At 41.0% G+C, this 271,132-nt stretch overlaps 2 protein-coding genes across 6 annotated transcripts; both read right to left on the bottom strand.

The window, feature by feature from the left end:
- Nucleotides 1-15,826: 15,826 nt before the first annotated feature.
- LOC127581627 (hippocalcin-like protein 1) lies at nt 15,827-136,058 on the bottom strand. 4 transcript variants are annotated; one of them, XM_052036159.1, is made up of 5 exons: nt 135,665-136,058; nt 135,141-135,207; nt 45,184-45,581; nt 19,646-19,751; nt 15,827-17,484 (listed from the first exon to the last, which is right to left on the bottom strand). In XM_052036159.1, the coding sequence occupies exons 3-5, from the start codon at nt 45,559-45,561 to the stop codon at nt 17,387-17,389; spliced, it is 582 nt and encodes a 193-aa protein (XP_051892119.1). In that variant the 5' UTR covers nt 45,562-45,581; nt 135,141-135,207; nt 135,665-136,058; the 3' UTR covers nt 15,827-17,386. The 4 variants fall into 4 exon arrangements, with proteins under 4 accessions (XP_051892119.1, XP_051892121.1, XP_051892120.1 ...); XM_052036161.1 differs by lacking the exon at nt 135,665-136,058 and adding an exon at nt 135,543-135,658; XM_052036160.1 differs by lacking the exon at nt 135,665-136,058 and adding an exon at nt 135,371-135,459.
- A 108,495-nt stretch (nt 136,059-244,553) lies between these two features.
- Nucleotides 244,554-257,741, bottom strand: rrm2 (ribonucleotide reductase M2 polypeptide). Of its 2 annotated transcripts, XM_052036331.1 has the most exons (9): nt 257,546-257,741; nt 254,940-255,086; nt 254,505-254,621; nt 253,932-254,065; nt 252,622-252,716; nt 249,724-249,857; nt 247,830-247,934; nt 247,472-247,585; nt 244,554-246,135 (listed from the first exon to the last, which is right to left on the bottom strand). In XM_052036331.1, the coding sequence occupies exons 1-9, from the start codon at nt 257,627-257,629 to the stop codon at nt 245,983-245,985; spliced, it is 1,083 nt and encodes a 360-aa protein (XP_051892291.1). In that variant the 5' UTR covers nt 257,630-257,741; the 3' UTR covers nt 244,554-245,982. The 2 variants fall into 2 exon arrangements, with proteins under 2 accessions (XP_051892291.1, XP_051892292.1); XM_052036332.1 differs by lacking the exon at nt 247,830-247,934 and having other exon boundaries at nt 244,557-246,135.
- Between the last annotated feature and the right edge of the window lie 13,391 nt (nt 257,742-271,132).

Consider the following 271,132-nt stretch of genomic DNA (forward strand, 5'->3'; position numbering starts at 1 on the left):
GATATACAATCTTTTTATTTTCTTCCAGGCTCTTTTGAACAATGATTTATTACACATGCCCTTTTGTATTAATCCATGAGTAGATTTTCATCATTAGCCTGCTGGATTTTCACTCCTACCCTATTCCAATCCTGCCGCATTTCCAATACATTCTTAAAAACAGAAAACACTGGAAATATTGATTGGGTGAGGGAGCATCTGTAAATGGAATTAATGTTTCAAGTTTATGACCTTCTATCAGAACTGCAGTTCTTATTTTCTGTGCATTTCTAGTAATTTCTGTTTTAAGTAGCTGCAATATTTTGCTCTTGTAAAACACTTCACTTTTGTATTTTTTGTGGTTCTTCTACCAATGTTCTTGTTTTGTCTTTATTTTGCTTCAAGCACAGGGTTATCTATGTAACAAGTGTTGCCCACATGTACCTTATTCAGGGACACATCTTCCCCTCTGACTTTAATAACTTATCATAATTTTGACTAGCCATTTGTCGCGAAAAAATTGGTCATTGCTCACCTGATCCTGACCTGTCTCTACGGAGTAGCTGTCATTCCATGTGACGTTTGTACAACAATAACAAATGGTAAAGTTGATGGATTTCCCCTTAAATAAAACAACTTTGATATAGCCTGCCATTACATTCTATATCAGTTTCTACAATTTTCATAACCTCTTTATTTTAGCTTTCATTCAAACTTGATGGAAACACTTAACTAGTAAAGTTAATTGACCCTTGGTGGTATTGCTCTTTGAAGAACGTGAGATGAATATTAGTTTGGACCAATCAGAGCGTCAGTGACAAAAGATGAATGTCTAAGTAAGAATGGTTTTCAAAAAAATGGCAAAAGATGGAAGGAACTAATGCATTTCCACAAATCTTTCAGAATGGCCCAGAATGTTTTGCAGTTAAGGGAATATTTTTCAAGTGCAGCCACTGTTGTAATAAGGAAACACAAGAGTCGATTTGCATATGTAAAGTTCATACCATCAGGAATAGTATAATAACTAGATAATTTACTTAAGAAACATTTATTGAACTGATGATAACCCCCTTGCTATTTTTTCAAAATGACATCATGTATCTTTTGCATGCAGAGAATGCACCTTAGTTTTTTTTGTATCCCAAGGTAAAGACAGTACCTCTGACAATGCTGCATTCCTCACTACTGCACTGAAGTGTCAGCATGGATTTCTGTCCTGAGGTCACTGGAAAGGTTCATGAACCCAAGACATTCTGACTTGGGCAAGAATACTTTCACTGATCCATTACTGATACTTAAAGTGAATTGAAGCGAGATCTCATTTTCAAATGAAGCATAGTTATGAAATGTTCCACCAGTTTGAACAAGATGAAATATTTCAAACAGTCTTCCAAAGACCAACAGAAGTATAACTTGGTGATAATTAGATGGTAAACATGGCACTGGGGAAACAACTGTCACTGTGAAGCTATTTTGTGGTGCTCTTCATGATTAATACATTGACCAATATTTTGATTGCTTGGTGAGCTGAAAGCAATTACACTACTAGAAAGCAAGACTAGAGACATAAGAGACGGTAGATGCGGGAATCTGGAGTAAAAAGAGAGCTGCTGGAGGAACTCAGTGGGTCAGGTAGCATCTGTGGAGGGAAATGAACAAATGACAATGAAATAGACAATTGACATTTCAGGTCGAGACCCTTCATCTGGACTGGAAGAGTAGAGGGGAGGTAGCCAATATAAAGGGGTGAGGCAAAAGCTGGCAAGCGATAGGTGGATTCAGGTGAGGAGGTGCTGAATTACATGCAGCAATTCCTCATTTTTGAAGTGGAATACTTTCATAGTATATGGTTATCACAGATACAAACAAAACGCTTCTATCCCTGCCACGAGAATGCTAAAAACGGCAGGAACGCCTTACGTTTGTACATTTATAGGAAAATACAGAGGAAGTGATGAGGCAGTAACACATTTTGGGCCTGAAATGTTGTTGATAATGCAGCTCACATCAGGCTCCCCTGAAAGTAAAATATCGGAAAACTGGAATCAAAGGAGAAAATACAAAATGGCTGCATCAGCATCTTAAAAGATAAAAGACAGATTAATGGGTTGAAAGGCACTGGATCCTGCACACTGTATGGAATTACTGCCTGCGTTGCTCACCTGGACTTACCTTTTCCTGTTGTGGATGGATGAAGGAGCTGACCTGCCACAGCTGAGAGAGTTTGGAGGCACAGAAAAGATTCCAAAGGGAGACGGTCCTAAGGCATCGCCCTGATAGCCTTTGACAATTGATTGCTGTCAATACTTTTCAAGAGTTTTTAAATGTCTTTGACAGCTGAGGTCTATCCCAAATAGTTGAGAATTTTTTTTTAAATGGAATTATAAAAAATATTTAAAAACATAAATAAAACATAAAATAACTAAAACCTTTCCTGAACTTCTCTCTTTCTACAGGATTGGTATTGGTATTGGTTTATTATTGTCACTTGTACCGAAGTATAGTGAAAAGCTTGTCTTACAAACCGATCGTACAGGTCAATTCATCACACAGTGCAGTTACATTGAGTTAGTACAAAGTGCATTGAAGTAGTACAGATAAAAACAGTAACAGTACAGAGTAAAGTGTCACAGCTGCAGAGAAAGTGCAGTGCAATAAGGTGCAAGGTCACAACAAGGTAGATCATGAGGTCATAGTCCATCTCACTGTATAAAGGAACTGTTCAATAGTCTTATCACAGTAGGGTAGAAGCTGTCCTCAAGTCTGGTGGTACGTGCCCTCAGGCTCCTGTATCTTCTACCCGATGGAAGAGGAGAGAATATCCCGGGTGGGTGGGGTCTTTGATTATGCTGGCTGCTTCACCAAGACAATGAGAGGACACTATCAGGTGATTGCTGACACTATCACCGTCCATATGCACTGAAAGAACCAGATGCAATACACATCCGGCCCTTTCGCCATCACACAAGTGTCCAGGATGGAGCAGGAGGTCAGCTTTGCTAGTGTCTGACCTCTTGCTCAATTTGGACTTCATTGTTTGGCCAACCATGCATGGAGGACCAAGATGACCTCAGCTCAACAGCTGACATTGAGCATATAAGGAACCACTGAACGTCAATCAACTGGACTCACTCCCTCATTTTTAGTTCAGAATTTTTACTGCCAGTAAAAGGTACTTGAAACTGGCTCTTTCAATTCAGATGAATAGTGATTGCTAAGAATCCTAGCCTATTATTTCTCCATTGAATGTCTGCAATGTCTCCTGCAAGTCTGCTTTTACTTTTGTCTTCTCTTTGTAGTTTATAGGATCCTCTCAGTTCCTTCGTGTTATGATTTTTAATGATAACATTATCAGACAAAATAAATGTTATCAATGCTGAATATTTAATTACTAATATTCCAACAATATGCTCATATAAAATGTTTGCAACTTGCTCTCATCTTCATCGCTAGCACTAGTGCCAAGCTGATTAAAGGTCAAACTCCAGGAACAGAATAACAGGTACAAAGTACTGGAGAAAACAAATACAAATCCTTCTCCAGAAGAGCAAGTTGCCACTGGCAGCACCATTGGAAACCGGTTCTACCACATAGTAAGCATAACCATTGCTTAACTCTTTGATGACCATTGCAACTAACACAGATTTTGTTTTAAACAAGTTGATTTATTCTATTTAGATACTGTTGTGATTTATTAAATGCTCAGGAAAGCGTTGTCCCTTATTTGACTGGTAATTTTTGGCATTGGATAGCAATCTGCATAAATGGAGTTTGGGATATTCAAAGAGTTTAGTGAAACCATCAATAGACCCACTGTTCAGCTTGAAAGGATTGTTGCCCAATCTACTACTCAGGTTTCATTGCATGAGTAGCAATATCTGTATGTAGATGCCATAAAGATACTTTGGAAATCTGGAAGCAAATTATGCTGAAACTTTTGATGGATTTCCAAAGGAAGTTACTGTTCAAACTCAATTGCATAATAATTCTTAAAAATTACAAATATTCTATGAATTACTGAAATCAATTCACATAATAGAAAGTAATCCCTGCTGGTCTTTACATTAAAATAGTCATTGATGTATTTAATAGTTATAATCCAGTGCAGTTTATTAATACAGCTGAAAATGGGTTAATCACTCAAAATTAAGCATTTTTATTAACAAGTATATTGCCTTTCACCAGAGAGAGCAACCCAGTCTGAAATGGTTGAAAGTGGTTTGTAAGATTACTGAAAAATTACCTTTGTTATTGACTTTTTTGTTAATTTGCAGGAACACTAACAAGTGCTTAAAACAGCTGGTCCAATCTGAAACCCTTCCTCCAAGAACTGAAGCTGGTGCAATTGGCAGAATCTCAGTGTGCTTGCTATTTCCATTTGGGATGTGATGGTTTACTTTGTTGGGTTTTGCTGGGTTTGGCAAAATAGTTTGTGAAGCTAACATTAAATATTAGTGAAATTCAACCTAACACATTTATAGTTCCTTTTGTGTTAGCTTGGCCAAGTTCACCTCCTATTTAATTGATAATACACAAACAAAAGGAAACTCAACCTTCAGTATTTCTACATATGCTGATACTCCAGTATGCAGCTCAATAGTATATTAACATAAAATACATCCCAAGATATTGATGGAGACAACAGGTAGGAACTGTGCCTGAAGGCTAGGCCGAAAAACTGGGTTTGGTGAATTTGGCTCGGGTGTAATGAGGTTTAAGAAGGAAGTTTCACAGAACAGGACTAAGGTGACTGAAAGTTCTTGTACCCATGCTGGGACAAAGTCAGGGAGGAGAAATACATTGGAAGCCAGAATTGAGAACCAAACATAGAGAGACAAGATCATGCACGACATTCCACTCAGCACTCTCACTGGGGCCTCATATATGATGACTTTGCTCCCATACTCAAATCCTCTTGCAATGAAGGCCATAATGCCACTTACGTTCCAATAGCTTGCTGAACTCGCATGTTAATTTTCAGTGGCTGTATATGATTTTGCTTTCATAATTCTATGTTGACTTTGCCCGATCCTATTATTATTTTCCAGGTGCCCTGTTATTACTTCCTTACAAACAGCATTTCCCCAACAACTGATGTCAGGCTAAGTGGTCCATAGTTCTGCTTTCTCTCTTTTCTTAAGTAGCAGGGTTACATTTGCTACTTGCTAATAAGTGGAAATTCTGGAATATGATAGCCAGTGCACCCACTATCTCCATCACCACCTTTTGTAAACCAAAGTATACAGGTCATCAGGTTTGGGGATTTTATTGATTACTAACATCAATGTTAGTAGTTTTTAGTCATCTCTGAATATCATGGACAATTAAAAACTGTTCTAAAAATAAACTGCCTTCCAGTTTTGATAGGAGAAGAGATTTTGCTCCTGGTTTTGTCGGGATTTCCCGGTGGTGGGACCAAAGCACTGCACTACCTAAGGCAAGAAGAAAATGACACCAAGGATTCCCTTTTATCTTGCTTCCTAACCTCAGTGCACTGTGGCAGATCAACCCTCCGCAGTCAGACCTGCTAAGTGTGGTTGGGTGGAGACAATGATTCTTGGCAGTGAGCAAGGGTCAGCATGATCTGCCCCAACATGAAATTTTGGATGTCATGGTAGTGGAGCAGTTAGCTTCCTCACAGCTCCAGGGAGCAAGGTTTGATCCTGAGCCCTAGTGCTGTCTGTGTGGAATTTGTACATTCTCCCTGTAACTGTAGTTTGTTTTTCCTGGATACTCTTTAGTTTCTCCCACATCCCAAAAATATGTTGGTGGGTTAATTGGCCACTATAAATTACCCCTTAATGTCAGCAAGTAGCAAAAGTATCAGAGAGAAGTTGATGGGCATGTGAGGGAGAATAGGTTGTAGAGTAATGGGGTGGGGAGGGGGCTGTGTGAAATCCAACCAAAGGAATTGCTCTGGTGGGAGCCATCACAGGGCCAAATGCCCTTCTTTTGCACTGTAAATTAGAACTAGGACTAAGTAAAAAAAAATGAAGTGCGAGGGAAATGCAGTAGGTTTTCATGAAAAGGGAGGAGAGTACTTGGGATAAGAAAGGAAGAACAGAGTATCGAGTAAGTGGGTTTTGAATTACGGATGGAGGGAGGGGAAGGAGAGAATTGGACCACATCGTGGTCAGGGGTGAAATGTGGCATATGCTGCATGTGTAGAAGACAATTAATTGGATCAACAATATCACTGACAATTTTTGCAAAAGACAAAGTCATTAAAAAAGCATTTTCTCATTTCACCAAGGATTACAGAATCAACTGACACTAACAGTCGGCAAAAAACACACAGCAGAGGCTGATGAGCATTCAGTACCTTTATGGTTTAGGTGAACTCGGCATAAAAGAACAATTCAAGTCCAAAGTATAATTTAGGTTGACCTTTCAGCATGGAGAAAAATGGATTGCAGAAGTAGAATAGACAATGTAAGCCTAATTGCATTCTCTGGGGCTGGCTTTACGAAATAGAGACAGGTGGAATTATGGAAATTCCACACAATGATCACACAATTGAAGAAAAGAAAGTAGAACAGTCAGTAGGGGAAATAGATAAATTATACAAAAGAAAAATATATAAATGCCAGCTCTTGCTCCACCCCTTCCCTCCAACCTTTTATAATAGCTATCTCCCTTTTCCAGTCCAGATGAAGGGTCTTGACCCAAAACATCAACTGTCCATTTCCCTCCATAGACGCTGCCTGACCTGCTGAGTTCCTCCAGCGCTTTGTGTGTTGCTCCAGATTCCAGCATTTGCAGTCTCTTGTGTCTCCAAATTATATGAACAGACACAAATTGTGCAACCAGTGCCCTTGATGCTATTTTTTTCCAAACTGAGTCCAGTCAAACCAAGAATAAGGTTATACATGAAACAGACTAGTTCCATTAAAGAGAAGACAGTGGATTCCAACCAGAAATACTCCAGCTTTGACTGGAGTGATACGACTTTGCAGAGCTAATTTTTAAATAGTTTTACCTTCTTCCCTTTATGTATGAAAAGATTAAATCATCTTAATTGCCAAGTAGTTAAAATGATGCCACAATCTCCAGGATTGAAGCTTAGCCATATACGATTTGTCAATGGAATCCTAAAATCAGATTACTCTCTTGAAACCTCGAGTATTTTATTCTCTGTTACAACAATATATGCAGTTCATTTTACAGCCAGGTTTTTTCTGCTTTTTAACTGTTAATTTTAGTCTGCATAACTGAAGGGTTGAAGATTTACACCAAAGGATCAATGTTTTATTATAGATCCCAGTAAAGATAGAATTTATTATGGGAATTTAGAGCCCAGTAAAAGATAGAATGAATACAATCTGCTGTAAAATTGCACTGCTTTGCGTGAAGATAACATTACACCTTCAAAGTCAAAATGCAGAATGGTAAGTGAAGGGACTTGCTCTTTACGCAGTCAAGGACAGATGCAACAATCTTCCCCAATCCAGAATCCAGGTACGATTCCATGGATTGCCTCAACAGTAGTCACAACATTTAGGGTTGTAGAGAGATAAGAGCTCATTAAGACCATGCTGACAATGAAGCACACATTTTTACACTAAACCTACTCTAACTCTCATAAGCCACCCCCACCCCCACCCCCAGATTCTACTACCAGTTTACATCTGCAACAATTTACTGTGACTAATTAATCTGCTGGCATGTACTTTTGGAATGTGGGAGGAAACGCAAGCACCCAGAGAAAACCTATGTAACCAAAGAGACAGCACTAGAGGTCAGGATTGAACCTGGGTTTCTGGAGCTGTGAGGAAGTGGTTCTATTACCTGCGACACTGTGCCTGCTGGTATTCAGCATCAGCTTCAGTTTCTAAAGCTACTGACAGAAATACTTTCGTTCTGACCATGGCGATGCTACTTAGCTGAGATCATTTATAGTGTTTTAATTTCTACGTCACAAATGTGAAGAATGACCACCCCCTAAGATTAACAATGTTGTCAAGTAGTACAACAGCTGAATGTAATTACCACACCATTGCTGCTATAAACAGTAGCAGAGTGGTCAAGTTACTGGACTGATAAACCAGGTTCTGACGAAAGGTCATCAATCTGAAATGTCATCTGTACTGATGCTGCCTGACCTACTAAGTATTTATTTTCAGCAATGGTAAGGATAGAGTTAAAGAGACAGAGCGATACAGAAGAGAAACAGGACCTGCAGCCCAACTCATCAATGCCAACTAAGTTGCCTACCTGAACTAATCCCATTGGCCCATATCCCTCTAAACCTTTTCTATACATGTGCCTGTCCAAATGTCTTTTAAATGGTGTAATTGTACCGTCTCTACCGCTTCCTCTGACAGTTTGTTCCACATACCCGCCACCCTCTGTGTGAAAAAGGCTGCCCCTCAGATCCCCTTTTAAATCTTTCCCCTCTCATCTTAAATCTATGCCCTCTAGTTTTAGACTCCCCTACCCTGGCAAAATTGCTGTGACCTTATCTATGTCCCTCATAATTTTATATACCTCAATAATATCACTCCTCAGCCTCTGACACTCCAGGGGAAAAAAAGCCCAGCCTACCCAGTCTCTCCTTATCACTCAAGCCCTCCAGCCCTGGTAACATTCCTGTGAATCTTTTCTTAACCCTTTCCAGATTGAAACAGCCCATTTGATGTACTAGGGAACAAAATCTACTGTCATTACTTGGTTTGATCTACTTGTGAATCCAGGCCACAGAAATGTGGTTGGCTCTTAAATGGTCCTTCTAGTTGTATCAAAGTGCTATATCAAAATGCAATACGAATTTCTTCATCATCTCTTCCAAATGACTCAATCTTTGTCACTAAGGGGCAGGAAACTTATGGAACATCACCAGCTATAAGCCCCCTTTCAAATCACACACCTGGACTTGGAAATTTCTCACCATTCCTTCCTCAGAACTGAACCCAAGTACTGGAACCCCCCTCTAGCACAATGAGAATATGGTCACTACATAAAATAGTGGATGGCATTGAAGAACTTGGCTCCCACCACCCGCTCAAAGATAATTAGGGATGGACAATAAATACTGCTTATGCCAGTGACAACCATACCCATAAATCAGTACAAAAATAATTTCACGCAAGGTAAAGAGGGCCACTGTAATTGACAGATGTCTTAATTAAGAGCCACATGCCAGTTCAGCATCAAATCTTACACCAATATTCACCTTTCTGAAGCAACAAAATGCAGTCATTAAATTCATTTTAGGGATTGATTGCATAACGATAATGCTACAGAATTAGTGATTCAGTGACCTGGTTTAATCATCCAGAAGCAAGTTCAAATCCCATCACTGTAGCCAAAAAAATTAAATTCAATTATTTAATCTAGAATAAAACAATTCAGTACTGCGAGACTGCCAGATTGTTGAGAGACCCATCTGACTCAGTAATGGCTTTCAGGTAGGAAATCTAGCATTCTCATCTACTTTGAACTGCTTTAATTCAGTCATACAGTAGGGTGGTTGAATACTGCTGAAAAATGATTAACCTCAGGTTAACTTGTTTTTCCTCTCTCCACAGATGTTGCCTGAACTCATGAATGTTTCTGTACTTCAAACATCTTGTTTTTTTTATTCTTATCTGTGACAGAAAGCCACATATCACATTTTCCCATTGGTTGAGTCACAAATTGAAATCAGGCTGTCTCTAATTTTTTTTTAAAACTTTTTACAAATATTCAAACAAAAGCTTTCTTTTTAAAAGTGAAAAGAAATGAACCTTTATTGTTACGATCATTGTGCAGGCCCTTGTTGAAAGTTTCCAGCTGCAAGTAAATAGAATTCAGCTTTCACCTTCAGCTAATAAAATCCATAAAACTTGCACTCTGTTTCATACCTGTATCAAGTTGCAGAAAGGTGGGTCAAAGAATTCTTCCATTTTGCAGTCCTTCCCTCTACTCATTTCTCCTGTTCTGGCCTCCTGAAGCAAGGGCAATTTCAAAGGCGACATCTCTTCATGAATATTTACTGCTTGCTCTTTTCTTGATCATTTTCACCTTGAGTTTGAACTCCCATGTTATTAATAGCAATACTCCTAACACACTGCATTACATAGATAGCTCCTGCAGGAGGAGAGTGAAAACTCACACAATATTATTTCATGGAGCTTTTATCTGAGTGCTTTTGGCTGTTCAAACAAAGGATCAGCTTTCGTATATTAAGTGATGAAAATCTCAAAACAAATGTCACAAGAAATAGAATTTTCACAAGTAAAGGAACATTGCCCACAGGGAAGTAACTTCAGGGAATCATATCAGATTTATTCTGGGGCCAGTTAATTAACTTTTTGAACCTACCAGTCACTCCAGCAAGTGAAATATTCCATCAGGACAGGTTGCTGCTTGTGGGCTTTCATCAGCTGTCTACACCTGTTGGTTTTCCTATTGAAACATCAAGAATGCTGGAAAGGAAAGCTTTGGTCATCATTTTGCATGCATGAAAGGGCTTCTCTGCAGCCCTGCCGATGGATATTCCAAAAGGTGTGAAAAATGAAAGAGAAAAGAACAAGGAACACTTGCTAGAGTGATACAATAATTAGAGGGCCATAAATAATTATATTCAGAAAAGAACTATTAATGGAGCCTGATTATTTTTAAGAGAGCAAAATTATTAATTTTGTACATTCTCAAGACAGCTGAGAGGCAAGCAACTGTTAATCTCAGTAGTAAAGCTGGTGAATTCAGAGGCAATGTTGCATCTTGAGTCAGGATGACAGTAATTAGGAGAGGGGAGGGAAAGAGGGAGAAAGGGGAACTGAAGCCAGCAGCATTGTAGATTGCATGGTGAAGAATACAGCCCTACAGTCCATTGCTTATCACCGAGGTGGATAGTAATTTGAATAGTGCTACTTTTCAGAATCCATATATAAACACAATTAGAGAAGGCAAAAGTAACCTTCCATTAAATCCCTCATTATTACTGACAGTTTGCACAACATAAATCAAGCACCAAACCCTTGCACCCATGTCACCCCAAAACCTTGTTACTTTGGTTACAAATAGAATTCTTAAGCCTTTTAACATACAAGAAAAAGTATAAAAAGGTATGATCAAGAAAATATAACCTAATAGAGGTCACCTCAATGTTCCTGATCGTAAAGAATGAGAAAGAACATACCAACAGCAGTGTTCCTTAAAGGACAATACTGTTTGCCATCTCATTTCTCTGTCACAGAGAATATGTCCCTTATGATCATTTATTAAACATAACAAATCATTTCACTACAGAACAAGCTACAGAGCTTTGGTGAGATCTTGGCTGAAGTTTTTCTTTGTAGTTTTGGTGTCAGAATCCAAGGAAGGATAAACTTGCCTTAAACGAGATCAAATGAGGAATGGGTTACCTGCTGAAGATTGAGTAGAATGGGGCAACACAATGTGCTCAGCGTTCATAGAGATAACATGTTTTTATATGCAGAAAATCCTCTATTGTGCTGTATGCTAAAGGGACAGATTCAGAATAGATCTAGAAGCTCAACATTAAGTATCCATGTGGGCAATCAACAGCAATAGAACAACATTCCAGACTAATTAACCACACTAATTTACCAATAGCACGAAACTAGGGGACCATCCTGGCTTACTGAGGGATTGTGGGACAGCATACCAGGTGCAACAGAAAGATCTACCTAGAAATGAGTTCCCAGATGGGTTAAGCTGCAAAATGAATACCATGTTTAGCGGGGCAAACTTATCCCAGAGTGAAGCAAACTCAGTTTGCGACACATCAAAATAACAACAGAAGAGGTTGGCATGATGGCACAGCAGTTAGCATGGCTGCCTCATAGCTCCAGGGACCCGGGTTCAATCCCGACCTTGAGTGCAGAATCCCCATCACTGCATGGATTTCCACTGCATGCTCTGCTTTCCTCTCACATGCCAAAGATGTGCTCCAGTAAATTACCCCTTAGTGTAGGTAAGTGGCAAAAGAACCAAAGGGGAGTTGATGGGCATGTGAGAGCAATTAAGTTGCAAAGCTGTGGGGGAGAAAGGGGAATTGGACTGATAGAATTGCTCTGCTGGTCAGTGGCATGAATCTGATGGGCTCAATGGCTTCTTGGTGCTGTAAGTAAGAAAAATTCATGCTTTGGAACCAGCTGTACCTCAAACCAAGCTGGTCCACAAAGCACAATAGAAAATTGGATAGATATGTTCTGTCCACAAAAAGAAAAATCAGTGCAGCCAATTATCTAATGTCTACTCACAATCAAAAGTTAAGCAATGGAAACTGCAATGCTGTCAAATGGCTCTTACTCACCAATGCCCTGCTTTCAATCACTCAGTTTGAGTTTCATCAGGATGACTCAGCTCCAGACCACATTACGGGCCTGTTACCCATAGACTAAAAAGTTCAATTCCAGAGATGAGATGAGAAGGTTTGTAAGTGATTGACTCCGGCATGAAAGAGCTCTGGAAAGTCTTCATATACAGTAAGACTAGGTCAACATTCAGGCATAGGGTAAGTGTTAAGTAATAGTCACATCATAACAATAACCATCTCCGACTAGAGAGGATCTAACTATCTAACTTTAACATTCAACCACATTATCACCACCAAATCTCTAAACAGCACCCTTAGTGGTCACCATTGAACAGAAATTTAACTGGACCAACCATATAACACTCTCCAAAGCCTTTCCATCATCCACAAGAGACAAGTTTAGAACGTGATAGAATATTCTTCACCTGTTTGGCTGAGCGTAGCTCCAAGAACACTCAAGAAACTCAACCAGGATGACCACTCCTCCGCCACTGGCACAGCATGGCTGTCCTGTGTATCATTAACAAGATGCACTGCAGCAGAACGTTCAAACCTCTTCGGCCGCACTTCCCAAACCCATGACCTCTACTGACCAGAGAGACTAGAGCAACCCATCATATGCAAGAATTCCACTGCCTGTAGGTTCATCTTCAAGACCCACACTGGATCTAAATCTAAGAGCTCCAGAAATACAAAAATTGCAGAAATCAACCTTTACTGGCCTTGTAGAACAGCCACCATCTGTGCCATGACATTTCTCCAACTCTATGGGTCCACACAGCAGCAGTGGAAACATTGGTGGTTGCTCCAATGGCTTGATGTCACTCTCACAGATATTGCCCCAAGCTCACTGGTACTCCATTCCTTCACTTCAGCATAAACATAGCTGCACAAAGTTCACTTCCATGAATTAGATCACTTGCCTTCCTTACGTACAGGAGACAAGTTACTCAATATGGGCCTAGTGCAGAACCAGCTCAGGCCTTGCAGGCTTCGCATCTACATGCAACTAGGCAACGGATATAGTAAGTTAAACCACTGCTAGATTCCACACGTTGCCTCATTAACTCCCATAACAAATACACCATCAATGCCAATCTTTAACAAAATATACTGTGCTCATACGGCATTGCTGGTATCATATTCTTCAGCAATGCACTTGTACTGCAGACTGATTTGTGTGTCAGTGATCAATATTGGTGAGCATTCTCAAGAGCAGTTAGGTCTTTCTTTTCTCCAGAAACACATGATTAAAAGGTAAGCAAACCTAATGTTTTGGATATTGTGTTATTTCCATAAGCATTGCTGTGCTTTTAAGCAATGGTGTCATGTGGATGTAGTCTATCAAGCAGAACAGGGCAAATTGTGAAAATACAACACTCCTTGGCAAGCTGTTGTCATCTCTACACTACAAGCCTGACTTTTGCAGGCTCATCCTTATTCCATAAGATGCACATGCTCCAAACATTTCCCTCTTTAAGACTGAGCTGTTCTGGATCTTTGGCTCCACCATCTGTTGCAGTTTGCAACTTTCTGGGTGCGCCAACTTTTATTTCAAAGATAAAAACCGAGTGAGGTGAAACAAGGCAATCTTACCCCAGAAAATCCCTGGCTGAAATACATTCTACACCACAATTTGCACAATCCTGCAACTTGTAATTTTATTACTTACCACATCCTCCCTGAAACTTCTCCAGTGTAAGTACATTTTCTGGTTGATTTTTTAAAAAAAAATCACACCTACTTTCCTTTTTGGCCTGCATCTCTGTTTAACCTTTTTGAAATATTATAACCTCTTTTGGACCTCCCAACAGGACGTCCAAGTTGCTGATCCTACCAGTAGCTTCCTGGTGCTTCCAATCAGAAACATTGTCATGATGTTCTATTGCATTACTAACCAGAAGTTTGGTCATAACAGATTTATTAGAGTGACTGAGGCTTTATGAGCAGGTATATGAACATCGACATTTAAACAGATTAATTAAATCGTTTGCAATTAGCATGACGTGAACATTTTGGCCGTCTTTTTTTCTCTCTAGCACCACCAATTAAACTGCATGCTCGGAAATCATTGGCCTTGTTATTACTTGGAATCTGGAAGCAAGGGATTGGGATGGATATGGGAAGGCATAGATTTGAGGACAGGAAGCTGGAAATTAGAGGCTTCCAGTTGGCACCCACCTTAAGAGCCAGAACTCCAATTCAAGCTTTTATTCCAAAGGTTCCCTGCCAACAGAGTCTTGATTGACAGGTTGCCTGGCTGTCAGTTAGGACACGCAGCTGATGGGTATTTAAAATGCAAGTACTGGAACGTGGAAGGGAGGGAATGAAGAGATAACACAGAGAAGTGAGAGGAAATTAGGGCATCTGAAGGAGTTGACACAAAGGGGCAATCAAGTCTGATGGGGGTTGTGGGCAGTTGAATTACAGGTTGGAGGAGAGATCCAGGAATGCAAGGGAGAGAGAGTACAGTGAGTTATAGTTACACCACCTCAAGAATCCAGCCCTTCATGCCGACATTTTTTTTCTGCCAGGATTCCCAAGAAAAGCTGGTCACTGTGTGTTAAGAATAAACATTTCAGCACAGCAACACAGCTCCTTTAAAAGATTTTGCTGAATTACAGGCTTCCTGACAATGCCATGCTCTCCACCTCCCCCCACCCCCACCTGAACCCTGTCTCTTTAAACTGATATGGATGAGTTGGAGACAAGGGTTGAGTTAGAGAATTTATCATGTGGCTCCAATCCTTCTAAACCCACGCATCCTTGGAAGGAAAAATTCCTACCATCGTCTCCAACTCGCACATTCCCAAAATTGTATGAGGAAGTCCTAAATTTAAAAAGGATAACGATTATTCCTTGTACTTTACACCGTGGGAAACATGGCACAAAGTGTGCAGGTCAGCTGTGGCAACTTGCCTCCCTTCAGAAGGTTGGGGTTCAAATCCCACCCCAAAGTCATGAATGTATGTCAGCACCCATCCCACCTGCTAATTCAGGACCAAAAGAGTGCTGTGTTGTCTTTTGGATGAGACTTTGACAGAGATTGCATCTGGTAGATGCAAAAGACCCTGCGGCTACCTTTGAGGATGAGTAGCAGTATTATCTCTACAGTCCTGGATAAAAATTCTTTCAGTAAACAAAAACACTTTATCTGGTCTTTATCACATCACTGCTTGTGGGAACCTGCTGTGTACAAATTGACTGCTGTGTTTTTACATAAGAAGTGACTTAACTTCAAGTACTTCATTGGTTTTACTACTTCAGGATGTTCAGACAGGGAGATAAATGGTGCTATGTAAATATAAATCCTTCTCTTCATTGTTTTCAGCCCAGCTTCTGCCTTGAAGTCTTTAGCACAAATATCTGATCTGATAAATTGATTCAAATAATAATTTAAAAAATATAAAGTCATACTAACATTACAAAAGCTCAAACATAACAATTACCCATTTCTTCAATGTGCTAAACATTTTTGGATACAACAATGACATCGCCAAATTAAGATAGACTAAAACTTTACCACACCAGTTTCAACAGGTAGATTATATTTGATTTCCACTGTGGGAGAAAGAATGGCATTTCAATTCTTGCTTTAAAACAATGATGTTTTAATTTAGAATAGTATTTGAAGATGAATTACAACACTGTTAAAAATACATTTACCTTTTAATACAATTCCTCCGATACCATGATCTAACATGCACTGCCAGTGGCTCCGCCTTCATTTCTGAAGCACACAAAACACCCCTGCAAGAGCAGATTCAGTATACTCATAACAAGAATTAAAGGATTTTTATTCCAGTTATTATAACATGGTAAGACAGTAATAATATCAGGCAGGAAGACCTTGCATCTAGCCCATTTGTTCACAGTATTCCCTTGTACATTTCTAACAACCATGAATTACATTGGTCACTGGGTTTTGGCCGTAATGTTTGATAGATGCAAGATATACTATGTAAATCTGGTGCATAAATCAAATTCACATGACTTCTGCACTTGGGAGCACTTACGCACCAACACAAATGATTATTTACTACTAAGTCTAAAATGCTGCAGACTTGCCTTTTCCACTAGAGTGACATCTATTATTATTTTACTGCACTTCACTACAAACTCCAGGCTCATCAGATCTGTTTTGTTAGGATGACAATTTTTGTGGGTTTGGAGTTAGGTAGGTACTTCATTGCCCCACTCCCACTAATTGTTTTCCCTCTTCCCAGTGTAGTGAAATGGAATCATGGAGGTGGACCACACTTTTGGTTTGACACAAACTGAAGGAAGAATCAGTGATTTTCAATAATTTAGGCAGCAGCCCATTGTCATTACTGTTTAATAAAAGGCCACTTGTTCCAACGGATCAAACCATGCTTTGGGAATCTACTAGATATGGGAAGCTTAGAAAGGGGACTATATGGTGCTTGATTAAAACAGGCCTTTTTTTTAAAATGCAACCAAAGTTATGGTCAGGATACATTTTGTATATATGTCAACAGCTCCACTGTGCACGAGGGCCACTTAAACATTTAACCTCAGCTTATACCTCCCCTCACAAATAGGTCCGTAATGTCTTCCTGCTTTCTAAGCATAAACTATACTTCCCACAGTGATCTGAGGCTCACTGGGTGAATCTGCAAGTGAAATAATCTAATAGTTTCATTTGCAGAGTAATATAGATCATTCTGGGAACTGTAGTTGTTGGTTTGTACAACAAGAGCAATAACTAGAGCAGCTACAATGCACTCGAAGCGTGTTTGCAAGCTCCCTTATGTGGCATTTTTACATTCGTGATGTCAATTTTATGTTCAGGTTATGGGCCAACAATAGACATGTGCATTATTCTGAACCATAGTGGAGAGCTTTGCACACAATGCCCTGGTGCCCTATAAGTGTTGGCATGCCTGCTTTTTGAAGTGTCCATTGCACAGAAAACACAAAACAAAAGTAACAGCGCAGTGACTATAAGCTCCTCTGAAGACAGCGTGGGTAGACTATGCTGTCCGTGTTAGTCATTCACCCTCTTATGGCAGGAAGATCAATTCATGATGAGATGGAGGTCAGACAAAGGGTTGGCAATCCAGCTGGAATGAAAGCTCGCTCCTTTACTTCAGATGATCAGTGCGATACAATCATGTCCCATTAGAACTGAGATGCACTGCTTGGGTCACACTGTAGTAACCGTACAATGGAGGGGTCACTCTTGGCACCTTTAATGAATTCTTCAAGGGACAATTTACCTGGAAGAAATTTGTAAACAGGAAAGCAGTGTATTAACAAGCACGGTAGTGTAGCGGTTAGCGTAATGCTATTACAGCGCCAGTGACCCGGGTTCAATTCCAGCCACTGTCTGTAAGGAGTTTGTACGTTCTCCCCGTGACTGCGTGGGTTTCCTCAGAGTGCTCCGGTTTTCTCCCACATTCCAAAAGACGTATGGGTTAGGAAGCTGTGGGCATGCTATGTTGGTGCCAGAAGTGTGGTAACACTTGCCAGCTGTCCCCAGAACAATCTACACAAAGATGCATTTCACTGTGTGTTTTGATGTACACGTGACTAATAAAGAAAATCTTATCTTAAATAACAGGTTGTTTTCAATGAAAGTGTGATCCATGAAAGTGGAATGTTTCACTTCAGGAGCAGGAAAACAAATATATTCAATATCAATTTTTGTCCCTGTTATTGTCACACAAATGGGTGACTGAGGAATTGAGTAAGGAGTAATGTTAGGATGAATTTTACTTTGGCAAAGTGTAATAAAGCATGGGGTAAAACTTATCAAGGAATGTCTTTCAAGCAAAAATTGCACACAAATTCAAGTAAATGTGTAGATAAAGTTTGGAAAATTTCCCTCCTCATGTTGACCCACTCATGTTCAAAATAAAAAGGTTTTGAGAGATCGATTCTTCTGTTATCTGAAACTCACCTCTTCTATTCCATGTGGGAAATATGGCCAAAGTCAAGAAGAATCACCACCCTCCCACTTCTACAAATTAAGTGGTGTGCTATGCTGGTGATATGTGTGCTGCTCTTTAAATTAACACACCTTGTCAACAGGTGGGGAATGCAACGTCAATAAACCTAGGCTAAAACTACTTAGGTTAACTTAGTGACAAAAGCAACATTCTGAATGGTCACAATGATGTATAACAGATACAACTTAAATGGCCATTTATAGTGGGTTTGGCAGTATTCCATTCTGGTTGAACATGCAAAAAAACTTCAGAAAATGATTTGTATATTCCTATGTCAGAACTTCAAGCTTTAAATATTAGAAATCAAATCAAAAAACAAATATGCAAATTATAATGAAGGAAAGATAGGTAGTAATCAAACAGATACTGTATGTTGTAATTTGAGTATTTTCTACAGAGTTACTGGGATTTAAATTATTTTGTTCTCATACTTAAGTACACAAGTTGGTCCATTTGTCAGGGATTTCTTTTTGTCCTCCTTTAAAGGAATTTATAAATAGGTTGTCACAGAAGGGTTAACACATTTGGTTGATAAACCCTGTATAGGAAATTAATGCAAGTGGATTAACAGGTGAAGTAAAAATAATGTCGACAGGTTGAATCCAACATGAAGGGAGTCACAAAACTAGAAAGGAATGACTGAGTTAAGAAGTCTAAAGCAGACGTCTGCTCAGGCATAAAAGTAAAACTTAAGCCAAACTCAACTGCGCAGCAACTTATTTTTTTGATATCCAATCATTCAATGTACAGTTTGGCCTCACCAGGCTCAGGTTGAGTAGTCAGGCTCCTACCTAAAATTCTCTGGAAATACTGTTGTGTTGATCTATGAATGTCATTCAAATTCTCTCACTAATCCTTGGAAAAGTAATGACCTTTGTTATATCATGTATTTCTTTGCAGCATAGAAGGAGACCAAGTTAGCCCATCACATCTGTGATGGTCACAGAGCAATCCCATATTCCCTATAACCCTATTCTCCCCAATTCTCTTGTACTTCCTTCAGATTATACGACTCATTTATTCACCAAGCGGCAATTTACAGTGGCCAAATAACCTTCCAACCCACACATCTTTGGGATGTGGGGGAAATTGAACCCACATGGTCACAGGGAGAACATACAAACTCCACACAGACAGACAGAGGTCAGGACTGACCTAGAGTCACTGCAGCCACTCCACTGGCTGCACCATTGTGCCTTTGTCTTTCATCCTTTCACTGGACTCTACATTTTACTTCTTCCATCTCCATTTGCTTTATGATTTCAAGAATTTTATGGAATGAAACACTACTCTTTAGTTAAATAGCTTAGGTATAGGGACATGACGGCATAAACTTGGGACAATGTCAGTTAGACTTCTGATGTAAGGAGTAATTATGAAAACAATGTAGGAAGCTGTAGAATCTGTGAGAGAATAGTTTGACTGTTACCATCGTTATTTGTGTCCATCTGTCTGAAGATTTTATCTGTTCTTTTCTCTGGTGTTGCTTCATCATCAGGCATCTTCATCACGGTGGATACCATCTTGTAGATTGCCTGTCAAAACAAGAATATCAATAACTGGGTAACATTCATTGTTCAGTACACAGATTGTACCTCTCCTCACTCAGCTCTTTTATTTGGGTATTAATATAAAAGAAATGCAAGAGCAGAACTGGTCCAGATGCTGGAAGTCCAAACTAAAAGCAAGAAAGTTCTGAAAATATTCAGGTCTGGCAGCTTTCCTGGAGAAGGGAACAGAAAATATCAGTTTAATGATCTTTCATTAGCACAGAAAGAATAGAGTTTATGATGCAGAGAAAGGGGTGGCAGGCTCGGGGTAAGTAGCGGAAGGGAAGGTCAAGTGAACAAAAGGGAAGACGACTGAAGAGACTGCTGATGCTGGAATCTGGAGCAAAAAACAAACTGCGAGAAGAACTTAGCAGGTCAGGCAGCACCTGTGGAGGGAAATAGACAGTCAACATTTCAGGTTGAGACCCTTCATTAATTAAATTTGTTTGATTAATATATATAAATCCATACTCTTTGATGACTCGCCATGCCTAACTCCCAGGATTGTGGAATAGTGCCATTACCTGTGGAGGAGAGGCTCTGGAAAGGTTAGAACTGTGGGGCACAGGGAGTGAGGTGGAGAAGGTTGTGATCAGCTGAGGTGTGGGCTGTCAAAAGGGGAATGATAAGCGCTAGGTCCTATGGTGGGGGACCCACTGACCTAGGGTGGGGAGGTTGGGGGGGGGGGGCAGTTCTGGTGTGGGGAAATCAAGTATTTGCAGGAGATCCCATACCAATTTCCAAGGCAATGGACCTGCTTAGAAGGCTGATTTTAAGTTGTTCCGATATAAACCTTGTGTTGTGAAGGCCTGCTTCTGTATGACTGTTTACATGGAAAATATAACAGTACAGCACCACATATGGCCAAATTAAATTAAAATCTCTTCTGCCTATACATGGTCCATATCCCTCCATACTCATATTTAACAGCCTCTTAAACGTCACAATTATACTTGCTTCCACCACTACCCCTGGCACCTCCCACTCCGTGTAAAACAAAACTTGCCCCGCACATCTCCTTTAAACTTTCCCCCTCTCATCTTAAATGCATGTCCTCCAATACGTGACATTTCCACCCTGGGGAAAGTGATTCTGACTGTCTACCCTATCTATGCCTCTCATAATTTTATGAACTTCTATCAGGTCTCCCCTCAGCCTCCGACGCTCCAGAGCAAACAACCCAAAGTTGTCCAATCTCTCCTTATAGTTCACACCCTCTAATCAAGGCAGCATCCTAGAAGACCTCTTCTGCAATCTTTCCAAAGCTTCCACATCCTTTTTGTAATGGGGGTGACCAGATTCGCACACAATACTCCAAGTGCGGCCAAACCAAAGTTTTATATAGTTGCAACATGACTTCCTTCCTCTCATACACAATGCCCCAGCCAATGAAGTCAAACATGCCATACACCTTCTTTACCACCCTATCTACATGCGTGGCCAGTTTCAGGGAGCTATCGACTTGGACCCCAAGATCCTTCTGCACATCAATGCTGTTAAGGGCCCTGCCATTGACGGTATAATTTCCCCGTACATTTGACCTGCCAAAGTGCAACACCTCATACTTCCTCAGATTAAACTCCATCTGCCATTTCTCCACCCAGATCTGTAAGAGATTTATATTCTGTTTTATCCTTTGACAGCCCCCTACACTGTCCACAATTCCACCAATCTTTGTGTCATCTGCAAATTTACCAACCCACCCATCTACATTTTCATCCAAGTCATTTGTGTGTATCACAAGCAACAGAGGCCCCAGCACTGATCCCTGCGGAACACCACTGGTCACAGACCACCAGCCAGAATAACACCTTGCCACTACCACCCTCTTAACGTCTAGGGCACATGTGCAAAAATGTGCATTATACATAACTGAAGTGGCATCAAAATGCATGATCATCACTGACCTACACTGACACTCAGAGTCTACCTGTTAGTACTTCTGCGTACATGCAGTCCTGGAACTAATTTGGTGATAACTATATTTAGCATTCACATTTTGCTTAAACTTCTGTTTGTTGTGCTCAAAAGCACTATGCCACAGGAGAATATTTCTTGCACAGCCTTTAGTAACATTGCAGAAAATATCAACATTTACCATCAGAGGGCACTTTAGACACAGTTTGCATGCATCATACCTCCATTCTCCATTCACTTCCTTGTATATCATTTTGTGCTACATCATTCATTTACTACCAAGCTGAAACCCATGGGTTAGACTCACAAATTATTGTTTCAGAACATCACAGCAAATGTTCCTGGCAAGTTGAGTCATACACCAAATCCATGGATATGTTGAAAACTTCATAAGAAACTGTCAATTTCATCAGCCATAAACAATAAACACACAATACAATTCTTAAAATTCAGTTTAGATACTAATTGAAGCATATGCAGCTTTGGTAAATGCAGCCAATAACACAAACGATCATTTATTATTTTGGTTGAAGTTAGGTGGCTTTCCTATGGAGACATGAGTTATGGTTAAGGTTGTACATTCTCCCCGTGTCTGCGTGGGTTTCCTCCGGGTGCTCTGGTTTCCTCCCACATTCCAAAGACGTACAGGTTAGGAAGTTGTGGGCAAGCTATGTTGGCACCAGAAGCGTGGCAACGCTTGCGGGCTGCCCCCAGAACACTACGCAAAAAATGCATTTCACTGTGTGCTTCGATGTACATGTGACTAATAAAGATCTTATCTTAGGTGCTCACTTTGGACTGATTTATTACCAATGAAAGCAGAAATTCTTTCAAGAACAGTCAAAAGAATATTCCCCAGGCTCTTCCAACAACAACATGGCAAATTATAGTCACATAGTTAATCTTCCCAGTCTGAGAAGACATTAGCCCTAGACCCCATGGGCTGGGAAAGAAATCGCCCAGCATTTGTACTGCCCACCACCAATTCTTGCCTTGAGATCCTGGCCCACTATCAGGTTAAGCCATGAGCCTGACTCCTCCGCAGGTGATTTTCCCACTGGCATTCTCAGTCACGCTTCAGCCAATATAGAGGGTATTTAAGGAATTTAAAAGAATTAGAATTCTTTAATTAGAACTGCTACTCTTGTACCCAGGACTCGACTGGCAATGCTATCAGGAGAGCTTGAATGGGAATGGAATTGCTACATTCTCAACAAGATACATTTTGTGTCCTTTTTTTTTTACTACTTGGCCTTTTAAGTACGGTAAAATTCCAATAATTCCACTGTGCGATAAATCAGAAATCCTGATAGTTCAGCATCTAGCTCACTGGGTGCTGATTCCTATGCTTCCTTTAGCAAACTGGGGCTCTGGTTCCTGCACACTCTAATACATCAGGCCCGTCTTGTTTTTTCTTCCTTTAAACACACTGGGACCCTGGCTCCTGCACCTTTCAGCACACTGGGGCTCAGATTTCCATGCTCCCTTTGGCTCAGTGGGGCACTGGCTCACATGATCCCAGTAACACATACAGCCCCAGTTCATGCACTACTTTTATGTAGCAGTGCCCCAGTTCCAGGGCTCCCTTTAACCTCACCAAGATCCTGTTTCCTGCACTCCCTTTAAACTTACAGAATTTGCAGGAAAATTTATTATACTAACATATAGCATCTAAAATAAAGTGAATTGAAAGTGTTTTGGAGTATTAATAATAACATCCAATAGTCTAGATGTGCTTGTCTGGCACTACCAAAAGACCTGAGTGTAACAGATTAACAGTTTTACTGGACCTGCATTTAGTTGGTACAAATAGAACTCAGTACACAGATTATTGCAAAGAAGGTATACATTCAGATACTTCAAGGTCAACAAGCTGGTTAAAAAAGCAAAAAGGACTGCTTTGCTTTATTAGTCAAGGTACAGAATACAAGAGCAGAGGCATTATGTTAAAACTGCACACAACAACATATTGACAGCAGCTCTACACTACAAGATCACAAGACAAAGGAGCAGAAGTAGGCCATTTGGCCCATCGAGTCTGCTCCATGAGCTAAACTAATACTATTCCTATCTAGCCCCAATTTCCGGCCTTATCCCCATATCCCTTGATACTTTGACTAATTAGATACCTATCAATCTCCTCCTTAATTGCCTCCAATGATAGGGCCTCCACTGCTGTACATGGCAAAGAATTCCATAATTTCTCTACCCTCTGGCTAAAGAAATTTCTCCTCATCTCTGTTTTAAACCGGTACCCTCTAATTCTAAGATTGTGCCCTCTAGTCCTGGACTCACCCACCAGGGGAAACAGCTTAACCACATCTACCCTGTCCAGTCCTTTCAACATTCTAAATGTTTCTACGAGGTCCCCTCTCATTCTTCTATACTCCAATGAATACAGTCCAAGAGCTGACAAATGCTCATCGTATGTAAGCCCTTTCATTCTGGGAATCATCCTCGTAAATCTTTCCTGAACCCTCTCCAACATCAGTACATTCTTCCTAAGGGGCCCAAAACTGCGCACAGTACTCCAAATGAGGTCTCACCAGTGCCCCATAGAGCCTCATCAACACTTCCTTACTTTTGTACTTTATACCTCTCAAGATGAATGCTAACATAGCATTCGTTTTCTTTACTGCCGATCCGACCTGGTGGTTAACCTTTAGGGTATCCTGCACGAGTACCCCCAAGTCCCTTTGTACTTCTGTACTTTGAATTTTCTCCCCATCTAGATAATAATCTGCCCATTTATTTTTTTTTCCCCCCAAAGTGTACAACGGCACATTTATCAACATTGAATCTCATCTGCCATTTCTTTGCCCATTCTCCTAAACTACCTAAGTCTCTCTGCAACCTTCTTATTTCTTTAATACTTCCTACTCCTCCACCTATCTTGGTGTCATCTGCAAACTTAGCCACAAAACCATTTACTTCATCATCCAAATCATTAATGTACAAAGTAAAAAGAAGTGGCCCCAACACTGACCCCTGCGGAACATCACTAGTAACCGGCAGCCAAACAGAACAGGATCCCTTTATTCTCACCCTTTTCTTTCTGCCTACTGGCCAATGTGCCACCCATTCCAATATCCTACCTGTAATTCCATGAGCTCTCATCTTATTAATCAGCCTCTTGTGCGGCACCTTGTTGAAGGCCTTTTGAAAGTCTAAATACACAACATCTACAGCCTCTCCCTTATCCACTCTACCTGAGCTTTCCTCAAAAAACTCCAATAGGTTGGTCAGGCAGGATCTTCCCTTCACAAAATCATGCTGGCTTGGTCCTATCTTGCCTTCCATCTCTAGGTGTTCCATAACCTCATCCTTGAGAATTGATTCCAATAACTTTCCCACCACCGATGTCAGACTAATAGATCTGTAATTTCCTTTATGCTGGCTCTTATACAGTGGAACTACATTTGCGACCTTCCAGTCCTCCGGAACCATGCCGGAGTCTATTGATTCCTGGAAAATTATCACCAATGCCTCCGCAATCTCTGAAGCCACCTCCTTCAGAACCTGGGGGTGCACCTCATCCGGTCTGGGAGACTTATCTGCCTTTAGTCCATTTAAGCTTCCCGAGCACCTTCTCTCTAGTAATCTTAACTGAATTCAGTTCTATCCCCGAGACCCCTGACTATCCAGTATATTGCTGGTGTCCTCCACAGTGAAGGCCGATGCAAAATACTCATTTAGTTCCTTTGCCATCTCTTTGTTATCCATTATAATCTCTCCCGCACCGTTTTCAATTGGTCCTATATCAACCTGTGTCTCTCTTTTACTCTTCATATATTTAAAAAAATTCTTGGTATCTTTTTGAATGTTATCTGCCAACTTCCTTTCATAATTCATCTTTTCTTTCCTATTGACCTTCTTAGTTTCTTTCTGTAAGTTTTTAAAATTTTCCCAGTCTTCTCTTTTCCCACTAATTTTTGCTTCCTTGTATGCCCTCCCTTTTGCTTTTACTTTATCCTTCACCTCTCGTTATCCACATTTGTGCCATTTTTCCATTCATAACCTTTTTTCTTGGAATATATCAATCCTGCATTTTCCTTATTTCTCGTAGAAATTCCATCCATTTCTGCTCTGCCGTCCCTCCAACTAGCTTCTTTTCCAATCAATTTGGGCCAGTTCCTCTCTCAGGTCACTGTAATTTCCTTTGTTCCACTGAAATATTGACACATCTGATATCAGCTTCTCCTTTTCAAATTTGAAACTGAACTCAATCATATTGTGATCGCTAGTTCCTAATGGTTCCTTTACCTTTAGTTCCCTAATCACCTCTGGTTCGTTACACAGCACCCAATCCAAAACAGCCGATACCCTGGTGGGCTCATCAACAAGTTGGTCCAAAAAGCCATCCTGTAGACCTTCCACAAACTCGCTCTCCTGAGATCCACTGCCTTCCTGGCTTTCCCAATCCACCTTCATGTTAAAATCCCCCAGCTGTAAGTGCATTCGGAAAAATGAAAAAGAAATTGAGGAAGACATTGGCAGACCTGGAAAACTTTAGCCACAAGGAAAGATTGAATAGGCAGGGATTAATTTTCCTTGGAACAGAAAGCTGAAGGAATTGGAGGTAAAAAAAATTTAATTGAGGTAAAAAAAAATTATGAACAGTATAGATAAATTAGAAGGACTTATTTCCCTTGGCACACATCAAAATCCAGGGGGTCTGGGGCATAGTGATCAAGTAATTTGTAGGAGAATTAGATAAAAAACATTCTCGCCCAAAGGGTAATAAGGGTCTTGAACTCATCACCTGATGAGGAAGGAGGGGCAAAAGCCCTCTTCACAGTTAACATCTACTTGGATGTGCATTTGAAGAGTGGTGACCTTCAAGGATATGGACCTGGTGATAGAAGATCAGATATCTCCACGAACTGGCATGAATTTGATAGGCAGAATGGCCTCCTCTCACGTTGTAAATTCTCTATGATTTGGAGATCAGATGAGCTCCCCATAGGAATGGAAAATTAGCAACAAGGAGCATCTTTGCTTGCTGCAATATGAAATTCACATCCCTAGCTACAAGATCCTCTTTATTTTCTCATCCAGAAGAACCTGTTAAGATGCCAAAGGTCAATATGGTTACCCACTCCTGCACAAAACTGACCATATTTCAGTTCAACCTGAATGTTACCATTGAGAAGGGCCAAGAGACTACAGATGTTCGAATTTGGAGCACAAAAAAAAGCTGAAGGAACTCAGCACCACCGAGTTCCTCGAGTTACCATTGCAAAGATTTTATCCAAATGATGCCTGGTCCTCAAAGCTACCAATCAAACACCATCAGTTCAGTGGACTATGAATAGAAGCTAGAATAAAGTTGTTTACAAAGCCAAGAACAATGGGCCTGCATCATTGATAGAAGGTAGTAGGTCAGGATACTTATATTTTAATGTAGTGTAGAATGGGTGCTTGTTGGCTTACCATCAGTCACTTTCCAGCAATGGAAAGCACCATTGGGGGAGTATTTAAAAGAGGACTTCCAGTTTCCTCAATTTCAAGATCTCAAATAAATTATCAATGATAAAGTTTATTTTGGCTACACTTCATCTGTTTAATTATCACAAAGCTGGATCTGATAGTACTCATAGCACGCATCCTAAAATATACCAGTTTTGTCTCTCTGCTTCATTATGCAGAAGAGGATTTATCCAGCAGAGCAGACTCTTAGTACATCTCCTCACATTAAGGAACCTAGCTGGGAGCAACTTGGTCCCTGTCTGTTCCTTCATTCAGTCAGACCATGGTTAATCTGTATTTCAACCTGGTTAACACAAGCCTTCATACCTTTTCTGAATTACTAAATGACCCAGCCTCAATCACATTTCAGTGGAAGAATGTTCTTCATTTCCATTATCCTTTGTGTGAAGTGTCTGTTGGCATCAGCCTTCAACTTCTGAGATGCAACTTGAAGGATATCCCCTCTCTTCCTCCAGACAAAATAGTTTCTCTTTATCTATCCTACAAGCACCACATTAACAATTAAAAAAACCTACATCTTCAACTTGGTTTTGATAGGGCAAACCAAGATCGCAAGCCTTCACTGCTATAGTGAAAATGAGGGAAGCTTTGAAACCAAGATGGACACTAACACTTAAACATTCTGCAGGGTGGAAGCAATTCTTTAAATGTTTTTCAAACAAAGCAGACAGTAAGATGCTGAATGTGAATGGCTGGTTTGTCCTGCAATGATGCTCACGGCCAGAATCCAAACACATCGACGATCAGCAGTGCACTTATATGTACAGCAACACAGTATCCCGAGGGTGGATAAGCCCGGCAGGTCTTTGCAAATGCCATTTCATGTGGACACAAATTATCTCCATCACATACAAGCACTCCCAAGTCATTACAGCCAGATGAGTGCCCATTCGATTCTAGCAGAATACTGAATGAACCAGGAGTTCCTCTGTACAAATTCCATTAGGCAGAGCTCCTAATCCCAGCATAGTGCTTTAATTCAGCAATTGTAAATGATTCGCATTTTACCAAATCCTTTCAACCATCGCAGAATTGTCAGAAGTACCTGAGCAAAGCTTAAAGTCTTCCTAAAGTACAGCAAAGTCCTTTATGATGAACTTTATACAAAGTCTTCTGGGGTAGAAAATCTGAAGAGTCCTCATGTACAGCCTGAATCTGCACTAGTGGCACTGGAATATTTTGAATCAAGTTAGAAGTGATGACGCTCATATCTGAAGTAATAAGGTTCTTCAGTATCAGGAGAAACATTGAAAACAAGTGCTTCAAAATGCATCCACAGTAATTTAACAATGGTCAGTTCAATTGTATTCTCAATCTTTTGACCACTTCTCTTTAGAAACAAAATATAATCTAAAATGCTAGCATCTTCCTGTAAAGGATGGGAGTAATGCTGCAAAATTGACCTTTAATCAAGTACATCCATAAAAATCCTGATGACACAGACATTTCTGGCCAAACTAATTATAAAGTTATCTATATGCAAGTGGTGTTTCAGTTCAAGTGTGTAAATATATTTGAAATGAACGAATGAATCACTTAATTTCACAAAGCTGGAAATTATAATGAAAAGGTTAAAACTTTCTGATATTCTGCAATCCAAGCCAGCTCAATTCCTACAAGGTAATTATGCACTGCCACCTGACCTGGAGCCAACCTTGGATGTCTGCGGATGGCCAACCACTCAAATCCAAGAAGACCAGAGCTACAAATGACTGACAGCCAGTAATTCTTAATGGAATGGTTGACCTCAGTCAGCTTGAATTGGCCCTTTTCTTTCAAGTGCTGTCCAGTTGGAGAAGAGGGAGCAAACATTTTTAAATCAGCAGGTTCAAGCCCCACTTCACGAATTGAGCACATAATCTTTACTAAGGGAGTGCTGCATCGGCCAAGTTGACTCATTGTACTGAGGCTCCAAACATCTATGTTTCCGGGAAAAGCAGCAAGTTCATTTAGCATTCTGGACCACGTTGAACAGTGTCAAGTTAGATTGGTTATACACCTCAAATTACAGTGGCAAACCTTGCTGTTGTAGCGGCTGCTACCACGATGTGAAAGCAAGACACTAGTCGGTGGGCTGCAGAGCAAGAACTGATTTATTTTCCCACCTTGCGTGGGCCTTTTAACAGGAACTGTTCCCGCCCACCGAAAATGGAAATGACGTATGTGCTACGTCAAACTTTTCCCGCGTGTGGATTCTCCTTGTCGCTCGGGGAAGACAAAGGCCCAACGCCATCTTGGCCCTTGCCACTGACGATGCGCGACCCGACCGCTGAGCTGGTTCGCTTGCTCAGATGGTGAGTCGCTACACAACCCCACCACCCTTCCAGAACTGGCAATACGGTCCTCAAGGTTCGCGGGCTATGCAAGCCGTTGCTTAGGAGGTCGGCCTCTGCGTCGCAGTGTTGGGACCTCGACCGGTTGTTGTAGATCTAAATGGGCCGGTTTGAGGCAGTCCGTTGTGAAAACCTCTTCCTTGCCCCCAGTGTCCAAAATAAAGGTAGTCCCATTATTCCTGATGACCCGGACAGCCCCTTGTATGGTCGTCGCAACGGTGCCTGGGGTGTGCCCCTGCGAACGAAAATGAACTTACAGTCTCGTAGTTCCTTGGGCTCACAGGATGGGGCTTGACCATGCCGCGAAGTGGGAATCGGTGCCAAGCTGCCGAGCCTCTCGCGCAGTCTTTCCAGGACTGCCGTGGGTTGTTCCTCTTGGCCCCGAAGGGTGGGTATGAAATCCCCTGGGACAACCAGGGGCGCACCGTACATGAGTTCAGCTGACGACGCGTGGAGATCTTCCTTGGGGGCAGTGCGTATGCCAAGCAGGACCAAAGGCAGTTCGTTGACCCAGTTAGGACCTTTCAGGCGGGCCATCAGGGCTGATTTCAGATGGCGGTGGAAACATTCCACCAACCCGTTTGATTGAGGGTGGTAGGCCGTGGTGGTGTGCAGCCGCGTCCCTAGCATGTTCGCTAATGCAGACCAGAGGCTGGAGGTAAACTGGGTGCCCCTGTCTGAAGTGATGTGGGCCGGAACACCAAAACGTGAGGTCCAAGTTGTGAGCAGCGCCCAGGCGCAGGAATCAGTCATGATGTCGGATAGAGGGGTTGCCTCTGGCCACCTCGTGAACTGGTCCACGATGGTGAGGAGGTACCGGGCTCCTCTTGAAACTGGCAGAGGACCAATGAGGTCGACGTGGATGTGGTTGAACCTTCTACGGGTAGGCTCGAACTGCTGTGGTGGGACCTTGGTGTGTCGTTGGATTTTTGATGTCTGGCGGTGCCAACAAGTCCTGGCCCACTCACTGACCTGTTTGCACAGGCCATGCCAGACGAACTTGCTGGCGACCAGTCGAACAGTTGATCTGATGGACGGGTGCGCCAACCCGTGTACCGAGTCGAAAACGCGTTTCCGCCAGGCTGCAGGAACTATAGGGCGGGGTTGACCTGTTGCGATGTCGCAAAGGAGGGCCTGCTGACCTGGACCAACTAAGAAATCTTGGAGCTGCAGGCCCGAGACTGCGGTTCTGTAGCTGGGCAGCTCGTCGTCGGTTTGCTGTGTGTCAGCCAGGGCCGTGTAGTCAACACCCAGGGACAGGCTGTGGATGATCGGTCTGGAAAGCGTGTCAGCAACGACATTGTCCTTTCCGGAGACATGTTGGATATCCTTTGTGAATTTGGAAATGTAGGACAAACGTCGCTGCTCATGAGCTGACCAGGGATTGGAGACCTTGGAGAAGGCAAAGGACAAAGGCTTATGGTCAGTGAAAGCGGTGAAAGGCCTGCCTTCTAAAAAGTACTGGAAATGCCGGACCGCCAGATACAGCGCTAGAAGTTCCCGATCAAAAGCACCGTATTTCAGTTCGGGTGGTCTAAGGTGCCTGCTGAAAAATGCCAAGGGTTGCCAACGGCCTTCGATTAGTTGTTCCAGTACTCCACCAACCTCGGTGTTGGATGCGTCCACCGTGAGGGCTGTTGGGACGTCTGTCCTAGGGTGTACCAGCATTGCGGCATCTGCCAGGGCATCCTTGGCCTTAACGAAGGCAGCCGCAGCCTCGTCGTTCCAGGCGATGTCCTTGCCCTTGCCAGACATCAGCGAGAACAAAGGGCGCAGGATACGGGCTGCTGCAGGGATGAACCGATGGTAAAAGTTGACCATCCCCAGGAATTCCTGGGGGCATTTGACCGTGTTGGGATGGGCAAAATGGCGGATAGCGTCTACGTTGGCGGGTAGGGGTGTTGCTCTTTCGTTGGTGATTCTGTGGTCGAGGAAATCGATAGAATCAAGTCCGAATTGGCACTTGGCCAGGTTGATAGTGAGGCTGAAATCACGGAGACAGGAGTACAGTTGGCAGAGGTGGGAAAGGTGTTCTTGGCGGTCACGGCTGGCGAATAGTATGTCATCTAAGTAAATGAATACAAAGTCCAGGTCTCGGCCTACCGTGTCCATCAGCCGCTGGAAAGTCTGCGCTGCGTTCTTAAGGCCGAACGGCATTCGAAGGAATTCGAAGAGGCCAAATGGAGTGATAAGCGCAGTTTTGGGGACGTCGTCAGGGTGGACCGGGATTTGGTGGTATCCCCGGACGAGGTCCACCTTGGGCCCCGTGTAGGTTCGCCGCGAAGTCCTGGATATGAGGGATGGGGTAGCGGTCCAGGGTGGTGGCGTCACTCAGCCTGCGGTAGTCGCCGCAGGGCCTCCACCCACCGGTGGATTTGGGGACCATGTGCAGGGGGGAGGCCCAGGGGCTGTCTGACCTGCGAACAATCCCCAGCTCCTCGATGCGGCGGAACTCTTCCTTTGCCAGGCGGAGCTTGTCTGGAGGCAGTCGTTATGCTCGGGCATGAAGGGGTGGCCCTGTGGTAATGATGTGGTGCTGCACCCTGTGTTTGGTCATCGAATTTGTAAACTGAGGTGCCAAAACCAATGGGAACTCCGCTAGGGGCTTGGTGAACTCGTTGCCAGACAGGGGAACGGAGTCCAGGTGCAGGGCTGGTAGTCTGGCTTCTCCCAGGGGGTAGGTTTGGAAAGTTCTGGAGTGCACTAGCCGCTTCCCTCGCAGGTTGACTAACAGGCTGTGGGCCCGAAGGAAATCGGCTCCCAGGAGTGGCCGGGCAATGGCGGCAAGGGTAAAGTTCCAGGTAAAATGGCTGTCGCTGAATTGTAATTGAACTGTATGGGTACCAAAGGTCCATATTGTTGTGCCCTTAGCGGCATTGAGTATAGGACCTTTTTGCCTGTTACGAGTGTTGTGGCCGATCGGGGGTAAAATACTGACCTCTGCTCCATTATCGACGAGGAAACGACGCCCGGACTGCTTGTCCCGAACGAATAGGAGGCTGTGTTGGCGGCCAGCCGTCGTAGCCATCAGCGGCGGCTGGCCCTGGCGTTTCCCTGAAACTTGCAGGGTGGGCGGCATCAACGGGCCTCCGCGCCCCGCCTCTGATGGTAGGAACACAGCTGGTCACCAGTGTCGTTGTCTGTGTTTCTGGGGTGTGGTCGCTCGGTTGCTGGGACTGGTTTAGGTAGGCGCTGGGCTCGCGGCCTGGCAATTTAGCCAATGGATGACCCGCTCTCACGTTTGGCCTTCCACAGGACATCTGCCCGGGCAGCTACCTCATGTGGGTTGCTGAAATCGGCGTTGGCCAACAGCAGGTGAATGTCATCGGGTAGTTGTTCGAGGAAGGCCTGTTCGAACATTAGGCAAGGCTTGTGTCCCTCAGCCAAGGCCAGCATCTTGTTCATTAGGGCCGATGGGAATCTGTCCCCCAGGCCGTCCAGATGAAGCAGGTGGGCGGCGCGCTCGCAACGGGAGAGGCCAAAGGTCCGAATAAGGTGGTCTTTGAAAGCCGGGTACTTATCCTCCTCCAGAGGAGACTGGATGAAGTCTCTGACCTGGGCGGCTGTCTCCTGGTCCAGAGAGCTGACCACGTGGTAGTACTTCGTGGAGTCGGAGGTGATCTGCTGAAGTTGGAATTGTGCTTCAGCCTGGTCGAACCAGACGCTGGGCTGAAGCATCCAAAAGGTGGGCAGCTTGAGTGCCACTGCGTTGGCTGCTGCATTGTCGTCCATTGTGCGGGTCCAAAATCTGTTTGGACCGTCGGGGTCACCAATGTAGCGGCTGCTACCGCGATGTGAAAGCAAGATACTAGTCGGTGGGCTGCAGAACAAGAAATGATTTATTTTCCCGCCTTGCGTGGGCCTTTTAAGAGGAACAGTTCCCGCCCACTGAAAACGGAAATGACGTATATACTACGTCATCAAACTTTTCCCACGCGCAGGTTCTCCCTGTTGCTCAGGGAAGACGAAGGCCCAACGCTACCTTGGGCCTCGCCGCTCTGACAACGCGCGACCCGACCGCCGAGCCGGTTCGCTTGCTCGGATGGTGAGTTGCTACACTGTGTACAAATTGGTTCTTATGCCAGCCTATGTGACAACACGTGACAATTGGCTATAAAGCAATTTGAAACATTTTGACACATAAAAGGCATTTTATATCTGCAAGTTTTTCATTCTTTCATGTCCATGATGGTACTAACATTATTCTTCATTTCTCAACTTAATACCTCTCAAGATTCCCATTGGGACTAAAACAAATAATCTATTCTTTTACATTGCCATTTTGATTGATAATTCTGCAAGGCTGCATTTAGTAATTTGGGGAAAGATTTGCCCAGGTATTGACAATCCCTTAAACTTGCAATGGAGCAGGTCCCATTGTTTGTTCAACATCAAAATCACACCATTTGCAAAGTGCCCATTTGTGCCAGTGAGTCACTGTTGCATGCCTAGCAATTTTTGAGACCAAGGGGCATCACAAATAAAGGACCACTCTCCCACACACATTGCACGCTCATACCAAATTTCTGGAGTGATGCAAGACAATCTGGAAATGGTTGTTATTGCAGACCACTCCAGGAAAATTACATTGACAATTTCCATGTCACTTTCTTTTTAAAATGGACAAAAACTTGCAAATGTTGGTTCACAGGAGATTGTTGGTTTCTGGTTTGAAGAAGTTAGTGTGCAGATATAGCAACCAATTAGGAAGACAAATGGTAAGTTAGTCTTCAGTGCATGGAAGTTGGATTAAAAAGGTCTTGCTGCAATTGTACAGGGCTTTGATGAAAGCACATCTGGGGCAGTATGTGCAGTTTAAGACTCAATACCAAGGAAGGATGTACCTTCCCATGAGATGGTACATCATTAAAAGATGTAACATTAGCAATACTAAATTACACTTCAGGATTAAAGGGTCAATAAAGGCTTAGTTAAAGATGCAGATGATTGGACTGTTAATGTATCCCCCAAGGACACAGTCCTCTTTAAACTAGAAATAAAAGCTGCACTCACTGAAGCATACTTCATTACAGAAATTAGACAGAAGATTCAGTCACAATGTCAGAAAAGGCAAAGACAGAACAAAAACTCTTGTAAACCAGCACTTGCACAGATGCTAATGTGCCTCAGTCTTTTGCTGGTTGTCTTTCAACTTTTTGGTGTGAATTCTGTATTTATGCATCTACATTATTTCTATTTCAGGTGTTCAGAGATCATTTTCTAAGTATTTGGTAAGGAGTAAATCTTGATTATGGGCAGTTTGCCCACAATTTATAATGCATACTGATGGTTCAGTGTGAACAATGAATGCTTCCAAGATAGTTATAAAGCAGTTAGAGCTCTCAGTGATTTCAGGCCAAAGCACATTGCAGGACCACTGACTGAACCAATTTTGAACCCTCTGTCCAGACTTTAAAAATGTTAATAATCAGTGGGACAAATCTTATTGGACCAGGCCGACTGTACTCACTTCATGCCTGTATTCACCAGTATAGGTCTGGTGGTGCCTCAATGGATCTTTGGATCCTGGAGTTTAGTTCCTTATTTCTGGGGCTTATTTAGTTCCAAAGCCCTGAAATACCCTGATAGGCTTGGACAGAAGGCACAGCTAGGGCATTTGAGCTTTTGTCAAAGCTGTCAGGAAATTTAATTTTTAAATTTCTCTAGTGTGAGACATGTAAATATCTATTGAAGTTAATTAAAAATTAATGGAAAAATAAAGTACAAAAATCACAAAATTTATTAAAACCACTAAACTGAAAATATGATGATTAAAAAAAAATCACCTTCCAAGTTCTGTTGGATGAGAATTCTCATTCAGACAAGAGGTTAATAATCTTGTGCCAGTTCTGAATAGCTCGACTCTACCACTGGACTCGAGCCTCAGAACAGGTTTTCAGATGCGGTGACATCCATCAGTAAGTTCTCATGTTGAAGCAGATCTGCCAAAGCCTAGGACATTAGTGCAAATGGCTGAATACTGGCAGCTCCCTTTGGAACCTCCAGCATAGTTCAGTCACTACCAAGTGAGCTACAGTTTTTGTTGTGCGTGATAGATTGGAAGGTCCTAACCTACTTCCTAAATGACCCTAAAAAGGCCATCAAATGTCAGTCTCGCAGCCCATAAACTATGCTATGTTTGCACCCAGGTTTGGTCTGAGCCCATCCCAGAGTTGAAAGACCAACATTAAACCAAATACATCATTTAGTCTTGGGGTCTCCTTATCCACTTGCACCATGGATGAATTTGAAGGTCTGGTGCAATGTATGCACAATGTTTCAGACATTCCACTGAGAATTCAGACACCATAAAGAGACATGTCAGTTCAATAAAAATCAAACAGAATATAAACGTTTACAAAGTATAAGTGGCAAATGACTCAGAAATAACTGGCAAAAGCTGGGGAAATATATTAGAAAATAAATTCCAAGTTAAATGGTTATGCAAATTCAATTAAATTAAATCATTTCAAATAACTGCTTCACTACTTAAATTATTCAGCTTAAACTGTAAATTTACATTTTTCTTATTTCTTACAGTTTGCTGAGAAAAAAATCACCAGAATAAATTATTGAACAGTTTAATGGCTTATTCTACAGTGAAATGAATAACATTAATATTTCCACTCCTTTGAGACACAACACACCCATTCTCTGGTGATCATTTCCTTTCAAGCATTGAACTTGAACAAAGTTGGCACCAGGTTTCACCATTTTTTTTAAATGAGGAAGGAGGAGAAAATGTTAAAATGAGGCACTGAAGCTTGTACATTACTTAATGCATGATAACACAAGAATAGGCCATTCAGCATCACGTCTAATGTGCCTTTCAAATTCACAGCTGATTTTATACTTTAGCACCACTTTCCTGCTTTTCATCCACGACCCTGGCAACTCCCTATGGAACATATGTATTGAAAGTTTATTGATTTCTGTATTGAAAATATCCAGCAACCGAATCCCTGCCATCCTTGTGTAGCGTATGCCAAAGATTCACCACCAGTTGGTGGAAGGAATTTCTTCACATCCCTATACACTGCAGCCAGAGGAAACATCAACTCCACATCTATCCTGTCAGGTCCCTTAAGAATTTTTAAGTTCCAATCAGATCTCTTTTCATTCTTCTTAACTCAATAGAGTGTAGGCATAGTACATTTAATGTCTCCTCATATGACAAATGTGTGATCCCAGGTATCAATCTGGTAAACTCACTGTATTGTGAACACATCCTTCCTTTAGGTAGAGAGTTCAGTCCTGTACAGAGTATTTGAAAGCAGTCTCCCCAGCACTCTAAATAATTAATACAGCATTGCATGTGGTTGTGCGGCATTGTTGTCGTTGATTGTTCTGTACTCTTCCCCACATCTCATGCTACAAATCATTGGATTATAGGGGAAATCAAAGGCTATGAGTACAGGTGGGAAATGGAGCTAAGATCCAGATCCAATTGGCAACGAGCTTAGTAAGTGGTGCTCCCGTTTCTATTTCTTGCTAGTACAGTCCAAAAACCCTCTGAGGTACAATAGGATGCTAAGGGGCTTCAGGGGGATATGGGCAAGCAAAATGAATGGGCAACAGTATAAAAGATGGAATATAATCTGGAGAAATGTGATGTCATCCACGTTGGCACAAAAAAAAATGTTGAGAGACTGAATGGTGTTGATGTTCAAAGCGACCCAGGTGTACACAACTCTCTAAAAGTTAACATGCAGGTACAGCAAGTAAATAGGAAGGGAAACTGTATGCTGGCCTGTATTGCAAGAGGATTTGGGTACAAGTATAGAAATGTCTTGCTCCAATTATGTAATGTCCTGGCGAGATGGCATCTGGAATATTGTGTACAGGTTGAGTCTCCTTACCTTAGGGAGGAGATCCTTATGACATAATGAGTATGGTGAAGATTCACCAGATTGATTTCTGGGATATCATGTTTATCAAACAGCAAGAACTAAAGCAAACCTGACCTGTACTTGAGCTTAGAAGAATGGGAGGTGATCTCATTGAAGTGTACAGAATTTTTATTGGGCTTGTCAGAATAGATTTAGAATTGATGTTTCCCTTGGCTGGGGTGCCTTAAACCAGGAGCCAGAGTCTCAAAGCAAGTGATTGGTCATTCAGGACAGAAATGCAAAGAAGCTCCTTCAACCGGAAGGTGGCTCTTTTCTACCCAATTTTCTGCCCAAGAAGACTGTGGAAGCTTGGTCACTGACTTTATTTACGATAGAGATTGATGAATTTTTAGACTTAAGAGAATCAAGCGATACGGGTATAGGAAAGTGATGCTGAGGTAAAAGATCACGCATAATCTTATGGAAAGACAGAGCTGGGATGAGGGGCTGAATGGCCTTTCCATGATTCAAACTTCTTATGTCATAAGGTAGTGAAGAATTATTTCCCAATGTGTCCATTGCTGTCCATTACAGGATCTGCAAAAAGATTTTTTTTGTTACACATACATTGGATCTTCATGAGGATTTCCATCAACTTATAAGACTTTGCATTGAAATCTTGTGAGAGGTCTTAAAAAGTCATGCAAAATGAGTCCGTGAGATTATGTGGTAGAGGGCACTTGCTGCAGATTCACACATTTGTCTAGGAAATGCTATGCTGCTTTTCTAGCAGAGGATATGGAATTGCTCAATATAAAACCATTTAGTGCTCTAGCACGGAAATAAGGCGATAGTAAATTGGACACCAATGTTACAATCATGAAAATGGAAAAGGTACACATTTGATTAACACAGTTGCCTACAATGTTTCAATGAATAGATGCAGTTGATAATTCCCAAGTGGGTTTCAGGGAAAATAAACCAGCTGCTCATGGCAAGGCCAAGCACATGGACACTAACAAGAGGGCATTGTATCCTTTGGCTTAGAACACATATACTTGGAGCTTAGAGCCATGAAGATGCATCATAGAAAGAGGCCTTTCAGCCTACTGAGTCTGCACCAACCATCCATTAACAATAATCCCATATTAATCTTACTTCATTACGGTACTACATTAATATACTTCCTGGCTACCATCCTCTGCCTCCTGTTGGAACAGGTTAGCATGTTGATATCTGGATAAAATTCATTTGCAATATTCACAATGAGGGGACAGGCAATAAAGAAAAGTGAGTTTGAGTCAGTAATTAGAGGATAAAGACAGCTAAGAATGGTAATAATTTGGGAAAAAAAGTATACAAAGATTGAGAAAATTTTAAAAGTGAATAAGGGATGGTGAAAAAGATCACGAGAGAGAGTAGGAGAATAAAATGGCAACGATATACAAACAAACAGCAAGGGCTTTCTACAAATCTGTAAAATGGAAGATAGTAGATAAGAAATGCATTGGTGTCCGAGAGGAATTGATAATGTAAAACAAGGAAAAGGCAGAGATTTTGAACAAATGTTTTGTATCCTATTTAGAGAAAGTGACACTAAAAGCATTCCAATAAAAGTAAAGAAAATCCAGGAGCAAAAAGGGAAGGAGAAAATTAATCACTAAAACTAAAGAAAAACTATGCAAAACTAACTGGACTACAGGTTGACAACTTTGCTAGACCGAATGAACTGCATCCTGTGGTCTTTAAGTGGATGCCCAGGGTAGTGGATACATTGGTTGTGATCTGCTGAAGTTCCAGATTTTGGATAGGTTCACCATATTGGAAAACTGAAAATCCAAGAAGAGGGAGACAAGCAGGAAACCATTTGTCAGCTGGCCTAACATCCTTCACTGGAAAAAAGGCTGGAATCCATTATTTAGGAAGTACCAATGGGGCATATACAAAATAAGAAAATGAAGCAGGAATCCATTATTTAGGAAGTACCAATGGGGCATATACAAAATAAGAAAATGAAGCAGAGTGAGAATGGTTGTACAAGAGGAAAAGAATGATGTGAAGAAGTAACAAGCAGAGTGGATGAAGAACCAGTAGGTGATTGCTTTTTGACAAGAAACTACCCGAGAGTCCTACATAAAGCAAGAGGTCATGGCATCAGGCAAAAAGCAGCAGCATTTAATGAGGACTGGCTAACTAACAGAAAGCAGAGTCAGAGTAAGTGGGTTATTTTAAGGTTGTTATGTTATCACTGAGAGGTGTACAGTGATCATTACTAGGGTCTTGGCTATTTACAATTTATATTAATGACAGAAATAAAGGGATTTTTTTGACAATACAAGACAGATGGGAAAGTAACTAGAGGATACAAAGTGCAAAGCGATAGAAAGTGAACAAAAATGCGGCAGATGGTACATAATGTGGTGAATTGTGAGATTATTTTAGTAGGAACAGGAGAAAAGCATTGGTTAATGGAACAAGACAATGAAATGATCTTTTATAGAGGGATTTGGGTGCCTTGTACATAAAATACAAAGTTGGCAAATGCAACAAATGATTAGGAAAACAAATGTATTGTCCTTTTCTGGAGAGATGAGAATATAAAAGTAGGGGAGTCTTGCTTAAACTGTACAGGACAATGGTAAAACCATACCTTTGTACAGGAGGGATATACTTGTCTTGGAGGCAGTTCAGAGAAGGTTCACTTGGATAATTCCAGGGATGAAGGAGTTATGAAGAAAGGACCCATCCATATTCATTAAATTAAGAATGAGAGGTGATACTTTCAAAAGATGAGATTGTGGAGCTTGATAGTGTAGATGCTGAGAGGATGTTTTCCCTCATAGGGCAAGCTAGGACTAGGAGACATGGAGTCACCTATTTAAAAAGGAGCAGATAAGGAGGAATTTCTTTTCCCAGAGCATAGTCAATCTTCTGTATTCTCTGATGCAATGAAAGTCTAATCATGCAACATATTCAAGAGCAAGAATGACATTTTTAGTCTGCAGGGGAGTTAAAGTTTATGGAGAAAAGAAAACAATGAGCAACCAAGGCCAAGATCAGTTCAGCCAATGATCTTACCGAATGACAGAGCAGGCTTGGGCAGGGTCAGGGAAGTGAGGGAAGCAAGGGCAGGGGGCCATATGACTTAATCCTGCAATTTCTTTTGTTATGTTCTTGCAAAATTATCCAAGAAGAACCATGAAAGAAGAACATCTTCCAAGAAAAACCATGTGCAATTCAAGCTTCCAAACAGAAATTATGAGGTCAAACTTTATTAGTTAACATTTTAGTTTTATAGTTAACATTCGAAGACAAGGCAACAAATGGCAGGCCAAAGGAACCCAGCCAACAAAAAGAGAAAATGATAATTCAGAACACATGATATCCATAAGTATAGCTTATTTGGTGTCCATACTCATTCCTAATTAGCCAGGAAATTAAAATAAATGGCACAATGGTTAGATTTGACAAAACAGCCAAACTTATTCTGGTTAGTCATTCCCATAAAGTTTGACAAGGAGGAACTCCAGTTCATTTTGAATTTCAACTATTAGTTATTTGATAAATCACATATGGTCAAGATTTGTGTAATGCAATGTAGCTGAAGAGAGACTTGATTCCTTTGGATTGTCTGCAAAATATGGCATGTGGTTACACTTATTATTAATCTTTTGCCTCAACCAGTTCTAACTGGAGGTTTACGGTGATCATACAAGATCTGAGAAATTCATTTGGAGATTTTTTCATCACAGTGGCCTTCAACACTAACACCAGCTTTAATACCTGCACCAGTTAATATTGCACTGATTATTGCAGTGCGACTTTCACATTTATGAATTAGGAGTGGACCTAACTGCCTTGAGCCTGCTCTGCCATACAGGTCCTGGCTGGTTGGAGTGTAACCTCAGCTCCATATTCCAGTCTACCTACATTGACCCATGACCATTAGGTATCTTACCTCTATCTTAAAAATATTCAAGACTCTGCTTCCACTACCCTTGAGGATGAGATTTCCAAAGACTCGTGAACTACAGAAAAATCTGTGATATGTCTTAAGGCGTGGTCCATTTGTTTTTAAATAATAACTTCCAGTTCCAGATTATTCCTTCAGAGGAAATATGCTCTGCATTCACCCCTTCAAGACTCCTCATAGAAATATGGAACAAAATTCCTTTCAAAATAACTCATTTACTTAGTGATTCAATTGGAAGATCATTGCCAAGTTCTAGATTATCTATGTTTAAAAAGGGACTTAGAATAAGCAGCCTGGATCTGGACTTGATTCAGTATTGTAATTCTTCCTACACAAGGGACATCAGCACATAGTCAGAGATTCACAGTGTGGAAGGAGGCCATTCAGCCCAACGTAATCATGCCAGCTTCAGAGAAGAAAATAAATGTGGTTCTTTCAAAATCCTTTGTCATTGCTCTTCAATTTCTTGGATCAGTCAGACTGACTAAACATACTAATTCCTTAGCAGCCTCATTATTTTGGCATTCAATAAATATGCTGTTTTCCTGGACAGCTAACAAATAAACAGATTATTATTGAAGGCTGATCAAGAAAGATAAGTGCATCAACCTGCTGTCTGTTTACTGCATTGATATTTTGGATAGATTAACACGAGCTTACTTTCTCCGCAGCTGCTGGAGACTGTGATAAATCCAGTGAATCACTTGGGCTTTGTTGGTCTCCAAGACAGACACTCACTGCTTTTCATTGCTAAATAAAAACAAACCTTTTGATGTGGTGAAAGGAATTTAATTCTCACTGTGTTTTACTTCAACTGAATTGATACGATTCCTATCACCAAAAATAAATATTATGTTTAGTCACAGATATTAAAACTGGTCGGTGAGTGTGAGCAGATAGGGTTTCTGCCTCTCAGCTCCAGTGACCTCAGGTCTATCCTGGCCTCTGTCCGTGTGGAGTTTTCACTTTCTTCCCATGTCTGCATGGGTTTCCCCCTAGTGTTCGGATTTCTTCTGCAACTCAAAGACATGCTGGGTGGCTGATTGGCTACTGTAAATTACCTCCTAGTGTGGGTGGTAGGAATATCGGGGGTATTTGACAGGCATAAAACAGAGAGTGAGAGCAACAAGCAGTGCTTCAAAAACTGGCAGATTCAGGGGGCTGAGTGGCCTGCACAGTTGTGAGAGAATGTGAAAGGATATGAAAATGCCCCATTTTCAGGATGTGTCAAACTGTTGAAAGACTTTAAATTACATTTGGCCCCTGCTCCTTTGTAGTGATTCCCAAGGTGTGTAAAGCAAGGTCCCACAAATGGAAATGAGGCGAGGAAACAATGAATGTCCTTTGGTGTCATTTCATCAACAAGACAGATACATGAAATGGGAAGATATCAACTACTGGAGCCTACTGAAAGTAACTCTTCAATCCCAATGCCTTGTGTGCAATGAAAAATGGGATCACTCTGAAAAAGAATTGTGCATTCAGTGCTCGAGGAAATACAAAGCCCAACACCCACATCCTACAGCAACGTAGCAGTGAGATTAATATTTAAACGTGTCAGAATCACACCAAGATGCACAGGAGTAGGCAGAATAACGACAGCACTTCTTAATGTGGAAATAGTATGTTGCAACATGACAACCAGATCTGTAATCAATTTATTTTCCAGCTGTAGTGTATGTGGGAGTTCAGTCTTTTTCTTTTCACTTAATGTAAATCCTTATTATGGTAAACATACCAATAACTATGGAGATACTTACTTTGGGTGTTTATTCTGAACAAGAGAGAAATACGAAATTAGACAAGACTACGTAGTCCATGGAGCATGTACGTCAACAGACAATATATCCTGTTACAGATGACTAAAATGGGAGATCTCATGGTTTGAGATTTTAAATAGTATAAATAAAAACCTACATTCTTTTCAAATAGGAATTGCCAGCTTGTCACTATTGTGGGGCTTGGAATGTAACATCAGTAGTTGTATCCCAGGTGAGATAGGCTGCTTACTTTGTTTCTCTTGTACTGGGTATGCTTGTCGATGACTTGGAGGCAATCCATTATCAGAATTAATAATTTGATTGATTCCTCATTCATTTTCATGTTGGCTTTGAATTTCTTTTGCAGAAAGCATAATAATCATAATCTGGATGCCTGTGTTAACAGGGGTCACACTTCTCAGACCCACAGGGCACTGTCAGACCATCAAAAAAAAAAAGGCTGCATTGTTACCTGTTAAAAATATGATTTGATTAACTGCTCTTTAGTAATGAATAATAGCTGCTAATTTTCTTTTTGTTCTGCCTTAGGTCACTGGGATGAGAGAGGTACAAATGGAAGTCTTGTGTCTAGTTTCCTTCTTTTTGCATTGCTGTCTACTCAACTGTTTAGACCAGTTTCACACCAATGCTTGTGCTAGTGGGAGTGCAGAGGTATGGTCCCAGGAAACTTGTGCATCCCATCCTGGAGGCCACTGGTTAAGGTAACAGTTTTCAAAGGACACAAAATGATGCAAATCATTTCAAGGAAGTTGCAGATCATTACTTAGAGCGTTTGAAATAAATTAGTAAATCAACAACATTCTTGGCCATAACATATTTTTGAAATTCTCTGAAGACTCTTTGCTGAGCATTGGTCTCTGAGAATTAACTGATGAGCAGAGATTGAGAAGTGGTCTGCCGGGATCTATGAAGAACTTGCTTGGCCCCATGATACTTTGGCATAATTTATTTCTTCCTAGTGGACACTCTCTTCTGCTTCTTCACCCCAGAATGGAGAAACCTCTATATGTGAGGACATTAAGATTGTTTACCAATATTTATATGGACTAAAATATGGATTTAAGTTACAATTTATTCACTGGACTTTGCAGAGATGGAGAAATATCCACTGAAGTAAACAATGTTGTCAGTCAGTGCTTTGGAGCCAGAGAAACATTAAACCAGTTTACTCTTGACAATTCAATTAATTCAAAGATATATTTTTAAATGTGAAAAACAACTGACTAGAAATTCGACTGCATAGGGCAATATTTTTATGCAGTTTTTACTTCTTTTCAGTCTGGGTTCTCATACACACTGGCCATGGGGAGTAACATCAAATTCTGTGCAGTGTTCAATCCGTCATCACTTGTTGCAGGACAGTAGTGTGGTTCCCTGGCTCATACCTTGAACACTGAAGAGCTCAGTGACAAGACCTGCTTTGATAGTGAGACTGAAATAGATTGAGGAACAGTAACTGGGTTTTTTTTGCTAGGTACTCCTCAACACCTAGAGAGAAATCAGCATTGTTTCTGGGTGGCAAAAGTGGATTTACAAACATTGATAAGGACAACACGATTAATTCAATTTTAAAAGATACATTCAATTTAGTGTGTGTATACACGTACTCACAGCATCAAAAATAACTTCAAAAGGAAGCAATTCAATACACTCTTCATCACTCTTTTATGACGAGACATACATGAAGTGGACGAATGAAAACAGGCTCCAGAGTGCTCATGAAGTCTGCAACCCTACTTGGGGACAAAGCGAGGAATCCTATCATCACTAACAAAAAGTAGGAGCCACTTGAAATGCAAGGACTAAAATATTAGAAACAAAACAAAGAATAGGACTTCCACAAGCTACGATTTACAAACCAAGGTCATGCCCACACTTCAATGTAGATTTAATGAGAAGACCAAGCTTACTCTTTCCCCAAAAGCTGTGAAAATTGAAATATCATGCAAGAGGTTGGCATCAAAAATATGGAAAAGAACAAGCTGCAAAGAACCCAAGCCTCAGTCTTTGATTGACCATCTATAAAGTAGAGCTACATTTTGTACCACCTGTATCCCTAAAATTTCCTGCATGGAACAGGAGTTGAAACCATACCTGGACAATCTCCAGCATTTCATCCCGACTGATGTACCCATTCCCATCCAGGTCATACATGCTGAACGCCCACTTCAATTTCTGCTCCAGCTTGCCACGCGAGGTGACACTCAGGGCAATAATAAATTCTCGGAAATCAATCGTTCCGTCAGCATTGGTGTCAAAGGTGCGGAACACATGCTCAGCAAATTTGGAGGCATCTCCATAAGGGAAGAAATTTGCATATATTTTCTTAAATTCTTCAACAGTCAGATTTCCACTTGGACAGTCTTTCAGGAATCCTTTGTACCACTCCTGGAGCTCGTGGTCAGTAAATTCAGTGTTTTCTCGAAGATCCTGAAGGACTTCAGGACGCAGTTTACTATTTTGTTTACCCATTTTGGCTCGTGTGGTCACACCTGATGAAAAAGGGGAAAGGAAATATATTTAGCACGACTCACGTTCATTTGTCTACTTGCACCTGGAAGACACATTCACAGAAGCCCCCAGTACAAACTGGCATGTGTCAATTTATTCAGAATGACAATTGTTTGGGTAGTTGAACTGAAACAAACCTACTTGCTTGAAGTAAGAGGGTTGCTGTAGTTAAACGATATACAAAAGTTGTGCTGCTCTGCCAGTTGCAAAAGTAGGATTTAACCTTCTGAGTTACTATTGACAGTTAAGCATGTTTAATAATGGGATGTATTAATTCTTAGAACAGGAACTGCTCATGGTTGAACCACCAACATGATGCCTCATGTTCACACTGAGCACAGATACATCGTGAAGTTCTGACAAAGGGTCACAGATCTGAAACATTATCTCCACTTCTCTTTCCACAGATACTGCCTAGAGACACACGAGACTGCAGATGCTGGAATCTGGAGTAACAAACAATCTACTGGAGGGACTCAGTGGTCGGGGCGGGGTGGGGGGGGGGGGGTGCAGGGGAGGAATAGTTGACACCTAGGGTCAAAACCCTGCATCAGGATTGAGTGTGGAGAGGGAAAATAACCAGTGTAAAAAGAGGAGAGGTAGAATGGCGAGACAGGAGCCTGAGGTGATCGGTGGACTGAGTGTTTCCTGCATTTTTTTTTGCACTTCCAAGCATAAATTCTAATGGAACTATTATTCCACTTGTTTGATTATCTGCAGCAGTTCAAGTGCATTCTTTTTCTTTAGACAAGGTAGAAAAATGCAATAGAACATTTAAAATCTTTTTATCAACCTCTACTTTCTTAAACCAAGAGGTGTTCATCCTTATAGTAAATAGGAGAGCAGCTTGAAATGAAAGGGAAAATGTAATTAAATAAAAGTTGTGCTGCTCTGCCACTTGCCAAAGTAGGATTTAACCTTCTGGGTTACAATTGAAAGTTAAGCATGGTTAAGAATGATGTATTAATTATTGGCTATTAACCTTTGGCACTGAAGATTAGCTGTTTAAAAAAGTATCATTGCTTCACATTGTAATTGAAGATTTTTCTTCCCCGCACCCCCCACCACAAAATTAACTTCACTATTTATTAGAACTTTTGTTGTCTTCCATCCCCCCCCCCCCCAATCATCATTTTTCTTCACCCCCACCCCCTATACCCAGCACAATCCATTTTGTCTTTGGTCACCTCTTCTGTCATAGAGTTCACCCACTCTTACGTGGACTTTTCTCCCCCTGGTGCCAGGGTGCTAACTTTACCACCTTCAATCAGACTGGTGAAGGAGATGCACACTTTTCCTCCCCGTTCACTCAGACTTCAGATGCTGTTTCAGCAGCTTGCCATCTGAAAACTCTGAAGACAGGCAGGTGGCACTGGAGGTCTGCTGCAGGTCACAGAGTAAGAGACTTTGACCTAACTTGTCCATGTGACTGTCATGTCTACTTATGCTAATCTAATTTGCCCACATTAGACCCATACCCTTCTACTCCATCCCTACCCAAGTACCTGTCCAAATGCCTCTAGCATTTCCTCTGGCAGCTCGTTCCAGATAACCACCAACATATGCAGGAAAAACTTGCCCCTCAGATCTCCTTTAAAGTTTCTCCCCTCTCACCTCAAACCTATGCCCTCTAGTTTTAGAACACCCCACCCTCAGAAAAAGACCCACCATCTACTCTGTGTATGCCCCTCATAATTTTATAAACTTCTGTAAGGTCACTCTTCAGCCTCCTACATTCCAGCGAGAATCCAATCTCTCCTTATAACTGCAGCCCTCCATTCCAGACAACATCCTAATGAATCTCTTTTTCATTCTCCCTAATGCAACTACATGCTGCAGTGTGCTGACCAGAACTGCACACAATACTGTACAGCTGCAACATGACACCCCAACTCTTATACTCAATGCCTTGGCCTATGAAGGCAAGCATGCAGAATACCTTCTTCACCATCCTATCCACCAGTGTCTCAATCTTCAGGGAGACAGGAACTTGCACCCGAAGGTCCCTGCTGTTTACTGTGCATGTCCTGTTGGAATTTGATATCCCAAAATGCGTTACCTCACACTTGTCCAGATTAAATTCCATCTACCACTGCCCCACCCAACTTTTCAACCGAGCCATGTTCCTCTGTATCCTTTCACTATCTTCTTCATTATCTACAACTCCACCAATTTTTGGCGTCATCAGCAAATTACTAATCAGTCCACCTACATTCTCATCCAAGTCATTTATATGATGAACAACAAAGGTCTCAGCATCAATCCCTCCGTACGCCACTGGTTATTGACTTCCAGTCAGAAAAACTCCCCTCAACCACTACCCTCTGCCTCCTATCATCAAGCCAATTTTGGATCTCGTTTGCCACCACACCTTGGATCCCGTGTTCACCAACCTTCTCGACCAGCCTATCGCACAAGACTTTGTTAAGTGCCATGTTAAAGTCCATGTAAATCATGTATTGTAATTATAATTTTCTCAGTTACCACCTCAAAAAAAAAATTCAGATTTGAGAGACAGAATTTCCCCTGCACAAAACCATGTTGACTCCTCTTCTTCAGTCTCTGCCTTTCCAAATGACTATAAACCCCATCCCTTAGAAATTTATTCAATAATGTTCTCATTACTGACGTAAGGCTCATTGGACTAGAGTTTCCTGGCTTATCCCTTTTGCCATTTAAGGGAACAACATTAGCCATCCTCCATTCTTCCAGATCTCACCCGTGGCTAACAAAGATGCAAATATCCGTTATCTGGAAGCGATGCTCAGACAGTGAGTTTTGGGCAAGAGATGAGCGAGGATCAACTTGGGCAGAACAGAAATATAAAATAATGTTGCTGAAAGAGAAAAAAATTGGTGAATCTCCCTGTGAATACTGTATATTTGACTGGAATTCCCAATGAAATCACAAGAGGCTAATACTTGTTAGTCACAAAATTCCTCCTCTCATCAGTTGCCAAACAGCCAACGCCAGTCAATTGTTGATTGTAACTGTAGGATGTAAACTTGTGTCCCATTGTACATTTTGTGTAATTACTGCTTTTGCATATTGTATTCTTTTATTTAAGATAGTTTGAGGTTTCATTTTTTAACCATTCATCTAACTTCACTGGCTTCTGTCCTTCATTGCCCAAATACAAATGAGCTGTGTCTATGCAGGCCTTAGAGGGCATGAGTTTGGTGATTCAGGTGTGCATGCACTTCCTATGCATCCTCTCACCACACAACGCTGCACTTGGAAAAGGGAATACTTTGAGAGGAGCACCCAGATAATGCACCTGGAAGAGGCTGCAAGGGCTTGTTCCACTGACTTTCTCAGGTACCCACTGCCTTGCAAGTTGAAACCCCCTTGCTCATTTCCCCTCAGCTTCACATCCTTGCCTTGCAGCCTGGTACCTGCTGGCCCCTCACCTACCTTCAGTGTCAGCAATGCTCATGTACAAGGCTTATTAACTTCTTCTGGCACCCTCAAATGACCACCCCTTGCTTCAGAGACAGGAAATTGAAGAGGGTTGAGAATTTGCCTTCTTGGATCATTCCCATTGTTGCCTTGTCCTTCACCTCTCGAGCATCAGCACTGGTTCACCCCTCTAAGCTATCCCTGGAAATTCCAGGCAGCATGAAGTGGAAGGAATGAAATAGAAAACGATGGAAATACTCAACAGGACAGGTGGCATCTGTGGGAAGGGAAACAGTTAGGGGGAAAGTGAAGGAAATTTGAAAAGAAAAACTTGTGCCTTGTTTTTCCTCTTCAAAGTGCCTTGGTATTGTGCATTGCCAAGGCAGTCTTCAGATGAATTACAAAGCCATTTGACTATTTGCCAGTCTCCAGTATCTGCCAGAGGAGGAGTTGGCCAGCCTTTACTATGGTGATGAATAATGAAATTCTGCTGTGGTATCATATTTCTGGAGCATTTATACGAGTTCATACAATTCAGATTCTTTGTACCTTTCCTTTCAGTAGAATTCTTTCTTGGGATTTAAGCAGCATTTTTATGCGCAGATGAAATTTGTGATTTTCTGTTGGTTGCTCCTTATACTTTGAGATACAGTTCACAGAACAAACTAATTGAATAGGATGTAGTCTATTCACCTGCCTGGATTTATGTGCACATTAAACCAATGGACTCGCGACTTTTATGATTAATTCATGGTTTAACAAGTCATTATTGTAGCAGAAGTGGATTAATTGGTCTAGGTCCCTTTTCAGTAGTGATTAGAAGAAAGATTTGACTTGTATTTCAACAGTACATGTGATTACTTTGCATCTTGTTGATCACAATACTCTGGCTACTACACATATCTAACAATTACACATATTTATCAAGGGGATCAGTCTGAGCTCTCTGCCTTCATGTCAGGGAAAATGTAAATGGCTATGAAGATCAAATGTGGTTTGAATAATCCTTTAGCCACAAAATGTTTCAGTTACAACTGAGGTTTATTTTCTGCAGTCAACCTTCCTTTTACAGTCATGTTGTACCACAACACATACTACGAATTAAAAATCTGTAAACAATTTCATAAACACTTCATTAAGCGACACCTTAGTTCAAAAACCTCACCATGTTTGTGTGTACAAATTTCAAAAGTCATTGTATCAAATTTTAATCTAGTTAAACATTGCTTCTTGGCATCGACAGCCCACAATTTCTTGTTAAATATGAACTGTGTGAAATCCCAGTTCAACATACTTGAATTCTATGATGGAATTACACGATAAAGGTCATTGTCCTAAATTGTTTTAGAATTTAACAGGAGTTATTTTAAGTTCATTGATATATACCATTTAGCAGTGTCATTAATATAGTGAAACATATCCTTTCCAACAGTGAACCAGTTGTTTTGAACCTTTTAGATTAACGTCTCATTTCAGAATCCTGTATTTGTGTACAATTATCAAAATATTAAGACAAATCGCGTGACAAATCTATTTTTTTGCAATGGAGAGATGGAAACAGCTGGTCATTTCTGCAAGATTATCTTTGTTAGTAAATAACACAAAGCTGAAGTTTTATGTTACTGTCATACAGATAACATAATGCACTTTTTCTCTTGCAGATGGAAACTTGCCAATTCATTGAACTAAATCAGCAAAAAAATTATGGAGCTAATGTTAAGGTTCGAAAGAGAGTGCAGGAAAGATTTACTGGAATGGTTCCAGGGATGAGGGATTTCAAATACAAGGTTAGACTGGAGAAATTGGGATGTTTTCCCCATAACATAGAAGGTTAAGAGGAGATGTGATATCGGTGCATTAGACCATGACTGGTCTGGACGGGTAAATAAAAGGAAGGCTGTTCCCTTTAGTTCAGGGACCTGGGAACACAGATATAAAAATTTGGTCCAATAGATAAAGGGGATGCAAGGAAAAATTGTTTATTCAGAGTAGTTCTGAAGTTCAGAGTAGTTTGGAACTCTGCCTCTGATTCAGTTTCCAGCATTCCCAGTATCAGCAAAACGGATTTAGGTTGGCCCTAGGGACAGAATTATCTTCAGGGCTGTGGGGAATCTGACTGACAGGACTACTCCACCAGGAGCAGTCACAGACTCTACCTGTTCCTGTGCTATAACAATTCATTGATTCTACGATGGCAAATATTCAATTCTGGATCGACAATTATCTATGCATTTTCAACCATTGCTAAAATATTTGGCTAAAGAGACTATTAGACTCCCCAACACAAATACTACACTGACTGCTGTTTAAATAGTACAGTTACTACTAATGACTCAAAGAATCTTTAGCAGAAGCAAATGGAAAACTTATTGTACAGTCTGAGCGGTGCAAAGACACACTGTAACCCTCAGCAAGTGTCCCAGCCAGAAGCATCAAAACTACCACCACAATTTTAACAACTATTTTTGTTGATTATATGATTATTCTGCTTTTGTGATTTAAAATCCACTAAGATCTTATGGTAGCGAAAACAACAAATCCTTTCTCATAAGGCAACGAAAACGAAAAGGTTTAAAATAGATGTTAATAGATTATATAAAAGGAGTTCCTTGAAATATTCCCCCCCCCCCCCCCCCATAGAACTGCAGCATTATTGGGACTTATGTTTATTGTATCTGGACAACAGAGGACAGGAGCCACTGAAGCGAAATGAGCAGTAAAAAAAAATGAAACCTCAAACTATCTTGTATAAAAGACTACCATATACAAAATCATTATTAAACCAAATGTGCAATGGGACCCAGGCTTATATCCTGCAGTTACAAACAACATTACAATTATATTCCTACAGCTGAAGGACTAAAACTATAATTGCATAAAAGCTTGACGAATTATTTGGTATAGTTACCAATATTTTGCAGTCTCTTTGTAGAATATTATATGAAGTCTATGAGAAAGGGAAAAATGAATTCTCAATGGCATATAGAGAAGTTCAATAAAACTGCTGCCATCTTATATATGGAAATTAATACTTTAAGATTTCAACTAGTCATCCAGCAAGTCATCAAAACAGAAAAAGTTTGTTGTGTTTTTAAATTGCCATCGCAGAACAACAGGAAGTAGGCATGATGGAAGAGCAAACCAAAATGTCATAAACAGAATGATCCCTTCAGAAAAGCAGCAAGATCTGGGTGGCATAGTGGCCAAGCTAGTAGAACTGCTGCTTCACAGTGCCAGAGACCCAGGTTCAATCCTGGCCTTGGGTGCTATCTGTGTATAGTTTGCACGTTCTCCCTGTGACTGTGTGGGCTTCCTCCAGGTGCTCTGGTTTCCTTCCACATTCCAAAGATGTGCGGGTCAGTAGGTTAATTAACCACTAAATTGCTCCTCATGCATAGGTGTGTAGCAGAATCTGGGGAGCTAGTAGAATGCAGGGGGAATGAGATTAATCTAGTATTAGTGAAAATGGGTGGTTGATGACTGGTGTGAACTCTTTGGGCCAAAGGGCTTGTGCCCACGCTGTACGATTTCATGACTCTCCAGGAGGGAAAGGAAGCTTGTGTGGGTGGGATCATATTGTAGGTGGCAGAAATTATTGAATGCAGAAACTGAGGACTAATGAGTAAAACAGACAGGGTCAGTGCAAAAGCATGAGGAGGAGGAAGATGGAACCACAATCATATCTGATCATCCCAAATACATTTGGAATAGATTCATAATGTAGTGAACTAAACCTTACAGTCATGCTGAAATAGTTTTATTAAAGCTTTACTTGTATTGATTTTTTTTAAAACATTCGTTACCCAATGGCTTCATTGTTCTAAACAACATTTGTCTTAAAAAAAATAAAACAGGGGAACATAAAGCAGATATTAAAATGTTGAAAAGGGATGATGTAACTTTTTGTCTCTTTAGAAGCCTAATAAATGATGAAAATAGAGCACATGGTGCAAGAGCAGCAGAGGTTCTCACTTCACACGCTTAATGTAATTGCTATCATGCATATGTGTCACCCATTAGATTGAAGCATCAATAAATTCAATACAAACATTTAGCACCCAATGAATTATATAGTCAATCCCATTGGAAGGTTAAAATGACATCTGGGGAAGATTCCATTTCAGAACACATTCGCTAATTAGCGAGATTAGATAAAAAGTGATTTTGCTTGAAATCCAGATCATATGCCGTCTTGTCCTTGTTTAGGTTGAGAGTAAATGGTTTCTGAAACAAGTATAAACAGTGAATAAACTCATATGATCCACAACCACTTCACTATCCATACCAATACATCACCCAAAACCCCAAGTGCGCTCATACATTGCAGTTACACACTTAGGCTGATGTGAGAGCACTCCCAAACCTGCAACTTCCACGATCAGGTAGGACAACAAGGACAGCTGGTACATGGGAACACCAGGTTCCACTCCTGTCCTGACTTGGGAGTAGTTTGCTGTTACTTCATTGTTGCAGGGTCCGAATTCTGGAATTTCTGACCCAATAGAATTGTGATTAACGAGGAGAAATGCAGTTGTTCAAGGTAGCAGCTAGCCACTAATGCCTCAGCGGCACTTGGGAATGGGAAACAAATGCTGGCCTTGAACATGGAGATGGCAGTATTTTCTTGTTCCTACTTGAAAGTGGTTGCCAGTTTGGGAAGTGTTGTCAGATTAGCCTACAGTGAGTAACTGCTGGGTTTTGGGCTCATCTATTGTCAAGGATAGCAAACTGCCTTGTCAGCAACATCAGTATCCCAGGAAATGAATAAAAGCAATGTTAGATCTGGAACTACAGCACAAATTTCTAATCCTGCGATGTCTGTGGGGAGCACATTTGAGCTGAATGTAGATTGTATATCGAGTTACAATGCTGCATTAACTGTTCTGACCTGCACTCCTTCAAAATGAAACTCTGCTTTGGGACTGCTGGATGTGTCAATTAATTTTGTATGATACGAGCTGTTTTATCACAGATTACCATTTACTTATGTACCTCTGCAGTTTTTAATATTTTAACAGAAGCTTCATTTCAAATGAACTCCTTCCTGGAGAGAAAACGGACCTTTGTATACACATCCGATTGGATAGAAGAGATGTATACCTCATTCATCCTACCTAAAACGTATGCAAACTGCCTTTATCAGGACCAAATCTTTCCACTATTGTTATTATGGTTTAAATGGTATGTAAATATTAAGATGATAGGATGAATAATGTTCAAAATGTTAGGGCTTTTACAAGCGTTCAATTTAACCCCTTAAAACTACAGACTTTCCTTTATTTCTTACAACAGAATTAATAGACTGTCGTGCAGATAACTCAAATATTGGTGCAGATAACCCACATAGACAAATGGTAATTAAAGATAAGTGGGTCATTACAAGGTGAAGTAATTTCTCCACATTCTCTCAAGAATGCCTCCCTGGTTAAGGGAAATTCACAGAAATCAGAATTGTATTGGCTAATGCACCAGTTCCGTTTTTAGCCACTTAAATAGAATTACCGAGTTGCACAGAAGTGGGGACTTCAGCCCACCACATCCATTATGACTATTTTGCACATCCCATTTGCCTGCATCAGATTTATATCTTTCTATACTTTGCCTATTCATATGCCTGTCTAAATGTCTTCTAAATGTAGTGATTGTATCTGATTCCACTACCTCCACTGAGATGTATTCCAGACCTTAAACACTTTCCCCTCAAGTACCCAGCAAAATCAGATTGGGAAAGCCACCTTGTCAGTTTGCTCTGCTACTTGACTCAGTCCAGCAACAGGGCCCAAGCCTTGTTGAGATTCTGCAGCATTACTGTGAGGAATTGCCCCTTGGACCCTGCCTCTGGGGATCCCTAACACAGGATCTGAGACACTGGCAGTTTCAATGCCTGGTTGTGGATGAGGTAGCAAAAGGGAAAGGAGAGCTACTTTAAAGTTTTTCACGACAGTTTGATGTTTGTAAATTGGTTGGGTGTTTTTAGTTAAGATTTTTTGGGGGAAACATTTAATGCCAGAGACATCATTAAAATAAAATGTTGCTGCTTTAACAGTTTGCAAAGCTGAACTCGGGACTTTGGTTAAGTGAAGTGGCTTCATCTCCAAAAATATTTAGACAGCTAGCAGAGACCACACTGCTGGAGTCTGGAATGTGTCAGACAAGCTAGCTTGGTCCTCCACATAAAGGCCCAAGTAAAGAAATGTAGGAATAGGAATGGAAATTCTAGCCAATGAGATCCAGGCCAAGTTCTGGCCTAATGTTGCATTGGGAATCATTCCCCCTTTTGTTGGTGATGAACATTGTATGCGCTAGTATGAAGCACTAGTTGTTAGTGTCTGACAGCTTATAATTGGTGGACAAAACAGAGATCCAATATCCTCTCTTCATAATAAGAAAAGCTTCCAGATAGCTTATTATTTTAATTGACTCACAATCTACCAAGAGTTCCAAGTTATTAAATTAAAGCAGCACAAGCAATCCCCACTGAAACATCAAGACATCCAAAAAACACTGATCCAGCTGTGGAAATTCTCAAAGTCAAAACCTAAACAAACCACACATTGTTAGGTTCAGTCACTTCACAGAGTTGTGTGTAGAACATGTGCGTAGAACATGTGCATATGCATTCAATGCATCTCTCCAAAAGCTGACAATTTTAAGCTTCTGTCCATGGCCCCAATCAAAACCCTGATTTAAGAAACATAGTTTCAATAGGAGACATTTTTTGCATTAATTTACGTTAAACAATTTTGAATGGAGAGAGCAACAAACAATCTGCTGGAGGAACTCAGCGGGTCGAGCAGCATCTGTGGGAGGAAAGGAATTGTTGACGTTTCCGGTCAAGGCGTTCCCTGCATCAGGACTGAGTGGAGAGGCGAGATGGCCTGTATAAAGAGGAGAAGGGGAGTGGCGAGAATGGATTCCGAGGCGATTGGTGGACTAAGGAGGGGTGTAAGATTACAGGCAGGTAGTGCCAGCTAGGGGAGGTGAGTGGGAATGTGGAGTTGGGAGACAGTGGCAGGTGAATGATAGATGGAGGCAGACAAAGAGAGAGGAAAAGGGAATAAAACAGATGGAGCAAGGTGAGGGAAGGGGAGTGTGAAGACAGGAGACAACTGCTGGAGGGAGATGAGCAGGAGCACAAAGGGCTACAGGTGCTGGATACTGGGAAGTAAAGGAGGTGAGAATGGCAACCGTTGGGGAGTTGGGTGGTGGGGAGGGGGGAACCATGAGTAAAGTGGGTGGATGGAATCAGGAGGGGGAAGGGGATGAAGATGGGTGAAGAGGGGCTGGAGGGTGTGTGTAGAAAGGGGGACAAAAATGGCAGGACTGAAGGAGGATCAGAAGGAGAGGGAGAGGGGGAAAAAGGGGGTTACCGAAAAATGGAAAACTCAGTCTTCATGCCATTGGGTTGTAGACCACTCAGGCGGAACGTCAGGTGTTGTTCCTCCAATGTGCATTGGGCTTCATCCTGGCAGTAGAGAACGCCAAGGATAGACAGATCAATGTGGGAATGGGAAGGGGAGTTGAAATGGTCTGCAACTGGGAGCTCGGGATGGCCGCTGTGGACTGAGCATAGGTGCTCTGGCAAATGGTCGCCCAGTCTGCACTTGGTCTTGCCGCTGTAGAGGAGGCCACATCAGGAGCACTGAATGCAGTAGACAAGGTTTGAGGAGGTGCATGTGAACCTTTGCTTCAACCTGGAAGGGCTGTTTAGGTCGCTGGATGGTGGTGAGGGAGGAGGTGCAAGGAAAGGTGTTACATCTACTGCAAGGGAAGGAAAAGTGCCAGGGGTCATAGAGGGTCCCTGTGGAAAGTGGAAGGGGGTAGGGAGGAGAAGATGTGGCTGGCAGTGGGATCTCATTGTAGCTGGTGGATGACGAAGGACAATATGCTGGATGCGGAAGCTCACGGGGTGAAAGGTGCGGGCGGGCGAGGGGAATTCTATCTCTGTTCTGTCTGGGGGGAGCTGGGGTAAGAGCAGAGTGTGAGAAATAGAGGAGATGCAAGATCAGGTTCCATTAACCACAGCAAAAGGGAAGCCACACTTCCTGATAGAGGAGGACATTTCAGATATCCTGGAATAGAAAGCCTCATCTTGAGAGCAGATGTAGCGGAGGCAGAGAAACTGGGAGAAAGGGATGGCATCCTTACAAGAGACAGGGTGGGAAGAGGTGCAGTCTAAGTAGCTGTGGGAGTCAGTGGGTTTATGGTAAATATCAGCAGATAGTTTGTGAATTATTGTAATTCAATATGGTAGGGGTTTTATGATAAATCTCACTCATTGATACTGGCCAGGGCTTGAGTCCAGCAGCTCCAATGGTTGCACAAGACCAGAGAATGAGGATGATTCTCTGGTCTAAGCCACATGTAAATGAATGGAATGCAAGTAACAATACATAATTGCAGAAGTATAGGTGGTCAGGAATTTCATGCACAATTGTTAACGTGCATGAGTATTACTGTTTTCATGGGTTCCCTCATTCCTAGCGAAAGTTTACATCATGAACACAGAGGCCTGTTACTTTGCTCATCCATCAACAATGTGAGTACTTCTTTGATTGGATTACTTATGGAAGGTTTCATCAAAATTTAACAACTTCAAATGTCAGTAAAGTTGGAACTGACACCACTGAGGATGCAAAAGTAGCAGGGCACCTTATCAGACAGGTACTGAAGTGTGCCTTGATTTCCTAAACTTGAAGACTGTATAAACAATAGACCTAGTAATAACTTTAGATCTTTTGTCCAAGATCCATTAACTTCAGAGATTAACTCCTGCTCCCCCTATCTAGTGTCATTGCATGGTAATAAACCAATTGAAAGCCTCAGGCGTTTAAGGTCAGAGACTATTGTAAGATGGAGGAAGGCCACATCACAGGTTTGAGTCACAGCTCAGAAATAACCTTATAACATGACTCACCAGAAATATCCCACTTCATATTTCTTTACAAGGAGGCCATTTGGCCCATCAAGTCTGTCAGTTTTCACAGCCACCCCATTTGCCCATTAATTTTCCCTGTAACCCATTCTCCTTGTATTTCTATCAACTCCTCCCAGATTCTATCACTCAGCTACACATTAGGGGCAATTTGCAGGCTCCAGTTCCCCAACCAAACCACACACCTTGGGGATGTGGGAGGAAACTGAAGCACTCGGGGAACACCCATGTGTTCACAGGGAGAACTTCCACACAGACAACATGAGGGGTCAGGATCAAGCCCGGGCTGTAGAGCTGTGAGGTAACTGCGCCACCACAAATTCACATTTGGGCTGTTAGACTGACCAAGTGCAGTTTTACTTGGAACTTGCTGCTGAGAAACGCTAAATGAATTACTGTTGGAGAAATGGCTCGACGGCATCAGATGTTGTATTTATCTGCTAGAACAAGGTGCCAAAGGCCACATGCCCAGACTCTAGATAGATGTAACCCCACTGAGATAGCATGTGGTGTATGGCAGCTGTGACTGGATACACCAGCTTTGCTCCATTATACACCATTAATCTGCACTGAGCAGATAGAACCACTTCAGCAACTGGACTTTGTAGCAAGCTCATCAAATGAATAGAAGAAATGAAAGGACTTTTCTCTACAGAGCTGGAAATAGCCAATAAAGGAAAATAAAAGCAAAAATGCAATTGCATCTTGTGCTTATAACGACATAGAAAGCTGCCATTTGGCCCACTAGGTCTCTGCTGGTTCCCAGGGGAACAATCCCATTGGTCCCACCACCCTTCTCATTTCCCTGTTTTGTTGTGACTTATCCTCTCATACACATGCTCATCAGCTCCATTTCTTTAGATCCTTTTTGCCATCAACCTACACTAGCTAGTAACCTGCAGTAGCTAGTAAACATACCAGCAGCTCTTTAGAACGCGGGAAGAAACTGGAGATCTCAGAGGAAATTCATATGGTAGTGCAAAGAATGTGCAAAATCTGCACAGACAGCAGCAAAGATTAGGATCAAACAAGGGTGCCTGGAGGCATGAGGCAGCAGCACTACCTGCTGCATTACCATGCCACCTGGATTTGGTCAGAGGCAGAGAGATCTACCAAACAATTAGACCTACCAGAGAGATAGTGGAAGTGGTTGTCAAAGTCTTTGAGAATCACTGTGACTCTCCATACTTTGAGACAATGGGCAGAATCAAGTTTTTCAGGGGACATTACATGAATGCAATTCATAATTGATTTAAGTTGATGATTGCTTTGGAGATCTGAGCAAATCACAAATAAAACTGGACGTGCAATTTAAGATGCAGGGTTGAAGGAGTGTCTGTACAGAGAAGCAGCCTTCGACCGAGCAGAGTGTCTCAACTCAGTTGGGCCACAGGAGCTACCCAGAACCAGAGAGCAGACAGCATATTTTATCCATGCAGTCAGACAGAAGCACAAGGAAAGAATGGCTCCAGAGAAACAAAGGACTGCAGATGCTGGAATCTAGATGAAAAACACGATGATGCTGGAGGAACTCAGCAGGCCAGGCAGCATCCGTGGAGAAAAGCAGGCGGTCGATGTTTTAGGTCAGGACCAAAGATAGGAAAAAGGGAAGCCCAATATATAGGAGGGAAAAGCAGAGCAGTGATAGGTGGACAAAAGAGGGGAGGCGGGGTGGGCACAGGGTGGTGATAGGTAGATGCAGGTAAGAGATAATGATAGTAATGATAGGCAGGTGCAAGGGAAGAGGGGAGAGCAGATCTACTGGGGGATGGGTAAAAGGTAAGAAGAGAGAGGGGAAAAAAGGCTGGGAAAGAGAAGAAGGGATGGGGAATGGGGGAATGGGTGGAGGTGGTTGTAGGGAAGGGCCGTTAGGCTGCAAGGTTTCAACATGGAAAATGAGGTGCTGTTTCTCCAGTTTGCACTTGGAATTCTCCTGGGAGGAGGCCGAGGACTGAGATATCAGTGATAGTGTGGGAGAGGGAGTTGAAGTGACTGGCAACGGGAAGATGCAGGTCGGGTTACGGACAGAACGCAGGTGTTCTGCGAATGGCTCCAGTATAAAGCATACAAGCATTGTGGCTTCGTTCATATTGAAAACAAGATATTGGCTATAAGCTTTCGGGCTTGAGAGGTTCCACTGTTATACATTTGGGAGACGTGTGCCCATGCAAACCGATCACAAAGATCTTGGAGAACGAAGAATTTCCACAAGGCCGAATGTAAAGCTTCAAAATAAACAGCTTTTTTAAAAAAAAAATCCTAATGTATCACCTAATTGCTGGATTTAATTAACCCTACACAGCTGAAGTATTTTGGCTAAATAAATAGTACTCCATTTGCCTACTACGTTAGAGCTTCTGTTAATATAAAACTATAGAAATGTCCTGATTCATCTTATTGGCAATTACTTTTCAGACCATATTGTTACTGCAGACACAATCAGGGCAGGTGCTTCCAAGACACTTCATGAAATTCTTTCAAGCTGCCTCACAGAATAAGAAACGATTGGTTTGAGGCAACAGTTGGTATTCAGTGAAGGATGCCCATAACCACAGTTACAATGGGCCATGCTGATGAATTATCTTTGAGCAGCCAGTACGGGAGGAAGCCCCAAAGCTCTGAACAATCGAGGCTAAGAAAGATCCTCATGCCTCTGTTTTATAGTGTGACCAATTCGAGTATTGTGTCCATGAGCAAATGCTGTGGTCAAATCCACCCTTACATATTGCTCCTGAACACATCTCTAACAAAAGGAATGCTCTTCTTGAGTAAATTCTATGGGAGATCCACTGGAACTGAAGGAAAACATGTTCATGCCTTAGGTGACCTCTTGTCATGACTTCCTGTGAATTGAGAATAAAGCACCCATTACCATCTCACACAGGAAGGAGTTGGAAAACCCTGGAGCGTGGGTTTCACGAGAACCTGTGGGCTGCTAGATGGTTCCTGGTCACCTAGGGAGGTCCTCCCTTCTACACTGTCTGTCACGAATTTCCTTTCATAGCACCTGCTTTGCCTTCTGTTGATCTTCCTGCAGTTCCTCATCCTCCTCTTCCTCCTGGCCTTCAGGCAAGGGCTCTGCTCTCCCATTCACTAAGTTATGCTAAGCATGTGGCAGTCAATAAAGTTGTTGAAGCCTTGTCCAGTGAGTTCTGGAGGACACCCCCAAATGGTGCAGATGGTTAGAATCTCATTTTGAGGCTGAAGGTGGTCTCCACCAACTTCCAAGTGGTCCTGTGGCTTTCAATGTGGTGGTGATCAGCGGCAGGCAAAAGAAAGCTGATAGGAGTCAGAATCTAAGCAGGGTGGGTGGAGAGGAAGGTGGGTTAGGGTGAGGAGGGGAAGAGATGGTCCTTTCATACCAAAGATACTTCTCCTTTCCATTTCAACTTGGAAAGTATTACACGCAAAGCCAGAACTACAGCAGGTTGAATTTACAATGTACTTTATTTACAAATTAAACAAAGCAGCTTCAGGTTCAGAAAAACAAATTTTAGAGCACAGAACAATTAATTGTTCCTCCAGAGAAAAATTATCAACTTCTTGCTTAACTCACTGCTCTGGGATTAATTAGTACTTGGGTTTAAATTGAGATCTGTTCCAAACATTCATTTGCATTTAATTTTCTGCAAATTTTCAACAGCTTTTGCTGGTTCTCTGAAAATCATTGCAAATGCTAAAACCACATGAACAGAAATATTTTTCTCAGAATGGGACTATCAATTCATTGTAATTAAAACAAAAAGAATTTCAAGAATTCCAACACTTCCCTTCCTGTTCCAAAAATGCCTTGTCATAAGTTTTTAAGTGAAGCCAATATTAGGGTCAAAAATCAACCCATTGTCACAAAGAGCTCATGACAATTCACGTCATGGGTTGGCCATAACAAAATTGGCACAAAGAACAAGAAAGCAACTTTTGGACCATTTGTCCCACTCACTTCACTGTGGTCTGGAATTCAGCAAAGATCAGCTGGCCTTCCCATGACTGCCAACATACTCAGTGAACCAGGAATCCCATGTGGACCTTCCTCTTTAAAACAAAAGTAGCCTGTCAGAAATCTCATTTCCACCTTATGGTAGGCCCTTTCAATGTCGTTGTTCTCCATCATTGGAACATAGCATGCAACCCGAGATCATTCAGGATTCCGTGTATCTTAATTGGAAAATTTAAGGGTCAATGTCTGAAATTCTAGCCAGTTTATAGCTTTTTAAGTGCAGACTATGGCATGCAGCACCTATTGATTTAAGCTGCAGAGACTGAAACCTGTAAGATGAGTCATTTATATCAATTTGAAGCACAGTTTATTTCAGAGACTCACAGAAACTCAAGGTAGTAGTTACCCTAGTGTGCAGAGGGCAAATTTAATTTTAGATTTAAGGACCAGAAAACACAACTCATCTTAAACTTGGAAAACAGCTACTTAATAAAAATACAAATTTAACAGGTTTTGTCACATTTGGGATGGATTAATCAAAATTCTGAATCACAATTAGTCAGTTTGCACTCCAGATAGATTTCTTTATGAACATCCCATAATGTGCATCTCTGAACTAGCAATTCCATATGTTAAAAACATTTAGTTCAAGTCTCATTTTTAAAATAACTGTTGCAGAATTTAAGAGCTTGATAAGTGTAACTTGTGTCCAGTTGAAAATATTTCACACACCTCACCGCTAACGTTAACCATTATTTACTTTCATGGGAAACACTGACAAGTATTAGCAAATACTCTCTCTTCCTTATAAACTAAGCAAGCTCTGACATTAACATTGCGGTGACAAGGTCTAAGTTCTCACACTGGATTCCGAAGGCTGGCTGTGGATGAAGCATGCTTGGTGTAAAATCATTACATTGATAATTGCCTCCATTCACAAAGCTGAAAACTTGAGAAAGGTCACGTCACAACTGCTGAGAGAGGAGACAATTTCATGACATCATACTGCAGGCCAGGATATTTGCAACATTTCTCTGAATTGAAAAAAAAATCAATTTGATGAGTATTTTTAAAACCCCCCATTATACCCGAACTTCAAAATCATCTCCCATTGATTCATTACTGTAATTCCTATTTGTGCTTATTTTAATACGAGAACCTGATCCCATTAGATGAGATGTGGGCCACTGAAATTCACTTTCAAGTGGATGGCCCCATTAAAATTGGCAGGATTTAAACCCTTGCTCAACAGATGAAAATGCAATTATTGAGTCAACTGTAGCATTCAGTCCATTACAATTTGTAATAATTTGAAAAGGTTATGGTCCATTGCTCTTGGAGCAATGTTTTGAACAGAAGGGGATTTGTACATCACCACCCACCCCAACAGCTTCCAATGCACCTGAACCCATAGTGACTGTTGCAGACACAACAGCCTTCCAGAGAGTGAACCCGTGGAAAACATCTGGCACAGATGATGCCCCTGGCCAGGTCCTTGGATCCTGTACAGATCATCTGGCAGGGATATTTGCAGACATTTTTAACCTCTCCTTGCTTCAATCTAATGTTCCCACTTGCTTTAAGGCAGCCACCATCATCCCCAGTACTTAAGAAAAACAAGGTAACATGCCTTAATGACTACTGCCTGGTGGCTCTGACATCCACCATCATGAAGGGCTTTGATAGGCTGGTCCTGGCATGCATCATCTCCAGCCTCCCAAACAACCTCGACCCACTGCAATTTGCCTACTGCCAAAACAGGCCTACAGTGGACACCATCTCCTTGGCCCTACACTTATCTCTGGAGCATCTGGACAGTGAAGACACCTACGTTAGACTATTGTTTAGTGACTACAGCTCCACTTTGAATACTATAATTTCAAGCAAACTCATCACCAAACTCCAAGACCTGGGACTCAACAGTTCCCTTTGCAACTGGATCCTTGACTTCCCGACCAACAGACCGCAATCAGTGAGGATAGGCAGCAACACCTCCGCCACAATTATTCTCAACACTGGTGCCCCACAAGGCTACATGCTCAGCCCCTTACTCTACTCCCTATACACCCATGACTGTGTGGCCAGATTCTACTCTAACTCCATCTACAAGTTTGCAGATGACACCACTGTAGTGGGCCGTATCTCAAATAATGATGAGTTGGAGTACAGGAAGGAGTTGGAGAGCTGAGTAACATGGTGTCATGACAACAACCTTTCCCTCAATGTCAGCAAAACAAAGAGCTGGTCACTGACTTCAGGAAGGGGGGGGGGGGGTGGGTGCTGTGCATATGCTCCTGTCTACATCAACGGTGCTGAGGTTGAGAGGGTTGAGAGCTTCAAGTTCCTAGGAGTGACGTCACCAACACCCTGTCCTGGTCCAACCACGTAGATGCCACGATCAAGAAAACTCACCAGTGCCTCTACTTCCTCAGGAGGCTAAAGAAATTTGGCATATCTGTCAAACCTTACCAATTTTTATTGATGCACCATAGAAAGCATCCTATCTGGATGCATCATGGCTTGGTATGGCAATTGCTCTGCCCGGGACTGCAAGAAACTGCAGAGAGTTGTGAACACAACTCAGCACATCACAGAAACCAGCCTCCCCTCCATGGACTCTGTCTATACTTCGCTGTCTTGATAAAGCAGCCAGCATAATCAAAGACCCCATCCATTCTCTCTTCTCCCCTCTCCCACCGGGCATAAGATACAAAAGCCTGAAAGCACATACCACCAGGCTCAAGGACAGCTTCTATCCCACAGTGATAAGACTATTGAACAGTTCCCTAGTATGATAAGATGGACTCTTGACCTCGCAGTCTACCTTGTTATGAGCTCATTATCACCTGCACTGCACTTTTTGTTGCTGTTACACTTTATTCTGCATTCTGTTATTACTTTACCTTTTACAACCTCAATGCACTGTGTAATGAATTGATCTGTATGAACAGTATGCAAGACAAGTTTTTCACTGTACCTTGGTACATGTGACAATAAGAAAACAATCCCATTATATCTGACAGCATTTTCAATATACATTTGCCAAATACACTAAGAAGTGGCTAAAGATGAGTCTTTCCATTCAGAAGTGTTAATGAATTAAACAAATAGCAAATGGACTTGGCAGGCACAATGCAAGGCCTTTCGTTAATGCAACTTAAAACAAAAGCTTAAAAGGAAAGTTATTTAAAACTGTGGAATAGCACAATCCAAATGTTTAAAATTAAAGTGATCTGAATTGACCAGACAAATCAGAAACACAAGGTTAAGTTTACTATTTAATTAATCTGAAAAATGTCACTTTGATTCAAATTGAATTGATCCAAAAATCAGTAGTTTTTAAAAAGTACAATATTATCCTGTTTATTTTCCCTCAACTGTTGATTACAAGATACCTTTTCCTGTGATGGTAAATTTTAGAGTAACGAATGCATGAATGCAATTGGTAAAACATAACAGCTCTCCTTGGAATATCAAAGGCGAGGCATTTTGCACAATTATTTGAGGAGAAACTCCCGAATTTAAAGCAAGGTAAATATCAGAAACCACAAAGCAAATACGCAATTGCAAAGATATTTCCCTTATAACATGATTAAAAGAAACCAATGAAACCAATCCCTTTTTGCAACATCAAAGAAGAAACATACAATGCCTAATCAGAGTCCGAACAGGAGGAACGGCAAGGTTATTGATATCAGATCCAAGAAATTCAAGTATTTTCTTAAACGTCTGGAAAAGCCAGTGTACAGATTCAAAAAGGTGACCAAGAAAGCTAAAGGATGGTTGTATTTATCTCAAAAGTAATGGAATGCAGAAGGTTTATATACTTCAATGGAATGTAGCTCTGGTTGGACTGAAGCTGAAGAACTGCTTTCAGTTTTAGACACAAAACTTCATGAGATTGGTGGATACAGCATGATCATACCAAGGATTAAACTGAGGCCAAGTTCACAAGTTTAGATGTTGTAGGGTGATGTAGGAAAGAGATTTGAAACACAAGTGCTTCAGTACAATTTCTGATACCAATTTCCTCCAGCTGAAAACTTTACAGTAAAGGAAGATAAAATAAGAGCTGAGCCATTCAAAAATGAACGAGTCCACTGAGTGAAACTTGGAAGTAGACACGTCATGCAAATCTGAAACTTTCTTCCCCCACCCCAACAAAGATCGCAAATGCTGGATCAATTGATATTTTCAAGACTGAAGCTTTTGCAGCACCAATAAATATGGAAAAAACAGCAGTTATAATTTGATAAAGGTACAGATCGGCCATGATCTAACCGAATGGTAGAATAAGCTTGAGAGGCTGAGTGGTCTTCTCCCTTTAAGTTGCAATTTCCCACTGCAATTGACAGAGGTCACTGATTACACCTGCCAATATGAATTGCTAACAACAAAAATTCATCATCGGAACTATTTTCCATTAAATGGAGGCAGAGGGGAGGTCTTTGTAGAAGTTTGTAAGATTATCAGAGGCATAGATAGGGTGGTCAGCTGGTATCTTTTTCCCCAGGGTTAAAATGTCTAACACTAGACGGCATGCATTTAAGGTGAGTGGGGAAAAGTTGAAAAGGAGGTGAGCAGGGCAAGTTTTTGTTTAAACAGAGTGGTGGGTGCCTGGAATGTGCTGCCAGGGTGGTGATGGAGGCAGATACGATAGAGATGTTTGAGAGGCTCTTGACTAGGCCCATGAATATGCAGAGATGGAGGGAGATGAACCATGTGCAGGCAGAAGGGATTAGTTTAATTAGCATTAGCATAATTAGTTCAGCACAGCATCATGGGCCAAAGGGCCTGTTTCTGTGCTGTACTGTTCTATGTTCTGAATGCCTCAGCAACATCAATAGCTGGAAGATTGGGGATGACCAAAGGGTTTTTTTTAAATGTAATCAGAAAAACCTCAGTGTTTGTGTTATTGAAAAAGTGAATACAGAGAGCTATTCATTTGCTAAACCTCAGTTGTCAACCAGTTTATAGGCACTGAAGCCCTTTAGGCTTTTACAATTTTATGCAACATGTTCCCTTTCTGAAATGGTTAGCATCCACTGGAAAAATAAAATCAATAGGATTTTCTGCTGAGAGAGATACCAGGGTCATTTCAAAAGGACAATACCAATTTACCAGATGAATCTCAGCAGTCTGTTCAACAAAACTCATTGATTTGATTTAACCAGATCATGAAAGATAAGCCATGGCACTCCAGTTATTTCAGGCTAGTGTCTTCACACATTGCTAAAAACTGTGAGAAAGTAAGAGCAAACAACTTAAACCTGACAGTTTCTATGGTGGATTGAGTTCTCTTTTAAAGGATTTAGACAACTTCATAATTTTTGGTACTAAAATAACATTCAGCACCTCAAATAAAATACAGATGGTAGAATCACATTAAGTTGAGAAAGAACACTTGACACAAAGTGAAGGGAACCTGCACATGCAGACCCTTATCTCAACATTTGATCATAATTCCAAGGGTTTTCTTTCAGTTGTCCTCTTTGGAAGCCATTTCATTTGTTGAGGACTTCCTTGAAAAATGCACGTTTTACAGACTCGAACTTGTGTTCCCGTACCCATCAACATGTGCTGCATGTCAACAATCCATTTAATTTTGCTGCTCTTAAGCTCTGAGAAAGGGAGTGAATGGAAGTACAGGCTCAATCATTTTGCCATAGATATCCAAATGGAAGTAGGGCAAGAATAAATCTCCTCAATAAACAAGTCACACTAATGCACCAGACTTCAGATTATATTGAATAATTTATATTTCTCATGTTTTATTTGGAAAAACTGAACTGCAATTTCAAGAGGAATTCTCAACCTGTGTTAGTTATTCTGGACAAGGTGCTTTATCATGACAGACCCTTCACCCTCAAGGAATGAACTGTATGGATTCGCTTTCTCTCACCACTGCTACAATATAACCTGCATTCATTCTACTGTACCTAAAGGACTGGACACGCATAATTTTTCTTTCTAACATTCCACCCTACATCAGGATCCAATATATACAAACTCACATTGGATTTTGACAACACTAAGATTGGAAAGAGTCATATTGGTACACTCAGATACTGTGGGAAAGCCGAGCTGCTTGTGCACCCTTCTCCAGGAACCATTTGGAGGTGAGGAATCTGAAAACTATAAACGGAAAATTCCAAGCAGGTCAGGCATCAACAGTCGAGAGAATTTTTTTTACATCTTCTTAAAATCAGAACTCGACTTGTATTTTTAATCTGATTTAAAGTTCTGACATTTTGACTATTAGAATAAAATGATTAATTTACTGAAGGTCAAACTTATTGCGATGAGCTTAGCAAAACCAGAGACACTTTCAATGTTCAGCCCTTAAATTTCATGCTCTCTCACGGATGCTTGTTTTACATATTCATGAGGCAGCAAGTGGACCTCATCAGAAGGTAGCATAATTAATGAGACTGCGTGAAAGCAGAGGCGGGGGAGTGCTACTCATTGAATACATGAGTTATCAGAGAATCGAAGGGTAACATGCAATTCTGATTTAAAGCCAGCAGCAGGGCATTTGCCAGCTTAACATCTTTAGGGAACAATTGTGGAATTTATTAGGAATGGAATAATTGAAGAGCACCGAGCAAGGGTAATACCAATAATCCTAAGATAGGTGGTGATGTTATATTGAACAAGTCTATTATAATTGCTGGTAGATTTGATTACAGAGATAAATGAGGACTTAGTGTTTTTCATCTCCTTCTCTTAGGAAAACATTCGCAGCATCCAGCTTAAAGCAGCAAACTAGATCTTCAATTGTCCAGTTAAATAGACAACCAGACTCAAGTTCTGTCGCTACATTAGGGCTAGCCAACAGAAAGTAAAGATGAAATGATCAGTGCAGCAATCCATCCTCCTCTAATTAGGCCATTATAATTAATGCAGTTCTTGAAGGATTCAGTTTTTACATTCTAGCTCATGGTTTATTAAATACATTAGCAAATTGTACTGTGAGTAAAATCATTTATTTTCTTTTGCTTATTTTTGTTGAATTATACAGCAAAGATATTTTGTGGGATTGCTGTATCACTATCTTTCAAATTTAAATCAAAATCTATCAAGAGGAAGAAGCCAGCTAAGATCGCTTAACTCTCAATGCAGATTATGTTTAAAGCCTGTAAAGTTTAGTTCACAGGTATAGGTTTGCACTTCAATATCCTAGCTCTACGTTAGGTATGTGTTATTAGTTGAAATGAAACCAAGAGATTCAAATCCCCTTACAAAATTTAGTTTAAGAGCTGATTGGGACAAATACAAGGCACTAGAATCAGAGCCACTTACATTTTCTTAGGGCAATTCAGTATGAGTAATAAATGGCGAATCTCTGGGTTACTGCACAATTACACACTATTATTTGCAAAGTCACATCAGAAGCACAAACTTTAAAAACGTGGCCCATCCTTGCTGAGAACTCTTAATAGAAACTATCCAATGGGGCAACTTGACTTTCCTACTGCACATCAGAGAATGGAACCGCAGAGTCCACAGATAATGGCATAGCATGCTAGCTGTGGGGGCACTCAAGTCAGGGTGGTCTAGCACAGCTTTGTTCCCATCTACAGAAAGGTGATCGTCTTACTTTTGACAATGAAGAGTATGGAATTGGTGAGGATTTCTTATCTTGCTTCACGAGAAGACTTCATGAATGTGGATCAGATAAAAGGGGTGGGCAGTCACCCTTCTGTTCAGACTTTTGCCTGCATTCCTGATCCACTGCATTTCCTGAGTGCATGCAGGCACTGTAATGCTGCAGCAGTGACACACAATGTCTGCTGCATGCTAACTGACATCCTTGCAGCCACCTTGCTTCAACTGCCACATGCCTGGACCGCTTCTTCTCTTATGTCAAAGACTTGCTCCTACTCATAACAAGCAATTTTATGTAAAATTCAACCCTGTGACTTGGCTGCTACTATACTCGGACAGTGTGTAGATCATGCAGCTTGTAAGGCAAATCTCTCTCCTTTCTTCCCTCAATCCTTCTCTTGCATGTGCTAATCACTTTTAGCAATCAATTTTCCACTTCTAACCTTTGTGTACAACTTGGAACTGCACAATAGAATTTCTAGCCTAGAGATTTGCTTTAATTTTTGTTTGGATAGGATGGGGCTTTTTATGCTGCTGGGCACTGGAAAGTATGCACAGGCATGTCTCTGCAATCTTCTGGCCTGTCCACTAAGCATCTGTCAAATAAATTGGCCAAATCCAGCTAAAAAGTCCAAGCTGCTAACTTCAGTCTGCATGTAACCTTAAATTACCTTTGGTACAGCTTGAGCTTTGCATGGTATTCCACGTTACTAAGTGGAACTAAGTAGTTGATATCATAGGAAAAAAAAACAAGTTTAAGGAACCTACTTACTACTCAGTCACTATACTAGAAATGTGTTTGTTTCAATATTAACAAGAAAAAAATTCCCCGGTGAATGCATTAACAAATTATAGCTTGTTATGAATTTCACCTACACTGGAAACATTTAACCATTTCTTTAATCAATTGTGTACATATTACAAGACAAGCACAGTAATTTCTGCTCTGATTACAGATGAGGCAAATTCTTTAGAGAAAAATAATGGATAAAATCCTGTGGGGGAAGCAGTAGGGAGAAGATAAACCAGCAGAAAGATTTTCCTGGAGTTATAGATTTTGCTTTAATAAAAGGATTGTCAGAATTGTTTATTGGTTCTGCAGCTACGGCAAATGTCAGGGGTATTAAATGATTGCTGGATGCGAGCGGGCATGCTCACAGTTCAACATGTATTACTACTCAAAACAGAAAGAAAAATACAATTCATGCTGCCAGACAGAAAAACTTGGTAACCAAAGGTTTAAGGTTTTTTTGTAGTCAAACAAGCTCGACCCATTTCCCTCACCACTTGCGCTGGTAGAACCTTTGCACAGTTCTTTCAAGATTTTTGTCACAAATTATTATTCTGGAAAATCTTTCCACCAGCTTCTTTTCCAATGAAGAAGATGAAGAAAAATTAAAGTTGTATGGTAACTTGCCAAATATGGCAACCGTGTGCTATGGAGAAACAGTGCCAAGATATTTTCTATTGATGGTCAGAATAATCCATCCTGCCTCAGTAAAACAACACTAAATGACTAAATCTTTCCATTATGGATGAAGACCATAGGCTAGAATTTGATAATGTTTTCACTGGGGATTTTTTGTTAATAATATTGAAACAGGCAACTTCACAGGACAGTAAGCAAGTGATAATTAGGCTCTTAAAGTTTTACTTTCTTCTTTCACATTAAACACTTAGTTCTACTCAACAACCTCTAATACCATACAAAACTGAAGCCTGTCTGAATCTTCATTGTGACTACATTTAGAAGCTTGTAAACAATGATACTGCCTAATCTGCAAATCCTCCCATAGCTTCCAGCAATTTTCTCTCACATTGATTGTAATGATTGTGTATTTCCCCTCTTATTTTTTCTGGTTTTCAAAAATCCACAATGCGGACGAGTATGTGAGAAGGTGATTAATCCCCTTCTTTAACCCAGTCTCGAAGATGCAAAGTCCTTACCCTCAGTGGTTTTGTCTGGTCTTGCAATGCTGAGTGCAACATAATCTAAATGCAGATACCAATTTAACTCAGCATTACCTAGAAAAGCTAGTGCTCTCAATGTAGTGCACCAGACTGGCAATGCAGTGAGGTGGTGCTGGTGAGAAGATGACCGATAAACAAAGGACTTATCTTTCCATTATAGAGTCATACAGCTTGGAAACAGCCCCTTCGGCCCAACTCGTCCATGGCAACTGTTGCCCAGCGAGCTAGTCCCATCTGCCTGTGTTTGGCCATAGCCCTCTAAACCTCTCCTATCCATGTAGTTATCTAGGTGGCTTTTAAATGTTGCTAATGTGCCAGCCTCAACCACCACTTCCAGCAGCTCGTTCCAAATATGTACCACCCTTTGCATGAAGCAGCTACTCCTGATGTCCCTTTTAAATCTCTCACCTCTGATCCTAAACCTATAGCCTCTTGTTTTTAAACACCCCCCTCCCTGGGGAAAAAGACAATGTGCTTTCACCCTGTCTGTGCTCCTCATCATCTAATATACCACTGATCAATCTCCTCCATTCCAAGAGATACAGTCCTAGTCTACACAACCTCTCCTTGTAACTCAGGCCCCCAAGTCCAGGCAACATCCTGGCAAACCTTCTCTGCACTCTAATTTAATAATATCTTTCCTATAAATGGATGACCAAAACTGTACACAATACTCCAAGTGCAGCCTCACCAATGTCTTATATAACTGCATCATAACTTCCTAACTCCTTTACTCAGTGTCCTGTCTGATAAAGGTCAGCATGCCAAACACCTTCATCACCTGTGACACTGCTTTCTGTGAACTATGCACTTGCACTCCTAGATCCCTCTGTTCCACAACACTCCCCGGGGCCCTACCATTCACTGTATAAGTCCTATCCTGATTTGATCTCCCAAAATGTAATACCTCACATTTATCTGGATTGAAAGCCATTTTCCAATCCTCAGCCCACATACTGAGCTGATAAAGATCCCCCTGTAATTTTTCATGACTTTCTACACTATCTACAACACCACCTATTTTAGTACCATAGGAAAACTTACTCACCATGTCTTGTACATTCACATCCAAATCATTGATTTAAATTACAAACAACAAAGGTCCCAGCACCGACCCCTGTGGCACACCACTAGACACATGCCCCCAGTCTGAGAAACAACCGTCAACCATCACCCTCTGCTTCCTAGCACTGAACCAATTATGAATTATCTTGCAGGGATCCCAATCCACTGGCAAGGTGCAAAGCCCAACTTGTTCCAAGACTGCTTTGTGATGCTTGCTCCTGAGGACAACTTAGTCCACATTCTACCACAATGCTCCAAAAGTAGTACTGCATGGTGAACAACATCGTCTGTACATGGCAGACAGTGAAATTGTCTTAGGCATGCAAGTGTGCATCATGCCAGGAAGTGCCCCATCAGATTTCCAAAGTGGTGTAAAACACAGAAATTGTTGTTAATGCTTTTTGCTCCATTAAGGAAAATTGATGGCATAATGTAATTGGAATTTCCCCCCCACCCCCTCACCACTTTAACCTAGGAGCATTCTACATCAAAGGCCTTGGCATTTCAACAAAAGTCAGTGTTTTGGCAATTAATAGTACCTACTCCCATTTTGAGGTGTGAGCAAGCATTTAAATTTAAATACAGGGGAATATTAAACACAACATAAGCACATTCAGGAATGAGGTTGTGTCTAATGATTACTTGGGTGGGGGTTGTGGGGGCAGGGGGTGAGGGATGGGTTGGGGGATTTGCACGCTGAGGATCCCCCACCAACTTCTGCACACACGCCTGTTAAAAGATATCCACAAATTAATATTAAAGGACAGCACAAGCCAGTTTAATAAAATCTATATTCATATGCTATTCCTCCTCATTACTGCACCTTCTTCTCCTTCAACAGTACAGAGCAGGTCACCACAGGCAGCGGTGCAGGAAATCATGTTTATTCTTAGAATCTTCGTCTATCTGCACATCTGTGCTAAAACTGCTGCTTCTCTTAACCATCAGCAGGATGTCTTAAAACGCTGCATCAGAACGCAGTCAGAAGATCAGCTTGGTCCTTTGCTGCTTGTACACAAAAAGAAAAGCTGCAGTGCATGACCAATTTCTACCACCAGTGTCCAGTAACAGAGACACATTCCCCCTCGCTACCCATATGTGACAAGGCCAAGACACTCAGAGCAATTGTAAAATTAACATTCAGTTTGGAGACCACTTTCATGGCACCAGCTAACTGATCAATAATTCAAAATAAATTTTCTGAATTTGTGACATATTGCAGATGTTATTAACTCATTCACGTGAGGATTTCTTATATTGGTGACTGAAATGAATGATATATTAAAATGAGCAGAGAAATTTGAACGTACCAAGGAAATTAGATACATGTGCTTGCTTACTTAGTAACTCTGCAATATTTTTACCCCTCTTGCTAATGGCAGGCATGTAAAATGCCACCTTGTATATGGAGAGATGAGTCAAAGGAATCTATTCCAATTAATGATTACTATTTGGACACCTTGAAGAAGACACAAGTTGCAGTAATCACCTATTCATCAATACTGAACCACAGGTTGGTAAGGCTAATCCTACTTGGCCAAAGCTGTCTAGAACCAAACACCACCATCAATGGCACAGCACAGGTGCCTAAAAAGGAATCGATTTAGTGGACAATAGTTTCAGCACAGGCACCACACAAAAAACACCCAATAATGAACCACTACCAATTACAGGGGATGGGCTCCATGTGACTGCTGCTTCCTACTAGGAGTGTGGGACAGAATATAAGAAAAATTCTGATGGAGAGAATTGTGGCAGAAGTGCACATAATTGACTAAATATTTCAGAGTAGGTTTAGCTTTGATTACTGATATTGCTTATGCATTTGACAGGTGCTGATGTTCATGCACGTGGCTAATTGCTGGGAAGTTCACTGTATAGCTGGAACACAGCAAATTCACATACCCGGCAGAAAATAGAACCTCCTGGCTTTTGAAACCACTTTCAAATTCTGCTCCTCTCTTACACACTGCTTGGAGGATTGGGCACCTTAATAGCACTTGTGTACCATGAAAACATGGGCTTATCTGGCAAGGCCAGCATTTATTGCACATCTATATTTGCCTTCAATAAATGATGGTCTCAAACTGCTGTAGTACGTGTAAAAAACATGTCAGAAGACATGATTAAATCAGCAAGTCTCACTTTCTCCCTCTCCTCTCACACCTTGTATGTTCTCTGAACCTTGGTTCTATCAGGCTATGCCTGATTGCTATGGTCTTGGTTAATTTTTGTACTTGTGGGCCACAAACTGTCTTTACCGTACAGCTGCCCTGTTCTGTTAATGCAAGTATAGATACCAATCTTCCTGCGGGTATTACTACAGGAGAGATTAATGCCTCATCCAAAAGGAAAGTACCTCCAGTGAAGCTGTGCCTCTCAATAATGCACCAGGGTCAGTTTGGTGTAGGAATCAACACTCTGCCACAGACAAAAAGCCATAATGTTTTGCCCAGAGACATGAATTCTTCAAATTTATCTTTAGTTTTCTTTCAATCTATTTTGAGTACATGGGCTTTATTGGAATGAAACAATTTAATGCTGATCATTTCCAATGCCTTATGACAAAAGGCCTTGTGGAGAGAGATTAGTGCAATGTCCCAGCATTAAACATTAGCCACACTTCCGACACTTTGACTTCAGTGCAAGTGAATGGGCATGAATGAGTGTCACCAGTGGCTTATGCACAATGGACAAAAACAAATTTCGCCCCTCACAACTAACAGTCTCTAAACCATTAGTTCAGGCATCTGCATTATTAATCTAGGAATAACTGACCATACTCAATTTTAGCCCATAATTCAAGTAGTTAACAAGCACCAGGTGCACCTTCAGGCATGATGGAGGGAAATTGTTTCAGAAAGTGAAGCTTCAACAGCATTACTGCAAACTAGTTTGCTTCAGAGAAATATTACATTGTAGCGGCCTGGAGCCGCAGGACTCGAACCGCCATCGGCGGCCGTGGGCACATGCGCGGGAGCACGATACGGACTAACTGCAGGGCGGGCCTTCCGGCGGGGTCCGCACGTCATGTCCGCCGGAGAGGCTCTCAGTTACTTTAGCGAGCGCGCGCACTTTGTTTGGTTCAGTAAAGTGTGCTCCAGTCCAGCCTCTGTTTCTGCGTTTTCTTTCCTGCCACACACTGCGTTCGGCTACATTTGGTGACCCCGACGCTCCCAGACGGCATCTGGAACCTGCGACGTGAATCCCAACGACTCGCACAATGCAGTCTCGCTCAAGCTCCCGAATTTCTGGGCTGCTCAGCCCCATGTTTGGTTCGAGCAGGCTGAGGCCCAGTTCAGTATCAGAGGCATTACAGCCGATGCCACGCAGTACTACTATGTGGTCAGTGTGCTCGACCAGGACATGGCAGCGCAGATCATCGACATCCTTCACCATCCACCTACGGAGGGCAGGTACGTTAAAATCAAGGAACTCCTCCTCCGCACTTTCAGACTCTCCTGCCGTGAGCGAGCCACGCGGCTCCTACGTATGGACGGCCTGGGTGACCGCAAGCCATCCGAGCTGATGGACGACGTGCTAGCGCTCATGGATGGCCATAAACCCTGCCTCCTTTTCGAGCAGCTGTTCCTCGAGCAACTGCCAGAGGACATTCACCTCCTCCTTGCGGGTGAAGATTTCAGCGACCCGCGCAGCCTCACGGCCAGGGTGGACATTTTGTGGCAGAGTAAGCAGCGGGGAGCGGCTTCCATCTGCCTAACCACGACCGCGCAGCTTAAGGCCAAGACCCCACAACTGAAACCGCTGAGACCCACAGGGGACAAAGACAAGGGTTCAGACCAATGGTGTTTTTACCATCAGAGGTGGGGGTCAAACGCGCGCCGCTGCTGTCCACCGTCTGCCTTCCCGGGAAACGCCGGGGCCGGCTGTCGTTAGTAGCTTCGACGGCTGGCCATCGCGACAGCCTCCTGTTCCTCTGGGACCGACATTCTGGGCGACGTTTCCTGGTGGACACGGGGCCGAGATAAGCATCCTTCCCCCCTCAAACATTGACACCCGTACCGCGGCCCCAGGCCCCAACCTCACCGCTGCGAACGGCACCACCATCCGGACGTACGGCTCGCGTACCATCCCGCTGTGTTTTGGCCCCAGCTGTTTTACCTGGACCTTCACGGTAGCAGCGGTGTCGCGGCCATTACTAGGGGCGGATTTCCTACAGGCCAACCGCCTTCTGGTCGCCCTGAAAAACTGGCATTTGGTCCACGCCTAGACTTTCCAAACCTTCCAGCTCGGGGAAGCCCAGTTCCCGGCCCTTCACCTGGACTCCGTCACGCTCTTGGGTGACGAGTTCGCCAGGGTGCTGGCGGATTTCCCCTCCATCATCTCCTCACAGTTCTCCACTACCGGCCCCAAGCATGGCGTACAGCACCACATTCCCACACAAGGACCACTGCTGCACACCCGGGCCCGTAGAATGCCACCCGACAAGCTTCGCCTCGCCAAGAAGTTCCGGAAAATGGAGAAGACGGGGATCATCCGCTGCTGCACATGGTGCCCAAGTCCGCAGGAGGTTGGAGGCCCTGCGGGGACTACAAGAGACTTAACAACGCCACAACCACCGACAGATATCTGGTGCCCCACAGAGGGCTTCATGGCCAACCTCCATGGGGCAACCATCTTTTCAAAAATTGACCTGGTCTGAGGTTATCATCAGATCCCCATGCACCCCGACGATGTGCCCAAGACAGCCCTCATCACCCCTTTCGGGCTGTTTGAATTCCTGAGGATGCCCTTTGGCCTCAAGAACGCCGCTCAGACTTTCTAGAGGCTAATGGACTCGGTTGGGCGAAGCCTGGATTTCGTTTTCATCTACCTAGACGACATCCTGGCGGCCAGCAAGTCACGCAAGCAGCACATGGCACATTTGTGCCAACTCTGCCAGCGCCTGAGCGACCACGGACTGGCAATCAACCCGGCGAAATGCCTCTCGTGACTCCCGTCTCATTAGAACATGCCTATGCAGAACTCCACACAAATATCCCCTGAATATTTGCCACATTTCTTCCATACTTTTCCCTGAGAACATCTGTTCCCAATTTAAGCTTCCAATTTCCTGCCCGAGAGCCTCATAATTCCCTTTACTCCAAGTAAACACCTTTCTAGTCCGTCTGTTCCTATCTCTCTCCAACGAGAGATCTGACACCTGACCAGGTTCATTTCCCAATACCAAATCAAGCACAGCCTCTCCTCTTGTAGGCTTATCTACATATTGTGTCCTTCCTGAACACACTTAAACTCCATCCCATCTAAACCCCTCACTGTATGGAGATGCCAATCGATGTTTGGGAAATTAAAATCTCCCATCACAACAACTGTTATTCTCACACCTTTCTAGGATCTGCTTCCCTATCTGCTCCTCGATATCCCTGTTACTATTGGGCGGCCTATAAAAAAAACACTCAGTAAAGTTATTGACCCCTTCTTGTTCATAACCTCCACCCACAGAGACTCCGTAGACAGTCCCTCCACGACGTCCACCTTTTCTGCAGCCGTGACACTCTCTGATCAACAGTGTCACTCCCCCACCTCTTTTGCCTCCCTCCCTGTCCTTTCTGAAACATCTAAAACCTGGCACTTGAAGTAACCATTCCAGTCCCTGAGCCATCCAAGTCTCTGTAATGGCCACCACATCATATCTCCAAGTATTTATCCAAGCTCTAAGCTCATCCGCCCTGTTCACAATACTCCTTGCGTTAAAATAGACACATCTCAAACCGGTCTGAGCACGTCCCTTCTCTATCACCTGCCTATCCTCCCTCTCGTACCTACTACTAGCTTTCTCTATTTAAGATCCAAACACCTCTTCTCCAGTCTCTCCAGTTCGGATCCCACCCATTGTGAGAAATCCACATGGATGTCACATGATAGTAACGACACTGACCCCCTGCTGACCGGAGGACAGCATTGCTCCTCTGATCGGAAGTGATACTACTGTCAATCAAGGTGTGGCTCCACTCACCTCAGGCGTGAGAGTACCTTTTGCATCTGAACCTGTCTGACCAGCATCCTTTGTCTCTGAACCTGCTGACCACTGGCTGTGGCAGGAACCTTTGTCTTTGACTTCCACACCATTGGCTCATTTAAATCATAACAGTGAGGCTTCACCCAGCCTCCTAGCACCATAAAAAGGGCTGCCTCCCCTAGCCCTGCCTCTTTTGACGACCCCAGGAGTAGTGAGACAATGCTGCAGAGATCATTGGTAAGAGTGCATCACCACATGGTCAGGGAGCATTTCACTCAGACTCAGGGAGTGTTAAGGGCCAATGCTAGTGTGGGATGGGCATTGAAGTGTTATATCCTGAAGTTGTACATTGTTATTGTGTGCTTGTTTGTATCAGTGTGTGTGTGTGTGTGTGTGTGTGTGTGTGTGTGTGTGTGTGTGTGTGTGTGTGTGTGTTTGTTTTACCCCAGTTGCACTTCCCCTCTTGGGGTCGTGGTATCCTGTGCAAGTGAGCATGCATCTGTTCCCATCCATTCTGTCCCGCGTTTTCCTTTGTAATTAAACTAGTTTTGGTCTACAAAGCTCATTTCCAGAGTCCTTTATCCTTAAGACAGCACCCCCCAACAATTCTAGTTTAAACTCCCCCCAGCAGCCTTAGCAAACCTCCCTGCCAGGATATTGGACCCTTGGAATTCAAGTGCAAACCGTCCTCTTTTTACAGGTCATACCTGTCCCAAAAGAGGCCCCAATGATCCAGAAATCTGAATCCCTGCCCCTTACTCCAATCCCCCAGCCACACATTTAACCTCCACCTCATTCTATTCCTATATTCACTGTCATGTGGCACAGGCAGTAATCCTGAAATTACCACCTTTGAGGTCCTGCTTCTCAACTTCCTTCCTAACTCCCTATAATCTTTTTTCAGGACCTCATCCCTTTTCTTACCTATGTCGTTGGTACCAATATGTACCATGACCTCTGGCTGTTCTCCCTCCCTCTGCAGAATATCTTGGACGAAGTCTGAAACATCCCAGACCCTGGCACCAGGGAGGCAAACTACCTTCCGAGTTTCTTTCTTGCGTCCACAGAATCGCCTGTCTGCCCACCTAACTATAGAGTCCCCTATCACTACTGCCCTCCTCTCTCCCTCCCTACCCTTCTGAGTCACAGGGCTGGACTCTGTGCCAGAGACACTGCCACTGTTGCTTCCCCCAGGTAGGCTGTCTCCCCCAACAGTACTCAAGCAGGGGTACTTATTGTCAAGGAGTACAGCCACAGGGGTACTCTCTAGTACCTGACTCTCCCCCTTCCCCCTCCTGACTGTGACCCACTTGCCTAACTCCCGTGGCCCCGGTGTGACCACCTGCCTATATATCCTTTCTATCACTTCCTCATTCTCCCTGACCAGACGAAGGTCATCGAGCTGCGTCTCCAGTTCCCTAACACGGTCCCTCAGGAGCTGCAGCTCGACACACTGGGTGCAGATATAGCCTTCCCAGAGGCAGGGAGACTCCGGAAACTCCCACATCTGTCACGAGATCATTAGAAATAAGGGAGATTATTAAAAAAAAGTGATTTAAGTCTGGTTCATAATGAATTTAATTCAGACAACATTTCTGCTGTTGCAGTCTAGAGGAATATTGACACTGCATCCTCCAGACATCTCCATTCTAGGACTTTGTTTATTTAAATAAAACAATGTCATCCAGTTGGCATGAACTTTAAGGGCGGGCAGGGAATCCTGCAAGTACAGTTTATACAGGTCTTCCTTAGCTGCCTCTAGGGTACATATTGGCTCCCACTTCTGACTGCCAACTGAAATGTCCTACTCTTGCTCTGATCATGCCTTTGGTCACCTTGTCTAACTTTTCTCTCAACTCCAGGCACATTGCTTGATCCTATTATGAATATAGCCATGAACAGCTTGGGCTGAATTGTGCTGGCGGTGCATGGCAGTCCCAGAGGCAATCTCTGGTATTCACTCTTTACTGGCATGTGCTTACTGGACTTAAGTGGATGGACTGCATTTTAAAGCTTGCAGAGTAGCACGTAGTGTACCTGTCCCTCTGCTCCTTTGCTGTACTTCTTGTGGAGCCCAGTGGCCAAGTTGGATCATGCTGGGTTTCCTCTAACATCAAGGAATCCACCTCTGTGATCCAATGCTGGTCAGACTTGGCCTAGGACCAGAGTACCATTCATATTAAATGGGAATTCCCAGCCTGAATATTAGGGGAAAGGTATTTTATGTCTCAGGTGGGGCAGACCAGCTCCATTGACCTTCTGCATCCAGATCCAGCTCAAATTGCCCACACCTGGACTCAAATTTTTACCTTAGCGATTGTTTTCACGATAGTCATGTCACTGACCAGCACATTCGACAAACAAGTGGCAAGGCATGGTAGCATACCTGTTAGCGTAACGCTATTACAGCACCAGCAACCTAGGTTCAACTCTGGCCACTGTCTGTAAGGAGTTTGTACCTTTTCCCCATATCTGCGTGGGTTTCCTCCTGGTGCTCCGGTTTCCTCCCACATTCCAAAGATGTACCAGTGAGGAAGTTGTGGGCATGCTATGTTGGCGCTGGAAGCGTGGCAACACTTGCGGGCTGCCCCCCAGAACTGTCACGAACCAGCAACAAGAGAAACACACTGAGCCTGATTCAGTGTTAAAAACTATTTTATTAATCACTACTTACGATAATACGTAAAATAAAAGTAAAAATGTTAGTATATTAGAATTCAAAAATGTTAAACCTTGAACGTTAACCCCAAAACTAAACTCTTCGCGTGTGTGTGTGTGTGGCAAAGTCCCAAACTCCAACTTCAGGAATGGTTCTTAAAGTTCAGTTCCACAAGCCATAAGGTGAAACATGAGCAAGGGCTTCTTCAACAACCACCGTTGTCAGAAGATAAGACGTAGATGTAGAAAAACAGAGAGAGAGTACATACGAAATCCAAATGTTCCATGATGGAACCCAAACGACACTTCAGTGTTTACTCGGTAGTGACTTCCTCACCCCGAAAAGCATCCGAATCGTGGTCGTCCACACACAAATACCTGTTTCCTTCTACAGGTCAGCAACAAAGTGAACTCCACCGGATTACTTCCAACTTCCATACATGGATTTCAGTGGCAGACACAGTTATAGTTCCTCATCCATCAATAGAGAAAACTAGCAGGCTGGTGTCTCTCTCCCTTCTCTCTCTCTCTCTCCTTCTTCTTCTAACTTCTTCAACAACGTCATTACGTCCTTTATCTTCTATTGACGTAAGCACGCCCCACACACACATAGACATCCACTCTCTATCTTAAAGGGACTTTCACTGAGTCCATAACAGAACACTCTACGAAAAAGAAGCATTTTACTGTGTGTTTCGATGTATATGTGACTAATAAAGATATCTTATCTTGTGGCATTTGTCAGTAGTCTAAATAAGCAATTTCACATGTGGCATTTGTCAGTAGTCTAAATAAGCAATTTCACATGTGGCAATCTTAAACCACAGTATTTGGAAATAACTTTTTTTTTTGAAGGTTAAACACTTCTTACTGGCATAGGACATTATTAGTGAAGGAGCAATTTTCCTGGCAGGTCTTCAGATATCATAACCATGCACCACATGGTAAAACTCACTGAATGTTTGGCCAAAGATACAACAGAACATTTTCTACTTTTCACTATTCTAGATAAGTTTCCTATTGTTGGTTGTATTATTTCACCAGTATCGAAAGTCAGATATTTTTGACTCTAAAAGGGCACAGTTGGCAACAAACTGGTTCATGTGAAATAAAAAGGGGCAGATGAAGACAATACATGGGACTAGCTTCAATTCCTCGCTGTCACACAAAGGGGATACCAAACCACATGGAGAACTACTCAGCAGTCCAGCTCAAACAAAATGGCATCTTGCCCTGGACACATTGATGAACTGACCCCCCATCTTTAGAATCTTTTAACATGAAATTGGAAGACAAATCCTTTACTAACTATTTAGCAAGGCTTCAAAATTACTTTCCTCCTGTTTAAGAAAATTCATAGGGTTCTTTTAGAACTTTTTGTACAAAAGTCTTAAGACAAAAAGGTTCAAAACTTGGAGACAAAACTTAGATCTCAAGTGCTAAATCTCAGATAGGAAAGGGCACATGGAAAGAAATGCTCAGCTGGCGCTACCATGCCCAGGAAAAACTGAACAGAAAACTGATTAACATGCAGCTAGAAAGAGGTGGGATAAAGCTCATATGATCATTCATGAAGGTGTTTGAGGTGAGCCTAATTATTGTGACCAACTGGCTAAGTACATTACAGATCTGGATTTCAGCATGAAGCAAATGGGACAACTGTGTTGATCTGATTTTTCTCCTTGAAATCTGAACTCTATGTACCAGTACTGAGGGAAAGGGTTCTCTCATTATGATAAGTACAGTAAACACTGACTACGAAGCAACATTATTCTGCAACTGACCCACAATAATGAAGTACCAGGGTGTACACAACAGAAAACATAATACTTCAGCGACACAAAAGATCTTCAAAAGTCTTTTTGGGACAGTGAGCCAAACACTGAGTGAGTCGGGAATAGATCTTGTCCTTGTAGGATTCAAATAACTGAAAGGTTGTACATCGAATGGGAGTTCTGTATTGCTTTTGATCTTAGAAATGCCTTGAAATGTTTCTCATTGAAATTCCATACTGTGATCAAAATAACAGGGATCTGGTCTGTATTTATCTGGAAGCAGACTTTAAAAATCAATTATTAAAAAATCTAAGAAATCCTAATGATAATTATTACAGCAGCCTTCTCAGGTGGATATGAAAAGGATGCCATATGAAAGGATATAATTTGGGCAACAAACACAGTCAAATGAATCTCTAATTTGAGCAGACAGCACACAATTTACATTAGAGGGACTGAATCCAATTTACACAGAAGATAGCTATAATCTTGTATTGTTTAATAATGCTTTGGAAACTATCACTTAAGATGAAATGACTATATATACTTCAGTGTCATTTACAGTGCGTCTTAGAGAGCACTTCAGCACATGCTGCATTGAAAATAATAAATATCACTACAGATTTTTGTTTCAATTAGATTTATGCAGGAAATTTGAAATGAGCTGTTGTGATATCCTCTACTGCCCTAAGCTGGATTCATTTCACCTACAGTCAAAATATTCTTTTATTATTGAAGCATAAATTAAATAAACTCCTTCATTTACACATCTAATCCACAGTTCAAACACACTGGTCCTGCAGGAGGTGGAAATTGAATAATATTCCAAAAGGATATGAAATAACTTATCTCTAATTCAAATAGCTTGTGATTTGTATGGTAGCAAATGCAGTGAAGGAAATAATTGGACTGGAATTGCATGCTGCAGGCTGAATGGATGAGACCACGGACTGGGCTCTTGCAACTGGTTAATGCTGGGAAATGCCATTTTTCACACAAGATTTGAGGAGTAGCAAGCATGTCACTTTCAAATTTAAAAACAAAAGTCTTCAGTGAATATTTGTGGAATTCTTGGATCTGTGACAAAGTCAAAATGTGGTTGCTGCAAATACTCAGCAGGCCAGGCAGCATCTGTGAAGGCAGATTGTATCAGGCAGATGATTTTTCACAGTCGTGGAGATATCTATACACCTAGAAAGCTGTTGCATGCGGAGGAAGCGAGTCAAAACCATGGCATATTTGGCTAGATTGGAACTTGGCTTTTTGCCCTCTTGGTAAAAGTCCATGAATATTACATAGAGGCAGCCCGACTGACACGTGTTCCAGTCCCGAAACCTGTCTGTAAGCCGATGTTTCTGATTTGCAGACAAATAGATTTTCTTTAGCTAACCATATCGTATCGCTGTATATACTCTAGTTAGAATTCTTTCATTTCATTAAATATTGACCCTAACACTACCTATAACTAAACAAATGTACAATATACTGTATCGTCATTAATTAATCCCATGACATTTTATTATTACTGGCTTGAAAAATGCTTTAAAAATGTATGGGAGAATTTGCATAAAGTTGGATTTACATTGGTCAGGTCATCCGTAATACTGGAGTTCCCCAGGTTATCAGAAAGGAAACTTTTCCTTTCATCTGGTCCAGGTAAGTGAACCACATTGTGTCAAATTGGAAAGGTGCCATTTTCTACAAGGTGGTGGACAAAGATTTGAATGGTATAGAATAACTTGTGCCTGGGAAATCTTTTCAAACAATGCACAAACACAAAACTACTTGTTTGGGAGCTGGGTATTTTGACAAAAATATAAGATACAAAAGCCCATGGGAGTTTGCAGTTTGAATTCCAGTTTCAATTAGTGGTTGCTCCACCCTCGCCTCAGGTCAGAACATCATGGGCTCAAGACCAGTGTATGATTAGGTAAAGGTGATGCTTCACTATAGTACCAAGGCAATGCTGCATTTTTGGAGGTGTCAACTTGCAGATGAAACAGTAATCCAAGACCTTTTCTACTCTTCATTGGCAAATGATGAATACACTTCAGAGAACAGAAAACACTACCAGGAAACCACCACTACGTGGTTTTGACTGTATTAATGGCCATTTTCATGAATTTTGGAAAGAAGCTAATTGACCAGTAGCACTATAGCACATTTAGTGCATTATTACACAGTTGTTCGACTCACCACTTACTCAAGAAATGGATTTCAATGCAGATAAGTGTGAGGTGATGAGTTTTGGAAAGTCAAACCTGCATAGGACTTGTACTATGAATGGTAGGGCACTAGGAAGTATAATGGAACAGAGGGATCCAAGAGTACAAAAGAGTTCATTGATGGCAGCATCACAGATAGGGTGGTGAAAAAGGCATTTAGCATACTGGCCTTCATCAGTCAGGGCATTGAATATAGGAGCTGGGACGTCACGTTGCAGTTGTACAAGTTGTTGGTGAGGCAGCACTTGGAGTACTGTGCGATTTTGCCCACCCTACTATAGAAAAGATGTGGTTAAACTGGAAAGAGTGCAGAGATGATTTACAAGAATGTTGCCAGGACTAGAGGGCCTGAGTTATAGGGAGAGGGTGGCCCGACTAGGACTTTATTCCTTGGAATGTAGGAGAATGAGAGGCAACCTTATAGAAATGTTTAAAATTATGAGAGGCATAGATAAGGTGGATGGTAACAGTCTTTTCCCCAGGGTAGGGAAGTCCAAAACTAGGGGGAAAGAGGGGAAAGATTTAAAAGAGACCCGACGGGCAGCTTTTTCCACACAGAGGGTGGCGAGTATATGGAATGAGCTGCCAGAGGAAGTGGTTGAGGCAGGTACAATTGTATCATTTAAAGGAGCACTTGGACAGGTACATGGAGGGGTGGGGCTCAGAGGGACATATGGGCAGAACACAGGAAATTGGGACTAGTTGGGTGGGCACCATGGTTGGCATGGACTGGTTGGGCCAAAGGGCCTCTATCTGTACTGTATTGCTCTGACTCTAAGAAGTCAAAGTGGGAAATAAAAGCTTGTCTATTAAAATCCTGCTTTAGAAATATGGGGGAGGGGGGGTGGGGGTGAGGTGAAATTACACTTCGATGGGGATCCACTTCCCTTTATATTCCCACCCGATATTCTATTCGCAGCTCAATGAACAGAAAGATAATCGTCCTTATCACTGGCTATTTCGTAAAGAAACATCAGCTACATCTTCTTGTGGGTCAGCTCATTTCTGACCATCAGAAAAAACACAAAAATAAACCAAGACCAATTCTGTGACAAGCTATCAAAATACCATACATAGGGAGTTCTGGGGGCAGAGCCTCAGAATCTGCTACCCAAGGCTTAGTCACTGCTCGGGGCTTGCTTTTCCTTGCTGGAGGACACTCGTGTCCACTGGTAAGTTTAGCTGCCTCTTCATAACTACAGATAATAGAGTCACATAGCATGGAAATAGACCCTTCAGCCCAATTCATCCATGCTTACCAAGGTGTCTTCCTGAGCTAGTCTCATTTTCCTGCAGTTGGCCCACATTTCTCTAAGCCTTTCCTATCCATGCACCTGTCCAAATGTCTTTTAAAAATAATTGTACTCGCCTCTACCACTTCCTCTGGCAGCTCGTGCCATTAACCCAGCACCCTCGGTGTGGAAAAGCTTGCCTCTTGGGTCCCCTTTAAATCTTTCCCCTCTCATCTTATGCCTACACCCTCTACCTTTAAACTCCTCTACCTTGGGAAAACGACTGTGACAATCCATCTTAACAATGATCCTCACAATTTTATGCAAGATTACCCCTCAGCTTCCTTTACTCCAGGGAAAACAATCCCAGCCTATCCAATCTCTCCTCATAACTCAAGCCCTCCAGCAAGTGGCAAGTCCAAATGGCAGTGGGCAAATAGTTACAACCAGGAGAAAACAATGTATAACTTCCATGTATAGGGCCCATTCTGTGAATTCACCTTACAATATTTTCATTTAGTTTCAGAGCAATGGAAAGAAGTCTTGTTAACAGTTCTCCAAATTTGGTTAAGTTTAATGGCTCTATATACATATAGAATTATTTATGATTATTTCACCCATATGTCAAACAAGGCTCTTTCATACAATCACCAGAAACTGCCAGTGGCCCCTTAGAGATCTGAACTGAAAATTAAATGAACTGAGAGGTTATCAGCATTCATGACGGCAGTTAAATGCTTGTACAATGCTCCCATGTTTTATTAAAGATCATTTGTTCTTAGAATCTGTGGACCCAATAATAATTTGGAGCAGGGAAAAGAAGATAGTGGAGTGGAACAGATATTTTTTGTGGAAAACATGAATTAGTGGATTCCTTACCATTTCCACCAAATTTAACAGAAGGACAGGTTTTTAAAATGTTCAACATGTGTCTTGTGTGACAACATGCCAGATAGAGGGGTTGTGTATATATCACACAATGGAAAATGGCCAGTGGGCCAGGAGGAGAAGACTGGTCGTGGTGGAAGCGTTCAGGGAAATGGACCTGTCTGGAGACGAGCCTGGAGGAATATGTACAAGGCCTTGGTGGGGGAGGGGAGGGGAGGGATGGGGGGAATGGAATACAAGAGCTATCCGTTGTTATTGGTGTTGACAGTAGGGGTACAAATAAGGAGCATTTAAAAGGACAAGGCTGTTAAGACCTTGAGAAGCACACATTCTCCTCATGGCCCACAGTGAAGTAAAGCTAGAGGTTCAGTCCTCTGCCTTCTTACAACCACCTGGATTCCCAATGCCTGTAATCTCAGCCAGGAGCAAGTCTGAATTAAAGTAGAAGCACTCCAACTCCTTAGAAGATTTTTATTGACTACTGTTGGCAAGTTGGTCTTTAGCCCCTGGCACCTCTTAAAATTGGCTTGGTAGTTTGCAGTAGTACTTTCCTGGCTTTCTTTTGTTAAATATTGGGGATGCGTGGTGGTACAGGTAGAAGACTTGGGCTCAATTCTGACCCATGTTGCTGTCTAAGTGGAGTTTGCACATTCTTCCTGTGATGACGTGGATTTCCTCTGGATGTACCTGCTTCCTCTCAAAACTCAAAGACATATGGTTGGTATATTGATTAGCCACTGCAAACTGTTCCAAGTTTAGGTGGGTGATAGTATCTTGGGGAGTTTGATGGGAATCAAGAGAGAATAAAAATGGTATTAGTGCAAATGTGTGCTCAATGGTCAGCATGGACTCAGTAGGCTGAAGGGCCAGTTTCCATGCTTCATGACACCATTGTTAACTCCCTACCCACCTTAAAGGGTTAAAATGTCCCCCATAACTTTTATCCAGACACATACACCATAAAACACATGTCCTCAATATGCAGCTACAATGTGGATGTTTGTTCCTAAATCAAAAGAGAACTAAAATTATTTTCTGCCATTTGATGTCCTAGAAATTCCAGCTCACAATGGGGAAAAACCAGAATGCTATGTAGTTGAAAATGGGCTTAACCTAGAGTACAGCAATATTGCCCCCACATCTGAGCATCAAGGCACTCCTGAAAAATATCACCCTCAGATCTTCCAGTGAGATTTTCATGAGCACAGCAAAATCTTTCTTGGTTGAAAGTCCCCTCAATGACATCAACAATAGTGCAACATCTAAAATTCAATAACAGTGTGAATTTCAAACTCAAATAACAAACAACAGTTCTTTATTTACTAACAGAAAAAGCAGCTTTCATTAACCTCGTTTCCTAAGACAGTGGAGATTAATAAAGTGCATTTTTTGCCAGCTGCTTCACAGCACTCTTCAGCCTCACTATTCTACAAAGCTCATATTTAAGCATTCCTTACATTTTCAATGACATTTCTGGACCGAAAGCCCAATTTGGTCCACACCCAACACTTGCTGGAGATGTACCATAGACATGTTTAAAACCATGTGGGATGAGGCTTGAACAAGGTCATCACCAAAGTATTACTCACCAAGAGTTTACCAGGATTAATGCTGATAACTTGACTTCTGATTAGCAGAGCTTGGGCAAGCAAGGCTACAACATGACTGCCCTCCCAGAGATCAGTGACCTCCTATAGAGATCAGGTTTCCTTACCCCGAATACAACATTAACAAGAGAAGCAGTTCTGTAAGCCATAAATGTATAACAAGCCTAAGGGATCACCATCATTGCAGAATACAAGAAACTATATCATGGAAGGCAAAGAACGTGAAAAATAGCATCAAGACAAAGGTTACATTGTTTCAAACTCTTAAGAAAATTGAAAATAATGGCTGAGCTGAGATAGTCGAAATTTTTCTCTGCCAGGGGTGAGAGCAGTCATAAAAGAGGAGGGGGGAATATTCTGTCAAAATCAGAAGTCAGTTAACATTAGTAAAGCAGAAATGCAAGGCCCAAACAAGATAAGCATACTGTGACAGCCAAACTAAGGATGGAAGGAGCACTTCATTCCTCATTGGCAATGTGCAGATGTTAAAACATTGTGAGAAAAGGGGATGAAGACGATGGACAATTGAATAGGATTCTGGACGTTTGGTCAAAATTCCACCCACAGTCTAGAACAGATTATCATCCTACAGATCTGTTATTCTAAAACAGATATTCTGTCTTGCGCCAAATAAAGCCCATGGTTCCTTGGCTATGGACATGGACAAAATGAGAGTATGATAATAGTTGGGAAGGAGGAGGAAACTGACAGTGAAGGTGATCCCTGTACAAGTTCAATAAAAGCCACTAGAATGTCATTACAGCGGCTTCAGAAAGTAGTTAAAAGTTGACTCAACACAAATGAATAGGGTTTATTTGACTGAGTCACAGCAATAGGCAGCTTCCATAATGTCATAACTGAGACAATGGAATGACAAGAGTTTTCCTGGAATTGAGTAGAGGGATATTTTGTTATTCACTGCTAATGGCTGACAACAATTTTAGAATCAAGGACTTAAACAAGCACAGATTAGATGCTTGAATTTCTACTCAGTTCTAGTTACATTTAGGATACTTCTCTGCTGTCAGAAAAAGCAGTCTCAAAGTTGTTGCACTAAGAAGCTTCAAAGAGCAACTCTCAATTTCCAAAACAAAATGGATCCCTTTGCAAAATTGAAATCAAAATGATCTTGCCTCTTATTTTATGTGCCTTTGCATTGGCAGCAAGCTTATTTTCATAGCCAACAGCAGAGATAAAATGCATTATTAAATGAAGAATTTATCTTCACTGGTTTCCTGCCCAAAACAGCTTCCCAGCCATAGCACTGATCTCAAGGCATCCCAAAAGTTGCCAAGAAATTTCACTGAAGCTCAAAGATTTATTCTGGAACTAAGCAAGTTTTCTCACATTGGTTTAGTTTTGAAAGATCATTGGTTGACATCAGCATACCACTGCAGGCAACCAGAGAAGATGATTGATAGATTCAAGATTAGGAAGAGCAATTCACCTGGACCCTTGCTCTTTACTTCTGCAAAGACGTGTTCACATTTTTCCGGCCATCTCCACCACCTCCCCAGCTTTCATGTAGTCTTAGTTCTGGAGTGGCATCCACATGATCCAAATGGAGACTAAACAACTGCGTCAGAAAACAACGTCTTCCCATTTTAGAAACCCAGATTGAATTGAGTCTAGATGAAAATCTCTCTCCAGCAATTACTAAAGGCCAGAGCAAAATTTACTACACCCAGTTTTCAATGGGTACAAATCCATGGTGGAGGAATGCAGATCCAAAGTTTGTATTCTTATTATTGGGTTGTTAAGTCCTCAAGAACATTGAGCCCTTCTATTCACCCATCCCATTTCATTAAAACACAAGCACGTGTTAAAATATACAAAGTAATTTATTAAATGTTTACTCATTGTATTAGTGCAACTAAAAATCACATCACACTACAGCAGGACATCTGTATTACGTCTCTCCGGTACAATATAAAGCATAATAGAAGACCCCTGATGGAAGTTCCATTTACAGCTGAGGCCCCCCAGGCACAAACCACGAACCTCTGTGCGTTAATCACACCTGGTAGTCTGGTCTTATGAAACCACAGGAAATCCCTCATTTTTAAAGTCACATCTGTCTACAGAAAAATGCCGATTATATTTCAAATAATTAATTGGCTGTGAAGCTCTTTTGAAACCCCAGAGGATGTGAAAGCTGCTGAATAATTGCAAGTCCTTGCTGTTTTATTTTCTAAAAGTACCCAACCTTTTAAAAGTCATGGATTTAAAAAAGTCAACTTGAAGATGAAAAACAAGCTGCTAAAAAATACATATTAATAGTTTCAAAAATAAAGATGATTCAAGGCTGTGAGACATGTAGGATGATTTTTTTTTCTCTGCAGGGGATTTTTTTTTAAAAAAACCTGAAGTGAGGTAATTTGGAGAATTGTTCATTGGTGCTTTAGTACTGATGCCCATGTCCTAACTTGCACCTTTATCCACTCTGCCAGCACCCATGTTCATTGATCTCCAGGTCCACCAACACAGAATTTAGAGTAGTCATCCTAGAGTTCAATTACCTTTATGAAGCTGTCCTTCCGATATCTATAAACCCCCCTACAGCCCGACAACCCTTTAACCTCTACCTTCCTCCAATTCTGGTCTTTAGTGCACCCTCTGATTTCCTTTATATCATGTAGGTAGTTGTTCCTTCATAGTTGAGACTCCAAGCACTGGAATTCTCCCTTGCAAAACTCTAATTAGCATCCAAAAATCTCTCCATCTCTACCAACATCTGTTGTAGTGCCTTGTGCGCCAATGCATCAGATTTTGCAAAGGATCCAGCATATTAGAGATAGTTATTGCCAATGATTACTCGGATACAAGTGGTCACAATAACGGCTGAATGTTCGGGCAGACCATTCTCACTTGGCATCCTTACCCATATGTAATAATGCAACACCCACAAGCGATATATAAACAATAACAAACTTCTGTAAATGTACTGTTAAAAGTATCCTGACTGGTTGCATCATGGACTGGTACAATAATTCGAATGCACAGGAGCACAAGCTGCTGCACAGTAATGGACTCAGCCATGACATCACGACTCAAGATTGGTGGAGTTGTGAATAGTGTAGAAGACTGGCGATGGATGCAGTGTGATATAGATCAGTTGCAGATGTGGGCAGAGAAATGGCAGATGGAGTTTAACCCAGATAAATGTGAGGTGTTGCACCTTGGTAGGACTAATGTCAAGAGGTAGTACACTCTTAAGGCAAGACCCTTAAGTGTTGAAGAGCAGAGAGACCTTGGGGTGCAAGTCCATGACTCATTGAAAGTAGCTACACAAATAGATAGGGTGTTTAAGGTGGCTTATGGAATGCTTGCATTTATTAATAGAGGTATTGAGTATAGGAGTCAAGAAGTTATGTTGCATCTCTATAGAATCTGGTTAGGCCGCATTTAGAGTATTGTGTGCAATTCTGGTCACCTCACTACAGGAAGGATGTCGAGGCTTTAGAGGGTGCAAAAGTGGTTTACTAGGATGCTGCCTGGATAAGAGGGCATGTGCTGTCAGCAGAGGCTGGACAAACTTGGGCTCTTTTCTCTGGAACGGCGGAGGCTGATGGGTGATCTGTTGTAAGTGTATAAGATTATGAGGGGCATAGATAGGATGGACAAGCAATATCTTTTTCCCCCATTATTGAGCGATCCAATACCAGAGGGCATGCATTTAAGGTGAGAGGGGGTAGGTTCAGAACAGATGCGAGGGGTATGTTTTTTTTTTACTGAGAGAGTGGTGGATGCATGGAATGCATTGCCTGATAGGGTGAGGCAAATTCACTGGGGGCATTTAAGAGGGGCTTAGATGGACACATGAATGAGGGGAAAATAGAGGGATATGAACATTCTGTAGGTAGGAAGGATTAGCTACATCAGCATAACATTGTGGTCCAAAGGGCCTGTTCTGTGCTGTACTGTTCCACATTCTAGTACATCACGGGCATATCCCTCCCCACCATCAGGAGTATCTACATGAGGTGTTGTCTCAAGGTGGCAACATCTATCATCAAAGATCCCCACCATCCGACCGTAGGGCAGGAGGTACAGAAGCCTGAAGTCCCACACCACCAGGTTCAAGAACAGCTACTTCCCTTCAACCATTTGGTTCTTGAACCAACCTGCACAACCCTAATCACTACCTCAGTATAGCAACACTGTGACCACTTTGCACTATGATGGACTTTTTTTTCCCGTTCTAATTATGTTCTTTCTTGTTAAAATTGTGTATAATTTGTGTTTATCGTGAATGTTGTGCCTCTGAGGCTATGTGCCTGTGATGCTGCTGTAAGTAAGATTTTCATTGCACCTGTGCATACGACAATAAACTCGACTTTTTTTTTTAATAATAGGCCTTGATCTCATTTGAATAGCAGGCTCCACAGTCTTCTCCCGCTTCTGATTCTTGAGCTTCGAGACCCATAAATTTGTATTTGAACTTGCTTACAGTCACAGGCCTAATAATTCCAGTCTTCACCTGCTGTAGAATTGGACAGCATCAACATGGCTCAGATGAAGGATGAAAAGGAACCCAAGAGACACCCATGGTGCAGAAAGGCACTCCACAAGGGCCAGCTGCCAATCATTTCCACAACAAGTGAAGAACGTGTTACTGTTTAGATCACTGCAAGTGAATAAGGAACCATTGCAGCAGAAGGTAACAAAGAGAACCAAATGGACAGGGAGGGGCAAATCAATAAATAGCAAAGCTACCGTCTGCATTGCCTGTCCTCAGGCAACCGACGATAATGATGCTGTCGATCAGTAAAATCAAAGCGAATGTCATCTAGCCGACAACCAACTGGAATCTTTGTACACTAAGTTGCTGTAATACTATTAAGGATGTAGCAAATAAGCCATTTGATTACAATGATGAGTTTCTCAGAGGAGTGGAGGTTTGCTATTGACTGCATTTCATGGGGAATTGGAACCACACATTCATGTACTGTGAGCAAGTGGAACGGTATCAGTTTGCTGTGGAGCCAACATAGCTGAAAATCCATTGGGATGGTTTCAGGATTTCTTTTGGTTGGCTTTGATGAATTAATCCAAATATTTGAAATTCATTGCATATTTCCAGAAAAATACAGCATATCAATTTTCAGATAATGATTTTGAAGGGCAAAAATGGAAAAGGTTTTCCTGAGAACCCTGACATTTCATCCTCCTACCCATCCCCTGCCCGTCTCTACATCATTTGTGGCCATGGTGATTTTAAATGTAGAGAATGCACGCAAATTTGGCTGCAGAGTACCCATGGCTAGTCATTATTTGGAAACTGAAAGATAACCACTGTTGTTAATGGGAGAATGGCTTAAAAACATTGCAATGATGTTGATGGCTCCCACAGATTGAGCTGCAGGCAAGGGGCCAGAACCGTGAAAACTGGTATTTGCAACAAAGCGACAGGAGACTCAGGACTGGTTTCTACACTGCTACTTATCTTCAATAATGAAAAGATCAAGAAATATGATCAGTTTTAATGAAAAACAAACAAGTACACCCTGTAAATAGGGAAGCAGATTCTCTGATAAGACTGTTATCAGCACTCAGCTGTACAAGGAAGCTGGAATTAAAGAGTGTAGTAGGAACATCTACAAAGGGACATTTGCATTTGGCAGCTGTCTATTTTTAACTTCAAAAATAATTGACAGGACAGAAGAAAATCTACTGAGCACAAATAACACCCAATTCAGTCTTAAAGCAGGTCTTTAAGTGTGTTCAACATTAGTACCAAGAACAGGCTGTTGTTTCCATTTACACATTTTGACCAACGTAACTGCAATTTTAAGCCCCCAAATGCTTCAAGCATTGGCTTTGGTAGCACCTTAAAAGGGGATGGCTGTTGGTAGTTTGGAAAAAAAAGCATGTTTTAAAAAAAATGAAACTCAGAAGGATTTCTTATAAGACAAGGTGCATTCACATTTGTCTTGGCTCAATCAAAATCTTCTGTCTCAAATGCTGGCACACTCTCGTCCCCATCCTTCCTACTCTGGGATTCATGCTCCCTTATCAACCAGGAATCAGCACCACATGCACACCAGCTGATTTTCAGCTGCAATAGACCAGTGGGTTATGGCAATGTGGCCACTGGGCACCCACAATCCTGACAATAGTCAAAATGTTCCAACCGAAAAATGATCTGGGCCTCAACTGTTGTGCTGGATGAGCACTCTAGGCCAACTACTAACCTGGCATATTTTCTAGACTGAAGTTAAAAATCCTGCTACTCTATTTGTTTATATTGTTCATGTTCAATTATCCAAAGTTATTCAGTAAACAGAGGTAATTTAAAAAAAAAGGTGAATAGTCCTTCTCAATACTTAAACTGAAGAAAACTACTTTGGTTAGAAAAAAAATACTACTCCAAGGTGAAAAGTACATTGTGTGTGGGGAAAAAAAATCTAGCATTAATGTGTGCAGTTGTAAAGACTTCTAGAAAACTGAGAAGTATCTATTGTATATGAAAATCACTGAGTGAGTTGTGATGTTCTTCTGGAAATACACCTGCAGGTGGTGCTGTGGGTCACCCTATGTGACAGGTTTACTGAGGTGTCCGGGCAGGTGATGCCTTACCTGTAACAAAATGTGAAATCAGTAAGAGGCCAAAATAATTTCTATTTCTACATCAGGCCAAACACTGAACGAGTCTTCTTTCCAATATCTTTCCCGATTTTAATGCTATTATTGCTTTCATCACTTTTACCCCCACAATGCCACATTTCTTTTGATGTCCATGCTCCTGCTCCTCCTCGCATTGCCTCAACCTTTCCTCCCCACTCCTTGCACCCCTTTCTTTCCTACAATCTTCCTTCCCCTCCTCATTGCTCTCCAGTCCATCCTTAATTCACACCTTGCTTCCCCTCCCATTCCTCCTCCTCTCCTCACACCTTCCCATTGACAACCCCTCCAATCTTTTCTCTTTTCCATTCCATCCTCTCCAGCCCAATCTATTTCACCTCTGCTTGCCTCCACTGCTTTTGTGTAGATAACCCCCATTGACAAGATTTCAACAGTACTTATTTTCCCACAATCTGCATACAATACCACGCACGAAAAAAAAAATCACTTTATTGCTTTGCCAAATGAATACATCTGAAAATGGGACAGATTTTCCATCTGACTTTGTTGCTTAATCAATCAACTAATCCTTAACCTGATATCAACATGTGTCCAAGTTATTTATTGCAATCACTACAGCAGATTCACACATTCAGTTTACTACATCTAGTAACTATTAAGCAGTAAGTAACTTACCAGAACATGGAAGGGTGTGGAATATTTTAAACTCTTTTTCACAGAATGTACATGAAAACAATTAAGGAGAATCCAACAAGTAACCATTGTACATCGCTCTCAAATATGTCTTTCACGGATTGTACTGAATGGAGCTATTAAATCCATTTACAGCATTTATGGAAGTGATATTCAGGTATCAGATCTACAAATTCTTCCACAATGCATAACACAAAAATGTTATGCTTAGGATTTAATCCTAAACCTAGTCACAAAACATATACAGTATTAGATGCAATGCTCTTGCAGAAACCAAATAGGTTACTTGAGGTTCTGCGTGCTTGATGCGCTAATGCACAGAAATGGGCATGTGCAGTGGCACTGAATGGCAGATAAAGGCATCCTGCCCCTCCAAATCCTCTCTACAGTTTCAGGTTTCAGTTAGGAGTGAAATGAAACACTGATTGGGTAAAATATTAAAGCTCAATTCAACAACAGCCATTCTGAACCCAACCCAAGCCAGCAAACTTACAATTTTTTGCCTACTAGTCCCCACCCAAGCCCACCATATATATGAATGGACATTTAGCCAGACTCTAAACACTCACCCGAATGAATGGAACTATTACACAGGAACCTTACCACCATCCAGAACAGTAGGTTGCTTAAACTGGGCTTTAGATACATTATGGTCAACGCCAACTCTAATCCACAAAGACAGTGATCGAAGTATATACAAGCTGCCAAGTTCATCACAGCAACTCAAAAGCTACTTTGATAACACTTCCCTCCCTGAGTCCTTAACCTTTGATAAGATTGTGAGGAACAGTGTTGTCCCAACACCATTACTCTCAAGTTTCCCCATAAATCCTGACCTGCTCCTGAATCACAATATCTTCACATTGTGTCAATAACCTGGAATTCCATATCAACACCATTATGGTAGCAAAACTAATCACCAGGAATGTGCTGGTGAGCATCTCACAAACCATCACCTACTCAACACAAGCAAAGGAAGGATAATAAAATCAGTCACATTTCTAGCACAAGTGAAATTTGTATTCCACTCTCTTCAGTCTCTGCCAGAGCAGGATGCACAGACTCAAAGTTTTCTTCTATTTAATTCTATGCTCATGACATATATACATGAATTAGATGAAAATGTTACTCATAGATTGGTGATGTAACAAGCTCCTGCTATGCATTTACAATATCAAGCAGTTAAAACAAAATGCAGAGAAATAACCAGGCACTAGAGTACAAGACTACTGGGATTTATAACATATAGTTCATTATAGCTGTCACAGGCTCTTCAGCAGTTAGATCTGGCTCCTGGAATAAAATAATGCCATCAGTGCTAGTATACTAAACAAAAGTAGATAAGATTTCTTCTAGCCTTCAGTGCCAGACCTCAAATTAATTTCCCCACAGAATCTCAGCTAATTTTCCACCTACTAATTAATATTAAGCATCCAATCTGAACAAAACTACATTTGACCCAAATGGCATGCAGTAATGAAATTCATGTAAACAATTTCAAATTCTGAACCAAGCTGCTGGGGTCAATTGTCAGATCCACTTCCTACTAACACCTGTCAAACCCTATTATTTTACGCTAAGAGTTTAACTTAACTGGTTAGACTGGTGTCCCAAGGCCTGTTGTGGAATGGGATGTAATTATTTTTAACTGCTGGCTTTGATTAGTGTTCGCCAATTCATATCTTGTTTGCAAACTGGCAGAAACTAGGAGAAGCCTTAGCCACCCATTAGCAGTCAGCTAACCTCTTGCACAATAGGGACATGTTTTGAGGCTGCAACACATTCAAGGAAAACGGAGAGTAAAGAGGTTGAGATGCAAGCAGTGATTTGCTAGGTCAGTAAACATAAGGAGCGATTCAAAGGAGAAGGGAAGTAGTACCAGAGGGGAGAGAGCAGCAACACCAGCCAACATGGGACCAGGAAGGGAAGGTAGTGGATTTGGGTGTGAGGGCACAGGAAGTAGATGGTGGATGACAAGCTTGGAAGTTGCTTGAGGGGAGAAATAAGGGAAACTGGAGAAAAAGGGATTCCAGTTCAGGGACAGAGTTGGTTTCATCCTTCCACATTTTACCCATCGAGGAGGGAGCAAAGCAGCAGAAGCAAAGCAAAGTCCACGAGCATCTTGCACTTGAAGGTGAGGGGAAGTTTTAGACAGATGGTTAATATAAGATATCTTTTACTCACATGTACATCAAAACACAGTGAAATGCATCTTCTGTGTAGAGTGTTCTGGGGCAGCCCGCAAGTGTCACCACACTTCCAGTGCCAACATAGCATGCCCAAAACTTCCTAACCCGTACGTCTTTGGAATGTGGGAGGAAACCCATGCAGACACACAGGGAGAACGTACAAACTCCTTACAGTGGCCAGAATTGAAACCGGGTCTCTGGAGCTGTAAAGCATTACACTAACTGCTACACTGCTGTAACACGTATGAAACAACAAGCCAGAGTTTCTGACATCTGCATTTCCCCACCTATGATCTTCCATCCTCTCTGGTAAAAGGACTGGCAAACAGGAAAGTGGAGGAACTGAGCTTAAAGCTGTTTATACCTTTAATTCAAAGTCAAAGTAGCACCCAGTGCAAGCACCAATCCAGTTTGCTTGCATTTCTTTGACACAATGGATCATTTTACATTCCAGGATGCAAGTTTTGGCAGATGCCCCTTTACTTTCTGTGGTGCAGTTGCAACTGACACTAAATAGTTACACCAGTAATCCTTCACATTAGTTCAACTCCATGTTCTCCGGAGTTAAGGGAGTAGAGACTAGGGTTGTACCAAGGAGAGCAGCCAAATGAGAAATCGTGGTTTTATTGGGAAGACATTAAGACATTTAATTGTTAAATATAAACTTCATATTTTGACAAAGTATTCAAAACCTTATTTTTGGTAAAGTACTGGTATAACAAAAGTAATGCAAACTGCAAACATTTAAATTATTGCCATATTTCCACATCGTCTACCATTCCAGGACTTTCTCCAAGTCCAGAGTGTGGAGTCAGTCAACAGTTCAATAGCACTTGCAAACCATCGATCTTTGCCATCAAGGCCAAGGACAGCAGGTATAGGGGAACTCCACGGCGTGCAAGTCCCTCACCAAGTCAAAGAAGCCCATCCTTTTTCCTTTGTTGCCCTCCTCTATCGCATCTTGGAACCTTCCCAACAACAATATGGGGGCACCTCAGTCGCACGGACTGCAGGAGTTCATGCAAGTGGTTCACCGCCACTTCTCAAGGGCATTAAAGTACACGCAATAAATGTTGGTAATATCCCACAACACATTTGTCTGAAGCGTTACTTTAAAAGAAATGTATGTCAGTAAAATTAAGTCAATTTTGCTTTTGTGTGGAAGCTCGGCAGGCTGTGCTGAAGCATATTAGTGCTTTAAAAATAAAACAGGAGCTTGGTTGCCATGGAGCAAAATGGAAAATGTCAACTTTTTCTTCAGATGTCCCAGCCACTCATCTGAGGTCATATTTTTCATTTCCTGCCACTTTAATGCCTGCTGCAGTATTTGTGTAATGCTGTAGGCCATTAAATGGGGCTACAAGTCTGCTTTCAGCTGCACAATTCGTGACATCAGTTCTTTTGATCACCCACCAGCTTCAGAACTAAAAAAGACGAGCTTTCAAACATCTCCAGCTCCTGCTTCATACATTCCTTGCTCTGTCTTTACAAAAGCAGCATTCTAATTGGTTTATAAACAGCTCACAATAATCAGGCTCAATGCTGGAATGCGATTGAATTTTCTCCGTAACTTTCCAGGACGACCATGGATCTTAATACTATTTGCTGAGAAATTTTACAGTAATCTGAACTAAAACATGTCAGTTAATTTCCTTCCTGGAACAGATCTATGCACAAACTTTATATTTGGATCACTGCAACAAATATGAAGGGTCCTCAATAGAATTGATGCTCAAATATCCTTCAGAGGATACAATGAATTGGGGAGGGACTTGGCTATGTGGGGCACGTTCAAAATTTGCAGATGACATGCATAATAAGGGGATCACAATAGCCTTTAAGATCTAGATTGGCAAGTGGAATGGGTGGCTTGCTGGCAAAAGAAACTTAATGTGAGAAATGCAGTTACATTTTGTAAAAGGAATGAGAATTGATAGTATAAACTAGAGCACAGGATCACAAAAGGCTGCAGAGGGTTGTAGACTCAGCCAGCTCCATCACAGGCACAACTCTTCCTACTATCGAGGACATCTTCAAGAGGCAGTCCCTCAAGACGGTAGCATCCATCACTAAGGACCCTCGCCAACCAGGACATGCCCTCTTCTCATCACTACCATCGGGGAAGAGGTGCAGGAGCCCGAAGACCCACAACAATTTTAGGAACAGCCCCTTCCCCTCCACCATCAGATTTCTGAACAGTCCATGAATACTACTTTGTTATTCTTCTTTTGTACACCATTTATTTATTTTGTAATTTATAGCAATTTTACGTCTTTGCACTGTTTGTACTGCTGCCGCAAAACAACAAATTTCACATCATGTGCCAGTGATAATAAATCCGATTCCAATTCTTAGTTCCAAAATGGGTAATAGATCAGGGACATCTAAGGATATGTGTGCACGTCTCATTAAAAAGTGGCAGGGCAGGTTGTGAGAGAATGGTTAGGAGCATACAAGATGCTGGGTTTTATAAACAGAGGCATGGAATACAAGAATAAGGAAGCCATGATATACTTTTTAAAAACACTGGCTTGGCCACAACCAGAATATTGTGCAGACACAAGAAACTGCAGATGCTGGAACCTGGAGCAGCAAAATCTGCTGGAGGAACTCAGCGGGTCAAGCAGCATCTGTAGTGGGGTGGGGAGGAATGAATTGTCGACCTTTCGGGTCGAAGCCCTGCATTAAGACTAAAGATGGATGGGGAAAGATAGCCAGTAAAAAGAGGAGAGGGGGAATGGTGAGACAGGGGCCAGTGGGTGGACCAAGGAGGTGAATGACGATGGGCAGATCAAGCCAGGCAGGGGAGAGGGACAGAAACAGAAACAGGTGGATGGTAGATGGTAGATGGAAAACTAAAAATAAGAAGGGGCAGATGGAGCCAGAGAGGGAAAGGAGGTTGGAGGTAGACACAACTAGGAGGATAATAAGCAAGAATGAGTGCTGGAATCTGATAAGCAAGGAAGGTGATAATGGGAACCATTAGGAGAGGTGAAAGGCAGATGGATCCAGAACCAGATGGGGGAAACTGGTGGGTGAAATGTTCCCTCATACGATGAGATGGACTCTGACCTCACAATCTACCTTGTTGTGACCTTGCACCTTACTGTCTACCTGCACTGCACTTTCTCTGTAGCTGTGACACTTCACTCTGTACTGTTATTGTTTTTACCTGTACTACCTCAATGCACTCTGTACTGACTCAAGGTAACTGCACTGTGTAATGAATTGACCTGTACGATCGGTATGCAAGACAAGTTTTTCACTGTACCTTGGTGTAAGTGACAATAATAAACCAATACCAAATGTGTGGGTTACAGGTAGATGGAACAGAGAGGGGGAGGGGGACAAAAATGGGTGATGGGGGTCACCACACTAGGAGAGGTGTGATGGCTTTGGAGGAGGAGAGATTTACCAACATTGTTTTGTGGTGGAGGGACTTCAGTTATGTGGATTGACAGAAAAATCTTGGCTTGTTCTCTTTGGAACAGAGGAGATTGCAACAAGATCCGATAGGGATTTTTAAAATCGTGAGAGGTAGAGACAGAGTATATGGAGAAAATGGTCACCATTGGCAGAAGAGTCAAGTACTAGGTGACATAGAATGAAGGTGATTGTAAAAGAACCAAAAGTCTGACAACAAAAAATAGGTTTTGGTTTTAAACACTGAGTGGTCAGAGTTTGGAATGCATTGCCAAAGTTAATCGTGGACGCTGATTCAACTGTAGTTCTCAAAAAGGGAGCTAGACACATGTCTGAAAGGAAAGAATTTTCAGGGCTATGGAAAGGGTGAGTGTGGGAGGAGTTGGATTCTTTTTACATGCAATCAGTGCAGATCCAACTGGCTGAATGGTCACTTTCTAGGCATTAACCATTCCATGAAAAACAAGGAGGGATTTGGGACTCATCACCATTGGGAAGCAAATCAGCTGACAACTTCTAGTGTCTGCACATGTGGAATCAAACACTGATCAGGAAGGTACTGTCACAGTTGCCCAGCTCCTTGACAAGCTTCAATATGTCAGCAACTCACTGAAGGTTTGAGCAATAAAACACAATAACCAATGTGAGTAATGGCACACTCCCAGTTAATACATCAGTGAACGTCTCACCTTCTCCACTCACATTTAAGAATTTGAGGACACTATACATCTTAATTACTGCCAAGCAACCTGTGTAATGCAAAAAATGTCGTCTCATTCAGATCTTAACTATTGTTAGAAATATTCGACAGATATTACAAAATGGATCAAAACATTCGTCCCTTTCACTCTGCACTCTTATCCAGTCTTTCTTTCTCTTTCTGCAAATAATATTACATCCAGTTAAACATCCTCCCTGGATGCGCATCTCAGTGAGGACTCTGCAGTCTGATTGCTTAAGTAGACATGCCGCTGTGTCCCTTGTTTTCCCAGGCCCTGATCCTCTCTAGAACGTACCGCACTGTACTACACTACGGATGACACAAGTTGCAATGCAAAAGCTCAGGGAAAAAAAAAGTCAGTGGCTGGAACAGTAATGAATGGAGAGGTCACTTGTAAGGGATAATATGACACAGGGAGGAACATACATCACAGACCACTCACATTCACTTTAAATCATGGAATGGAATCGAGTGAGTCATTTTCCTGTGTTCACAACTGGCTGCAAAATCTAGCTCACTGAAAATTTTTCCAGTTGACTAGTTTCTGTCTGGCCCCTTTTAGAACCTCTCTCCAGTTCTTGTTCCACATTTATTGGGGTTTTCTGTTTCACTTCTTTCCCACCTTCTACTGAACCCATATTCTTCAAGCCTCACAAATCACTCAGTCTGACTTTTTCAGATCAGGTACTTCCCAAGGAAGTTGGCTGAGTAAAAGGTTACCAGTTCTTAGTTCTCAGTCAAATTGTTGCCATCTCTGGAACTGCAGCAGCATGAGGGATTTAAATCCACAAGGGAAGTTGGGAGGTGAAATCAAAGCAAAGCACAAAATATGGATCAAAAGAGATTAATCAGCTCCCTTCATTTCATTGCACTTTTATTCCAGCATACATTCTATGGACTGCAGACAACAGGGCACATCTTTGATTGTACTTATCCATTCCCTAACAGGCTCCTGTTAAAAATAAAGTCATTATCTGTGCCAGAAATCAAAGTCTGAGATCAGTATCTTTTTCTTAAAGATTTAAGAAGAAACAATACCTGCCTACAAGTACGTGTGATGATTTGAAAGCTGTGGGAAATCTCCTGTGACAGTGACTGAGCCCAGTTGCCAACCATCAGTTGTCCCTTATTTTGCACTGTAACAGTCCTGTAATTATACCCTCAGCTCCAGGCCTTGGCTTTTTACCTTTAGTTTACATTAACCCATTAGTCCGCTTTGCTGTCTGTGTAGTACACAGCTTTGGCTTTGAAGCATCTGCAACCTGTCTTATTGCTTCTCGAGTTAAAATTTACAAGCAACTCAACCAGAAGACCTAAAGCAACACAGGCATGGCTCCAGCTTTTTCCAGGAACAGTTCTGATATTCATTGTTGGGACAATCACAAATCAAATCTGGCTCCTACAAGATACACAGGAGTCAGTGCCTAAACTAAACGTATTGTTCTGACCACTTTGTATCTTGCGCTCCAACCAAAGTTCCATCTTACTCAACACAATTGGCTTCTAGCCAGAAATATGAGCACAACTCCTGCTTGCCATGTTAGGAGTTTATTAGGGAGGTTGGAGCCTGTAAGATGGCCACTGCGTGGCTAAATTCCTCGGCCAGGACCTTAAGGGGAAGAAGTGTATACTAGACAAAAAAGAGCATTATCTTACCTTAAATTAAAAAAAAGGAATAAATAAGCAGAAATTTCAAAAGTTCTTTGTTAAACATAACACAAAATGACATACAAACCAAGAACATGATGATGGAAACACTCAACATAACATCTATGGAGAACATGAGAATTAATATTTCAGGTTGATGACCTATCAGAACTAGTTAACTTAGAAAACAGGCACATAAAGACGTACGGGTAGGTTAATTTGGGGGTTTAAAATGGGCGGCGCAGACTCGTTGGGCCAGAAGGGCCTGTTACCACGCTGTAAATAAAACTTAAATTTAGATTATATTAGGTTGCGGAGAGGGGGTGTTTGGAGAGAACAAGAGATATCTGTCATGGGATGGAGATAGAGAAAATGGATGACACAGATTGATGCTGAGTGAGAGAAGGTGGTGGAGGCTAGTTAATGGCAGCTAATCTGATGGAGGAAGATGCAAGTAAAGGGAGAACAAAGGGAAAGAGTGAAAAAGAAACAACAATGTACAATCATGAGATTTCGATTCAAGTCTTGAGTGCCCAGTGGAAGAAGAGATGCTGTTCCTTGAGCTTTCTTGGGGGTCTCTGATGGAACAATGAAAAAGGCCAAATAAAGAGGTCTGGGTTGAATGGAGAAGCAAAGTGACTGGAAACACAGGGTCACCTTTGAGGACTGAATGGAGATGCCCTGCAGAACATTCAACATTTGCTTTCTATAATGTAGAGACCACCGCACTGCGAGCACAGAATTCAGTACACTAAATTGGAAGTAGAAGAAAATGACCACATCATTTAACACTGAATTCAACAAGTTCAATAACTAGCTTTTTCAGTCTATCAAAAAGGGCCAGTTCTGATACAATGTTATCAGCCTGTGACATTGACTCAGCTTTTCCTCTCTCCACAGAGGCTGGCTGCTCTGGTTCTCATTTTCTTTCCCCTCACAGTTCCTCTTCTCACTCCGTTTACATCCCCTCCTGTCAGATTAGCTGCCATTTACTTGCCTTCACCACTCTCCCCCTCTCAGCCAACTTGCTGACCCCAGATCTTATTTTACATTCAGCTTACAAACCAACCAGGATCTGTGTTTCAGAAATTGGTGACACCAGTACAGTGGTCACAAAACTAGAACATCGCTGCCTGGAGCAGAGGCAATTGAGCAGAAGATAGAGCTGCAGCTGGTAAACTTGGTGTGAATTTCTTGAGGCTTTTCTCCTCTATCCCACCATAATACTGGCAGATCAGAAGAATCCACCAAGAAAATTTTGCCCTCTTGATTTAACTACGTTATTATACTTCAAAGCAGCAACTAGCTGTTGCGTTCTGTGGTTTGGAAAATCCAATATCTGTTGCTTATCAACTTGGATAAAAAGGGAGGCAATTGGGAGAAGGAACCCAAGATAGGAACATTTAAAAGAACAGAATGAAGTATTAGAGTTCTGCAAACCATACAGGAACAGCTTTCAATTTGCAGTTGTTCCAAACCTTCACAAGGGGCTGTCTATTCAGCTGAGTAGCTGCTGTGTCAACTCTGCATTGTCATAAACTCACCTCAACTTCAGCTCCACTTCAAAAGATCCCTCGCAGCAACCTGTGGCTGAGAACATCAATAAGAGGAAGGGAGATCATGACCAGTAACTGATGTCATTAGATAGTGGACTAGTCAAAAAAAATAGTGCTCTGCTCTTCAAGGGCAATCCAGTAGAAGCATTTGGTGCATGTGGCTCGTGTCATGTTAAAGGGACAAATGCCATGGATATCCAAAAGGTTGTTTTTAAATCCATTTTGTATCATATAAAGTGCCAAATTGCTACTCAGTCACAAAAATAAATGAACATTTACGGTAAAATGAAGAAGTATTATGCTGTTCAACACTAATTCATCACCTTAATGGAAATAAAATCTCACCTGAAAAGATTATAAAACCCAATTTACTACATTAAAAGGTTACTCTTTGGCAACCGAATAATAGCTTTCAAATAATTCCATTATTTCTGATAGATGCTCATAAATAATAAATGAAAGAACAATTTACAAAATTGGAAATGCAAATGAGGAGATTGCACCAACTCCTTGGCTGGCAATTTCTGAATTATGGATTCTGTGGCTTTTCAAGTCCAAAACATGATGAAAATGGGATAAAACCCAAGGTGTTGCCATATGACAGTGAGAAACAAAAGATGCTGGAAAGACTGAGCAACACAGTCAGCATCCATGGAGAAGGAACTAATTAACATTTCCCCTGTAGCCCCTTCAAAGCCCTGAATGACTGCCCAGAATCTACAGCGCTGGGCCCCAAGTTCTGGCAGTGAGTTGCATTGTGCAGGCTGGCTGTCAAAAACAATCAAGATCATATCATTTGCAGAAAATGTGCCCAAAACTCCTCATTTTGTCCTGTCTCAGCCCATCCTGGAAGCAGATGCAACTTGTAACACTCAGGCTAACTTTCACCAGGTGTAAAAGTTCAGCTACACCATCATAGTTCTTCTTTATAAATTTGTATCTTTATAATTGAACTCACTCTGAACATGGTAAGCCAGATGAAGGAAGGACCGAAATAATGCTGAAATTCTAAAAGGGGAAAGAATCGATTCAGGGAAATAAATGATTAAAGTCACGATTTGATGCTTGCATTGAAACCAAAAAATAAACAAATTGAATTTTTGGGCTGTTAGTTTGCCTATTTTCTCATCCAATGCTAACTAACCAACAGAATGTGTGCAAAATTTTCCAATTTTACATTTCTAATATCAGCAGTGATTGAGAAGTTCTAATTCTTAGCCAGGGTAAAACTGGAACCCCCAGGTGTTTTTGTATTGATTGTGGAGACTTCGAGAGGCATGGTAGTGGATCAGTGGTTAAATTCTTCTTCTTTGGCAATCCTTCAGGATCAAAGATGACTTGCTATCATTGCAATTGTGAGTGTTCTGTGATGACCAATGAAGCCAATGTCAGAACAGCAGATTTTTCCACAGATGGGGCAAGAGGGGCCTGGTGGGGCAAGAGGGGCCTGGTAGGGCAGGTGGGTACTTTTTGAAGTGGTGCACTCCTTCCATCATTTGTGCAGGGCTTCAGAAAGCTCCTGATTCATGGACTCAAAGTCCTCAAATACAGTCCCGAATGCTCCTTCTCCATTTTGAGCAGTCATGGGCTGGAAATTCCCAGGATTACTGGGGATGTTACATTTCTTCAAGGACTGCAGACTGGTGTCCAACTACTGGTTAAGTTACTGGACTAGTAACTAATACCGCAGAAACACAAGTTCCAATTCCAACACACTAGCAGTAAGATTTAAAGTTCAGCTAAAAATAATCAGGAATTAAAAAAATAAATAATCTGAGTAAAATATCCACACAATTACTGATTGTTGTATAAACCTATCCTATCTAGTTTACTAATGTCTTCAAAAAGGAGGAAATCTACCATCATCATCTAGTCTGGCTCATGTGCAACTCCAGACCCATAACAATTGGTTGACCCTTAACTGCTGCCTGCAATGACCTTGAATGACCCAGTTGTAACTGTTATATTAAAAACAGAAAAAGGGCCAAACAGGATGAATCACTGAGGTTAATCCAAGCACTAAGGACACAGCAAAATTGCTCCTAGCCCAGTCGACCTTTGCCAGGACCTCCTCACAAATAATCAGGGACTGGTTCCTAAATCAAGAAAGCAGTTCCACAGATTGATCAAGTAACAGTCTAATACAAGAGGTACAATTCTATCAATTTGACTGTTATGAACATGACAGTCTTCAACATTACAACCCAAGGTACATCCTTTCTCGTGAATGGGACAGGCCGTCATAGGTGGTAGTAGTGGTAGCCTGGAGAAAGAGTGTGGTCTTGGGAATTTTCAATATCAACTCCAGGCCCCATTACTCTCATGGCATTAGGTCAAACAAGGGCAAGGAAACCTGATCATCACCTACTGCCTTCCTTCGGCTGATGAGCTAGGGCTTCTCATTTTAAATACTTAAATAATACTTAGATAAAGTGCTTCTCATTTTAAATACTTATTTTCAGACCTTGACGCATGGTTCCGTTCACCCCAGCCAGAGGAAACATTGTTCTTGCATCTACCCCATCATGTCCTGTTACAATTCTGTACGCTTCAACAGAATTGGCTCTCATTCATTAACCTTAAGGCTGTATGGACCCAATCTGACTAGGACAGCATGGAAACAGGCTGTTCAGCCCACTGAGTCCTCACGGACCATCAAGCAACCCATTTACACTAATCGCATTTTTATCCTCCCCACATTCCCATCAAGTCCTCGCAGATCTTATCATTCACCTGCAAAGACAGTACCAGAGGTTGGGATTGAACCCAGGTCACTGGAGCTATGAGGCAGCTATTCTGCCAGCTGTACCGCTGAGTGTCCAAGGCCCAACACCCTTCAGTTTTTTTGATTTGAAAATATTAATGCAACACAAATGTCAGTTAAAAATTGAGATTTACAGTTCTGCCAGCATATTGAGATTGGAAATAACAATAAAATAGAGAGTGCCTGAATCACCTATCATTTAATATCTGACATTAAAAGGAATGTGGTAAACAGATTTTCTTACACTGTTGCACCTAGTGTTGTTATCACGACGTAAATAAACATGCTGCCAAAATGATTGCAAAACTTTGGGCTTAAAGCAAGTTTTAAATACAAATTAGCAAAAAGTCTTTCATCATCTCCCATTACTTCTTTTGTCTTAATGCATCCTTGCTTGTCAAAATGGCCCACAGCCAAGCACCAGAATTGGTATTGCCCTTACACTGCAGCTCTTCATATTTCTACCAGAATTTCAGGTGTTGCAGGAAACAAACAGTCAGTTGTTTTTCTGACTTTTGTTTTAGAAGATTTTTGTGGCATATTGATGCCTGTTCTGGATTCTCTGCCCCTCAGATAAAACAACAATTCATGGCAAGAAATGAAAAGGTTCTAAAAAAAAATGCAGGTCCTTGGTATTCTGCCTGAATTGCATGAACAATGCATTCGAGTTACGTATGGTGCAAGTATGGCAGATGCCTTGTGCCTCCATTGTTATTGGACTGATTTAGCTTTTGGACATATTCTTATACAGTCTGCAGGAAATTTGAGCATAACTTGACAACAGCAAGAATTAGAAATGTGTTATAGAGTCAGAGTCATAGAACAATACAGCACGGATTCAGGCCCTTCAGTCCAACGAGTCCATGCCGACCACTGTGCCCACCCAGTTAGTCCCAATTTCCTGCATTTGATCCATAATCTTTAAGCCCTGCCCCTCCACGTACCTATCCAAGTGCTTCTTAACTATTGTACCTGCCTCAACCACTTCCTCTGGCAGCTCGTTCCATATACGCACCACCCTCTGTGTGGAAAAAAGTTGCCCCTCAGGTCCTTTTTAAATCTTTCCCCTCTCACCCTAAATCTATGCCCCCTAGTTTTGAACTCCCCTACCTGGGGAAAAGACTGTTACCGTCCACCTTATCTATGCCTATCATAATTTTAAACATTTCGACAACATCACCCCTCATTCTCCTACGTTCTAAGGAATAAAGACCTAGCCTAGCCAATCTCTCCCTATAACTCAGGCCCTCTCGTCTTGGCAAGATCCTCAAATCATTTCTGCGCCCTTCCCAGTTTAACCACCTTTTTCCTATAACAGGGTGACTAAAACAGTACACAGAACTCCAAGTGCGGCCTCACCAACGACTTACACAGCTACAGCATAATGTCCCAACTCCTATACTCAATGCCCTGACAGATGAAGGCCAGCATGTCTTTTTCACCACCGTGTCTACTTGTGATGCTGTTTTCAATGAACTATGCACTTGTACTCCTAGGTCCCTCTGTTCCATTACACTCCCTAGTGCCCTACCATTCATAGTACAAGTCCTACGCTGGTTTGACTTTCCAAAATGCATCATCTCACACTCACTGTATTGAAATCCATTTGCCACTGCTCAGCCCACTTCCCTAACTGATCAAGATCCCCCGTGATCTACAATAACCTTCACTATCAACACCTCCTAATTTCATGTCCTCCGCAAATTTATTGATCAAACCTTGTGCATTCACATCCAGATCATTTACATAAATAACAAGGGTCCCAACAGCAACCCCTGTAGTACACCACTAGTCACCGGCCTCCATTCCAAGAAACAACCTTCAAACACCACCCTCTGCTTCCTACCTCTGAGCCAATTTTGAATCCACCCAACCAGCTCTCCCTGGATTCCAGACCAGACCTTCCAGTGTTGGCAGATTTTTGTGCATAATTTTCAGCTTATGGTATGGAGGGTTACCTAGAATCAACATTATTGTCAGCCTCATGTTTTAAGAAAATAACTATTTTCCTCTTGCCAGCATGGAATTAATTACATTGGAACTTAAGTGATCCATAAAACATGACGATACTGTAACCCAATCATTCACATGGGAATGAGAGTCACAACTGAAACACACAATTCTTTGTGAAAAAAATCCCAACACCATACAAACAGTATATACTGTAGGTCCAACATGTGCAGTGGAGACCTACAACTGACAGGGGAATATTTTGCTTTTGCTATGATAGATTGTCAGAATCATTTCCAAGCACAGCTCACAAGCCACATAATTCAACTCTGTATGATAAAATACAAATCTTTCCATGAATTAGGTCAGCCATGTAATTCTCATGAAAAGTCCATACAAGAACAAGAAACAAAATGGGCCAACTGCTGACTGGTCCAGAACATGTTATTTCACCTCTAGGCCTTTTCTTCAACTTTGATGTCAGTGGCCAACACATCTTAATTGAAAAGAGTATGAAAATAGTGCATCCATGAAAACACCAGTAAGAACAAATTGGTAACCCCACCTGCAGTGTATCAGAGCACGTATGGAGGTCTTCGGATAGCCTCATTATGTAGTCTGACTTTTGATACGCTGTTGGACCAGACAATTATTGGTTGAGTGTTCAATGCGAGATGTTAAGATGGTAGTTATATCCTTGTTACTTGTCTTAGTGAATAGCAACACAAGAGAACCTATGGACACTACACTGGCAGCAAGTTTGGGAGGTGGTTATTTGAGGACGGAAGAGTACAGGAATCATGAGGTAACAGAAAACAGGGATCTCTAGATAAAGCCATGGCAATGGCAGGAAGTGGATATGGCTGATATGTTGGAAAGCTTGAGAAACACAAGATGTGTCAGCTATTTGCCTCATACATGAAATAAGTAGAGATATGAATAAGATTGAACTGTGGTGTGGAGATCCCAGGGGAGAATACAGAACAGAGCAACAGAGAAAAATCATGGCAATCATGCAGTAGGGATAAAGACATCTGAGATATAGGTGAGCTTTAGTGCTACAAACTATAACAAGATTTCTAATGAGGAAATTAGAAAAACACTGGAGACACTTTATCCAAGCACCTGCAGAAAACCAGCAGCTAAAGGTAGAGCGCATACAACCAGGATCCAGAGGAAATGGTTGGTGAACACTTGATCAGATTAAAAACACTGCAACCTTCAGCAAACCTTGGAAGGCTGAACATAACACTGAAGGGACGGTGCAGAACAGCCACCAATATAGACATGCTGCTTGAAAATGTAGAACGCTTCACTGAGGGCACACTTCTGAGGTACAGGCTGGAATAAAGGAGATGTGGGCTTTTTCCACAGCAGGGTCACATAGATACTACAAGTGGGCTTGACAGAATACTTTTCAGTGGTACATGATTTTCAATGGCAGGAAGGCTGCAACTCACATGGATGCAAAAAGGCAGAGAGACTTCACAAAAATGGTTAGGAAGCTAACTGGCGTCAGAGTCATCATTCAAGATTTTGCATGGGATAAAGAAAGCAACTGCTAGCAAACTCCTTATCCATGCACACTTTGAATGCAAAAGGGTTAAAAAGGGGTACACCATTTCCACACCATTGGTGCACTGGCATCAGATGGAAATTGTACATGAAATGGAGTTTATTGCACACCCAAAGAGGATAATTGACAATACATTCAAAGTCACCTTATGAATTGAGAACACAATGATAAGTATATCTATTGATTTTACTGCTATTTTGGTCTTTTATAGGCCAGGATATTCACTGAAAGTATTTCAAATACTTTGATGAGGCAGAGAAAATGGTGTTGGACACCGATGCAAGTGGGATGCTTCAAATTATAGTTGGGTCTCCAGTGGATATAGACAGGACCATTTACCCATCTTGGCTGTGGGCCAGAGACATACACCAGTGATCATAGGCACAGATTGGATTGAATCAGTTGGACAGAATTGTAGCATTAGGCAGTGAAGAGATCCAGGAGCCACTCATATTTTGGGGTGCGCTGGCCCCACGCCAACCAACATCTGGTCAGGTAAGTCTGAGAAGCAGCAAGTCTGGAGCACAGACACTGCTAGACCTGCACCAGAGAGCATGGCACACCAGAGATCAATGGCTTTTATTTCATTACCTGAAAATTTGACAGAAAATATAACCTGGAGTGAGTACAGCAAAGTAAGGCAGCTCTCTGCACAATGGTAGGTCTGGCAATGAAGTTATGGGTACCGGCTTCCCAATACTGTTGCAGATGGAGTTGCTGATAGACCATTGAATGAGGAAGCCTGGACTAAAAAATGAGCTAGAGAAACAAAGGACTGCAGATGCTGGAATCTGGATGAAAAACACTATGATGCTGAAGGAACTCAGCAAGCCAGGCAGCATCCGATGAGCTAAGCAGCTGAATGAGAGGAGGTAGGTCAGAGATTGGGCTGACGTATACAAAGGTTGCATGCTGAGAAGGACAAAACAAACGACGGAGGGATATAGAATCAAGGGTTAAGGTGAAATTGCACAGCAGTATATGGCAAGATGAAATTACCAGGAGAGATTGTAGTACATGCTGCTATTATCAATGAAGAATACACCTATCAGAAGGCTTTAATTTTCTCTTTATAAAACCCATGGACTTGGGAGTGTGGACTATTCAGGTGTCAGTCAGCAAGAACTGCACATATTTACTTTGTTGTAGGCAACAATCAAATAAAGTGAATATTGCATTATTACTGCAGTGAGAGACTTAGGCAAAAATGTCCACCTAAAGAGCCATCATTAGGTGGAAAGACAAATCTGAAGATAGAGTTTCAATTCAGAATCAGGTTTATTATCATTGACATATGTCGTGAAATTTGTTTTGTGGCTGCAGTACAGTGCAAGACAAAGACTGAAAAATTACTATAAGTTACAAAAATGAATAAATAATGCAAAAAAAAGAGGAATAACAAGGTAGTGTTCATGGACTATTCAGAAATCTGATGGCGGAGGGGAAGAAGCTGTTCCTAAAACATTGAGTATGGGTCTTCAGGCTCCTGTACCTCCTCCCCAATGGTAGTAACTTGAAGCGGGCAGGTCCCGGATGGGGTGGGTCCTTAATGATGGATGCTGCCTTCTTGAGGTACCAGCTCTTGAAGATGTCCACGATGACAGGGAGGATTGTGCCCGTGATGGAGCTGGCTGAGTCTACAACATTCTGCAGCCCCTTGCGATCCTGCACATCGGAGCCTCCGTACCAGGCGGTGATGCAACCAGTCAGAATGCTCTCCACCGTACATCTGTAGAAATTTGCAAGTCTTTGGTACATACCAAATCTCCTCAAAATCCTAATGAAGTAGAGCCGCTGGCGTGCCTTCTTCGTGATTGCATCAAAGTGTTGGGCCCAAGATAGATCCTCTGAGATATTGACGCCCAGAAACTTGAAGCTGCTCACCCTTTCCACCACTGACCCCTCAAACAAACTGGTGTGTGTTCTCCCAACTTCCTCTTCCTGAAGTTCACAATCAATTCCTTAGACTTGCTGACATTGAGTGAGTGGTTGTTGTTGCGACACCACTCAACCAGCCAATCTGTCTCACTCCTGTACGCTTCCTCGTCACCATCTGAGATTGCACCAACAGCACTGGTCATCAGCGAATTTATAGATGGTGTTTGAGCTGTGCCTAGCCACACAGTCATGAGCGTAGAGACAGTAGATCAGTGGGCTAAGCACACATCGTTGAGGTGTGACTGTTGTTTGTCAGCAAGGAGGAGTGAGTCAGGGAAGTTTTTTTACCCAGAGGGTGGTTGGGGCATGGAATGTGCTGCCTGGGGTGGTGGTGGAGGCAGGTACATTGGTCAGATTTGAGAGATTACTAGATAAGCATATGGAGGAATTTAAAATAGAGGGATATGTGGGAGGAAGGGGTTAGATAGCCTTAGGCAAGGTTTAAAGGTCGGCACAACATTGTGGGCCGAAGGGCCTGTATTGTGCTGTACTGTTCTATGATTCTATGGAAGTCGACTATGGAGAGATGGCCCAAAGAATGGCTCATTTTGAGCAGCTCAAATTCATTTTCAGAGCAGTGAGAATATTGGCAGTCCATGAGAGCAAGCATTTTGGAGGAGTTTATAATCTGTTTGGACAGTATGAGACATACAGTTCATCAGCCTGCAAGGATGACGGCCGTGCCATCACTAGATTCATAGATGAGGTGGAAAGCAAGTTGAGCACAAGGTGTTGTATGTGGTTGTTTCAAATATGTTAAATGATGCTTGGTGGATGACACTGTGCAAGTCCTGGGAAGGATTGTTACGTTTTTAAAGAGTTACTGAATAGGCTCAGATCGAGCTAAGATGCCTCAGGTAGGAATGTATTGTGATGTGGAGGGGATTTAAATGTTTTGGAAGAACCCAAATGATGGTACACTAGGCCCGGAGTTGCTTCTGTTAGTACAGTGCAGTCAACATGCTCCAGGAGAGGTTGAAAACAGCATGGCTGAAATGCAAGCATTGGAACTAATCTGGAGAGGGAGTGTCAGGTGACGATCGTCTCATTTCAGTCATGGTATCAGACAATAGAAAAGGTTCATTGTCTAAGGGAGGTCAAAATGCAACAGTGAGTGAGAGCAGAGGCATGAAGAAAGGAAAAGTCAAGAAGGAATTGAAGTAGAAAAGCATAGGGTTAAGTTTAGGACAGTTAATAATACAAGCATACATTGTAGCTCTGGTACTTAAAGAGTGTTATTAGCCTGTGTTGCATGCTGCAATTAATAAATACATTGCACAAACATAGTTAAGGTAACAGGATGCAAGATTAGTTATGTAATGAAGTTTACTTGGAGAAGTGACCTTTGGCATTATCTGTACCTGGAGTGGATGCTGTGGTGATATTAAGTTTAGATTACATGGGAAGAGCTGAGAAAAACCAGGTATCACACTAATGAGCACACAAATACAAATCATCAAACAGTGTCGTTGGGTAGGGAAAAAATAAACACGATTTTTTTTGTTAAAATTCTTGATTAATAACAGACAGAAACTCCTTTGTTGAGCCAAGAGACTATTGAAAACCTCTTTTCAATTAATCAGCAGCTTTTCAACTCATTCCTTTTCGCTCAATTGTGAATTAGTTCTACATTCTTAGCAAGCTCAGATTTTGTCGATTAGCTCGCTACCATCAACATTTACAAGAACTCTCTTGACTTGGTCTCAAGGTGAAATTTATGCCTACACACTTCAGGCAATAAAACACAAATTAATCATAATATACACTGCAAGAAATCAATGAGTTACATAAAAGCTTTGGAATGGTTTTCAGTTCTGGATAGTTGGAGGAATAGACTTGCATTCATATGGTGCCTTTGCAATAGTTGCTACTTTTCAAAAGGGTAGGAAATGTTTGAAAATAAAGCCCATAATTTGTTCAAGGCAAGGTCTCACATCAACAAAGATACAATGCCGAGCTAATCCATTCTGTGACGTTAAGGAATGAATATTGATTAGCACACTGGAGGTCACCTCTTTTTCAAATTGTTGGGTGGGATCTCTTGTATCAACCCAAGATGTCGATTAAGATCTCAGTTTAATATTCCACTGATATTCCAGTGCAGCTAAAATATCAGCCTGTACTCGGTCTTTGCTGCAGTTCTTGTACACAGCCATCCGATTTAGGAGTGCCATCACTGAATGGGAGATTGACAGAAACAGAGAAATAAAGGTCTGATTGATTAACCTCAGCACTGCTGTTTGTGTACACATACTCACAAGAGCGAAACAAGCATTACTGCTTCAGTCGAAAGCTGGCAAAATTAGTTTATTGACAAAGAGGACCAGCTGCTATAATGATTTGTGGACTAATTTACACTTTATTCAATAAATTCTCAAAGAGGGTAAATTAGCATGCGATTCAAGAATTAGAATTCCTCTAGTGGTTCATGTTTTGCCCTGTTTATTTGAATACTATTTTATGTTGTATAGTCTATCGTTTTACACTGATCAATCCCACAATTTGATGGATTCAAGTGTTCTAATTGCATATAAAGATGAAAAAGGCAGATCTTAACACCCAGATTAAATCACAAAAGCATTTAAAATACAGTAATCTTAAAATTTATTTCCAGCTAGGCCAAGTGTAATGATCATCAATGAAAAGCAAAGAAAAATGCATTATTGTAGAACGAGACAAAACATTACAAAAAAAGTGTTGAACAGTTCAATCGTTAAACTTGATTAGAGGTTCAATTGCACAATGCAAGAGTTTGAAATGGAAAACCCCCACAAATGCTTACGTATGGAGATTGCTGAACCTACAAGGGGCATGTTAATCCACATGCAATGTATATTTAATGGAACTTCTGCTACATTGTAGTGTGCATTGAAAACAAAAAAAAGAGGATTTTGAATGCAGGAGCAAGTTTGATCTGGACGATGAAACCTGATGCCTACCGTAATGAGCCTATCCTTACCAGATGCATTGTCAAGGAAGCCATCACCAAGGCAAATCAGGAAAGTCTTACCAACGATCTATTTGTCTTCCTTCTTCAGTGAGGGGAGTAGAAACCCAACTACTTCAATCATTTTGCCAGAAACATGCTTCAGAAACAAAGATTCTGTGTTGCAAGATGGATGCTCCCTTCTCTGCCCTGTCACTTGAAAACCAAGTTACCATAACATGAAGTTCACACTGGGAGCAGTTACTTGGCTGTCAAAACTGCAAAAGAATTCTGACTTTGGGGACAGATAAAAATAAAACACCTACTTTAAAAATATGTCATTTAAAGCAAGTATCCCATTTGTCTGCCATCTGCCCTTTCACTGAACATCTCTCATATGTATTCTGTTCTCACACGTCATTAAAAAGTATTATTTCAGTAACTTAGCAATTATTTACTTCATGGCCTTGGTGTCCCCCTGGCAGGTTTTGGTTTTATGCAAATTATGAACTGTGCATAACACATCTGTGGTTTTGTGAAAAGATATTTGACAAAATTAGGAGTATCTGATGAAGTTGGAGTCTGGCACAGACACTGAAAAAATTAAGTTTCTTTAATCACTTCTGTGTGTCATAGAATCATTGAGTCACACAACACGGAAACAGACCTTTCAGCCCACTCAGTCCACGTTGACCATCAAGCACCGAAGTACATTAACGCTATTTTTTCTCCCCACATTCCCATCAACTTCCCCTAGATCCCACCACTCCCATCAACACACTATAGGTAATTTACAGAGGCCAATTAACCCTATCAACCTGGGCATCTTGGGAAACTGGAGAACCCAGAGGAAACCGGAGAACCCAGAGGAAACCCATGCGGTCACAGGGAGAATGTGCATACTCCACACAAACAGCACAAGAGGTCAGGATTGAACCTGGGTCACTGGAGCTGCAAGGCAGCAGCTCCTTCAGCTGCACTGCTGTACTATCAGAGCATGCTTTGACCTGAACCCCAGTCAGGGAGTGTACCAGAAAGTGGGGGGGAGGGAGGGGAAAGAAGTGGGCACCAGATGAACAATGAGTCTCCATGACTGGTTGTTAGCTGAACATGGATTTGCATTGGGTCGTGATGAAGATCCTCCGCAAATATGTCCCATTCAAATCAAGACAGGTCACATCTGCAGAACAAAAATTATCTGGGACACGGCCAGTTTATTTTTATCCTCGTGCCAACCAACAGAATCTGCTCAAGTTGTGTCAGCATTAACAGAGACTAAACTTGATGTTAAGTTTATTGTTACTGTGGTCAGAGTTAAAAACTTCGGCCCCAAATTGCCATACAAGAACTTCTCCCAATATTTATAATTTGGTGTGGGGAGGAAAAGAGGAGACTGAAAAATTTAGTCTACCTATCCACCAGAACCCCTTAGTTGCATGCAAAGCAATGAAACAATACAGAATTAGTTGGCCTTAAAGGCAGACTGCTTTGCACATACACACATGGTCACAGAGGTGGACTGAAGCATTAAAATGTCCACCATTGAAAAAGTTAGGAATAGTACTCAATGACTTACAAAGTAGAACCTGACAAAGAATCAGAGATCAAATATCCTATGTACTAGTGAAATAAATGAATATTCCTCTTGGTACCTTTCACCTTTCCCTTGGTAAGATTTCTTTATTAGTCGAAACAAACAGTGAAATGCATCTTTTGCGTAGTGTTATACTGCAAGGACCTTTACCCAAGCACCATTACTCTGTCGATTCACTATAACATGTTGCAGCACCAAGCATGGTTGTTGACTGCATCTTTCTCCACCACTATTAGTTACACACTGCTTCCAGTTGCAGACACAAAGGTCAGTTTCCACATGCACTGTGGACACCTGGTTCTCTTTTGTCCCCCCACCTTCCCTGACTAGCAAAATCCAATGTTAACTATCAGACAGACAAGGGCAGCCACTTTTAATACCCAAATTTGAATTTCCCACATGCACTGTCCCTCAAAATGCCTACAGCCTCACTAAAAATGTGCAGGGCAGTGGGCATCATCCAAACCCAAACAACCAGTTTTTGCCAAAAGTTTAAAACCACCCTCTAGCCTTGGACGCATCATGACTCACTTCAATGACCGCCGTAATAATTGAAAATCCTCATTGATCCTGCTGTGTACTTCACTCCTTTACCACTGGTTACATTTCCCTCAGTCATTGCTCTTAATCCAGACTTCAGGCTCTGTACCACACCATTGCAACCCACTCACACGTACTTATGTTCCCTTCAGACTTGACCCCATCCAACACTTTACCCAATTTGTCTCTATTCACTCATGTACTCAATTTTTGAAAACTTTCACCTGCTTCCTGCACTACATCAATTCCTGCTCAGCCAACCTCTCTCCTTCATGATCTACTTTGCTGCCACCCACAAATTATACAATTTTTAAAAAAAATCACATTACATTTACCTTTAAAATGTCTCTGCGACATCCTCACATCCATCCTCCTCCCTCAGCCTCCCAAGCAACCTGTCCCTCTACCACTATACTTGGCAGTGTTGTTGGATTCCAGTTTAGAAAATTCCCTCCAAGCCCCTCTATCCCTTTTGAAAATCTTCCCAATGCGAACTGTTCAAGCCTTTGGCAGTCCCCTTTAATCCCCAGCCTGATGCCCACTTTTTCATGCCTCAAAGAATGGTGTGACGTTTGCCACCATCTCTCTGCATGTTTTGCTTGTTTGTCATGCCATACATCACAAGTGAAACTAGTTAGGTAGGTCATGGATGTGCACATAGAATTGTATCCATTGGTTGGACAAAGGCTGATTACCATAATTCCTATGTCATATGGCTCACATTCTAGTGTGAACGACAATTCACACATACTTTTGGGCCAGGAAATGGTGAAAGATTTCCTTTTTGAAAAAACCATATTTCTGCTAGAACCATGCAACTATAACATAACCAATGACTACAATACTGTGATCAGCATGGACAAGTTGGGCCAAAGGGCCTGTTTCTATGACTCTTTGAAAAGTCTTGATCTGCAAGACCAAAGCCATACAGCTCAAAAAGGTCAACCAAGGCATGTTGTTTTCCCCTATCCCTATTCCCACTACACTGCATTGGTTTGATATAGCTAGTATTTAACAGGATGTAAAACATTTACCTTGTGAGAAGATAATAAATGAATCGGCCAATTCCAAAATAAAGAATTCTTGTTGAAACAGTAAATCCAATTTTTGGTATACATTTCATTGACCTAGTAAGTTGCTTTCCTGTAAATTTTTAAATTTATAGTTTGACCTATAAACATCAGAAAACATATAGTTTCTGATTAACAAAATCCTTCAGATCAAAAACTTTGCTGAATCTCAGAACAAAATTCATGGGGTCAAAAGTTCAATTCTTCAAGGAATTTAATATCATACAGGATTTCAACAGATTAATTTGAAAATCCCAAAAGCTTCTTTATAAGGGAGAGGCAATAGCTAATTATAAAGCATTATGATCAATCTTCCAAGAGTTAGGAAATACTCTTTTGGTTAATTATTCAGCAGTGGTTCCAGTTTTAAGCAGCATCGCCAAACGTTCCAGAATTAATAATTCAGCATGGATTTGCTGCTAATATCAACTAGAATTAGAATATAGATAATACCTGGACTAGTCACACTAAACCGACTTAAGTCAGAGAGATAAGGCATGGATACAGGCCCTTCCACCCACTGGCTTGGCAATGATCATCAATCACCCATTTACACCAACCTACAGTGGTCCCATTTTTTAAAAAATTATTCTCTTCACGTTCTCATCCACTCTCCCCAGATTCCAGCATTCACCTGCACACTTGGGATAATTTACAATGGCCAATTAACCTACCAACCTGCATGCCTTTGGGATGAGTGGGGAAAGTGAAGCACTTGGAGGAAACTCAGGGGTCACAGCAGAATGTTCCAACTCCACACAGCCCGAGATCAGGATTGAACCAGGTCTCTGGCGCTGCAAGGTTGTGGCTCTACTGCGTCAGCTTTGGATATGTTTTAATATTGGGGAGACTCGAGCAAGTTTTACATTTCCAATTTTTGGAATATTTGTTGTGTAACATACAAAATTGAGTTATATGCAGGCTTCTCTTACTTTATTAGTAATTCATTCATTCTCAGAATATGACTGTCATTTGCAAGTTTGGAATTTATTGCCACTGATCATTTGCATCAGTTTGATGTATCATATTCCAAGAAATCTGTTCATATATGATTGCGGGCAGATTTCTTGGAATATGATGCATCAAACTGATGCAAACGAGTGGCTTGTTTTGTCATTTTCAGAAAGCATTTAATAGACCACCACATTTGTGTGGCATTGGAGTGAGTATGGATGACAGATTTTGGTTTCCAAAGACAACCATTTGCTAACAATCAGTGGATATTTAACAATAAATGACTGCTTCACTATTTCCAGACTCAAACAAATTTGAATCCTCAGACTGCTAGGGAAGGGCTGAATGGATGGTGTCCATGAATTCGTCTAGTTTGCTGGATTACTGATCAAGTGTTATAGAAAGAACAGTACCCATTTAAAGTCACAGAATACTACAGCACAGAAACAGGCCCTTCGGCCCATCTAGTCCATGCCAGCCTGGATGCCCTGGTTCCGTTGACATTTTTCCTTGTTCAACCAGGATTAAACTCTAACTCATAAAACACAAGAATTTCAATAACTGTTATGCAACCCATTGTGTTAAATATTTTAGCTCAGATTTACATGGGATATTCCACCCTACCAGTCCATGCCAGTAGTTATGCATCTCCAATCCAACCTCAGTGTAAAGGTCTTCTCCCATTCCCTCCATAGGCTTCTCCAGCCATCCCTTACATGCAGCCATACCATTTGCCTCAATCACTCCCTGTGATGACCAGTTCCAAATTTCACCCATTTAGGCCAGGAAGTTTCTTCTGAATTCTCAGTTGGTTTTCTTGGATTTAAAGTTCTCCTATTGATTTACCATAGAACAATACAGCACAGGCCCTTCAGCCCACCATGTTGTGCCAACCTTTAAACCACGCCTAAGACTATCCAACCCCCTCTCTCACATATCCCCCTATTTTAAATTCCTCCATATGCTTATCTAACAATCTCTTGAACTTGACCAACATATCTGCCTCCACCACTACCCCAGACAGCGCATTCCATGCACCAACCACTCTCTGGGTGAAAAACCTCCCTCTGATATCTCCCTTGAACTTCCCACCCATTACTTTAAAGCCATGCCCTCTTGTATTGAGCATTGGTGCCCTGGGAAAGAGGCACTGGCTGTCTACTCTATCTATTCCTCTCAATATTTTGTATACCTCTATCATGTCTCCCCTCATCCGCCTTCTCTCCAATGAGTTTACTAATTATTACCGTGTTGCTTGTATGCAGCACTGCTCAAGGCCTCAGGATTTCCCAAAGCCTTTTACTACCAATGAAGTGTAGTCATTAATGTAATACAGAAACTGTGTGAGCCTATTTGTACTGAGGAAAGTCCTACACACAAACGTGATGATGGATACTGGCCTAGAAATTGCTCCATGATGATCCTCTGACATTAAAACAGGGTTGTGGGTTATCCAATGCTGTTTGTGGAAGTCACAGATAAAATGAGAACTTGAACAACAAAGTCAACAGAAGATCATTGCCTTATTTGTCTGTGCAACAGTTACTTAAAATTACATTAAATTGGTTTCAGTACAGGGCTCCCCACTGATGTGTTGCAATTTCGTGCAGTTCTCAGATCTACAACAACAGGTGCAATCTTTGCAGTCAGGTCTTAAAAGGAACATATCACAAGGCAAACAACAGGGAAACTTTGTGTGTGAGAAAGCTGCCTGGTAATCGGAACCTGGACAAGCTGAGGAAGAACACTGCAGGAGGCACGTTCTTTGCATAAAGGGGCCGCACAGGTCCACCAGGGCTGTATAACCAGATGCTCCTGGCAGGAATGTGCCAGGACACTAGTGCAGCCTGCACTTTAAGGAAGCCTCCATGCAGGTAAATGCCTGTGCACACACTATTTCTCCTGTGAGCTGAAGGAAAAGTAAATGAACTCTCCTCTTCCCAAGTAGGAAGGCTAGTGACTTCTCCAATGCATCTGCGAGCTGCAGAAGCCTGGGATGATCCCAAAGTTAGGAAACAAAGGGTGACCTACATAGGCAAAGAAAGGGACAAGGTTCTAGGTGGTCAGAGAGGACAAAGAATGTAGTTTGAGTAAAGTTAACATTGCAGGTTGCTATCTTTCATCAGATGTACATTTGCAGTATTTTGCCTTTCAAACGTAGCTTGAACGTTGCTTCTTTTTATAGCATGATTTCCCAGGAAAACCTTTTTTAAATTGTTCTACAAGTAAATAAAAAACTGAAAAACTGGTCAGTTTTTTTTAAATGCAGGGGAGGTTGAAACTTCTGGGTGCCTTAGTGCCCAATGGGAAACATGTCATCTCATTTGCAGTGGGATTTGTGTTCCCCAAGCTAATTTTTCCCCCCCAGTATAAAAGCTCCCTCAAATTATCTCAGTGCAAAGGTATGCAAAATTCATCTGCATCGAGGTCAAAAGCCTAGGTTAACCTTGCGTATTACACTACTGTTGAGATAATCAGAGGTAGCTTTATGCTGTAAAGAAGTGCCATGGAGAAATCTGCAAGAAATTGCTCTATTGTGGTTAGCCCAATTTTCAAAAGCAAACTTTTTTTGGAAGTAAAAAAGTGAATTTCTAGCCTGATAGGTTTCACTAATATTGATTCATGGGTAAATATCACTGGAACATGATATACAGTCCCACTATAATATTATTGATATAGCCACACAGGATGTTAACAATTCAAAACAGGATTTCTCCTTTGCTTTTTCCCTTCAATGTTGTTTCTTCACATTTAAGTTATTTGTGCTCATTGCCTCAATTTGATCTTTTGTTTGATGTTATTTCCCAACCTTTAATTCAAAAATATCTTAATTCTGCATATGCATTTTCTGAAGATTACAGAATTGTTACAGCACAGCAGGGGCCATTGAGCCATGAGCCTGTGCTGGCACACCACCAGGTTCAAGAACAGCTACTTCCCTTCAACCATTCAGTTCTTGAACCAACCCTAATCACCACTACAGTTCAGCAACACTACGACCACTCTGATCACTTTGCACTAAAGTAGACTTTGTTTTTTTGTTCTAATTGTATTTCTTTTACTTGTTAGAATTCTGTACAATTTAATTTATGTTTTTCTTGTGAATGCTGCTTATATAATGCTATGTGCCTGTGATGCTGCTGCAAGTAGGTTTTTCATTGCACCTGCGCATACATGTACGTGTATATGGCAATAAACTCGACTGTGACATTTTAGAAGAGAAATCCAGTCAGTGCCATTTCCAAGCTCTTATCTTGCAATTTTCTTTTTCCTTTGAAGTATTTTTCTACTTCCTTTCTGAAAACCTCAATTGATTTTGCTTCCACTGCCCTCTGAGGCACTGAATTTCAGATCATAACTACTTAGAGTGAAAACCTTTGTCTTAACTACTTAAGTGCTTCAGACTTGCAAATGTTAAATCCTGAAGGTGCATGCATCAGCAATAATCCAATGTCAACACTTCTCATGTACAATAACAATTTACATAAGAAAACAAAAGGAACAGGGGTAGGCCATCTGGCCTTTTGACCTGCTCTGTCATTCTTCAAGATAATGGCTAATCATCTACAAATGTGCCATATTCCTGCAATCCTAATCTCCCTCATTTCCCCTAGATTTCTGAATACTATCAATCTGTTCTGAAGGTACATACTGACTGGGCTGCTATAACCCTCCAGGGTATGGGCACTTAAAGATTCACCATAAACTGAGTGACAAAAATTCCCCTCATCTTATTCCTAAACGGCCAACCCCTTATTCTGAAATTATGATCCCTGGTTCTAGATTCCTCAGCCAGAGGAAACATTCCCCCCATGCTCACTATGTCAAATCCTGTAAATTACGATGAGATCTCCCCCAATTCTTCTAAACGCTAGAAAATGCAGATCTAATTTACTCACTGTCTCCTCTTCCAGCAAACCCACCACCCCTGAAACCAGTGTAGTGAATCTCTGCTACACATCCTCTACAGAAAGTACGTCCTTTCTAAGGCAAGAGACCAAGACTGAAGAAAATATTCCATGTGTAGTCTCATTAAGGCCCTAAAACACTTGCAATAAGAATTCCTTATTCCTATATTCAAAGCCTCTTGTAATAAAGATTAACATATCATTTGCCTTCCTAATGACATGCAGTCTTTCAGTGACTTGTGTATAAAGTTCCTTTGAACTTCATCACCAAAACTCACCATCTTATCTTATATTTACAATAGAATTGAGTATATGTACTAAAGGGTAGGTCTTCATTTTCTACCACTGTGTTCCATTTGCCATGTTCTCATCTACTTGCTGAACCTGTTTATATCCCCATGAAGTCTCTTTCCTTTCTCTTCCACACTCAAACCCACCTGGTTTCATTTCACCAGCAAACTTGAAAATATGACATTTGATCCCCTTGAAGCATTTGCTGATTTTGATTGAAAAGCTTTCTAGTACTCAACTTTTTTTCCCCTACTCTTCTAAAAGCATTGCCAGATGAGAAACGAATACCCTTTGTATGTTTTTCTTCATACACAAAACTAGGATCATCTTTCAGCCAGCACTCATTGTTAAAGACCAAAGCCAGACTCTGGCTTATCTGTTCAGAGGCATTAGTTGATGTACGTTAGATGACAACATTTAGCTTCCCCTCTTCCAAATACCAGTGAAGCAGTCTTATTTCCACCCATGAAATTACTGAACAACTTGCACCTGTCAATGTACAAGACACCCCAAAATGCTTAAAGAACAATCGTAAATCAGGATTGGCAAAAAAGAATTAGAGTAGACAACAAATAGTGAGAGTTGGATTTTGATAAAGTGATTGAAAATTGGAAGGCAAGATCATTGGAGATGAGTCCTATGATATTCACTCAGCTGAACATTTGTTTGACGATTAACATTCAATAAAACAAGAAACAAAAACGTCACATTTATACGCAGAGTGTTGCTATTATGAGCAGGGACTTTTAATCCACCATTCACATATTCTTTAAAATACCATCCAATGCCAACTACAAACATAATGTTAGATTAGTGTGTGTTGTCAGGGTGAATTAGGCATTAAATACTACTCTTCAGTGAGGCATATCCCAAATGTATTCTGTTAGAACAGCTTGAAGTTTTATTCTATAAAAACAGAACACCTCATTTTCCAGCTTGAGTTTACCTCCCATGATGAGGGTCAGCTATTTTTGGGATAAATTATAGATTCATTATGTACACTCATCAGGGCTAAAGCAAAAAATAGTCACCATCAGACTTTAAATAGTACACTGGGCCATGCATTGCCCCAATTAGCTTGCTATCAGATATTTCATTTGTAAAAAATGGAAAGGCTATTCAGTTAAACTAAAACTGATTTCTCAGTAACTGCATCAAATGAATAGTTCAACAGAAACAAATGAAAGTTTAAAGATGTACAGTTAAGCAAAAATACTTTCATGCAAATCACATTCAAGGTTTCTGCCAATTTTTCCCCCTTTTCCTGCTGCTGGTGATTCACGTCTTCAACAGTTCATCTAGCACTGGCACCAATCTAAAACCTTTACAAACTACCCATTCCTCCCATAACAGACATCACTTTACTGTGGGAGGCATCACAGTTGAATCCAATCCTATCACAAATCAAACGTGAGATGCTCGGATACTCCATCAGGTGTTATAGGGCAGTGATCACTCACGGCAACACTGAACAATTCTTTACTTTCAAGACCAACTCGACCATCCTCATGGTGCAAATTCCTCAAATGGAAAGCAAAGTATAAATTTACCACACTCGTGATACTCATTGCTTATAGACCATTGAAGGGTTTGAAGGTTAAGCAACCAATTTATTTTAAAAATTCTTTTCCTTATTTTCAAACCCCTCCATGCTCTTGCAATTCCCCATCTCCAGCTATGCTGCAGGACCATACTCATTGTGATCTTAGCACTCCTAACTGTTATTCTGCCATCATCATTAACCAATGGCAATGTACCAGCCAAAGGAAAGATCCAAGACTTTGATGGACCTTCAGGAGAAGCAACAGCTACTTCAGCCCTATTTTTCTCCAAGGCATCATTGCCCTTCTAATTCTGCCTGCAATCATCTCCAAATTTAATCACTCCACCACTGGAAGCTTTGCCATGCCCCCAAGTGCTGGAGTTCCTGAAAACACTCCACCTCTTTCCTCCCTAACACCTTCCCTCCTGAGCAAGCTTTTGGTTGCCTGCGCCAACATCTCCTGATGTAAATCAGCATCAGTTTTTTTTAATTTAATAATGCGCCCATGAAACATTTTTCTGCATTCATATGCCACATACATGAATGTTGTCATAAGACATCATTGTTCATCAGATCTTGACCTTTGTCTGCTACTGCCTTATAAACACACACTATTCCTTACGTGCTACCTGATATTGAATGTCCATATAATTAATAGCACCCTCCATCCTGTACAAGTTCTTTCCCTCGATGCATTAATTCAAGAAGCACTATATTTGGTCTGATTAAGGAGGTCAGTGCCAATTATCTGGTGGATTGAGAGCATCTACAAGTGCAGATTTTCCACTCTTATTCTTCCCTGGACCAATGTTAAGACAGTAATCCAGAGGGAATTACCAAGACGGGAAATCCCAGCCATGTTTCTCTGCACTGTTCATCTGCTGCACTTCACTGAAGACTGGTTATGGTTTCCTCTGATCGAGTCCTGTGGGATGTGGGACTGAAATTATACATAACAGGAAGATGCTCAGTTTAATTGCCAGTTTATACAGTCAGATAATTGCATAGCAGGAGTAGAAAGAGAGAGATTTTTGATTTATGGGATTACAATTGTTGGCAAGTCCAACATTTATTACCCAAACTGCATTCAAGGTGTTGGTGGTGACTCACCTCCTTACACTACTCTGGTCTTCTGATGAATGTACTCCCATAGTGCTGATAGATTGAAGTGTTGGACCCATACAGTGAAGGAACAGTGATAGATGTGCCAAGGCCAGGTGTGAACAAAAGGATTGGTCTCATTGTTACCAGGTTAGAAACCAGCCACAGCACCCTCACAAACCAGAAATTCTCAATGGAAAATACAGATGGATGCAATAGGCCAGTAATGTATCAGACTCAGTCACACTGTCTCCATTATAGAATAGCCTGCAGTGCATTAACTAGCCCTACGTGTGGAGAATGGCTAATTGCACAAGGTTCTGATGAACTGCTAGCGCTAATGGAACTGTAACCCAGCATGAATCATTTGCCTAAGCACAAAGGAAAAGTAAACAGAAAACCAAGGCATGCACAGAGTGACCTTGCTTTCCTACTTAAAAGTAGGAAGAATAAATGGAAAATAATTCCAGGTTCTTAATTTTTTTTTAAAATCTGGCATTTTTATTACTCAAGGTGGCATTTTCATTTATTTTTAAAATGTCAGTATATTTTATCTGCATTCTGCCAGACAGTGCTTTAAGAAAGATTAATGCAACCAATGTAACATTTGGTCTAGCAGTTCTAACCCAGCTGGTGCTACCTCTCGCCAGATCAACTGGAGTGATAGACTTGCTAATGAGTCTATCATTACCCACACATGGCCTATGTAAAAAGGGTCAGGCTGGCAGGGAGAGCATGTGGCTCATTCCAGTTACTTTGAACATGAGAGCATCCGTGCTGAAAAATTAGAAAACACTTTCTGAAAATGCACCATAATTGGAAGGTAAATAGTGCTAAAATCAAGATTAATGATTCCATTGATAAAACTAAAACAAAACCCTGTCTCTTTAATCCAGAAGAGGAAAAATGAACTATGGAAATATCTGAGCAATCATTTGCCCCATAGAATCCTCACCAGTTTTCTACAGAGCAATGCAGCCTGTCTACCCCTCAGCTTCCTCCCTCTGATCTGTAATTTCTTTTCTCTTTAAGTACTTGTCAATTTTCTTCCAAAAGCAACAACTAAGTCTGCTTCCACCACCCTATCAGCAAATGAATTCTAGATCATGGAAATTCAGACAATGGTTTTTCACACTGCTTCACGTTACCCCTTGTTCTTCTGCCAACCAGCTTAAATCTGTCTCCTATGGTTCTTATCATTTCTGCCAAGGAATCGGCCACGTGGCCCCCAGGCCTGCTCCACCATTCTAAATAAAGATCATCATTGGTCTAACCTTTGGCTTCAACTCTATTCCTGCCTAATCTCCACCAGATTCTAGTTCCCTGCAGTCTGGATATCTACCAATCTTTGGATTGAATATATCCAATGACACTGCTTCCACAGTCCTTTTGGGTGAAGAATTCTAAACATCCATAGCTCTCTAAGGGAAATTCCTCTGTCACAGTCTTGTGACTGATCGCTTATTCTAAGACCATGTGCCCTAGTGATAAACTACCCCACAGGGGAACATACTCTCACAGCTTCCACACTGTTCAACCCTCTCAGTATTTCCTCTACTTCAATAAGACCGTCTCTCAGTTCTCCTAACCTTCAGAGATGATAGGCCTATTCTGCTCCATCTTTTTTCATAACAAACCCCCCCCCCCAGCCCAAGAAATAATCCAGTGAACCTTCACTGTACAGTCTCCAAGGCAAGCACATCCTTCCTTTTATAAGTAGGCCAAAACTCTACACTGTATTTCAGGTACACCTGAAATACAGTCTCACCAAAGCCTTATATTTGTCAGCTTCACTCCTTTACTCTTGTTCTCCATTCGTCTTTCAAGCAAAGCCAACATTCCATTTCCTGACTTAATTACTTGAGGTATCCTCACGCTAACCTAGCCCATATACAAGGACAGTCAAATCTTTCTGAACACCAACATTTAGTTCTTCCACATTAGTTCAATAGTATTCTGTTCTATCGTTTCTGTCGAAGTGGATAACTAAACATTTCTTCACATAGTGCAATATTTACTTAACCGTTTCTAGATTCTGCCCTCCTCACATTCCCACATATCTTTATATTGCCAGAAAATTTGTTTACATTACCTCTAATGCCTTAATTCAAGTTATTAATACAGATTTCACATCCACTAGATTAGTGGTACAGTTGTAAACATTCAGACAGGAGTGGCCCTGGGAATCCTCAGCATCAGGTCAAAGATGGGAAAAGAAAGCCCTGCTGAATACCACTTGCCACTCCCTCCTCAGATGCTCAATCAGTGCTTCTTCATACTGCACATCATTTGGAAGTCAAAAGGGCACAGCCTTTACTGTGGGAGGGAGATATCAATATCTATCACTAAGAATCTTTTACTACTGCCTATGCCCAGAGGACATAGCTGACAGATTGGTCTGTGAGAGAAACTACATGAGAGATAAACCACCTTCTCACCAATCTACTCACCCCATCTGTCACTGACAGATTTGGTGGGAATGGTTGCTGCACATGCTTGAGACAAAAGACCATCTACATGTGAAGAATGTTGCGTGGTTCATTCAGCACCAATCTAGCAAGACTGGGCATCAATGGCACACAATGGGCTTCTGGTAAGAGAAGAATTGTATCTGCAAATTTATGGGAAGGAGGAAGGGGATGAGAGTAGACCGGCGGGATATAAAGCGGGCAGACTTAATAGCCTTTCAATCCTGGTGGAAGGAATTCTTTGTTTGGAGGCAAAAAGGAAGCAACATGTTGTCACCAGAACATGTGCAATGCAGTCAGAGAAAATGGGAGAATTCAGTGGACTCTTTATAGGAGGTAAGAGTGGGAGGAAGAATAATCAAGGACCTCCATGACTCTTAAAACCACAATAGGGTAACATGGTGCTCCCTACCAGCGTCCATATTCAACACATCTACCATTTCTTGCAGCTCCAGTGTGATGGCATCTTTCTTCCTTCCTTTCCAGCATTCCAAGGGACCATTCATCCATGATGTATTGATTTGTTCCTTACCAGCAATGTCTCTTTTACTACTGCAACACCTACTCTGTCATCACATCCATTCTCATCATTCAGGACTACAAACAAATAAATGATTTACTGGTGCTTAGTATAAACCAGTACACAGTAACCTCTGCTCACAGTGACACCTCCAGACACTGGGGAGACAAAACTCAGACTGGGTGATCGCCTTCAGAAATCCCTCAATTCAGTTTACGTATGGAATTGAACTTTTAGTCACCCAACGCATTTATTTGCGGCTCTGATTCCACTTCCACAGGTCTATCCTTACTCTCTTGCATTGTCCTAATGAAGCTTAATGGTACATCATCTTTTGACCAAGCACATTCCAGCCTTGGGTAGTCTACAGCTCAATGGTATGAACATCAACTTTTCCAACTCCACACCCCTGGTGTAGGACTCTCGCACACGCACTCACCTGTCCACCTAGTTTTCTTCTTCCTTTGTTCACCTTTCCCATCCCCTCCCCTACCTGGTTTCATCTGCCCATCATCCCTTCCTCATCTGGTTCCACTATCACTTACCAACCCCTTTCACCATCCACCCCCACCCCTTGTACTGCTATGTACTGGCAATCTGTACTCTTCCCTCAGTCCTGATGCAGGGTCGCGATCCAAAATGGCGATTTACATCTTCTGCCTCCACAGATGCTGATTGACCCACTGAGTTCTTCCAGCAATCCATTTTTGATCTAGATACCAGCATCTTCAAGCCTTGCGTACACAACACGGAGTTCAATAGTTTCAGATAATAATCCTGCTATTGCTGGTTACAGCTCCTCAGGCTGCATCACTGCCCTCTTGCACCTTGCAATATCATCCCACTCTTCATTTTATATCTCCTGCATTCCAGGATTTATTCTTCACCTTTTGTTCTTTCCTCGCTCTCTCTATACCTAAAACCTTTAAGTTTCTCCAAGTCTAATGAATAATCATTAATCAAAACATTTACTCAGACTTTCACTCCACAGATGCCGCCTAACTGAGAACTTTCAGCATTCCCAGTTTTAACTTCAGCTAACACAATGGGGTCAGGTAGTAATACGTTCAGGTTAGCAGGACAAGATGAGCTCAGAGAAGGCATGAAGGAGAGGCAAGAGAGAAAACAGAAAGATGCTTGTTCACGACAGGGGAAGGGGAAAATTTGACATTGTGAACTGGTTAAAGAAGGAAGCAACAAAGGCAACTGAAGGAATAGCCTCAACCATAACGGTGTTGAACATTTTGCAAAGGAATATGGTGAAGACAGGGGTTTCAGAAGAAGCCATGTGCAATCCTGCATCCCAGGGTGATCTAGGAGTAATGAACAGTTTTGGACCAGGGGAACAGAACTCAGCTCACCCAGATTTGATGGCAAATGAAAAAAAATCAGTTGTCTGCAGTATACTTTCAAATCTGCATCACCTGAACTTAAGGGGGCAGAGGGGTGCATCAGGGACAAAAGGATGAAGCAGTGAAGAATTGGTGTTAATTGTGTAATAGACTGGCAGAAAAGCTGGAAAGAGATGTGGGAGACTGCAATGTTACCGGTGGACTGCAACAAAATACCCATCCATATAAGAAAACCTGTCCCAAAGACAACTAGATACGCAAGCTGTATGAAATCTTTAAATCAAGCACACACTGACATGAGGCAGCATTTCCATAGAATAAAACTGACTTCTCATGTGAAGAATATGGACAATTTTCAGACGAGTGGCAAGATCCTTGTAAGGAATATTATAGTTTACCTTTGGACATGTAAAAGGTGTATGCATTTTTGTATTAAAATCCTTTAATGTCAGTGGGCAGCAATCGATTCATAATCTACATATGCATATATGAAATATTTTTTGTGGATTAAACAAGAACTGCACAACCCTTTGCAACAGACAAGTTATTTTTGTTATCATTTTTGAAGGATGGCTGTCTTCAAAACCATTTCAGGTCCAATTGAAAAATAAACCTGTTACTAAATCAACCAATTTTGCAATGTGTTAGAAAACCTTGATCTGACCTGCACACAGAGCTGGGCACAAATTCAAACAGACTTCGGTACATTTATGTTGTGTGAATGATCCCTACTTCTTAGTCCTACCTTTATATTCATTCCAAAATAAAATCCACATGGCTGGCAATGTCATCTGATTAATTCAGACAGATGCATTTTTAATTGCCCATGAATTCACACTCTACTAGGCACTGAAACTATCATTCACACCCACATATAAACAAGATAAATTGCCTGAGATACAATGCAATTCCTTCAGGAGAAGGAATAGGCTAATGATTAGTAAGTGCCGTTGGTCCTCTGTACAAACGAACAGTGTCAATGCCAATGAACTTAGGCCAAGATTTTGTGTGTGGGTTGCTTAGATATCTGGTGTTCAATACAAAATTAAATGTGGTGTAGCAATAAAATGTTGATTTTTTTTTGACATGCAGGTACTGTAACTCTTTGGTCTTGGATACGTGTAGCCCACGTACCTCTCACTAATTAACTGTCATATCAGAAATTTTCAGTGACCACACTGAAATCCATAATGCTTTGCATGCTTAAACTTATAAACATATTGCATGAAGTGTAGTTAGCCAATTTCTTTCATGGTACTCAATCACAGTGCAAACAAATAGATCAAAATATAATAAAACTGTACAAAGCACGTTATTAAAAATAAACAGATGTGATGGTGATTACAACCTGCGGTTATAAAGCACTTGAGCTGTACTCTCATGGTTTGTTGTCATGTGAACCCCTCATTGATGGCCGTCTTCTAATTGCTCCTGGGTATTAATTATTCCTAATATAAAATCCAATGAACCTGATGATAAATATCATAAAAAAATTTTGCCTTGTGAAGTAATTCACGTTGCGAATGCACAAATAAATGGCATATGCAGCTTTTGTTATCAACAAAACTTCTTCCTTCTCATTACTACTTGTATATTTTTTATGTATTTGTTCCTGGGATGTGATTTGGGATTTATTCTCCATCCTAATTTGCCCCCGAACTGAGAAGGGGTTAAGAATTAATGACATACAGGCCAGATCTCCTTCCGTGAAGGAACTTCGTAATCCAGATGGGTTTTTATAATAACCTGGCAGCTTCAGGTTTGCCATAACAGATATCAGCAATTTTTAATAACAGATTTAACTTGAATTGAAATTCCCTAGGTGCTGGAGGGGGATTTGAACACATCCCTTTGCATCAATAGTCTCAGCCTCTGGATGCTTGTCCAATAGTTTAATCATTATGCTGCCATCCAAAAATAATCAAAGGATGTAAGGCTGACATTTGAGACTGATGTGAATTCACAAGCAGTAATTTAATCAAAGTCTCTGAATCACTGGGATGTGGATAAAACTGATAATTTTCCCCACATTTGAAAATGCACCTTTATCCTTCTATCCTGCCAGCATACTTGAAATCAGAAAGTCACTTTGCACCAATAAGAAGCCAAAATATTTGACATGTTTTAAAATTACTGCTTCGTAGTACTGAAAACTGGATGAAGGTGTTATTTAACCGGTGGAGTTAATTTGTAGATGGAACGACAGTGTATTCACCTTGAGAAACTCCTTGTTTCCCATGTTAAAGATCATTATATGAGTGCAAGGTCTATTGAAGAATGGATTATTGTCTACCAACAGACATGGTTTAGTTTCATCAGGAATTTATTGAGGATAGCAAAGTCCCAATAGATGAAATGGTTGCTGCAGAAATTTGGAACTCAAACCAATGTCAGACCTAGTCTCACATCTCAGGGTTTTAGTGCTCCTGATGGTTGAGAGGATGGGCACTGAAGACCATGTTGCATCAATGTAAATCCGGCAGTATAAGCAAAGCCTTGATGTATAAAGGTCGTGCATTCTTGCAGCAGGAGATGTACACCAGAAATGTTAATGTCAAGATCACTTCTAACGGATACTATTTCAAAAAGGATAACGCTGCACAATATCGTCCAGAGTCATGCATAAACAAAATCTCAAAATAATGACAAGTTCTGAGTGTTCTTTCACTTTGTGGAAACAAATTTAAATCCTCCAAGATCGTTTCATTCCCCCCCTCCCCCCAAAGTGTGCGAATACATTGAACACTCCTCCAGAATGCAAGCTACTGATTCAAGGCAAAGCTGAGCCACATGCAGCAGCGGTTCAAGATCTCCGGCTACAGGCAAAGGATTATCATTGTCTGATTAACAGACTGCACTGAGATTTATTCTCGCAAATCCCCATCCATCGTTGCAAGTAACAACAGAATGACAAAAAAAAATTCCAGTGTAATTTAATTTCGACTTACCAGTTCTCAGAAGTTGGAGTTTGAGGGGAAAACTAAGTTGATCCGAGGGGATAAAATCCTCTTCGTCCTAGAATTAAAACGCTCTATTTATTCATTGTTAAAACGACCAGAATGCAGCTCCTGCTGTGAAAGGGCTCTGATAATTGACCATTTACCAATGTAAGTATGAGACTGCTATAGTCCACGTCATTTAAAAGTATACGCAGATCACTTTAGCCACATTTACTCACTCTGAGATCAGGCAAGATAAACCAGCAGAGTGTTAGACAAACACGTTTATTAAACTATTATTCGGGACTGCACCAGAAATAATAACCAGCGCTCAAGGTCATCGCGAGAAAATTAACGCGATTTAACACATTGTAAATGCTGTAGGCGCCAACCGAAAAGATCGTGACATACATCAAACGGTGCAACAGAAATTGTAATTTCAAGTGCAGAATGTTGGTGCCCAGGACACTGAACCTATTCTCTCAGAGTAGATTACTTCTCAGGGGACATATAATCCAGGCACTGCACTTTACCTTGCAGAGGCGGAATGCAGTCCTCTTGCCTTGTCTCGGGTGTCTTATTTTATAGGGTCTATCCCAACGTGGGGACGACGTGAAATCGACACAGTTCAGGAGCACAATGCAACAATGTAACAATTCGCAGCTAGGCTGGTTCTAACACAGAGCGCGCCCATTTCACTGCGGGGGAATGAACGCTTGCCTTCAGAACGCCAGAAGCACATTGTCGCTTTACGAACACCAAATTATTCTTTCATTTTAAGTGTCTCACTCACTAATGAAGTAAGTGCCCATATGTTAGCCGAAGCGTTTTTGTGCCAAGTTATGAAGCGGCTGACAGGTTTTGACTTTCAGCTGCTTCCCCTGTCCCCTGCTCTATGTTGATATGTTCCGGCGAATTGTATCTTCCAGCAGGATGTCCAGTCCGTATCAATGAAGGCGGGAGATGCTCTTGTACCCTGCTGTTGGAGCATGCTGATTCACATGAGTTACAGCACAGAGAGCATACACGACATTTTCAGATAAAACGTGCGGTAGCGATTTCATTCACCAGGATTTGAACCACCGCCGGCGCTAAAAATATATCACTTAGCCTCAAAATACTCTGGGTATAAACTTTGCTACTTGCAGAATGGCAATTGATTGATAATTTTAAGAATGTGTCAAAATAATAATGATTGTGAAGGTGTCAGATGTCGGCTTTAGAATTTTCTTTTCCAGCTCGGAATTACATTCCTGACGGTGACAATAAAGGTCAAGCAATCGAATGAACGTGGCCTTCCTGTGAATTGCAAATAAATTGGTTGATTGGCGTGGGATTGAATGAAATAAGGTGATTCAGCAGCAGGTCCAGACGGTTAAAAAAAATCATATTTTGTGGCTGGAAAAGTTGCTTTTTATTGGCCAGCCCTGGTTGTCCTTGAGAAGTTGGGGTCATGAAATGCTTCAGTTTATGATGAAGATGCTCCCATAATTCTGTTAGGCAAGGGGTTCCATGAATCTATCGTCATTACAGGGCAGGGGTGGTGTGTGATGTGTAGAGGAACTTAAAGCAAATGGTGCTTCTAGAGTTGAAGTCTGCATCAGTGTTGGCTGAAGGGACCATCGCACCTGAACCACTGCCAGGGAGTTTGTGGCTTCCATCTTCCTACATTCTGGTCTCTCCCACGGGACATCTGCTCACCTCCAGTGTAATCTGCCCTACTATTATCAACAGCCCAAGTCTCCCTCCCTCCTCCCCAACCTCCCTTATAATTATCTGACTGCCTTCTCGCAATCATCAAAATAATAATGATTGTGAAGGTGTCAGATGTTGGCTTTATAATTTTCTTTTCCAGCTCGGAATTGCATTCCTGACAGTGACAATAAAGGTCAAGCAATCAAACGAACGTGACCTTCCTGTGAATTGCAAATGAATTGGTTGATTGGCGTGGGATTGAATGAAATAAGGTGATTCAGCAGCAAGTCCAATGAGTCTAGATCAGACAGTTAAAAAAAATCATATCTCCCTCCTCCCTCTCGCCTTCCCCCACCATCATCTGCCCAAGACCACCATCTTTCTGATGCCCCTTCCCTATCATCTGCCTGATTCTCCTGAACAACTCTCTGACTCCCCCTGTGTGATCCTTTCTGTGACCACTAGCCCAACTCAGGCCCTGGCACCACAGACGCTCCCCTCTGCTTCCCCTCCATCCCTGCAGTCCTCTCTCCAGCCCTCTCATTCACAACCTCTGCAATGGCAGGAGATTCTGCAGGAGGACCCAATTCTACCACAGGTGTTGCTTCAGACATCCTCTTGTGGTCGAATATCAGAGGAAAATTGGGGGGTTGCCAAAGGCCAACTTTTGTCTGTAACCCATAATTTGGAGGTACATGATTATGGGGTCATTTCATGGCCTTAATGCAGTGTGGATTCAGAACTGTGAGCAGCAAACAGAGAGATATAGAGAGGGAGGAAAAAAAGAGACGTGTTAGGTTAGGATTCCAAGTTGTTATAGCTATCCATTAATCCAAACTGGGCAAGTACATATGAACTTGAAAAGCACTCTTTCCAATTCGTTATACTGCATTCTGTTAGTCATACACACAATTGACTATGCTGGTGGTGGATGAAGTACATGTATCAAACAGAGAAGGTGGCCTTGATCCAGGGGGCTGCATTGTCCGTGATAAAATTGGACTTCATGAGATGTTGAAGTTGCACTTACCCAAGCATGTGATGCAGTTATGCTATCATTTTAAAGGTGGGGCAAAGTCAGAGTTTCAACGGTTAAGCCACTCACTCTGAAATGCCCAGCCTTTCACCTGGCTGAGTAGCCAAGTCATTAATATGGCTGTTGCATTTATGTCTCTGGTTGGTCACTGTCAGGATGTTTATGATGGGATCCTACACTAAGGTAATGCACTTGAATATAAAGTGTAAGTGGTTATTCTTTCTCTTACTGGAGATGGTCATTTCTTGGCACTAATGCAGTGTGGGTTCAAAACCGTGAGCCGCAAACAGAGAAATACAGAGAGGGAGAGAAAAACAGAAAGAGACATATTAGATCAGGCGGCACGGTAGCGTAGCGTTTAGCGTGACGCTATTACAGCGCGAGCAATCGGGGTTCGATTCCTGTCGCTGTCTGTAAGGAGTTTGTACGTTCTCCCGTGTCTGTGTGGGTTTCCTCCGGGTGCTCTGGTTTCCTCCCACATTGCAAAGACGTATGGGTAGGTTAATTTGGGTTTAAGATGGGTGGCGCAGACTTGTTGGGCCGGAAGGGCCTGTTACCACACCGTAAATAAAATTTAATTTAAATTTTTAAAAAATTTCAACTCGTTATAGCTATCCAATAATCCAAGCTGGGAAAGTACTTGTGTGAATATGAGGTAATGATGGGATTAAGACTGCCCTATGTCACCTCTGCAATTCAAACAAGCTGCCATTATGCCGCTTCTGGTCATGTGGAGAGTGGTTGTTTGTGTGCTCTGCTGCTTTAGTACAACATAGCCATTTTACCCATGACCCTGTGAGAAAAACTGCTAACCAGGACAATGACAGTTTTGTCCTGTTGGTTGGAAGGAAACAGAATTAGAGTTAAGACGGATTACCCTCTCATTGCTGATCAGAAAATATTACCTCAACAAATTGACAGGTTTGAAGAATGTGAAGCTGCCAACACTCTAATGCAAAATTAGGTTTGCTCCAATATTTTTATAGAAAAGTCAATTAAGGGTCTATCTGAACTAAAATTAACTTTAGTGAGTTCCCTCAATTATGGTAATTTTTAATAATAGCCTAATCTTTCATGTTTACCATGAAGAATTAAGGCATGAAGAAGAAATAAAGCCTTGATTGCCTCTTCTAATTATTACAAAAATAATGAAAACTTGTTAATTTAATGCCTTTCATACTTTTACTGGGGTTATTGATGTCATGCAGAAAATGCTGTAAGTGTGATCCACAGCCATTTGGGAGGACATGACTGTGCCTGATTCAAATGCACCCATTATTGATGCTTATCAGGAGGGTTGACAGATAAAGATTGAGTGGTGGGGGTGTGTGAAGGAACAGCATAATGGATGGCACATGTGGAAACATACCTCAGAAAGGAATCACAGCAATAAGGAAATGAGAGGAGAGTAGAACATTATATGGACCAATTGTTACTGAAGTGGGGCCACCACTTGTACTCATCTCCTGTGTTTTCCACTCTGCTAATTTTACCAGATTAGGATGCAGAAGGCCAGCCTCATTTGCCCAAAGTATCTGAGTGTCCTGCAACAAGTCTTTGAGTGACAGCTGGGCCACTAGATGTGGGTGGGCCAGAACAAACATCACTCGCAGAGTTCTCTGGAAGCCAACGAGTCATTCCAGCTTTGCCAGCTGTCAAAGGTATAAAGAATTTTCAATTCAGAAGCAGTTAAAGACCCATTAAAAATGAAATAATTAAAACATCTTAAAATTAAACTTTCTAAAATCATGAGAAATAACTAAATGAAATAAAAGAAATAAGAAAAACTCAAATAATTGAAATAAATGTACCCTACCTTATTCTTCCCTTTCCTCCTTACAGTCAAATAATCCACATTAAAGTGAAAGGGGTTTGGATTCCTGCACCTGATCTAACTTGGCTTGGAGGTTCAAAGAGCAGATTCAATGGCATAAACACTGGGGAATCCGAGCTAGGACCTGCAGGGAATCCAGTGATAAAGCACAGCCAGGAAATTGCCAAAGGAGCTTGGCCAGTTAGTTTAGGTGGGGAACAGATCGCATTTACTAGCAAAATCCAGGCTAATGTGGTTCTTACTTTTAAATTTCATGTCATATGTCAATGATAATAAATCTGATTCTGAACTTGCATCTCCCGCACTTATCTGAATGGCCACATATCACCACTTCTCAGGAGGAAAGATTGCTCTGCTGAGAACAGGAGACTGCCTGCTGTACTCTCCACTTGACAACCAACTAATGAAATCACACATTTAGAAGGCTGCAATTTTATAAGTATACACTACCACAATTCCCTTAGCAAGTTGCTGACAACCTTCTACAGATCACCTCAGCTGAAACTTCTTTTCCCCGCTCTTCCACCCAACCGCCTCCCCGCCCTGTACTCAGCTCCCCTGACTGACTGTGTGTCAAACATTCCTGTCTCCCTATTTCCCTTTCTCACTCTTCATACCACATCTGTTCCATTCCATTTTGCCTCCTTCATGCAGTTCCTCATTTACCATTTCATCCTCTACATGTCCAACTTGTTATCCTCCAGGCTTCCTCCCTGGTTCATCTTTTTCTCTTTAGAACTCTGGGATCTCCTCATCCATCAGCCGCTCTCCACTTTCTTTTCTCTGCCACACCTCCTTTCTTCATGCCAGTCAACATAATGCCGTCCACCTTTGCTCTGACTGGTCTTCCTGCCCAATCCAGCTCTCCTCTCTTTATTGACCTTCCCAGACCTATGCTCATCCTGTCCACTCCTTCTTACCTTCTCCACCTCTCCAGTAGCATGCTCACCCACCCATTCACTGCCCTCAGATCCCAGCTCTATTCCCTTCTCCTTTCTTCCCTTCTCTTTCACTACATACTTCCTCCACAGTCCTTATCCCCATCCACTCTTCTCTCCTCTTCCTGTCCACTTTCCGCTATCCCTGTCTCTCTGACTTGGACTCAACCTTGTTCTTCACCATACAAAGCTGCTTCCAATGTTCCATGTTATTGCCTGAATCTAAGTGCTTCAGGTGGCTTTGATTCCTTATGTTCAATGCTATGGGAGATTATCCAAACTATCATACAATCCAGAATAGTTACAGGAAACCTGTCTCACACTCTGCCACTTTTGGGTACACATAGCTCTCTGCAAGATTGAACATCTTCGTTTGTTTAAATCACATGACTTACTCAGCAATCAGAAACAGGTTTTGCATCAATTACAACCAAAAGTAGTTTTATCCCCAGATGAAAAATGATGGATATCCTCTACTATCTTTATTAGGTATCCTATTCTGTTTTCAGCTTTGATTGATGTTGTTATTTATTATGTTTAATGCAATTTCACCTCTAATCAGTCAAACAATAGCACCTTCCTGTAAAGGGAATAGTGTGGACCATTCAGTGTGGTAGTGCATCTGGGGCTCAGTTTCTTTACCTTCCTACTACTCTTCACAACATGGAAAGCATAAACAATGCCATCTGCAATTTATTGTAAACCTTGCAACCCTGTGCCTCCTCTCAACAAAACCTAAACCCCTGCGGTCGCATTTCTGTCATTCTGTGTCAGCTTTGCTCATTGTAAACTTCTGTATTGATGCACATAATGACTAAAGGAATAAAAGACAGAGAGGAGCTATTTCCTCTGGTAGAAGTGTTCAGATAAGAAAGCATAACATTAAAATTAGTGCCAGGCCATTCTGGTGTGGTAGGAAGCATTCCTCACACAAAAGGTGGAGGAAATTTGGAATCTTTTCTCCCAAAAAGCTCTTGAAGGAAGTCAATTCCAATATTTAAAAAAACAGAGATTGATGGATTTTTTTTCCAGGGAACGGTATTGACACTACAGATCCAAGTTGATTAAATAGTGTTGATGGTGGTCAGCCGTGAACAAACTGAATGACGGTTGAATGACCCCCATCTGCTCCTATGTTACCGTACAACAGTGAAGGAGTAAAAATGATGGCCTGGAATTTGCTATCAAAATAATAGGGAGTCTTTTGGCACTCAATGTGAGTTAGGCATAAATGGTGTGGTGCCATCAGGTTCACAGTTAAATGCCAACATCCAAATATTGAAGCTTGACTTGTGCCTTATGTTATTAGCTTGTGAAAGCAGCATTGCTCTTTCTGCTTCACCATTGAAGTGCGGTTAAAGGCACAAAGGTGCAGTGTATATGCAGTATGCATGAAATAAACACTTCAAAGGTCATCCTTTGTTTCTTTATTTGTTCGTTGCTTGTGAGTGATGTTGGGGAAGACAGCATTTATTGTCCAACATGATTGCCCTTGAGAAGGTACGAAAGAGCTGCTTTCTTGAACTGCTGCAGTACACAAAGGTATTTTTATAGTGCTAATTGGTAAAGAATTGCAGAGTTCAGATCCAGCAACAATGAAAGAATGGCAACATTATTCCAAGTAGGGGTGGTTTGTGACTTGGAAGGGAACATGCATGCACTACATTCTCACCTGCCTGTTCTTCTAAATGGTAGAGGTCAAGGGTTGGTAGGAGACACCTACAAGGTGGGAACAAATAGCATAAACAGCAACGATGCATCACTCCCTAATGAACTTAATACCTTTTATGCATGCTTTGAGAGGGAGAATAATGACACACCTGTGTGAGTCCCCCCAGCACCCGATGACCTGTCTCAGAGGCTGATGTCAGAACATCCTTCAGGAAGGTGAACCCTCGCAAGGCATCAGACCCTAACACTGTACCAAAAACTGCACTGACCTACTGGCTGGAGTGTTTGGGGCTATCTTCAAACTCTCACTTCTGCGGTCTGAGGTTCCCACCTGCTTCAAGATGACATCAATTGTACCGGTGGCCAAGAAGAGCAGAGTGTCCTGCCTCAATGACTACTGTTCAACAACAGCTTCTTCCCCACTGCCATCAGTTTCTTGAGCCGACCTGAAAAGCCCTAACACTACCTCAGACTATGTTTCTTTTCTTTTCTCTCTCAACTTGCACTAATGTTGTTATATTTATCTTGTTTATTTTTGTCATGTAAGTTATGTATAATTTATGTTAATTTAATTTTATGTTAATTTATGTTTGTCATGTTTGTAATGTACTGTGCTGCTGTGGGAATAAGCTCATTTTCATGGCATTTATACCCTGGGTATGCATGACAATGAGAATAAACTTGAACTTGAAGCTTTAGGAGGTATCCATATGTTGTGGGGAATTGCTGTAATGTATCTTGTACAAGGTATAGGCTACAGTAAAGATTCACCTGTGATGGAGGTGTGTCTGTTTCGCAAACAGAAAATGCTGGAAATAGTTGCTGAGTCAGGCAGGATCCACGGAGAGATGAATAGACTTAATATTTCAGGCTTTGGCATTTCATCATGATCTTTCATCTGTTTAAGTTGCTGGATGAGCTGCCAGTCGAATGGATTGTTTTGCCTTGGATGGTATTGACCTTACCGAGTCTTGTTGAAACTGCATTCTTCTGGGCAAGTAGACAGAATTCCGTCACACCCTTAACTTGTGCATGGCAGAAAGGTTTTGGGGAGAGATTACAGATTAGATCCCTTTAGACAGCTTTTCTGTTTTGGTATTTATGTGGCTGGTTCGGTTAATTTTCTGGTGACCCTCAGGATCCTGGGGGCTTCAGTGATTGTAATGCCATTGAATATCAAGAGAAGATGGCTTTCTGTATTGTACTGGAACTGGTCATCACCTGGGACTTGCACGATGCAAATGTTACTTGCCAAGCCTCAATCCTGGTTTTGCTGCAGATGGGTGCAGACGACTGAAGTGTTACAATTGGAATTAAAACCAGTGAAATCATTATTGAACATCCCTGCCTCATGATGGAAATATGGCCAATAATGCAGTAAGTTCATTAACAAAGCAATTGAAAATCGTTGGATCCAGTGCATTGACCTGAGTAACTCCTACAGTGATGCCTGAAGCTGAACTACAACCATTTACTATTGCTCTTGGTACAAGTTTTGCCCCTCATTCCCATGGACTTCAATTTCACTTGGGCTGCTTGTTGCCACACCTGGTCAAGTACTGTCTTGGTAACAAGCACCTATACTTTTAACATCATGATAGAAGTGCACTAAGGATGGAGAACAGTGACAGTCCCCCCACAGTTTAAGAATTAAGCATGTTTAAGATGTGCAGATGTGCACCTGAGTACAATGAGCATCTGTTTATAAATAATGTTTATAAGTGCAGTTCTTTTTCAGATACTGATTGAAGAAGATTTTTAAAATGTCCTCCTTACTTTTTTACTGATCTTTCTGTCCCTTTTTGTTGCCTTATTCTAATTTTTCTCTCTGTTGTTCTTGCTGTATGAGTGGTAATGAATGCATCCATTCTACTGCACTCCTTCTTCTTAGTCCTTGTGCTGAGAATTTCACAGCTTTCAACCTGATTGATTTAGGAGATGTTCAGTTACTTAGGCCGTTCCCTCAGGTCCCACTTGCAGCAAGGCACACCCCTATTTTATTTTAAATCTAACCAGGCAAAGGCAAGTCAAACTAAATACCAGCATATTTTCTATATTATTCATTATCATTGCTGTTAGATGTTGAAGTTCAACTCCCTTTCAATGAAATACATGACTTAATATGATTAGATAATACCATACCCCAAGGAGTTTGGCTACTCAGTGATTAAGTTACTTGACTAGCAGGCAGAGGTCCAAACAATTGATCTAGAAATCAAGTCCCACCATGGGAGTTGTAGAAATGTAGTTCAAGTAAATCTGAAATTTACAACAACTAGTCTCAGTAGTTTAACCATGAAACTACCAAATGGTTGTAAAAACCCATCTGGTTCAAAATGCCCAACAGGGAAGGAAATGCCATGCTTAGTAGTCTGGCCTGTATGTGACTCCAGTCCCACTGATGTGGATATTCTTAACTACCTCCTCAGCAATTAGGAATGGACAATAAGTGCCAACATTGCCAGTGATATCCACATCCTATGAATTAATTAAAAATAAGGATTTGGCCCTACTATAATATTGTACTGCTACAGAATTCTTTTGATTTCTGTCACACAGACAAATAAGAGATACATACCATCAGTGGATTAACATCATATGCAGTACAATAATTCACTGATATATTTACCTCCCAGTGTTTTCACCTTTTAAATGAATTGCCTTATCACTCTTCACCAGGCTATTATATGTCAAATTCTTCTAATTGCAGAATCACTCATCCCTTGAACAATTCATTTTCTATGCTCACTGCAGGTTTTATTTCCATTTTACCACATATTAGCATTATGCAGGAAAAAAAAGAATGGAAATCAAAACATGGAGTCATACAGCATAGAAATGAGCCCTTTGGCCCACCACATCCATACCAAACTTTTCTACATGAATCTTATTTCTGCATTAGATCCTTATCCTTTGCCTATTCAGGTCTCTGTCCAAATGTCTCTTAAATGTAGTGATGTATCTGATTCCACCACCTCCCCTCGCTGAGTTCCAAATATCAACCACTTGTTGTGTAAAAAAACGTACCCTTCAGATCCATTTTAAAACTCCTTCGTCTTACCTTAAACCTATGCCCTCCTGTTTTTGATACCCCCATCATGGAAAAAAGATTCTGACTACTATTTAACCTATCGATGCCTCTTATAATTTTATACGCTTCTGTCAAGTCACTCCTCACTGTTTTGCTCCAGGGAAGATAAGCCCAGCCCATCCAATCTCTCCCAATAACCTAAGTCCTCCAATCCAGGCAACATTCTTGTGAATCTCCTCTGCACTCTCTCCAGCACTGCCACATCTTTCCTACAGTGTGGTAACCAGAACTACGCACAATACTCCAAGTGCGATCTAACCAGTGTTTTGTAAAATTGCGACAGAAGCTCCCAGCTGTTATATTCTATGGCCGGACCAATGAAGGAAAGCATCCCATATGTCTTCTTCACCACACCATTGATCTGTGTTGTCACATTCAGAGAATTGTGAACTTGAACCCCAAGGTCCCTCCGTTCATCAACATTCCTTAGCAGCCTACTATTTACTGTATATGTCTACCCCTACTTGACATCCCAAAGTGCATCACCTCACACTTGTTTGGATTAAATTCCATCTGCCAACTCTCCACCCAATTTTCCAACTGATCTATATCCTGTCGTAGCCTTAGACATCCTTCCTCGGTATCCACAGCACTACCAATTTTCAGGTCATCCACAAACTTTCTATTATACCTCTTACACTCAAATCCAAATGGTTAATAAATATAAGGCCCCTGTACTAATCCCTGTGATGCACCACTGGTCACAGATTTGCAATCAAAAAAGCATCTGTCCACCACCACCTTCTGCCTCCTAACACCAAGCCAATTCTTGATCCAATTTTCCAGCTCTCCTTGGATCCAATGTGCCTTAACCTTCTGGAACAGCTTGTCATATGGGACCTTATCAACTGCTTTACTGAAGTCCATATAGACAACATTTAAAACACTTCTTTGCATCACTACAATTTCCAGTGTATTACATTGTCAGATAAATTTTAATTAGAAAGCAAAGGTCAATACTATTTTCCTTAATTTGCCTCCTTGCTGAAAATCCCTCAGTGAAGTTTTGAGCTGTTAAAAATCTGTTTTCCCTGCATAACTTTAATAACACTGGTTTAAATTTATTGTGGTCCTTCAGTTTGTTACAACAAAAAAAGTCACGTCAGAATGGGAAACCAATGTTGAGTCATTATTATGTCATCAGCAATTAGTTGTAAAATGATAATGGTTTTGTTGGTTGCAGACTTCCATTGAGAGCTTTTGTATTTTTTATTCATTAATTTCCTAAGATTGACCACAGCCAATAAAAATGCCCATGGGGTTACAGGCAGGCTCTAACCAATAGCATGCTTATGTTTTTAAGGCATCTCTTGGGGCTGAACATAAACCAACAATTTGTGAAGATGAAATAAACATACTTTTTCAACTGATGAACATTTAGCTTCAGCATGTTGGAAAGAAATAAGGTCAATGTGAAGGTTGTGCTCAAAAAATCTAGCTCAACAAAGCCTGCCTTAAATTGTCATCACTTTTATCTGAACTCATCAAATCTGTCTATTTTGTGCTGGTCAGTATGAATAATGTAATTTAACAATGAACAATTTTAAAGTTATTGTTAAGAAATTTCACTACCCACAAATCTGAGTCGGTGCCAGTAAAGACATTTATGGGTTGTAGCTTGGAGAACCACAGCTGGCTGTGGAAAATTGATTTCTATCAAAGTTACCAAAAAGAATGCAAAACATCCTGAATAACTGGGAGGTAATCACAGGTTATGTAAGCGACTTGACATTCAGTCACAAACCAGGAAGCAAGTCAGTGCCAGATTCTTGAGTGTAGCAAAAACAGAAAATGCTGGGAGCACTCAGCAGATTAGACAACGTATGTGGGAAGAGAAATAGTTAACATTTCAGATCTGGAACCTTTCATCAGAATTGGGAAAGAGAGAAAAAACATGTTAGTATTCAGTAGAAGAGAGGTGAGGGAGGTATGGGTAGAAAAAAGGAACATCTCTGATAGGGTGAGTCAAATGGGTTAAGTGGGGAAATAGCAAGCACATTAAACTTTGTGTAATGTGTTTTTAATGACAAGACTGTGAGACATATCCAGCAGGTGAAACTATAAGAGTAGAATAAGAAAAGCTTGAGCCAAAATGAAGACGGGCAGAAATGGCCAGCTCTGATACTAACAGAAAGAAAGAGTGAGTTATCTAGAGTTGGTGGATTCCGTGTTGCGTCTGGAAGGTTGTAAAGTACCTGAGGGTAGGTGAGGTGTTGGTCCTCAAGCTTGCACTGGTCCCTGTTGTAACAGCGCAGGAAGCCACAGACAGAAAGGTCAGAATGGGAGTGGGATGGAGAATTAAAGTGGCAGGCAGTGGGAAGCTCAGGGTCACCCTCACGGACTGAAAATAGTGCTCTACCAAGCGACCACACCCTATTAGATTTAGGATTCTCTAATAAAGAGGAGATGACATTGTGAACATGGAATGCAGTACACCAGATTGGAAGAAGTGCAGCGAGTCGTTGCTTCACCTGAATTTGTAGGATTTGTGCTTCTTTAATTTTCATTTATTCTTGAGTGGAGTACTTCGTGAAAGGAAGTAGAAGCAATTAAACTTCAAAACAATGGTGTGAAGACAACTCCAGTAACCACAGGCCAGTTAATTTAACCTTGGTGGTATGGAAAGTTCTAGAAACATAATCAGGGACAAAATTGGCAGTAACTGGACAAGTGTGGATTAGTTGGAAAAAATTAGCATGGATTTGTTAGAGGCAAATCGTGTCCAACTTGATAGAGTTTTTGATACAGTAACAGAGAGGATTGATGAGGGAAAAGTGATTGACATGGTATATACGGACTTCCAAAAGGCATTTGATAAGGTACCATGTGAGACCATTGTCATCATGGTTAAAGGCCATGGAATAAATGGGGCTGTAGCCACACAGTTAGGAAATTGGCTAATTATCGGGAAATAGAATGAAGTACTGAAAGGAATTTTTTGACTGGATAGCAAGTGTAAAGTGAAGTTTCCCAAGGGCTAGTACTGGGATTACTGCTTTCCTTAAAGTATGTAAATGGTTTTGATTTGGGTCTGATTTCCAAATCTGAGGATCACACAAAACTTGGAGACATAGTGAAATGTGAGGAGGATAATAATTGACATCAAAGATTTATAGACAGGCTGGTGAAATGGGCTGGCAGATAGAGGGCAGGTGAAATGCTGAGAACTGTGAAGTGTTACATTTTGATTGGGAAAATGGCAATATAAACGAGGGTACAATCATAAAAGGGATACAAGAACAGAGAGATAGAGTGACATGACAGATTGAGAAGCTGGTTAAAAAATCACCCAAGATCCTATGGCTTTATAAACAGGATAGATTAACTGAAGAAGGAAGATATGATTAATTAACCTTTACCAAACACTGGTTCGGTCACAACAGGAATATTGTTCCAGGCCATTTGCTGACACTACATTCTAGGAAAGATGTGAAGGCTTTGGAGAGGGTGCCAAAGAGATTTATTGACATGATGCCAGGGATGAGGGAATGTGGACAGATGGGAAAATCTGGGTTGTTCCCTTTGGAACAGGAGAGATTGTGATGGGATCTGATAGAGGTATTTAAAATCATGAAGGATATAGACAGAGTATTTAGAAAGAAACTGTTCCCGCTGGTCAAGAACCAGGGGACATGGAACTAAGATGATTGGCAAGAGAACCAAAAATGGCATGAGGATACAATTTTTTTTACAACAGTAAGTTCTTGGGGCTAGAATGCACTGCCAGGTGGAGTAGAGGATGCAGCTTCAATTGTCGCATTCAAATGAGAGCTGGATAAATATCTGACAGGGAAGTATTTGCAGGGCAAAGGAGAGAGAGTGAATAAGTGGGACTACTTAGATAGTTTTCACACATAGCTGGTATGGACTTGTTGTAACCATTCTGAGGATATTAAAGCTCACCATTCAGTGTATTTGTAACCTTAACTCACAATATAAATAGCCCATTCATTGTGTTTTGCAATGCTACAGAGCAGATGTGATTTCTGATCGATGTTGTGTCAGCCATTATGATCTAAAGGTGGTGGCAAGAGCAATGGAATTGTCTGTTATTCTTGGTCTCAGTTGTGGGAGGAAGGAAAGGACAGTCGGCTTTCCGTTTCCCAGTTCCAATGTAATAATCCTGAACTCAGTATGCCTGGATATTGGGAGAATGTGAACCAGCTCAATCTTCAGTAATGATCTTATGTTTTAGAACCATAGAACAATACAGCACAATACAGGCCCTTCGGCCCACCATGTTGTGCTGACCTTTAAACCACGCCTAAGACTAACTAACCCCTTCCTCCCACATATCCCCCTATTTTAAATTCCTCCATATGCTTATCTAACAATCTCTTGAATTTGACCAACGTATCAGCCACCTCCACCACAACCCCAGGCAGTGCATTCCATACACCAACCACTTGCTGGGTGAAAAACCTCCCTCTGATATCTCCCTTGAACTTCCCACCCATTACCTTAAAGCCATGCCCTCTTGTACTGAGCATTGGTGCCCTGGGAAAGAGGCGCTCGCTCTCCACTCTATCTATTCCTCTTAATATTTTGTATACCTCTATCATGTCTCCCCTCATCCTCCTTCTCTCCAACGAGTAAAGCCCTAACTCCCTTAGTCTCTCCTCATAATCCATACTCTCCAATCCAGGCAGCATCCTGGTAAATCTCCTCTGCACCCTTTCCAATGCTTCCACTTCCTTCCTATAATGAGGCGACCAGAACTGGACACAGTACTCCAAGTGTGGTCTAACCAGAGTTTTGTAGAGCTGCATCATTACCTCGCGGCTCCTAAACTTGAACCCACGACTTATGAAAGCTAACATCCCATAAGCTTTCTTAACTACCCTATCCACCTGTGAGGCAACTTTCAGTAATCTGTGGATATGAACCCCCAGATCCCCCTGCTCCTCCACACTCCCCAGAATCCTGCCATTAACCTTGTACTCCACCTTGGAGTTTGTCCTTCCAAAGTTTACCACCTCACACTTCTCTGGCTTGAACTCCATCTGCCACTTCTCAGCCCAGCTCTGCATCCTGTCAATATCCCTCTGTAAGCTTCGACAGCCCTCCACACTATCCACAACACCACCAACCTTTGTGTCATCTGCAAACTTGCTAACCCACCCTTCCACCCCCTCATCCAAGTCATTAATAAATATCACGAAAAGTAGAGGTCCCAGAACCGATCCCTGTGGAACATCACTAGTCACAGCTCTCCAATCTGAATGCACTCCCTCCACCACAACCCTCTGCTTTCTACAGGCAAGCCAATTCTGAATCCACACGGCCAAGCCTCCCTGGATCCCTTGGCCTCTGACCTTCTGAAGAAGTCTGCCATGTGGAACCTTGTCAAATGCCTTACTAAAATCCATGTAGACCACATCTACTGCACTACCCTCATCAATCTTCCTGGTCACCTCCTCAAAGAACCCTATCAGGCTTGTGAGGCAAGATCTTCCCTTCACAAAGCCATGCTAGCTGTCCCTAATCAGTCCATGATTCTCTAAATGCTCATAGATCCTATCTCTTAGAATCCTTTCCAACAGCTTGCCCACCACAGATGTAAGGCTCACTGGTCTGTAATTCCCTGGACTATCCCTACTACCTTTTTTGAATAAGGGGACAACATTTGCCACCCTCTAATCCTCCAGTACCATTCCCGTGGACAATGAGGACTCAAAGATCCTAGCCAACTGTTCAACAATCTCCTCCCTTGCCTTGCGGAGCAGCCTGGGGAATATTCTGTCAGGACCCGGGGACTTATCTGTCCTAAGATTTTCTAACAGCTCCAACACATCCTCTCTCTTGATACCTACATGCTCTAGAACATTAACCTTACCAACACTGTCCTCAGCATCATCAATACCCCTCTCCTTGGTGAATACTGAAGAGAAGTATTCATTGAGAACCTCACCCATTTCCACAGCTTCCAGGCACATCTTCGCACCTTTGCCTCTAATCGGACCTACCTTTACTCTCATCATCCTTCTGCTTTTCACGTACGAGAAAAAAGCCTTGGGATTCTCCTTAACCCTACTCACCAAAGCCTTTTCATGTCCCCTTCTTGCTCTCCTCAGCCCCTTCTTAAGCTCCTTCCTTGCTACTCTATATTCCTCACAAGCCCTATCTGATCCTTGTTGTTTACACCTTATGTATGCTGCCTTCTTCTTCCTAACTAGTTGTTCCACCTCTCGTCACCCATGGTTCCTTCACCCTGCCATTCTTTCTCTGCCTCACCGGGAAAAATTTATCCCTAACATCCTGCAAGAAATCTCTGAACATTGACCATATCTCCATAGTACATTTCCTTTCAAAAAAGTCATCCCAATTTACACTCTCAAGTTCTAGCCTTATAGCCTCATAACTTGCCTTTCCCCAATTAAATATCTTCCCGTCCTCGTTGCTCCTATCCTTGTCCATGACAATGCTCAAGGTTATGGAGCAGTGGTCGCTGTCCCCCAAATGCTCACCCATCGAGAGATCTGTCACCTGACCCAGTTCATTACTTAATACTAGATCTAATATGGCATTCCCTGTAGTCGGTCTGTCAACATACTGTGACAGGAATCCGTCGTGGACACACTTAACAAACTCTGCCCCATCTCAACCTTTGGTACTAAACAGATGCCAATCAATATTTGGGAAGTTCTCCCATGCTAACAACCCTGTTATTCTTGCACCTTTCCAAAATCTGCCTCCCAATCTGCTCCTCAGTATCCCTGCTGCTACCGGGGGGCCTATAGAATACTCCCAGTAGAGTAACTGCTCCTTTCTTGTTCCTAACTTCCATCCATACTGACTCTAGAGAGGATCCTTCTACATTATCCACACTTTCTGCAGCTGTAATAGTGTCCCTGACCAGTATCGCCACCCCTCCTCCTCTTCTCCCCCCGTTTGCTGTCCATCAGAGAACAATCTGCCAATATTCACAGCCTAGGTTCAAATACTGACATTAACTACTTGGATAAAGTATTGTGGTGCTGCTATTCCTGTAGCATCTGTACTCTATATGTTCTAAAAGATGCACAAGAAATTTGCTAATGCTTCTTTAGTTGTTCCTCACAAATTCATAACCTCGAGACTTGGAAGGACAAGACCTGTGTTACATGGAAATGTCACCATCTACAAATTCTCTTCCAAGTCACACACTTTCCTGAGTTGGGAATATGTTGTCCTTCCTTCATTACTGGGTTAAATCTCTGGAACTCCCTTAATAACACAATGGAACCACTTTCACCACAAGGACAGCAGTCGTTCAAGAATATAAATCAATGTCATCTATTCAAAGGCAATTAAGGACAGGCATTAAATACTGGTCTTGCCAGCAATGCTAATATTTTGCAAAGAATAAAGATATTTTTAAAAAGTAATTTTTAATATACACCAACCACACAGACAACCAGATAATTTGCAATGAACCATGGTTAAAAAATCGTCGTGCCAAATGAACAGTAAAAACTGAGGCTAATTTCAGTCTTCATTGAAATATTAATATCTCCAAAGCACCAAAGTCTTTTTTCAACCAGAAAAACAAAGTACATTTTCTGACTGTATATTTAACAGATCAAGAGAGACACTTTTTGAATAAATTGTTCTTTTCAGTACTGAAGTTTCAGTACTGAAGTTTCAGTTCTGCAGCTAATTCAAAGGTTTTAAACCACAACAGGCACAACATCGAAAAGATGAAAGTGTGTCATATCAGTGAGATCAATTCCCTTTCTACCTGTCTGATCTTCTGCTTCTCACTGTTTATGTTTCTTCCTGATGATTTTCTTAGTGAATCCTTATAGGGTTCTATTCTTTATCTCCAGAGCAATGCAGATATTTCACTTGATTCTCATCTCCCTCCCTCTCTCTCTGCTAGTTGCTTTCCTTTGGTGTTAATTGCCCATTTCTACACAGTTTTATTCCTTCACCTGTTTGTGCCATTTAGACTTAATTCTCCCTTGACTTATGCATAAGCTAAAAATCAGCACATACGATGTTGGCCATCCACCTAACCCTTTGGTTTTGGCACTGCTAATTTACATGAGTGAAAATTGAAAGCAGCTGGGAATGCAAGGCTGATATTCAGAGTGTCATTCCTCCAATGCCTCCATGATGTCTTACACCTGAACAAAGAGCAGTAACAATTTCATGGTGTCTGACCACTTTTTACTTGCTCTTGTGTGTCAAAATAAGATTTTGAAATATGGTATTATATAAAATAAAATGGGACACCTAATTCATGGGGCATTATTTTTGCTTATTCTGGCCAATGGCAGTAAATCATTACAGTTTAAAATCTGTAAGTGAGAAATCAGTTTTCCATCATAAATTACTAACTGTGTGTATACTATAGCAGTTACAGCAGTGAAATAATTTAAAGCAGACAGCCGTATTTGCAAATAGTATCACAATTCTCACAGAACAAATACTTCTCCTTCACTGTGTTAAATGAAACATCAGACGTCAAAAAAATGTAAGCTGTAATGCATTCAGCACCAAAGGCAATCACCTCCTTCATATAGCAATAACATTCACAGACAGCTTCTTGACTGTAAGTTCTTCCAATCAGTCTGTCACATTCAACTACAATTTTCAGTACTGAGGGCTAAATCTCCTCTCACTCACTCGTGTACATTCCGAAACATACGGATTCGTTATAAATTTAAAGATATTCAAACAGATGTTCACAACATCTATCAGCTTATGCATTCAGTGCAAATGAAATTGTGCTCAGCTTTATATAAAAATTCTGCATCAATCATTAAAGAAATGCATCTGTCATAAAAAAAGTAATTGTGTTATCTTGTATGTTTGTTAACAGGCTACTTTAGCTCACCCTCTAAATTATTCCTTCCACCTAATTATGAATGTTAGTGGACAATTAAAAATCTAACTGAAAGAGAAGGCATCAAGAACATCCCCATCCTCAAATAAAGCCAAGACCCAACATAGACTGAAAGAGTTGTACAACAAAGAAATAGGTCCTTCATCTCAAATCATCCATGCTAACCAGGATGTCTATCTATGCTACTCCCATTTGCCTGCATTAGTCCCTTATCCCTTGTAGTATGAGAGCACATGGCTGTCATGTGACAGTAACAACACTGACCCCTCTGGTCGGAGGACAGCATTGCTTATTGGATCGGAAGTGACACCACTGTCAATCAAGGTTTGGCTCCACCCCACCCATCAGGTGTGGGCATAGGGATTGGCCTTGGAAAGCACCTTTGTTCCTGAACCTGCCTGACCATTGGCCTTGGCAGGAACCTTTGTCCTTGACCTCCAAGCCATTGGCCTGTCTAAATTACCTGGCTGGGCTCCACCCAGCCTTCCAGCACTATAAAGAGTGTTGTACTTCCCTGGCACTTCCTCTTTCAACTTCCCCAGGAATAGTGAGACAATGCTGCAGAGACCACTGCTAAGAGTGTGCACCACCACGTGGGTTGGGAGCGTCTTAGTCAGATTCCAGGGAGTGTTAGGGCCAATGCTTGTTTGGGTCAAGGTATTCAGGCATTGAAGTGTTTATCCCTTGAGAAGATGTACCATGTTTATTGTGTGTTTGTGAGTGTGTGTGTGTATCTCATCCTCGTTGCGATTCCCCCTCAAGCTCGCGGTCTCCTGCATGTTTGTGCTAGTGCGCATCCGTTCCCATTCATTCTTTCCCTGTGTTTGCCTTTGTAATTAAACTACTTTTAAAGTCCAAAGCCTGTGTCCAGAGTCCTCCATCTTTAAGATTCCAAAAGAAACTTTTCACACAACATCCCTCTACTGCTTTTCTATCTGTATCTGTCCAAATGGCTTTTAAATACTGCAATTGTAGTCATCCCTACCACTTCCTCTGACAGCTCATCCCATATAACCACCATCTTCTGTGTGAAAAAGTTGCCCCTCAGATCTCCATATGTAAATGTTAAAGATAAAGCTGCAATCCTGTTTGACTGGTATGTCATGGAGATGATCCATCTCAAATTCCTCCTGAGATTCCCACTATCATAGAAACCAGTCTTCAGTGGTTTGATTCACTCCACGTGACATCATGAAATGGCTGAACGCACTGGATGCAACAAAGGAAAAAGGACCCAGGTTCAATTCCCGCCGCTGTCTGTAAGGAGTTTGTACGTTCTCCCCGTGTCTGTGTGGGTTTCCTCCGGGTGCTCCGGTTTCCTCCCACATTCCAAAGACGTACGGGTTAGGAAGTTGTAGGCATGCTATGTTGGCGCTGGAAGTGTGGCAACACATGTGGGTTGCCCCCAGAACACTACGCAAAAGATGTATTTCACTGTGTGTTTCAATGTACATATGACTAGTAAAAATATCTTAAATCTTAAATCTGCTTGCATGCAGCAATACCCAAACAATGTTCACTCATGGGCTGATAAGTGAAATTATCATTTGAGCCACAAAAATGTCAAGTAATGACTATTTCCATGAAGAGAGTCTCCAGCTATCTATTCCTGATATTCAATGGCATGGCATTACTGGGTTCCCCACCATCAATACTCTAAGGATCACTATTTACCAGAAATTCAACTGGACCAGCCATATGACTGGCTACAAGAACAGGTTTGAAACTGCGTATCTAAAGAGTCACTCCATTTCTGAAAATCCAAAGACTTTCCACCATCTAGAAGACACAGATCAAGTGTGTGGTTAAATATTCTCTAACATTGCTCCAATAACAATCAGGAAACTTGACAAAACACAGGATAAATAAATGTCTTAAATGTCTTATGTAGATAGGTTGAGCGAGCTAGGGCTTTTCTCATTGGAGAGAAGGAGAATGAGAGGTGACTTGATGGAGGTGTACAAGATGATAGGCATAGATTGAGTGGACAGTCAGAGAGTTTTTCTGGTGAAAATGGCTAACACAAGGGGGCAAAATTTTAAAGTGATTGGAGGAAGGTACAAGGGGGATGTCAGAGGTATGTTTTTTTACACAAAGAGTGGTAGGTGCGTGGAATGCACTGCCAGCAGAGGCTGTGGGGGCAGATACATTAGGGAAGTTTAAGAGACTCTTGGGTAGCCACATGAATTATAGAGAAATGGAGGGCTATGCGGTTAGATGGATGTTAGAGCAGGATAAAATGTTGGCACAACATCGTGGGCCGAAGGACCTGTACAGTGCTGTAATGGTCTATAAATCTGCCTATTTCACTGGCTCGCCATCTACCATCCCAATCTTCACTCTTCCTACCACTGGTGCACTAGTGCCACAGGATATCTATACACAAAGTCCACCATGGTCCCTCACCTAGGCTACTCTGACAATACCTCCCAAACCTTTGACCTCTACCAGCATGAACAAAGAGAGCAGTCATATGAGGAGGACATTACCTCCTGTCATTTGTTCCCCAAGTTACATATCATTCTGACCTAGAACTATCACTATTGTTGGGTTTGAATCCAGGAACTCCCTACCCAACAAAATCACAGAAGTACTATTGCCAGAAAGATCATATTATGACCTTCTTATGGGTATCTAAAGTTGGGCAATAAACGCAGATCTTGTCAACAACATCCTCATCCAATACAATGTATAAAAAGAAATTGTGGAAAATATGTGACTCAGGTGTCAAACCCCAGGTCATGTGTTCAAACTTAAAACATAACACAAAATATATTTAATGCATCAGAATGTTTATTGCAGATAAAGTCCAGATGAAGGGTTTCGACCAAAAACATGGGCTATCTATTTCTCTCCACAGATGCTGCCTGAGTTCCTCCAGCAGCTCATTTTTTGCTCCAGATTCCAGCATCTGCAGTCTCTTGTATCCTCTATTTGTTTATTTAATTTCTTTTCAGCACAACATGAATCTATGGTTCTCTCCTTTTTAATTCCGACTCCAAATTGCCAACATATCTGTAGAAGATCATGAAAAACAAATTAAAAAAGAAAATATGCTCATATTTAAATATGAAAACTAATCAGGGAGCATCAAGTTAGGCATGATGCATAAATCTGAGTTTTGAAAAGAAATTTGACACAAAAGAGTAGATAATAGATTCTGTTGCCTCATACCGCAGAGGACTGCTATGTACTCAAATACAGGCCGCTTTAATGTCTGACTTAGGGACATGTGTAGATACGAACAAGCTCCCATAATATAATTAAATTCAAAAGTCCAACGTATGTTCATTCCTACAAATGGCAGAATTAGTTTCCGCTTCCTCTCCACTTTTAGTAATTGTTCTTTTAAATCAGTCTCATTCACTTTTAATGCTATTCATTACAATACTGTGGTGGTATGATTACAATATCAAGTGATATTTGTGTATTTTCTGACTTATGGGCAAAATCGACTTACTGTATGAATATCGGTAGAAACAGAACCTGTTCATTACTGGAAACGGGCAGTACTGTTAAATCTCAAAAAACAGTATACATTTAGGAGTATGACATTAACAAATTTGTCAAAAATAAACAGAAGCTACAGAAGATTCCCTAAAGGAATCATTTTCAGTTTGAGAGGATTGGAATACCAAAAATCTTCTTTCCTATAATTAGTTAATGCACAGTGTTGGCCAATTGAAGATTTAATTTGTAGAACCAAATGTAGAACCATCCAAGAGGCAGTTGACAATCCAATTAGACACTGCAGGAAAGATCTAAATTGGATAGCCTGTTAAGATAATAGGGTGCTGAATGTTGATGTGCAGCTTCTGGCCATCACTAACACATTCAGTAATTACATATTAAATTCTTTCATATTCCAAACCATCTCTTGTCAGTGAAGGGGCTGAAAATTTTTCAATTTTTATTCATATCATTTCCAAAAGGTGAGCAGGTTTTTTTATGTATAATTGAGTAATTAAGATCAAGGTCTGTCTTGTAGGACACCACTCAGAGCAGTTGTTCAGCACTGTATGCATGTTTCATATTTCATTACAAGTAGACTGCTTTCCTTGCAAAGCACTCAAGCAGCCCTATAGCTCTTCAGGTGCTTGCTGCACATGCCCTGTCTGTAATGAGAGCACAAATTTCACCTGCACCTTAACGTTGGCTTAATTCCAAAAATCGTTCTAACTGAACCTAGGCACAGCTGTTACATTTACCAGCACAGGCACAAGCTGGTTTGCAGCATGGAAATTTCAGTCTTGTATATTTGAGCATCACTTTATGTATGTGGACCCTCTATGCCCTCAGCAGCATATGCAGGATAGGGTGGAATGGAATAGATTATGGACAGATCATGGACAGATCAGCCATGATCTTATTGAATGGTGGAGCAGGCTTGACAGGCCAGATAGCCTACTCCTGCTCCTATTTCTTATGTTCTATTTCTTGTGTTCTTACGACAAGACATGGGGAGGCCAGTAGAAAACCTTTGAATTGCTTCTAGGTATCCATGTCTTAAATCCTTGGAACTGGGTCCAAGAAGTGGCCAAACAACAGAAAGCTAATCTCCTAATCAAGGGCCAAGTCACTCATCCCATATTCCTCCCACCTGTCAATTCACCATCATCTAAGCATAGGCTCAAATGATCACTGCAATGCCAACAACAGTCCTTTGTGAGCAGAGATTACCCTCCAACATCAAACATTTCCTACTCTCACCCAGTGTCTACTTCCTATAAACACCATCCAGCCAGCTTTTCTAGATATCAAATTGGAATGGCAATTGTGATGAACGTTTTGATAGTTCATCTGTTGCATTCATTGAGTTCACAAATGATGAGGCAGCAAACATTAATCATCCTGGTCTATCAGGATCATTACCACACCAAATGATAATACTTGATTTTGTAGAGGGTATAAGGGTAAGGAACAAAAGGATGTATCTTACAACGTGATTTGTCTTATCAAATTCCCTCATTCCATGAGCCATGTGCAATATGACCTGTCAAAGATCTGACCCAAATTACCTGAGCTCCTGAGGGAAAGGTTTGTGCAATTTCATCTCAATTTCAACAGTTGGATTAATCAAACAGAACTTGCTGTTTGTCACAACTATTATTTTCACATTCCTACCAGCACAGAAATTACCAAAATCCATAGGGCATTTCTTCAAATCCATCTGTACATATTCATGCGGCCATCAGTTCCGTATCTAACTAGATTTTTATACAGCTTTTGTAGTTGTTAATTGACTAGTGCTATCTGAAAGAAGGAATCAAAATGCTGTTATATTTTATTTCGTACATATTATGCAAACAGACATTCAGCATGAACTTTAATGTTCAGATCCAATATAGAGCCAGCAGGCAACTAATTGAACTACAATTTTGCCTCAAGCCTACTTTAGTGATGGTTTTCCAATCTTTTTCTGCTAATTGGGTGGGCAGATGGACTGTGGTGGATGATGATGAGAAGTGGGAAGAAAGGTTGGGGTAAGGATGGGGTTGGGAGTGTAGGGTTGATTGGCATGAGGTGAAGGAAGAGGTGCTGGAAGGGGGGTGGGGGGAGTTTGGGGGTGGTAAATGGCAGGGAGAAGACTTGTCTAAAAGGGAGTGCAGATTAGGAAATATTGAGCATGATGTGCACCATCTCCTAATAATTAACTCAGAAAGTTACCTTCTACATTTTATATTTATTGCTCTTCATAAGGTTAAGACAAAATCTTTCTAAGTGAAGAAAATGTAGATCTAGATTAAACTCTATGGACAGATTGCAGATACACTGAGGAATTCAAGGTTAAAGAATTGAAATAAATGGAAAGTAATACTTGGTTGGTTGTGTCCAGGGTATGGTCCACAATGATGCAGTGAGCAAAAATATTAATAGTGAAGTTAAGGTGGTACGTTTTCATTACATACCAAGTATTGTGGGATGAGAACAAGTAAATGGAGTTGAGAAACATTTCAGTCAAGATCCATAAGTGGACGACTTGAGAATTTAGTCTATTCCTGTTCCAACATTCCTGCTACGTTTTCAGATTGCATTGATGTGAACATAGCAGGGAATTAGACTCTGACTCCAGCACTGAACATCAAACTGTCTCTTAACTAGTCACTAATCCCATTTCCTCAAGAGGTCTTCCCTCCACTGCCTCCAGCCTCAAGATCTCCTAACCCTGCACAGCCCACTTCTAATATTAGGACTCTCCTGGTACACCCATTTAACTTAGCCTGTTCATGCTCCACAGAATCTATTTCTTCCACCTTGACTCTATATTTTTCTCCTTATCCAATCTCTTCCCACTTATGTCCATTCCACTGCTCTTGCTTCAGCAGTTTGATAGTTTCCACTTTCCTGGCCTCACTGGTTTACTTTCACCAAGGACATCCCATTTCTCTGCACCTCCATCCCACATTGGAAAGGCTTGAGGGTCTTCTACTGAATAATGTCCCAACCTGTCTCTCTACACCACCATACTGCTTCACCTGGTCAAACTTGTTCTTATATTGAACAAGTTTTCTTTTAACTCCACTCTCTCCAAACCATAGGTGCAGTAATGGGAACTCCCACAAGGTCAATCCATGTCTGTTTCTTTGTAGGATGCATGGAATGCTTCCTGATCAGTCCTACTCAAGATAGTTATTCTCTCTCTCTACAGATGTTGCCTGATCTTGTGGGCTTTCCCACCCTTCTCCTTTACCTCAGATTTTCAGCAGCCGCTGGGTTCTGTATCTCAGTTCCAGCAGTTTCTCTCTCCTCTGTCCTTCCTCTATTTATACCTCCTCCAGACACAGTAGCTGTCACTAATAAACCTTCAACACCCCATCTTAGTTGGCATCAATTCCCAGTCTCTGCCCTATCAGGAACATTCTCTTTGCTCTGTTCATTCCTCCTCTTTCTCTACAAGTTTAAATGCATCTGTTTTCCACATTTTTCCAGCTCTGAGGAAAGGTTATTGACCTGAAACTTAACTCTGTTCCCTTCTCCACAGATGCTGACTGATCTGCTGTGTATTTCTAGCATTTTCTGTTTTAATTTCAGTTTTTCAGTATTTGCAGTTTTTGGCTTCACAATATATGTTCAACAAATTGATATATTTGGTTTCTGTACATTAAATATTAAACAGGACAGAACAAATACTTGTTTTTTTCTGTTCAGTGATAACAGGATAAACATCTCTCCTCCAGATCATTCAGTGATATAGAACAGGCTTTTAACTATTGTTCTCAATCTCATGTTTAATGTTATACAAGATCTCTGATGTACTGATTTGAAGACTAGAGGCATAAGTTGACAGCAGAGCTTGTTTTATGTGGATATCAATTATAATGCTAAAAGAGCAATGCTCTCTTGAATGACAACATGATTCCAGATGCACAGTTTTAAAATGGGCCAAGGTCCACTGTCAGAAAAACTGTCTGAACAATCTATCTTATGGGAATGGTACACATCAGCAGCAGTAAGGAAGTTACAGCGGCAAAATCTTTACAAATACAAGGCTCAATTAAAACAGGAAATAATACAAGTTTTAACACTTTGAATGAAATTATGTGCTCACTTGCAACTTTTAGATGCAATTCAAAGACAACCACAGTTTATCCAATCCCAGTGTGCCATTATGTGCATGAGTGCAGATCTTGAACTCCCTGGAGGATCACACCTTCAGAGAAGCTGCTCATTCATCATCAGTTTCTCCTTCAATCATCTTATATTGAATGAAAACAGCAAGAAAAAAATTGGAGTGTCTGTGGATTTTCTCTGTCAGACAGTCATTGTTTTGTTCTGTTATTTGTGCTTCTGGGGAAAGAGACCTAATTCTTAGTTTGTGATAGTTACTAAATTGGCTTTAGGTATAAAACAGAAATAGCATACATTGGGATTTGCATGTCAGAAATCAATCAACACCAAAATGAATATCAACAAGTCCCAATCAACAGATTAAACAATGCTGTTAACTTTACCAGAATAGAACTGACGACTTTGGTTAGAAAGTAGGAACTGGCAGGAAAGGATAACATCAATAGAAAGGCAAATAAAGCACAACGTGTCCATCAGATCCCATTTCACTTTCCCCTTTCCATATATCTTGGCTAAAATTTACCTCAATATATTGTTAGTTGAAAAAAAGTGTTTCTGGAACTCTGAAGTAACAGAACGACATTGAAATCCAATACTCTATCACTTGTAATAAAAACTATTAATGGATTTCAACCAAATTCATGGAAAATGGGCTGATACTTGAACTTGAATTCATTGTTGTATGTTTCTCAAGATGAGCACTTTAGAACCATTTCTCTCTACCCTAAGAGTGTTGGAGTTCTTTTCTTATCATCTTGATGTATTGGTAAATTTAAGTTCAAACATTTTCAATATGAACACTTTTCTACTTTTTAGCATATTGGACAAAATTAAAGAATGTACATTTTATATTCTGTCTGTTGCAAATGTGGGCATTCCAAAGCACATTGTATCCAGTGACTGGGTTTTGAGTTGCATTCACTATTATAGGGGCACTGCAAGTGGTGATGAAGGAGACTATAAGATCCAGACAGTCTGTCAATACATGCAGCAGTCACTGCCAATCCCCAACAGTTGCCCACACTCACTCTGCCAGCCAGGACACAGCCCTGAACCCCACATCTAAATGCTGAGGGGATTGCACTGCTGTCCCAAACCAAACACCAGCTTTCACAGGCAGCCTCTCCACCTTGAGCTGGGATGCAATTCATTGCTGGATTCATGCCAGATCCTCAGCACTGTCAGTAATACGTCTCTCCATATATAATGTGATACTAATCTTTGTAGGCACAGATTCTGTTAACACTCTCATTCCTGGGAACATATCCTCAGCACTAAGCAAGGTATCAATGTATTTTTAAATTCCTCTGCCATTTCCTTATTCCCCAGTATAATTTCTCCTGCCTCTGCCTGTAAGGGACCCATACATGCCCTTGTTAGATCTTTCCTTACTTCATACCCATGGAAGCTCATCTAATCTGTTTTTCATGTTGCTCACTGGTTTATGATCATAATCTTTTCTTAATCAATGACATGGTTTTCCTTTGCTGAATTATAAAATGATCACAATCCTCAGGTTTACTGCTTTTTTGGCAACTTTATAAGCCTTTTCCTTAGATCTAGCATGCTTTTATTTTTGTTGTCAGATCTTGGTTTGACCATTTTTCCTGTTGTCTGACATTAATTGAAGGATAAAAATTGGCCAAAGTACTGGACAGAACGGCCTTGCCTTTCTTTTAATAGTGCAAGGGATCTCTTAAATACATCTGAGGGGGGTAAAAATTCTTATATTTTTCATTCGGTCTTACTGAACAACCCTCCCTCAGTGCTGAGGAAGACTTGCAGAACTGAAACTTTAACTGTTTCTCTTTCCTGGTGCTGCCAGGTCTGCTAAGTTTTTTTGCACCATTTTTTGTTTTTATTTCAGATTCCCAGTTCTTGTTTGACTTTTCACTCCCTCCGTTCTGCCCAGGACTGTCAATATAAGTTATGTGGTCAAATCTGAGGAATAGAAAAACAAAGTCTCAACCTTCTGAACCAAGCCAAAGATATTACCACTGAACCGGGGTTATATTTAGGACTTCAATTTTTCAGTTTTTGTATTTGGTCTGTTTCCAGTTTTTTTTCCTGATTTTTATTAGTATTAATCAAAATTGGGAATTTTCAGTTATTAAAAGCACCTCAAACAAGGATGACATAAACATTCCATCACTATAAAGCATAATGAAAATGAAATCACTAATAACAATTACAGAATGGTTCAGGCTTTACCTTTGCTAATTCATTGGCAAAATCTATATTTTCTTTCATTTAATTGAAACCTTTTGTGTCTCGTTCCATTTCCACCCATTATTTCTCTGGCCTCTTTCAACATGGCAACATCACTCTCCAATGCATACCACAAACAAATAGGATTGGTCAGTAGTCCAAATAGGAATTTGAAGCCACATGTAACATTCCTAAAGCAACATGAAAATGTAAATCCACAAATTTACATTACTGGCATGGAGTTTTATCGTTTGGTTAAAACCATAACATTGAAGCCCGAGCTAGATTACAAAATCAGTCCAGAGGATGGTAGGAAGAGATTCTGTGAAACTGAAAAAGCTTTGAGAGTGTTTATTTCAGATATCCCTCTGTTGAGGAGTTCACCTTCTGGGAATTAAAACAGACAACTTGTGAAAAGTTCAAATGGCTCATAAGCAGATGTAATGGACATCAGAAGAAGTGGTTGTTGGTGGAGTTGTTGGAGACGATGATTTATTAAGTGGCACCCAAAATTTCATGGACAAGAAAAAAATAATAGGAACACCAGAATTATTTCCAACTTTTAATAATTTCAAGCTTAATTTCTGATCTGCAGTTCAGTTTAAGTTTGAACATCATAACAGCCTTGTCTTAGATACACAACTATCCAATCCTAATGAAAACCAATTGGAATGGCTAAGATTTATACTGAGATTTTCCTAGGTTAGACCATGTGTTTTAATAGTTTCTTTATTCAGGAAATATTAAAATTTGATGCCCATCTGAGACTTGAAAGAAATTCTTCTTAAATACTTACTTAGCCTACATAATGATCATCCAAAGGTAATTCATTATGTGAAATACTGTAAATATTGCTGTGATAATGTACTATATAAATGTGAATGGTGTTTTATCCATCTATTTAAGTGAACATCTCACTTTGCTGGTGCCTGAATTAATCAGGGCCATTTTGCACACTGTAATTATTCTGAATAGATTTCTTTGTTCATCAGTTAAAAATGGAATTCAATGAAAATTGTGATGTGTGGAGAACAGAAGGATGGATGGTTTTTTACCTGTCAACATGAGCTTTATCCACACAGTCAATATTAACTGGCACTAGGGATTTGGTCATTTTCTTTCGTGAGCAGTCAGGAATATCACTGAAATAGTCAAAGACGAAATTGAAGTGCTTGGTATTAACAGCAGAAAATTTCAGCTTTGGAGAGGGTGTAAGACACATGGCAAAGGATTCACTTCTATGGTGAGGAGAATTAAGTGAATTACAAGTGGGCATCCTTTCATCAACCACCTGTTTCATCCAACATAACCAGTCATGACCAAAAAAGGAGTCAGCAAAGCAAATAGGTGAAAGAAACTCAAGTAACTTCTCCCAACTAAAACAGGGCCATTTCACCTGACAAATGTAGGGTGTGGAGGAGAGCTAAAGACAAATTTTGTGCAAGAAATCAATCTCATGTTACTTACAGCATTGAAATCATCAGGTTTGATTGACAGATGAAATGCCCAATTAAATCCATTCTGGGAGGAAATAATGTTGTTGCTCTGTGGATCCTGACAGTTCCTTAAACCAGTTCTGTTATTTAGTTAGACCATGTACTCCACCTCTACTAAATGGCTTTCATTTAGATATTTATCTGGATGTCCTATCCAGTAAAGATCTATCATGGCTTTGAGAACTTCAATTCAATAACATACACAATTCTTTGTATTAATTTAGATAAGCTCCCAGGAGGGTGAGCAAAGTAGAACACATTAGGCAACAGATCAACACAATATGGAAGCTTTAGTTACCTCAGGATGAATAAATATTCCTCTTACTATTTATATTATGATTAAATTTTAAAAATGAGGACAGCACAATTCACATCCCTTTCTGGATGTTCCAAAGTGCTTTACAGCCAACAAAATCCTTTTGAATTGTGATCACTGTTTCAAGATGGGAAATGTGGCAGCACATCAAGCTCCCCAAAACAAGGATGTGAAGATGGCATGTTAATCTGATTTTGTAATGTTGAGTGATGGGTGACGATTGTCCAGGGTGTCAGGGTTAACAACCCTCTCAACATTTTCAAAAATAGTGCCTTCAGAACTTTACATCCACCTAGGACTCATGAAAAAGATTGCGATTTCCTGATTTTCAGTCTCACAGTTGCAACACTACATCAATAGAGTACCTGTATGGTATGAGTTCATTTTCCTCCCTTTCTGCTGAAATGATGAGATTGTAGAAGGTTCCATAAAGTGTTAAGCTAAAAAACAAAGCCAGTTTCAGATAACTTGAGTCCTCTTTCTCTTCCCTTTACAGGAGTTAATTGCTGTTGATGTTACTCCACACAGGCTTTTGAGGTATTCATTTTAATTATAACTGTTAATATAATCAGCAATTATTCAGAGGGCAAAATTAAAGCTGGCATTTTTTGTGGGATTTTAGCAGCATATGAGTCACTTTGAAGTAAAGGTCGGTTCAGAAAATCAAGGCATAAAGAGAGGTTACCATGGGAAAGTGTTTGCACTGAAATTAGAAATTTATGGACTTTTTATAGGTAGGCAAGAGTCTTGCTCTGCTACTGCATTAATAATAAATCAGACAGCAGCAACTAAGAATTTATGTGGTAACCATGTATCATAGCTGTTATTCTTGGGCTCTTGTATTGAGCCATAAAATACTCAGGGTCCAATATTAACTGAGGAAAATCAGCATTAATGGGGCCGTAAGGGAAACATAATTAAGTCGCTAGTCTTATTGCTCCATTTATTCTGACTTTCAGTCCACTGGTACTTTGAAAGGGGGTTAACGGTGATTGGTTGAAGTGTCTACAAGCTTCAGGTGAATTGCCTCTTTTGAAAATGAAACCCTACAAGATTCATAGATCTCTGATTGATGGAGTACACTGTGCATGCTCCAATCAGATTCATAAATGATGAAATAAAGGAGTTAAGTGTGAAAGAATTCATTTCTGAGGAGGGCCTTTTCTCTTCCTTAAAATCTAATTTGGGCCAATTCCATCCCAAAAAAACTGCCTGTGATCACAACACTCCAGCTCCGAACTTAATTTATTGCCTGTTAGGGAGGCCTATTATTGTCCAACGTTATCACATGAGCTCCATTGTAATATCTGTTTGTTACTCACAGCTTGCCAATGCAACATAAATGAGACAGGGACCACAAAATTGCAGTCACTTTATTGCCAATTCTTATTGGTACCCATGACTCAAACTCCACTCCTAAAGTTGCAAGTTTTTGAAGTGCAATTATTCTACCAAACTCAGAATCCTGTTTTGCCTTTTAATGCTCAGCTAGATAAAATATTTTGCTTTTCTATAATAACATTTTTATCTGGTTGGTAAATGAGAGAGAATTTGCATCTCTGTCGGACTTTCAGGACCTTAATTCGTCACAAAGTGCTTTACAGCTACTTTCAAGGTGTCACTTCTAATGTAAAGTCGGCAAATACTCAGAGCTCAAACCAATTGTGCAAGTAAGGTGAAACAAAAAACAATAAATTAAATGTACAAATTATTTTTTGGAGCAACATTTCCTCAATTCTGCACCAGATTCTCTGGGCTCATTATATACCTGGGTCTTTGGAGTGATTCGCAGGTCTGAGTTCTTCTACAGATAGCAAGAGGTGAGCATGTGATTGAAGCAACAGCATTGTCTCTTGAAGGAATATTTCTGTTATAAAAATCTGATTGGGAACTTAAGCAATAGAAAAATATATAATATAAAGAATGTCCCCAGGTACTTGACTAGAGAACTATCAGGCAAAAAGGAGATATTAATGCAAGTGACAAAAAATGGTCAAAAAATGGATTTAAGGAACATCTTAAAGGGGCAAAGAAGGGAGACATAGGTTCAGGGAAGGAATTCCAAAGGTTAGAGTGTTGGCAGATGAAAGCAAAGATGCTAGCAATTAAATTATTATATTAAATTCTGCCAAAGAAGTACCAAGGTTGATGACTATGGTGCTGTCATGAATTGCAAACTGAAGATTGGAAATTAATTGTGGTCCCTGTACACTTATCACATGACTCAGTTTGCTGCTTTGAGAAAAAGCAAAATTTAATTTCATTTTATCTGGGTTTGATCCAACTTGCCATCTGCAGAGCTGAAATCACAAAGGTTTTTGATGCTGTCTGTTCTTTTGTTGGAGAATGGATAGAGCCCAACATTTGAGAGTCTGACTGAAAGTCTAATTTCTCTCTATTGTATCCTTCGTGACATGAAATGGACATTTGGGTTTAAGCAAATTAATGCGAGGAGACTCACTCAGAGAAATAGCAAGAAGCCTCAATGAAACAAATGAACCCTGTAAATGGTCCTTTTTGGGATGTTTTTCAGAGCTTGGCTTAAAATTTATTTTGGCAATAAAGAGCCTAGAAATTGTTACTTGCATGAATAGGCACACTAAAATGTCACTGCTCAGGGGATCAATGCCATGTTCATCTGTATTACTAGGGGACTGTTTTTTGTGTATCCTAGACTTGATTCCCAGGTCTACGTACAATAGTTACATACATCAACTATGCACAATTTAGGGAGTTACAATAAAACGTCAGTGCAGGAGCTCTTAAAGCCATGAAATAGAATTGCTGTTGGAGGTAGCAGCCAGCCCAGTGTTAAGAGTGCCCAGGACAACACACAGGAGCAAGCACCCTGCTTCTCCAGCATCATGGTGGCAGACTTAGGGAGAGGATCAGAGAACTAATCTTCCAACCCTACCTCACCCCAGCAGAAAGATAGAAAGCCCCATCTATAGTGGAGGTAAATCCATTATTGTCTTCCATGGTGGATTCCACAACGGCAGGGTAAGTGAAGTCTGACTGTTTAAGGAATCCCAAAGCTGACTTGTTGTCTTCCATTAAGATTTTCTTTCCTAGCTGAAGCCCATGCTGCTTCATAGATTACGATCAAACATCACAACAGTAAAGATATCAAACATGCACTGCATGCAAATTGGCATCACTACTGTGTGACCAGTGAACTTTATGGGTTGGCAATACACACACACAAATAACCTGATTCAAAATAGCATGTGCCCCAGGTGTGCTAAGAAATGCCGATTACATTGTGTGATTGATTTTGCACTTCAATTCAATCATGCAGCATCCAAAAACATGTGGTGCGTGATTGAATTTATTAAGCCACGTTCTTCATTGTACATGAAAGTTATATTGTATCATTTGGAATGATGATGTCTGCAGCTGATGGCACCATTTGCTCTTTTCAGCATTGATGATCCTTAAAATGGATTAATAGCAATGTTCCCTTCCCTCCCCCCAAAATCCCATAATACTATAAATTCTTACTCTATAGGCAAAGTGTAGTTTCTCAGACTATCAAATATTTTGCACATTTGGCTAGATATTGTTTCCATTCATAACCCTTGGATTGAAAATCCAGGCCATGTACATCCATGCTTTAGACTTATTTACCAATGTAGTACAGGATATGTTTTATCTAGAATTTTAAAAAGAAAGTCCTGGTTATGACAAAATGACTGCATTGGCATAAAGGTCAAACCAGGGGAAGACATCTGTTGTCCTTACCTGACTTGAGAGCTGCAACAATGTCATTGACTCTTAAGTGCTCTCTGAAATGGCCCAACTAACCATTCAGTTGCACCATAACTGCTGTGTTAAAACATAAAAGCAACAAAATTGGACAGAGCACAAACACCCACCTAAGCACTGAATCTGGACACAGCAAAGTTGCTCCAATCTCTGCCAATGTTGCCAAGTCCTCCTCACTTAAATCAGGGGACTGGAGTTTAAATTGGGAGAGCCATACACAGACTGGTCAATCAAAAGCCTGGCAGAGATGTACTCATCTAATAGATGTGTAAGGTCGCTATCAAAATCCCTAGACATAGCCTGTCCATCTGACAGGACAGACTCATCAGGGGAAAGTCTAGTGATACATGGTGGGGGAGAGTAACACTGGGAGTCCTCAGCATTGACTCCAGACCCCATGAAGTTAGGTCGAACATGGGTAAGGAAACCACCTCCTGATTAGCACCTATCATTCTCCCTCGGTTTCTGAATCAGTGCTCCTGCATGTTGAGCAACTCTTTAAGAAGCACTGAGAGTAGCAAGAACACAGGGTAGGGAGCTTCAATGTCCATCATTGAGTGGCTAGGTAGCACCACCAATGCCAAAGCTGGTCGTCCCTGAAGGACATAGCTGCTGGTCTGAGTATTTATCAGGTAGAGAATGAACTAACACAAGGGATAAATCTACTTGTCTTGTCCTCATCAATCTACCTGATGCAGATACATTTGTCCATAAGAAATGAAAGGAGTGACAACCACACAGTCCTTATGGAGACAAAGCCCATGTTCACACCAAAGACACCTTCCATCATGTTGTATGGTACCATTGTTTGACCAAACCATTTAGACACAGGACAGACGTGGCCGCCCAAACTGGGCACCATTAGGTGCTGTGGACCATCAGCAACAGCAGAAATGTACACCGTCACAATCTGTAACCTCACCAACCACACGCTCACCAACTTTTATCAATGCACCATAGAAAGCATCTTATCTGGATGCATCATGGCTTGGTATGGTAACTGCTCTGCCCAGGACCACAAAAAACTACAAAGAGTTGTAGACACAACTCAGCACATCATGGAAACCAGCCTCCCCTCCATGGACTCTGTCTATGCTTCTTGCTGCCTCAGTAAAGCAGGTTGAGCTGTCACATCTGTCCTGTGTCTAAACTACTTGGTAAAACAATGGTAGCATAATCAAAGACCCCATTCACCCCAGACATTCTCTCTTCTCCCCTCTCCCATCAGGCAGAAGATGCAAAAGCTTGAAAGCACGTACCACCAGGCTCAAGGACAGCTTCTATCCCGCTGTTATAAGACTATTGAATGGTTCTCTAGTATGATAAAATGGACTCTTGAACTCACAATCTACCTCGTTATGACCTTGCAACTTACTGTCTACCTGCACTGCACTTTCGTTGTAGCTGTGACACTTTACTCTGCATTCTGTATTGTTTTACCTTGTACTACCTCAAAGCACTGTGTAATGAATTGATCCATATGAACAGTGTGCAAGACAAGTTTTTCACTGTACCTTGGTACAAGTGACAATAATAAACCAATTCCAATTCCAATTCCAATTCCAACCTCATGGCCCGACATATTCCTCATCCGATCATTACATTTATGCCAGGAAATGAATCCTGGTTCAATTAGGAGTGCGAAATGGTTTGCCAGGAGCAGCAATAAATGTACCATCAAATGAAAAATCCTTCACCTGAGACATTAAATCAGTCTTTCTCTCTCCATAGATCTGTCAGAACTGCTGAACATTTCCAGCATTTTCTGTTCTATTTCAGATTTTCCGCATATGTAATATTTGTTTTTGAATTAGAAATGCTAATTTGCTTTAAATTATTTTTAAATTTTGTAACTTACCCTTAGAAATTAAATATTTTTGAATCATACTGGCTGCAAGAGAAGCATTTGCTAATAACTGCTGACACTTAGATTTGGATTTGTCTTGACATGGTTTTGAATTACATCCTTTAAAAAGATTTTGAAGGTCCAAATTACAGAACTCACCAAGTCAAAAACTACCTTTATTTTCAGTGCCCACAGCCACCTCCTCCCACAGCTGGATCCACCTTATGGATGAATCATACTTAGAAAAAAACAGTCCAGAGAGTATTACACACAACAGTATGTGTTCATTCCTGCCTGATATAGGGAGGGTGTTAGTTGGAGCACCGAGCTTCAAAATAGTGGTTTCCAGCCACCCTTGAATGCAAATTCACTTTACACCTGTTGTCTGCACATTTATGATGGGTGCTCAATGTACTCATGGATGCCCCTAACAATATTATGTCACGAATAGGTGATCTTAGTGACAGAAGTTATATATGGTCAGAAGCTCATCAAAAAGGCTGTGTATGGTCATGTTCCTTTTCAGGTAGATCCTGGTGGGTGGGGAGGGGAAGATGGAATCATTGCCTAGGGATTAGACCACGTGATGGGTGCTGAAAGCAATGGCTCCAGACTTCCCTGTATTTAGTTGTTGGAGATTTCTGCTCATCCCTCTGTTAGACAAGCAATGTCACAATTTACAGACAACAGACAGTAAAGGGTTTGAGGCAGAAGGTGGATTGAGACAAACAGTGGTGAGGTAGAGCTTGGTATCATAAGCCTGTATGTGGAAACTTACACTTTGTATCCAGAGGATGTTCTGAAGGGACAGCATTTATGAAAAATTGGAATTAGTTAAGGATACATCCGTAGAGGATGCCTAAGGTGTTTGTATGACTGCAGAAAGGGAAGCTATTGCAGACGACTTTCTGGCCATGAGTTAGAGACAGAAATAGACCTGGGTGACTACAGTATGATCCACCTGGCTGATGGGAAGGCTGCTGACAGATAGGAGAGAGATTGCCTTCACATGTCATTTGTGACCTTAACAAGAGCCAATTTGGTACTGTAACAAGGCTCAAAACTTGACAGGAAAAAAATTAAAGGAAGAAATCCAAGCCAGATCATTCTTCCTGTATGTAGTCAACAGTAGTCTCCAGGTGACAAGGGTAATGAGTCATGCCACCTAGGGCGTACACTAAATCTTGTAAAGCATCCTTGAATGATTCAATATTGAGCAGCTTGACAGAACAATTGTACGCTGTTATATTAAGTCCTCTGTTAGATATATTAACCAAGTGTACCAATGTCCACATCACCAGGATTCAGTTAGTCATGGACTTCCCAGTTCCAATGAATATGAAGGACAATAGCATTTACCTTTCAATGGATTTTGTTTTTCTGCTTCTATTGAATAATGTTGCTACACATTTAGATCTTAATATTACTTTTGGAGAGGGTGTATTGTGGACTGTTCAAGGCAATGTAGTGAATCAGGTTTACAGTAAGAGCAATGCATGAAGATCCTATTATTAGAACTGAATCATGCTTTAATTCAGCAACATGTCCTCCTGCAATGTTACTTTCTGTCAGTTGTTTGATTCTGGACTACTGCTGAGTTCTCAGTATAACAGTTGGATCTAGCAAGGTTGTAACTTCACAGCATCTTATGAATCTGGTCGAACTATTTATTAATATGAACCCAATTCCTCTTGAGCCAGTATCTTCCCTGGTTAGAAGATTTAAGTTTATACAATTGGTTGCTCTACCATTAAAATTTGAACCACTAGTGAGAATGCTTATGTGATGTTATGCTTTCAGAGAGGGATGTAAAACTACTCAGAACTATTTCTATGTATAACCATTTTATTCATTAACACTTTGTAAGATGTCAAAGGTAACAATCCCTCTGTGAAGATCTGATCTGCCAACTCCAAAAGTCTTGTAGATTTGGAGATACTTTTCAATGCAGGGGCATAATTCAAAATATAAAGTAACAAGATAAACTTGACACACAAGAGTGATATAACTTAGGGTGTTCTTTAGATTTACAACATTTTCTAAACTGATATATGTACTAAAGATGCTTATATGAAAATATTAATATTACAAGAATCCTCTTTTATTTTTTCCAAGTATTAAAAGGATAAGGGTGGTCCAGTAATGCAGCTGGTGGAGCTGCTGCCTCTCAGCTCCAGCTATCTGTCCGGAGTTTGCAACTTCTCCCTGTGGCTGCGTGTGTTTCCTTTGGGTGCTCCAGTTTAATCCTTCATCCAAAGATGTGCAGGTTGGAAGGATTATTGGAGACTGTATAGTACTCCCAGTGTGCAGGTAAGAATGGTACAGTCTGGGGAGGGAAATTGTTGGGAATGTGGAGAGCATAAAATGGGATTAGTGTGGGTGTGCTTGATGGCCAATGCAGATTTGATATGCTGCAGGATCTGTTGCCATGCTGCATGACTCTATGATGCTCATGTTTGTGTTGTATTGTTCTACTACAAACCATAAAACACTATTACCATCTCCAAAGAATAGAGGAAAAAGTTTACAAATATCAATATATGAAGCAATATTTTCCATCAAAGAAGCAGGAACCCTTGGAACCAGCTGTCAGTTTAATGTTTCCAAGTGTTAGGATAGCCACCAATTTCTCTGCTCTTCTGGCTTGCTCCTGGGAAATGTTGTGATTGAGTAAGAGAATTCTGCTTTCAATCTAATCATTTTAAACTCAGAGAGTGTTTTCAAAATGAGTAACATTGTGGAACCAGGGTCTGCTTGGAGACTCAGATATTGCAAAATTGTACAGCTGGCTTAAGGAAGCAAGAGTATGAAAAAGCAACAATGCAGAAGATAAAGAACTTGCTAAGAGCCAGTGCCAGGTCCACCTCAACACCACTGAAGACTCTGAATACTTCAGCCTTAAACCATTTCATTATTTTACATCAACTGAAAACATTTGAATATTTACAGAAAAATTACACGTAACTATTCATCACAATGATTTGATTTGATTTACAAGCTATCTGTTCATTTGACTGATCAGACCATAAAGATTTTTTAATCGTGACTAAAGAATCTCCCCATTGTCTCAGCCACATATACCGGCCTATCCTGCGATGATATTGCATTAAGTAATTGAATATCACTGAATGTTTAATTTTGTTCAGTGCCTGAAAATAAACCACATTCCTGGAGGATAATTATGATCAAATTCAAAATTTTTGAAACATTTCTGAGTAATAGGAGAAAGCTATATTGTACTTTGACTGACGAAAAATGGCATGCAAGGTCAGTCAGTGAATGATGCTTACCAGTGGGATGGGGAAGACCCCAGTGCACAAGTGACAAAGCTTTCCACAACGACTGCAGGCTCACTCACATGTGGCGGGTGGAGTACTCTGCTTCCAGGCTTGTCTGCAGGGGTCATCCTGAGTGTACTGATTACTAATGGTTCTTTGCAGCCAGTCTTGACCTGGCTTTTCCAAATTTCATAGCTGTGGGCAAGCTTCTCCTGGTTATCAGTGGGAATGTCGAATTTCCTGAGGTCATGCTTCACCTTGTCTTTGTATTGGGCCTTTGGGTGTTCTGCTATACCACAGGCAGTTCTTGAACTGTCCACAGAATGCAACCTTCAGAAGAGAATCTCGAGGCATGAGATTCATGTCACCCAGTAAGGGAAGCCTGTAAGCATCTGGTCCGGTCTACATAGAGCATAGACCGGTTCTTTCTCTATCTCACGGAAATACTCAGCAGGTCAGGCAGCACCTTTGCAGAGAAACAGAGTCAACAATGCTTCTTTTTCCATAGATGCTGCCTGACCTGCTGTGTATTTTCAGATCTTCTGTTTTTATTACCGGGGGCACAAGCATTATTGATAGCTACCTTAGTGGTTCATTGTTCCAGACATGTAAAGTAAGCTTGCCAAATGTGAGAGAGATCCAGATTGACCATAGCTTTACTTTTACACAGATTTTGAGTGGGATGTTTGTACATTTTGCTACAACAAAGGTTTCCTTGACATCAATTGCCACATCAAATGATGCATTCTTCCAAATCTGCTTTTATAAAATTACTCAGAATTCATCCCATGTGTTAGGTCTCTCCATCTACTGTATATTCCACTCTACAAGATAGACCTTAACACAGTTTTAACATAATTAAACACTACTGCATTGAAGCTCTTGATTACAAGAGCTGGAGGAAAGAAATCCTTACAATTGTCATGAAGTCAGCTCCCTCTACAGGAGCTTCACTTCTGAATTTGCTTCCAGAATTATTAATAACTTTTTTTATTCTTCCAGTGAATTATGACTGCACTTGCCTAATAAGACTCAGTTAACCAATTAAAACCCAATTAAACTCAGTTAGCTTGCATTAATTTTCCTGTCTCAATTTTATGCAAACAAAATCAGTATATCAAACTGTCCTATCTCAATAACATTTTAACCTATTAGCTGCAGGCCTATTAATTATTTATCTGCATATTCATCATTTCCAGCCAGGGAACAATGATAATCACCTGAATGAGCTATATATAACTGAGCACATGTAATCATTATTGATATGATTGTAACAAGTAAAAATTGTGTTATACAAAGGTTGGGTAATGGTTATCACCAACAAGAGGGAGCATATCCACTTCTCTTTGCTATTCAATTGATTTATCATTTCCAGGTCTCTCATCATGAACATAGTGGCTTCCATTGACCAGAAAGTGAACTGAACCAGCCACACAAGTATTGTGGCAGCTAGAGAAAGCTGAATGTTGGGTATTCCACTTCCTGACATTTCAAAGCTTCTCTGGCATCAATGAGGCACAAATCAGAAATAACTACTATTTCCTAGACAAGAGCAATTGAAAGCCACTGAAGTAATTCAAAACCTTTAAGGACAAATGAGTTCACTTGATTGACAATTCATCAATTGGCTTAAACATTTACTCCTTCTACCACAGGGACATTGTGGCTGCAGGATATAGTTTAGCAGCTTACAAGCAGGATTTCCCAAGCTGGGGCTGCACCATCTAGAAAGATAAGATCAGCAGGTGCATGCAAATATCCTCGGCTCCAAGTTTCCCGTCAGGATATAAGGCGTCCCAGAGTGGACATGTACCACCAAAACTTTATAATCACTGTTTCAAAATTCTGGAACTCACACATCACCATGGAAGATCTTCACCACATGGAGTATAGCTGTTCAAGTTGAAGGTCGATGACTTGAGAATTTTTTTAAAATTCTGTTGTTTTCAGGTTCAACACAGCATTCAGATTTTGTTAAAGATCAGGATGTTTTACAGAACGATCAATCTCCACCCATTGTTTGATGAACATTGGCAACCACTGAGCACTGGTTTAACACGACAAGTCTGGTTTAAATACAGAAGCAGCCTATTCTGGTAGACAGGTGAAAGATATGTAGAACAAAGAAGCCATTGTATAAGCAGAAATAGATGTAATGTGTAAATTTCAGATTTCTGTTTGACATCAAAGTTTATCATATTTCAAGCTACCTCAAAACGTATAATTTGTGCTGGGGCTCTTGTTATCTTTGATTTCCAAGAATAATTTCTATTATATTCCTTCACAATAAATTATCTTATTAAACCTTTGCCCTGTTCATCTACATTTTTCCTTCCATACATATTACTGGAATATCACAGTCCCTGACTGTGAGGTAGGTACTGAACCATCAAGACTCAGAAGATCAACAAACAGGCATGGCTCTGTATTATAATAGCTCATCAAAGACTGGCTCTTGGAAGCTTTCAATAATGTAACAGTTCAGCTGATAATACATTACACAGCTGTAACAGAGGTCGTCTTAAAGTAATGGTACTTTTACAACCAATCTGATGTATACCACAGAGTGATGGGTGTCTTTGTCAATAAGACTGAAACCATTCATTTCACACCTCTTCTGCTCTACCCCAGCCTAACCCCCTACCATAATTGCTGACTATGTCATACCTCCCTGTCCAGTCCCTGGAACTACTGTATCTCATGTGCTATGCTCCCCAATATCCAAATTTCTGGCACTTCTTCAACAAACTCTCTTCTTGTACCCCTATCCTTGCAAAGTACTCCCTCATGTCCAACCTTGTTCCCTCCCAAAGATCATCCTCCAAATATATTACCATCTTCAGAATCAGAATCAGATTTATTATCACTGACTTGTATGATGAGAAATTTGCTGTTTTGCTGCAACAGTACAGTGCAAAAACATAAAAGTTACTATAAATTACAAAATAAATAAATAGTGCAAAAAAAAGGAATAATGAGGTAGTGTTCATGGTTCATGGACCATTCTGAAATCTGATGGCAGAGGGGAAGAAGCTGCTCCTAAATCATTGAGTGTGGGTCTTCAGGCTCCTGTACCTCCTACCTGATGGTAGTAATGAGAAGAGGGCATGTCCCAGATGGTGAGGGTCTTTCCTGCAACTCAACTTTCAAAAACAATCTTCTCAATGTATTATCTAGAATTTGATAAGGATCTTTATATATTTGATGAGAGCTTGCTCAGAAATTCTGGTGTTTTGCAGGGAATATCTCAGATTCAGGAAAACAATTATTTTCTTTCCAGTTAGACAGTAAAAGATTCCGCATAGTGTGTACTGGAGAAACAGTAAGGCTCCCAGATGAACCATTGTATAAAAGTGAGGATTAGCAAAGAACAGGACAACAATGAATGTGCATCTACTCTTGTTATAAGAGTTACAGATATTTCCGCCAGGCAATGGAAGCAGCTTTGTTATCAGATTTCAATGCTGACAGGAGAGATTGTTATTAATGTAAAGGAATATATATCCTTTTAAATAAGGTTGTCTAAGATTAAAGATGAGTTTGTTGCTCACAGTATGGAGGCACATTTTTGCACAAATGAGCACATAATTTAATAAAATTAGCTTGAAACTGATAGGAATTCCAAAGAAGTGCACTTCGCATAAGGCAAACCAACAACAATTCATACATGTTCTCAGTGGTGCCTTGTACTTATGTCCACCCTAGAGGAAGTTTTGTGTGATTTAAAAATTAGCCAAGTTCTCAGTTTGTCAGTAATCTTAAGAACTCTGGTTTGCAACTCTCTGATGAGTTATTAAGTGTCCTTTAAAAACTTGTGCAGTGAAAATGACTGTTTACAATTGTTTTATCACTATCTTTTCAGCTGACATTTTCATTGGAAGTACTTCAGTCACAGAACTGTTTCCTCATGGCTAACTATATTCCATCTATTTGGTGGAGTGGATTTGGCAACAATAATAATTGCAAAGGAGTGAAGTTCACAGATGCTGAAGTATTGCAGTGACATTAATAAGTGTGCTTTTACCATGAATACAATAATGATGCATGTCCACAGAGGCTTAGAAAGGATGAACGAGGAAGGTTTTTAAATGGTTCATCCTCAATCTTAAATTTCACCTATGCCACCAAAGTAAGCATTTTATATTTGGAAATGTAGACAAACCCTTTCAGGGGTAACTGCAGGACTTCTACCAGAATTGGATTTGCCTTGCTAAATTTCGAGGGCTATCCCCAATAGTGTGCAGGAAACATCCCTGTAAAGTACGAGTGCCCTAAAACGATGCCACAGTGAATGCTTGTGGGGTGAATCGCAGGGGATGCCTAATTATTTGTGAGCGTTAGCACTCAGACAGTGAGTGTTCCAGAGAATTCCAAAGATTCACTACCCTCTGGGTGAAAAAAAATTCTTCTCATCTCTATCCTGATTGGCTGACTCCTTATTTTGAGAAATTGATCCTTGGTTCCCTTGGGGATTGGTTGGAGGGTGAATTTTTCCTTAGTTTTTCTTTACATTTGGATGAAATCACCTTTCATTCTTCTAAACTCAGGAGAGGACAGACCTAATCTGTTTAATCAACAAACCCACTATCACTGGAATCAATCTAGTGAACACTCCCTCTGTTGCAAATCCAGGGAAAGCAGATGAATACCCAAGATTCCAGATGCTGTCTCACCAGGACTAACTAAATGAAGCAAGATTTCCCTGCTCTTGTACTCAAATCCTCTTGCATATACCATTTGCCTTCCTTATTGCTTGCTGAATCTGCAGGCTAACTTTCAGTAATTTATGTACAAGGACATCCATGCACCTCTGAACCCTAATGCCATTCAATATCTCACCATTTAAAAATACGCTGCACTGCTCTTTTAACTATTTCCTGTGCATGCTGGAAATAGTTAAAAGAGCAACACTACAGTTTAAAATCCTTATCTTCGTTTACTAAACCCTTGTCCTTCCCTCCCTCTGTAACCTCCTTGAACCCAAGGGACTTGGGATCTCTCTGTTACCCCAATTCTGGAATTTCGCACATTCCTGATTTTAATCTTTCCCAGCTGTGGAAAGTGTGAGCAGCTTCAAGTTCCTAGGCGTCAACATCTCAGAGGATCGATCTTGTGCCCAACACATTGATGCAATCATGAAGAAGGCACACCAGCAGCTCTTTTTCATTCGGAGTTTGATGAGATTTGGTATGTCACCAAAGACTCTTGCAATTTTCTACAGATGTACGGTGCAGAGCATTCTCACTGGTTGCATCATCACCTGCTATAGATGCTCCAATGTGTAGGAACAAAAGAGGCTGCAGAGTGTTGTAGACTCAGCCAGCTCCATCATGGGCACAATCCTGCCCACCATCGGGGACATCCTCAAGAAGCAGTGCCTGAAGAAGGTGACATCCATCATTAAGGACCCTCATCATCCCGGACATGCCCCCTTCATGTTACTACCATCAGCGAGGAGGTGCAGGAGCCTGAAGACCCACACTCAATGTTTCTTCTCCTCCACCATCAGATTTCTGAACGGTCCATGAACCCATGAACACTACCTCGTTATTCCTCATTTGCATTATTTAGTTATTTTTGTAACTTATAGTAATTTGCATGCCGTTATGTCTTTGCAGTGTACTGCTGCCACAAAACAACAAATTTCACGACATATGTCAGTGATAATAAACCTGATTCTGATTTCAGAACTCAAAATCCTAAGCTTTGGAATTCTCTTCCTCAGTTGCTCTACATCCCTTCCCTCATCTTCCTCATTGACAAAGCATTTTGTCATCTGTCCTAATATTGGCAAAATATTTTATTAATTATCTTCTACAATGCATCCTTGAGTTGGTCATGGAAGTGCAAGTTACTTTTATAGAATTATAGTTATAAAGCCATATAGCACAGAAACAGGCATTTCAGGTCATCACATCCATGCCAACATTCTTGCTGATAATTTGTCGTTATATAAGTTATAAGATTCCCCCGCCTACTGTAGTTCTGGTCCTGCAGTGAAATTTAGATTCACAATGTAAATAAATGTCATTGAGTAGCATTTCTCTAAAGGCATTATAATATTAAGCTATATTTAAAGCCCTCTGAGTACAAGGTAAGAGCTGGGTGCATAAAGCAACATGACGTGAGCTGACTTGGAGTAGAAAAGTTCTGATCAATCTGTCCAGGAAACTGAGCTGAAGTGCTCTCTCATCTGCATTAAGAGGTTTAGCTCATGGCCTGTGACAGTTACAAAGCTCCAGTCAATGTGGGTAAATGTAAAGTCATTTTTTTTAAATTACATTTTATCCTCTGCATTCTCATCGTCAAAAATACTCGAGCCATCTGAGTCAGAGGGCAGCAGCTGACACCAGCAGTTCCTCATACAGTAATCTCATCCGTTACATTATCAAGGACATTCTCAACATTTCCCCAGAGCAGAAAGGAAAGACCGCAGTGCCTGCTGCCCAGGTAATCCAGTACAATCAACAGCATGCTGCTGGAGACACAAGACACTGCAGATGCCGGAATCTGGAGCAACACACAAGATGCTGGAGGAACTAACTCAGTGGGTCGAGCAGCATCTGTAGAGGGAAATGGACAGTCAACGTTTTGGGTCGAGACCCTTCATCTGGACTGAAAGATGATGGGTGATAGCCAGTATAAAAAGATGGAGGGAAAGGGTGGAACAAGACCCAGGCAGATCCAGTTGAGGAGGGGTGATAGGCAGATGGAGGAGGGGACAGGGGAAATAGCACCAGAAACTGAGAAGTGATAATTGGAAGCGTCAAAGGCCTGAAGATGATGGGCTCTGATTGGACAGGAATGTGCTGCTACTGCCCAGCAGTGACAGAGGACTAGCACAGGCTTCAGGCCATCACTGGGTCAAGGAAGATGCACAACATGTGAAGACTCATTTGCATAATACACAAGAGCATAACAGAAAATTATACCAAAATTTCTCGGATTGTTCATAATACTCAAATGTTAGAGTCGCTGAAGGGCAAGTGCCTATAATTGTATCATGATGCACTATGTTTTGTGTGCACAAAACCCAAATTCCATACAAAAATAACAGGATTTTGAAAACTGGGTGCTTACTTCATGAATTGTGGTCCACGATTTTTGTTTCATCTCTTCTGTGTGTCTGATATGCTGATGTGTAGGAGACCCTGGGCATGCACAGTGGTGCCCTATGATGACATGCCTGGATGATACTTCACACGTGCAAAGTCTGCACCATCTACAACCACTCAGGCAGAAACAGGCCTTCCCTGTACTTGTGCCTCCTGATTTGAAGAGGACCAGTCTGATCATGTCCCTCCCTGTCACTGAGAGAGGTCCCCTTTGAGTAATGCACTATCTGTCCGCCCTCAAACTTCCCTCAGTGCTCCCTACCTGTGATGATCGAACGACAAGATTACAATCCTTGCCTGATCATCTCCCCAACCAATCAGGCTTCTTCTTCCAATCTGACATCACCTCACCAATAAATCTGAGCCCCCAGCCTTCCCCCTTAAATTGCCAACCCCCTAACCACTGAGCTGCCCCATTGACCACTGACAACACCCCAGCTATCACCCTTCCACCCCCCTGGTTCTCAGCATATGAATCCCAAACCTCAGCCCAAGCTCCCCCAAACTAAACAGCACATTCACCCTTCTCCTCACCAATCAGCACTTAAATAAATGAGGTACTTAAAGAGGGTTAGATAATCTTCTCAAAGATCGGAGAATTGAGAGCTATTAGGAACCGGCAGAAAAGAGGAATTGAGATCTAGGACAGATCAACCAAGAACATGTTGAATGGCAGGGCAGGCTTGAGGAGCCAAGTGGCCCACTTCTATTCCTATTTTCTTGAGTTTTTGTGTTTTTGAGACCCCAATTCTGATTCCTGACCTTCCGTTCTGAACCCCTCCTTCCCCACCACCACCAGTGCCAGTTTGACCCAGCCGCAGCCCCAGATTTATCTGACTTCCTCTGTGCATGTTGTGATGGATGAGCATGTGAAGGAAAGGCCTCTCGTCAGATAAGGGCTGCACAGTTGTACACACGTGGCGCCTCGTGCTTTGTGTGTCGCTGCATTTGTCAGCAGCTGACGCTTGGACCACCATGAACCGATGGTTTCACTTTGCCTGTCTTGTATAATTTATGTATAATTTATGTTCTGTGTGCTGTTGTCTGAATCTACGTGCCTGTGAAGCTGCTACAAGCAAGTTTTTCATTGTACCTGTAGCTTACCGTACTTGTGCATAGAGAGTAAACTTGACTTGACTAAATGGGCAACTTTCAATTTTTAGACAGTGGTGTCTTGTTTGCAGTTTTGAATACAGCCTTAAATGTTATGACTAACATAGCAGATGTTTTAAAATAATTTTAATCTGGAAAACAGGATGAAGCGTTGTAGCCTTTTACCCACACTTACATGAAAGAATATATTCACATTCCTCAGTAAAGTGAGACCTGCAGATGACAGTATTTTGAATGTGCACATTCGTACAGTGGATGGCTGGATGGGTAAAAACTGAGTGTATTGCTGTGCACTGAATTGAATGTAATTACCTCGTCCCAGTAACTGGTTAGCTTCTGTCCATTTGTGTGATGTTTCTGCTTGCTGAATGTTATCCTCAGCACAACAATACATTTCATACTAAAAGCAGTTCATTGCACAGTTCTTGGCATCATCTTCTTTCATGATATGTATTCTCTGCAAAAGAGAATCTAAATATGCCAAATTATCTCCAGCATCTTTCTAGTCCACTTCAAATGTACTGTTTAATTATTTTTTAAATGACAGTATCAAGAATGAGCATAGCTGGCTGTCACAGAGTGAGTGCTATATTTCCACATAATTTGGGCATTTCAAGTCCAATCACGTTTGTCTGTGTCAGTCGAATAGCAGAACAGAGGACTTTCCATTGCTACATCATCAAATCTACCACTGCCTTCAAATGTGAAGCCTGGCTGTTCTTTATACACTGCTGACACTTGGTTGTAGTTGAGTTCCTATTAGACTCACTCCAAGTCAGATCTGAAAATTAAACATGAATTCAAGGTTAAATAAGTAGAAGAGAAGAAGCAAGAGGAAACTCACTTAAGATCAATTAGTAACCTTAGCCAGGCTTCGACTAAAGAGGCTTGAACCTGAATCAATCTATCTCACACTTGTAAGGTCCTTACTAAACTGGTATAGCACAGCTTGGAAGCTCTTCATCTACAGACATACTATCAGAGGAGTGGCAGAGGGTGCTTGGGGTGTGAGGAGTGGACAGGGATATTGGTGTGGAGTGTGGGGGTGGGGAGGAGAAGCAGTTGATATTTAGAGAGATTAAGAATAATTGAGAAACTGCGAGTTTGTGAGCAGAAGAATTATTTCAAAAATAAGTAATTTCAGGCACTGTGATAAAGATAGCATTCTTTTTAGATAAGGGCATTAAATCTGCTTAGAAAGCTAGGGGTTGACCTATTTGTGACTTGGCTAGGACACAGCAAAAAACAGTTGCTTTTTCACTGCTACGTCTATAAATTGAAGAAAATAAGAGGGTTAAAAACCATCAGGATTACAGTTTAAATCCCCACAGCACCCAATGTTACTTGGTTTAATGAGAAAAGTGTTGACCTTGATTTATAAAAAAATGTAATGGACCAGATAGAATGTGTGACAATTGTCAAAGATCCCAAGATAAAGTCACCATCAAACCCCCTTTCAGGGAAAAAAAATCAAGACCCAATGGGAAACAAGTGACAGAAAGACATACACTGGGAATGAAAATGAGAAAGCACAGTGCCCCAGAATGTCTATTGCGCAGCACAACTTTTATCTGCAGTAGAATTTCATCAGAAAACTGATCACAATTGGGTATCTACTGCATTGATCATTAAATTTTCAATTTTACTTCCAGGATCCTCGAAGTGAACGATGCTTTAAAACAGGAGGCAGTGGTGACCAATAGTGTGCAATGTGACTCTTGAAACCACTTCTGCAAATTGCACTTATTTACTAGCAGCAAGGGTCTCTCGTGTGGAGGCTGGTTTTGCTTTGAATGCAAGACTTGTTTTGGTGATAATTGAAGAGTTCTTGCCTGAGTGGTTTCCAGACCATATGGTCCAATTCTGGAAATAGCTACAGGTGAGAGCTATTTCCATTAAATTTTCCTCACCTATATTTTCCACTTATTCCCTGATCCCTTATCATCAGCATTCAACCACAAACGTGTCTCCTCAGTGTTCCATCATGACCCTCAACATCCCTATCCCTCTGATAACTGATGCCTCAGCTACCACCCCACCCCACTCCACCCCACCCCACCATCCCTTCCCAGAGCCGTAACTTGCCACTTTTCCTCTGCTTGGTCCTCACTGGATTTCATGCACAATAGAGCTTTGCAGCAGCAGCCCTTGTATAAAAACTGCTATTTCCTGCTGTTCATCTAACATTGTGTGCACTTTTCCTAGCAAGAAGAAATTTCTAGGCTGATAGATTTTCTTTAAGAAAAGTGTTGTGAGATTTTAGTCTCCACAGTCCTATTGCCTTTTAGTCTGTTCTTCAACCTGTGCTCTAAGGCAAACTGGTTATCCTTAGCTTGGGAAATAAAAGATCTTCCTGAAATATATTGGGCATGGTGTGATAAATACCCTGCATTATGCTCATGTGCTTTACCTCTTGTGCCTAATAATCTACAATAGATCTTTAGGACATGTCCTTTATTGTCTCATTGAAATTCATTTACCACTATTATAAATAGATTATATTTCTCTTGATTATTAGGTGGCATATTTGAAGAAGTAAATGAAAGGATATCACTTTCCCAGAAGGTGAAGTCCAGAACTTACACAGCCTTGTGTTTACCCTTGGGGAGAAATATGCGTTTTGTGGTCAGGCAACAGGTGGAAACCTACAGCAGCTGATTCTGGAATTAATGTGAGGTCGTCAGAGAACGAAAGGACACAAGCTACAGTTTTAAAATGGAGGAGAATAATAGTTAGATTAAATTTAACAAACTGTATACTGTACACTAGGGCCAATTTGTTATTAAAATGCCCAGACTTAACGATGGCTAAATTAGCATGGAGGCCAGTGTGAAATATCAACTTTAATATGTCTCACAACTGGGCCAAGCTGAAAATTCTATCCACACAGTGGTCCCAATATTCTGCTTCAATCCAGTAGATCCATCTGGATCTGTTGGATTTTATCCACATTTTAGATATTAAAGGAATCAGAGATCGCTAACTTTTTATGTATTAAAAAAATGACAGAATATGGGGTTAGAACATAGAACAGTACAGCACAGGAACAGGCCCTTCAGCCCACCATGTATGGGCCAATCATGATGCCAATCTAAAATAATCCCATCTGCCTGCAGGTGGTCCATACCCCTCTATACCCTGCCTGTTCATGTGTTTGTCTAAATGCCTCTTAAACGTTTTTACTGTATCTGCTTTTGCCACCTCTCCTGGCAGCACATTCCAGGCATCTACCACTCTCTGTATAAAATGTTTGCCTCATAAATCTCCTTTAAACTTTCCCCCTCTCACATTAAACCTATTGCCTATACTATTTGATATTTCTACCCTGGGAAAAAGACTTTGACCATTTACTCCTTCTTTTCCTCTCATAATTTAATATACTTCTTGCAGGTCTCCTCCCAGCCTCTGACACTCCAGAGAAAACAGTCCAAGTTTATCCAATCTCTCCATACAGCTAATACACTCCAATCCAGTCAACATCCTGGTAAACCTCTTCCACACCTTCTCCAAAGCCTCCGTATCCTTACCGTAGTGAAGCAACCAAAGCTACACACAATACTCTAAATGTGGCCTACCAAAGTTTTATACAGCTGCAACATGACTTCCCAACTTTTATACTCAATCCCCCAAATAATGAAGGCAAGTATGCTGTACACCTTCTTTACCACCCTATCCACTTTATTTACCACCCTATCCACTTTATTTACCACCATCAAGGAGCAATGGACTTGCAGCCCAAGATCCATCTGTACATCATTGCTACTCAGGGTCCTGCCATTTACTGTTTTGTGGTATTTACTGGTTAGTGTAGGGAAGTGGGACTAAGGTGAAAGATCAGCCATGATCTTTCAAATCACAGTGCAAACACAAAGTGCAGAATGGCCTTGTGCTGCTTATGTTTTTAACTGAATCAATTTACAGCCAACCCAGGGACATCACATCTGCACAGATCCCAGCTCCATAGCTATAACATCTACCCACTGAGCTTCTACCATGTTAGATCTGGTGTTGTCCAACAGGTGCATTGGAATCAGTGAGAAGAAGCAGCTATGTAGAGAACAGTAAGAAGTTAATTCTCTTCTTAATTGATCTAGTTCAGTTCATTTAATTTATTTCTGTGCTAGTGTTTTTAGTGTATTTAATTTTGAACATTACTAAAATAATGTAATTCTTTTCAATAGTATTTTTCTTCCTCTATGGTGCCTCAGTGTTTCTGGATGTTTGTGAATGACATAAGAAGCACTCAGTTGAAACAACAGTCAGTGAGCTGGGAGTAGGACATCTCTGACCAGCTGGGGGCCAACCTCTCAGTAGAAGGCTGTGTGCAGGAGCTCACTGGAAAAAAGAACGTGTTCCAAGGGCAGGTGACCGACAGGCTTGGGCTCATTGACCAGTGGAAGGTCCAGTGAACATTTGTATTGTAGCATCAATAATCTCACCTTTGGTTACAGCCCGGATCCAGTGAATTCCACCTGATCTGGAAGGAGGAAACATTGCTGCATCCTATAACTCAAATATTTTTTCAAGCATCTCAACATTTAATTTAGAATCTTAAATGAATCTTAAAGGTACTTGTTCAAGTAAATTTTTTCTCCAAGTGTGGCCTCCTCTACATTGGTGAGACCAAACGCAGACTAGGTGACTGTTTCGCAGAACACCTGCACTCTGCCCATAACTGCGAACTTCATCTCCCCGTTGCCAGTCAGTTCAGCTGCCCCTCCCACTCCATCACTGACATGTCAGTCCTCGGCCTCCTCCACTGCCAGGAGAAGTTCAAGTGCAAACTGGAGGAACAGCACCTCATTTTCCGTCTTCGAACCTTGCAACCTAACAGAAACAACATTGAATTCTCCCACTTTAAGTAATCCCCTCAAACCCCCTCCCCCAACGCTCTCCCCCCAACCATGCCTCTTCTTTTCTTCCCTTTCCTAGCCGATGGTGGATCTGCTCTCCCCTCCTCCCCTGCACCTGCTATCACTATCTCTTACCTGCATCTACCTATCACCATCTGGTGCCCACCCTGCCTCCCCTCTTTGTCCACAATATCTGCTCTGCTTTTCCCTCCTATATATTGGGCTTCCTCTTTTCCTACCTTCAGTCCTAAAGAAGGGCCCTGACCCGAAACATTGACCACCTGCTTTTCTCCACGGATGCTGCCTGGCCTGCTGAGTTCCTCCAGCGTCATAAGAGCTTTTCACCTAGATTCCAGCATCTGCAGTCCTTTGTTTCTCTGAAGGAACATGGATATCATTTAAAATAAACATAAGCCACTGCTTCTGCTCTCTTGTGAGACCATGCAGCAGGACTTGTGCAGATATAAACTCGGCCTTTAGCAATGATTAATATGCATGTGAGGAGCTGCAGATTCTAGGAACTCTTCTAAGGAATGTGTTTTATGTGATCTATACCCCCTAATATGTTCAATGATGTGGCAACATGATTGTTACAATACTAAATATATTTGAAGACTTGAGTTTGAATCCCTCCATGTGAAGAATGTAAACTTAATTAAATAAATCATGAATAAAAAATAAGTGGATTGGTTCTGATTGATTCATCCTTGCCCTGACAGCCTAATATCCTACTTCTTAGGTAGCTCCTTGGGATCAAACACGACTTACTTTACTTTCACTCCAGTTTTATTGGTTCTGAGGTGGTTAATAAGGCCAAAGTGGGAACCAAAGGCTCTTCCCTGGATGACACAGGCTGTGCCTGATGAGGTAGGTAGTGGGTAGTTTGTGAGGTGTTGCATTCCTTCCACTGCTGACTCAGGGTTCCTGTGTGCTCCGGAGTTATGGACTCAATGTTCTGAATACCATCCCAAATGCTCCTTCTCCCATTCAAGCAATCATGGGCCAGAGTCTGTGGGGATGCTTTTCTCTGTCCACTAAGTAATTTATTTCCCGTGACAGTGTCAGTTTCAGGATTCTGGTGTCTGGCATGCAAACAATGAGTGTGACAAGGATCTCAGTGCTTGGGGTGTTGGCCTGGGAGACAATACTGACATTGGTTAGCTTGTCCTTCCAGTGAATTGGAAGGATTGTGCAGAGATAGTGTTGGTGGAATTTTCCAATGCTTTGAGACACCCCAGTCCTGATGAAGGGTGAACTATGGACTGTTCATTTCCCTCCATAGATGCTGCCTGACCTGCTGAGTTCCTCCAGCATTTTGTGTGTGCTGTTCCAATGCTTTGAGATGCCTACTGTATGTGGTCCAGGTCTCAGAAGCATATAGGAGGGCAGGGACCATTGCTGCCTGGTAGGCCATGGGTTTTGTGCCACATCTGAGGTCTTGATCTTCAAATAATCTTTTCCTCAATGAACCAAAGGCTGTGTGGGCATTGAAGGCAGTGGTTTTTCATCCTTCATGTCTGCTTTCGTTGAGAGGTAACTTCAAGAAAAATACAGTAGGGAGTACCACCAACCAGTATAACTGGCCTTTCTCAACCTCACTAATGCCTTTAACTCTGTCAATCAGGATAGACTCTGTATACTTTCCGCAAATTCAGCTGCCACTAAAAGTAGTCATTATTTGACATTTACTTCATGACGGCATGCAAGTCATGATCCTAATCAATGGGCCTACAACAGAGCTGATCACAGGGAGGCTGCGTCATATGTCCAACAATCTTCTCAGTCTTTCTTGCCATAATGTTGCATCTCATGTCCAACAAGCATCCTATGGAAGTGGAGTTAATGGGAAACTGTTCAACTCCAGAACCAAGATCACCTGAACCTCATTAAACGAGCTGCAGAAGCTGAGATCTAAGCCATCATTGACTGATCACTGAAGGATACAAGAGGATGATCCCTATATTCAAAATCCACAAGACAAAGGCCCTGTCTGGCTTATATGTGACCATTGACCAACAGCAAAGTGATTGCCAGTTAACATCCCTCTGAAATGGCTTAGGAAGCCAGTCAGGAGTAAGAAGAAACACACAAGATGCTGGAGGAACTCAATAGGACAGGCAGCATCTATGGAGGGAAATGGACAGTCGACCTGGACTACATTTCCCTCCACAGATGCTGCCTGACCTGCTGAGTTCCTCCAGCATCTTGTATGTTGCTCTAGATTCCAGCATCTGCAGTCTCTTGTGTCTCCAGGAGCAGGAGGTGCTGGTCTAATTTTGCAGACATCCCATGAATGAACCCATAAAACAAATAGTTCCTGTCCATATTATACACTGGTTCATTTGTTGGCACACTCCTACATAAGACTACTCAAATGTCCAGAGATGTAATATTAGAATGTGTTGACACCAACATTGATGTATTTCTCCTCTTGTTGCTATCTTGCCCAGTGGTGGGCTAAAACCCATAATAACACCAACTGAAAATTTGTCATAAAGGTGTTAAAAGAATGAAACAAATTCATATGATATATCGTAAAACTACAAGAACAGAAATTAAATATTTGTCAGGAAATTTAACAAAATATGTCACTTTACAGGATAAGTGTAAACGTAACATCATTACAAGAATGCAACCTACTAATATATTTGTAAGGACATGCAGCTGGAATTCATGACAATGTTAATACTTTAACTGTACCAGTGAAATGTGAGGGCATATTCACTTAACCTTACATTAAAGGACACTTTGAGACCAGATGTGTTTTCTTACTATATTAATAACAACATAGGCAAGATGGATCAGCAAATCCTAGTTTGTATTTTGTTGCCTTTGCAGAAACACAAGTCCAGAAGTATAAAACTGTCAACATACATCTAGAATGCGTTGCTTACAGGGTAAAGCTAGCAATAAGTTACAAAAACATTATTCAATTGATGACATCTCACAATGCCACAAGCTGCAAGGAAAAAAGATTTAAGAACATCTGCAAAATTAATTGTTTTGCAGTTTTAAACTTACTTATCTTCTCGCATACAATATATCATGAATATTACTTTTATTCTGAACTTGCAAGCTAAGAAATATTGTGTTTCTATACAAGTTGGTGGTCAGACTCTGACTAGCAAGATGGAAGTTTTATTGCTCTGGTGGCTGGAAATGAAAAACATTTGGACAGTTCTGGTCCATTTCCAGACTGCTTTTTATAAAGCAGATCCGTGAATTCACACCAATTAGTACTCTATTGGCAATGTCGTTCATAGAGATCACAAAATAGCTGGTGTGTGAAGCAGGAAAAATTGACTTGGCTATATTATGGGTAGCTTTTTTGGAGGCCAGAATTAAATTACATTTATTCCACATTTGGCCTGCATTATACCTGAAACTGGCAGATTTTGCAACCTTCTGCCAAAGAGTGAAGCTATTAGAATTCTTATAGAAGTGTAATTTTGTTATTAAGCAGCTTCTATAGCTGGAGACCTCCATACGTTAAACATTCCACCAACGAGTTGAAAACAACCATAAGAGCCAAGACAGAAAGAGTGTCCAACTGCCCCTCAAATTACAAACTCAGGATTCAAAATGAATTACACACAATAGTCCAAATTTCTATTCAGTAAAGCAAGCAAATACTTGTTTGCAACTGCTGGTAACCCTGCTGATATGCCCTATAAGCAACTGAACAAATTATTCTGCTGTTTTAGAAGGAGGATTAACTTATTTTAGTGCTGTTACATACTGGTGTACTTCCTCCAACAATGATACCTGAAATGATCCCTCATCTAAAGGCTCCTTGCATAATGATATGCTATTACATTGTTAGTAATGATTGACAGTTCCTAGAGGTTCCTTTAATCATTGACAGTTCCTAGAGGTTCCCTTAATCAGTTAAATATTTTCTCCAGAAACTAGCATTTATAACGTAACAGTGTTTTAATAGCTAAGTAGTATCAGGCTTGAAAGGAAAGTAAACTAAAGCTCATTGTACTAGATGAGCTAAGTCAATAATTCTGGATTTAGTTAGTCTAGCTGTATGACTAATCAGTATGATTAGTATTCAAGGTATATGGAAGAGCGGTCCCAAAACAACACTTCCTCTCTCATCTTCTAAGCCTGTGGGACTTTCATATTTGAAGTTAGAATTCTAATTAGCAACAAAGTTCACTCAACTGACAGCATTGATTTCATGTTCTCCGAATTCATTGCCCAGTTCTGCATAGTAATCTTATTACTCTTCTTAATGGTTTCAAGATGCAAGACAAAAGAAATGCTGGTGGAGGAAATATCCATTAGTATGTTACAACTGGTTAAAAAGGTGGTCCTTGTAATCTATCGAAAAGGTAGATAATTAGACCTCAAAATTTAACTTTATGTGCTTTTGGTTGAATTGATTTCAAAATGCAAGTAATGGTTTGGGGTGTGAGGACATGACTGTGTGCACAGCCAATGCCCAGTAAAATTACATGGAGGAAACAAGTCCTGTGCTCAATCAGTGTACCATGCTAATTTGATGCCAGAATTGCCAGTTGGGTACTCATGCTCCAGCAATCACATTTCTAACCTCCTACAGGTGAACGGGTAGGATCCCACACCAACACTATTGAAATGGATTGTCTTCTGTTTTCTTAGGCACTGCACGTTAGTGGGCATTCCTCTTGGAGTGACTGGGAGAATGACCAGGAGAATGAGCAGAGAGCATGGAGGAGGAGGAGGAGGAGGAATTGGTTAATTGGTTCATTATTGTCACATATACTGAGATACAGTGAAAGACTTTGCTTCTCAAGCCATCCAGATAGATCATTCCGAAACATAAGTACATCGAGGAAGTACAAATGGAAAAGCAATGCAGAATGCAGAATATAATGTTATGGTTACAGAGACAGTGCAGTGCAGGTAGACAAAGTGCAAGGGCCATGACAAAGTAGAATGAGAGATCAAGAGTTCCTCTCTTGAAAAGGAGAAGGGCAAGAAGGTCTTTTACCAGGATGCCATGTTTTTCCAAGAAATTCAGAGAGCAATTTTTCTTCATGAAACTCATGAACATTAGCATCCCTCAGGAGAAGGTGCCATTGGCTGTAACATTGCAGGTTCCCGTATCAAATCTGGAGCCTTGTAGTACCTTGGAAAGCAGGTATCTAAATTGATGGCAATTTGTAAGATGCGTGGCTCTTCCACCATCAGGACACAGTCCCTGTTACCAGCTACATGGTGAACGTTGTAGAATAGAAGGATGAAGATCAAGGGGAAAATCAGGAGGAGGAAGAAGAGAAGAGGAAAGGGAAGGGAAAGGGCAACATGGACAACCCCATTCTGGCTGACTTGTCCATGTACAATCTCACCTGACTCTAACTTCAGTAACTGTAACCCAATTCCTCATTCACCCACAGCCCCACACTACCGTACTGATGCTGACTGTTATAGTGTCTGTTTAACCACAATTCAGAATCAGAATCAGAATCAGGTTTATTATCACTGACATATGTCATGAATTTTGTTGCTTTTTGGCAGCAGTACAGTGCAAGATGTAAAGGCATAAAATTACTATAAGTTACAAAAATAAATAAATAGTGTAAAAGAGGAATAATGAGGTAGTGTTCATGGGTTCATGGACCATTCAGAAATCTGATGACGGAGGGGAAATAGATGTTCCTGAAAAGTTGAGTGTAGGTCTTCAGGCTCCTGTACCTCCTCCCCGATGGTAGTAACGTGAAGAGGGCACATCCTGGCTGGTGAGGGTCCTTAATGATGGATGCCGCCTTCTTGAGGCACCGCCTCTGAAGATATCCTCGATGGCAGGGAGGATTGTGCCTGTGATGGAGCTGGCTGAGTCTACAATCCTCTGCAGCCTCTTTCGATCCTGCACATTGGAGCCTCCATACCAGGCAGTGATGCAACCAGTCAGAATGCTCTCCACCGTACATCTGTAGAAATTTGCAAAAGTCTTTGGTGACATACCATATCTCCTCTTGGAGTAACTTGGACTAAAGATAGCACCGGAGAGAGAAGATTTTGTGTGTGCAGCTCCCAAAGGAATTATAAAATACTCCCATCTACAACCACGACAGTTTGTTTCAAGATTAAAATCACACACAAAATAAACATTACAAAAACAAATACCTAAATTAACTACTCACTCCTGTGCACGTCAGTTATGCTGTTTTCCATGTGACTTTGCAATTCTTACCTCAGAAGCAATAGCATTGCTGGTGGAAATGCACAAAAGTAATCCACCATATCCACTTCCCCCATGTTTTTACATGTATGTTGGGCTCTTTTTTGAAACCAGTTTGACACATGCAGGACTGCTGTCACAAATCTCGCCCATCAACATGCCCACAGAATGCTTGACATTTTTTTAAAAAAGCTGCATAATTTAAAGAAAATGTCTTCCAATAGCATTTTTATTGCCTTGCATTTTTGACACCACTGACAAGAGTAATGAAATTACTGTGCAGAATTGGCAGTGAAGGCTGTGAACATGCATTATGAAATTGATGCTGTCGTGAGTGAATTTTGCGAGTAATTGGAATGCAATTACAAACAAGCTGCAAAAATGAAACACTCAGCCATAAGAGATAAGAGAAGAATATCTGTTGAGACTGCTCTTTTTCATTTCCTTCTAGGTCAGATTGAGCTCTGGAGGACCTGCAACACTTCCTACAAATGCTATATCCCTCCCATTTAAGGGAGTTTTTAAATGTGCTTAGGTTTAAGTCATGCTGCTTACTCAGGACATGATCCTCATGCTGAGGCCTATAGTCAATGTGAGGGAAATTAGTACAGTCTGCATGCATCAATCATGCAGCAAGCAAAGTTGATGTGATGCCTGCTTCAGATGCAAAAGGGCAGTTCAGTCCCTCTGCTTGTATTTGAGAGGTGTCCAACTGAGCCCTCTTATACTCCTGTCAAGGTAGCAAGTTCTGACTTCAGAATTCTACAAAAACCCAAATAACTGCAGTGATTTAGGAAGGCAGCTCAGCATGGCCTTCTCAAAGACAAAGAGGAATGGGCAACAAATGCTCATCTTATAAGTGATATCCGTCTACCAAAAAATGAATACATTAAAAAGCATTCCAAATAAATAATCTTTAAGCTCAATTTCCATTTAAAAATTGGTCCAAACATTTATAAGTTACAGTTACATATGTAATACATATATTACATACATAACGTGCAATTTTATGAAGGCTTGTTCCTATTTTTTTTTCTTTTGCATGGTTGTTTTGTTATCCTGTATTAGAGTGATTGCATTGAAAATAAAAACTGACAATTGAAATAATGCAAATAAGAAAATAAAACTCATTGAAATCAATGTGAAGTTAGAGCTCAGTCCTAAATGATCTATCACAAAAATAAAGGAGGTGATCAAAGGATCGAGAAAGTACGTTAGCATGATTTCAAGATCGCTTTCAGTTTGGGATATGGAATTACACCTGTGTGCACTATCAGTAGGGTCAAGGGAGCAGAGATCCTTGGACATTAGAGTTCATCTTTTAAGGCTGTATGTGGGTTAGAAAATCTTGGCTGTGTGATACTTGAGGACCAATCCAAAATGTGTGTGTGTAAGTTGTGTTTGAGTTTATCACCAGCTATGTTTACAGATAGACCAGTCTTCCAATGAATGGAGCAAAGATAAGAATATTTGTTTTGGATTTCACATATTTTTAATTAGAAATTGCTACTGAATATTAAAGTGATACTTATCAACAAATTAAAAATATCACATTTAGATTTAATATTATAATGGGAAAATATTGCATTGGTTAATGTTTTTATTTTGTTTAAAACCTCACTAGAATTTTGATAATTTCGGTTACTGTGGAAAAATTGTGGGGATTTATGTTTTTTTATTTGCCTGCTTTATTATCTTTCCTTCATTCATAGGCTATTTTACCTGGTCAGTCAGAGTCATTTGTCGTCATTAATCCTGAATAGTTTCTCAGAACATCTGATGAAGACTCTTTGACCTGAAACATTAGCTCTGTTCCTCTCCCCACGTTTGTGCCCTGACCTGCTGAGTATTTCCAGCATTTTGTGTTTTAATTTTAGACTTCCAGTGTCTGCAGTTCTTTTGATTTTCTATTTTGAGTCTATGCCCTGTAGTTTTAGACTCACCAGCCAAGGGAAACAGTGTCTCAGCATCTGCTCTGTTGTACCCTTTCAGAAAAAGCCAAATCTTTTGTAGTGAATATATACTCCATGAAACTTCATACTGTGAGTGTGTATGTTATTGATTCTAATAATTGCTGATATAAAAAACAAATATGAATGTTACAGGTAAAATATTAAGGTATACTCACTCGATTAGATTCTTGATTGCTGGATGTAGGATAAAATTAGTTCTGTATAAGGCCCTAACTATAATATTGCTTTTTGTTTTAGTGATTGCAGGTTTTTTTAGTTGAAGGACCTAAATGAAGCCTGAAGGTCGATAGAACAGAATACTGCTAAGGTAGTCAAATAATGAAATAGAGCACAATGCAAATCAGGAAATACTGATTACTTTATGCCATGATGTGTTTTATAAGGTTGTTCATAAAAAGAAGCAAAGACTAAAGGCCCAACCTTAACTCAGGATGAGAATGCAGCCCAGGGCAGGAAACCTCCCCTGTTTTCCTTTGGAGTTGTGTTATACCAGCTCCAAAGGAAAACGCTAAAGCAAACTAAAAATAAAAGCAATTTACTTGAGCTTTTTTTCTGGCCAGACTTGGCCAGCACTGGGTAGTGCACGGCTAAAGTCAGATTGTGGATCTGTATATTCAGACTCTATTATTTAAATATTAGTAAGGTCACATCACGGCTGTGAGAGATGGCCTCAGTATTGCAGTACTCCTGGGAGTTAAATGGTTATAGGTGTGAATGCCATGGAAATAATGCAGAGAGGGCAATATTAAGCCTCCACTTTTTATTTCCAGTGGAAAGGCAGGGTTAAAGTCAAGGCTAGAGATTTGTAAGAATTTTACACTCTTCAGGTCCCGGGAAAGAACAGCAGAAAAAACTGGTGAAAATAGGAATCAATGCAATAAATCTTTAAGATGTTTGTGCTGCAGAATGGAGGAGATTAGGCAGGGAGGCAAATCTTGTAACATTGGATAACCAGCCAGAGCAATTCAGGGAACTGTGATTTGTACAGAAACAGGAGACAGAAGTGGCTAAAACATGAAGTGCAATGTTCTGCTTCGATATAAAATATGCTGTTCTATTAAATCTACAATAAGAAAGGTTGAATTAATTCAAAATCAAGTGATTGCCTGATTGTTAACAAAAATGGTATGTTTTTTAGAGTCAGGACAAATTTCCTTCTGATTACCGTGAAACTCCTGATTTTTAAATTCCACTTATATGTGTGTTGTTGGAATAAATATTTCAGTTTGTCAGAAGAATGCAATGTCTGTTGTTTAAATTAATCAATTGCAAATTTATTTATCTCTTGGGATTTCACCCTCCTGTTTAAATTCCAGTTTTGTTTTATCTATTTTAATCTGTTCTTTCAGTGGCAGTTCCAACCTGTGCCACAGGCTGACAGATTTATGATCTGCCATGAATAAATCAGCCTAAATGCGTTTAATCGTCCATGTGCTGGATTCTTTGTTCCAACATAAAACATAATCACCAAAAGCTTTATTCATCACACAGAAACCTCACAGGATGAACGAGATTATTTTTCCCTGCATATCTTTAAAACCAATTCAAACATCCCTGCAGTCAGTTCCTGTTAAGTGAGTATTCTGTTTGCCAGATTAATACTTCTCTCCACCAATATTCATGAACCTCTTTTATTGCAATTGATAGATATATTCTCAGTAACATTTTTAAAATTGCTTTGCAGCATTGTTAAGAAATAATAAGTAAAAGGGAGTTTAATATGCATTATAAATGCTGTTGGAATCGATGAATTTAGACAGCCATTTGGCCCATAGGGCTTGTCCCTTCTTTTTGTAATATTTGGTCCTGCTCCCCAAATTTTTTTCCCTTAGGCATGAAAATGTTTCTCTTATCCAATTCTCTTTGACTGAATTTTCTTCCATCACTCTTTCAAACAATACTTTCCACATTATAATCAGTCACCCTGCAAAAAAGTTGTTCATCAACATTTCCTTTGGTTACTTTTCTGGCTGCTTTTAAGTCTGCCTTCATGACCACATCCATTCTACCAATGGGAATAGTTTCTTTGTTTTCACTCAGTCTAGACCCTTTGTGACTGGCTAACCTCCTCTCAACTCTCTCAATGCTCTGCAGAGGACAACCCCAGCCTTTTCAGTCTACCAGTTTAAGTAAAGACACTCATGCCTGGAACAGTTCTGGTAGATTTTTCCATCTCCTCTCCATTTCTTTTGAAAGGCAACTCATAGAGCTGCTGCCTCTCAGCTCCAGCAACCTGGATTCAATGCTATGTATGTGTTTTGTATGTTCTGTCAGTGACCACATGGGTTTCTTCTGGGTACTCCAGTTTCCTACCATATCCCGGTGTGGGTTGGTAGATTAATTGGCTATTGTAAATTGCTTCCAGTGTGCAGTGAGTGGTAAAAGTCTGGGGGCAGTTGATGACAATGTGGGGAGAATAAAGTGGGATTAATGCAGGATTAGTGTAGGCAAGTGCTTGATGGTCAGCATGGGCTCGGTGAGCCAAAGGACTAGTTTGAGCAATGGGCGAAAATATGACTCCATGAAAATGCAATGCCCAGAAACAACTGCATATTCCAGAAGAAATGTAACTAGTGTTAACTGGAAATGAGCTGCTGTCTAATCATTCTGGACTTCTACCCAAATGTGATAAGATTTCAGATAGTGTTATCTGCTGTTTGTCTGGGTACTGGAGAAATGCAAAGTGGTGATTTTTCAAATGTAGCACAATAACAGCCTGATATGTTATCATGTGCAGTAATCACATTATAATTGTTAATGTTTCAGTCCGGATGTCATGAAACATCAACCGCCTGGAGCAAAGTGGCTGTCAGGATCAACTTGAGCATTGCTTTCACAGATTACCGTGTCAAATGAACCCTCAATGAGACCTTTTAATCACTCCTGGATATCCATTACTCTTCATGTTAAAAGAAAATATACAGCTGACAATATATTCTTAAATTCTGTTTCGTTGACACCAGATGTCAATGGCTTTTCATTTACCATATATACTTCTCCCATTTTAGTTAGGTATTTAGGTCAGAGTTGTTTTAATGACAGTGTTTCTGCTAGTGTTGGGAGCATCAGCAATAATCTCCACTCCTGTGTTCCCTTTTAACTGTAATTCACTTATGTTGACCAGGATTTTTTTTCTGAAAGAAAGGATTGATGACTATTCCTTCCAATTTGGTGAACAAAGGAACATCCAAAGATATTCAGGGAAATGTCATATTACTGCCTCGCCCATCCCATCCAGCACAAATGCCCCATCAATCATTCTCACCATAGTAGGGCAAAAAGGAAAAAAAAAAGTCAATTTTGGAAAGCATTACAAAACCCACTCCCCCTCAAAGTTAATGAAGCAGCTTGCAAGAGACCTCAGTGACTTCCACTAATAATCCCAGTTAGTACTTCGATTTCCCACTCCACCACCAACTCCCCCCCCCCCCCCACTGCACCACCATCATGACCACTAACCACTTCATCAACATAATTTCCATAATTTAGAACATAGACCAGTACAGCACAGGAACAGGCCCTTTGGCCCACGATGTTGCACCAAACTAAGTAAACTAGTAATTAAATGCCGACCTAAACTAATCCCTTCTACCTATACAATATCCATATCCCTCCATTCTCTGGACATTCATGTGCCTGTCTCTCTTAAATGCCTCTATTGTAATTGCCTCCCCTACCACCGATGGCAGAGTATTCCAGGCACCAACTGCTCTCTGTGTAATTTAGGAAGTCTTGAAGTCTCAGGAACTTTTTCTGTCTATAATAACTGTTGTCATATTGCTTTTTGCATCAACATTCAATTGAGGCTGTGCCACTTGTTTGCAACACTAGACATTAAAAACTCACAATTATAGCAGGGTGTAAAATCACAAAAGATTTGCAAAAATTTATCCAGAAAATATGTTTTGCAGTTTGCCTACAAATAACAATCTGCATTCCAAAAGCAATTAACTGGTAGAAGTGCTTTGAGACTTTTCAACAACAGAAGGTTCCATATAAAAATTTGTAGCAAATGTCTACTGAAACAATCTTAATAGTTAACAGCAAAATAATGTCATTAGGATATTCCAGGGAGCCTCAGAGATGGAGTAATGGTGATCATCTTCAGGAAAGGAGACAAGTCCGACAGTGGTAACTATAGATGGGACTCCCTCCTGTTTGTCAAAGAGAGAGTCATTGTCAGAGTCCTCCTCAACTGCCTCCTCCCTGTCACCAAAGAAGTGCTCCTATAATCACAGTGTGGATTCCGTCCATCCAGATACACAGTCAACATGATTTTCAGATGTGACAACTACAAGAAAAATGCAGGGAGCGGCATCCACCACTATGCATGGGCTTTTTCAGCCTCACTAAACCCTTTGACTTCACTAATTGGGAAGAACCATGGAATGCCCTCCTCAAATTCAGCTGCCCATGGGAATTAGTCTCCATTCTATACTTGCTCAATGATGGCATGATATTAACTAGTGGGTCTAACGCAGAATCTTTCTTAGTGAAGTTGATGTTAAACAAGGCTGCATCTTTGCCCCAACACTTCCTTCAATATTTCTTGCCACAAATTGCATCATATCTCCAACAAACTTCCCAAGGGAGTGGAGCTAATCTTGAAAGTTAATGGGAAGCTGTTCAATCTCTGGTGACTATACTCCAGAACCAAGGTTACCCGAACCTCAGTATTTCAGCTGCTGTATGCAGTTGATGTTTGAGTTCGTGCTCACTCAGAGGCTGAGCTCTAAACTATTGTCAATGCTTTCATGGATGAATATGGGAGGACAGATCTTACACTCAACATCCGCAAGACAAAGCTCCACTGCTAACCTGCCCCTGCTGTGTCACATTACCTTCCCACAATAAAGATTTACAGTGAGATCCCAGAAACATGGACCACTTCTCAGATCTCAGGGGCTACCTGTCAATAAAGGCAAACATCGATGATGAAATTCACCACTAAGTCCAATATGCCAGCGCAGCTTTTGGTTGATTGAGGAAAGAAGGGATTAGATGTCATTAACTCAATTAGTTTGGCACAACATCATGGGCTGAAGGGCCTGTTCCTGTGCTGTACTGTTCTATGTTCTATCTTCTATCAACAGACCAAATCTAGTCCCATTGCTCTACCGTCCCTCTAAAAGACTGCATCCTCCTTTAATTCAAATCAAATATTTATCTATTTCTTCAAAACTATGCACTGGCTTCCATCTCAACTACTCCCTAGGGCAAAGCATTCAATCATTTAACAATTTTCTGCTGAAAGACATTTCTTGTGAACTTTCTTCTTCCTTTCATTGACAATTTTAGTTTTCTTTCCTACCTGATAAAAATCCTTCATAATTTAAAAATATCCATTAAATTTGCTCAGCATTTTTGGCCTCAGTGGAAAATGAAGGCTGAAGAGCACAACTGAGCTTTTAGCAGCTCAGGTATAACTGGGTCAGGGGCAATGCCAACTCATTTATTATGTATCTTCATTTTATTCTCTGCAGATTTTGAGGCAGTTTAGATCTTATTATCGTCAGAATGGAGGTTGGTGTGGAAAGAAGGCTATGTTAAATTAGTCTGTGCTTTCTGCAGTGTTTAAAAAAGCATTTTAAAGCTTTCAATTCAGTTTTACTGAATTCCAGTACATATTCTGGATGGGGGACTTTAATGTCTCTCACCTTTCATAGCTCAGGAGCACCCGCACTAACCGATCTAGCAAAGTCCTGAAGGACACAGCGGCTAGCCTTGGCATACTTTGGATGGTGGGTTGGTAGGTTAATTGGTCACTGTAAATTACTAGTGTGTGGGTGAGTTGGCTGCAGATTTGCTGGGCTGAAGGTCCTGTTTCCAAGCTGTATTTTTTTATGACTCTAAGAGCAGCGCAGTGGTTCAGTGGGTTGTGCTGCTGCTTCACAGCTCCAGTGACCCAGGTTCCACCCCTAGTGTCGTCAGTGTGGAGTTTACACATTCTTCCCGTGACACTGTGGATTTACCCCAGATGCTCTGGTTTCCTCTCACATCCCAATAGACATGCTAGTTGGTAGGTTAATTGGCCACTGTAAATTTCCTCCAGTGGAGATGGATATGATGGTCACGTGAGAGAGATAGACTACAAGGAAATCAGTGGGGGAATGGGATTAATGGGATTGTACTGAGTTCCAACATAAATTCAATGGGCCAAGTGGTCTCCTTCTCTGCCTGCTTGTCTTCATCCTTGCCAATCCACCTGTGGCAGATGCAGCTGTCATTGGTAGACGTGACCACAGTTCTTCTGGAGGCAAAGTCACGGTTTCACACTGCAGATGTATCATGTTGCAATGAATCACCATTCTGCTAAATGTGATAGAATCAGAGATCATGGATGTCCCGTTCAAAACTGAGGCCACAGACGGCAGTAGATGTTTATTCCACTGCAATTTATAACATAGTAGTTAGGCAATTAAGAATGGGCAATAAATGTTTGTCTTGCCAGCAATGCCCACACTGTAAATGAGTAACAGAAAACACCGTTGATATTTACCACTGTCATCAAACTACCAATGAACCTTGGATCAGTAGGAAGTGCAGTAGGTCATGCTGGGATCAACAGCAGGGGTATATAAAAATGTGGTGCCAACCTGCCAAGCTGAAAATTACAATTATGAGCAAACCTAAACATGCCACAGACAGAGATAACTTATCCTGCAACTAATAGAACAGACCAAATCTCTGCAGTCCTGTTGCACCCAGTCATGTAGGGAGGAGGGCGTTTAAACACCTAATGGGAGGAGGAGGCTCCAAGAACAGCCCCATCCTCAATGATGTCCAAAGCATCTGTCATTACTTTTGGCAATAAGTGCCAAGTGGAATCAGAGTCAGAATCAGAATCAGGTTTATTATCACTGACATTTCACTGTTGTTGTTTTGTGGCAGCAATATAGGCAAAGACATAAAACTACTATAAGTTACAAAAATAAATAAATAGTGCAAAAGAGGAATAACGAGGTGGTGTTCATGGGTTCATGGACCGTTCAGAAATCTGATGGTGGAGGGGAAGAAGTCGTTCCTAAAACATTGAGTGTGGGTCTTCAGGCTCCGGTACCTCCGCCCTGATGGTAGTAATGCGAAGTGGGCATGTCCTGGATGGTGAGGGTCATTAATGATGGATGCTGCCTCCTTGAGGCACTGTCTCTTGAAGATGTCCTCGATAGTGGGGAGGTTTGTGTCCGTGATAGATCTGGCTGAGTCTACAACCCTCTGCAGCCTCTTTCGATCCAGCGCTTTGGAGCCTCAATACCAGGTGGTGATGCAATCAGTCAGAATGCTCTCCACTGTACATCTGTAGAAATTTGCAAGAGTCTTTGGTGACGTACCAAACTCCTAATGAAGTAGAGTCAGTGGCATGCCTTTTTCATGATTGCATCAATGTGTTGGGCCCAGGATAGATCCTCTTAGATGTTGATGCCCCAGAACTTGCAGCTGCTCACCCTTTCCACCGCTAACCCCTCAATGAGGACTGATGTGTGTTCTCCCGACTTCCCCTTCCTGAAGTCCACAATCAATTCCTTGGTCTTGCTGATGTTGAGTGCTAGGTTGTTGTTGTGACACCATTTAACCAGCCGACCTATCTCACTCCTGTACGCCTCCTCGTCACCATCTGAAATCCATCTCAGCTTCCTCCTGAGATTTCCACCATCACAGAAGTCAATCTCCAGTCAATTTGAATCACTCCACATGAAGTCAAGAAGGGTCTGAAAGCACTGGATACAGGACCAAACAATGTCCCAGCTTGGTGCTCTGATACTAGCTGCATCTCCAGCTAAACTGTTGCAGCATAGTCACAACACTGGCACTTACTTAACAACATGAAAATCATCCAGATATGTGCTGTTCACAAAAAAAAGGGCAAATCCACTCTGGTGAATTGCCACCCAATCAGGCTACCATTAATCTTCTGTACAGTGATGGAAGTGCTATCAATCAGTGTGTATTCACCAACAACTTACTCAACAATGCCCTATTTGGGTTTCACCAGGCCCCCTTGCCTTCATTTCAGCATTGGCCCAAATATGGACAAAAGAACTGAATTCCAGAGGTGAGGTATTTAACTGTACTTATTCATGTTGGTGAAACTTAAGGCAACGTCAATGAGGGAAAGAATGCTCGACAAGCTAGAGTCAATTCATACAAGGAAAATGGTTGTGGATGTTATTTGTTAATCCTCCTAGCCCCAGGATTTTGCAACAGAGAAGTGTCTTAGGGCTAAACGTGCTTTATCCATGACCCTCCTCCCATCATAAGATCAGATGTAGAGAAGTTTGCTGACAATGGTGCAATGTTTAATTCCATTCCCAACTCTTCAGCAAATGAAGCTCTATACAAGACCTGGACAACATTCAGCATAGGCTGATAAATGATGTGAAACATTTGTGTCATGCAACTGCCAAACAATGACCATCGCTGACGAGAGATTTTAACCACATACCCTTCGCATTCATGGCATTACCATCACCAAGTCTCCCATTCATCAACAACCAGTTGCTTGTCATTGAGCAGCAACTTAACTAAACCTCGTAATTACCATGAGTACAAAACAGGCCCGAGGTGGGGTGTCCTGTGGTGAGTGATTCACCCCTGACATGAAGACATTCCATCATTTGCCAAAGAACAATTGGGAGTGTAATGTAATACTGTCCATTTGCTGGGATGAGTGCAGCTTCAACAACACTCAAGAAGATTGACACCATCTAAGATAAAAGAATCCTCTTATTGGCACCCATTCATCACATTAAAGACTCACTTTTCCACCACTGCAACATCACAGTTGAAGTGTGTACCATCTACAAAAGGACCAGCAGTGACTTGACAAGGCTACCCAAGGCCCCCAAAACTGCAATCTCAAGTACCAGGAAGAGGGCAGCAGCAAACGGGAAAACCACCGTCCAGTTTTTGGTGGGATTCTCACTCAGAGGTGTTCAGTTACAATTCCACCGAGGGTGGCTTCGCACCATTGGCTTCTCGGCCAAGCACATACACCAAATGTCCAGGCTTGCAGTTCCTCTTGTACAGAGCAGCATTATTTTCAACAACACATCATCAGCAGGTAAAACTAAACAATACCCAGTTCACATTCTCAAATTCTCCTTCAATTCACAGACCTTCCTGACTTGGAAATATAATACAATTCCTTCTTCATCACTGGACCTAAACCCTAATACCCAACAGCACTGTGGGAGTACTTTCACTCGTGGCTCAAGAAGGCAACTCACCACTACCTTTTCAAGGACAATTATGGATGGACAATAAAACCTGGCATTGCAAGTGAGTGGTCTAATGTGAATGAGGAGGAATCTGCAAAGCAAAATTCCTTTGGTTGAAACCTTGCTTTCACTGCTATGAAAATAAAGACCTGGATTAAATCCCTCCTCTCACTGACTGAGCAAGTTTGTTACTCCAAAATTATATAAAGAATTTTGGACTACCAAAGGAAGTACCAAAGTTCATTTCACTTAGAATAATGGAGCACCTAGATATGTGCAGAGAAGACAATCTGTTCCAAGAGCTACGTAACCTCCTGTTCAATGGATAAGCAGCATTGTTTAGTTTCTACGTTCAGTGAGTCCTGTACTTCTTAATCAATTTGTTTTCTTTCCGTTTTGAGTTCGGAAATTACACTTAATCACCTTGAGAGAAGGACTCTGCTGGTTCTCAACTGGATATTGTACTTGCTGCACGCCAGTGTATTTGTTTGTGCTTGGTGGATGCATTTGTGTGTATGTGTGTAGGTGTATGGTTGACTCACTCCATGGCAGATGTTCCTATTCCAAGCCAAGGAAGTGCTTGGCAAAGGATGGGTCAAGGTGTAAAGATGAATTGAACTTTCTGTAGAAGCATTACACTTTCTCAGATGGAAAGCAAGCCTACAACATTGCAAGACATTTCTCCATGAAAAGCCAAAATATATCAGGGTAAAGTAACGAAGTGTTAATGATGCACAGTTTTATTAATATGCCATTGAGCCAGAAAACTCAAGCGATTCTGAGACTTGTTGTGAATTACAAATCTGCAGAACCTGCCAGGTGATTTATGGCACTTTGTCATTTGCTTTGAAATACATTTTTTCACCTATACCCATCCCACTATTATTTTTTAGCATTGTGGGGTTTGCACCTTAATTGCCAAATGAGGGTGGAATTTAATTATGCAAGTACCTTTTTAATGATCTGACAATAGTAATTGCAATGCCAGTTAACCTCTCTGATCTACAAAGAGAACAATATGAAGAGTCTAATCTCATTCCTATGTGTTAAAAAAAATTGGACAAGTGAATAATATCAAAATTAACTTGTTTTTGTTATGTTTCAATTTTTAAAAATTTTCTCTTAAACCAATGCACCTTTCCCTCATTTCTCTTTCTGAATTTGATTTGAGTCTAATTCATCTCCCATTGCTCCTTTCCTAATCCTTTGCTTAAGTTTATTGGTATTGGTTTATTATTGTCACTTGTACCGAGGTACAGTGAAAAACTTGTCTTGTATAACAATCATACCGGTCAATTCATTACACAGTGCAGTTACATTGAGTTAGTACAGAGTCCATTGATGTAGTACAGGTAAAAACAATAACAGTACAGAGTAAAGTGTCACAGCTACAGAGTAAGTGCAGTGCAATAAGGTGCAAGGTTACAACAAGGTAGATCGTGAGGTCATAGTCCATCTCATTGTATAAGGGAACCGTTCAATAGTCTTATCACAGTGGGGTAGAAGCTGTCCTTAAGTCTGGTACCTCAGTCTTCACTGTCCCAAAAAGCTATGCCATTGTCAGCCTACATTCCCGACAAGGTACACCCGCAGAAGAATGCTTGAGGCTGAAGAATGCTGGAAAAGGGCAAACTGATGGAATACACTTAGAGATGCACCAGTCGAACTAGATTGTCTCTTTATTTACCAGTGTTCGAATGGGAGGGAAGTGGTATCTGGCTGTGAGTTCCACAGCATGAGATTGCATTAACTTGAACTGAACTAATATGGCCACAGAATTGTTCCTCCCAACATAAATTCTCAGCCGTAACATTGTGTAAAGCTCACAATACTCCTGGGAACACATGGAATGCCACTTCATTGAATTCATTGAAAGTGACATCTTGATGCATAGAGTATTCAGTTTGTAACTGAACATCTCAATAGAACATAAAGGTCAAGATCCTTTCAGTCTGCTAATGTTGCTTCTAAGTGGACAGAATGGCTGTATCCTAGGCAACATCAAACCCATCAGACATTGCGACCTACAGCTAATCAATCTGTAATGAACCCTGCTGATCTATTGACTTTTGTAATTAAATGTTGCTCATAGAACCTTCATTTCCCTTCACTTTAATTATACAACAATGCTTCTCTTTGCAATATACCCACAATATTCATGCAAGTTTTTGCCCGTAATTAATCTGATATTTTATAAGCACTTTAGCTTCACAAACTACGTGCAATATTGGTTCCTGTTATGGATCATTTGACATCAACCAGACTTTCAAAATCAGTAATAAGAAGAGAAAATTCTATAAATATCCAATGATTTTAGACTAGACTTTTGAATGCTGTTATGCAAAATGTTTCCTTTTTCAGATGCTGACTTTTCTGACTTTTGTTTCTAACCCTTATTGCACATTTCAAGCAGTCGTTTGAGTGTACTTCTTACTGAGTTTTACTTGTCTCTAATTCATTTTTACTTGTTTCATTGTATTGTTTTCTCCAAATGCTCTGTTGAACACCAGTCAACCATAAAAACATATGAAGGTATAAATCAGGTGCAGGAATAGACCAGCTGGCCCCTCAAGCCTGCTCTGCCATTTAGTAATGCCATGTCTTATCGGATAGTAACCTGTCTGCCTTCAGTAACCTTTCACCACTTACTTATCAAGAATCTATCTACCCTTGTATTAAAAGTGTTCAAAAATTCTACCTACACTACATTTTGAGGAAGAGAATTCCAAAGTCTTATAATCTTCTGAGATAAAAAAAATTACATCACCTCTGCCTTAAACAAGTGACTCTTTATTTTAAAATAGTGACCTCACCCACAAGAGGAAATGTCTTCTCTCTATCCACTGCCCATAACCTGCAGGGTTGTGCTATTTCAGTCAGTGAAGTGGCAAATTAGTTGAACTGATGAATTGCAAGTGCAAATTCAACATTACAGTAACACCAAGCTGTGAGGTATACTTTGTATTGAGGAAGACCACAGCAAGCAACAAAAACATGTTAATACGTTGGTGTAATTGGCACATTCAAGATGGTGCATTCTGGAAATTCAAATGAGGATGTAACCTTTTCCTTTAAATTTAAGAATTCTAAATGGGGTAGAGGAATAAAGAGTTCCAGGAGTTCACATCCACAAATTATTATAAGTAGTAATGAAGGTTAACAAACTCCTAGTATTCATTCCTTGAGAAACATAGTTAAAAAAGAGCATACTTAGTGCAGCATTTAAATATACTTGACAACATTTCACAAAACAGTTAAACGTACTTAACAACATTTAAAAGACTCCTGTGCAAGTACATGGATGGGAAGAGTTTGGAGGTTTATGGGCCAAATGCAGGCAAATGGGACTAGCTTAGATGGTTTTTTTGGTCAGCATGGACCAGTTGGGCCGAAGGGCTTGTTTCCATGTTATGTTATTCTATGACTCTAGAGCACTGTGTATGGTTCTGGCCACCTTATAAAAAAAATGTACATGAAGACACCTGGGAAGAAACCAAAACTGAGAGGTTATAACTATGAGGAAATATTGTTTATAAAATAAAAGGCTAAAAGATAATCTAATTGAGCTTTTCTTAACATTCTTATCCTCTGAGGTGTTGGACACAATGGAAGAATGAATCATACAATGGAGACCAAGAGGTTGTGATTGGAGATATCTGAGGTGATTAGCAGCAGGACCATGGTGACATGATCCTAGATTCAAAGAGAAAGTGCCTTAATGAACTAAACGGGTAGGGAAAGTTGCATATATCCTGCACCTCCACCCTGTCATTCTTTTTTTTATCATATCAGCTTATACCAGCTTACCTCATTGGTGTGCTCCTGATTCTCTCTCTGCCCACTCACATCCCCATCCATTCACCATTCCCACTCCCCCTCACACTATATCATGACACTCCCTCGTGGTTACCCAGACCAAATGCACACACTGAATCTGACATTGTTGTTTTCAGCATGGCATTTTCTACTCCTCCATTGCAAGTTCTCACAGCTGCTGACACATAGCCTAGCAAGTACATTCATTGCAGCCATCCTTCAAAGGGATTTGCCATAATTGTTTGGCACAGCTTTGTGGGCCGAAGGGCCTGAATTGTGCTGTAGGTTTTTCTTTCTTTTCTTTCTATAATAGAAGCAATACTCTTCCAGCTACAGGAAAGTGTTGTGACTGAATGAATGTGGGAGATGGGGATGGGAGATGGTGCATTGGAATTCTTGCGGGGGGGGTAGGAAGATCTATACACTGGTGAAGAAAAGTTCCGCAGGAGACATATTCCCTGCTCTCCCCACTGTTGTGGGTGGGGGTCACAAAGACTCTCTAGGAATGGAGATTGCTAGGGATGACACAGTAGGGACATAGGATTGTCTGCACTTGTGATTAAGACAAATACCTGTGCCCACTTTGCCTGTTCCTGTGGGATGAAGGAAAAGAAAATGAAGGCTCTTCTCCTTGCATATGGACCCTGAGTGCCCACTCTAATGCAGCAATAAACAGGCAACTGAAATGTAGCAGAGGTCAGCAGCCTGAGGCCGGGACGCTGTGAGTGACCAGGACCCTGACCTCCAAAGGCCAAGCAGTCCAGGCACACATGGACCTATATTTGAGACTGTAGGAGATCTCAGTGAGGACAAGAATGCCTTGGCTCTTTAAATTGGATGGTTTCAGGGAAATTGCAGTATGTGAAGCCAGACTGCTCTGTGAGGAAATACCAAATGTCATTTGTCACACTAGTGAGGTTGAAAATCTCCATGCAGGTGAACTTTGCATGCTGACTACTGTTGGCATCATTTAGGGGAGTTTTAAGCCACACAATAAAAAGCATTAGGGTAAAAGAAAATCCTGCTGAAAAGACAGCATTTGAATTTTCCAGTGGGAAAGCTATCTAGGAATGTGTTCTACTCATCAAGTTTCAACTACACATTACCATTTTTTCTGAAGCTATAGACATTAATTTTAGGCCTAACTTTTTCTTCCAAACTTATTTACTTAACTGAATTCAAATTGAGAAACTACCATGTTAGGATATGAACTCATATTGCAGATTATTAGTAAAAACTCTGGATTACGAGATCAGTAATGCAGCCACTATGGTACAGTATCCTTGTATTAATTGAATTGTAAAAGTAATTCAGAATAGTTTCCAGTGCTAGGATGTAAATGCCAGCTTTCATGCCCTCAGGAAGTCAATGATGTACCTTAATTGTGGAAACCATTGTAATGCAGGGAGCACCACAGTTAGTGTGTGCATAGCAGGTTCCCATGAATAACAATCTAACAAAGAATAGATAATTTATTTCAGTATCTTTGGATCACCAGCGTACCAGGAGACCTCCTTTGCTCTTCTTTGAAACAGTGCTTTGGATCTTTCTCATGCAGCTGAGAAAGTAGACACGTACTTGATTTAATATCTGCCCCAAAGAACAGCTCTTCCAGCAGTGGGGTCAACGTTCCCTCAGTACTGCAGTGGACTGACAGGGGTGACAGTCTAGACTTCTGTGCTCAAATAGAACTTGGACCTACAACCTTCTGATCTGGAGGGCACAATAGATAAAACAAAATAATCTGAAAGAAAATGAAATAATGATTCAGGTTAGGAATGTGTATAGTGACACCAGACTCAGCTGGAAATACTGCAGCAGAAAGGACCTATGCAGCATTGAAAATGAAACACAGTCATGTTAATCATTCCCTGCGGCAATACCATTCTTCTGTGGTCTCTTGCTGTTGTCTGGAAATAGGGTTGGCTCAGATCTGCTTGTAAAGTCTGTAAGCCTCTGATTGTTTAGGGATTCCAGAAACAGTTTGCTTTGGGCACCTGGGAGGGAGAGGCATTTTCACCAGTGAATTTACACAGGCTGTTGAAGGCACACCCTGCAGTGATTTTTCCTTGAATAATCATCTTCCAACAAAGCCCTGTAATTTAGTTTTAAAAAGCTTAAAATTACTAGAAGGTGGTTAGCCTTTTAGACAAAGTCACCTTGGAGTTTCCAAGGATGTAATGTAGAAACAGAAACTGCTGTCATCCAGTTTTACCCTTGAAAACTCTGCACTTCCAACTGTTTCAGGAGAACAATTAGATGTGTGTTGTCTAGAAATTGAATTTAGGCTTTTTTGTTAAACACGTGTTGATTGTGCTAGTATGCATTCAGATTGGTCAAAGATACATGAAAAACAATGTTGTCATGGTTTACATCTGGAACTTTAGCGGGACCTACAGTGTCCCTCACTGAAACTGAATGAGAAGCTCCTAATTTCTGTGTCTTTGCCATACTGATTCTCAGGAGGGGCGTCAGACATTTAAAGACCTTACCCCTTAGCAAGGGCAGAAAAGGCCCATAAAAGGCTGTCATAGAGGTGATGGAAGATTAAGGGAGTGGAGCATAGTGATCTTCAGTGTGCGTGGTCAATGTCCAAAGTAATGGTCTGCCTTAATCGAATCCCCAGTGCCTCAGAGATATTAGCATGAAGTTCTAATGTGCTCAGAACAAAAAAGTTGCAATCGATGATGGAAAAAACCATTAATGAGAAATCAAATATCCTGACCAATGAAAACTGAGCTGAGCGGATGCTGTGTGAAAGACATAGATGTCAGGGTGGAGTTACATTAATTAAAGTATCTTTGACAACCTTGGCTAAATTTGCTCCTTTGTTTTTTATTATGACTGTTCAATGAAGCTCATAGATTGCACCCAAATGCACTAATTCTTGCAGTGTCCTGGTGTGTAAATCACATCATGGGCCAGGGACACTCAAACTCAAAAGTGACCTGTTGAATTACCAGAAGAGGCATTTTACTCTGGAAAAAAACATCTATTTTCAATTACACAGAGCCAGTCTCTGGTAAAAGTGGTGGGAAATTCGCCACTGGGGAACTGAGTTTCTAGTCAATAATGGAGACACAAGAGACTGCAGATGCTGGAATCTGGAGCAAAAAACAATATGCCGGAGGAACTCAGTGGATTGAGCAGCATGTGTGAGGTGGGAGGGGAAAGGACTGTCGACCTTTTGGGTCCTGATGCAGGGTTTCAACCTGAAACGTCAACAAATCCTTCCCCCCCCACCCCCCAACCGAAGCTGCTTGATCCACTGAGTTCCTCCAGTAGATTGTTTGCTGTTCTAGCCAGTAATACCTTGAAACAGTTTGTGCCTCTCAAGGCACTGTACTCAGTGAGTTCACGTGGAGTTGACAGCTATATTGTTCATAGACTGTCTACTGAAAAATTCCATGCAAATGTTGACTCAATAGATTTCACCTTGCACTCACTGCTAAAGATAAAAGGAAATGCTTGCTCACCATGACAAGTGAGTTCATAAACCTTCGAATGAGGAATCTCCTTAATCCCACAAAACTCAAGCTAGCTAATGAAGTTCAGTGAAGGGACTCAAACTTTTAATTGAATCATGTTACATCTGGAAATTTGACCCATAAAGTCGCCATTTTTCTGCTAGGAATATCATATTCTATTTGCATAACTGCTTGTATTTGAAGTTAATTAACAATTATTGCCTAGGGAGATTAGGGAATTAGGACATTAGCTAAGGAAAGATGAAGTGCAGTTTCTAAGGATTCTGAGTATACAAAATTATGAGATGCTTAGATATCATAGGTAGTCAGGGACTTTTTCCCAGGGTGGAAATGTCAAATCAGGGTGGATATGAGGCAAGCGGGATGAGCTGAGATGAGAATATTGGTCGGCATGGACTAGTAGGGCCAAAGGGCCCGTTTCCGTGCTGTGTGACTGTAAACTAAAGGGCATAGGGTTAAGGTCTGAGGGAGAAAGTTTAAAGAAGAGTTGAAGGCTGGTTTTATTTACACACACAGAACAGTGGGTGCCTGGAACACGCTGCCAGGGGATGTGGTAGAAACAGATATGACAGCAATGTTTAAGAAGAATTTAGACAGACAACTGAATAAGGCAGAGAATAGAGGGACATGGACAATGTGAAGTCAGATGGGATTATTTTAGTTTGGCATCATGGTCAGTGCAAACATGGTGGGCTGAAGGGCCTATCCCTGTGCTGTACTGTTCTATGTTCTACACTCTATTGGAATGTAGCATGTGAAACTCTAGTTGGTGTTTTGGGGCTTCTGGTGAGATTACTCTGCATAATGGTATGTCCAATTTAAGGATGGAAAGGTTTGAATGGGAAAAGTCCTGGCAAAGCTCTCTGAAAATTGGCTGAAAAGGAGTCTCTTTGTAAAAGTAAATTAGCGTGTGTGGGAGTGTAATTAATTGTCCCATTATTGGTTACGTTTCCTTAGTGGGGATATTTCAATTATTGGTCTCCTCACACCTGCTATATATAGCATTACTGAATGCCAGGAACATTCACAGGAATATGCCCTCTAAAGAGTTTGAACTAATTGAATTCCTCATATTAGCATCCTTGCTCTACACAAGCACCACAGAGCGGCAATGTTGTGATCTGGCCTCATCTAACAAGCGTCTGATCAGTGTCGAGCACAGTATGGTGAGCCCACCTTTGTCCTAAGCGTTTTTATTTAGTTTTTCATTTATTCATGAGATGAAACTTCCCTGGCAGGTTCAGCCCTTTCATTATTGCCCTTTGAAAAGGTGACAGAGAACTTTGAACTGCTGCTGTCCGTATGGTGAAGGTATTTCATTTAGGTGGGGAGTTTCAAGGGGTCGACCCAAAGATATTGAATGAACAGGAATGAATTTTCAAGTCAGATTAAGGGGTACCTTGGACGACAACTTCCATTCCACGTGCTCCCTGCTGCCTTCTAGATTGAAGATTTGGGAGGAAAAAAAACAAAAGAGACCGCAGACGCTGGAATCCGGAACAACAAACAGAACGCTAGTAGAACTCAGTGGGTCAAGCAACATCTGTGGCGGTAAAAGGTGTATGTCAATGTTTCGGGTTGAGATCCTGCATCAGGGCTGAGAGGGAAGAGGAAAGGTTACCAAATATATAGCAGTAAGAGGGAGGAGGGGATGGGACAGGGGCTGGTAGGTGATGGATGGAACCAGGAGGGGTAGAGCAAAGGGGTGGGATGGGAAAGGTGACCAAAGGGAGAAGAAACCCACGCGGACAGGTGAATGTGTGTGGGAGAACACTGGGGGTGTGGGCTGTCGAAGATGCCCTGGGGAGTTAGTGCCATGAATGTGGCAGATGGCACAAAATGCAGCCATGATGAGGCAGTAGTGGAAGGAGTAAATGTTTAAAGTGTTGGAGTTGGATGCCAATTAGTTAGGCTGCTTTGTCCTGGATGGTATCAAGTTTCCTGAGTGTTGTTGAACACTCCAGGCAAGAGAAGAATTTTTCATCACACTTGTGCAGCATGAACAGAGTTTAGGAGAATCATCAGGAGAGTCACTCACCACAGAATATGTAACCGTTTGTGCTTGTGTGGCTGGTGCAATTAAACTTCTGGTCAATGGTCAGGATGTTGATGGTGGGAGATTCAGCAAAGCATGTGCAACTGAATGTCCAGGTGATGTACCTGGCTATTGTTGGGATGGCACTTGTGTGGTGTAATTGTTTCTTGTTGCTTGAACATTGTCCATAATCAGTTGGTGGACATCCCAATTTCTGACCTTTTGGCGGAAGAAAGGTCATTGATGAAGAAAGCAAAAATATTGGGGCCGGCACATTGACCCAGGAATGTTATATGAATATCTGGACTGCAATGATAGTCTGTAACCAGCACCCTTTGTGTTAGGTATGACCAGATAGTAGAGAGTTTTCCCTGATCCTTATTAGCTTCAGTTTATTACAACTCCTTGCTGCCACAAGGTTGCCTTCATGTCTCTCTGAATTAAACATACCTCATGTTGTCAAATCGACCAATCAGACATGTTGCCATTAGTTTCCATTGCATTAATACCATTGCTGGATTGTTTGGCATGTTACAAATGACACCTCTGCTATTCACAAACTACTTCTTTACAGAATTCCATTAGGTCATTGAATTTTGACAACACTAAACCCTAGAACTGATTGTTATGGTGACTCAATGCTGCATTATCCAGGAATTCTTCAACTATAATGGGTGTATTGAGATGATTATCATTTTCCCAGGATTCCTTGCTAAACCTGGTTACCAGGGGAACTGCCACACAAGAAAGACTGAATAAATAAATATGTCCCATTGATCTGCCAAAAGTAGGGCTGCAGACTTGTTATTAAATATTCAGAACATGGTTGCCATAGTTATGAATCTAAGGCTGCTTCTTGTTTGGAAAAACACATTTATTTGATTTAAGAGAAAGGTGGAGAGGAGTTCTAGTAGTTGGTCACCAGTGATATGTTTACAACTGGAATCTTTGATTCCAGCTGCATACACGTCGCATGATCCAGTTTCTGGAACAAGTGAACTTGTTCAGTCTTTACACTCTTACTGGAAACACAGATATAAACTTTTGCACAGGTTTGAAGGAGCGTAGATAATTCAGGGACTGAAATGAATTACCCCCGAGAGGGGGTGCAGGGATCAGTGATCATGATTAATCCATGCACATGTTGAGCCAACCGCCTGCTACCTGTCTGCTTTAACGATTTCAACATTGCGCCAGTGCTAATGGGTGCACTGTACTGAGTGGTTAGTTCTGGTTAAAATTAGACTCCACTGTTTAGAGTTGGCCCATACCTCTTAAAAGAGTGAAGAAGGGTTTGGGATAAACAGAGTCTGCAATGTGGCTGTAGTAGGTGTTGGAAGTTGCGGATATGACACATGTAACAATGAAGAACAGCACAGCTTGGAAGAGAGTGAGCTGCCCAGCCACTGGAGACTTTGGTGGAGAAGGACAGATTCACTACTTCAGCAGAGGATCTAAAGGCACACCAAATACGTACAAACAAATAGGACAGAAGGAGGTGTGGGGCAGACAGCTATGGAGGCCAAGACCAGGAACAAAGACCTAAGGACATGGATGTCAGTAACCTCATACAAATGACCAAGGCAAATTAATCTATCTTTAAGTCCTCATCCCCAGATGTATGGTGGCATCCATACTAAACACACCGCATTGCTTCACTCAATGATCAACAATCTCTATTAATCAGAACTCATATATAAAATCCACACACAGCCTCAAGATACACACTCCTACTTCACAACATGCATTCGTTGGTAACTGTTCAACTATGACAGGAGAACCATTCCTTACCTCTCTCTTCCAGAACAAGGTGGAACATAACCAGAGGTAAGTGGAGGGGTATGAGCTTGTCATCAGGTCCCAATTCTCATGGAGGAGGTAACGTTGGATATTGCTGGAATTCCAATGGCCTGACCTGCAGTGGGACTGAAACCAGAAAAGATAACAGTATCTTCATATCTCATCCTCTTCCTCATATCTCCTTATCCACACTCCTGATTTACAAGCTGTGTGCATCCTTTTCCTATTTATCCCATAAGACCATAAGACACAGGAGCAGAATTCATCCATTGGCCCATCGAGTCTGCTCCGCCATTCGATCATGGCTGATTTATTTTTCCCTCTCAACCCCATTCTCTTGCCTTCTCTCCATAACCTTCGACATCCTTACTAATCAAGAACCTATCAACCTCTGCTTTAAATATGCCCAATGACTTGACCTCCACAGCCGTCTGTGGCAATGAATTCCACAGATTCACCAGTCTCTGGCTAAAGAAATTCCTCCTCAAGGGACATCCTTATATTCTGAAGCTGTGCCCTCTGGTCCTAGACTCTCCCACTACTGGAAATATCATCTCTGCGCCCACTCTATCCAGGCCCTTCAATATTCGTTAGGTATCCACAACCATAAACCTTCCCTTGTGCCTTTCTTGTTTTAGATACCCAGGGTCTGCACTCCAGCCAAGCCGTACGAGAAGAGAACATAGATGGTAATGATGAAGTTCACTTGATTTCCCACTCATAGTCACCAACTGGGATGTTGACATTCAATGTAATTTAGAAGCCAGCATTGAGCCAGATTCTGCATAAGGTGAGTCACTGAGCAGGATGACTCTGCAGCTAGTCTGGAGGCAAGGTCAGCATGGGTGTCAACCTTCTGGGGGTGGAGTGGGAGTGGGGGAGCAGGATGCCTCCATATTCTGCTGCAGAGGACCCAGATGAGCAAGCAAGCAGACAAAGGCTGGTGAATCTAAACAGTGAAGCGCTTAGTGCATTGGAAGGAGCTTGTGGAGAAGCATCCGATGGCTGATGCCACAGCTCCCACTGCAAAACGAGCTGGGGCCATCCAGTATCAGAATTGGCTCTCTCTGGCAAAGCAGCTCACTGACTTGTAAGCTGATAATGTCAGAGTCCTTCAGTAGCAATGAAGGCCTGCAACTTTGACAGCTAGTAAAGGAGGTATGGCTTAGCCAGCTGTCGGAAGTTGTTTTCATTGGCTTTATGGACGTGGCTTATTCTGGCCTCCCGTGTGATGGTATTGTCGCTCAGCGCCCCACCATTTTGAAATGAGGAGGCACTTATCAGTCGGTCAGTGTTGGTTAAAGCCGTCCATATTTGATATTGAGCTGGAACCCAGTCCTGGCCTGTTGTCATTGTCACCTTGACAGCCACTGGTAACGTATTCTGACCCTTCTGTCAGATCACAGCTATGGCTGAGGTAGGTGATCATTTTCAGCAAATACATACATAACAGCATGTGAAGGCAGCATGGTCAGGTAGCGGTTAGCGTAATGCTATTACAGCGCCAGCAACATGGGTTCAATTCCAGCCGCTGTCTGTAAGGAGTTTGTACGTTCTCCCTGTGACTGCGTGGGTTTCCTCTGGGTGCTCCGGTTTCCTCCCACATTCCAAAGACGTATGGGTTAGGAAGTTGTGGGCATGCTATGTTGGCACCAGAAGCATGGCAACACTTGCAAGCTGCCCCCAGAACACGCTACGCAAAGATGCATTTCACTGTGTGTTTTGATGTACATGTGACTAATAAAGAGATCTTATCTTATCTTATCTTATCTTCATTGCTGAGTTCCAGGTAAGAGAATTGCACCCTGGCAAGAATAGACTCCTGCTGTGAGCCCTTCTCTTCCTCACGCTTTCTGATCTACAAGCACACTCCTCGTTATCCCTGTCAGTTTATATCCCAAAAGAAATCCCAATTAATGTACCTATGTCCAGTGGTTCACTAATCCAATATAGATCTTTGCAACATGGTTGCAACTGTGGGAAACTTCTGTAGGATCATAGGAAAAGCTTGAAGAAACTAGCCAACAACTATTTCATAAGAACTGAATGTCTCATTTGCTGCTAAACACACATTGAACTGTGTGAGGCTTTTTTCTGCCGTTAAACACACATTGAACTGTGTGAGGCTAAAGGAGTCCATAAGCCAGAATATAGAGGTCACAAATGACAACGTTGGCATTGGATCAGATTTACATGCCGGTTGATTATGTGTTGGCACCACAAATATCCAGCAGGCAATCACTTCATTCAGTCTAGTACCCTAATCAATAAGGTATTCAATCTCATTTGCTTTGCAGGTGTGCAGGCTCACAGCCCACGTGACATTTCACTGCTCGAAAATCCCCCATTTATGAATCTCAATTTCTCACCAAATGTCTCCATTGTGATATGAAGAGAAAGGAATAGATGCTGTTGGGAAAAGTTATTTCATCTAAAATAAAGCTTGTGCTTTCCAACAAACGGTTTGCCCTACACCAGACTCCATTTAATTTACTTAATATCTACAGGGCAAGTTTTGGAGAATTTGCTTTTGCATCCATATCACTATTTATCAAACAAGGCAAGTTATTTGGAGGCTCACTTGCACGTGTACAGCCTCATCCATGAATTTTCTAATTCCCAGCCTCTTCACACTGGTGATCAGATACTGATGTGGCAAAAAGCATTCTGACTTTTAATCTCTTTTATGACATACTCCCTTTAAATTTAACTTAATTTTCCTTTGATAGACCCCTCTAAAGCTTCACAAATTTAAAGATGTTGGAAATAATTTTGCAAATTGATATACTAGAAGACTTGCTTTTGAAATTTCAAACAAGATTTGCACTACTTAATTAAACCCGAAGGTAAAAATCAGCTCTGCATACCCCCCTATTTGGTGCTTGTAATTGACATTCCTGCACACATTTTTTGTGGTCAGTTTGCTGAGGGGCCCTAACCTTTATTCTTGGCTCCACTAATGATAGTGCATATCTTACGTCACATCTTCATTTGAAACTCAGAATCCTCCTGGAATTTCTTCTTGGAGTAAGGAACGTTGTTTTGCTGACCTGATCAGCACGATATTTCAAGAATGAACTAATTTATCTGGAATAATACAATGTTTTAACTCTAAAAGATCTACAAGTAGATCATGATTTATTAAGTGAATTAGAATGATTCCAGTGTTCCTCTGTGCAGTATGAAACAAGTGAATTACCAATAAATACCCACATGTTAAGATCAGGTACCAAATTGAAAGCCACTGATTACCCCTGTAATTAGCCTTGATTAGCCCCATGACAAAGACATTGCTACTTCCTGTGCTTATAGGAAAGGCATAATGATTCTTAATGTGGCATTTAACATTTAACACCTTTCCTTTGGATGCTAAAAACCTACTGTTTGTTTCCAGCATTTTCTGTTAGAGGGCCCTATCAAAGGAAAATGAAATTAACTTTAAAGGGAATATGTCATAAAAGAGATTAAAATTCATTCAGCAATATCAGTAACCAATCACGTGTGAGGAGGCCTGGAATTAGAAAGTTCATGGATGACACTATGCACAAGGAACTGTGCCTCCAAGTAACTTGCCTCGTTTGATTTTGCACTAAAATAGACTTGGTATTTTTTGTTCTAATTATGTTCTTTCTTGTAAAAATTTTGTTTAATTTATGCTTAATTAATGTTTTTCTTGTGAATGCTGCTTGTATGATGTTATGTGCCTGTGATGCTGCTGAAAGTAAATTTTTCACTGCACCAGTTCACACATGTACTTGTGCATATGACAATAAACTTAACTTTGACTTTATCTCTCATTGTTCAATCTGACAAACTCTATTTCTCCAAGCCATGAAATGTAGTACAATAGGATTCAGTGGTCAGAAAAACAATTTCCAATTTTTGACTTCATATCACATCCTTGATTACAGCCACCACAACTTGAATAGCGTGTGCTACACACAAAATGCTGCAGGAACTCAATGGATCAGGCAGCATCTATGAAGAGAAATAGACAGTTGAGGTTTCAGGTTGAGACCCTTCATCTGCACTGAAAGATAGAGGGGCCATAGCCAGTGTAAAAAGATGGAGGGAAGGGATGGAGCAAGAGCTGAATAACTTGTGGTTGTGGGCAAGAACATCTTGTCATGTCTGCTAAAGTTTTGCCAACTCTTGGTTCTGGAGAATAATCACCACAGGTTGACAGCTCCCCATTAGTTCTGAACATTAGCTCCATTCTGCATGACATTCGTTGGAGGTAAGGAGTGAGAAAGATGAAGAAAAGTTCTGGGGCAATGATGCACCCTTGTTTGACCCCAACTTATACTGAGAATGGTTCCATTGCTTAAAATCATGGCTTGCATGTCGTTGTAGAGCAAGTGTAAGATCGAGAAGAATTTCTGTGGGTAGGCAAGCAAATTTGAGGAGAGTGTTCCAATTGATCTAAATGATGGAATCAATGGCTTTAGAGAGGTTGCAAAAGACTATGTATGGTGTAGCTGCCTGCAATTTTCTTGGATTTGTTATACAGCGTCCACATCTGGCCACGTTGCTCAGGTGCCTGAAACCAGATTCCTGAAACAGGCGCCGTATTCCGGTGCTTCAGGGGAGAGAGGAAAATATTTAAGGATGTGCTCAAAGCCTCCTTGAAGAAATGCAACATTCCCACTGACTCCTGGGAATCACTGACTCATGACCACTCATAGTGGAGAATGGTTTTGAGAATCTGGAAGCCCTGCACTGGCAGTACATAGGTGTCCCATATAAGCATAGGAAGGAGTGGACCACCTCAGAAACTATCTAGCTACCTCCTGCCCTGTCAGCCACCACCTCCCCTGTGTGTTGAAGAGCCTGCAGTTCCCACTTTGGCCTCATTAGCCACCTCAACACCACAAAACCAGAGTGGAAGTGAGTCATCATTGATCCTGAGAGACTGCCTCGAAGCAGCAGCCATTATATGAGGAAAGTACTGCCGGATATTGGAAATAGCAAGGAGTCACTGAAAGGAGCACATTTAGTTGAAGCTATGATAAAGCTGTAATAAAAATGACTGAACAAACAATTTTCTGAATGTCTAGCCTTTGAACTGTAAATATCTACCAACCAGAAATTTTGATATCCAAAGTATACACAAAGCTCTATCAGCAGCATACTGAGTAAATTCAGACATTGCCTGTTAGAAGCAAGTGTCTTTTTTCTTCTGGTGTCTGGAATATAATCCAAAAACAAGGGTTTGCAGTTCCTATCCTCAACAATGCAAACTTATAAATCTATCTATACCTGGTTCCCCTCGAGCATGATGAAATATCGGAATGCACAATTCTAAAAAGTAAATTTGTCAAGTGAAGAAAAGAACAATCACTTTTCAGTTAATGACCTGGCATATTTCATTAATCCTGATTAATATCAATTTGCTGATGTTCTTGATGTTATAAGAATATTTTTATTGTATTTTCTTTTGTAATTAGAGCATAATCATCTGTTCTCACTAATCAGCGATTTTTTGATTAATTTCAGTACAGAGACAGACAAACTTTGCATGTTAATTGAAGAACTTCATTGCAGGGTGTCAGACAGTGGGTGAAAGAGCAGAGTAAAGGATGTGGATATGTTCTTTGCACATTCTCATCTGGAAGGAAGCTTCCAGCCAACATTCCCAAGATCCGGCAGGAGTTGATGACAATATGGGAGAATAACCTGGGTTTTGTGCAGGATTAGTGTAAATGGGTGCATGAAGGTTGGAACAGACTCTGAACTGAAGAGCCCATTTCCATGCTATATGACTCTGACTTGAGTACAACAATCTAGGCTGATACTTTGGTGTAGCACTGAGGGACAGAGAGAACAGAGAACATTACAGCACAGTACAGGCCCTTCAGCCCACAATGTTGTGCTGACATTTTATCCTGCTCTAAGATCTATCTAACCCTTCCCTCCTGCTCTGAGATCTATCTGACCCTTCCTTCCTGCTCTGAGATCTAGCTGACCCTTCCCTCCTGCTCTGAGATCTAGCTGACCCTTCCCTCCTGCTCTGAGATCTAGCTGACCCTTCCCTCCTGCTCCGAGATCTAGCTGACCCTTCCCTCCTGCTCTGAGATCTAGCTGACCCTTCCCTCCTGCTCTGAGATCTATCTGACCCTTCCCTCCCACATAGCCCTCCATTTCTCTATCATTCATGTATCTATCTAAGAGTCTCTTAAATGTCCCTAATGGACAGCACAACATGGTGGGCTGAAGGGCCTGTTTTGTGCTGTATGGTCCTATGGTATCTGCCTCCACCACCTCTGCCGGCAGTGCGTTCCACGCACCCACTACTCTCTGAGCTGCACTATTAGAGATGTCATCACACGACGTCAAATCTATCTGCTGTCAGAGGTGGACACAAAAGATCCCATGGTGTTATATTAAAGATGAGCATGCTTTGTCATTCCTAGTATATTTGGCAATACTGATCTCTCAAACAACATTACAAAAACAAATGTTCTTGTCAATATCACAATTAGTGTTTACAGGAGCTTGTTGCATGCAAGTTGGCTGCCATGATTGCCACATAATGACAGTGTCCACACTAAAATGTATTCTATATCAGGGGTCCTGAGAAGGTCATGAAAAGTGTTCTGGAGATTCAAGTATTTCTTTTTATTAACTAAGTTTGGCAGATTTACTATATCACCTAAAAGAAGACCCAGTTTACTGGGTCAATAAAAAAGTGAACAAAAAAATTGAAATGACACTTTAGGATTACGCAAGCTCGATGAATATTTATGATTTAAAAAAAATGCATTAATAATCTGACTGGCTCTGGGAACTTTTGAATCCTTTTTTAGTGATGCATCCACACCAGGACCACATGTGGCAAGGAGATTCCTACAGCTTATTGGCTGCACAGTAATGAAAATTCGGCCTTTGCTTTCATGACAGCCAAATACCAGGAGGGTTGTTTGGCTTGCTTCTTCCTGTACAGATAAAGAATTTACTTTAACAGGAAAATGTACAGAGAGTATCAAAGTCTTGTTCTTCTGACTCTCTTGAATCAAAAAGGACAACATTGTGAGATAATAACTACTTAGCCCAAAGTTGGAGCAGGCTGAATGGTTGTCTGGTTAAGTCTGAAATTGCAGCTCCTTATAGAGGAAAATCTCTAAAGATAGCTGTACAAACATGTTAATGTATAAATGAACTTACATACTTTTAAAGAGTTGAGAAATAGTGATGAAAAACACTATAATGCTGGAGGAACTCAGCAGGCCAGGCAGCATCCGTGGAGAAAAGCAGGCGGTCAACGTTTCAGGTCAGGACCCTTCTTCAGGACTGAAGATAGGAAAAGGGGAAGCCCAATATATAGGAGGGAAAAGCAGAGCAGTGATAGGTGGATCAAAGAGGGGAGGCGGGGTGGGCACAAAGTGGTGATAGGTAGATGCAGGTAAGAGATAGTGATGGGCGGGTGCGGGGGAGGAGGGGAGAGCAGATCCACCGGGGGAAGGGTTAAAGGTAAGGAGGAAAAGGGGGGAGTAGAAAAAAGAGAGATAGGATAAGAAAGGAAGAGGTATGGTGGGTGTGGAGGGGGTGGGGGTTACTTAAAGTGGCAGAACTCAATATTCATGCCGTTAGGCTGTCAGGTTCCCCTTTTATTTCCTCCTTACCTTTGACCCATCCCCCGGTGGATCTGCTCTCCCCTCCTCCCCCGCACCCGCCTAGCACTATCTCTTACCTGCATCTACCTATCACCACCTTGTGCCCACCCCACCTCCCCTCTCTTGTCCACCTATCACTGCTCTGCTTTTCCCTCCTATATATTGGGCTTCCCCTTTTCCTATCTTCAGACCTGAGGAAGGGTCCTGACTTGAAACACTGACTGCCTGCTTTTCTCCACGGATGCTGCCTGGCCTGCTGAGTTCCTCCAGCGTCTTCGTGTTTTTCATCTAGATTCCAGCATCTGCAGTCCTTTGTTTCTCTGAGAAATAGTGATATTCTAATCAGGATTGTTTACAGCATGAATTTATTGCTCACATTTAAGGTCATACAGCACAAACAGAACCTTCAGCCTACCATGTCTATGCTGACCATTAACTACCTATCTGTACTAATCCCATTTACCAGCACTTGGCCCACAGCCTTCTATGCCCACTTAAAGTGACCCTATCTACATCTCAAACCCATTATTTAATTGCCTGCCAACTCCTTAAAAGATATTTGTTCTTGTCATTCAGGTCCTCATCCTGGTCTGACCGAAACCCACTGCCTAACAGTGACCTTTTACCCATCAGAGGACCCAGCTTGTTCCGATCTGCCACATCTCCATTTCACATTATCATGTAGGCTTGAATTTCACCTTGATCTCTTTTGGTAGTAGGTCAGCACTTTCACAACATCCTTTTGACAACTCTCCTTCAAGACCTTCATTGACTGAGGGATCCAATGCTACAAATAACTCCCTCCAATCTCTTTTCTGTGTTATCATAGAGTCTTCATGAAAGAAACTCATTCTGAATTATTTTAATTACAACCTGAATTCACTTTACACTGTCTCTTGCACCTGCATAGAACCATAGAATAGTTACAGTAAAGGAGGCCATTTGGTCCATCATGTTCATGCTTGTTCTCTACCAAAGCAGCTCTCTGGTTCTACACACCAACTCTTTCTCTGTAGTCTTGCAAGTTTTTCTCCACAATTTATTTATTCATTCAACTCCATCTTGAAGGTCACAAGGGAACCTACCTCCACCACCCTGTAGACACCACGTTCCAGATTCCAAACACATACTGCGTAAAAGGAAAGCAAATTCCTCTTTCACTCTTAATTCTCTTCCCCTTTATACCCGTGACCCTTAATCCTTGATCTCTCCACCAAACAGAACAGCTTCTCACTAAATACTCATCACTTTATTGCCTCCCTGAACCTCATCTGCCACTCAAACAGATACTAATGCACTGGTTGCTGAATCTTCTACTCACACAAGGCTTTGGTGTCATGTATTCTGACATTATCAATTCAAAATATTTCTTGCATATATAAGTTGCTTTTAATGTTATGGGTGACAGAATTCTCCTGCACAATTCATCTCAGCAGCTCACAGTTACCTCTTTTTTCATTGTATGTTACTCCCCCCCCCATATTTTCTATCTTGAGAGAAGTGATGCATAACAGTCAATTAGTGAAGCTGAGCAGTGTGGAGTCAGGACCACTGTTTACATTACTGGACAAGAAGAGATGCCCTGAGGCCAGTTTTCACCGTATCTAGATTGTTAAAATGAATTTCTGGCATAATATTGGGGCCTGATCCCTCTCTGACATTTGCATCACCGGTGTCAGAGAGAGATCAGGGCCCAATCCATGAGCAATCCACGGGAAGTTAACTAACTTAGCATCTTACTCATGTAGAAATCATTTTGCACATCCATAAGATTCTACCTTACTGATAACTGTACTACTTCAAGTTGCATCTATGATATTTTTTCTTGGTAGGCAGTTCAAAGTTAATGCTCCTGTGTGCGTGTCCTTTAGAGAGGAAGAGTAGATGCTATTAAAACCTTCTGCCGCAATGTCACCCTCACACATCTGTGTTTGTCTTCCACAAGATACAGTTGCAAACAATTGATTGAATTTCATCAGCCCCTGTACAATCTATTTTGGTGCAGAACTGCTTCCGAAAGAGGAAGTACTGCAGACTGACTTTAAACATTGCCCAGTGCCAACAGAATAGCTAACTAGCTATAATATTTAATTTTGAGGAGAAGAGTTTGAAGGAAACTTCTGATTTCACTGATTCAATTTGGAATTCATCACACTACTTTTAGAGCAAGGACAATGCAAGAGCCTTCTTGTTGGATAAGAACATCTGTCTCTGTGTAGTTCCCCATTGTTTTAGTTAAAGTAGACTAATATGGCCAATGCATGCTACCTTCTGCATATAGCACAGTCAGGATGTTAAGTGACTATTGCACTGTTTACAGATCCAGATGAACAAAGATCGGGAATATTGGATGCTGATCTTTCAATTGTGGCAGATACAATTTGAATTTCTGGAACATTTTCTCTACTTCTATAGCTTACACAACAAAGGAAATCCCTCTGACCAGGCTGAAATGAATGGTTATTTGTTCAAAGATGAATCAGAAGCGCCTCATTTTACTCACATTTTAACTAACCGTCACTTTAACCCCATCTGAGCTAGAAAGCAGCTGATGTAACAATCACAGCATTCATGCTGGATTTTAAAACACATTTAACTGCTATTTTGAATAAGTTACTATTCCAATGTAGAGATCATGGCTAGGACTGAATCTAAATGCCTCTGCTGTTGCTGCAAGCAAGTTTTTCATTGTACTTGTACCTCACCACACTTGTGCAAATGACAATAAACTCGACTTGACTTGACATCGCTGAATGAACAAGAAAGCAGAACTGTTACTTTGCCCCAAACTAATGCCACTGAGTGGCCTTGAACCTGACTCTCCATCAGTCCCATTTCCTCTTGAGCATCTTTCCTCTTCTCCCTTAAGATTTCCTTCCAAGGGGCTTGGAAGAAGTGACCAGTAATTTCAGGTCCCCATGCATGAAACACCATAAGGTGAATGAGGGCACTGAAAATATGAATACAGTGAGCACCATGGTGCTGGCTTGAGAGGACGGATACAGTCTGCTGCTCCAACTTCAACATATCATCAGCAGTGCCTCCACTCCCGGGGCTAGAGGTGTGATAGCCGGCTCACTGTCTGCTCCAGATGTACAATGAAAATGTTGATGGTGATGAAAAGGGTGGCTACTTTTGTGTTTTAGAAACATACTGAAGTTATATTTTTTGTACCTTGTCAGCATTTCCTGCACGGTTAGCGTAGCACTATTACAGCGCCAGCGACCCGGGTTCAATTCCGTCCACTGTCCGTAAGGAGTTGGTACGTTTTCCCCCTGTCTGTGTGGGTTTCCTCCAGGAGCTCTGGTTTCCTCCCACATTCCAAAGATGTGTGGCTTAGGAAGTTGTGGGCATGCTATGTTGGCGCCGGAAGCGTGGCGACACTTGCGGGCTGCCCCCAGAACACTCTATGCAAAAAACGCATTTCACTGTGTGTTTCGATGTACATGTGACTAATAAAGATATCTAAGATATCTTATCTTAAATAACATGGAATTCTGTGTATACATAGCTACCGAAGCAATTGATATGTTACACTAGTCAGGGTGATTATTAGATTATTGGGTGACATGGTCAGACTCAAAGGAATCAAAACCACTTTAAACAAATATCAAAAAGGTGAATTGGCCAGGATGATGCCCACAGAGATGTTGTATTGAGAGAAGAGGCAACGGTAAAGCCGTAACAACATGTAGATAAAAACATAATAAGAAAATACAGAAAAATGTTAGAGGAAACTCAAAAAGAAACTGATACAGCTGTTACAATTCACATTTCCTCATTGTTCAATTATTCATGCCTGCAGCAAAATGTGGTTTCCATTCACAATATGAAGTTTACAACCATGCGAAAATTTTGCTGAGGATTAGTGGGCAAAGGATTATCACAGCTCTTTTACCGAGTTATTTGGCATGTGACTTTGGATGGGCTGGCTATCAACTGTCCTGCTTGAACAGTTCAGCAACCTACAGAGACAAAAAAGGAATTCTGATATTTCTATTTAAAGATATCTGGGAGATTAGGAATACCCCTTTAAAAATGATGGACATGGCATTAATGTTCTTCAAATTTACTTTCACAACCAACGAAAAGTTCATTTATTTTTCCCAGATAGGGAAAATTTTTCCTCTGTACTTAGAACACTCACTAAAATGTCACTTACACTTCTGGAAATGAATGAGATGGTCCTGTTGAAACAATAATATCAGAAAAATCAATAAAATGCACTGCAAATTACTCATATGCCAACAAAGAAGATTAAGCATGTGCTGCTGTCACAGCAGTTCCAGACTCTAATATATATGGAAATTGCATCACTTCTATATAATAGAATTGTTACCAACTTTTCTGTCTCAGTCTCTGTGTGAGTTTAATTAGGCATTCTGCTGAAGGGATTCGGACCTATTGCGAAAGAAAAATTAATTCTGACATTAGAAGATAGGTTAAATCTATTGCCCTTATGGAATGGGTTGGTGACTGCAGATATTGAGTTGGTGCAACTTAATTGCCTTTTTATTTTGTTCTGTTTCTGTTCTTTTTAAATTAAAACATATCAATCAGTCTTAGTGCAGTACATAGATTGGAAATCATCCAAGAAATTGACCTCATCATACCTAGACGTCAGACTGAGAAGGTTTTGGGTCTGGATCAGTTTGACAACTCTGTTCTGGAGTTTTCAAGTACTGATTAATTTCTAGAACAATACTGAGTGCAGCTGCTCTGCTGCAAGATCAAGAGGCATTAAGCATTCCCCCCCCCACCCCCTCCATTTTCTTTAGTTCATGAATACTGAAAATATTGGTGATTGTGATGCACCAGTTAACCCTCATGACTGGATTGATAGCAAGTGTCTTGGGTCTGTACCCTCCCAAATATTGCCACTTACAGTCTACCTTTGCTTACACTTACCTGGGCCTGATATGGTGAGACATTGTGTGTACCTGACCTCCTCAAAACACCCCTGACAGTCAACAAAGCTGAAGGCAGGACTTTGCCAGGTTCATGGCTTCCATTGATTTTAATAGTTTGACAGAAGCAATTAAAAACTATTAAAATTGAAGCTAACAAAATATTAAAATCTTTTTTTTAAAGGAAGGAATAAAGTTAACCACAATTGCATAAAATAACAAATTACAAACTTGAACTTAAAGTAACATGATTTAAAAAAAATTCCCCTTGCTTCCTAAAACTTTGCCTTTGACTCTCCCTTGAAATCAATGGCAGATTTAAGGCTTAATGCTGGGGGAGTCAGCGAGACTCTCCCCTATCCCTGACCTCCGTGGAGAGTTACAGGGTTGATGCAGGAGCGGGGAGTTATTGCAGCTTTACATAGAACATAGAATGGTACAGCACAGGGACAGGCCCTTCAGCCCACCATGTCTATTCCAACCATGATGCCAATCTAACTAATCCCATTTGCCTGCGTATGGTCTGGATCCCTTGATTCCCTGCCGCTTCATGTGTCTGTCTAAATGTCTCTTAAACATTGCTATTGTATCTGATTCTACCTCCTCCTTTGGCAGTGCAATCCAGGCACCTACCACTCCCTGAAACAAAAACTTGCCTCGTACATCTCCTTTAAACTTTCCTGGCCTATAATTTCATGGATTATCCCTGTTGCCCTTCTTAAACAAAGGAACAACGTTGGCTATTCCCCAGTCTTCTGAGATCTTGCCAATGGCTAAAGAGAACAAAAGATCTCTGCACTCCCATACTGACACGTCTATCCATGGTCTCCCACTGCCACATTGAGGCCAGATGCAGGTTGGAGGACCAACACCTCATATTCCGCCTTGGGAGTCTCCAACCTGATGGCCTCAACATCGATTTCTCTAACTTCTGGTAACTCCATCCCTTTTTTTTCCTCCCCCCCACTCCTTTGTCTTCCCTTATTCCCATGGCTCCCTTCCCCTACCTTGATGAACTGCCCATCTCCTCTCCTCCCCTCCCCCATCCTTTATTCCGTGGTCTACTGCCCTCTCCTACTGGATTCCTTCTTCTTCAGCCCTTTGCCTCTTCTACCTATCACCTCTCAGCTTATTACATCTTCTTCCCCTCCCCCACCCACCTACCTACCCCTCTCACCTCGACTCGCCTATCACCTGAACTCACCTATCCCCTGCCTGCGTGTGCTCCTTGCCCTCCCCCATCTTCTTATTCTGGCTTCTGCCCTTTTCCTTTCCAGTCTTCATGAAGGGTCTCAGCCCGAAACGTTGACTGTTTATTTCCCTCCATGGATGCTGCCTGACCTGCTGAGTTCCTCCAGCATTTTGTGTGTGTTGCTCCAGATTCCAGCATCTACAGAATTGTTTGTGTCAAAAGATCTCTGTCAAGGCCCCAACAATCTCCTCCCTCGTCTCCCTCAGTATTCTGGGATCAGGTCCTGGGAACCTGTCCACCTTAATGTTTTTGAAGAGATCCAACACCTTCTCCTTCTTAATATTGATATGGCCTAGAATATCAACATACTCCTCCCTGAGCTCACCATGATCCATGTCCTTCTCCTTGGTGAATACCGATGCAAAGTACTCATTAAGGACCTCACCCACTTCCTCTGGCTCCTCACATAAATTCCCTGCTTCGTCCTTGAGTAGACTTATCCTTTCCCTTGTTACCCTCTTGATCCTGATATATGTACAATATGCCTTGGGATTCTCCATACCAAGGCCATTTAATGACTTTTAGCCCTCTTAATTCTTTGCTTAGGTTCTTTCCTGATTCCTTTATATTCCTCGAGGGCCTTGTCCAATTTCAGCTTTCTAAAATTTACATATGCTTCCTTTTTCTTTTTGACAAACTCATATCATTGTTCATCCAAGGTTCTTGAACCTTGCCATCCAGCTTTACCAGATAAATCTTGGAACTGCCAGCAAGGCTCAATGTGATTGGTCCAATGTATCTGTTCCTTCTCCATTTTGGTGTGGCAAAGCAGTGTGCCTGGAAGATGGGTCAGTTCGAGGATCGTGAAGGTGGGGCAATTCAAGGCAGGAAAGCAGTACACCCAGCCACAGTCGGTAACCCTTGATCTGGCTCTGGTGATATCCTATTTGCAATGTGCAATGGACATAAAACAGCAGACCCTAGCCACCTACTCTACGAGAAGCAGTGTCATTTTGTAGTAGGAGCTCCTACTTGTACTGTTGAATTTCAGACATTATAACCCAAATATTACTCCTCCTTCCAACTGTCTCATCAGCCTGAGGTACAGCAACAGATACAGACCTGTATCTGTCAAGGCAGAACAGGTCTTTCCTTTGCCACCTTCTGCATACAGGTTTTCAGCAAATTTGCTTCCTGTCCACCTGTATTATCAGAGCTTCACAGGATCATGAGATGAAGTCTTGTGGAATTCCTGTGCTCATATATCTCTAAGTCTTCTGATGGAGGGGTTGGTCTTAGTTGCAACCTTTCCCTCTGCTTTTCATTGATTACTTTCCTGATGAAAGCCTCACTCACAAACAGTACCTTGCTTGGCTTCAGTCTTTAGCTTTATACTATCCCTTTAATTGTCTTCATTCTTAAACAGGTTCTTGAACAGAGTTCAAGAATGGAGACAATTCGGACTGTGGTAACTGCAGAGGGGTCTCACTCTTGTGTGCCAAGGGGAAAGTTATCACCAGGGTCTTCCTCAAATGCCTCTTCCCCATGGCTACAGAGCTGCTACACAAATCACAGTGCAGGTTCCGTCCACCCAAACATGTCCTTCACTACATGAAAACTCCAATTACCACGATACATGGCCTTTTTCAACCTCAATAAAACCTTTGACTCCATGAGGCTAGAGAAACTGTGGAACACACTCCTCAAATTCAGCCACCCCCAGAAACTTGTCACCATAGAGAGTGGAACTAATCTTCAGGGAAAAAGGGAAACTGTTCAATCTATTGCAACTACATTCCAGAAGCAAGGTTACATGAAACTCAGTGGTTGAGCTCTAGTCTGCAGGTGACACATACACTTGCATGTGCTTCGTTTCTGAGCTTCAAGTCATTTGTTGACTTGTTCACTGAAGCACAGGAGAGGACAAGCTGTCAGCTCTGTTGGGTAAGCCACATTATTTACATGCTCAGCACCAGACTCATGAAACAGACACTCCATCCTGAGCTCTGTCCTGGGGAGACACTACCAAACAGACAGAGAGCAAGATTCAAGAATGTGTTTAAAGCATCCTGAAAAAAAACAGAGAAACATCTCCTGTCACTCCAGGGAACGTCTGGTCCAAGTCCAGTCAAAGTGGAGGAAGAGCCTTTTGGATGGTATTGAGAGCCAAGTCCATGCATCAGGACCATGCAAAGCCCCTGCATTAACTGCAGGAGTGCACCCTGTCACAAACTACCCACACACCAGCCAGTCAGGTACTGGAAGAGTCAGTGGCTCCCACATTCCCCTCATCACTCAGCTCAGAAAACAAAACTAGAGTCAAACCAAGTCACCCTAGATCCCAAGGGATCTCCTAAGGAGAAAAAGAAGGAAAGAAGTTCTCATCAGAAAATTGTCTGGTCTTTCTGCATGTTGACAGGAACTCCATGAAACATGGACTATGGTCCTGAACACATCAAACTGTGCCAGAATTCTGGTCAACCAGCAAACACCCTGCCATTAAATCTGCCAGGTGAATTGGGGAGATCAAGCCCTGTGTATCAGAAAGGCGATTCATGTAACATCTTTGGCAATTTACTTTTAAAATAGAGAAGAGGCATTCCCAAATTATTCCTTATTCTTGCTAATTCTTATTACCAATAAAGACCCCAACAGTTCATCTGGTGAGCCCTCCACCTTTCTGCTTTTTTTAACCATAGATTCTGCTCTGCATCTATTGCTGTGGCAGAGACTTTTGTTCATATTTATTCTTGTGACTGCTCTCCAAGGTTCAAAATCTGCTTCAGCCTTATTCTGATATTTCCTGCAGCTGCTGGTACAGCCACAACAACAGGGCTGAACAGGTTAAAAAGGACTCTTGCAGGAAATGATAAGATGCTAAAACTTCTCTTTGCCAATCTTTTGAGTTTCATTCAACCCTTTAAAATATGATTCTTTTTTTTACCTGGAGATTAGTAAAGGCAATTTGGTTTAACCAAAGAACCATAATTATTCAGACAGTGTCTCATAACACTGAATGCAAAAACATGAAACTTTCTATGCCCAATGAGTACAATATGCCACAGTGCAGCAAGGAAACACTCAATACTTGCAGCCTCTACAGATTCTGTGTGCAAGCCTCATTAAATATTCAGAATTATTTAAATGAGGGGTCCTTCCCATAAAGCAGCATGGAGGTTCAAAGCATTGCCTGATAAACAAGCACCGCTCACAGTCTGTTTCTTTCAGATATGTCCTTGTCATTAAATGTACATTGGCCCATCCCTACACAACTGAATTTTTTCATACCAAAATTAAACATAAATGTCTCTTTCTTGGGATCTTGGATAATTTCTTGATCCTGTGTCATTTGGTAGTGCTGGGTGATTTGTGCTTCAAAAACAAGGGTCTTCTTTGGGACTAAGATGATGCCCTGCAGTTTTAGTCCATCAGGATAATATGAAACCCAGGAGTGGTACTACTTCCAGCAGGGTCACAGAGAATCAGATCCTCAATGTACCAAGACTGCAGTTAAGCCATTTGGACAGGTCACAATGCTCCATCTGATCATCCACTTAAGGCCTACAAGGCTATCATTGCCTGTGGGATCTCTGTAACTTTGCATTCTAAAGAGGTTTCATTCTAGAACAGGCAAGAGAAGTAACAGAAGAAGCAAAAGCTGGTTCTGGGAGAGCTTATTATCCACTCAAGGGATGTAAGCATTACTGGAAGTCCCTAATTATCCTTGAAGGGGCCATTTCAGAAGGCAGCCAAGAGCCAACCACATTGACATTTGCCTTGTGTCACATGTAACCCAGGTAGCGTGGCCTGGCAGGGTTCCCTCAGTGCAGCACAACAGTGAGCCAGGTTGTCAGTCCAACAATACTTCTTGTGCTTATAATGATACAAGAAATCATTCAGCCTGCAAGAACAATCTTGTTAGTCCCATTCCCCTTTTCCTTACTTCCCTGTCCACCTGTAATTTATTCTCTCTCATACATGCCCATCAACTCCACTTTTGGTTCTTTTGTCATTAACCTACACTAAGGGGCATGTCAATTAGAATTCTGTCTTTGGGTTGTGGAAGGAAACCAGAGCACCCAGAAGAAAAGCACACAGTCATGGAACCAATGTTCAAACTCCACACAAACATCATCCAAGGTAAGGATTGAACCTGGAATCATGCAGCTGTGAGCCAGTGGCACTAACAACTGTGCCACTGAACCACTCCAACTCCTGCCAGTTAGGCTGTTATGTGTAGATCAAATAGAATCTGACTATTAGATCTACCTTTCAGAAACTTTTGATGTCAAACCACAACAATTTTTCCCATGTGACCATCTCCAGGCAAAATATCTCCCCCTCCCCACCACCATTTTGCATCCAGCTGTAATTATTACTTTGAATACACAATTTTATTCCTATCAACCCTGTGAAGACTGCCTACCAAAAATACAGTCAATACATCTTCTAGTATCATTTCATTAGAAAGTATACTCAAACTTACTGCTGCCTTGTTCAGTGAGGTTTATCCTGTGGTCAGCTTGTATGCACTTCTGGTTCATAACTATGTGCTCCTTTTAAGCAAAACAAAAACAGCCAAACAAAATTTCCCATGAAGGGTCTTGACCTTTCCCTCCACAGATGCTGCCTGACCCACTGAGTTCCTCCAGCAGTTTGTTTTTTGCTCCAGATTCCAGCATCTGCAGTCTCTTGTGTCTCCAGACAAAATTAATCCTGGTTTCCAGGAATGATCCTGATCATTTCAAAAAACAAAATCTTCAGTTAGCCATACAATGAAGACTCCACAGTTTCCAGTAAAATGTCTACTTGGGCAGGAGGTAGCACCCTCACCCACATTTTCCTAGCCTGATTTTAGGAATAAATTATCTTCTTTAGCCAAAACATATGATCATTTATCAAGGCAGTAATCTCCACTTGTCATTCAACTTCACCTTTACATGAAGTTCAGATCCCTGTTAACGTAAACCATTATCTCCTAAACAGAGGACAAAGCCCAGAGTTCAGCGGGACCACAAGTGAGATCGAATATCTAGCTGAAGGGAACAAAGGGAGGAAACTTTGAAGTTGCCTCACCAATTAGAATCCTTTGCCTACACCTGGAGGTAGTTTTGCTCTTTCCAATCAACCAAATTCTGCCAATTAGACAATGATGTTGTTATTGTTCAATAGCTAGTTGTCAACAGTATAATCACTGTAGTTACTATTTCCAGAAAATAGCATAGATAGAGCTTGGTTCAAACTGATTATACCATTCTCCCAAAATAAAGAAAGGAGCATCTGGTGTTTTGTTTTGGCACTTCCACAAGGGATGTCAATTTGAACAAATCTATTAAGTAAATTTTCCACCAGAAAAAAAGGATAACAACTGGTTTAAGGATTACTTTAAACAATCTGTACTTCCTGCCAGGTTGTAGAAGTCGCAAACAAAAAAACTCATAGAGAATAGTAAGAATGCAGAAATCACTGACACACTGAATCTGATGAAGGGTTATTGACATGAAACATTGTTTTGCTCTCTCTACAGATGCTGCCTGACCTGCTGAGTATTTGATATTTTCTGATTTCCAGCATTTGCAGTTTTTTTTTGCTTCAATCACTGTGGAAGTGAACAGGTAAAGTATTTTGTATTAGCATATTTAAGAAGATGCTTGACTCAATCACAAGGAAAAAGGGAATAAGATAATCTGCTGCCAGGGCAAGTAGAGGTATTTAATTACATTGGAGAGAAAGTTTTGTGGAGTAAGACATATGCATGATTTCGTTATATTAGTGACCCATTCCCATGCTGAAAATTCCATATATTTCTATGCAAATTACACTTGATAGTGACTGTAACCTACTTGTGACTTCGATGCACATGAATTATTGTGTCACACTCAAAGACATTCATCAAATTACTCTACTGACCTAAAATGTATCCCTCATCACCTAGAGATATGGATATTTCTATAGAGGTAAAACAGTGACACATCATAAAGCAGCTATTAGATCACAAAGCTTATATAAATCAATTCAAAGTCAATTAAAGTTACCTATCATCTAACTCAGAAGTTTCACTTGCACTAATGTCATGTGGTCAACCATGACATACCCTTGCGTAGTGGTGGATTGTTTTTCTTTGAAGGGAAGATCATCGATTGGAACCGAGACAAATGGAAGCCCAAACCAGTAAATTAATACAGCAATGGTTTGTAAAAATCCCATTGTTTTTAAAAGGCATGACTTAAGCAATCTCGCAGATACCCTACATTATAGCCTTTTTGGATATTAAAGTATATTTTTGGCTTTAATTATTGGATTTAGAAATTCTCAGTTATATTAATTCTTAGTCATTTATAACTGAGGTATGTAGAAATTTCTTCTGGTAGAGGCTGGTAAAACTCTGGAATACTCTGCCCCGGAGGGTGGTGGAAGTTGGATCATTAGAAGTGTTTAAAGTGGAGCTGAATAAACATTTGAGAAACAAAGGACTGCAGATAAACATTGTTAGATCAAGGAATAGAAGGGTATGGAGAAATGGCACAGAAGATGAGTTGAGGCCAGCGAAGATCACCCATGATCATATTAGATGGTGGGGCAGGCTTGAAGACCCTGATGGCCTACTCCTGCTGTTATTTTCTTTGTTTTTGTGTTCAGTTGTATCCTCTTAAACTTGTATCTCATCTGTGAAAAATACCATCTGAATAAGGGTGCATGAATAATCATGATGTCTCGGAGAGTGAGAAGGCTTTTCAGTAAATCTAAAATATTATTATTGGAGGTGCCTATTTTGATTGATCACATTAGTGCATGGTTCTGCACTTTAAATCAGGTGATTTAGCAATAAGGATTTCAACATCAGGTTCTGATTTTTACAGAAATAAACACAGAAAATGCTGGTATCCCTTAGCAGGTCAGGCAGCATTTGTAGAATGAGAAACAAGGTCAAAGATCCTTCTTCAGACAGGGAAAGTCAGCAAAAAATTTAGTTTTTTAGGCCATGTGAAAGTGAGGGCAGGATTGAAATTGGCAACAAAATGAGTGATATTTCAAGTTCTGTTTTAGTGCAAGAAACATCATCAATACAGTTGTCAATAAACGGGAGAAACATCTGAGGGAGGGAGTCTGAGTTAGAGAGTTTCACATATCACATGAAGTTCCCATAGCCACATCAGGTGAATGAGGCTGGTGGTGGAGAGGTATTCATTATGTTTGCCTTCAAAGAAGAAATAAGAGGGTGCTCATACCACCCAGATGCGGGATGGTTGTGTAGAAGGATTGTCAGTGAAGGTGAGCTGGTTGGAATCAGCAAATTGGAAACCGTCAAGGTGGCAGAGGGCATCAAAAGTGTCACGCATGTAAGTGGAAGGAACTGAACAAGGGAGGAAAGGATGGAGTCAAGGTAGCAAGAAATAAGTTTCATGGAATAAGACTAAGCTAAAAACAAGAGGATTCCCTGAAGAGTCCTGCTTGTGGATCTTGGGGAAGCAGTAGTATTGAGCAGATTAGATGGAAAATGAAACTGGAGTAAATGGAGACTGAAGAGATTGTGGTGGATTTCAGGAAGTCAAGGAAGATAGATCTTGGTCCAGTGTTCATTGATGGTGAGGCTGTGGAGAGAGTCTCCAGTTTTAAATTCCTAGGGGCATACGTCACCGAGGACTTTTCCTGGGCAATACACACCTCAGCTGTCATTAGGAAAGCACAGCAACGCCTCTATTTTTTGAGGAAATTGAGGAGAACCAGACTGTCTCAGAACATTCTGGTGAACTTCTACTGGTGTGCAGTGGAGAGCATCCTGACATACAGCATTATTGCTTGGTATGCCAGCTGCACTAGGAAGGAGCAGAAGGCTCTGCAGAGGGTCATCAAGATAGCCCAAAACATCATTGGGACTCAGTTACCAGCGATGGAGGACATCTATCAGGCTCGATGTCGGAGCAGGGCTTTAAACATCATTCGAGAACCAGCTCACCCTGCTCACTACCTTTTCAAACTACTCCCCTCTGGTAGGCGATACAGGACAATATATGCACACACTATAAGACTGAAACACAGCTTTTTCCCCAAGGCTGTTAAATTGTTGAACATGGACTGACACCTCCTATACATACATACATGCACATACTATGTCTTCCCCCCTTTACCGGCTGGACTCATCATGGTGTTATTTAATATATTGATATTGATATGCTGCTGATTATCATTATTATTATTATCATGGTTCATTTGCACACTGTCTTTTTTTTATACTTTATATTTGTGTAAGTATGTTTGTTTTATTTTATAGTTATAATTGCTCTTATCAATTTACTGTTTTGGTTTTTATAAGCAAGGGAGTGCCATCGTAATCTCGTTGTGTTGTTGTTGCAACAGTACAATGACAAACAAACAAACAAACAAATAAATGCATACATACATACATACAATGACATAAAATAAATAAATCTCCTGAGGAAGTGAGGTCAGTGACAGAGAGATAGTGGCTTGATGTTTAGTAGTGGGGTCATAGTCAAGATGGACATACGAGGAGGCGTCTGATTCTGATGATTGACCTCTGTGAGGTAGAGGTCAGTTTGCCAAACTGATTTTTACAGTTCTGTTTGTCCAGCCTGGGTGCATTGGTGTTATTTGTGGTGAGTCACTCAGGGAGCTCAGAAACAAGCATGGAAGGAAGGGGATATTCTGGGGATGAGGAGGCCCTGGCAAATTTAGCACCATTCTCCTTTTCTTTTTCATTGCCAGCAGACTGAAAAATAGTTCAGCTGCTGGACAAGATAGCCAGTGGTAGAAGACCACAGCCATTGCCTTCATTGGTTCCAGGTATGAAGGTATGGACTTGTTAGGAAGGATTACCTCTCTTTCTCCTTAGTTGCTTAGAGAATGTTTCCCTAGGGGAGGAAACAAGAACTGGGAGAGGAAATGAGAACTGGGGGATGAAACGAGAACTGGGGGATGAAACAAGAACTGGGGGACATAGTCTCAGGATAATAGGTCACCCATTTAAGAGATGAGGAGGGGTTTCTTCTCTTGCATGGTTATGCATCCTTAGAATTCTGAGCCCCAGAGAGCTGTGGAGGCTGAGTTATTAAGTACATTTCTGGACTATAGTGGAATCAAAGGCATGGGGACCAGACAAATAAGAGCTGAGACCAAAGGTCAGATCATTCCTGATTTTATTGAACTAGAAAAGAGGCTCCAGGGACCAACTGGTGTATTATTCAGAACCACTGGGGACCTTCCCTGGTATGGGAGTTCTGGGTGGAAATGAAGTTGGACTGAGAATTAGTAGGGTGGGGGAATGGGAAGGATCAGAGAGCTGGTGGAAGCAAATGGGCTATCAAGAGAGAGGAGGAATCTGACCAGAAGGGATGGCAGCATGAGGTATACGTGGAATATTATCACACTGCACCATTGACTAAACTGTCAAAAGAACTACAGAGGCTGGATTTCACAAAGTAGTTGAGTGATTTTATAGTCATAGAGCCAATATAGCACAGAAGGAGGCCCTTTGGCCCATTATCTCCATGCTGCCTGTTGCGCCTATCGACACTAATCCCATTTACCTTCAATGTTTCAAAATGAGTTATGAGTACATGAAACATACTAAAATAGTTCTTTCTTTAACATGATTAATATTACCTATTATATTGTCCTTGAAAGTTTTTAAATAACTTTTTTTTTCATTGTGGCCCCACCGTCTCACAAAAGCCTGGGTTGGACGATCAGTGGTTGTCCAGAGCTATCAATCGTCACTTTGCATTCTTGACACATGCCTTTTGCAGAGATTTCCAGCATGAAATAAATGCATCGACGATAAAATGATGCATTCCTCCTCCTTGTGTGGCTCCTTCCAAAAGAATTTGAATGAATTAGAAAATATTTTTAGTCAGAACATTTTTTTTAGTCAAGGTTGATTTTTATTTAAATAAATTAATAATCATTAGAAGAATAGCAGCACATATAAAGAGAGAGTCTCTATTACTGCTTTGACAATTCAGTTATTTAATTGTTCAGAACACTTAAAAGGTGAATTTTAGACAATTCATTGCTTGCTTCATTGTAACTTGTGTTTATTAAAGACTACACAAGTCAACAAACTCATTAGATATCCCACTTATTCACACCCAACCGTAAGGAGTACAAACAGATCAATTCTACACCATTATTTTCAGTACAGTAACTTTAAGAAGCATATACCTAGAAATTGGGTTACTCCTAAATAGAACAATAATACTACACAGCATGGTAACCCACGCTAGTGCAGCTCTGACAGGAGTTTCAATGGTAAAAGCTGTGAAAATGTCCAGTCACAGTTGGAGCACAATCCCTGCAGGTTGACAAGTACTATGTAAATTTAATACGCTTGCTGGCAGCTTCCAGCATTATCTCACAGCAGGGTTCCATCACCACTGGAAGTGGATTGTTCTGTTGGTTTCTCTGCACAAATTGCTGATAGAGAGGCACCAGAGGGGAGGGAGCATTCCCCTCATTTCAAGGACCATGACTCATCACCGTTGGATTAAGATGGAGCAGGGAGACTGTGCTTCCTCTGTGTTGAAGGTGGCAGGAGGTCCTGCAGAGCAGATATGAAGAGCATGCAGCAACTCATCTTCTTACATTGATTCACTCTGCACCTTGCAACAATGCAGAAAGAAATACCTGTAACCTGCTATGTCTAATGCTAAGTTCACACACAGCCCAAGATGTATGGAATTGAGACCACATATCAGCTCATACATAGCATTCAGGAGTGTGGCTTGGCTGCAGAAGAGGGAAAGAAGAAACAAGAGTGAGCAATATGATAGTGGATTCAGAAGTTAGGGGGAAAGGACAAGTACTTCTGTCACTGTGGATGTGACTGCAGGATGATATGTTGCAATTCTGCTGCCAGGATCAAGGATGTCACTGACGGTGGAGTCAATGGCTAGAGGTAGTTCCTGAAGGTGAAGGGGTTGAGAAACAGATCTCAGATATAAAATATGGTGGGAGAGAATTAATAGAGACACAAGGACAACAGTATGGTTGCAATCTGGAATGGACTGCTGATGTGGAAGAGGCAGGTTTTATTGTAGCCATCAAAAGGGTATTGGATAAGTGCAAGAGCCCCCAGAGTGGCTGGAACTAAAGAGTTGTTCTGATAGAGTGCTGACATATCAGGGAACAAATGGCCTTTGTTTTGTAACCATTGTCTGATAACATTAAGTTTCTACTGCCCCATACAACCCCAGGCATTGTCATTAAGATAAATATGACCACCTACAAGCATTTGTCATCTTGCACCTCGAGCCTGGATCTTGCTTCTCAAATGGGATTAGAGTTTAACAAGGAGACAAGAGATTCTGCAGATGCTGGAATCTGGAACAACACACACAAAATGCTGGAGGAACTCAGGTCAAGCAGCATCTATAGAGGGAAATAAACAGTCGACATTTCAGGTAGAGAGTCTTCATCCTGCCTGACCTGCTGAGTTCCTCCAGCATATTGTGTGTTGGTACTCAAAGGATTTTAGTTGTTATTCTATCAAAATTAATAAAATCAGAACTGAACAAACTTCACCTTGCAGGACTGAAGTTAAGGAAATAAAATGTGTTTAAACCAACAAAAAAAAATCAGCTGAGCAATGAAGATTAATTTCAAAAATCATCCACAATTTAAATTCAGATTTATTTTCTCCCTCAAACTGCTATTTATGGGATTTAGTGGATTACAAAGCGATAATGGAGTGCTAATGGAGAACATAGCTAGTAGTTCTAAATGAACCACCAATAAATGCTGCAATTAATGGAATTTTTGAAAAGTTCACACATTTTTAGAAAGAGAATAAAGTTGATCCTTTAAATTCACAATCTCCCAACAGAACTATAATATATTAAACTATTTTTCCTCCATAGGGCTGCTTGACCTATTGCAGTTGCTAATGATTTCTTCCCTACACAATCCAAACCAGTTACAAAGGAGATAAACTAATAAAGTGGAAGTAGAGGCACAGCTGGTAGAGCTATTGCTTCTCAGCTCCAATGACCAAGGTTCAATCCCAACCTCCGGTGCTATCAGGAGCATTTGCACAGTCTCCCTGTGACCACATGGGTTTCTTCTTCTGGTTTCATCTCATATCCCAAAGATACAAAGGGATGTCAAGCTAATTGGCTACTGTAAATTGTTCCTAGTGTATGGTTGAATGGTGGTGGTGGGGGGGGCCAAGCAGCAAAAAAAAGCTGATCGGAATGTGTGGAGAAAATGGAATTAGTGCAGGATCAGTGCAAATTGGTTCCCAATGGTATGTGCAGATTAGGTGAGCCAAAAGGACCTGGTTCCATGCTCTATGACACCATGGCCTAAACAAAGGCTGCCTTTGACTGCATGACAAAGAACTTCACCCACTGAGAAATTGCACTTTCTGGCAAGGCTAAATGACAGCTGCTTAGAATTCATATTATTTAATCTTCAGCACTCAAACTACAACCAATTAAGCAAGTCACTTATATTACATAATCATGTTATGTAACATGATTATGATATAGTGTAGCAGTTAGCACAACACTATTACAGTGCCAGCAATCAGAGTTCAATTCCTATTACTGTAAGGAGTTCATACGTTCTCCTGTCTAAGTTTCCTTTGGGTGCTCTGGTTTCCTCCCACATTCTAAAGACGTATGGGTAGGTTAATTTGGGTTTAAAATGGGCAGCAGAGACTCATTGGGCCAGAAGGGTGTGTTACCACACTGTAAATAAAATAATAAAAATGTTCCATGGATGCCCAGAGGGAACCATAAATTCCAAAGCTAAGAGTATCTCTATTTGGTGACTGTTTGTACATCAAACTGCAATGTACATCTTTGGTTCCAAACTCTAGATTTCCTGGCAGGGAACTCTTACTTGGGATTCTTAAACTGCTTTTTTGTAAAATAAACAGAACTGAATTCTGGTATTGGTGCCATCTCACTCAAAGTTGATAGATCCTCAGAATGAATTAGCTCTTTCATTAAAAGAGTATTCTTACATCTGCTGTTATAATTTTAGCCATAGTACACTAAACTATAGCCATCCTATCAATCTGTGCACCCTACATAGAACATATCAGCACGGTACAGGCCCTTCAGCCTACAATGTTGTGCCAAAATTTTATCTTGCTCCAGGATCTATCTAACCCTTCCTTGCCACATAACCCCCCATTTCTCTATCATTCACGTGTTTATCTAAGAGTCTCTTAAATATCCCTGATGTATCTGCCTCCACAACATCTGCCAGCAGTGCATTCCACACACCCACCACTGTAAAAAAAAAATTTACCTCTGACATACCCCCTACACTTTCCTCCAATCACCTTAAGATTATGTCCCCATGTGTTAGTGATTGTCATCCTGGGAAAAAAAGTCTGACTGTCCACTTGATCTATGCCTTATCTTGTACACCTCATCCTCCTCTCTAGACAGGAAAACCTAGCTCACTCAACCCGTCCTCATAAGACATGCTCTCCAATCCAGGCAACATGCTGGTAAATCTCCTCTGCACCCTTTAAAGCTTCCACATCCTTTCTATAATGAGGCAACCAGAACCGAACAATACTCCAAGTGTTGTCTGACCAGAGTTTTATAGAGCTGCAACATCACCTCAGCTCTTGAACTCAATACCCCAACTAATGAAGGCCAGTGCTCCATATGCCTTCTTAACAACCCTATCAACCTGTGCAACAACCTTGAGGGATCTATGGATGTGGAACCCAAGATCCCTCTGTTCCTCCACACTGCTAAGAGTCCTGCCATTAACCTTGTATTCTGCCTTCAAATTTGATCTCCCAAAGTGCATCACTTCACTTATCTGGGTTGAACTCATCTGCCAATTCTCAGATCTGCATTCTATCAATATCATGTTGTAATCTACAGCAACCTTCTACACTATCCACACCACCACCAACCTTTGTATCATCAGCAAACTTACTAACCCACCCTTCCACATCCTCATCCAAGTCATTTATTTAAAAAAAAATCAGAGCAGGGGTCCCAGAACAGATTCCTGCAGAACACCACTGGTCACTGAACTCCAGGCAGAATACTCTATCTACCACCACCCTCTGTCTATGAGCAAGCCAATTCTGAATCCACACAGCCAAGTTTCCATAGATCCCATGCCTCCTGACTTTCTGAACAAGCCTTCCATGAGGAACCTTATCAAACACCTTAGTAAAATCCATGCACACCATATCCACTGCTCTAACTTCAATGTGCTTTAATCACATCCTCAAAGAATTCAATCAGGCTCATGCAGCATGACCTGCCCCTCACAAAGCCATGCTGACTGTCCCTAATCAGCCCATGCTTCTCCAAATGCCCATAAATCCTGTCTTTAAGAATCTTCTCCAGTAATTTGCCCACCACTGAAGAAAGACTCACTGGTCTGCAAATTCCAGGGTTAACCCTACTGCCTTTCTTAAACAAAGGAGGAACATTTGCCACCCTCCAATCATCTGACACTTCTCCTGTGGCCAGTGAGGATGCAATTCTTTAAAATGCAACACATTGTGATTTAACACATGAGTATTCAGTTATAAGGAGACTATATTCAAATTGCTTTTAATACCAACTTTATTAAATTGCAAAAGCCAAATTAAAAACAGGTCAAGTCTAAAATCCACAAGCAGGTCAAATTGTGAAAACACAGACATGTATTTAGAATAATTCCATTCTCTTCCAGGTAATCTTCCTTGCATTTGTTATGGCAAGTTTCAGGGCCAGTCTAGCGCTGGAGGCCAAAGTTTAAAAAAAGTCATTTGTATAATTCTGTCCATAGAACTCAAGCTGTAACCTGTTTTCTTATTGATGTTCAAATGGCTTTGTTTGGTCAGATTTTAAAAAATAAAAACTCATTTATACCAGGTTCCTAAAGTCTTACATTTGAGATCATCCAGGAATAAGTGCAACATGGACAGAAAGCTAAAATACAACATTCTTACAGTAACTTGATCCATTAGACCTCAACCAAATAAGGTTGATAGGCCACTCACAATTCATTCCACAATTCTAGAAGGAAGAACTTAAAGCATGGTTTGTAGGTTTTAACCAAATATCAGTAAACAACTCCTAACACAGAAGTTAATCCTCACTCATTAGAACTAAACAATACAGTATCAGCTGGGCATTATCCTCAGGTGGCAGAATATTGGGTTTAAGTTAATGTAAGCAAATTTTAAATATGGAGGACAACATACCGCCATCACTGTTTAGTGATGTTTAGGCCAACTCAAGCAAATTTCATTTCATCTCACCATCTCCAAGGTCAAGGGTTTAAAACCAACAACTTTATGTGCTAGATTCATGTTAACACCAGTCTGCAAACTGGGACACCAGTATTACAAGGGAGCTTCATCATAAAGGCCACTAAAATCCACTGGGCAGTTTTGTTTGAATAGCTGCTGCAGGGTAGAGACTTTTAAAAACTTCCAAGCCATTTAATATTTGAATATCAAGTGCTTTTTCATTTTTGCACTGATCAAAAATTCCACTGCCAATAATGAATTGCCTACACCATTTTAGCCAGATCCGGTTCTTTCATTACACACAAATGGATGACAGATTAATTGGTATGCAAGTGAATGAACTGCATTACATAAGGGGCAGTTAAGCCAGGGAAGCCTGTTGTGAGAAGTACATGATCTCAGAGATCTAGGTGGCTTACAATGGCTTTAGGTACCATCACTAGTCCAACTGAAATTCAAGAATAGCAAATAAATAAAAAGGAAGCCTACAAACATTTAGATTAATTCTTCACTCAGGCAGACTATAGTTAGCCTTTTTAAGAAGCCACTTCCTCCTGCATTTTAAATGTAGCAAATCTGTCTGTTATCCAAAGTAAACCAAAAATTCTCATGGCACATTACAAGCTTGGTAGTACAGTCAAGAGCCATTCCAAGGTCAGATGCAAAAGCCAGCTGTTGAATATTGGCTATATACATTAAAACAAAGCAAATATTTGTTTTTAAAAATAAATTGTATCCAAACAGACTAAAAGTCAGCATCCAATGTGAAGTTCTTATCTTCTGCACTTGACATCACTCCCATCCTTTGATACTCAGCAACTCTCTTTTCAAAGAAGTTGGTCTTCCCCACCAGGGAAATGTTTTCCATGAAGTCAAAAGGATTTTCTGCTTTAAAAATCTGAAGTGAAAGAATTGGGTCAAGTAGGTTGCGGTTCAGTCTTTCCACACATCTGTTCTCAGTGACAGTTAAGGAGAGGGAGAAATAATGGTCACAAAGCCCAGTGGAGTTAATCATCACATCCACTTTAACACCAGGGAGAAGAAATTCATCCTCCATTCTATAAGCTGAACAGTGTTGAATGACTGAATTTGAGGCATGCACCTTCTGAAGGACAATTCTTTTACCTCTGTTTACAATAATGCTCAACTTTTACATTTCCTTTTGATGTGGGAGGGTCTTTCTGCACATCAATTCTCTGCTGTTTCTGAGCACACCCATCAGTCCCATTCCCTCACTTATTTCCCTGCAACCTCATGCCCAACCACTGCCACCCAGTGCAATTTACAGAAGCCAATTAACCTATCTTTTGGATGTGGGAGAAAACCAGAGCATCCAGAGAAAACCCACAGATACAGGAAGAACAGGAGGACTCCAGAAAGTACCCAGGGTCAAAATCAAACCAGAGCTGCTGGAGCTGCAAATTTCTATTATAATTGCATCAACAAAATGCAAGTTGAATCTCAGCTGAAAACTAAGTGACTTAAAAGACAGTTGGACAGATACAGTGGATAGGAACGGTTCAGAAGGTTATGGGCTAAATGCTGGCAAATGGAACTAGGCATGGTTTGTTGGGCAGGCACAGTGTAGTGGTTAGCATAACGATATTACAGCATCAGTGACCCGGGTTCAATTCCGGCCACTGCCTTAAGGAGTTTGTACGTTCTCCCCATGTCTGTGTGGGTTTCCTCCCACATTCCAAAAGATGTACGGGTTAGGAAGTTGTGGGCATGCTATGTTGGTGCCAGAAGCGTGGTGACACTTGTGAGCTGCTGCAGAACACTATGCAAAAGATGCATTTTACTGTGTGTTTTGATGTACATGTGACTAATAAAGATATATCTCGCTTGGATGGGCATCTTGGTCAGCATGGACCAGTTGGGCCAAATGGCCTGTTTCTGTGTTGTACGAGTATGACACACACTTCAAACCTCATCTCTTCATACCCTATTGCACATTTCCACAGTAATTACCAACAAGGCAAGTGGGATGGACAAATTTGAGATTACAAATACTCAAAGCATTCATATTCTACAGACTGGTCAGTATATGGTTATCAGGCATGCAAATTCTTTCCCTCTCCATCCTCCAGCTATTCTGTATAGATGCAGAAATTAGTTTGGCCTCAAGATATTCATGGCTTCAAGTATATTTATTGCAGATCACCAATGATTTACTTTGCTTCTGTAGCACAGTCCATCTTTTACAGATAAAGAAAACAGAAATAAATACTGACCTTACTAAAGCCCAGCTCCAATAGCAGGCGGTCAGCTACAAATTCAATGTAACGTTTCATCAGGGTGCAATTCATGCCTATCAAATTCACAGGGAGAGACTCTGTCAGAAACTCCTGCCAAAAGAAAACAACTGGGGTTAAGACAATAAGAATCAAGATAGCAACTATTTTAGGAAACTAATCAAGTGTGATAAATCCTAGAGAATGATTCAGGATCTTTTATTCAGTGAACATAACTAAAATTTTTAAATTCAAGTTGGACAAAATTGGAAAAAGGTGACATCCGTAAACCAAGTTAAAATGAAAGATTCCAAGGATCAGACAGGTACTGCTTCTTTTTAAATCCATTAATCATTACCTTTTCAATCCTCACTGCCTCAGAGATAATTTCTATGACTCTTGCTTTTGATGGCTTGTGAACCAAGTGTTTGAACATAAGGCATGCAAAGTCACAATGCAGACCCTGAGAAGAAATGAAACAAGACACTAAAACAAGGTTACCACCAGGATTTTAGTTGGATCAATTTTCCAAATGGGAAAGATGTTGGTATAAATGCATCTTCCGTTCAGAGCATCAAATCTACCTGGTTTGTAAAGGCCATTGTAAAAAAATCTCAGTACTGAAGCAATGTTAAATTACTAATCTTAGAAAAAAAATCAGATAGGCAAAGGAAGAAACTTGTTTACTTTTTAGTCAGTCTTTGTACGTGATCACTTACCAGATCAAGACCATTTATGAAACATTGATGCCCATCAGTATGCCATTGTAATAGAGACGGGTGGCCAAGGAAAAAAATTTTGACAAATCTAATAGAGTGTTGAGGATTATAACCAACATGATAGATGAAGACATACCAGTGAATGTAGAATAACTGTCTTCTCAAAAGTGATTTTATCAAGTTCCACATGAAAGATGGTTTATAGAAACAAAATTAGGAATAACATATCAGTTTAGATATTGGATTGATTAATTCCTTCAATCTTCTATTCGTTAAATAGTTCTTTTATCAGGTTGACCAACTGTTATTCAGAGTGCCACAGGGGTCATTATTGTACCCTCTGATATTCACAATTTACACAAAAGTTGGATGAGTTGCATTCTGTCTTTTCATCCAAGTTTACTCATAATACAAAGCTACATAACAGCATGAACTACGAAGGAGGATACAGTGGGCTAGAAATATACCTGTTACTGCACAAATGGAGACCTTTCAGCCTGTTAATCCATGCCTTTAATCAAGGTCAGGACTGAACCTGGAGCAGTTAGCAGCACCAACAACTTCTGTTTAGACAACTCAAGGTGTTATGGAGTTAGAAAGAGAATGGAAACAAATCTTTATGCCCATCAAGTCTATGCTGATATCAAGGACCCATTTACATTAATCCTACCCTAATCATTTTAGGTTAGATTAAAAATATTTAATGCAGACCACATTTTTTGGCACCTCAGCAGGCTAAAAAGTATGAGTTCTGATTAAATGCATGTTTGAAGATTTTTGCCCCCACTAATATTAAACAAAATGAGAACAAAATCAAGTCTCTCAGAGAAAAATGATAGGTCGAGCAGCAGTGGACAGAGAAATAGGGTCAATATTTCAGGTCAAGGACCCTTCATTCGAACCTAGAAAAGGAAGAAAACAAATGTGTTAAGTGGCAGAGGGTGAGGGGTGGAGAGATCAGAGGGGATGCCTGTGAGTGTGGAGACCCAAATTGTCAAGGTAACAATGACTTAAGAGGCAGTTCGAGAGTCTGACAGAGAGAAGAGGACTGTTAAATTTGTTACTGTTCAATTCAATATTACATCCCAGAGGGTTTAAGAAGCTGAGGTGCTGTTCCTTACGTTGGACATCTTTGGATGAATGCAAGATGCCAAAGACAGGTCAGAGTGGGAATGGGGTGCCCAAAATCTTGCAAGTTCTTGTCACTATAGTGGCAAACAAACACCTGATGCTCAAATGGAGCTTATGAATAGATGGTTTGAAGTTATAATTACTAAAACTGTTGGGAATAAACTATTGGTGTTTTCTTTGCCTCTTACATTTTACTTTTAAATGTATTACAGCATTCAATGACAAGGAGATACACTTAGGAATGCAATTGGAATTTTATGTACTCTCTGGTTTCATTGTGCAGGCTGTAAGTAATTGAACAAAAAACAATATTCTGATACAAAACTGACTAAATTCCAATTGCTACTTTATCACAAATCCATATTCACCCTGCATTTCATCAGCAGAACACCCAATACTTACCTCATCCCTGCTGATCAGCTCATTGGAGAAAGTCAGACCTGGCATCAAACCTCGCTTCTTTAACCAGAAAATAGCAGCAAAGGAACCAGAAAAAAAGATTCCCTCAACAGCAGCAAAGCCAATCACACGCTCCCCTAGATTGGATAAAAGGCAAGAATTTTATTTGAAGAAATGAGAGAATAATCAACTTTAAGTGCATAATTTGCATCTCAGTCAGAACACAAGTCAATGAATGGATATTATGGCTAAACACCCCAGTAAATCAAATTCAATCCACCAAACCTGCTCCATAACACTGTGGTTGAGATTTTCCTTACTTCATCACTCTGGCTGGCTTTTAATATAGGACAAGTTGAGAGAATGTATTATTAGTATAGCATACCAATTAAAAATGCTTTGAGGAAGCTCTTTGAATAAAGACATTTTACAGCTCAAGCCAGACCCTCTTCTCACCCAAGTTCCACAACATATGTAGGTTGTTGAAAACATAATATTGCTTCTAAGTCTATTAACTGCTTCCAGAAATTAAAAGATACTGCCCTCCAACTAAACATTATCATCAGCTCCCTAAGCCAACAACTCCATTCTCTGGCCACCAGTTAAAACAAGATGCCAAGAATGCAAACTGTGGCCAGCAGCAAAGTTTTCTAATGACTCCAATACCAAGAACACTTATTCCTCCCACCTCTGACTGAATTTCAACCCAGTTGAATTGTGCATTCTAAAATAGTTGCACAATCTAGAGATCCTCTCTCCAGCCCAGAGAAAAAGCACTACAGATGCTGGAATCTAGATGAAAAAAAACAAGATGCTGGAGGATCTCAGCAGGCCAGGCAGCATCTGTGGAGAAAAACCAGACAGTCAACATTTTGGGTCAGGACCCTTCTTCAGGACTGAAGACAGGAAAAGGGGAAGCCCCATATATAGGGGGAGGGAAAGCAGAGCAGTGATAGGTGGACAAAAGGAGAGAAGGGGTGGGCACAGGTGGTAATAGGTAGATGCAGGTAAGAGATAGTGATGGGCAGATGTGGGTGAGAAGGGGAGAGCAGATCCACTGGGGGATGGGTCAAAGGTATGGAGGCAGGTACCCCATGGGGGGGGTGGTGGGGCAGGGTAGGAGAAGGAAAGGAAAGGGAAAAAAAACATTGGTGAGGAAAAAAGATTGGATAGGAAAGGGAAGAAAAGAGGCATGGTGGGGGAGGGGGTTTGGTGGGGAGAATTCACTGTTCATGCCATTGGGCTGCAAGGTCCCACCAAACCCCCATCCCCCACCTTCCATCCCTTTTCTCCCCCGTCTATATTTTTTTCCCTTTCCTCCCCCTTCATACAGCACCTGCCTCCATACCTTTGACCCATTCTCTGGTGGATCTGCTCTCCCCTCCTCCCCCACACCTGCCTATCACTATCTCTTACCTGCATCTCCCCATCACCACCTTGTGCCCACCCCACCTCCCCTCTTTTGTCCACCTATCACTGCTCCATTTTCTTCCCCTCCCCTCCAACCAATATACATTAGGCTTCCCCTTTTTCCCCCCCATCTTCAGTCCTGAAGGACCCTGATCTGAAACATTGACCATCTGTTTTTCTCCATGGTTGCTGCCTGGCCTGCTGAGTCCCTCTCCAACCCAGTTCCATATTCACAAGGAATCCGCATTCCTCCAATTCTGGCCTCTTAGATTTAAAGCTCCACTGTTGCCAGCCTTGAATTTAGGATTTCCACTTGATGCTCCAAGATCCTTAGAATCTACTTCTTAACGTGTAGCTCAACCAAATCAAACAACTTTGCACGTTTGAAGTTTGTTTAATCAGGTTCTTCTAACATGCCTTGGGTTAATTTACTCAGTTAAAAAAGCACAATACAAGATTTTCCTGACACTTTCTGGATCCTAGTAGCTCAGCTTCCTACTACATTGAGCATTTGAGCCTAGAGGTCAGGCAGAGGTTCATCTTTTAAATAAACTGATAAATACTTATCATTTCCATCATTGAGCAAATTTGATTGGAAGAAATACAAATGAAATCCATATTCAGTTTGCTTGTTCTTTTACTGCCTACACCACTACTATCTTGTGGTTATCAAGCATAAGTAGCACAAGGAAATTTCCCATACTGCTTCATTATCAAAAACTGATACCAAGCTCTGCAGGGAGATATTTGTGTACAAGAAACCTGGTCAAACAGGTAGGTTCTAAAGCACATCCTTAAAAGGTGGACATAGAGTGGGAGAGCCTTAGGAGCTCATAGCAAGATCAAGAATTGGAGGAACTGTGCTATTCAAGGTTCGTATGGCTGAACAGGATTACAAGAAAAGTTGGGGAGAAGCAAGCTTGAAAATCATTAATAAGAAAAACAAGGAACAGATTAATTAGATACCAATGTAGATCACAAAGCACAGGAGGTGCTAGTGAATGAGAGTTGATGTGTGGGATAGGACACTGACAGCAATGTTTTGGGTCACCCGAAATTAAATGGATGGCAGATTGAGGTAGTCAGCTAAGACTGTACCTCTAGAGGTAATGATTTTTCAGATGAGCCAAAGCAGAGATTCAGTAGGATGTTGTTACAGGAGGTGGGAGTAGGTGGTCAGGCCTGTGTGGGTAGTGGTCTAACACTCGAGGCCTTTGCTATTCTTCCAACTCTTCACAGCCACAGCTGTTTAGCATTGAAAGGCAGCAAAATCTAGAGCAAATGAACTCAGGAGATTTAGTTTCATTGTTTCTAATGAGGCAAAATTTTTAAAACTGTATTAATATACGTGAATTACTTCAAGGATGAAACATCAATAAAAATGAGACTAAGGCTTTGAAATCTTTCACATTCCAGTGAATGTATAATGTTAATTTTATAAGCAGAATACATCAATGTTTCATATTTTTCTGATGTTATAAAGACCGTTACCAAATGTGGATTCTTGATCAGCAATCCATTGCAAGGCCCAGTCAGCCTTCTGCTTGACACTTGGCATTGTTTCAATGGCATTGAACAAGAACTCCCTGAAGAACAGATAGAAACAAATTAGAATTAGATCAAGTATTCAATATTTCTCTAAAATGGCACAACTTTTCAATAAATAGGTTAATGCTGGTTTATTCAGGCTACTTCTGCAAGCAGCAAATTCCAAACCTCTCTCATTGATTACAGAACCTACAGGAAGCAAGGAAATCCATATCCCGCAGTTATAAATAATATACAGACTAGGCATTTCAAATAAATCTCATGGAGAGATTAGAAATTACTTTCCATTCAGTGTTCTGCTTAAAAAGCAAATATTTTCTATTAACTTTTCTTGGTGTTACTTTGGAGCTAAGTTGTGTCAATCCCTTCTCCTTATGAAGAATGGTCTTGGAGAGCAGGAACTAATAACTCATGTCCTTCAAATAGTAATCACTTATGTCCTAGGCATTCAGCATCTGGATTACACTAGTGTGGAGGGACTGGCAAGTTTGTTCTCATCCAGTCTTCACAGAAGTGTGCATCTTCCAAGAATATCAGACAGTGATGGGAAACCACCTTCATGGCACCCAATAGTGCCAGTTATATTGGTTCAAAAATTAAACATCTGAAGAAAAAACCCAAGTTAATGTTAAGTCACTTCTCTTCACAGATGCTGCTTTTTCTGCTGGAAATTTGTAGTGTCCTCTTATTTCAGATCTCCAGAACTCTAATATTTTAGATCCTGAAATCCCAGAATCCATTTTTCTTCCTCTCCTACCCAACCTTCCAGACAGATCAGCTGCAATTCACTTCATCTTCTTTTAGCCATCATTATCACATTCAGACCCCACCATATCATAGACATTCCTTTTGTCCTTGTCACCCCTCCCACTTCTGAAATTTAATGTTCAATTTCTAATTTTTCTTGTTTCTGGTGAAGGCTATCGACCTGAAGCATTAACCATTTCTCTCTTCAGATGCTGCCTGACCTGCTGAGTATTTCCAGTACTTTCCATTTTTACTTGCAGTTTTGATTCCCCATCTCCCAGCATTAATGGAGGCCGACTTTAAATGCAAGCTAGAACTTGGCATGTAAAATTTGAGTCAACATGGATCATTAATAATACCACAGATGTTCTTTTCCTTACCATACACATTCCTTAAAGTGGAAGGTCACTCACTATTCAAGCTGGAAAACTACACCTGGCCTCAGTATGTTTGTACCAAACAAATGTTATCTTGGATAAGACCCAATTGAAACCTTGATTCTCCACCTCTCACTGGGATCCTTGACGTAGGTATCAATGAGGAGACTATACATCTCTGAATGAACATTCTCCATGGCAATTTGGAAACCATAGAAACAACGAGCTTCAGTGACCTGGACCTCCTGGCTGAATCGTTCCACCTACAAACGACAGAAGAATAACTACTTGAGTGGCTACAAAATCCTAAAGTAGGGATTTGAGAATAGTTCCACTGTTCTCAGTTTGTAAAATTGTGTATTTAGTGAGGCAATAAACTTTCATATCTCAGAGGATTTACCATTTCAACATTCAAATCCATAATTGGTAATTTTTGAAATCCCAGTGTTACTGATGATACCTTTGCAATTACATTGTCCTATAGAGAAAATTAGCTTTATGATAGAGCAACAATGCTTATGAACCATCTATCCAAATGTAATGAAAGAGTGCATGCTAAACTTCTCAACTGCAATTCAGAACTTCAGTGCCCTTCCCAGTTGAAATGTCACTTCAGAATTGGCTTACATCTTGTACACAAAGCACACAATAATGGGAATATCATACTGTCAGAGAATTTTCACAGTATTTATGCATACATACCAGGTTCTCATTTACAATCCCATCACTGGCAGCAAAGAATGCCAAGACATGTGAAATAAAGTATTTTTCATCCTGTTTCAGAGATTCCCAATGTGCTAGGTCTTTTGACAAGTCAACCTACAAAAACAAAGCATTAACACTTATCTCCACTAATGTGTCTCACAGGTATAAACAGGCTACCCAAAATAACATGGGCATCCCGACTCTATTGTCATAATTGTGAGGAGTCCATTTTCTAAAGAATTCTTGAAAATTAATTGGGCATGGTACCACAAAATATTTCACCTATAATTCATAAAATTTTAAAATGTCATCCATATAATTATGGAAAAAAGGCACTTCATCCTTTAAAAATAAACCACTTAAATTACAGTCATTGCCATGCAGCTACTGACCCAGCTTCCTAACTCCCCATTACAATCCTTACACAATTACCTCTTCAGCAGTCCAGAATGATGCTTCTGCCTTTTTATACATTTTCCAGATATCATGGTATTGAATTGGGAAGATGACAAACCGATTGGGATTTTCACGAAGAAGGGGCTCATCCTGAAGTTTTGCAGCTTTGTCTTTCAGGTTAATCTACAAATTCAAAGAGTTTCATTATTAAAGCAGTATGGAAATCTTCTCCAAGAAGAAAGTACATTATTGTACTGGCAAACATCTGGTGCTAGTCACATTTTAGAACAGTTTTAGAGAAGGACACCTTAAGCTTTTGATCCCTTCATGCATATTTCAATTTGCCTGGGCCAATTTACACTCCCTGCATAATCCCAGATCTATATTTGGTATGGTAAGCATCAAGCTCTGCTAAACATTAGAAGTTGCAATCAGTTGACTAATTCCTCAATATTTTACACCCACAGTTGCTGGCATCCAAAAATATCCATCAAGTAAAAATTTAAAGCCCACAGCACCAAAAAGAGCAACCCTTCACAATATTATCCCCCAAGCAGTTAGTTTTATAGCTATCAATATAAAACTACTAGCTTGCAACAACCCCTTATAACGTTTCCCTGAATGTCTGAAGATAGGCTGGCTTCAAGATATTCATAACCTTCCACAGCCCTCTCCAATTTCACCAATAAAAAAGGTTCAAAATATGGGAAAACAAAAAGGAACCCAATTAGAAAAAGAGCAGCTGAAAAATTAGAGGCAAATTAGTGACAAAGATTGGAGTTTGTTTAAAAAAATATTTGGCCAAGTCTAATTCACCTTTGCTCTCAATGATATGCAAACATCTCTAGTCATATGTTGCTACACTTTTATCACATTCACCTTTGAGAATAGAGTTTGAATTGATTGCATTTGGGTCCAAATCCAAGACAATCACGTTATTCCATTTTTGCCATGTCTCAGTTTAGAAGACTATTTTAATATCATTCAGAATATGGAAGAAGTTATTCAAAAAGAAAAAAGTCAGGATACAAAGCAAGACCAGGAGTGAGTCACTCAACTTTTAAAGCTGCCCTACCATTTAACAAGATCAATTGCTAATCTGATTGCAACCTCAACTCCACATTCCCACCACCTGGTGTAACTTTCACTCCTGTCTGCCTATCCCTTAAAAATATTCATAGGCTTTGCTTTACAACACCCCTTGAAGAGCTCCAAAGACTCACAAAAATCTGATTTCTGTCTTAAATGGCAGACTCCTTATTTTTAAAACACTGACCCCTGGTTCCAGATTCCCCAAAAGGAACAACATCTCTACATCCACGATCAATGCTACTCATGATTTGGTAGAAACTTAATATCTTATCACACTTTTCTAAACTCCAGCATGTCCAAGCCTGGCCTGTTCAATATTTCCTCATAAGACAACATGCCTATTATACACAGTAGTCAAGTAAACCACCTCTGAACTATTTTCAATACATTAACTTCTTTAAATATGGAAACTAATTCTGTATACAGTACACCAGATGTGGCCTTATCAATATCCCATAGATTGGAAGCATGACCTGTCCATTTTTCATTTCAGTTCCCTTAACAATAAACAATAACATTGTTCAACTTTAACTACTTTCTATACTTGCATACCTACCTTTTGCACATCAATATAGATTCCTCTGCACCCAAGTTCTGCAGCCACTGGCCATTTAGATGGCTTTTTATTTTTCCTGCCAAAATGGACAATTTCACATTTTTCCCACATTATACACCATTGGCAAAATCTTTGTCCACCCAGTTATCTACATCTCTTTGCAGTCCCCTCATGTCCTCTTACCAACTCACTTTTCTACCCAAGTTTAATTAGCAAATTTAACAGCCTTCATCCAAGTCATTGCACAACTTGTAAAAAGTTGTGTCCCTAGCATCAGTCATTACCCAAGAATGCATAATCAGCAAACTTAGGGAAACAATAAAGTTGGTCTCTCCTTCAGTTTCTCAATAATTTTTCTACAGGCCATGCTCCTTTGGTCATGTGTGAAATGCCTCCCTAAACACTTCCAAACCTGGAATTACACGTGGACTTCACATTTGCTGACAGCCACAGGTGGTGATTAATTTCAGTCTACTGAACAGCAATTGGATTGCTCTTGAAGAGAAAACAAAAGACCCCCAAATGAATCTTAGAGACCACAATCTTCTACATGAAACTAGATTTGATATGAAAAAGATCTGTAAACTTTAGGAGCAACTATAGCAGGTATTCCAGTAGACCGTTAAAAGAAAAATGCTGAGTTTACTGTGTTCCAACACCAGCAACCCCCTCCCCCACTAACACTACCATCCATACATCGGACTTTAGACGCTGTTACACAAGAGAAACCCTCACTCCATTGACTTTTACATACTTAGCCGCTAAGGTTTAAATACTTTTCAAAATGGCCTTGTTTCCATGCCGAATAAAACGTTACAACATACAATGTCTTGAACATAGTCAAGTTTGCACGCTGATTTCGACCTGATTTGATTGCCACCGGCGTATTAAACTTCGTAGACTTCATTACTTCCAACCACAAAATGTTATAGTTTCTAAAATCCAGCCACATTAATTCTCCAACAAACCTAGTTTTTCTTCAAAAAAATCTTACCGAGTGCTCATGATCTTTGTGAGGAGGTTTTGAAGGACTATCGAGTATTTGACTTTTATGAGACAGGCGTGCTCGAGCGGACATGACAAGATATAAACACAGCTTATTTAAAAAAAAAGAGATTTGCGATCTCAGAGTACAATTACTTAAAAAAAAACAAACCAGACTCACTAATATTACTTGCAGAAGCAAACAGCTCACCAGAACCTGCTGCCGCTCCAGTATTTTTAAACCTTCCCGCGCAGGCGTGCACTCTGTATTCTAACCACGCCTCATTTCGGCAAAACATCCAATTGGATCTATTGAATTCTGGGACGTCACAATGCCTAATGCTCAATGAACATGAAGCGGGTAATTGTTGTGACACAACGTTCCACTCCTGTTGCAATAGACACAAGTGGGCAGTGAATGCTTGGGGGGGGGGGGGGGGTGAATAGGAAACCAGACAAGCTGTTTTAATTTGTTCGGTATGATATTGAGCTGTCTAGTGTGTTGGAGCTACGCTTATCCAGGCAAGTGAAGCGTATTCCCTCACATTTCTGGCATGTGCTTTGCGGATTGTGGAAAGGCTTTGGGGAATAAGAAAATAAGTAACTTGTCGCAGGATTCCTAGCCTTTGACCTGATTTTGTAGATTTGATTAAATTTGATATGAATTTGACGGTGGGGCACTTAATTGGTAATTGATTTATTATTGTCACGTGTACCGACATACAGTGTTTGTGTGTCTTCCAGACATTCGTACACTGAGGTAGCAAAAAGGAAAACAGAATGCAGAATCTAGTGTCACAGTTACAAAGAAAGTGCAGTGCAAGTAGAGAAATAAAGTGCAAGGACCACGACGAGGTAGACTGGGGAAATCAAGAGATCATCTTTTAGCGTGTGAGAGGTATAAGAATGGTAGTGCTGTTGAATGACATCTCTTGTTGGAGATGGTCTTTGTATGGCATAAATATTACTCCCCACTGATCAGTCTATTCCTGAATGCAGTCTAGGTGATGCAGGAATGTACGTATGGATTATTTCATTATCTGAGGAGTTGTGAATGGAATTGAACATAACATTGCAGAATCATCAGTAAATGTTCACATGTCTCACAATATGTGGGGGAAGAAAAGGCCAATGATGAAGCAAGTCAAGACACTGTCTTGCAGCAAAGTCTTGGGGCTGCGATTGTAGTGAGGTGTGGAGTCAGCTGAATCCTAAACCGAATACCAGTGAACTGTTACACAAGAGACACAAGAAAGACTGCAGATGCTGGAAATCTGGAGCAACACACAAAAAAGTGCTGGACGAACTCAGCAGATCAGGCAGCATCTGTGGAGGGAAATGAACAGTCAATGTTTCGGGTGGAGACCCTTCATCAAGAGTTCGTCCAGCATTTTTTGTGTGTTGCTCCAGATTTCCAGCATCTGCAGTCTTTCTTATGTCTCCATTTTGTTTCTCCACTGCAAAGTCTCTTGAGATATGCCCACCCTGAAGAAGTTTTCCTCCTCTCTTCGACAGAAGTTCTGTGAGACCCTTTCTCACTGCTCCCCCTCTCTGATCAGTGAACTGTTAATTGGTAAGTGTTAATTGGTAAGCTGGTGAAATCTACCATGACTTTACTGATTATTAAGAACAGAGTCATAAGTGGACATAAACAATCTCAAAGCACGGTTTCAGAGAAGAGTTGGAAAGTTATTTTCAGTTGTCTGGCTATTTTTTTTACCCTTAAGTTACTTCACTAAAGATGTTTGTGAAATTTTCAAGTGCATGGTTTGGCTGCTGCACCTCTACGTTACAGAATGGCTGGCGAATCCAGGATTAGGGGTTGCAGTCTAAGGATATGGAGTTAGCTATTTAAGACTGAGATGAGGAGAAGTTTCCAGAGAGTGGTGAACCTGTGTGCAGTTGCCACACTGTAGGAAGGATATGCTTGTGCTGGAAAGTGTGTAGCAGAGGTTCACTGGGATGTTCCTGAATTAGCTATGGGGAGAGATTGGATTGGCTGGGCTTGTTTTCCCTGGAGCAAAGGAGGCTGAGGGGTGACCTGACAATGGTATATAACATTACAAGAGGCATAGATAGGGTAGTTTGAACCATTTTCCCATGATAAGGTTATCAAAAATGAGAAGGTTTAGGTTTAAGGTGAAAGGAAGGAATTTTAATGGGTATTTGAAGGGAAAGTTTTTTTACATAGAGTGGTTGATATCTGGAACTCATTGCCAGAGAAGGTGGTGGAGTCAAATACAATCACTACTTTCACAAGACATTTACACAGGCACTTAATTATGGAAAGAATGGAAGGATACTGTATGGACCTAATGTAGCCAAATGGGATTAGCGGAAGTTGTATAGCACAGAAAACGGTCCGCCACTTCTATGCAAAAGTGTCTGCATAGAAGTGGCGGACCATTTTCAGTGCTATACAAATCTATGACTCTTTGACTCTGTGACCTTGGAATTGTCCACCACAGAAAACCATTGAAACTAAATCATTAAATATCTTCAGGAAGGAGTTTGCTGTTTCTATTATGTTTAGAGGGATCAAGAGATATGTGGAGAAAGCTGGAACAGGATACTGAATTTGAATGATCAGCCATGATCATATTGAATGGTGGAGCAAGCTGGAATGGTTGAATAGCCTAACATTTCTAAAGTGTTTGGTTGGCTGTAATGTCCTTTAAGTTATCTGTGAATGTGAAAGGTGTGGCATAAACATGTACTTTCCCCTTTTTACCAATCTAGTTCCTTAGTAACTCCCTGTTCCTTTTTCCCTTCGTTACCCTCTCTATCATACGTGCATCAAATCTTTTCTCAAACACATCAGGGCTTCAAGTACTCTACATTGCCGCCAGTTTTATATTCTCTACTCTGTGAAGACATTTCACCTAAATTCTAAATTCTTTATTTGACCCATTTGTGAATATTTTATTTTTTATACTCACCTACAAGTAGAAACAATGTAAAGCCATTGAGTCATACAGCACAGAAACAGGCTCTTTGGTTCACCAAGTCCCAGATGACCATCAAGCATCTGATTACACTCATCACACATTATTCTTCCCATGTTCCCATCAACTGTCTCGAGATTCTGCCACTCATGTACACATGAGGGGCAGTTTGCAGTGGCCAATTAACCTACCAACAGCATGTATTTGGATTGTCAGGAGGACAATGGAGCACCCGGAGGAAACCCATGCAGTCACAGGGAGAACATGCAAACTCCAAACAGACATCACTATAGGTCAGGATTGAACCTGGATCGCTAGGAATTTGAGACAGCAGCTCTATTAGCTGCACCACTGTGAAACTCCATAAGCAATGAGGGAACCCATCATAATTTTAATTACATTTGTTCAATATATTCTCAAAGAGAATTGGTGTTAAAATTACCTGCAGGCAAGAAGATTGTTATTCTCCTAAGTTAGTTCATTGGTTTTGTTTGCTGCTAAATAAAATGCGATCACTGATTGAGGGAGTATATACACAGTTATAATGAAGTACATTTAAGGATGTATTCATATTATCACCATGTCAATAAAATTGATTGTTACTTTTAGTGGATCAGTAAATGTTCTGAGAGTTGTTTCCATGGCAAGCATTTTGAGATGCTCATCCTTGCAAACATGCTACAAAGTGCACTAATACTACAATTATATCAGCAGTGTAGCCTGAAGTATGAAACAGTTTCACTTTGCACCAGAATTACAGCACATATATGACTTGACCTTGAAGAAACATCTCTTTTGGAATCAGAACAGCCCCAACTGCTGAAAGTGTAAATAGGCTGAAAAGTCAGGAGAGGTGAGAGCTGTACTGAGTGTAACTGCAGGTGTTGGCATTTGCCTTAGCTTGACATAACTGTGCTTAAATGTTATAACTTAGTACTCTTCTGATGATTCAGGTTTAACAAAACAGCTGGAATTGTGTAAAATAGAAACATGAGATGTCCAACACAACATTTGGCATGGCTGTTAATGTTCCATTCATAGCATTCAATTTTAATGAAATAGTGCAGAATCTCCAAAATTTTTCACAGAAGCAACCATATGGCCCTCTGTGCTTTGGGATCACAAGTTGCATAGCGGACCCAACTGCTCATCCCATTTTCCCATACCTCTGTGTATTGTGTTTTGTTTCAGTTCAGCTTTATGAATCAGCAACCATAAGTCATAGAAATGTCAACAAAGAAGTAGGTTTATGGTTTGTCATGCTCTGGGTCGTCACGGCAGAGATAATTATTCATTCCATTTTCCCCTTCTTGTAGCTTTTGATTTTTTCTTGTTTGAGTGTTTAATTATCTTTAATAACCACATGTGGAGGTAAAAGATTTTATTAAACAATCAATATATAAAATGTTCTAATCAGTATATAAAATGTAAATAGTTGGAATGTGGTTGCTGTCTAACTTTGTGATGGAAACTGGGAGTAATTCATTTTTTTTATATCACTTTTCTTAATCTCTTGGCAGCCATAATGATGATAATATTAAACTAATTTGACAGGGGGAGGGGAAGCAGGCTGAAATATTACAGGATTGGAAGAGAATAAACCATAGTTTAGATGGAGGGGACAAATCCTGTTTGAATAACTTGATCCAGTACTTTGATGAAGTAATAGAGGTTAATGAAATAGCTTAGTTGATGTTACGTTTGCGGATTTTAAAAGACACTTGATACAAGAAAGTAAGGACTAGTTAGCAAAATAAAAGGCCATTGACTAAAGGAGCATTGGCAGCATATCTATGAAATTGGTCATGGAGCAGAAAGTGAGATTTTTTTTCTCTTTGACCAAAGCAAAGTTTAGAGTGGTGTTCTACAAAGGCATTAGGAACACTATTTTTTTGACATGTATTGATGATACATGGATACCCAGGTCAGTCTCAATGTTTGCAAACAGCAGAAAATTTAAAAATGCCATTACTAATGAAGAAGAGAATAACAGAACTTTGAGGTTATGGACATTTAGGTAAAATGAACAGACACATGACAGATAGAACTTAGCATGAAGTACAATGATGAAATAAATTTTGTTTGGAAGAATGAAGAATGGTTAGGTCTTATGGTTTTTAAAGACAGTGATACAGCTAGCACATGCCATCAATTCACTGCAAAACAGACAGCAACTTTGTAGTGTGCTCATGCTCTGCTAAGTGCACCAATACAGAAATACTTTTCAGTGATTTTGTGCCACTAGAGAGGCTATGCTATTTGTCGTCTTTGTCACAGTAATCTTCAGAAATCAGGAAATTACTGGGAAGCTTATGATATTTACAGATTATTCTTGATGTAAAATTCTTTGAAAATATTACATTGTTGCCTGAAGTAAAAATGAAATATTCTTGGCATAGTAAACTTGTATTACTAGTCAACAAACTCTGGCTCTGAAAAACTGAATATATGAAGATTTTAATACCCTTAGAGAAATTCAAAATGCAATGAATTTTAAAATAATAAATATATTTTCTTTAATTTTCATACATTTTTTATTGGTAATCTGAGTTTCTGTCATAATCTTATTTTCATTGCCTAATCTTTGTAGCCTGTAAAGTATTTAAAATATTAGTTAAAGAATTTTCCTTCCCGGTTTGTTCTTCATGAAAAGTCTTCAAAGTGATTGGCTGTTTACCAGCATATTGCTGGATGCCTTGGATCCATTTCGACTGACATCTGGCAATGGCAACAACAGAAAAATGGATGTTCACTCCACAGAGGTCACTGGATCTTTCACAACTTTCACCAGGGTCAGCATTGAATGTAGTTGCTTTGTCACTGACCACAAAAGTCAAGGCCAATATAATTTTACAAAAGTTGCAGCAAGTGTGAAAGCTGAGGTGTATGTAATCATTATAGGTGGAAGACAAGTTGAGATAATGATGAAAAAAGCAGTTTGGGTCAGCTTTATTCATGGAGGCAAGGATGGTACGCTGAATCTTAATAAAACATTAGTTATGTCTCAGACTTGATAGAGGTGTACAAGATGATAAGAGGCATAGATTGAGTCAGAGACTTTTTCCCAGTGCGACAATGGCTAACACGAGGGGACATCATTTTAAGGTGAACGGAGGAAGGTATAAGGGGGATGTCAGGGGTAAGTTTTTTACACAGAGAGTGGTGGGTGCGTGGAACGCACTGCCGGCAGAGGTTGTGGGGGCAGATACATTAGGGACATTTAAGAGGTTCTTAGATAGACACATGAATGATAGAAAAATTGGCAGCTATGTGGGAGATACGGGTTAGATAGATCTTAGGGCAGGATAAAATGTCGGCACAACATTGTGGGCCGAAGGGCCTGTATTGTGCTGTAGTATTCTATGTTTTATGTTCTATGTATGATGTGTTGCTTTCAGTTTTGAGTGCCACTTAGTGAGAGCACAAGGGTTACAAGAGTGTATGGCCTCAATTTAGATACTAGATTTTTCCTCCTTAGAACAACAAAAGTTAAGAAATGATTTGATGGAAGTGTTCAACATCATAAGTGGTTTTGAAATGGTGAATGAAGTTAAATTGTTCAGAGGAGATTGTGGAGGCAGGAACAGTAACAACACTTAAGAGGCATCTGGACAGGTACTTGAATGAGCAGGGCATAAAAGAAATGTAATTAATGCAGGCAAATGGGATGAGTATAAATAGGCATGATGGTTGGATGGTTGGTATAGCCATCGTGAGTTGAAGCATTTCTATGCTGTACAACTCCATAACTCTATGAGGTGGACCCTAAGTCATTAGGTATAGTCAACATTTTTGATGGAGATACATATTCAGTCAAATTCTGTTTGTGACACATTTTTATGACCTTTGTGCTTTTAAATGGGATGATGTTATATTTCGATGAATATAACCTTCAAAAAATCAGTTAATGGTATTTCCTTCTGTGGTGTGCTGAAGGGCCTGTTTCTGTGCTGTACAATAGTGTTACTCAATGAAACTTTTTTGGATTAAGGAACAAACTGATGTTATCTGTAATGCACTGCCTGAAAGGGAGGTGGAACTTTCAAAGGGGAGCTGGACAAATACTTGAAGGGAGGACATTGAAAGGACTGAGTGGAATAATTAGGTAGCTCTGCCAAGAAGCAAGCATAATGCACAATGGGGAGAATGGCCTCATTGTTTCATCATTGGATGATTACAATGTAAATAAATGCTTATTCTGTGCAATTGTAATCGAAGCTGATCTATTCCATACTCCTTAATATTTGGCAGCAAGAACCTTGTCTCATACACAAAATTTGATATGCGGAGCCGGTAAGGCGCTTCTCCCATTGGCGGAAGAAGGTATTTCTGAATGGAGTGGAACGGAAGGCGGCACGGCGGCGCCGTTGCCTTGGAGACGCGTATAAACAAGTCTCTGGTGCCCAGAAATGAGGCAGAGTTCGGCGGAGCAACAGGTAAGGAGAACTCTGGGCGATCGGATGGGTTTGGGACAATGGTTGGCAGGCTCTGCAGCCGGCAACGTGTCAATATTAGGAGCCCCAGGCGTTCAAGTGAGCAGAAGGTTGATTTCTTTCACTAAAAAAAACTTGGCGATTAAAAATGTACGGGGAATGCAAAAATAATTAATAGGGAATTCATCACTGTAGTTTTATGTAAACTTGGTAACCCCTCTAGAAAGTAGAACAAATAAAGTTTAACGTGTATGCCGTCCATTTCTTACCGGTTCCTTGCCCACCTTTTTTGTAGGTATTGGTCATAAGATAAAAAGAATGGTGAATTTTCCGGCCCATTTTAATTCATCCACCATTGGTGCTTCCTGCTGTTTTTTAAATTGCCTTCGCTTGTCCTCCCCCTAACACAAGCTGGTCACTCTCCCTACAACATCAGTCTGCATGTTACCTCTTATTGCTTTAAAGATGTATACCTCGACCTAGTGAGGCATTGCCTACTGAACTTGGTGTTCCCAAATAGTCTTGAAGCAGTGGCCTAACCTGTGTCTGCTTAGCTGGATACTCAGGGGTGCACAACAAGAGCACTGATTCATCACACCCCATGGGTGCCCTAATACTCAAGAGCATTCATGTTGGTCTATTCTGTCTCTCTTGTTTCTCAGTGACGGTGGTAGTCAAAATTTCACCAGAATACTCTGCTAATTGATGGTGATTCCTTTGACCTGTCTTACACTATTTTGATTAAATAGTTCAGTATTCCATTCACTCTTTTGATCCCTGCTCATCAAGATGGTATTGGTCAAGATGGTCATTGAATCTTACATCCTGTTTTGGCTGGGGAGGAATCAGAATCAGATTTATTATCACTGATTTAGATGACGTGAAATTTGTTGTTTTGGGGACATGGCTGGTAGATGTGGAAAGCCGGCAGAGAGGTGGGTTGCAATCGTTCAGTGCAGTACTCCCTGGGATATTCTTTCTTGCATGCATCCAGCGATTTTCAAGGGCTGGAATAACCTGGTTCTAATCTGTGGTGTTATTTCATCTTATTGACAAACCAGCAGAGGAAATACCATTAGTGGTTTTTATGAAGGTTATATTCATTGAATATAACCTTCATTTGCAACTTGGTTTTAAATGGGATGAAGTTATATTCACTAAAACTATGTTGCAAAGTAGATAAAAATGTGTCACAAACAGAATTTGACTGAATATGTATCTCCATCAAAAAGGCTGAATATGCCTTATGACTTAGGATCCACCTCATAGAGTTATTGAGTTGTACAGCATGCAAATAGGCCATTTGGCCAGCCACATCTATACTGACCATCATGACTATCTATACTAATCACACTTGCCTGCATTAATTCCATACCCATTTAGCCTTGCTCATTCAAGGACCTGTCCAGATGCCTCTTAAATGTTGTTACTGTTCCTGCCTCCACCACCTCCTCTGGCAGCTCATTCCAGATACCAACTACTCTTTATGTGAAAAATTTACCCCTTAGATCCTCTGTCTCATCTTAAACCTATGCCCTCTAGTTTTAGGCACCCCTACCATGGGAAACAGACTTTCGCTATCTAACTTATCATTGCTTCTTATAATTTTATATACCTTTTGTACAGATGCTTGGTGAAATTTTATGAAGCTCACAATCATTTTACTCCTGATTTATTTCTCCCAACTTAGTGAAACCAATCCTTGGTAACGTGGCTTTCAAATCGGGTTGTGCCTTTTTCAGTTTCTACATGCATCTGTTTGGACTGCTTAGTAACACATTTTAATCTGAAAATAAATAACTCCGGATGTTATAATAAAAACAGAAAATGCTGGAATTACTCAGCAGGTCAGGCAGCATCTGTGCAGGTAATGTTATTTTCAGCATTTTCTATTTTTATTACACATTTTGAACTGGCTAAAAGGTACAAGTAACTTCATTTGGACTTACCTGTAGTTTTTCACATCAATTTATTCTGAAATCTTGGATTATTTATCTTAAAATAATGTTTCATTTTATAGAAAAAAAAACAGGAATGGAGAGGTTCCAGGTAACCCCCCTGCCCCTTTTAGTTGTCTCTTGCATTCATCAGCTAATTACTCCTGACAACCAAAGTGTATTTTTTATGAAGCTCACTCTTTTGTATTAGTTCATTATCTTAGCCCAGAGCTAGCACAGTAGCACAGTTCCAACATTTCATGTAGAATGTGTTGATAAAGCAATGGTAATATTATTGTAATACAGCAGCTTTTAAAACTGCAGATCTTAAATGTGAAAAAAAAGATATGAAATTCCTTTGTGAATGTTTGCTGCAATGCAATGGTGCATTTCATCTGCTGACTACTCACACCCATTGTTATTATTCCACACACTATCTATCATCCAACATCTATAATCTGCAGTATTGACCCACACTCAAGGACTGTTCACCAACACTGTTTTATTGTCACTCTCTAGAAAATACAGCATCTAAAGTGACATCTATTATTGATCCAAGTTTTTATGAAATACCTAACAATGCCTTTCAGTTCTGCTGAGAGATTGAGATCAGACACAAAATCATAGCAATCATGGTGACATTTAGTTCATGTCTTGTTGGAATTGGACCAAACTGGGATACCATGGTCTAAATCTTGCCTTCAGTGAAGTAGGGTATCAATTTGCTTTAGAAAAAAAGAGTTGATGGTCTTCATGTTGGTGAAGGCACATTAAATTGGCAAACTGCAGTTAGTTAATGCATGTTTTATATGTAGATCTGCTGCTGCAAAATTCATTTTTCCGAAGCTTCATTGCAGTAGAACAGGGCTTCCATAGAAAGTATGCCTCTCCCTGTTCATTCTCCAATGGTAGAGCAGTCAGAGGAAACCAAATAACTTCTGTGTCATCAACAAATCAGTGGGAAGTGGGATGTGTTGGGTAATAGTGGACAGAAACCCAAGAGTGGGATCAACAGATCCCTGTTCAGTATGCTGGGGGGTTTGGAATCAAATCTTTAATATTGGGTTGCTGGTTGGGCAAGGGGATGGTCAAGGTCATCAAGGGGATGGTGAGGTTTAGGGTCACGATCAGGCTGAAATATAGTTTTGTGAGTCCCATGGCAGGTTTGAAGGATGAGAACTTAAACAGGACTTGCCTGTGGATGATTCTGAGTGCCAGACTCCAAGGCTTGGAATGTGGTTGGGCAGTTCCCCAGTCTTGCCTGTGGACCACGTGTGTGCAACTGAATTTGTAGAGTGATATTTTCCACAAGAATTACTTTATTAATAATTGAAGGTAGGATGCTAACAAGATGGCAAAATGTTGGTAGTTTTCATGCTGATTCAGATTGGATGCAGGCTCAGCATGTTGCTAGTAGGTGTTGGGGTGGAGGAGGAGATTGCAGTGAGGCTGTGCATTTCCCACAAGAAGAGAGGGAAAACCAGAGGGACTGTCCCTTCAAGCCACCGAGCACCTTTCTGTGCAGCTCTCCTGTTGGCTTGTATGTGATAGAAGGAGACCAAAATAATTGAAAAAGAAAATCCATTTTCTAACCTTTAAAACATAAACTCGATTTAATGTTTTTTTTTGAAAAAAAATGTTGTATAGTTTTCCTTGGTCTCTGTAATAATTGTAACAATTTTCTGTTAGGGTAGCCAAATTGCACTCAGCAAAATCACATGACAGCAAAGTGATAATGACCAGAAAATCTCAGCAGCCAAATTGGTGACAAGCACATAGAAGTGAATTGCATATCAGAAGTGGATCACCCACTCTGTTAGCAAAGGCAACAGCTTTCATATCCAGGTATTGGACCAACTGAATATAGAAAGAAGGAGCCTAAGGTTGTATAAGGGTCCTTCCTGAAATCAGGCTCCCCAGAATGCAATTGGTACCACTGATCACTGCCATTGGAGATGTAAGAATTGTGAATAAATATGTGCATGAATGTAAATGAAGCCTTCTTCTGGCTCCTCAGCAGCCCCAAGACCACCGGTAGCCAGTTCTTGACTACATTGTGATTGATTTACCCCACCAATCCCTCACCAGAATCTCACTGAGGGCTTTTGCCAAATTAATGCCCATTTACTTAGCAATCTGCCAGAGGAGGTGCACAGGTCTACTTTAAACTAGAGGGAAAATTTTGATTAGGCTTCTGTCATGCCCATGGAGGGATTGCTTCCTGTGTCCTGTTTACTCTATGAGACCGTTCCAATCCAACTTTTCTCCCTTTCTTTTACTCTGAGCTGAGATTGGAATTAACCAGGAAGAAATGATATATTTTCCACTCTGGTTAAAATCACTTGAACAACATCTTGGTTAAGGTAAAATCATGTTTTTTTTAAAGATTGCTATACCATTTCTATTTTCATATATATAAAATAATAGTATTTCTCTTGCTTACTGTTTAATTTCTCTGGTTTGAATTAATATATTGTTTAGATCTAAAAGAGTCATACAGCATGGAAATGGGCCCTTCAGCCCAACTGGTACATGCCGGCCAAAATTCCCATCTCTCCTAGTCCCATTTGCCCACATTTGGCCCATATCCTTCTGAACCTTTCCTATCCAGTTTGTTAATGTACCTGCCTCAACCACTTCCTTTGGCAGCTCATTCCATATACTGTCCACCCTCTGGGTGAAAAAGTTGCCCCTTGGGCTCTTATTAAATCTCTCCCCTCTCACAAAACTTTGCCCTTTAGTTCTTGATTCCCCAACTCTGTATTATCTATGCCCCATATGATCTTGTACACCTCAATAATATCATCCCTCATTCTTCTACGCTCCAATGAAAAAGTCCCAACCTGCTCAACCTCCCTCCATAACTCAGTCCCTCAAGTCCTGGCAACATCTTTGTAAATCTCCTCCGCACTCTTTTAAGCTTAATGGCATCTTTCCTATATTAGGGTGAACAAAACTGAACAAAATATTCCAAATGTAGCCTCATGAATGTCTTGTACAACTGCAACATAACATCCCAACTTCTATACTCAGTGCCCTGACTGATGAAGGCCAGTATGCCAAAAGCTTTCTTCACCACCCTGTCTACCTGCAGTGCCGCTTTCAGGGAACCATGCACTTGTACTCCTAGGTCCCTTTGTTCTACAACACTCCCCAGGGCCCTACCGTTGACTGTGAAAGTCCTACCCTCATTTGCCTTCCCAAAATGGAACACCTCGTACTTATCCAAATTAAACTCTATTTGCCATTCCTCGGCTCACTTATCCAGCTGATCAAGATCCCTCTGTAAATCCTGATAACCATCTTCATTGTCAATGGCACCACCTATTTTAGTGTCATCTGAAAACTTACTAGCCATGCTTTTACTTTCTCATACATTGATATGGATGACAAATAGTAATGTGCCTAGCACCGACCCCCAAGGAACACCACCAGTCATGGGCCTCCAGTCTGGAAAACAACCTTTCACCATCACCTTCTGCTTCCTACCATTAAGCCAATTGTGTATCCGATTGGATAGCTTTCCCTGGATCCCATGCGATCTAACTTTCCATAGCAGCCTACCACGTGGAACCTTATTAAAGGCCTTACTGAAGTCCATATGGACTATGTCTACTGCCCTGTCCTTATTGACCTTCTTGGTTACTTCTTCAAAAAACACAAATTAAATTCAAAATCAAATTAAAACTTTTTTTATTTAATTTTCTAAAATTATTATTTTCTAAGTTGTAAATAATAATTCCGTTCTGATAAAAGGTCACTGGCCTGAAGTGATAACTTTGCTTCTTTCTCCACAGTATGTAACCTGCTGAGAATTTCCTTTCTTTTCTGCTTTTTTTTCAAAATTTCCAGTACCTGTAGTATTCTGATTTTGCAAGCAATGATTCAAGATTTTAATTGGAGACATTCACAGTGCTCAGCTGGGTTTAAACTTCAGGCCCTTGTCCTCCTGTTATGGCCACTGATGATGTCAATTGCTGGGGAACTGACTCATCTTCAGTTATTTTTTATTTTCTGACTTCTCTATCTCAGCCTCTTTATTTTATCTGATCAAAGCTCTAGTTCCTCACTGACACTGACTCCTTCAGCCATACAATTAAACTTAATAATTTATCCAAAAAATTGCTGCTCATGGTAGTTCTTAGAACCATAAAACAATACAGCACAAAACAGGCCCTTCAGCCCACCATGTTGTGCCGTCCATCAAACCACCCTCACATTATCTAACCCTTTCCTCCCGCATATCCCTCTATCTCACATTCCTCCATATGCCTATCCAACA

The sequence above is a fragment of the Pristis pectinata genome, chromosome 22 (assembly GCF_009764475.1).
Source record: "Pristis pectinata isolate sPriPec2 chromosome 22, sPriPec2.1.pri, whole genome shotgun sequence".
NCBI classification, from domain to species: Eukaryota; Metazoa; Chordata; class Chondrichthyes; order Rhinopristiformes; family Pristidae; genus Pristis; species Pristis pectinata.

What these genes read in the sequence shown, in the direction of transcription:
- LOC127581627 (XM_052036158.1), bottom strand. Translation starts at nt 127,610, where the DNA reads ATGGCTGGGATTTCCCGTCTTG. An exon ending in AAATGCTGGAGATTGTCCAG is followed by an intron (nt 19,752 to 45,183) that starts GTATGGTTTCAA and finishes TTGTTTTGACAG; the next exon opens with GCAATCTACAAGATGGTATC. An exon ending in GATGGACACAAATAACGATG is followed by an intron (nt 17,485 to 19,645) that starts GTAACAGTCAAA and finishes AATTTCTTCCAG; the next exon opens with GTAAATTGTCCCTTGAAGAA.
- rrm2 (XM_052036331.1), bottom strand. Translation starts at nt 257,629, where the DNA reads ATGTCCGCTCGAGCACGCCTGTCTCATAAAAGTCAAATACTCGATAGT. An exon ending in AGGCAGTGAGGATTGAAAAG is followed by an intron (nt 247,586 to 247,829) that starts GTAATGATTAAT and finishes TTCTTTTGGCAG; the next exon opens with GAGTTTCTGACAGAGTCTCT. An exon ending in TGGAGCTGGGCTTTAGTAAG is followed by an intron (nt 246,136 to 247,471) that starts GTCAGTATTTAT and finishes CTTTCACTTCAG; the next exon opens with ATTTTTAAAGCAGAAAATCC.